Source organism: Rhinoderma darwinii, chromosome 12, assembly GCF_050947455.1.
Source record: "Rhinoderma darwinii isolate aRhiDar2 chromosome 12, aRhiDar2.hap1, whole genome shotgun sequence".
NCBI classification, from domain to species: domain Eukaryota; kingdom Metazoa; phylum Chordata; class Amphibia; order Anura; family Rhinodermatidae; genus Rhinoderma; species Rhinoderma darwinii.
In genome coordinates, this window is record NC_134698.1 from 30,918,641 (window position 1) to 31,206,998 (window position 288,358).

At 43.3% G+C, this 288,358-nt stretch overlaps 1 protein-coding gene across 1 annotated transcript; it reads left to right on the plus strand.

Moving 5' to 3' along the window:
* Window positions 1–67,746: 67,746 nt before the first annotated feature.
* BAHD1 (bromo adjacent homology domain containing 1) lies at window positions 67,747–240,429 on the plus strand. The gene is made up of 7 exons (XM_075844758.1): window positions 67,747–67,913; window positions 158,290–159,891; window positions 205,788–206,164; window positions 210,587–210,746; window positions 211,302–211,378; window positions 233,044–233,135; window positions 233,784–240,429. The coding sequence occupies exons 2-7, from the start codon at window positions 158,391–158,393 to the stop codon at window positions 233,971–233,973; spliced, it is 2,397 nt and encodes a 798-aa protein (XP_075700873.1). The 5' UTR covers window positions 67,747–67,913; window positions 158,290–158,390; the 3' UTR covers window positions 233,974–240,429.
* The last annotated feature ends 47,929 nt before the right edge of the window (window positions 240,430–288,358 follow it).

The window sequence follows — 288,358 nt, forward strand, 5'->3', positions numbered from 1 at the left end:
CTATATGAATTAGGTGAAATATTGATTCTTAGACCCCTATATACTATTTTTTGTTGTATATAGGTCTCCAAGCTGGCCACTTCCCAACAGGATCGTACGTATTTTTGATATGTTTTTTGAAGGTCCCTAAAGGCTGTTAATACGTCAAATTGGTGCAATGGGATGTTCTCAACAGAGAAGACAATAGCAGCATCGGCCGACAGTGTCTCTATGTTAGGTCTTTTAGACAAAAACCCTGCCATGTCAAAACAGATGCACAGATTAGTTGGTAGGTTGTTCCAATTAGGAACGGGGTCATATAACGGGTAATTAACCCAGCATTATAGAACACAAAAGGATGAGAGAGACCCCAGGTAGCTGGCAGGCACACTAATGGATTACAGAAAAAGAAAGTATCGCCCTCAAGCGACAAACCAAATTTCCCAGCTACCTAACAATTGATAGATTAAAAGTATTTCTTTATTAGCTACTTATAGCAAGACGAACACACACACAAATTTAAAATTCTCACTACCAAGAGACCGGGTAACAGTATCTTGCCTTTGGTACAGGCATAAGGCAGCTACCGATAGGGTACGCATTGACAATTGTAAAGTTAAATTGCTCAAAAAAGTCAACTAAATAGGTAGCAAGGTGAAACCGGTCAGTGGTAGGAATTAAAAAGATTTAGCAAGCCCCCCCGACATGTTTCGCTACGGAGTAGCGTCCTCAGGGGTACACGGGGCTAATGGCGACGCGGCGAGACGGAAGCTCTTGATATGGGCCAGTAGCTGACGTATAGTGGAGGTGTGTCAGCATAAGAGCCAGTCCTGTCAAAGGAGACATGTCCGTAGCGTGGAGAGGGAGAACCAACAAATAAGAAACTGTATAAGGTTGACCAATAGCGCGAGGGCTAGGGCGCAGGCGCAGAAACACAAAATCGGACTTAGTCTGAGTGTGTCACGCCAGGTATAGCAGCGCCAGCCAACGCATGCGCAGATGCCACTAACAAGGACTCAGAGGAGGAATACAAGTTCCCATCAGTTAACAACAGAGGTGGCACAAGCGCAGGTGACAGTATATGTTATATGAAAATAATTAGTAAGTAAATATATAAGTGAGTAGAATTAAGGCACTGGCGAAACGAATACTGTTAAATTTTATGTATATGTAATAAACCAAATGGAAGATAAGTGAGGCATGCAAGAAATTGCACGGCTCGTAGGCGCATGCGCAGAACAGCTGTTTCGTAAAACAACCAAAAAGATAACACATATAATGAATGACAGAAAAATAAAAATAAAAAATAAATTATTATCATATAGCATTAGAAAATTAAAAAATCCCCATAATCCCCACGCCACCAAAATGACAGGAATGCATCAACTTATAGAAAGTGTAATGCAAAGATCCACCTAATCCGGCATAATATGGAAGGTCCACTTCAAGAGAGATACGTCCATTCATAAATAAAGGGGCAGTAAGTACCGTCCCCTAACGGAATAATTCCCTATATGTCGCCATAGTTGTATAGTACTCGTCAAAGAGATAGATTAAGTAAACATATATGTAAGATCCCAGAATAATTTATATGGGGTCAGAAGTATAATCACAAAGATATTTCGATACCTTGAAAAGGATATGGCAGGGAAAGAAACTTCAAGGTATAAAGTAGAAAAAACCGTATCAATAAAGTATCCATTATACTTTACTGATGACAGAATAAGTACCAAGAGGCTCATAGGAAGGCACTAAAAGTAAAACCCTCGTTAAGACCCCTTGGAGACATGGTATTAAGGCGATAAATCCACCGCGCTTCCTCCTGTAGGAGTCTGCGGTCCAGGTTACCTGCTCTGGGGCCCATTTTAATCTGGGTAACCCCCCAGAATTTAAGCAGCCCTGAATTACCCCCATGGTACTCATGGGTATGTCTCGAGAGGGTGGTGTCCTCCTTGAGCCTGATGGTACTGAGATGTCTGGATATGCGTCTTCTTAATTCTTGCACTGTTTTTCCCACATACAGCTTGGGACATGGGCATCTAGCAATGTAGACAACCCCTTTGCTCTGACAGTTAAGAAATTGTTTTACAGAATAGGTTTTGCCATCGGTAGGATTAATGAACTCCTTAACGGTGGGCATATAAGAACAGAAAGAGCACCTACCGCAGGGATGAAAACCCTTTACTGACGATGTAAGCCATGTAGATGGAGTACTTGTTATAGTTGAATAATGGCTATGTACTAAAAGGTCACGTAAGTTTTTACCCCTGCGGTAGGTAATACTAGGACTCTCAGAGATAGCCCCCTCCAAATCTGGGTCAGCAATAAGTATATCCCAATGCTTCCGTAGGATTTGGGAAACTTGAGGTGAACATGCATCAAAAGTGCCAATGCAACGAATGGCACTGGATGATCCCGTCTTAGCAACTATAGTTTCCTTATTGGACAGAAGATCAGTTCGCCGAGCAGCCCTTGCCCTTGCGTAGGCCCTATGCAAACATTTCTTAGGGTATCCTCGTGCTCTAAATTTATGAAATAATTTATCACACTCCAGTTGGAATGATGCTTCACTGGAGCAGTTCCGTTTCGCTCTCAGGTATTGGCCTATAGGTATCCCTTTCTTAAGGGCTGGAGGATGGTAACTTTCCCAATGTAAATAGTTATTAGTAGCTGTGGCCTTTCGGAATATATCAGTTTGGACACCGCCACCAGGATCCAAAGAGATCTTAAGGTCAAGGAAGTTAATGGCATGGTCATGTATCTCATAAGTGAACCTCATGCCTATATGGTTCGTGTTGAGTATAGACATAAAGTCAGTGAAAGTTTTGACATCCCCATCCCAAAGGATGAGGATGTCATCTATATATCTACCCCAAAAGGAGATATGTGAAGTGAAAAAAATTAAATCATCAGAAAAAACCATGGTGTCTTCCCACCACCCCAGAAAAAGATTTGCATAAGTGGGCGCACAGGTAGTGCCCATAGCCGTGCCCTTAATTTGATGATAGTATACTTTATCAAAAGTGAAGTAGTTGTGTGTGAGTAAATAACGTAAAAGTGATAACACAAAATTATTATGTTGTAAGAATTGGGTACCTTTAGTGCTCAAATAATATTTTACGGCAGTGAGTCCCAAATCGTGCTGAATATTAGAATAGAGTGACTCTACGTCTATACTCGCTATCATTGTAGTAGAGGTGACATTGATCTCATGGATCTTGGTGACGGTGTCCTTGGTGTCCTTAAGATATGAAGAAAGGGAGGAGACGAAAGGTGACAATATTTCATTCACATAGAGACTAATACCTTGGGTCAAGTTATCATTACCCGACACAATGGGTCTCCCCGGGAGGGGAAGAACTGCTTTGTGAACTTTGGGTAATGCGTAAAAGGTTGCTAAAGTAGGAGTGGAATTATAAAGAGATTTGAATTCATCAGTAGTGATGAGGTTATCATTCTTGGCAGCATTGAGGAGATTGTACAATTCAGGTAAATAGATGGCCGTGGGGTTACTATCCAAGATTGCATAGGTGGTAGTGTCATCCAGTAGTTTATGGACCATACTTACATAGTCAGTACGGTCCATCACCACTATATTACCCCCCTTGTCAGAGGGCTTCAGGACTAAGTTATCATTTTTACACAGATCATCCAGTGCCACTTTCTCATTGTCACTAAGGTTGCCAAAGATCTTAGACCTACCACCCTTCAATTTCTTAAGGTCATTACAGACCATTCTAACAAAGGTGTCAATATGACTATATTGAGAGAAGGGGGGGGGGTAAGTTTCGACTTAGGACGTAGTGATGAGAATGGCCCTACAGCATCAGTGACACCAAATTCACTCTCATAGAGAAGGCCTTCCAAATCCCTCAGGGTATTAGACTCCAGACGGTCTTGTCGAGCAACATCTGAAACGTTGCCCTTAAAATATTTATGTAAGGCCAATTTTCTTGCGAATAAATTTATGTCCTTTACCCATATAAATTCATCGAAGCCTGGTGTAGGGGTATAGGAAAGGCCCTTCTTCAGTAAAGTTAACTAATGAGTATTCAGATGGCAAGAGGATAAATTGAATATCTGTAACTCTTCGTCCTTAGACAAATATGTGTTTGATATTAAGGTTTGGTCCCCCAGTTTAGGCTGGGTGGGCCTAAAAAAGGAAAAATAGCCCGGGGGCCAGCGACAGAATTGGCCATATTGTCCCCTGGGTTCTGATTCAGATTTATCCGTGATTGTATATGACTGATCGGAGTATTCATAGTATTTGGTATCGATGTTAAAGAGGATGCAGAAGGTATAGGCAAAAAACTGGAAGTGGTAGGTGAACATCCTGACGTACGATTAGGATAATTAGTACTTGTTTGTTTAGATGTAGTGAATGTTCGTTTAGGTAGACTAGGTTTACTATTCCTGATTTTACGTTTCGTACCCAATCTCAAATTGTCAGTATGTCTCGATTCCTCCGGACCAGAAGTGTCCGATTCTGAGAAATCTGTATACACCGTAGTGCGCTTTGAGGTGGGATATGAATTTGTTTTATATGTGTAAACCTGTCCTAAGTCGAAATCCCTACGGTCACGGATGTACTTCCGATGTTTACGCTCCTTAATTTCTCCCTGTAATTTTTCGATATTTTTTTGCAATTTAATTTCAGAGATACTAAATTCAGGGCAAGAATGAAAAACCTGTATGTCTTCAATTTCTTTCTCTAATTGAACACTAATCTTGCTGTAGTTCTGTCTCTCAAAGTCCAACAGGTACTGAAGCATACGTATGGAGCTGTCAGTAAGGAGTTCTTCCCAGCCTTTAATAAAGGCTGTATTGTTCCTATATGAATTAGGTGAAATATTGATTCTTAGACCCCTATATACTATTTTTTGTTGTATATAGGTCTCCAAGCTGGCCACTTCCCAACAGGATCGTACGTATTTTTTATATGTTTTTTGAAGGTCCCTAAAGGCTGTTAATACGTCAAATTGGTGCAATGGGATGTTCTCAACAGAGAAGACAATAGCAGCATCGGCCGACAGTGTCTCTATGTTAGGTCTTTTAGACAAAAACCCTGCCATGTCAAAACAGATGCACAGATTAGTTGGTAGGTTGTTCCAATTAGGAACGGGGTCATATAACGGGTAATTAACCCAGCATTATAGAACACAAAAGGATGAGAGAGACCCCAGGTAGCTGGCAGGCACACTAATGGATTACAGAAAAAGAAAGTATCGCCCTCAAGCGACAAACCAAATTTCCCAGCTACCTAACAATTGATAGATTAAAAGTATTTCTTTATTAGCTACTTATAGCAAGACGAACACACACACAAATTTAAAATTCTCACTACCAAGAGACCGGGTAACAGTATCTTGCCTTTGGTACAGGCATAAGGCAGCTACCGATAGGGTACGCATTGACAATTGTAAAGTTAAATTGCTCAAAAAAGTCAACTAAATAGGTAGCAAGGTGAAACCGGTCAGTGGTAGGAATTAAAAAGATTTAGCAAGCCCCCCCGACATGTTTCGCTACAGAGTAGCGTCCTCAGGGGTACACGGGGCTAATGGCGACGCGGCGAGACGGAAGCTCTTGATATGGGCCAGTAGCTGACGTATAGTGGAGGTGTGTCAGCATAAGAGCCAATCCTGTCAAAGGAGACATGTCCGTAGCGTGGAGAGGGAGAACCAACAAATAAGAAACTGTATAAGGTTGACCAATAGCGCGAGGGCTAGGGCGCAGGCGCAGAAACACAAAATCGGACTTAGTCTGAGTGTGTCACGCCAGGTATAGCAGCGCCAGCCAACGCATGCGCAGATGCCACTAACAAGGACTCAGAGGAGGAATACAAGTTCCCATCAGTTAACAACAGAGGTGGCACAAGCGCAGGTGACAGTATATGTTATATGAAAATAATTAGTAAGTAAATATATAAGTGAGTAGAATTAAGGCACTGGCGAAACGAATACTGTTAAATTTTATGTATATGTAATAAACCAAATGGAAGATAAGTGAGGCATGCAAGAAATTGCACGGCTCGTAGGCGCATGCGCAGAACAGCTGTTTCGTAAAACAACCAAAAAGATAACACATATAATGAATGACAGAAAAATAAAAATAAAAAATAAATTATTATCATATAGCATTAGAAAATTAAAAAATCCCCATAATCCCCACGCCACCAAAATGACAGGAATGCATCAACTTATAGAAAGTGTAATGCAAAGATCCACCTAATCCGGCATAATATGGAAGGTCCACTTCAAGAGAGATACGTCCATTCATAAATAAAGGGGCAGTAAGTACCGTCCCCTAACGGAATAATTCCCTATATGTCGCCATAGTTGTATAGTACTCGTCAAAGAGATAGATTAAGTAAACATATATGTAAGATCCCAGAATAATTTATATGGGGTCAGAAGTATAATCACAAAGATATTTCGATACCTTGAAAAGGATATGGCAGGGAAAGAAACTTCAAGGTATAAAGTAGAAAAAACCGTATCAATAAAGTATCCATTATACTTTACTGATGACAGAATAAGTACCAAGAGGCTCATAGGAAGGCACTAAAAGTAAAACCCTCGTTAAGACCCCTTGGAGACATGGTATTAAGGCGATAAATCCACCGCGCTTCCTCCTGTAGGAGTCTGCGGTCCAGGTTACCTGCTCTGGGGCCCATTTTAATCTGGGTAACCCCCCAGAATTTAAGCAGCCCTGAATTACCCCCATGGTACTCATGGGTATGTCTCGAGAGGGTGGTGTCCTCCTTGAGCCTGATGGTACTGAGATGTCTGGATATGCGTCTTCTTAATTCTTGCACTGTTTTTCCCACATACAGCTTGGGACATGGGCATCTAGCAATGTAGACAACCCCTTTGCTCTGACAGTTAAGAAATTGTTTTACAGAATAGGTTTTGCCATCGGTAGGATTAATGAACTCCTTAACGGTGGGCATATAAGAACAGAAAGAGCACCTACCGCAGGGATGAAAACCCTTTACTGACGATGTAAGCCATGTAGATGGAGTACTTGTTATAGTTGAATAATGGCTATGTACTAAAAGGTCACGTAAGTTTTTACCCCTGCGGTAGGTAATACTAGGACTCTCAGAGATAGCCCCCTCCAAATCTGGGTCAGCAATAAGTATATCCCAATGCTTCCGTAGGATTTGGGAAACTTGAGGTGAACATGCATCAAAAGTGCCAATGCAACGAATGGCACTGGATGATCCCGTCTTAGCAACTATAGTTTCCTTATTGGACAGAAGATCAGTTCGCCGAGCAGCCCTTGCCCTTGCGTAGGCCCTATGCAAACATTTCTTAGGGTATCCTCGTGCTCTAAATTTATGAAATAATTTATCACACTCCAGTTGGAATGATGCTTCACTGGAGCAGTTCCGTTTCGCTCTCAGGTATTGGCCTATAGGTATCCCTTTCTTAAGGGCTGGAGGATGGTAACTTTCCCAATGTAAATAGTTATTAGTAGCTGTGGCCTTTCGGAATATATCAGTTTGGACACCGCCACCAGGATCCAAAGAGATCTTAAGGTCAAGGAAGTTAATGGCATGGTCATGTATCTCATAAGTGAACCTCATGCCTATATGGTTCGTGTTGAGTATAGACATAAAGTCAGTGAAAGTTTTGACATCCCCATCCCAAAGGATGAGGATGTCATCTATATATCTACCCCAAAAGGAGATATGTGAAGTGAAAAAAATTAAATCATCAGAAAAAACCATGGTGTCTTCCCACCACCCCAGAAAAAGATTTGCATAAGTGGGCGCACAGGTAGTGCCCATAGCCGTGCCCTTAATTTGATGATAGTATACTTTATCAAAAGTGAAGTAGTTGTGTGTGAGTAAATAACGTAAAAGTGATAACACAAAATTATTATGTTGTAAGAATTGGGTACCTTTAGTGCTCAAATAATATTTTACGGCAGTGAGTCCCAAATCGTGCTGAATATTAGAATAGAGTGACTCTACGTCTATACTCGCTATCATTGTAGTAGAGGTGACATTGATCTCATGGATCTTGGTGACGGTGTCCTTGGTGTCCTTAAGATATGAAGAAAGGGAGGAGACGAAAGGTGACAATATTTCATTCACATAGAGACTAATACCTTGGGTCAAGTTATCCTCATCCTTTGGGATGGGGATGTCAAAACTTTCACTGACTTTATGTCTATACTCAACACGAACCATATAGGCATGAGGTTCACTTATGAGATACATGACCATGCCATTAACTTCCTTGACCTTAAGATCTCTTTGGATCCTGGTGGCGGTGTCCAAACTGATATATTCCGAAAGGCCACAGCTACTAATAACTATTTACATTGGGAAAGTTACCATCCTCCAGCCCTTAAGAAAGGGATACCTATAGGCCAATACCTGAGAGCGAAACGGAACTGCTCCAGTGAAGCATCATTCCAACTGGAGTGTGATAAATTATTTCATAAATTTAGAGCACGAGGATACCCTAAGAAATGTTTGCATAGGGCCTACGCAAGGGCAAGGGCTGCTCGGCGAACTGATCTTCTGTCCAATAAGGAAACTATAGTTGCTAAGACGGGATCATCCAGTGCCATTCGTTGCATTGGCACTTTTGATGCATGTTCACCTCAAGTTTCCCAAATCCTACGGAAGCATTGGGATATACTTATTGCTGACCCAGATTTGGAGGGGGCTATCTCTGAGAGTCCTAGTATTACCTACCGCAGGGGTAAAAACTTACGTGACCTTTTAGTACATAGCCATTATTCAACTATAACAAGTACTCCATCTACATGGCTTACATCGTCAGTAAAGGGTTTTCATCCCTGCGGTAGGTGCTCTTTCTGTTCTTATATGCCCACCGTTAAGGAGTTCATTAATCCTACCGATGGCAAAACCTATTCTGTAAAACAATTTCTTAACTGTCAGAGCAAAGGGGTTGTCTACATTGCTAGATGCCCATGTCCCAAGCTGTATGTGGGAAAAACAGTGCAAGAATTAAGAAGACGCATATCCAGACATCTCAGTACCATCAGGCTCAAGGAGGACACCACCCTCTCGAGACATACCCATGAGTACCATGGGGGTAATTCAGGGCTGCTTAAATTCTGGCGGGTTACCCAGATTAAAATGGGCCCCAGAGCAGGTAACCTGGACCGCAGACTCCTACAGGAGGAAGCGCGGTGGATTTATCGCCTTAATACCATGTCTCCAAGGGGTCTTAACGAGGGTTTTACTTTTAGTGCCTTCCTATGAGCCTCTTGGTACTTATTCTGTCATCAGTAAAGTATAATGGATACTTTATTGATACGGTTTTTTCTACTTTATACCTTGAAGTTTCTTTCCCTGCCATATCCTTTTCAAGGTATCGAAATATCTTTGTGATTATACTTCTGACCCCATATAAATTATTCTGGGATCTTACATATATGTTTACTTAATCTATCTCTTTGACGAGTACTATACAACTATGGCGACATATAGGGAATTATTCCGTTAGGGGACGGTACTTACTGCCCCTTTATTTATGAATGGACGTATCTCTCTTGAAGTGGACCTTCCATATTATGCCGGATTAGGTGGATCTTTGCATTACACTTTCTATAAGTTGATGCATTCCTGTCATTTTGGTGGCGTGGGGATTATGGGGATTTTTTAATTTTCTAATGCTATATGATAATAATTTATTTTTTATTTTTATTTTTCTGTCATTCATTATATGTGTTATCTTTTTGGTTGTTTTACGAAACAGCTGTTCTGCGCATGCGCCTACGAGCCGTGCAATTTCTTGCATGCCTCACTTATCTTCCATTTGGTTTATTACATATACATAAAATTTAACAGTATTCGTTTCGCCAGTGCCTTAATTCTACTCACTTATATATTTACTTACTAATTATTTTCATATAACATATACTGTCACCTGCGCTTGTGCCACCTCTGTTGTTAACTGATGGGAACTTGTATTCCTCCTCTGAGTCCTTGTTAGTGGCATCTGCGCATGCGTTGGCTGGCGCTGCTATACCTGGCGTGACACACTCAGACTAAGTCCGATTTTGTGTTTCTGCGCCTGCGCCCTAGCCCTCGCGCTATTGGTCAACCTTATACAGTTTCTTATTTGTTGGTTCTCCCTCTCCACGCTACGGACATGTCTCCTTTGACAGGACTGGCTCTTATGCTGACACACCTCCACTATACGTCAGCTACTGGCCCATATCAAGAGCTTCCGTCTCGCCGCGTCGCCATTAGCCCCGTGTACCCCTGAGGACGCTACTCCGTAGCGAAACATGTCGGGGGGGCTTGCTAAATCTTTTTAATTCCTACCACTGACCGGTTTCACCTTGCTACCTATTTAGTTGACTTTTTTGAGCAATTTAACTTTACAATTGTCAATGCGTACCCTATCGGTAGCTGCCTTATGCCTGTACCAAAGGCAAGATACTGTTACCCGGTCTCTTGGTAGTGAGAATTTTAAATTTGTGTGTGTGTTCGTCTTGCTATAAGTAGCTAATAAAGAAATACTTTTAATCTATCAATTGTTAGGTAGCTGGGAAATTTGGTTTGTCGCTTGAGGGCGATACTTTCTTTTTCTGTAATCCATTAGTGTGCCTGCCAGCTACCTGGGGTCTCTCTCATCCTTTTGTGTTCTATAATGCTGGGTTAATTACCCGTTATATGACCCCGTTCCTAATTGGAACAACCTACCAACTAATCTGTGCATCTGTTTTGACATGGCAGGGTTTTTGTCTAAAAGACCTAACATAGAGACACTGTCGGCCGATGCTGCTATTGTCTTCTCTGTTGAGAACATCCCATTGCACCAATTTGACGTATTAACAGCCTTTAGGGACCTTCAAAAAACATATCAAAAATACGTACGATCCTGTTGGGAAGTGGCCAGCTTGGAGACCTATATACAACAAAAAATAGTATATAGGGGTCTAAGAATCAATATTTCACCTAATTCATATAGGGACAATACAGCCTTTATTAAAGGCTGGGAAGAACTCCTTACTGACAGCTCCATACGTATGCTTCAGTACCTGTTGGACTTTGAGAGACAGAACTACAGCAAGATTAGTGTTCAATTAGAGAAAGAAATTGAAGACATACAGGTTTTTCATTCTTGCCCTGAATTTAGTATCTCTGAAATTAAATTGCAAAAAAATATCGAAAAATTACAGGGAGAAATTAAGGAGCGTAAACATCGGAAGTACATCCGTGACCGTAGGGATTTCGACTTAGGACAGGTTTACACATATAAAACAAATTCATATCCCACCTCAAAGCGCACTATGGTGTATACAGATTTCTCAGAATCGGACACTTCTGGTCCGGAGGAATCGAGACATACTGACAATTTGAGATTGGGTACGAAACGTAAAATCAGGAATAGTAAACCTAGTCTACCTAAACGAACATTCACTACATCTAAACAAACAAGTACTAATTATCCTAATCGTACGTCAGGATGTTCACCTACCACTTCCAGTTTTTTGCCTATACCTTCTGCATCCTCTTTAACATCGATACCAAATACTATGAATACTCCGATCAGTCATATACAATCACGGATAAATCTGAATCAGAACCCAGGGGACAATATGGCCAATTCTGTCGCTGGCCCCCGGGCTATTTTTCCTTTTTTAGGCCCACCCAGCCTAAACTGGGGGACCAAACCTTAATATCAAACACATATTTGTCTAAGGACGAAGAGTTACAGATATTCAATTTATCCTCTTGCCATCTGAATACTCATCAGTTAACTTTACTGAAGAAGGGCCTTTCCTATACCCCTACACCAGGCTTCGATGAATTTATATGGGTAAAGGACATAAATTTATTCGCAAGAAAATTGGCCTTACATAAATATTTTAAGGGCAACGGTTCAGATGTTGCTCGACAAGACCGTCTGGAGTCTAATACCCTGAGGGATTTGGAAGGCCTTCTCTATGAGAGTGAATTTGGTGTCACTAATGCTGTAGGGCCATTCTCATCACTACGTCCTAAGTCGAAACTTACCCCCCCCTTCTCTCAATATAGTCATATTGACACCTTTGTTAGAATGGTCTGTAATGACCTTAAGAAATTGAAGGGTGGTAGGTCTAAGATCTTTGGCAACCTTAGTGACAATGAGAAAGTGGCACTGGATGATCTGTGTAAAAATGATAACTTAGTCCTGAAGCCCTCTGACAAGGGGGGTAATATAGTGGTGATGGACCGTACTGACTATGTAAGTATGGTCCATAAACTACTGGATGACACTACCACCTATGCAATCTTGGATAGTAACCCCACGGCCATCTATTTACCTGAATTGTACAATCTCCTCAATGCTGCCAAGAATGATAACCTCATCACTACTGATGAATTCAAATCTCTTTATAATTCCACTCCTACTTTAGCAACCTTTTACGCATTACCCAAAGTTCACAAAGCAGTTCTTCCCCTCCCGGGGAGACCCATTGTGTCGGGTAATGATAACTTGACCCAAGGTATTAGTCTCTATGTGAATGAAATATTGTCACCTTTCGTCTCCTCCCTTTCTTCATATCTTAAGGACACCAAGGACACCGTCACCAAGATCCATGAGATCAATGTCACCTCTACTACAATGATAGCGAGTATAGACGTAGAGTCACTCTATTCTAATATTCAGCACGATTTGGGACTCACTGCCGTAAAATATTATTTGAGCACTAAAGGTACCCAATTCTTACAACATAATAATTTTGTGTTATCACTTTTACGTTATTTACTCACACACAACTACTTCACTTTTGATAAAGTATACTATCATCAAATTAAGGGCACGGCTATGGGCACTACCTGTGCGCCCACTTATGCAAATCTTTTTCTGGGGTGGTGGGAAGACACCATGGTTTTTTCTGATGATTTAATTTTTTTCACTTCACATATCTCCTTTTGGGGTAGATATATAGATGACATCCTCATCCTTTGGGATGGGGATGTCAAAACTTTCACTGACTTTATGTCTATACTCAACACGAACCATATAGGCATGAGGTTCACTTATGAGATACATGACCATGCCATTAACTTCCTTGACCTTAAGATCTCTTTGGATCCTGGTGGCGGTGTCCAAACTGATATATTCCGAAAGGCCACAGCTACTAAAAACTATTTACATTGGGAAAGTTACCATCCTCCAGCCCTTAAGAAAGGGATACCTATAGGCCAATACCTGAGAGCGAAACGGAACTGCTCCAGTGAAGCATCATTCCAACTGGAGTGTGATAAATTATTTCATAAATTTAGAGCACGAGGATACCCTAAGAAATGTTTGCATAGGGCCTACGCAAGGGCAAGGGCTGCTCGGCGAACTGATCTTCTGTCCAATAAGGAAACTATAGTTGCTAAGACGGGATCATCCAGTGCCATTCGTTGCATTGGCACTTTTGATGCATGTTCACCTCAAGTTTCCCAAATCCTACGGAAGCATTGGGATATACTTATTGCTGACCCAGATTTGGAGGGGGCTATCTCTGAGAGTCCTAGTATTACCTACCGCAGGGGTAAAAACTTACGTGACCTTTTAGTACATAGCCATTATTCAACTATAACAAGTACTCCATCTACATGGCTTACATCGTCAGTAAAGGGTTTTCATCCCTGCGGTAGGTGCTCTTTCTGTTCTTATATGCCCACCGTTAAGGAGTTCATTAATCCTACCGATGGCAAAACCTATTCTGTAAAACAATTTCTTAACTGTCAGAGCAAAGGGGTTGTCTACATTGCTAGATGCCCATGTCCCAAGCTGTATGTGGGAAAAACAGTGCAAGAATTAAGAAGACGCATATCCAGACATCTCAGTACCATCAGGCTCAAGGAGGACACCACCCTCTCGAGACATACCCATGAGTACCATGGGGGTAATTCAGGGCTGCTTAAATTCTGGCGGGTTACCCAGATTAAAATGGGCCCCAGAGCAGGTAACCTGGACCGCAGACTCCTACAGGAGGAAGCGCGGTGGATTTATCGCCTTAATACCATGTCTCCAAGGGGTCTTAACGAGGGTTTTACTTTTAGTGCCTTCCTATGAGCCTCTTGGTACTTATTCTGTCATCAGTAAAGTATAATGGATACTTTATTGATACGGTTTTTTCTACTTTATACCTTGAAGTTTCTTTCCCTGCCATATCCTTTTCAAGGTATCGAAATATCTTTGTGATTATACTTCTGACCCCATATAAATTATTCTGGGATCTTACATATATGTTTACTTAATCTATCTCTTTGACGAGTACTATACAACTATGGCGACATATAGGGAATTATTCCGTTAGGGGACGGTACTTACTGCCCCTTTATTTATGAATGGACGTATCTCTCTTGAAGTGGACCTTCCATATTATGCCGGATTAGGTGGATCTTTGCATTACACTTTCTATAAGTTGATGCATTCCTGTCATTTTGGTGGCGTGGGGATTATGGGGATTTTTTAATTTTCTAATGCTATATGATAATAATTTATTTTTTATTTTTATTTTTCTGTCATTCATTATATGTGTTATCTTTTTGGTTGTTTTACGAAACAGCTGTTCTGCGCATGCGCCTACGAGCCGTGCAATTTCTTGCATGCCTCACTTATCTTCCATTTGGTTTATTACATATACATAAAATTTAACAGTATTCGTTTCGCCAGTGCCTTAATTCTACTCACTTATATATTTACTTACTAATTATTTTCATATAACATATACTGTCACCTGCGCTTGTGCCACCTCTGTTGTTAACTGATGGGAACTTGTATTCCTCCTCTGAGTCCTTGTTAGTGGCATCTGCGCATGCGTTGGCTGGCGCTGCTATACCTGGCGTGACACACTCAGACTAAGTCCGATTTTGTGTTTCTGCGCCTGCGCCCTAGCCCTCGCGCTATTGGTCAACCTTATACAGTTTCTTATTTGTTGGTTCTCCCTCTCCACGCTACGGACATGTCTCCTTTGACAGGATTGGCTCTTATGCTGACACACCTCCACTATACGTCAGCTACTGGCCCATATCAAGAGCTTCCGTCTCGCCGCGTCGCCATTAGCCCCGTGTACCCCTGAGGACGCTACTCCGTAGCGAAACATGTCGGGGGGGCTTGCTAAATCTTTTTAATTCCTACCACTGACCGGTTTCACCTTGCTACCTATTTAGTTGACTTTTTTGAGCAATTTAACTTTACAATTGTCAATGCGTACCCTATCGGTAGCTGCCTTATGCCTGTACCAAAGGCAAGATAAATAGTAAAACAAACCCCCAAGTAGTGACCCCCATTTTGGAAACTGCACCCCTGAAGGCATTTTATTAACGGGTGTAGTGAGCATTTTGACCACACAGGTTTTTTTTTTTCTATAATAAATGAATGCTCAGTGGATGGTGCAAAGTGAAAATTGCACATTTCCACAGGTATATACCATTTTAGTGCACAATATTTTGTGCCCAGTTCATGCCACTGAAGACAAATACCTCAAACTGTTAAGCGGGTTCTCCCGAGTATGGCGATGCCATATATGTGGACATAAACTGCCCGTTGGGCACGCTGCAGGGCTCAGAAGGGAAGGAGCGCCATTTGGCTTTTGGAGCGCAGATTTTGCTTAGTGGTAGTTTTGTTTGGGGTTTTGCTGGTATTTCAGTTTATGATGTGGGGGCATATGTAAGCTGTGCGGAGAACATCAGGGGCATAATAAGAGGGTATAATAATGGGGTAAATAAATAATAATTCATAGATGTGTGGCCAGTGTCGCACTGATAAATGGTGGCAGATCTTATCCGCTTTTGGAACACTCTGCACATTTTGCATCGCCATATTCTGAGAGCCAGAACTTTTTTTTTCACCACCGGAGCTGGGTGAGGGCTTATATGTTGCGGGACAATCTGTAGTTTTCATTGGTACCATTTTGGGGTACATGCGATTTTTTTGATCACTTCGTATTTCATTTTTTTTGGCAAGCAAGGTGACCAAAAACCTGCAATTCTGATGTTTTTCATAAAAAATTTTTTACGGCGTTCGCCATGCGATATGAATGACAATTTTACTTTATTCTGCGGGTCGGTACGATTACGGCGATACCAGATGTATTTCTCTTATGCTTTGCAGCGTCTGCACAATAAAATCACTTTTGTTTCAAATAATTTATTTTTTGTGTCACCATATTCTGAGAGCCGTGACTTTTTTATTTTTCCGTCAAAAAAGCTGTGGGAGGGCTTGTTTTTTGCAGGACGGGCTGCAGTTTTTAATGGTATAATTTTGGGGTACATGCAACTTTTAGATCCCTTTTTTTATTCTGTTTTGCGAGGGGTAGTGACTAACAAACAGCGATTCTGGAATAGTTTTTTATTAATTTTTTTTACGGTGTTCACCGTACCGGTAAAATAGCATGATATTCTTATCGTTTGGGTCGTTACGGACGCGGCTATACCACATAGGTGTACTTTTTTTTATGTGTTTTTGTTTTTCCTATAATAAAAGACTTATAGGAAAAAAAGGCTGCTATAGTGTTTTTTGAAACTTATTTTTTAAATGAAACTTATTTTTTTTACTTTTTTACAACATTTTTATTAACTTGTTTTAACTTTTTTTGTGTCCCATTAGGGAACTTGAAGGCATGAAGCCCTGATCGCTATTCTAATACACTGCACTACCTACATAGTGCAGTGTATTAGAGATGTCAGCTATTCACTGACAGCAAGCCTATTAGGCTTCGCCTCCCAGCGGGGCCTAATAGGCTTCCGTACTAGGAAGCGATTGTTAGGCCACCTTGGTTGCCGACAGGCTACAAGACACTTCGATGCATCAATCGATTTGATCGATGCATCGAAGGAGTTAATCGGCTGGATTGGAGCAAAGCTCCGGTCCTGGCCGTTGCAGAGGGGTGCTGATTACCGGTGGTGATAGCGCTGGCTCAAGCTGAGTCAGCACCATCACATACACCACGTCATGGAGCTGTGATTGGTCAGTCTGCTTTGACTGAACAATCACAGTGATCGCCGGCAGGAGACCGCTGTGATTGGTCCCCTGCCGTCTTACTGTGCTGGTCAACTGTCATAAACAGTTGACGGCACAGTTCTGTCACCTTGTCCTTTGACAGGGTGACAGTTTTTAGCCAGGACGCACCGGTACGCCCTGGTGCCTTAACCCCTTCCCCCTGCTTGCATTCTGGGCCCTAATGTCCAAGCCATTTTTTAAATTTTTCCATTGTCACATTCGAAGAGCTATAACTTTTTTATTTTTGCGTCGGCATAGCTGTATAAGGTCTTGTTTTTTGCGGGACGACTTGCAGTTTTTATTGGTACCATTTGAGAGTAGATGCGACTTTTTGATCACTTTTTATCACGTTTTTTTTAAGTCAGGATTAACAGAAAACAGCAATTTTTCCATTGTTTTTTATTTTATTTTTTACGGCGTTCACAGTGCGGGTTAAATAATGTAATAACTTTATAGTCGGGGTCGTTACGGACGCGGCAATACCAAATATGTGTAACTTTTTTGCTTTATTGTAGTTTTTTTTAATAGTAAAGCATTTTGTAAGGGGAAAAGCTGGGTTTTTCATTTTTTTTGTTTCACTTTTTTTTTTTTATAAACTTTATTAAACTTTTTTACTTTTTTACTAGTCCCACTAGGGGACTTCCCTATCCTCCGATCGCTATTATAATACACTGCAATACTTTTGTATTGCAGTGTATTACTGCCTGTCCGTTTAAAACGGACAGGCATCTGCTAGGTCATGCCTGCGGCATGATCTAGCAGGCATTCGCTCCAGGCAGACCTGGGGGTCTTTATTAGACCCCCGGCTGCCATAGAAGACACAGACACTCGGCGATTTTATCGCCGGGTGTCAGTGAGATGAGAGGGAGCTCCCTCCCTCTCTCCAAAACCATTCAGATGCGGTGCTCGCTATTGTGCACCGCATCTGAAGGGTTAAACAGGTGAGATCGATACTAATATCGATCTCACCCGGCAGAGCAGGGACGCCCCCAGCCCTCAGCTGCCTCTAGCAGCTGAGAGCAGGGAGATTTGACACTCCCTGCTCTGTTTACTTTATTCTACAGCAGCGACGTAGAATAGCGGCGCTCTAGAATAAAGCCCACTAATGACCGCCGTAAAAAGACGTATCGGCGGTCATTAAGGGGTTAAAGCACTTCAATGCAGGACGTACCGGTGCGTCCTGGTGCGGTAAGGGGTTAATATATGTGGTTCTTTAGTGTTGCTTATAATAAGATTAATAAAGGTTTTGTTATTTTAATATATTTGCATAGGTAGTTGGGAAATAGGACAGTGTTGCCTTTGGGCATTTATGTGTTGGGAATAGTCTAATGTGCCCGCCGACTACCTGGGTCCCATTTGTGATTTTTTGTTAAACGGAAAACATTTGCACCGGATCCGTCACCATTGAAACCTATGGCCTCCGTTTGTTTCAGTCAGAGTTACGTTATGACGGAAAACTCTGACGGAACGCCTGAACGGAGCCCTAACGCAGATTTGAACGAAACCTAACTTTGCAAATAATAACAGTTTTTGAAAAAAAAATTACACTGTAGTTATCAGCATCATAGCGCCTATTAGATTAGTGAAGAGATAGGGAAATAATAAACTAGTCACAGGTTCTCTTTAAGAAGTGGCTAATCCCTAGAAAAATCAGGTAAGTTTATCAAATAAGCCTTTGATAAAGCGGTTCTAGTGGCCATTTAGAAACCTTGGCCAGCTAGAGTCAGTCCTTTTCCAAAGTGGGTTTTGCCTACAGGAGGCAAACTTGCTCTTCCTATTGGAGAAAGTGGCAGTCCTGGTGGCAATTACATCAGTCATGGGGATCAGTGAGCTACAGGCCTTCGCTAAAGCTTTGTCTTTCCATGAGAACAAGTGATGTTGATACTCTGGCTTCATTCAGACCCACATGTCCATCCTTCTCAAGTATAAATCAGAAGATGGTCCTGGAAGTCTTCTGCGCCAAACCTACCTTACAGACACTAGAAGTGGGGCGGTCAGGAGTGGATTAAGGGTACCATGGACCCAGGGCAGTTCACAAAGTGTGGGCCCCCACCCCAACTCTGAAGACGCTTTACCGTAAATTTGCAGATTTCAGTTTAGGCAGCTACAGATCTGTCACGGTTTTGAATTAGCTGTAAAAGCAGTATGTGCCATACAGAAGAGAAAAAGCAGAATACTTTGATACCCTAAAGAGGTCAGGAGTTTTAAATTGTTTGTGGTTTCCGGAAAAAACAAATCTGTAGTGCGTAAATATAAAGAACCAGTTTCTGTTGTTTAACCCCATGAAGTCCAAGCCATTTTCTTTTTCATTTTCACTCGCCGCCTTCCTAGAGCCACACCTTTTTTATTTTTAAGTCAATGGAGTGGTGTGTGAAAGATTATTTTTTGCGGGAGGAGTTGTAGTTTTTATTGCCACCATTTAAAGTGCCATATAATGGGTGAATTGGAAAAAACTGTGATTCCTCCATGTTTTTTGGGGTTTAGTTTTTACTGTATGTATATATTTACCTTTTTTTTTAAGGTAAAAGTAGATTTAACATCTGATTTTACCTTAAGATAAGGTAAATATATACAGCCCCAGAACCAAGCTCAGTACATAAATATATAGCCCCAGAACCAAGCTCAGTACATATATACAGTGTCAGAACCAAGCTCAGTACATATAAACACGAGTCTATGATAGTCTGAAGGGACTCCACCGTGTCTTCCGTCTCAAATGATCTGGACAGGGCATCGGCCCTCACATTCTTGTCCGTGGGACGGTAGTGGATCACAAACTGGAAACAGGTGAAGAACAGCGACCACCTGGCTTGACTGGGATTCAGTCGTTGAGCAGCCTGAAGGTAGGTAAGGTTCTTGTGGTCGGTGAAGATCAGGATGTCTCCACTCCTCCAGAGCCAATTTGATGGCCAGTAGCTCCCGATCTCCAATAGAGTAATTACGCTCAGCAGAAGAAAAAAGTCTAGAATAGTAGCCACATACTACTGGCTTTCCTTTGGAGATCCTCTGGAACAGAAGTGCGCCAGCACCAACAGAGGAAGCGTCCACTTCCAGTGAGAACTGCTGAGATACGTCAGGATGATCGAAGCTGAAGTGAAGGCTCTCTTGAGGCTAATAAATGCGGACTCTGCCTCTGGAGTCCACACCTTGGCGTTCACACCCTTCTTGGTAAGGGTAGAGATGGGAGCCGTCAGAGATGAGAAGTTAGGAATAAATGGGCGGTATAAATTGGCGAATCCCAGGAACCGCTGTATGGCCCTTAGGCCTTGAGGACGTGGCCACTCCAGGACAGCTCTCACTTTCTCAGGATCCATCTTGAGACCTTGATCCGAGATGATGTAGCCCAGGAAGGGCAGAGAATTCCTCTCAAAGACACACTTCTCCAGCTTGGCGTATAAACGTTTCTCCCTTAATCGTAGTAGAACTTGACGGACATGCCTCTGATGAGTCATCGAATCTGGGGAGAAAATCAAAATATAATCAAGATAAACAACAACACAGACATAGAGGAGATCTCGGAAGATATCATTAACAAACTCCTGAAACACTGCGGGAGCGTTACACAGTCCGAAGGACATCACTAGGTATTCATAGTGCCTGTCCCGGGTATTAAATGCCGTCTTCCACTCGTCATCCCTTCGAATCCGGACTAGGTTATACGCCCCCCGCAGGTCTAGCTTAGAAAAAATGTTAGCTTCTCGTATGCGATCAAACAGCTCGGATATAAGTGGCAACGGGTATTTGTTCTTGACCGTGATCTGATTGAAACCACGGTAGTCAATGCAGGGTCGAAGGGATCCATCCTTCTTTTTAACTAAGAAGAATCCAGCCCTGGCCGTGGAGGAAGACTTTCGTATGAAGCCCCTCTCCCAATTCTCCTTGATATAGGCTGACATGGAGGAGAGAGGCATTATGAACCAGTTCAATGGGGCAGTCATAAGTCCGATGTGGAGGCAGCGTCTCAGCCTCCCTTTTGCTGAAAACATCCACAAACTGAGCAAACTGGGGGGGGGGCAGTCCCGCCAATGACTGAGGCAGAGGAGGCTTGACAGGATGGATCTGCAACAGACAATGGCCAAGGCACTTGGAGCCCCATTGGAGAACCTCTCCAGAATTCCAGTCCAGGAACGGGGCATGTAGTCGAAGCCAAGGCAGGCCCAGCAGAACAGGATTGATGGCCTTGGGCAAAACAAGGAAAGAAATCAGTTCAGAATGAAGGACTCCAACCTGGAGCTTCAACGGCTTGGTTTTAGAAACTATAGGATCAGGCAGAGGCAGTCCATTCACCGAGGGAACGGCCAAAGACGTCTCCAGGGGAACTGTGGGCAACTGAAGATGATCCACTAGCTCCTTTTGAATGAAGTTTGCCGCAGACCCAGAGTCAAGATCTGCAGAAAGCCGATGCGTCCTCTCGCCGGATACTAGGGTCACAGGAATAGTCAACTTGGAGCAGAATGCTCTATTAGGTACCATTCCACCTAGGGTTGTCTCTCCAACCAATCCTAGGCAATGGGGTCTCTGGGGACACAGACGCACAATATGGCCTCCGAGGCCGCAATACAAACAAAGTCCAGAAGTGCGTCTGCGCTGTTTCTCCTGGATAGACAACTTGGCCTGGTTACTCTGCACAAGATCCTCTGGTTGGACGACTGAGGAGGATTGCTGGAAAGTAGAATCCAGCCTAGGAAGTTCTTTCTCCCGGAGAACCTCTTGGGAACGCTCCCGGATCCTCATGTCAACCCGGGAGGTGAGTAGGATAAGATCGTCAAGGGTAGATGGCAGATTGCGAGCAGCCAGCTCGTCCTTAATCCCTGAAGACAGTCCCTGCCGGAGTGTGGCCACCAAAGCCTCGTTGTTCCAGGTCAACTCAGCAGCCAGGATACAGAACTGAATGGCATACACGCCCACGGAGAGGTCTCCCTGGTGTAGGGTCACCAAGTATTCAGCAGCCGAAGAAAATCTCCCAGGTTCCTCAAAGATCGAGCGGAAAGTCTGTAAGAAGCACTGCAAGTCACGGGTCTCTGGTCCCTGATGTTCCCACAGAGGATTAGCCCATGCCAGGGCTTTGCCAGTAAGGAGAGAGATGATGAAGGCGATCCTGACGTCATCCGAAGAGAAGGACCTGGCATGTAGTCTGAAGTGGATCTGGCACTGATTCAAAAATCCCCTGCAGGACCTCAGATCTCCGTCATAGCGTGGAGGTAGCGGCAGGAAGCACAGGGGATTGGTACTGGTACAGACAGGAAGTGTAGCAGGAGGAACAGCAGGAATGGGTGCGGTGACGACTGTAGTTGGAGCAAGCAGCCGATGGGCTGGAGGAGTTGGTCTTGTTGTGACTGGAGATCCTCCATCTCGGTCAGCATGGCTTGTGTCATCAAGGTCTCAGGTTGACCAGCGGGGTCCATGGCCTGAGCGTACTATCATGTAGCGGGTTTGTGGACCCACTAGCCCGTACCGCTGTAGCGGGGAGGCAGCTGGCCAAACAACAACAGGGAACCCCAGCAATACAATGTCCCGCACAAGGGTACCTGGAAAGTCCAGACAGTGGCCGCAGCTCTGGTGCAGATGGAGATGGGTGCAGCACGTAACGCCAAACGTGGCGGATGACACACAGGTGCCGCAAGTTGCGCCAGACGTGGCGAATACCTCCGGACGGGGAAGATGACACAGGTCATGGCAAATAACACAGGACGTGGCGGATGGCACAGAAGCTGCAGGTTGCGCCAGACGTGGCAAATTCCTCCGGACGTGGCAGATGACACAGGACGTGACACGACTCCGACACTAATAGGCACAGGAACAAGAACAGCACGGAATACAGGAACAGGTAACAAGGCACGGGTAACAACTGGAATGGGAAACTCTAAGGGACCATTTGCAAGACAGACTTGGGATAACTAACAACGCTCAGGCAAGGATCAGAACGGCTGGGGCCTTCTTATAGACCAGGAAATCATGGGCCGTTGATGATGATGATTTCCTGATGTGCGCGCGCTGCCCCTTTAAGGCCGGTAACGAGCGTGCGCGCGCACCCTACGGTACACAGCAGAACGGAGAGGAAGTGAGCGCTGGCGTCTCATAGGAAGGAGAAGGGGACCAGCGTTCATGGATCCATGGCTGCGGGCGTCTGGAGGTGAGTAAACCCGACGGCCCATGGCCATGGACGTTATACTCAGTACATATATACCAAGCTTAGTACATAAATACATCACCAGAACAAATCTCAGTACATATATACAATTCCAGAACCAAGTTCTGACATATACGGCCCCAGAGCCAGGCTCAGTACATATATACAGCCCCAGAACCAAGCTCCGTACATAAATACAACACCGAACCAAGCTCAGTACATAAATACAACACCAGAACCAAGCTCATTACATATATACAGCACCAGAATCAAGCTCAGTACATATATACAGCCCCAGAACCAAGCTCAGTACATATATACAGCATCAGAACCAAGCTCACTACACATATACAGCACCAGCACAAATACAGCTCAGTACAGTGATCATTTGCAAATTCAGTTTAATCTCTGCCATATAAAATTGTACAACATGAAACGACAGCTCCCAGTATAGTCTGAACAATGGTTAGGATATGCTGGGGGTTGTTGTTTCCAAGAAAGACTGCTACCATCCGTCATCTCGCTGCAGATTATACAGTTACTACAGTACTGATCAGTCACAGGGAGTATAAACATTTACATTGAGTGACTCACAGGTGACACCCCAGATTCTTTTTCTCTTTTCTTCTCCCTTCACTCCAGACCTCTCTGATGACTTCTTCCGGCCTCAACCCATTTCTGCAGTTTGCCGCTCAGATGTTTCCAGCTTTTCAAACATTTCTGCACCTATAAACGAAGCTAATGGTGCCACACTTATGATGCCGCACTCTATGCTCCTGAATATATTAGTATAATACACTGCGTCCCTGAATATAATAGTGCCATACACTGCCCCATGAAGTAAATTGTGTCAAACACTGTAAAGTAAAACACCACACACACTAAAAATGCCCACTGTAGATAGCGCTAGTCACAATGACACCTGTAGATAGCGCCAGTCACCATTCCCCTCTGGAGAAAGCCAGTCACAATGCCCCCTGTAGATAAAGCCAGTCACAATGCCTCCTGTAGATCAAGCCAGTCACAATGCCCCCTGTAGATAGCACCAGTCACAATGTCACTTGTACATAGCACGTCACAATGCTCCCTGTAGATAGCGCCAGTCACAATGCCCCCATGTAGATAAAGCCAGTCAAAATGCCCCTGTAGATAGCACCAGTCACAATGCCCCCTGAAGATAGCACCAATCACAATGCCCCCTGTAGATAGCGCCAGTCACAATGCCCCATTTAGATAGCGCCAGTCACAATGCACCCTGTAGATAATGCCAGTCACAATGCCCCTTGTAGCTATTGCCCAGTGTAGATATTGCCCAGTGTAGATAACGCCTCCTGTAGATTTTGCTCCCAACGCTGCCCACAGAAAAAACAAAAAACCTTTTCACCTGTCCCCATTCCTACGCCGTCCTCCATCGACACAGTACTGGTCAGACACCGGGCAGCGTCATCCAGCGCAGTTGGTGTGTTGATGTTATCGCGTCATTGTTAAAGTGCCGAATGGTGAGGCAGGAAATAATAGTTCCTGTCTCACCAGCGCTATGCACCGCATTCCAAATTATTATGCAAATGTTATTTTTCGCTGATTTTCCTAAATAGTCGATGCAAATGACAGTCAGTATAATCTTCAAGCCATCAACCGTTGGAGTATAATGCGAATTTTATTGAACAAATCTAATGATAACAGATTTTTTTTTAGAAGTAAAAAACTCGAAATGCACTGTTTCAAATTATTATGCACAATAGAGATCAAAACATTTTAAAGGTTGTAAAGAGAACTAAAATGGTAATTTGTTGAATTTGCAGCATCAGGAGGTCATATTTACAGAAATCAAAAGCTCTTTCAATAAAAAAAAAACTTAACAGGCCAAGTTACATGTTAACATAGGACCCCTTCTTTGATATCACCGTCACAATTCTTGCATCCATTGAATTTGTGAGTATTTGGACAGTTTCTGCTTGAATATCTTTGCAGGATGTCAGAATAACCTCCCAGAGCTTCTGTTTTGATGTGAACTGCCTCCCACCCTGATAGATATTTTGCTTGAGGATGCTCCAAAGGTTCTCAATAGGGTTGAGGTCAGGGGAACATGGGGGCCACACCATGAGTTTCTCTCCTTTTATGCCCATAGCAGCCAATAACACAGAGGTATTCTTTGTCATGCATGAAGATAATTTTGCTACGGAAGGCACGGTTCTTCTTTTGTACCACGGAAGAAAGTGGTCAGTCATAAACTCTACGTACTTTGCAGAGGTCATTTTCACACAGTCAGGGACCCTAAAGGGGCCTACCCGCTCTCTCCCCATGATTACAGCCCAAAACATGACTCCGCCACCTCCTTGCTGACGTCGCAGCCTTGTTGGGACATGGTGGCCATTCACCAACCATCCACTACTCCATCCATCTGGACCATCCAGGGTTGCACGGCACTGATCAGTAAACAACACGGTTTGAAAATTAGTCTTCATGTATTTCTGAGCCCACTGCAACCGTTTCTGCTTGTGAGCATTGTTTAGGGGTGGCCGAATAATAGCTTTATGCACACTTGCAAACCTCTGGAGGATCCTACACCTTGAGGTTCGTGGGACTCCAGAGGCACCAGCGGCTTCAAATACCTGTTTGCTGCTTTGCAATGGCATTTTAGCAGCTGCTCTCCTAAACCTATTAATTTGTCTGGCAGAAACCTTCCTCATTATGCCTTTAATTGAACGAACCCGTCTGTGCTCTGAATCAGCCACAAATCTTTTCACAGTACAATGATCACGCTTACGTTTTCTTGAAACATCCAATGTTTTCATACCTTGTCCAAAGTATTGCCCTATTTCACGCTTTTCGGCAGCAGAGAGATCCTTTTTCTTTCCCATATTGCTTGAAACCTGTGGCCTGCTTAATAATGTGGAACGTCCTTCTTAAGTAGTTTTCCTTTGATTGGGCACACCTGGCAAACTAATTATCACAGGTGTCTGAGATTGATTACAATGATCCAAAGAGCCCTAAGACACAATACCATCCATGAGTTTAATTGAAAAACTAATAAATGTTTATGACACTTAAATCCAATGTGCATAATAATTTGGAACACGGTGTAGTAATTAATTGTATCCACATCCTAAGGATGCGGATACAATTGTGTGACTTGTCCCGCTTCCCTGAATATAATTTTAACACCCTGTTCGGAACTGTGCCCCCTTTCAGCCTCGGGCCCTGGGCACGTGACCAGATTGCCCTCATTATAATCTGCCCCTGGGGGCGGTGTTTGAAGATCAACCTATTTCGGACTGAGAGCTTCTGGAAGTCAAATCCTCAATTTATGCTCATACGTGGCCTATAGAAAAGGGAGAAAGCCTCAAAATTCAACATAGCTAGTTGGCTTAGAGACATTAGCTCATGTTTCAAGAGAAAACAGGTCTCCCCCAGTACGTGTCTGGGCTTACTTAATTAGAGTTAGGCTACATTCACATGAGCGTGACAAATTTCCGCGCATAAATACGCGCATAAAGTCTGTCCGTGTTATCTGCGTTTTTCATCACGCTCTCGCAAGCACTTCTTTTTTTTACAATGTAATTGTATGTGAACGGATGTGTGCTGTTCACTTCAATGGACAGCTAAGTCCGTGAAATGGCAACAATATAGGACAGGCAGTGAAAACTCACGCTTGTATGAATAGCCCCATTGATATCAATGGGGCCGTATGCTATGCATTATTTCAGCGCACAGCACACGCATGAGATTCACGCTTATGTGAATGAGCCCTTACAGCTACTTTTTTTCCTTTTGGTAATTTGTGTTGAATAAGTTAGGCCTCATGCACACGACCGTAGTGTTTTTCTGGTCCGCAAATTCCAGGACCGTGTTCCGTGAAATGTCCTCCGCAGTTCATCCGTATGTAATCCGCAGTTCATCCGTATGTAATCCACAAAATGCGGATAAAAAAAAAAAAGCCTAGGTAAAACAGGATGACGACAGAACTCATTCCCGGTCGTCGCCTAGCAACACTTCCGCAAATCCGCAAACTGCGGTTGACACACGGAGGTGTACCCGCATTTTCCACGGGCCCAGTGACTTCTATGGGCATGTCCGCATCGAATTTGCGGGCCGTAATAAGACATGTCCTGAGTTTGTGCGGCACGGATTTGTGGACATGCGGGGACCCGTGAAAACACGGTTAGTTTGTATCGGCCCATAGAAATGAATGGGTCCGCAATTCTCCTGTGGATTTTCGGGGGAATTGCGGACGCAAAAACACGTTCGGGGCCTTAATATGAGGGCAGAAAAAAATGACAACCTGATACATACAGTAGTTTTAGCTTCGATTTTGAGGTACAGTTTTAATCCAGAGTAAAAATAAATAAAACTGTAAAAAATAGTACATTCTTTTTAATCCAGTTTTTTTTCCCGTTGTAAAAAAACATAAAAAATTTGAAAAAAAACAAAAAACATTTTCCAGTTAGGTGTTATTAATTTAAATAATTCGTAGAACATAAATAATAAATTCTGATGGAATGTTTTAAAACAAATTTTTCACATTTTCCAAACCTCTTTCAAAATATTGGGATCTCTTGTCTGGTCCTTTGCTTACAGTTTGTTTGTTTTTTTGCATTTTTATGAATTTTCTTTTAACCCAAGTGTGAACTAGCTCTTAAATAAATAATACAATTTATATAAGACGACCTGAGTCACGCAACCTTGTACTATGTGGTTATCTTATACATGAATAGAAGTGTTATGCAGGTATGTGATACAAGATGCATGTTATCCCTTTACCTGCAGCAGATCCCCACAAAATGAGGCTATCATGTGGTCTGTACTTTGACCTGCCCCATTGCTGGCCGCCTGCTGTTCAATCTGAATTTGCCAGGAAGTAGGAAAGAATTGAAAGGAGATGCAGTACACAAAGCGAAGCTTCCACAGTGATGCAGGGTAAAGGTGTGGAAATAAATTCCTAGCTTGGGTTACAGATTTTAACTATCATTGCAATGTAGTTGTTAACAGAACATGTTTAAATCCCCCATATGTGTCACCTATTTCATAAACGTACACTTCTACAGCATGTGACTTCTTGCTGATGTATTTTTTTTTTGGGAGCTACTCCTTTAGGCCTCATGCACACTTCCGTCGGCCGTTCTACGGCCGTTAATGGCGGTTCCGTCCGAGACTTCTTGACATTAAAGTGAGAGATATTAATTAATTAAGTTTAAAAAATGTAAATATTCTCAAAATGAAAAAAATCCTTTATTTATTTGTAAAAGAATCTAAAGACATAAAAAAAATTGCAAAATGAATATAAATATAAAAAATATAAATGTATTGATTTTGATATTCCTAAGAAAATGCCCATGGTAAAGGTTAAGAACTCATAGCTGGCATACTCATAAATGTTAGAATGTGATGAAGCAAAAGGTATAAAACAAAATCCTATGGGTGATAAAATCTTTATAGTGTTGCTGTAAGTCCTTATTACACCGGCTGATTTTGGCAGATGCAGCGAGCACCGATCAACGAGACATCGTTGATCGGAACTCCTATGCTCCTGTCACAAGGAGCTATGGATGCGGACAAGCGGTCGTTACTCCGATCGCTCGTCCCCATACATTATTATCATGTCGACGAGCGTGATATACAGACCGCAGGTAGGCCGCATTTCTCGGACCGAACACAGTCCAGGGAGCCAGGCTCCTAGCATTATAGTTATCTATGACTCTGCGATTCACTGCCTCCCCGCGGGAATACTGTCCCGTACTGAAAACATGTCTCCGTACCGGACAGTATTCCCGAGGGGAGGCAGGGACACCTAGTGTCATACATAACTGTGATGCTAGGAGCCCGGCTCCCTGAACTGTGTCCGCTCCGGGAAATGCGGCCGACATGGGGTCCGTATATCTCGGATCGAATACGGTCGTGTGCATGAGGCCTTACAGGCACCAGAGTAACACCATGCATATGACAGTTGTACCGTAAATAAATGCAATAACCATACAAATACTAACCCATAGTGGGATAACCGGATGAGTCTCCACCAAGAGCAGAGACCACTGGACAAAAAACACCACCTCAGGACCCCGACGTGTGTTTTCGCCGTCAGCTTTCCCAAGAGATAATAATATAAGGTTGGATGTGGTGGTAACATAGAGTAGAAACACGTGGGAGGGTCAAACTTTGTGGCCAATGAACACCTCAGGGTGCGCATATAAATAAATAATACATATTGGAGCCAGATATGTAGACAATAAAGGAAAACATAGCCATGTTACTTACATGGCGCATGAGGACTTAATGGCATGGCTATGGCGTCCAGAGGACACAGAGTGCGCATGTCATGCTCCGTCCGCGTCATCACGTTAGCCATGATGCGGCACAGGGCGTCACAACGCCATTGTACGCATGCGCACCATGGGTATGGATAGAACCAGCAGCCATTTTGAAAATGGGAATAGGTAACCCCCAACCCAATAAATTTATTAATACAACCGATATGCGTATACCAATTCTAAAAGAGACAACTCCACAATACTTATGGATGATGAGAAACAGAAATGAATAGTGCACAAAATAACAATAATATATAATTCATAAAAAGTGAACAAAGATAAAAAACTGTGTATGTGAATTATACATTTCATATTTATAAAAAATATATTTATACAAATCATGATAAAAATATTGAAAAAATAAGTGACAGGTTATTATATAGGGCAAGAGCGTAGCTAGTAGTGGACTGGTGGGGAATGCGTCCTGGGTGCAAGGGGGCCGTCGACTAGCCACTCTGCCTTGGCCAGGGTATTTATATACAATCTATACAGGGCTAGGGGATCAAGCTGAATCTTTACCTGGGTAAAGGATAGTAAAGCAACATACTTATAGATATTTGTCTATTTTTTTTAATGTGCACTTGAGATTGATATAAAATGTAATATTTGGCAGGTTATACTAGTTCACACTGCGTTCGGTGTGTAGGTGCTGAGTATACGCCTGGAAAAGCTCCTGGCATACATGCCAAATGTATCCATATCCACAATGGTGTCCTTTTGGTATATGTCTGGCCGGTATGTGTAGGCAACCAGTCAATGGCAGACGTATTCAACAAGTCTAGTCCAGACATTTGCAAGTGTATGAAATGCAGTTGTTTACATCTGGGCCATTTGTCAAGAGATTTTCTTAGTATATACACCAAACGTAAATGGAAGACTTCACCAGGATATTCATGATTTTAAACTTTGTATCAAGCAAAAGGTACTTATATGGTTGAAGAGATGAAGCATCTATGTACTCCGGAATTATCATACATATGGAGTAGACATTTCAAGGACTGCGATTCGCCGTGTAGCTGTGTTTGTACATGTTTGTAATCTCTGTGTACGAAGCTCATTCATACAGCCACAAGTATGGACACACAACCATGTAAACAAGCACAAACACCTTCTCAACTACAGTCCCAGAAATCTGATCTTGAGGACCAAATTCCTATTATGTACGACTGTAAAAGTGTACTCCACTCAAAAATAAAAGCTTCAGGGTCAGTTCACACAGTTTTTTGCCGCTGATTTTGATGCGGAAACCGCATCGGAAACAGTGCCAAAAAATGGCCGAAGTCGTCCCCCATTGATTTCAATGGGAGGCAAAGCCGTTTTTTTTTCCCTTGGCGGCATTTGTCCTCTCGCGAGAAAAAAAAGCGCCATTTTCTGTCTTGCCACAATTTGCACCTCTGACCTCCTATTGAAATCAATGGGAGGCAGAAAAAAACCTATGGCGCTAGTTTCTGAGCGTTTTTTGCCCACGGTCCTTGCATTAGATACAATGGCCACGGACAAAAAATGCATAGAAAAACGTGGAAACATAAAGCATTAACACAATGCTGGCAGCTCAAAATCAGATTTTTTTCTGCCTACAAAAAACTCCATGAGAACTAGCCAAACAGTGCTCCTGAATCCTTATATAGTGTGTAAACTCAGGGTTTATACCCAGACTTCTCCTGCTTTTAGTTTTATGGACAGTAAGCAGCTGATGGCTACTTCCTGTAAGCCATATTAGCACTCATGGGACCCCTTTCTTTGTCACCCACACACTCAGAGTACTTCCTTCTTGTTTTTTTGCGGGGTGAGCTGAAGTTTTTATTGTTACCATTGTGGGGCACATGCGTCTTCTTGATCACTTTTTATTTTATTATTTGGGGTAGCTAAGGTGACAAAAAACACAGCATTTCAGTTTTTAATTTTTCTCTTTTAACAGCATTACCCGTGCGGGTTAAAAAGCATTATATTAGAATAGTTTGGACTTTTACGGATGCAGCGATACCAATTATGTGAATTTTTAATTTTTCTTTTAGATTACTTAATTTTAATTAAAATTTTTTATGTACATTAAAATAACTTTATTTGTATTTCACTTTTTTGTATTAATCCCCCCTAGGGGACTTGAGCCATTGGATCGCTTGCACAATATACTACAATACCTATGTATTGCAGTATATTGTGTTTTTTCTTTAGCAGCTTCTATTAAGCCCTGCCTTCATTAGGCCCGCAGGCTGTCCTGACAACCATCAGAACACCGTGAGGGGGGTCAATGGGCTGCCCCCTCTTTCTAATGGCTTAGATGCCGCTATTGACTGCAGCGTCTAAGTAGTTGAATGGCAGGGATCAGTGTTATCTCCGATCCAGTCCTTTTCATTGAAGTGTCGGCTGTATGTGACAGCTGACACCCCCCTGAGAATGGAGCAGGCTCAGCCTCTGAGCCAGCTTTATAATCTCCCTTGGCGGCTGTCGCGTACAGTTATTTTGGATGTTGCAAAGGGGTTAATTCTACTCACTATGTACAGATATGTTTGACTGAGTCTGTCTGTACAGTGTGAAACATGATCTTGTATCAATGACCAAATGTTTACGTGTCCATCATGGGTTAGTCAAGCTGACCAGTCTTCATTCTAATTGATGGCATACAGTATATGTGCAGTTACAGAGGGGCAATGATCGTCCTATTTGTTTGCAATGTCATTCCAGGAATGTTGTCAGGAATGCACCTTGTATCAGTCTGAATTCAGCTTTTTCTACAGGAAACACCATGTAATGAATGCCTTGTTAGACTACATGCACACGTTGCATAATTTGATGCGGAAAATCTACATTAAAACGGTAGGTAAGCACAGGTAATTCCACAAGTAAAATCCGTACTTAATAGTGAATTTTTTGTTGAATTTTTGGGTGCGGTTCTTACATTTTGATGCGGAAATAGGTGCATTTTTATGCTGCGTTTAAAACTTGTCAGATACAACGGAAATGCAAGATAAATTGACAAGCTGCGGATTTAAAGCGGTTGTCCACTTTTAATTTGCTTTATTAATTTTTTTATTTATAAGAAATCATACAGATTGCTTATATACTTATTTAAAATTCTGCTCACATACGTTACTTATATGAGAGAAGTTGGTATATGGTATATAGCACAGATTAGTCCATAGAAATGCATCCATTCGATAACTTAATGAACTAAAGATGGCTGCAGTCATGTGACCAATACTGGATCTCCATAGGTCTGTTTAGGATGCCGCCTGGGGTCACGAGGCTCCTGAAGGGCCCATGGCCGCTCAAAGAATAAAATTACATTGCAGTTTTGTCGCATTCCTTGTCGCGAATCGTGGCAAAGAACGCGACAAAACTGCTTTGTGTATGGGGCAGAAACCCCCCTGTAACAAAGGCCGGAAGGCTCTTACATAGGACGCAATTGTATTCGCGTCCTTTGGATGTGGATACAGTTGTCAGCGTGGCGAAGTAAGGGAACCATCAGTTCCCTTTCACACCATTCGGTGCTTTTTTGTGATGCAGGACGGAATGAAGATGTCAATGCACTGCCTGCGTCGCTCCACTGGATGAGGCATGGTCAGAAGTGACCAGGTCTGTATTGCTGGAAAAGAGGACGGCATGGGAACGGGGACAAATGAGTGTGGCGCTATCTAAAAAGGAATGTGTGTGGCACTATCTACAGGGGATACTGCGACTCTATCTACGGTGGGCATTGTGAGTGGCACTATCTACGGTGGGTATTGTGAGCCGCACTATTTACAGGGGAGATTGTGAGTGGCACTATCTACAGGGGGCACTGTGTGTGTGTGTGTGTTGATTTACTTTACAGTGTTTGACACAATTGTATTCAGTGGCTCAGTGTATGGTACTATTATTTTCAGGGGCACAGTGTGTGGTACTATTATTTTCAGGGGCACAGTGTATGGTGGTATTATTTTCAGGGGTGCAGTGTATGGTACTATTATATTCAAGGACGCAGTGTATTGTGCCATTACATTTAAGGGCATAGTGTGTAGCACCATGAGAATTTTATCTTTGCTTATAGGTTCAAAAATTTTGGGAAAAACTGAGGCGCCAAAGACATCTGGGTGGCAAATTCTGCAGAAACGGGTAGTGGCTGAGAGAAGTTGTCATGGGGTCTGGACCGGATGGAGAAGAATAGAGAAAAAGAACAACTAGAATCTGAGAAGACGTAACCTGAATTGTAGAGAATCTGTCACCTCTTCTGACACGTCTATTATATGAAATCCTTGTATCCCACAAAAAGTCTTTGTAGTATACATATGAGTGTTACTATTGCTCTTGCCAGGAGAATGTATCCCTACACAGTGTGATGCTGTCAGCGATGGTTGGAGACTTTCAGTATGTAAGGACATAGTCCTTTGACAAGGGGAAGCGTAATACCTATTTTTCAATGCTAGCACACGGCGCGGTGGTAAAGAAGACGGGCCCAAGTTTGGGGACACCCCAGGGCCTATGGTCTACTTAATGCGAGCAGAAATGATAAAGTATGTGTTAAATTTGCACTTAACAAATATCGTGTGCATTTGGCCTAAGAGAGGTTTTTTTTAACTCACCCTAAGACTCCTTTCACACATGTTGGATTTGAAATGGATTCCGATGACATGCCGATGATTCTGCATACCATGCATATGAGGTTTCCGCAACCCAGTTTACATGCTACGAAAAATTTTCCACGTGTATTTTTGTCAGCACCATGAAAAGAAATCCACCATAGCAATTAGTTGTATGCTACTTATTTTGCATGGAAAAGCAGAGGATAAGCAACTTTGAATGACAATAGGACTTAGGCCTTGTTCACACAGTTTCTTTCAGGCTTTCTCTGCCTCCCATTGATGTCAATGGGAGGTCAGAGAAGGAAATGCACTGAAGACAGGGCATGTAGCTTCTTTTTCCCACGAGCGGGAAACAAATGCCTTCGCCTCCCATATAAATCAATAGGCGATTTCGGCTGTTTTTTGCCGCACTTTCCAACGAGGTTTGGAAAAACCTCTGTGTGAACAGGGCCTTATTCTTGTGCGGATCTGCTACACGCTTGTGGCACATCTGCGTCAGAAATCAAAGGGAAAGCTTCAGATTTTTGCTGTTGAAAAACACATTGAACTTTAATGGCAACGTAAGAACGGAGTATTAGTGCTCCTTGCATCCTCGCAAGCGCTTTCCCCTCCCTTAAGGCCCCTTTCACATCATATTGTCGAATCATGCCCTAAGTTTATCGTGTAGGTCAGGAAATCTCCTAAAGTAAACTATAAACAACGTAGACGATAATTCACAGGGCTACATTATGTCCTTTTAGCCTCCGTATGGATAGCGGATGGAATAGCGTAGTAGACTTTGCTATTCCATTCCACAAAAAAACTTATACCGCTCCTGACATTACTATATGGACAGTGATGTCATGAGCTTCCCAATGCCGGAGTCCCCAGACAGAGCATCACAAGGGATCTACCAGTGGACTTTGTCCCTGGGAAAGCTCCTAACATCACTGTCCATATATGTAAAGTGACGTCAGGGGATTCTCCAGGGCCGGAATCCTTGGCCAGAGCATTGCCGACGCTGGCCCTGGGCAGAGCGCTAGTAGAAGGCTCCAGCCCTGGGAGAGATCCTGACAACACTGTCCATTTATGGACAGTGACTTCAGGAGTTTCCCCTGGGCCATTCCCCCGGCGACGTTTCCCACTGTATGCCATACAGTGGGATACGTTTTGGCTAAATAGATCAAAATCCGGGGCATTACCGGTCCCTGCCTGCTCCATGGTTTTGTTCACTGTAATGGACATCAGCACCAAAATCAGTTAATGCGTATAACGTTCAAACGTGAGCGCTACACTTTCCGTTGCCCACCCCCAGGGCATTTAGGGAGGTCACATAACTGACGCCATGTTTAGTCCTATTCAGTTAGCTTGTGGATACATTACACAGGACTAATATGTGGGCTGTACCATTCTACTGTGACAGGGTTGTCATGCACTATAATAAATGTATGTGAGCAGAATTTCTTATACATGTTTATTATAAAACTGTATGATTTCCTATTCTACAAACAAATGAATAAATAAAAAAACAGGACAACCCCTTTAAAATAGCATCTCTGCTTTCAACATTCACAAAATACAGGTGTAACGTCTATGGCCGCAGCCCGCCTGTCTGACTTACCCTCTGACGGCTGCTGCCATGGACATGTGAGTTACCGGCGGCATCTCCCTCATGATAGACGCCGGCACTCACTTCCTGGTCCAGAGACTGTCTCCCGCCCGCGCGTGCACGGCCTTAAAGGGCCAGTGCGCGCACAATTGAAGGAAATCTGTAATCAAGCCCAGAGTGCTGCTGGACTATAAAAAGGGCTCTGCCCTCTTGATCAGTGCCTAAGCGTTGTTGTGTACGTAAGGTTTGTCTTGCAAATGGTCTCCTAGTGTTTTCCAGTTCCCAGTGTTACCCGTTCCTGCTGCCTGTACCCTGTATCCCGTGCTATCGTCCCTCTGTGCCGTCTACAGTTGAAGTCGAGTTGTGTCTTCCGCTGCATCTACTGTGTGACACCCCGCCAGGTGCCCGTTTACTGCCGGAGCCTTATCTTCAGCCTGAATCACCGCTACTGTCTACATTGCCTTTCTGGACTATAGACTTTGTACTGTACCTGTTTGGCCAGCTGCTATCCCGCTACGCGGTACGGCCCAGTGGGTCCACACCCCGGGCCGTGACAACAGGCTACCCTGACCCTTTATTTTGCTGTGGGCACCCGGCGTGAGGCATTTGCAAATTTGAATTCCCTTACTGATTGTATAAAAATACATCATATTAGAATGTTTATATAACAATGAGGGTATGTGCACACGGTGAGAGGCTTTTAAGGCTGAAATGACAGACTGTTTTCATGAGAAAACAGCTGCCTCGTTTCAGCCATAAAAGCTCCTCCTCGTATTATGCGAGGCGTCTGTGACGCCCGTAAATCTTGAGCTGCTCTTCATTGAGTTCAATGAAGAATGGCTCAAATTACGTTGCAAAGAAGTGCCCTGCACTTCTTTGCCGAGGCAGTCAATTTACGAGTCGTCGTTTGACAGCTGTCAAACGACAACGCGTAAATTACAGGTCGTCTGCACAGTACGTCGGCAAACCCATTCAAATGAATGGGCAGATGTTTGCCGACGTATTGTAGCCCTATTTTCAGGCGTAAATCGAGGCATAATACGCCTCGTTTACGCCTGAAAATAGGTCGTGTGAACCCAGCCTAATAGAAAAAACAGTGTCACCATATAAGCTCCACTAAAATTCTAACAATAATGGGGCAGATTCACTAAAACTGTCTAAGTTTTAGACGGTGTAAACTTAAGCTGGCCATAAACATTAGATGTATGTCGGCCAAATTCATCTCAGGTGTATGGCGGGGTCCCGAACCTACTCCGATGGCAGCTGTCAGGGGAGAGAAGGATCCGGCTGTTTAATTTCAACAGATCCTTTGTTCGTTAGTAGGCGCAGAGTCTTTCTCCCGTCTCCCTTTTGAAAACACATGCACACACGGCCAAGCCGAGTGTGAATCTGTATGGGGGAGTCGGGAGGAATAGCTGGCGGGCGAACCATCGTATGGCCGACATCGATCGAAAGATAATGTCAGCTTTAGACAAGGCAGTCAGACGGTGCACCAAAATGATCACAGTGGTGCATGCTGTATGATAAATTTGATGCCTCTAGCTAGACATGTTAGACACTTTTCCTTACTACCACCTCTTGGTTGGCTTATTTTACGCCAGTTTTTGTTCCACACATTTTAAGTGATGCCACCTTTCATCGCCTCCTTTGGTCTAGTCCACACCCAGTTAACAAATGTGGCACGTGGCATGTACACCAGAATTCAGGCTGAATTTGAATAGTAAATCTTCCCCTGACCATAATATACCCTCGATCCTTCTCGGTCCCAAACTACAATGTGTCCGAGGGAAAATACATCCCCCCCCTGTTGAATGTCTGTAGTGGGAGTAAAAACAGGTGCTGGCTGGAAGTCTTTTTTTTTATACAGTATGTTTAGGAGAAAAAACTGAGGAGAACAATCATATAGAAAAATATATTAACCCCTAGACGCAGGAGTCAGTAACTGTACGTTCTGGCAAGAGGTTACTTCCCGCACCAGGACGTAGTTACTGAACCGTTCCCAGAGCTCACTGCCTAACGGGCAGTGTCCGGAAACCGGGAGATCAGCTGTCCCTGACAGCTGACACTCCCCTTTCACCAGCAAGCGGTCTAACACTGCCGATCCCTGCAATTAACCCATTAAATGCAGCGGCCAATCGCGACCACCGCATTTAAGGTGTTTGTAGCAGATCAGCACCCCCACTACGCAATCACTGGGGTTGCCAATGGTTGGCATGGCAACCAGAAGCCTGTCAATGCCTCTGGGTCTACCAAGTATGCCTATGAGGACCCGCCCCCTGCCAGTGTAGTGTAATGTAATGTATTAGTGTAGAGATCAGTGTTTGCAGCCCTTCAAGTCCCCTAGTTAGACAAACAAAAAAATATATAAAAAGTTAATAAAAATGTTGTACAAAAGTATAAAAATAAAAAAAATAAACGCCCAAAGATAGGGCATGTCCCTTCTTTTTCCCGCGAACCACTCCCGCCTACCATTGAAATAAACGGGAGGCATTTTAGGGCCGTTTTTGACGAGTTTTGCAGCGCGGTTTCCGTGTCAAAAAACTTGTGAAATAACTCCGTGTGAACATAGCCTTGTAATGACTCAAAATAAAAAATAAATAAAGAACCATGCAAGAATCGCTATTTTTTGGTCACCACTCCTCCCAAAACAGAGAATAAAAAGTAATCAAAAGTTGCATCTACCCCAAAATAGTACCAATAAAAACTACAGGCCCTTAAAAAGCTGTGGGGTCAAAATGCTCAGTAGACTCCTTAAAATGCTTTAAGGGATGTAGTTTCCAAAACAGTTTTGTTCTATTATTTGACCTCGGAGACCTGGGCCAATGTGGTGAAAATCCCCAAAATAGGCCTCAAATCAGGGTTGCCAACCTCCACTTCAGAAATTTCTGGACAACTGAGCTAAAAATCACGGACAGACCAAAATTTTTACGGACAAATTACAAAATAATTTCCTGTGCACTGTGCAGTGTGCTAGGAGTAACTCACCAATCACAGCTCTGCTTGTAACTTTCCCCACTAATCTAGATGATGTTTTCTCTGATTAGAGTCATTCACTTTCCCTATTTTCTCCATCCGGCCCAGACCACTGTGACGATTTATTCCAGCCACGACTTGTATCTGCAGAATTTGACACAGACATGTTGGTTTCTCACTTTTTCAGCACCTTCCCCACCTATACCCCATCCTCTAAACAAACTTGTAATCCACAGTGCCCCAGACAGTAATAATGATCCCTCAATGCTCGACAAAATAAGAGTGCCCCCTCAGTAACAGTGCCCTCTTGTAAATAGCACCACACAGCCACACGGCCTCCCTTGTAAATAGCACCACACAGCCCGCTTGTAAAGAGACACACAGCCTACCCTTGTAAAGAGCGCCACATAGCCCCCCTTGTAAAGAGCGCAAAACACAGCCCCCCTTGAAAATAGCGCCACACTGCCCCTCTTGAAAATAGCACTACACAGCCCCCCCTTGAAAATAGCACCACAGCCCCCCTTGAAAATAGCACCACAGTCCCCTCTTGAAAATAGCACCACACAGCCCCCTCTTGAAAATAGCACCACAGCCCCCCCTTGAAAATAGCACCACTGACCCCCCTTGAAAATAGCACCACTGCCCCCCCCCTTGAAAATAGTACCACTACCCACCCCTTTGAAAATAGAACCACACATCCCCCCACCTTGAATATAGCACCACACAGCCCCACACCTTGAAAAAAACACCACACTGAAAACAGAGCGAAGAGCGTTAGTGGTAGCCTACCTCTTTACCGCTAGAACGAGCCGAGGAGGTCAGGTCATGCAGCGGCGGCGTTCCACTTCTGACTGGGGTCTGTGACGGCGGGCCCAGGAGTGGACCAGTCCAGTCACCTGACCTGTGTCACCTGACCTCATGTCGCTGACGTGAGGTCAGGTGACAGGTCAGATGACTGGCTTGGTCGACTCCTGGCACTGACCTCACTTGCCTGTGGCCGGCCTGTATAATTTCAGATTCTGCAGAAGTCAACCGGAATCTGAAAATATGCCCAGCCGCGGCCTCTCTTCCTTTGCACTGCGCATGTATATTTTGGCGCATGCGCAGTGCAAAGTTCCGGCAAAATAAGGAAAAATCCCGGACGGTGCTTTTTTCAGCTGGACGCTACGGACGGCAGAAAAAAACACCTATTTTTGCGGACTGTCCGTAGATTTACGGACTGTTGCCAACCCTGCCTCAAATGTGCATTAACGAGGCTCTGTCACCACATTATAAGTGCCCTATCTTCTACATTATGTGATAGGCGCTATAATGTAGTTTACAGCAGTGTTTTTTATTTTGAAAAACTATCATTTTTGACGGCGTTATGACCTATTTTAGCTTTATGCTAATGAGTTTCTTAATAACCAACTGGGCGTGTTTTACTTTTTGACCAAGTGGGCGTTGTGGAGAGAAGTGTATGATGCTGACCAATCAGTGACCAATCAGAATCATACTGTCACGGTCACAGGGTATGTGGACCCACTAGGCCGCTCCGCCATAGCGGAGAGGCAGCTGACCTGGTCACAGTCTATATGAAAGTCAATAGTAGATAGTAACGATTGGGTACCTGAACTAGTCCAGACGGTGGCTGTGGCTTCAGCACGGATGGAGGCTAGCGCAGAAGGCAGCGCCAGACGTGGCGAGCAGTATCCGATGTGGCAGTAGACACTGGACGAGGCAGAAGACACTGGACGTGGCAGAAGATACTGGACATGGCAGAAGACACTGGATGTGGCAAACGACAGCAGGTGCAGTAGACACGACTCCAACACTGGTAGGCACAGACAGAACCGATAAAAACAAGGGGACATATACAAAAACACCGAAAGAGGCCATACTTACAAATGGACACAGCCAGGTCAGAAACGCTGATGAAAGGGTGAGCAGGTGCTTTAAATAATAATAGCCACTCCCACTAGTCTTGAGGGGAGTGGTGTGTGGTGCATGGGATGTGTAGTAAGAAATAATAAATGAATAGTGTGTGTGCAATTGTAATACTATAAGTGAAATATAGGGGGCAGTAATGAGTGAAGTGCCTCAATAGAAATAAATGGATAATGGGGTGCAAGTGAGTGAAACATGGAGGGATAGTGTGTACGTCATGAGGCACAACGTGTATAGCCAGGTAGAAGCCTATTTGTGACGCCTTGATAATTCATAGAGCGGGCTACCCTGCTTGCTATGCCAAACAACAACACACACCATGCTCTCCCAGCATCAAAGACCCGGCTGTGTCCAAGAGAAGCAAATATACATAATAATGAAAAATACCTGGGGTATTGGTAATCATTTTGGCCAAAAGGACGCAAGCTCGCAATCCACGACAAGGATCCCCAGACTTGCGAGTCCCTAACTCCTAAACTGGAACAGAACGTTCCTGATGCACAAACAGAACCGATAAAAACAAGGGGACATATACAAAAACACCGAAAGAGGCCATACTTACAAATGGACACAGCCAGGTCAGAAACGCTGATGAAAGGGTGAGCAGGTGCTTTAAATAATAATAGCCACTCCCACTAGTCTTGAGGGGAGTGGTGTGTGGTGCATGGGATGTGTAGTAAGAAATAATATAATTTAAATCACCTGCTCACCCTTTCATCAGTGTTTCTGACCTGGCTGTGTCCATTTGTAAGTATGGCCTCTTTCTGTGTTTTTGTATATGTCCCCTTGTTTTTATCGGTTCTGTTTGTGCATCAGGAACGTTCTGTTCCAGTTTAGGAGTTAGGGACTCGCAAGTCTGGGGATCCTTGTCGTGGATTGCGAGCTTGCGTCCTTTTGGCCAAAATGATTACCAATACCCCAGGTATTTTTCATTATTATGTATATTTGCTTCTCTTGGACACAGCCGGGTCTTTGATGCTGGGAGAGCATGGTGTGTGTTGTTGTTTGGCATAGCAAGCAGGGTAGCCCGCTCTATGAATTATCAAGGCGTCACAAATAGGCTTCTACCTGGCTATACACGTTGTGCCTCATGACGTACACACTATCCCTCCATGTTTCACTCACTTGCACCCCATTATCCATTTATTTCTATTGAGGCACTTCACTCATTACTGCCCCCTATATTTCACTTATAGTATTACACTTGCACACACACTATTCATTTATTATTTCTTACTACACATCCCATGCACCACACACCACTCCCCTCAAGACTAGTGGGAGTGGCTATTATTATTTAAAGCACCTGCTCACCCTTTCATCAGCGTTTCTGACCTGGCTGTGTCCATTTGTAAGTATGGCCTCTTTCGGTGTTTTTGTATATGTCCCCTTGTTTTTATCGGTTCTGTTTGTGCATCAGGAACGTTCTGTTCCAGTTTAGGAGTTAGGGACTCGCAAGTCTGGGGATCCTTGTCGTGGATTGCGAGCTTGCGTCCTTTTGGCCAAAATGATTACCAATACCCCAGGTATTTTTCATTATTATGTATATTTGCTTCTCTTGGACACAGCCGGGTCTTTGATGCTGGGAGAGCATGGTGTGTGTTGTTGTTTGGCATAGCAAGCAGGGTAGCCCGCTCTATGAATTATCAAGGCGTCACAAATAGGCTTCTACCTGGCTATACACGTTGTGCCTCATGACGTACACACTATCCCTCCATGTTTCACTCACTTGCACCCCATTATCCATTTATTTCTATTGAGGCACTTCACTCATTACTGCCCCCTATATTTCACTTATAGTATTACACTTGCACACACACTATTCATTTATTATTTCTTACTACACATCCCATGCACCACACACCACTCCCTTCAAGACTAGTGGGAGTGGCTATTATTATTTAAAGCACCTGCTCACCCTTTCATCAGCGTTTCTGACCTGGCTGTGTCCATTTGTAAGTATGGCCTCTTTCGGTGTACTGGTAGGCACAGGAACAAGAACAGTATGGGATACAGGAACAGATAACAGGGCACGGGTAACAACTGGAACGGGAAACACTAAGGGACCATTTGCAAGACAGACCGAGATAAACTAACAACGCTCAGGCAAGGATCAGAAATGCTGGGGCCTTCATATAGACCAGGAAATCATGGGCCGTTAATGATGATGATTTCCTGATGTGCGTGCGCCTGCCCTTAAAGGACGGGTACAAGCGTGCGCGCGTACCCTACGGTACACAGCAGAACCGAACGGAAGTGAGTGCTGGCATCTCCTAGGAAGGAGATGGGGACCAGCGCTCACGGATCCATGGCTGCGGACGTCAGGAGGTGAGTAAACCCGATGGCCCGTGGCCATGGACGCTACACATACACTTCTCTCCATTCATTTACACGGCATATAGTGATCTTATTAGATCACTATGTGCAGCCACATACACACACACTAACATTACTCAAGTGTCCTGACAGTGAATATACATCACTACCAGCCAGGACGTGATGTCTATTCAGAATCCTGACACTTCGCTAACGTTTGTGTGTCATTTACAGCACAGCAAGCGTAATCTCGCGAGATTACACTGTAAATGACAGCCCAGAGTGATCTCGATGTGCTGTGCTGTAAATGACACACAAACGTTAGCGAAGTGTCAGGATTCTGAATAGACATCACGTCCTGGCTGGTAGTGATGTATATTCACTGTTAGGACACTTGAGTAACGTTAGTGTGTGTGTATGTGGCTGAACATAGTGATCTAATAAGATCACTATATGCCGTGTAAATGAATGGAGAGAAGTGTATGACGCTGATTGGTCACTGATTGGTCAGCGTCATACACTCCTCCGTACAATGCCCACTTGGTCAAAAAGTAAAACACACCCAGTTGGTCATTAGGAAACTCATTAGCATAAAGCTAAAATAGGTCATAACTCCGATGGACAGCGCCGATGACATTATGTAGAAGATAGGGAACTTATAATGTGGTGACAGAGCCTCTTTAAGCTTTTCACTTCTGAGCCCTGTCGTATGTCCAGGCAAATGATAAATGCCTTGAAGGGTGTAGTTTCCAAAATGGGGACACTTCTTGGGGGCTTCCACTCAGGGGTCTTGAAAAAGCGACATGGCGCCCAAAAAACAAACAAGAAAATCTGCATGCCAAATAGCGCTCCTGCCTTTCTGAGCTCTGACTTGTGTTCAATCAGCATTTTATTACCACATATGGGGTATTACCATACCCTGGAGAATTTAGGGAGCTTTTTCTCCTTTATCCCTTGTGAAAATGAAAAAATTCAACATTTTAGTGGAAAAAATGTTTATATTCATTTTCACAGCCTAATTACAATGCATTCTGCAAAAGACATGTGGGGTCTAAATGCTCACTATACCCCTAGATAGATTCTTTAATAGGTGTAGTTTCCCAAATTAGTCACATTTAGGGTGTTTCCACTGTTTCCTTATTACAAATGTGACATAAAACCCAAAAACCATTCCAGCTAAATTGGGGCTCCAAAAGCCAAAGCCAAATAGCGCTCCTTCCCTTCTAAGCCCTGCCGTGTGTACAAACAGCAGTACTGCTGTGCTCAGAAGAGTTTGCTTTACAAATCTTGGGGTGCTTTGTCTTCTTTATCTATTGTGAAAATTGAAAAATCTGAAAAACTTTGATTTTCATTTTCACGGCCTAATTCCACTAAATTCAGCAAAAAAACTGTGGGATCAAATGCTCACTATACCCCTCGATAAGTTCCTTGAGGGCTGTAGTTTCCAAATGGGGTCTCTTTTCGGGGGTTTCTACTGTTTTGATCCCTCAGGGGTTTGCAAATGCGACATGGCACCCGAAAACCATTCCAGAAAAACTTGAGCTCTAAAAGCCAAAGGGTGCTCCTTCCCTGCAGAGCCCTGCGTGTGTCCAAACAGCACATTGTTACCACATGTGGGGTATTGCCGTAATCTGGAGAAATTGTTTTTAAAATGTTGGCAAACTCTTTTTGCCTTGGAAAAAATAAAAATGTCTACATTTTATTGCAAAAAAATTAGATTTTCATTTTCACAGCCTAATTCCACTAAATTAAGAAAAAAGACCAGTGAGGTCAAAATGCTCACTATACCCCTTGATAAATTCCTTCAGGAGTGTAGTTTGCCAAATGGTGTCTTTTTGGGGGTGTTTCCACTGTTTTCGCACCACAAGACCTCTTCAAACCTGACATGGCGCCTAAAATATAGTCTAATAAAAAGGAGGCTTCAAAAGCTACTAGGTGCTCCTTTGCTTCTGAGGCATGTGCTTCAATCCATTAGCACTCTAGGGCCACATGTGTGATATTTCTAAAAACTGCAAAATCAGGGCAATAAATATTGAGTTGTGTTTCTCTGTTAAAACCTTCGGTGTTACAGAAAAAAATTGATTAAAATTGACTTTTTTTTAAAAATAAATGAAATTTGTAAATTTCACCTCCACTTTGCATTAATTCCTACTAAATACCTGTAAAGTGGGGTGACTAATGGTGGGGGTTTCTAATATATAGGCCCCTCAAAGTCACTTCAGAATTTAACTGGTTCCTGAAAAAATTGGTTTTGGAAATTGCTGCTAAAGTTATAAGCCTCGTAACGTCCTAGAAAAATAAAAGAATGTTCAAATGATGCTAACATAAAGTATACATAGTAATACATATACATAGTAATTATTTAGTGTGGTATTATTATCTTTCTGACAAGCAGACATAGTCAAATTTCAAAAAATGCTAATTTTTGCAAATTTTCTCTGAATTTAGGTGTTTTTCACAAATAAATACTGAATTTATAAATCAAATTTTTCCACTAACATAATGTACAATACGTCACGAGAAAACAGTCTCAGAATCACTTGGATAAGTAAAACCATTGCAAAGTTAGTACCACATAAATTGACAGATGTCAGATTTGAAAAAAATTGTCTATGTCCACAAGGCCAAAGATGTCTGTGTCTCCAAAGGCTGGGTTCACACGACCTATTTTTAGACGTAAACGAGGCGTTTTATGCCTCGATTTACGTCTGAAAATACGGCTCCAATACGTCGGCAAACATCTGCCCATTCATTTGAATGGGTTTGCCGACGTACTGTGCCGATGACCTGTCATTTACGCGTCGCTGTCAAACGACGACGCGTAAAAAAGACGGCTCGTCAAAAGAAGTGCAGGACACTTCTTGAGACGTAATTTGAGCCGTTTTTCATTGATTCCAATGAAGGACAGCTCCAAATTCCGGCCGTAATTGACGCCTCGCAAAACGCGAGTACATGCAATTACGTCTAAAATTACAGAGCTGTTTTCTCCTGAAAACAGCTCCGTAATTTCGGACGTAATGGTCGTTATCGTGTGCACATACCCAAAGGGTTAAACTGACGTGAATGTGCTTGTGTGCTTACCAGTGCATAATAACATTCAGATTAGTTGTCAAGAAACAGGACTATTAAACTCTCTGACCATCAGGTTGAAAATCTAGCTGTCAATGTGATTATGGTTGTCAGTGCGTCTGGGCATAAGCGCGCGCAGGGGTCTGATGATGATGGTGGTGTTGGGGAGTGGTAGGGGGGCCCAAGCTGAATTCTTGCACCCGGGCCCATGAGCCTTTAGCTACGCCCCTGGTTGTCACCTAGAGAGTAAAGTGGGAGCAATAAACTTTGCTCCCTATATCAAGTTGATTTTAATCTAGAATCTTTTGGCAAAATTATTACACCAGGTTGTTTCTGCACTATTTTTGTGTTGTCCACGAACCACCTCCCTTATACTCTCTAATCAACAACCAAGATCAACATTCGAAATTGCATGTGTCCTGTTATGAAACTTGTAAAAATTGTTTTCTTTTATTTATTTCCAATTTTGTCCTTTCATGTAAGATCTATACAGGGAAGAACTATTTTGTACATTTTCGGGATGTTTTGTTCGAACATCTTCTAGTTTGGGCAAATGCTGCTTTTACAATTACTTAAGAAACTCTTTGGAATCCTTCTACTATGGCCATAGGAGCTGGAGAAATACAATAAAGCATTTAACATTGGCATGGATATGTATGATAAAGGGTTTTCCCCACAATTAACATTTGACATCTATACACAGGATAGGTAATAAATGTACCCCTGCACTCCTGTATACAAAGCAGCTGTATCCGTCAGATCAGCGACACTGACAGGTCCAGTGTCAGCGGGTCCTGCGTCACCTGTTATCGATCACATCTAAGTTATGAACCTAGACGTGATCGGTAAGGGTATGTTCACACGGCCAAATTTCAGACGTAAACGAGGCGTATTATGCCTCGTTTTACGTCTGAAAATAGGGCTACAATACGTCGGCAAACATCTGCCCATTCATTTGAATGGGTTTGCCGACGTACTGTGCAGACGACCTGTTATTTACGCATCGTCGTTTGACAGCTGTCAAACGACGACGCGTAAAAATACAGCCTCGGCAAAAGAAGTGCAGGACACTTCTTTGGACGTTTTTGGAGCTGTTTTCTCATAGACTCCAATGAAAACAGCTCCAAAAACGGACGTAAAAAATGCCGCGAAAACGGCGTGAAAACGCCGCGAAAAATGCGAGTTGGTAAAAAAACGTCTGAAAAGCAGGGTCTGTTTTCCCTTGAAAACAGCTCTGTATTTTCAGACGTTTTTTTTGACTACGTCTGAACATACCCTTACAACTCGATCCTTTGTGTCGGAGACCCGCAGGACCCGCAGACACTGAACCCGGCATTATCCTGATGCAGTAGCCTTTTTCCTCTGAATAAATAAACAAAGCGGGGAGCAGTTAAATCTCCCTGCTCTCAGCTACCAGAAGTAGCTAAGGGCTGGAAGCAGTGTATTATAAAAGCGATCAGATGATCGCATAGTGAATTCCCCTAGTGGGACTAATAAAAAAGTTAAAAAAAGTTTAATAAAAGTTTATAATAAATAAAAATCCAAAGTAAAAAAAATGAAAAACCCACTTTTTCCCCTTACAAAATTCTTTATTATGGGACAAAAAAAGTAAAAAAGTTACGCATATTTTGTATCGCCGCGTCCGTAACAACCCCTAACTATAAAGCTATTACATTATTAAAGCTATTACATTATATTATTTAACCCGCTCGGTGAACGCTGTAAAAAATAAATATGAAAAGCAATGCAAGAATTGCTGTTTTATGTGCATCCTGCCTTAAAAAAAATGTGACAAAAAGCGATCAAAAACTCGCATATAGGGGGCGTATGCACGCAGCTGAACATGGTGGACGTAACACCTCGAGATGGCGTTTTAGCCTATAGATCAGCTTACCAGACATTTTTGGGTTGTGATCATTCCTGGAAGAGCTGACTGACTACTTGGGACTCATCGTCAGTCTCAATGCTTGTATGTTCTACTCAACCCGAATGTCTTCAAATGTACTTAACAATAGGCTTTGCCTTCTCGAAGGTCCGCTGCCCCCCCCTTTTAGCAGTCCTTCTTGACTGTCTAGTCGGTAGACTATGGCTAGTACTAGATGCTCTTTGTGTCTGTCATATTTCAGTTTTTTTCACTCTCCTCCCATCCTCTTTCTTCCCATTCTTTCCCTTCTACTGTAATGATGGGGTAGGGAGACAGACAGGTGAGCCCTAATCTACCCGCCACTCAGTCCCTGCCTAATTGCAACGACCCGCCCTAGGCGACGGGGTACAACTGGGCGACGGTCCCTTCACTCAATCGGTGCACGACAGACAAACAGACAAGGGTACAAAGAAGCCGGGGAAATGAGGAAGTTGCCCACGGGAACACCGTGAGCAACAAGCGAGGTGAACGAGCCAGTCAAACCAGGAGATGAGCGAGGTACAAAACGCAGAGCAGAAGAGTGGTCAGAAAAGCCAAGGTCAAACACAAGCAGAGGATCAGTAGTTCAAGAAGCTGCAGCAGGGCCAGGAAACCAGCAGAGAAGAATCACAAGCAAAGGAGGAACAGGAAAGGCAGGTATAAATAGACAGAGGGCGGGAGCTAGCTCCGTCTGGCCAGGCTGTGATAGGCTCTCCCACTCCTAAGCCTGCCATCCTGAGTGGTGGAAGATGGAGTCAGTCTCACAGACATAGAAGCAGGTGCAGACTGATTACCTATGGGCGTTGACACAGAAGCTGTGTCTGGCAGATCCTTTACATCTACTCTATGAAAAGATAATAACAAACTCATGTTTATATTTCATGCTAGGTAATAGCAACCATGGCTTCTACTAAAGCTTATTGCTTACTTACTCATAATGTGCAGGGACTTAACTCTCCGATCAAACGCCGTAAAGCCTTTTTATATTATAAGTTTACCCATGTTGATATACTTTTTTTGCAGGAAACGCATTTCTCAACATCTTCCGTTCCATCCTACTTTCATAGACATTACTCACAACACTTCTTGGCTAGCGCCTCTGCTAAGCACAGGGGAGTTGGCATATGGATGGCTCGGTCTGTTCCCTTTAGGCCTCACAAGACGATATCCGATCCAGAAGGCAGGTATATCTTGGTCACAGCTATGCTACATGATTCCCCCATTACTTTCATCACCTACTACGCCCCGAATTCTAATCAGCCCTCTTTTTTCCATCGCATGTGGCGTCATCTTCAGCCATTGTTAGAGGGCCCGATTATTATGGGGGGGTAACTCTAATATTGCCCTGGACGCTTCTATGGTTAAATCACATGCCTCTCGGGTACGATACATTTCTCCTACCCCAACCAGTCTACAGGTAGTGTGATTCTTTCAGTCCATTGATGTTATAGATACATGGCGGGAGGTCAATCCTACCGCAAGGGATTACACTTTTTTTTCCTCAGCTCATAATATACATACTCGCATTGATCATATTGTGCTTTCCACTAGTTTGCTTCCTAAAGTTACTGATGCTAGAATTTTGGCTACCTCCTGGTCTAACCATGATCCGATTGTCGTTAGTTTATCAGATTTTTGTGGTAGACCTCCTATTCCTTCTTGGAGAATAAACAAATCCTTACTCTCAGACTCGGAGACAGTCAAAGAAATACTTCATGAATAAATCCCAGGATACATCGGCAATATCCAATTGGGCGGCTCATAAAGCTGTAATTAGGGGTAAGATCATTCAGATAGCCTCCCGTTGTAAAGGATCTGCCAGGCACAGCTTCTGTGTCTACGCCCATAGGTAATCAGTCTGCACCTGCTTCTATGTCTGTGAGACTGACTCCATCTTCCACCACTCAGGATGGCAGGCTTAGGAGTGGGAGAGCGTATCACAGCCTGGCCAGACGGAGCTAGCGCCCGCCCTCTGTCTATTTATACCTGCCTTTCCTGTTCCTCCTTGCTTGTGATTCTTCTCGTTTGTTTTCCTGGCCCTGCAACTTCTGAACTATTTGACCATGCTTCATATTGACCCTGGCTTACTGACTACTCTCCTGCTCTGCGTTTGGTACCTCGTACACTCCTGGTTTGACTCGGCTTGTTCACTACTCTCCTGCTCTGCGTTTGGTACCTCGTACACTCCTGGTTTGACTCGGCTCGTTCACCACTCTTGTTGCTCACATTTCCCTTAGCTTCTGTGTGCCCTTGTCTGTTTGCCTGTCGTGCACTTACTGAGCGTAGGGACCGTCGCCCAGTTGTAATCACAAGCCCATATACCTAGTCTACCCTGGTCCCTGACACTACTATGGACCCCCTTGAGACCCTGACTCAGCAAATGCAGGGTCTCTCCCTACAGGTCCAGGCCCTGGCTCAGAGCGCCAACCAGCCTGATGTTACCATGGTAGTGCCCCTCACCTCACCTCTCGAACCCCACCTCAAGTTGCCTGACCGGTTCTCAGGGGACCGGAAGACTTTTCTCTCCTTTCGGGAGAGTTGTAGGCTCTATTTTCACTTAAAGCCAGCGAGTGGGTATAATTATGTCCCGGCTCCAGGAAGGGCCCCAAGAATGGGCCTTCTCCTTGGCTCCTGACGCCCCTGAACTTTCCTCCGTTGATCTTTTCTTTTCTGCTCTCGGACTCATTTATGACGAGACTGACAAGGCTGCCTTTGCCAAGAGTCAGCTGGTGACCTTACGTCAGGGTAGGAGACCTGTTGAGGAGTATTGTTCTGACTTTAGGAAGTGGTGCGTAGCTTCTCGTTGGAATGACCCTGCCTTAAGGTGCCAGTTTAGGTTGGGTCTGTCGAACGCTCTGAAAGACCTGCTAGTTAGCTATCCCTCTTCTGACTCCTTAGACCAGGTTATGGCTTTAGCGGTACGACTTGACCGACGTCTCAGGGAACAACAACTTGAACGTTTTTGTGTTTTCTCCTCTGACTCCCCCATGATGCCTCCCGAGGTTCCGTTGCTTCGTTCTTCCACGGAAGATTCGGAGGTACCTATGCAACTCGGGGCCTCCGTGTCCCCCCAACAACGTAGAGAGTTCCGCAGGAAGAATGGTCTCTGCTTCTATTGTGGGGATGACAAGCATCAAGTGAACACCTGTCCTAGGCATAAGAATAAGCAGCCGGAAAATGTTCCGCGCCTAAGTGATCATCGGGGAGGTCACTTGGGCGCACAGGTATTTCCCGTAAATATAAAACGTAATAAAATCTTGCTTCCCTTTCAGGTCTCTTTTGGTGGTAGGTCTGCTACCGGCAGTGCCTTCGTGGATTCAGGGTCTTCTGCTAATATCATGTCTGTGGAATTTGCTATGTCTCTAGCTATGCCTTTGATTGATTTGCCTAAACCTGTCCCGGTAGTGGGTATCGACTCCACTCCTCTTGCTAATGGTTATTTTACACAGCATACCCCCTGTTTTTGAACTCCTTGTTGGCTCCATGCATTTGGAGCAGTGCTCTGTACTGTTGATGCAGGGATTATCGTCCGATCTGGTTTTAGGCCTTCCCTGGTTGCAGTTGCATAATCCCACGTTTGACTGGAATACTGGGGATCTTACCAAATGGGGTAATGAATGCTTGACGTCATGTTTTTCTGTTAATTCTATTTCTCCCCCTGAGGAGGTGAACACGCTACCTGAGTTTGTTCAGGACTTCGCTGATGTTTTCTCTAAGGAGGCCTCCGAAGTGTTTCCTCCTCATAGAGAATACGATTGCGCTATCGATTTGGTACCAGGAGCAAAGCTCCCTAAGGGTAGGATATTTAATCTCTCTTGTCCCGAACGTGAAGCCATGAGAGAGTATATCCTGGAATGCCTGGCCAAGGGTTACATTCACCCCTCTACTTCTCCGGTAGGTGCTGGCTTCTTCTTCGTAGGGAAGAAGGATGGTGGTCTTAGGCCATGCATTGACTACCGTAACTTGAATAAGGTCACTGTAAGGAACCAGTATCCCCTTCCTTTGATTCCTGATCTCTTTAATCCGGTTCAGGGGGCCCAATGGTTCTCTAAGTTTGATCTACGGGGGGCGTATAACCTTATCCGCAGCAAAGAGGGGGATGAGTGGAAGACTGCGTTTAACACGCCCGAAGGTCATTTCGAATACCTCGTCATGCCCTTTGGGTTGTGTAATGCTCCCGCGGTCTTCCAGAATTTCATAAATGAGATTTTAAGAGATTACCTGGGGGTATTTCTTGTAGTGTACCTTGATGACATACTTGTGTTTTCCAAGGACTGGTCCTCCCACATTGAGCATGTCAGGAAGGTGCTCCAGGTCCTTCGGGAAAACAAACTGTTTGTGAAGACCGAAAAATGTGTGTTTGGGGTGCAGGAGATAAAATTTTTGGGTCAAATCCTCACTCCTCATGAATTCCGCATGGACCCCGTCAAGGTCCAGACTGTGGCGGAATGGGTCCAACCTGCCTCCCTGAAGGCGTTACAGTGCTTCTTGGGGTTCGCTAATTATTACAGGAAATTTATTGCTAACTTCTCTGTCATCGCTAAGCCTCTTACGGATCTCACTCGCAAAGGTGCTGATCTCCTCCACTGGCCTCCTGAGGCTGTCCAGGCTTTTGAGGTCCTTAAGAAGTGCTTTATCTCGGCCCCTGTGCTGGTTCAGCCCAACCAAATGGAGCCATTTATCGTGGAGGTTGACGCATCCGAGGTGGGAGTGGGGGCTGTCTTGTCCCAGGGTACCAGGTCCCTCACCCATCTCTGTCCCTGTGCCTACTTCTCCAGGAAGTTTTCGCCCACTGAGAGTAACTATGATCTTGGCAACCGTGAACTTTTAGCCATTAAATGGGCATTTGAAGAGTGGCGCCACTTCCTGGAGGGGGCTAGGCACCAGGTAACGGTCCTTACCGACCACAAGAATCTGGTTTTCCTAGAATCTGCCCGGCGGCTAAACCCGAGACAAGCTCGATGGGCGTTATTTTTTACTAGATTCAACTTTTTGGTTACCTATAGGGCTGGGTCTAAAAATATTAAGGCTGATGCACTGTCGCGTAGCTTCATGGCCAGCCCTCCTTCGGAGGAAGATCCTGCTTGTATTTTGCCTCCAGGTATAATCTTTTCCTCTATTGATTCTGATTTAGTCTCTGAAATTGCGGCTGATCAAGGTTCAGCTCCCGGGAACCTTCCTGAGAACAAGCTGTTTGTTCACCTGCAATTCTGGCTAAGGGTACTTAGGGAAAATCATGACTCCGCACTATCTGGTCAACCAGGCATCCTGGGTACCAAGCACCTCATTGCCAGAAACTATTGGTTACCTGGGTTGCCTAAGGACGTTAAGGCCTACGTCGCCGCTTGTGAGGTTTGTGCTAGGTCCAAGACTCCCAGGTTCCGACCAGCGGGCTTACTACGTTCTTTGCCCATTCCCCAGAGACCTTGGACCCATATCTCCATGGATTTTATCACCGATTTGCCTCCATCTCAAGGCAAGTCGGTGGTGTGGATTGTAGTAGACCGCTTAAGTAAGATGTGCCACTTTGTGCCCCTCAAGAAACTACCCAATGCTAAGACGTTAGCTACCTTGTTTGTCAAACACATCCTTGGAGAGCCTTCTGTAAAAAGTTGGAGATTGATCTGTCCTTCTCCTCTGCCTTCCATCCTGAAACTAATGGCCAAACTGAGAGGACTAATCAGTCTCTAGAACAATATTTAAGGTGTTTTATCTCTGACTGTCAATATGATTGGGTCTCATTCATTCCCCTCGTCGAATTTTCCCTTAATAACCGGGTCAGTAACTCGTCAGGGGTCTCCCCCTTTTTCTATAATTTTGGGTTTAATCCACGGTTCTCTTCCATTTCATCTGGTAGTTCTAACAATCCCGAGGTAGAGGTCGTTCATCGGGAACTGTGCACAGTCTGGGGCCAGGTTCAGAAGAACCTAGAGGCGTCCCAGAGCATACAGAAAACTCAGGCTGATAGAAGACATTCTGCTAACCCTTTGTTTATGGTCGGGGATCTGGTGTGGCTATCGTCAAAGAACTTGCGCCTTAAAGTCCCGTCCAAGAAGTTTGCTCCCCGGTTTATAGGGCCGTACAAGGTCATTGAGGTCCTCAATCCTGTCTCCTTCCGACTGGAGTTGCCCCCATCTTTTCGAGTACACAACGTTTCATGCCTCCCTCCTTAAACGCTGCTCCCCGTCCTTGGCTCCCTCGAGGAAACCTCCTGTCCCCGTTCTCACCCCTGAGGGGGTAGAATTCGAGGTGGCCAAGATTGTGGACAGCAAGATGGTCCAAGGCTCCCTCCAGTACCTGGTCCATTAAGAGGATACGGGCCTGAGGAGAGGACTTGGGTACCCGCCCGGGATGTTCACGCTGGGGTATTGGTCAGGAGGTTCCATCTTCGTTTCCCCAATAAACCAGGTCCACCTAGAAAGGGTCCGGTGGCCCCTCATAAAAGGGGGGGTACTGTAAAGGATCTACCAGGCACAGCTTCTGTGTCTACGCCCATAGGTAATCAGTCTGCACCTGCTTCTATGTCTGTGAGACTGACTCCATCTTCCACCACTCAGGATGGCAGGCTTAGGAGTGGGAGAGCCTATCACAGCCTGGCCAGACGGAGCTAGCTCCCGCCCTCTGTCTATTTATACCTGCCTTTCCTGTTCCTCCTTGCTTGTGATTCTTCTCGTTTGGTTTCCTGGCCCTGCTGCAACTTCTGAACTATTTGACCGTGCTTCATATTGACCCTGGCTTACTGACTACTCTCCTGCTCTGCGTTTGGTACCTCGTACACTCCTGGTTTGACTCAGCTTGTTCACTACTCTCCTGCTCTGCGTTTGGTACCTCGTACACTCCTGGTTTGACTTGGCTCGTTCACCACTCTTGTTGCTCACGGTGTTGCCGTGGGCAACTGCCCATTTCCCTTAGCTTCTGTGTACCCTTGTCTGTTTGTCTGTCGTGCACTTACTGAGCGTAGGGACCATTGCCCAGTTGTACCCCATCGCCTAGGGCGGGTCGTTGCAAGTAGGCAGGGACTGAGTGGCGGGTAGATTAGGGCTCACTTGTCTGTTTCCCTACCCCCGTCATTACACCCGTACTAAGAGACGCTCTAAAGATCTATTAGCTTCAAAGGAAAAAAGGTTTGAGGATTTGTCCCGTCTATTCAAGAGTAACCCATCGGGGACCATAAAAGCTCAACTTCTGAAGCAAGGACTGACTTGAATTTATGCCTGACTAGCTGGGCAGAAAAAAGCCTTAGATTGTCACAGCATAAATTTTTCTCACAAGGGGATAAACCAGGAACTTTGCTTGCTAGACGTCTCACTCCTAGATTGGTTAATTCGACACCCCCGAAATTACGTTTGGCTGATGGAACTCTTTCACAGAATCCCACAAAAGTTTTGCAGACCTTTTATGATCTCTATACAACTTTGTATTCAGCGCCACCTCGGTTTGATGTCAATAAAGCTGCTGCCCTTATGAACACTGCTATCCCTACTCGACTTTCCCAATCAGATAGGGATGTGCTTGATGCTGAATTCACTCTAGACTACGTGTTAGAGGTTGTTAAAAATCTGAAGGCTCACAAAGCTCCGGGACCTGACTCTTCAGGATATTATTACAAAAATCGAGATGTTCTGGCTCCACATTTAGTCTGTTTGTTCAATGCATATAGGGAGGGTAATAGTTTGCCACCCTTTTGAAATTTAGCATACATTCACCTAATCCCTAAACCTCATAAGGATCATACGGATCACTCCAATTACAGACCGATTTCCCTTTTAGATGTAGATCTTAAAATTATGACAAAAACTTTGGCCACCAGATTGAATTCCTTCCTCCCATCCTATATTCACAAAGATCAAACAGGTTTTAATCCCTTTTGCCAGGCGGAGGATCAGACGAGACGAGCTGTGGATATTATATTGGCGGTTCGCTTGTTTTGGGATGGGACTTCTGGACACCACTGTATGCTTTTAAGCCTTGACCTCCAGAGGGCATTTGATTCTTTATCCTGGGAATATTTGTTCTTTTTCCTTAAGATGGGATTTGGTTCCAATTTTCTCTCTATTCCTACTACACTATATCGCTTACCTACGGCTAAAATTTACTGTAGAGGGTATTTGTCGAGAGCTTTTCCTATACACAGGGGAACACGTCAGGGTTGTCCTCTATCCCCGTCCTTGTTTGCGCTGGCTATTGAACCCTTAACTAACTTAATCAGGAATTCTCCCAATATCAGGGGCATGGAGGTGGGGGGAGTTGAACATAAATGTGCAATTTTTGCGGATTACATACTTTTATTTGTGTCGGCTCCCCTCACTTCTTTGCAGGAATGTCTTCTATGTTCTTGATTAGTTTGGTTCTTTCTCTGGCCTCAGAGTTAACCATACTAAATCCGTAGCCATGAACCTTACTTTGCCAGATGGTGTGGTTAAGCTTTTACAACTGAATTTGGATTTTCATTGGGATAATCGTAGACTGACATATTTATGCATCAAATTAACACCTTCCATAGACTCCCTGTATAATGAAAATTTCCCTCCACTTTTTAAAATAATAGCTGCAGATCTTCAAATGTGGTCCCACTGCCATCTCTCCTGGTTTGGTCGTATTGCCTCAATTAAAATGACGCTATTGCCCAGACTTCTCTATTTCTTTTGCACTATTCATATAGTGGTCCCAACAAAATAGCTTAAAACGATTCAAAAGCTTATTATGACTTTCATATGGGGTACTAAACGTCCGAGGATACAGAGACATACTTTGTTTATTTCTAAACTTGCGGGAGGGTTGGGAGTTCCATATATTCTGCACTATTATCATGCTGCTAGATTGGCTCAGTTTACTGATATCTTTGTACGACCTTATTGCGCACAATGGACACAATTAGAAATGGCTGCATGTTCTCGTTTTCCGATGGAAACCATATTATGGATTGACTCTTCAGACGGACCTCCAGTCCTCTCCCCTGTGTTTTCTCAGATGCTACAGTTGTGGGATTCTCTTACAAAAAGGTTTCATATTAAATCCCCTCACAATCCTTTTATGACTGTTACTTGTAATCCCGCTTTTTCTCCGGGATTACGCAGATCTGAATTCCGCTGGTGGACTAATAAAGGGTTCTACAGGATTAAGGACTTTTTTGTTGGGGGTGATATTAGAACTTTGGAGAATCACATTCGTTACCTCCATCGGAACATTTGAGATACCTTCAGATACGCCATTTCTTACTAGCTTGGAAATCTAACTGAGATGATATTAGCACTTTAACTACGTTTGAACGATTTTGTTGGCTTCCTAACTCAAGAAGTAAGATCTCTTCCATTTATTCGGATTTAGTTACCCCTATGGGCAAACTCCCCTATATGACTCGTTGGGAAGGAGATTTGGGTTCTTACATTGAGTTGGCTCAGTGGAGAGAAATGACGTACCTGACCTCGAAGTTATCGATCAATACATCCTTGGTTGAGGCTGGTTATAAGGTTTTGATGAGATGGTATATGGTCACGACTCGTATAGCTCAATTCTATCCCATTGCTTTCGGCAGTGCGGATCTGAAGGAACACTATTGCATATTTTATGGGAATGCCCAATAGTTGATCGTTTTTGGAGACAGGTATACCAGCTCATTCGAAATGTCATTCAAGTTAAACCTCCTAGTAATGTTATCACGGCCTTGCTATGTGGTCCCATTCCATAAGTTGGACCATACACACGTAAATGTATTCAATACGTATTTTTGGCAGCTAAAATCACCATTGCTAGAGCCTGGCGCTCGTCTACATTATCTATGGAGATGCTTATTTCTAAAATCTCTTGGATAATGGTCAATGATCGCCTCTCTCATATATTGTCTGACACTAAAAAAAAATTATTAAATCTGGACTCCATGGAGGAACCGTGCACTTCCGTGCCTTCCTTGACTAAATAGAGATGGATACGACCCCCTGTACCCTTCTACTTTTCCTCCCCCCCGCCTCATTGTTGTTATGTGTTTTTTCTTTTTTGAGGATACTTATTGTACCTCTTTAGAGATTGTGATGTCTATGGCAGTTACCTATACACAAAACTATTTACATGCTCTATATTTTGCATGATCTTTGACATCATAGACTTTCATGATATGTAGGTTTGAATACTAGACCATGTTGGCCTACTTCACTTTGTACTTTGTATTACTGTATTATTATATGTGCGACTCTGCGAGTCTGTGTTTTTTGTTAAATTTTCAGAACATTTTTCAATAAAAATCTATTGAAACTAAAAAGTCCCATGTACTCCAAAATGGTACCAATAAAAACTACAAGTCATCCCGCCCTCTTACAGCTGCGTTGGTGGAAAAAAAAAGTTATGGCTCTTCAAATATGGAGACACAAAAACAAATAATTTTGGTAAAAAAGTGTTTTTTCTGTTCAAAAGTCATAAAACATAAGTAAACAATATAAATTTGGTATCGTTGCAATCGTAACAACCCGCTGAATAAAGTTATTGTGTTATTTATACCACAAGATAAACGGCGTAGATTTAGGACGCAAAAAAGAGTGGCAAAATTGCTGTTTTTTTTTTGTTTTTATCCCCACCCCCACAAAAAAAGTTAATAAAAGTTAATCAATAAATTATATGTACTCCAAAGTGGTGCTATTACAAAATACAACTTGTCCCGCAAAGAACAATACCTTATACAGCTATGTCGAAGCAAAAATAAAAAAGTTATAGCTCTTTGAATGAGACGATGGAAAAATTAAAAAAATAGCTTGGTCATTAAGGCCTAAAATAGGCTGGTCATTAAGGGGTAAAGATTACTATTTATAGTACATAAGAGAAAAATATAATTCTGGACGATTTCTGCGGGATTGGCCGACAATCGTATATATGTAAGGGGGCCTTGCCGCCTCTTGACTGTCCCCAATGCCAGAATTTGACGTGTCTCTACCAATACACCCAATCGTACACTATGGAAAATCTCAGGGGACCTCTAGGCTGGAAAGCTAGTTAGCTTTACCAATTCCAGGCAGGTAGGGCTGGGGGGTGGTTGGAGGGCGAACGATAACTGTGACTCTATGGAATAGTCTACCCCAGGAGCCGTCACAGCAGGGACAGTAGATGGCTTTAAAAAAGCCTTAGATAATTTCCTAGAACAAAAAAATATTAGCTCCTATGTGTAGAAATTTTCACCTTCCCTTTTCTATTCCTTGGTTGAACTTGATGGACATGAGTACTATGTAACTATGTAAGGCCTCTTGCACACGAACGTATTTTTGTCCTCCCGTAAATACTGGCGTAAATACGGGTCCTTGGTCACACGTATTCGACCCGTATTGCACCAGTATTTACGAACCCGTGCCCGTAAATACGGGTCCGGTGTCATCAGTATTCCACCCGTATTTACAGGCACGTTTTCGCTGCAAAATTGCACTGCAGTAATCGGCAGCCCTTCTCTCTATCAGTGCAGGATAGAGAGAAGGGACAGCCCTTTCCGCAGAAAAAGTAAAAGAAATTCATACTTACCCGGCCGTTGTCTTGGTGACGCGTCTCTCTCTTGACATCCAGTCCGACCTCCCTGGATGACGCGCCAGTCCATGTGACCGCTGCAACCTGTGATTGGCCTGTGATTGGCTGCAGCGGTCACATGGGCTGAAACGTCAACCCAGGAGGCTGGACTGGTGGAAGAAGCAGGGAGTTCTGGGTAAGTATGAACGTCATTTTTTTTTTACAGGTTGATCTATATTGTGATCGGAAGTCACTGTCCAGGGTGCTGAAACAGTTACTGCCGATCGTTTAAGTCTTTCAGCACCCTGGACAGTGACTATTTACTGTCGTCGCCTAGCAACGCTCCCGTAATTACGGGTACACACACGTAGTCACCCGTAATTACGGGAGCCCCATAGACTTCTATGGGCCTGCCCGTGCCGTAATTACGGCCTGAAATAGGAAATGTTCTATATATTTCAACGGCACGGGCACCTTCCCGTAAGCATACGGGGAGGTACCCGTGGCCAATAGAAGTCCATGGGCCCGTAAAAACGTGCCGTAATTACGGGCGTTTTTACGTTCGTGTGCATGGGGCCTAACTATGTAGATATGACTGTTTCGTGTGCCACTGTGGTATTTTTAAGGCTCACCTCCTATTCTGTATCTTACCCTATATCTCTGCACGCGTAGGTTACTTTATTGTATAATGTGCAAAGACAATTTTTTTCTTGCGATCTTCTGTTTTCAAATATTTTCAATAACATGAAGAATAAAATGGAGAGGAATTTAAAGGCACATATTTTTATTACCATTATTATTATTATTATTATTATTATTATTATTATTATTATTATTAATAAAAACTGTTGTGTATCTTATTAGAACATGTGCAATAAATAGATATGCCTATTTATGAGGTGCTGTTAACTGAGGAACAAAGGTCAAGGAAGCAATATTTCAGTCCCTGGTTTTATTTTCTATGTAATAAATAATATGCATATGTAAATAGATCTTTATGACAATAAGCCTAAGGGTATATTCACACGTACACGTCCGTTACGGCTGAAATCACGGAGCTGTTTTTAGGAGAAAACAGCTCCGGCATTTCAGACGTAATGGCAAGTGCAAGTGCTTTTCGCTGCGTCCATTACGGACGTAATTGGAGCTGTTTTTCCATGGAGTCAAGGGAAAACGGCTCCAATTACGTCTCAAGAAGTGACAGGCACTTCCTTGACGCGGGCGTCTTTTTTACGTAAAAAAAATGACCGTCGGCACAGAACATCATAAAGCCCATTCAAATGAATGGGCAGATGTTTGCTGCCGCTTTGAAGCCGTAATTTCGGACGTAATTCGGGGCTAAAACGCCCGAATTACGTCCGTAAATAGGGTGTGTGAACCCAGCCTAAGAACTAAAAAAAAAATAAACTAACAAAACCTAACTATTCAATGATCTAGAAGAAATGGGGACAATGAATTAGGTCAAACTTAGTATTTTTACGGACACAAATCAGTTTACGCCAGTTTGTGTGACAAATTTGCGATAAAACTTGTGACTCATTGCCCGCCAAATTTGGAAAGTGACTAGAAAAATTAGCATAATTGTGGCAAAATTCTTTGCCTGCTTATTGAGGCATACACTTTTTAATAAATTGGCCGCAAATCACTCAAACTATCTCCTTTAATTAGACTAGCATACGATATGTAGTACGTCCAGTTATTAACGCAGCCGTTTCTCATTAGATAAACATGTCATGTGCAATCAACTGTGCCGAGTACGTATGCTGGGGCATAACAAGGTGCTAATATGTGCCTTTTTGTACAATTTGTGGGATTTTACAACAGATGACAAAGTATGGAGGTACATGGAATGCCCACGGCTCGATAATATGGAACTGTAGGGACTCCATGTGCTGTCGTACAGGGTCTGTTCACACGGCTTTGCCACATACATGGGCACTAAATGTAAAAGTAGGGGTGATAGCTGACATAAAATGATGATAATCCGGAATCTGGAATGAGAAAAATTGTAATCACTCTTCCACAAGATTTCCTATTTCCAATTGTATTAAAACCTAAATGGGAATTTATGTCATGTGTATTTAGTGGAACCCTCCTGATAAAATATATTAGGCTTCGTTCACATCTGCAATGGGACTGGTTCCGTCTGAGCTTTCCGTCAGGGGAACCCATGAACGGAATCCAAACTAAAACAAACGGAAACCATAGGTTTCCGTTTGCATCACCATTGACTTCAATAGTGACGGATCCGGTCCAAATGGTTTCCGTTTCCGATCAATAACGTAGTCGACTGCGCTAACAGAAAACATATGCACCGGATCCGTCACCATTGAAATCAATGGTGATGCAAACGGAAACCTGTGGTTTCTGCTTGTTTCAGTTTGGATTCCATAAGGGTTCCCCTGACGGAAAGCTCCATCGGTTCCCATAAACGGAGTCCTGACACAGATGTGAACGAAGCCTTAGTGATTGATATGACACAATTGAGGAGGAATGTTTTCCTCAAAAGCAATTGTGTGCAAAAAGAAATATTTTCCACGCTATTGGCTGAGAAACCGTCTTAGAAGATGTAATAGTAACATGAATCCAGGCACTATTTACAAGTTTCTACTACGTGTCACCAAGGATAAGTGTGAACGCTGATCTAATATCGTATAGAGAAGAAAACCCATTTCACAGTAGATTTTTCAATAATTGGCATAGTTAACACTACTGACATTCCGGTGTAAGTTAGAGGCTCTTGCACTTTTAAGACTCTAAGCTTCGCTCTTCTTTACAATACACTTTAGCATTATACTAATAGAATCCTGCAATTAATATAAGTTCTACGGCAATGCATAGAGGAAGCAGCCACTGCCGTTCAATTGAGATTTTTTTTTTTTAATAGTTAAATTGATAAGACAATACGAACCAACAAGCCATGAAGAACAAATTTGAAGAGTCCGATATATGTGTTTGTAACAGTGGAGGAATAATGACACTAAGAAGATACTTAGAGAGTCAATGAACTGTGCAGAGTAAATGAACTGCAGGCTTCATTAACACTCGCAATGTGCGATGTGCTTGTAGGACTATCCCTAATGTGCTCCTGTTGTAGAATGCTATTCCTATAATGCGTCCACGTGGATTGCTTACGTCTAGTTGGAGAATTTTTCCCATGTCATTGGGGCATTCTTTACAGTAAGAGCAGTTTAACTGTCAAATGTCCTTATGCCAGAGGTAGTAATAAAATATTCAATGAGAGAATTAAAACCAGCAAATTATCATAACTAATCACAGTAAACAGTAAAATTAGACAGATTTCTCCCTATTAGGCCAGATTCACATGAGCGTTTCGGTCCGTGATATACGGTCCGCATGTCAGCCGCATTTCCCGGACCGAACACAGTGTAGGGAGCCGGGCTCCTAGCATCATAATTCAGTATTATTTGGGCACTGTATGAGCGTTGTATGGTACTATTACAGGGCACTATATGGCAGTATTATTTCAGCACAGTATGAGCATTGCATGGTACTATTACAGGGCACTATATGGCAGTATGATTTGGGCACTGTATGAGCGGTGCATGGTACTATTACAGGGCACTATATGACAGTAGTATTTGGGCATTGAATGAGCGTTGAATTGTACTATTACAGGACACTATATGGCAGTATTATTTCAGCACTGTATGAGCTTTGCACAGTACTATTACAGGGCACTGTATGGCAGTATTATTTGGGCACTGTATGAGCGTTGAATGGTACTATAACAGGGCACTATATGGTATTATTATTTGAGCACTGTATGAGCGTTGAATGGTACTATTACAGGGCACTATATGGCAGTATTATTTGGTCACTGTATCGGCGTTGCATAGTACTATTACAGGGCACTATATGGCAGTATTATGTGAGTATTGCATGAACGTTGAATGGTACTATTACATGGCACTCTATGGCAGTATTATATGAGCACTGTATGAGCATTGCATGGTACTATTACAGGGCACTATATGGCAGTATTATTTGGGCACTGTATGAGCGTTGCACGGTACTATTACAGGGTACTATATGGCAGTATTATTTGGGCACTGTATGAGCGTTGCATAGTACTATTGCAGGGCACTATATGGCAGTATTATATGAGCACTGTATGAACGTTGAATGGTACTATTACAGGGCACTATATGGCAGTATTATATGAGCACTGTATGAACGTTGAATGGTACTATTACAGGGCACTATATGGCAGTATTATTTCAGCACTGTATGAGAATTACACGGTACTATGACAGGGCACTATATGGCAGAATTATTTGGGCACTGTATGAGCGTTGCGTGGTACTATTATAAGGCACTATATGGCAGTATTATTTGGGAACTGTATGATCATTGCATGGTTCTATTACAGTGCACTTAATGGCAGTATTATTTGAGCACAGCATGAACATTGAATGGTACTATTACAGGGCACTGTATGGCAGTATTATTTCAGCACTGTATGAGCATTGCGCGGTACTATTACAGGGCACTATATTGCAGTATTATTTCAGCACTTTATGAGCAATGCATGGTACTATTACAGGGCACTATATAACAGTATTATTTGGGCACTGTATGAGCATTTCATAGTACTATAACAGGGCACTATATGGCAGCATTATTTGGACACTGTATATTCGTTAAATGGTACTTGTCACGATCTGTGGGTATGTGTACCCACTGGGCCGTACCGGGATAGCAGCTGGCCAAATTGAGTACCAAGTCAATGTATATATAGTCCAAGCACAAGTAGTAGAAGCAGTTCGGACAGTACACCGGCTAGCTTGAGATGGGACCTTGGCAGCAGACACCAGGCGTGGTGTAGCGCAGCAGGCGTGACCGATGGCACAACACGACTCCAACTGTCTCAGGCACAGGAACAAAGGTAGCACTGGATACAGGATACAGAGAACAGGGTATGGGAAACACTGGGAACAGGAAAACACCAAGAGACCATTTGCAAGACTAACACAGGTAAACAAAACAACGCTCAGGCAATGAATGAAAGCGCAGAGGCCTTTTTATAGTCCAGGGTGATCATGGGCTAATTACAGATTTTCCTCATGTGTGTGCACGGGAACTAGTGCAGCGATGCGGAAGTGACTGCCAGCGTCTATCAGGAGGGAGATGCTGTCCGGCACTCACTTGTCCATGGCCGCGGCCATCGGGGGGCAGGTAAGCACGATGGTTCGCGGCTGTGGACGTTACAGTATCCCCCCTCTTACGCCTCTCTTCTCGGGACCAGAGCGATAGAGGAAACTGTTAATGAAGGTAGGAGCATTGAGGTTCTCTTCTGGCTCCCAGGACCTCTCCTCTGGACCAAACCCCTTCCAATCCAAATTTAAAAAAAAGTTCTTCCTCCTACTGTTTTTGAAGTCCAGGATCTCCTAAACCTCGAAAACGTCAGATGAACCACTGGGGGCCACGAGTCTTACTATATCGGTTCAGGACCACAGGCTTCAGGAGGGACACATGAAAGGAGTTGGGGATTCTGAGGGTAGGAGGCAGCTGAAGCTTATAGGAGACAGGGTTTATTTATTGTAGTATCTCAAAGGGTCCGAAGAACCTGGGAGCAAACATATAGGAGGGCACCTTTAGACGGATATTCCTAGAGGACAGCCAGACTTTGGTACCTGGCAGATCCAACTTTCGCATCATGCGATCTACTGCCTGTAGAATAGAGGACCGGGTTTGCTGCCAGACCTGTAGAAAGTCTCCAAATGCAGAGTCAGCTGCGGGTACCTGGGATGTAGCCGGAACAGGAAGAGGGATTCATAGATGTTGGCCGTACACAATGTAGAATGGTGTAGAAACAGTGGACTCACTCGTGTTGTTGTTGTATGAGAATAAGTTGTACCCAGTCATCATGCCACGTGGAGATGAAATGGCGAAGATAATTCTCCATGATTTGGTTAATCCTCTCGACTTGACCATTGGACTGGGGATGGTAGGCTGAAGAAAAGTCCAACTTCACATCTATGAGTTTACAGAGGGCTCTCCTGAACTTTGAGGTGAACTAAACCCCCCGATCAGACACGATATGAAGAGGCAAGTCATGCAAGCGGAAGATGTTATGGATGAAGAGGTTAGCCAGTCGAGAGGCAGAAGGTAGGCCGGTCATCGAAACAAAATGAGCCATCTTCGAGAACCTGTCCTCCACCACCCAGACCGTATTACATCCTGCAGAGGAAGGAAGGTCTGTGACAAAGTCCATTGCTATATGCTGCCAGGAAGCATTGGGCACAGGCAGAGGTTGGAGCAGACCAGCAGGCTTGGAGTGAGCAACTTTGTTGGAAGCGCACACAGTGCAGGATGAGATAAAGTCCACAATATCTTTTGGACTTTAGGGCACTATATGGCAGTATTATTTCCGCACAGTATGAGCGTTGTATGGTACTATTACAGGGAACTATATGGCAGTATTATTTAGGCACTGTATGAGCGTTGCATGGTACTCTTACAGGGAACTATATGGCAGTATTATTTGGGCACTGTATGAGCACTGCATGGTACTATTACAGGGCACTATATGGCAGTATTATTTAGGCACTGTATGAGCGTTGCATGGTACTATTACAGGGCACTATATGGCAGTATTATTTCCGCACAGTATGAGCGTTGTATGGTACTATTACAGGGAACTATATGGCAGTATTATTTAGGCACTGTATGAGCGTTGCATGGTACTCTTACAGGGAACTATATGGCAGTATTATTTGGGCACTGTATGAGCACTGCATGGTACTATTACAGGGCACTATATGGCAGTATTATTTAGGCACTGTATGAGCGTTGCATGGTACTATTACAGGGCACTATATGGCAGTATTATTTGGGCACTGTATGAGCGTTGCATGGTACTATTACAGGGCACTAACTGGCAGTATGATTTAGGCACTGTATGAGCGTTGCATGGTACAATTACAGGGCACTATATGGCAGTATAATTTGGGCACTGTATGAGCGGTGCATGGTACTATTACAGGGCACTATATGGCAGTATGATTTGGGCACTGTATGAGCGTTGCACGGTACTATTACAGGGCACTATATGGCAGTATAATTTGGGCACTGTATGAGCGTTGCATGGTACTATTACAGGGCACTATATGGCAGTATGATTTGGGCACTGTATGAGCGTTGTATGGTACTATTACAGGGCACTATATAGCAGTATTATTTGGGCACTGTATGAGCGTTGCATGGTACAATTACAGGGAACTATATGGCAGTATAATTTGGGCACTGTATGAGCGGTGCATGGTACTATTACAGGGCACTATATGGCAGTATGATTTGGGCACTGTATGAGCGTTGTATGGTACTATTACTGGGCACTATATGGCAGTATGATTTGGGCACTGTATGAGCGTTGCATGGTACAATTACAGGGCACTATATGGCAGTATGATTTAGGCACTGTATGAGCGTTGTATGGTACTATTACAGGGCACTATATGGCAGTATTATTTGGGCACTATGAGCGTTGCATGGTACAATTACAGGGAACTATATGGCAGTATAATTTGGGCACTGTATGAGCGGTGCATGGTACTATTACAGGGCACTATATGGCAGTATGATTTGGGCACTGTATGAGCGTTGTATGGTACTATTACAGGGCACTATATGGCAGTATGATTTGGGCACTGTATGAGCGTTGCATGGTACAATTACAGGGCACTATATGGCAGTATAATTTGGGCACTGTATGAGCGGTGCATGGTACTATTACAGGGCACTATATGACAGTATGATTTGGGCACTGTATGAGCGTTGCACGGTACTATTACAGGGCACTATATGGCAAAATTATTTGGGCACTGGTGGCATATTTTCAAGGCATGGTACTGATATTTTGGCATTTTACCATGGTGTAAGTTTTGCCTTGTACAGAACTATCAGTACGTGTAGTAGGTCGTACACCTGCTCTACAAGTGTGAATTTGGGCAGCGGGACTTTTGAAGAATCTATGGCAGACTTCGCTCATATCATATAAGCGCCATATCCCGCCCCTGCGACATCATTATCAGGCTATAAACAGGTCAGGCGGGCACGTCCCTGAGAGTGGGGTCGCCGCTCAGTAGGTGGTGACAGGAGGATGCTGCTACCAGTGTGGCACATGGATGTCCCGGGTGACAGATAAGCAGCGGCTGCTGTCAGTGCGGGCTGAAGCGTGGATATTATGGGACCAGTGTCCTATGTGATGACATGAAGGATGCAATGGTCAGTGGGGTATCAGTGTGAACTAGCGAACTCCCCTGTACCCATCTCCTGGGTGTGTGAGGCAGAGCCCCAGCCCCAGTTATTATTGGAGCGTTATCCCCCTGAGCTCCCTCCGCAATTGGCCCTTCACGACGGTCAATCTATCATTGGCTCCAGGCACTTTTCTTCTCTTTCATTGGTCAACTGATCTAGTCCCGTTCTTTTCTTATTGGACGACATGGTGAGACGAGTGCTCGCACTTGATTGGTCAGAGCTTCTCGGAGCTCAGCCATTGGCCGCAGGGGGCGTAGCAGGAAGACAGAGTCAGTGCGAGCTGCGGCGTAGCGGATCCCGGAGACTTGGAACCCTCCCTCCGCTGTCACCCGGAGCCCCTCCCACCATCAGCTCACCTCGTCACCGCAGACACCCGCCCCCTCCAGAGCTGCTCCGTGTGGAGTACCCCCGGGTGACAGGTAAGCGTGTGACAGTGGCGTGGGCGGGAATGCGGTGACAACACGAGGGACCCGGGGACGGGTGGAAGAGGAGGGGGGAGGGTGTTGGGGGCACGGAGCGGGCGGAGGACTCTGTGTGTGGGGATGATAGGGGCAGGTGTCACCCCTTTGGGCGATGGTTGGGATGTGCGTACGTACGTGTGTGATATGTACGGACGTGTGGATGTGCGTCATGTACCTGCACTAATGTAATAATAAGACCTGATGAAAAGTTCTGCCAACACTAATGTGTAAAGCAGCAATAATGTTACATAATGAAGGTTGTAGTCGTACAGGAGATGGTGGGAGTTGTGGACGCAGCTAAATGTATATTCTCTATAATGTGGTCATGTGTTACTTTGATCCACATGTGCCCTGTATATAATGAGTCGCCCTCCAAAACTGGCATAAGTACGTGGTGCCGCTAACTGGCGTCTTCTTGACGTATGAATTGCGCCGTGGTCCGTTTTTTCCTTCTAACGTCGCCTGTCAAGTGTCGTATACACCTGAGTCTTTCTCACACTTATTTAGCGCCATAAACTTTCGTGGGCGCTGTACATCGTGCTACAAAACTGACGTAAAAATGTGTAAAATACAGAAGTACAATCCAGGAAATAAGAGTAACAAGTTACCGTAGTCCTGTCCATAGGAGCTTGCCATCTAATGGCGGTGTCCTCGTAAAGGACGGTCTCCTAGTTTAACGTGAACAGACTGAAGATAAAAGTTCATGTAAGGAGTTTCCTACTTAAAGGAATTGTCTACTGTGACCCGCTTTTCCATATGTCTATCATTTCCTAATTTTTCAGCTAGTTTCCTATTGATATTTGGGAAAGTTCTTATGAAATTGGCGTCTAGAGAGGTCAAAGTGGCTCCTAAAGTCCATCCCTGTATTTTTGTTGTATGGGGTAATAGAGTTTGTGGGTCGGAAACCCCCTCTATTGTCCAGGCCGGGGAGCAGCTGCAGAGATCCGGAGGACAGCTGTTTTTTTGCATTGCATGGACGTCCATTGATTTCAGCGTGTGATGGTTCACCATCCATAAAGGAGTGATCTGGGCATCGGAATATAGTACCCACCATCACTGTGGCCTTGGGTCGAATGAGAAGCGCAGCGGGATCTTACTTGTAGACCCCTGTGGAGAGTGATCGTCCGTAGGTGCCTCTTGGTGAGAGGGTTTAGTGACAGGTGACACCGACTATTTGCATATGGATTGTGCTACATTTCATCCTCCAGGAAGTTCCTGCCTTGTCACTGTCCGCCTGTAAAGCTGAGACAGTCCCTTTCTTTATGGGATCTGACATGATTGATGGGGTTTACGTGTCACCCTCTGCTAGACTTTGCCGACCGGTATCCACCTCCACTCCACCAGCGACTAGACCGCCATGTTCTTCCTATGATTAGATTAGGATAAGCGGCCGCCAGGAACGCTGAGAAAGTTTATCTTGGTTGTAAACAATGGTCCCTGTTCCCTTGATGGTAGACCCTGTTCCCTTGATGGTAGACCCTGTTCCCCTGATGGTAGACCCTGTTCCCCTGATGGTAGACCCTGTTCCCCTGATGGTAGACCGGACTGCCCGTCACCAGTCTATGGCACGGTTTACACGCTATGTCCATTGATCTTGTGTATTGTGGAGACAGTAAATCCTGATCGCTCCTCTTCCCTGGATTCTTGGATACTGATAAGTTGCTGCTGCATTTGACACTTGTTTTGTATTTTTCCTATTTTATTATTGGAATTCTTGATTGTCCGCAGGAGCCGTGGACGAGTTGTGTAGATACATCGAGTCCTGCAGACATCAATATTGTTACATGGACCGATCGTGTTTAGTAAATATGTAACATACTGTCCGTGTATTGTATAATATTGTGTGTGTTCTCCACTAAACATAAGCTGCTCGTTTCCTGGGGTCTGCGCTGTGTTCGCACTATAAGCTATACGGCCATGTTTAAAAGACTGTAGGGATGTACCATTTGACAACTAGGCAGATTTGCCATTCAGGATCCTGGGAAATTTGGGTGACAGCCCTCGTAGGAGGTTTAAAGGTAGCAATACAGATTATAAACCAGCTTTACCAGAAAAGGCTGATAAATGTCTGACAGATCACCCCCCCCCCCCTTGTATAGCATTATATAGAGATGTGGATGGAGGGCCAGAGGGTTCAATTTATTTTGTTTTTCAGTTTTTTTAAAAAATTTTATGGTTAAGACAGATAAAGTTTGCGCTTGTGTTTTAAGATTTAATTTTTTTCCTTTATATAAATAACGCACAATATTCTCCATGTCAATTATTTCCTGATATAATGGTTTTAATATGAAGCTCTGTGAGCGATACTCGGAAATAGAATTCAGACTATGGCGGCCGTGCCTGTCTAGCGGTCTTTGTCAGACACTACTTAAATCTTTTAACCACGGCGCTCCAGCTGTTGCAGAACTGCAACTCCCAGCATGCCCCGGCAGCCAAAGTTTAGGAGTTGTAGTTTCGCATCGGTTTCGACAGCTTCGGGTTGGAGACCTCTTGTATAAACAAATTCTATTAAATGTGTTGTATCTTTTCTATGTAAATATTACGGTAAAGACAGGTCTAAGGCTTCATTCACATCTGCGTCAGGACTTCGCTCTGGCGTTCCGTCGTAGCTTTCCGTCAGAGCTGATGACAAACTGAAAGACGAGTCCGTTTTTTTGACGGATCTGGTAAACTGAACCATCAAAAACAAACCTATTTTACCTTCTGTTGCGTTCAGTCTGGCATCAGTCAGTATGTCCATTTTTAATTTTAACGGATCCGCTAAAACGGATGCTGCAACGCCGATGTGTACAAAGCTTAAGTCATACGACTAGGGCAGATTTTCTTCCTCTGGAAAAAAAAAAAAACTGTGAAAGTTCCCATTCAATGACTGCAAACAGAGACTGAAAAATTGATATACACAGTATATTAGAAAATTTGTCAACTTTTTATTCCAAAGAGAAAACTCATTAAAATATTAGGCTGTAAAACAATATATAATTGGCTAATACTGATCCCACGGGGTAGTCCGATTTTTATAGGACATGTCTTAATATTTGGACTGGGCATTGACTGTCCTTGAGCCGTCACATAAGTCCATGTTGAACCCAGTGGTTATGGGTCTTGTGTCCGATACAGATGGGTCAGTTGTGCAAATAGCGGTTTTGTGATCGGTGATCGGTATTGCTCGATGATCCTTACAATATTGGATTGTGTAAGTGTTACAATCAGAACTATTGCTATGTACAAAGAATGTAGAGCCGGCCATTACTACACAACGTATCCCTGCGGTCAATTTTATCTTCTAAGGAACGTCACCGGATTTATCCGTCATTAACACTTGCACGCACGTACAGATGTATACACATACTGTAGAGTCCTGTAATCCGGCATGAACGCCAGATCTTGGGATGTTCTTTATTGGACATAGAAAATTTACTTCTAAGGATAGAGAATTCACGTTAAATAGTCCGAATAAAATAGTAACTACGAGTAAATATTAAATAAGAGGCTTAGAATTGGCGCTTTGTTTTCTGTTCTGAGAAATTTCAGATGATCATGCAGTCCTGTGAATGTTGTTGAATGCCGGATTAAAGGAATCGCACTTTAATGGAAGTAAATCTTCTGTCTTGTCACTCGGTCATATAAGTTGAACTGGTTTACTGACCTGCATAGCGTTGTCTCCCTGATTCCAGCGGCATTTTTCTTTTTTTCCTGGACCCCCCCCATTCCAGAGATATGGACCACTGTTGGGTTGGCTCAATTTTCTCTAGTTAGCCAACAGGGCGTTAACTACCCTCCAGCTGCCTCACTCTGATTGGTCAGCATCAGAGGCAGGGAAGTTAGCTCCACCCCGTTGGATAGCTACAGAAAATTAGCATATAGGGAGTAAACACAACAGTGGAATAAATCTCTGGAAGGGGGGTCTAGAAAAGAAAAAAAACAAACCACCAGCACTGGAATCAGGGAGACGGCGCTATTCAGGTCAGTTAATCAGTTCAACGTCCATGACCGAGTGACGGGTCCTCTTTAACACTCCGCTCGGGTTCACGTGGGGTGTTTTTGTTGCGCTTACAGTTTTAGCACAGAAAAGTTGAGATTCTACATGTTATTAAATAGTAAAATTAAGTCTGTTTGCACAATACTTTTTTTTTTATTTAAAGGCTATGTAAACCTTTTGAAAGGCAATATTTTTAAAATAAAAAGGTCCGTCGGTGTGTCACGGTTGCTTCCAGGCAACAATAGATTGCGCCCAACGTATTTACATAAAGTTTAGTGTCCCTTTTACTTTGGGGCCAGGAAGAGCCCTGGGGCGTAGCTGCTGATCTCCTCATGAACATATCTGATTGTGCTCCGATGATTCTCACGTAAGTGGTGGTAGTGAAGCTGCCAGAATGTAAAGACTGATGAGATCCAGGGACAAGACGGAAGATTTACTGATCACTTGTCCCTGAGCTGCACTTACCAGGAGTCTAGCACTTTCCATCTCTTAGCATTGTTACTCCAGAGGTGGGACCTGCATCTATCGAATATATTCTCTGGATGTGCCATAAATGTCCCTGATGGGAATAACCTTTTCAGTGATGTGAGGAACATGGGTAGGTTTGGAGGTGCAGCCAGTTAGGAGTATTTCCGGTCCACCGTGATACCTCAATATTTATACGCTTTCATCTATTAATCTCTCCTCCTTTTTATGATAAGGACATGCAGTTGTCACAATGAAGGACCAGGCTGTAGCTGGCCATGCCTTGTACTATCCACATTAGGGGTCTCAAACTCGTCCGGGTAAATGGGTCGCACATAGAAAAAAAAAAGTTGACGGGCGGCATTACTTTCAAATTTGATACAATACTAAATTGTTAATCAATTAGTTATTTGAACTACTATGACAATACTACATTACTATAACAATACTACATTACTATAATAATACATTACTATAACAATACTACATTACTATAATACTACATTACTATAATAATACTACATTACTATATTACTACATTACTATAACAATACTACATTACTATATTACTACATTACTATAATAATACATTACTATAACAATACTACATTACTATAATACTACATTACTATAATAACACTACATTACTATAATAATACATTACTATAACAATACTACATTACTATAATACTACATTACTATAATAATACTACATTACTATAATAATACTACATTACTACATTACTACATTACTATATTACTACATTACTATAACAATACTACATTACTATATTACTACATTACTATAATAATACTACATTACTATAACAATACTACATTACTATAATAATACTACATTACTATAACAATACTACATTACTATAACAATACTACATTACTATAGTACTACATTACTATAACAATACTACATTACTATAATAATACTACATTACTATATTACTACATTACTATATTACTACATTACTATAATAATACTACATTACTATACCAATACTACATTACTATAACCATACTACATTACTATATTACTACATTACTATAACACTACTACATTACTACATTACTATAACAATACTACATTACTATAATACTACATTACTATAACAATACTACATTACTATAACAATACTACATTACTATAATCCTACATTACTATAATACTACATTACTATAACAATACTACATTACTATATTACTACATTACTATAACAATACTGCATTACTATAACACTGCTGCATTACTATAATAATACTGCATTACTATATTACTATAACTAACAGTACTACATTAATATAACAATACTATATTACTATAATAATACTACATTACTATAATAATACTACATTGCTATAACCATACTACATTACTATAACAATACTACATTACTACATTACTATAACAATATTATATTACTACATTACTATAACACTGATACATTATTATAACAATACTACATTACTATAACAATACTACATTACTATAACAATACTGCATTACTATAATAATACTGCATTACTATAACTAACAATACTACATTAATATAACAATACTACATAACTATAATAATACTACATTACTATAACAATACTACATTACTATAACAATACTACATTGCTATAACCATACTATATTGCTATAACTAACAATACTACATTACTATAACAATACGACATTACTATGATAATAATACGACATTACTATAACACTACTATATTGCTATAACCATACTGCATTATTATATTATTATAACTAACTATACTACATTACTATAACAATACTACATTACTATATTACTATAACAATACTGCATTACTATAATAATACTACATTACTATAACTAACAATACTACATTAATATAACAATACTACAGTACTATAACAATACTACATTACTATAACAATACTACATTACTATAACAATACTACATTACTATAATTATACTACATTACTATAACAATACTACATTACTATAACAATACTACATTACTATAACAATACTACATTACTATAACAATACTACATTACTATAACAATACTACATTACTATAATACTACATTGCTATAACAATACTACATTACTATAACAATACTACATTACTATAACAGTACTATGTTGCTATAACAATACTACATTGCTATAACAATACTACATTACTATAACAATACTACATTACTATAACACTACTACATTACTATAACACTACTACATTACTATAACAATACTACATTACTATAACACTACTACATTACTATAACACTACTACATTACTATAACACTACTACATTACTATAACCATACTACATTACTATATTACTACATTACTATAATACTACATTACTACATTACTATAACAATACTACATTACTATAATACTACATTGCTATAACAATACTACATTACTATAACAATACTACATTACTATAACAGTACTACGTTGCTATAACAATACTACATTACTATAACAATACTACATTACTATAACAATACTACATTACTATAACACTACTACACTACTACATTACTATAACACTACTACATTACTATAACCATACTACATTACTATATTACTACATTACTATAATACTACATTACTATAACAATACTACATTGCTATAACACTACTACATTACTATAACACTACTACATTACTATAACCATACTACATTACTATATTACTACATTACTATAATACTACATTACTACATTACTATAACAATACTACATTACTATAATACTACATTGCTATAACAATACTACATTACTATAACAATACTACATTACTATAACAGTACTACGTTGCTATAACAATACTACATTACTATAACAATACTACATTACTATAACAATACTACATTACTATAACAATACTACATTACTATAACAATACTACATTACTATAACACTACTACACTACTACATTACTATAACACTACTACATTACTATAACCATACTACATTACTATATTACTACATTACTATAATACTACATTACTACATTACTATAACAATACTACATTACTATATTACTACATTACTATAACAATATTATATTACTATAACACTACTGCATTACTATAAGGCTGGGTTCACACAACCTATTTTCAGACGTAAACGAAGCGTAATATGCCTCGTTTTACGTCTGAAAATAAGGCTACAATACGTCGGCAAACATCTGCCCATTCATTTGAATGGGTTTGCCGACGTACTGTGCAGACGACCTGTCATTTACGTGTCGTCGTTTGACAGCTGTCAAACGACGACGCGTAAAAATACAGCCTCGTCAAAAGAAGTGCAGGACACTTCTTTGGACGTTTTTGGAGCTGTTTTCTCATAGACTCCAATGAAAACAGCTCCAAAAACGGACGTGAAAAATGCAGCGAAAAACGCGAGTTGCTCAAACAACGTCTGAAAAGCAGGGGCTGTTTTCCCTTGAAAACAGCTCTGTATTTTCAGACGTTTTTGGCCACTACGTGTGCACATACCCTAATAATACTACATTACTATAACAATACTACATTAACAATTGTGTTTGAATTGCTAAATGCAGTCCGGCTGCTCAGTTGGCAGCGTTTGGCAGACACAAGAATGTAAAGATTGGCCAACCCCTTTTTAGATGGTGCCATTGTGCCCCCGGCAGATGGTGCCGCACACACCCCTTTGTAGATAGCTCCATTGGGGCTCACTCGAGTGGAATCCTCAGCCAGAGCATCGGGGATTCCTCTCCTGGAGGAGCACTTGACGTGACATATACGGACAGTGACGTCAGTGGCCACCTCTAGGAGCGGAATCGCCGACCAGAGCGTCGGCAAAACGCTCTGGCCGTGGATTCCGTTCCAGGAGGATCCCCTGATGGGACAGTGACATCAGGGGCTCCTCCAGGAGAGGAATCCCAGGCCAGAGCATTGACAACTCTCTGGCTGGAGATTCTACTCCTAGAGGGAGCCCCAATGGAGCTATCTAGATAAGAGGATAGGTGTAGAGCTGACGACAGGGTGGGTTTGTTTAGCGCTATCTACCGGGGGCTGTGTGAGGTGCAGCACTTTTATACAGGGGGGCGTGTGTGTGGCTCCTTCGGCCTGCCCTCTCCTGTCCCGAGGATGTCTCGGGGGATTTGGTGACCCGCGGGCCACAGAGGGCAGCATCAGGGGCCGCATTTTTGGGACCCCTGATCTAGGGTGTAATTCAACACTGGGCAGACCACTGGTGGCCAATTCTTCTAGAAAATTGCCTTTGGTGTCTGATTTAAAAAAAAATTGTATTGTTTTCTACTAATATCTTTGAAAGTTCTTATTTCTGGACCACTACAAGAAAATCATACCTCTGTTTATTCCTGGTGTAATATTAGGATGACGCCTCCCTAATGTTGTAGTCAATTATCAAGGTTCCTCAGAAGAGAAGATGAAAGGAGAGGGAGTAACACTTTTTACTCTTCACGACTATTATGCACTTGCCTTTTTGGAGTATGAGCATGTTACTCCAGTTACACGTTTCCCCCAGTGCTTGCTATGTTCACACGACGCAGATTTCTTGTAGAAATGTATGCGACTGACAATGAGCTCCTTACAGCCGGTTGCGTCTGCAGCATGTGTATGGATTTCGGCACGTCCTATTTAGATAAATTGTACAAATCTGCTGCATGTGAACAAATGCTAAACCGGTAGCAGCACATTGCACTGGTGAGCTTGTGGCGAGCGAATAACATTCGTCTGATATTTCTGCTTACATGGAATGAGATACATGATTGCGCGGCAACACGCTTGTACATATATTACTCTGCCTAAGGCTGGATTCACACATTCAGTTTTTGGTACAGTTTTCGATGCAGTTTTTTGAGCAAATTACAAGTGCATATAAAAAAAGAGGAGACCGATCAGTCTTTCTGCTATGCTATACCATCTTCCTTTTGGATTTTGCTCAAACAACTGCATCAAAAACTGCATGTGTGTTTCCAGCCTAAGGCCAGGATCACACACCGTTTTGATGCGGTTTTGTATCGGTTTTTGGCTCTTTTTTTTTTCAAACACTCTTTTCTTTATATCGTTTCTTCTTTTGGATCCACTTCTGACTTTGGCTCACAAAACTGCCACAGAAACGGTGTGTGATCCTGGCCTAAAACATACAAACCATGCCATTGACCAGGAGCAATGAGCCTTCTATTTTTGGTTTATATGACAGTCGGACTCTCGTTACACCTTCGCTTTGCGTGAATTTCCAAAAATGTTTTGTGTGATGAAAATCTCTTCATCCGGCATGCGACAATCTAGAAAGTCTGATAATCTGTCGCCTATTTCCAGTACAGAACTGCAATTTAACATTGAATTTCACAAGACTAATGGCAGAAAGACTCATTAGGAGATTTCTCTGATGAAAAAACCAAAAACAAATCGCCTCTGTGCAGTCGTACGGCGAGACCTCTATATCAGGAGTGCACGGTCATCATAAATGAGCGCGCTCCTCCGTCTAGGAACGACAGAGCCATTATAAGCGAGGCGCCATGGGAAGGAACGTGTCCTTGAGAGTCAGACTGTCGGATGACTAAATGTATACAGATTATAGAACCTCGTGTGTGCTGTGCTAGCCGGACAGTATGGATAGCCCGGCATAGGATGTCCTATATATAGATGCGGCCGCGGCGCCGCTCCCGCTTGTACCTCTCCTTGCATGTTTTTATTCTGCTTTCCTGATATCATCGGAGTATATTTATTAGACGAACATTAGATCGATGCCTGTTAACCCCTTAATGCTGAAGGTATTTTAAACCTGAACGGCCAAGCACATTTTTTACGTTTTTTCCAACGTCTTCTTCAAACAGCTCTAACTTTTTTAGTTTTCCGTCGACATAGCCGTATATGGACTTGTTTTTTGCGGGACAAGCTGTATTTTTTAATAGCACAATTTTTTGGGGTACTTATAAATTATTAATTATTTACTCATTTATTGACCAATTTATTGATTCACTTTTTTTTGCGGGACGACTTTTGGTTTTTGTTGGTACCATTTTGAAGCACATGTGACTTTTTTTGATCGCTTTTTATCAAATGTTTTTTGAAGGCAGGATGAACAGTAAACCGCAATTCTGACATTGGACACGGCGATACCAAATATGAGTAACTTTTAACTTTTTTTCATAGCTAAGTATTTTGTAGGGGGAAAAGCTGTTTTGAATTTTTTTTACTTGGACTTTTATGTATTTATTTCAAACTTTTTTTTAAACTTTTTTTTGGGTAGTCCCACTAGGGGACTTTACTGTGCGATCTTTTGATCGCTTTTATAATACACTGCAATACTTCTGTATTGCAGTTTATTATTATTGCCTGTCAGTGTAAAACTGACCAGCATCTGTTAGCCATGCCTCTGGTATTTAACAGGCGTTTACTAAGGGCTGCCATAGAAACCATCCGCACCCCGCCATTGCCCCCTCCCTCTAAACCACTCAGTTGCGGTGCTCACTATTGAGCACCGCATCTGAGGGGTTAAACCTGATCGGAGACCACTGCTGGTGGTCTCCGATCGATCCCCTCTGAAGGCCGAGGCTGTTGGCAACAGCCTGGGCTTCAGGAGCACCCCGCTCGATGCGGGAAAACTTCTTCTGAAGCAGCGAAGTGAAAAGTCAGCTCTTCAGAAGAACTACCCCCAATGGCCGGCATAGAAACACTATACGCCGGTCGTTACGGGGTTAACGTTGCTCTAAGTATAACAGGTCCCATGTACACAGTGACATGTCTTCATTATGATGCTGGGACAAGTTGTGGTGTCGTTTGTTTGGAGTGAAGGGAAGCCTGGATACAGGCATGTGATGTCATGTGTGTGTAATATCTTTCCGTCACTTTGTGTCAGTGGTAGTCCACGCCAAGGCCGTCTTGTTTGTGAACAACTCTTGGGTAACGGAGCTCCGATGCAATTACTGATGTCACACGAAACTGCGTTCTATAGTTGTCAGTGGACCTTAAAGGAGAACTCCAGCCACACAATAATTATTCACAACTAACCCACCCACTTGCTAATTTAATTGTCATTCTGCTGGCGGTCCGTTATTACGTCCAACTGTAGGCACTGGAAGTCATGCGGTTGGGAAAAATGCACTAATTTGTGGCGCAGCTTGGCGCAATTTTGTTGTTTGCCCCTCACTAGACACTTTTTAAAAGGGTCTGGCAAAAGGGATGTGACTTAATGAGAAAAGGGCCTGTCTTGCTGGAATGAGGCTTGTTTTAAAATGCACAAAAAATCTGGCGCCAAATAAGACACATGAAAAGGAAGAAAAAAAAAAGTGTCTAACAGGTCATTCAAGATGCGCAACTGGGATCAATTTGGTGCATTTTGTGGCTACCGGGTTTAAGTTTACACTGTGACTATTAGACCGCATTCGTAGATGTGCGCCATTGTGTTTTCATTTACATAGTTACATAGGTTGAAAAGAGACACAGGTCCATCAAGTTCAACCTTTCTCAATAAATTACCCGTCATTCTTTGCTTGATTAATTATTATCCTCAATGCCGTTTGTGAGTAATCATCTAGCCTTTTTTTTTTAAAATGCGGACATAGTTTCTGCCCTCACTACCTCTTGGGGTAGGGCATTCCATTGATTGACCACTCTAACTGTAAAGAACCCTTTCCTATATTGATGTCTTTCTTCCACACGCAATGAATGCCCCTGGTCCTTTGTAGAGTCCTTGGAAGGAACAGATCACGTGCTAGTTCTCTGTATTAACCACACATATACTTATACATATTAACAAGATCCCCTCTGGCCTCATTCACACGACAGGGTCCGAGTGTCTGCCGGGAAAATCGGACGTTTTTGGCCGATTTTCCCGGCCGGTTTGCATCCATTCCGTTCCGGGCCGTGTTGTCGTTTTTACCGGCCGATTTGCATCCGTTTTTTTTCCCTGTCCGTTTTATAATCGGATGAATTTCATTTAAATTTGTTGCCACACACAGCCCTTGGTAGGTAATGCCACAGCCCCCCTGGAAGGTAATGCCACCCAGCCCCCTGTAGGTAATGCCACCCAGCCCCCTGTAGGTAATGCCACCCAGCCCCCTGTTGGTGATGCCACCCAGCCCCCTGTTGGTGATGCCACCCAGCCCCCTGTTGGTGATGCCACCCAGCCCCCTGTTGGTGATGCCACCCAGCCCCCTGTTGGTGATGCCACCCAGCCCCCTGTTGGTGATGCCACCCAGCCCCCTGTAGGTGATGCCACCCTGCCCCCTGTAGGTGATGCCACCCTGCCGCCTGTAGGCCATGCCACGCTGCCCCCTGTAGGCCATGCCACGCTGCCCCCTGTAGGCCATGCCACGCTGCCCCCTGCAGGCCATGCCACGCTGCCCCCTGCAGGCCATGCCACGCTGCCCCCTGCAGGCCATGCCACGCTGCCCCCTGCAGGCCATGCCACGCTGCCCCCTGTAAGCTGCATCCATCCCCCCCCTTCCAGGAGAAGTCACTGACTTCAATGTCCATATATGGACAGTGTAGTCACTGACTTCTCCTGGAGAGGAATTCCCTGCCACAGGTCGGGAATCCCGCTTCAGAAGTGAGTGACGTCACTGTGTCCATATATGGACAGTGTAGTCACGCACTTCTCCTGTAGCGGAATCCCCGGCCAAAGAGTCGGGGATTCCGCTGCAGAAGTGAGTGACTTCGCTGTGTCCATATATGGACAGTGTAGTCACTCACTTCTCCTGTAGGGGATTCCGACTCCTACAGGGAGCAAAAAAAGACTCTCCTCCTCCTCACATGCACTCTGCACTGTGAGGAGGAGGAGAGAGAGTGCGCGAGCGACGGTAGACCCGGCCATCGCTCAGGACACATTCCGGTGATGGCCGTGTATTACCCGGCCCCATAGACTTCTATGGGGGCCGGGTACCCGGCCGAAAATAGGGCATGTCCCATTTTTTGACGGCCGGTTTTCCCGGCCGTCAAAAAATCGGTCTTGTGAATAGCCCCATTAGGGGTCTATTGTTCCTAATGCAGTCTGGTGCCGGCCGATTTATGAACGGCCGGCACCCGGCCGGGAAACCCTGTCGTGTGAATTCCGCCTAAGGGTATGTTCACACTTTTTGACGCGGAAACCACGCCGCAAAACTCGTCATTGATTTCAATGGGAGGCGGAGGCGTCTTTCTCCCGCAAGCGGTAAAACCGTCTCGCGGGAGAGAGAAGGAACATGCCCTATCTTCGGGCGTTTACGCCTCTGACCTCCCATTGACATCAATGGGAGGCAGAGAAAGCGTATTACGCGGTGTTTTATGCCCGCGGCGCTCAATGGCTGCAAGCGAAAAACGCAGCGAAAATCGGCATGCAGGGAGAGGAAAATCTGCCTCAAACTTCCAAACAGAATTTTGAGGCAGAATTTCCGCCTGCAAAAAAATCTCTGTGAACCCAGCCTAAGGGCTTATTCAGACGAACGTGATATACGTCCGTGCAACGTGCGTGATTTTCACGCGCATCGCACGGACCTATATTAGTCTATGGGGCCGTGCAGACGTGCGTGATTTTTACGCAGCGTTGGTCCGCTGCGTAAAAGTCACGACATGTCCGTTCTTTGAGCGTTTTTCGCGCATCACGCACCCATTGAAGTCAATGGGTGCGTGAAAACCACGCATGCCACACGGAAGCACTTCCGTGCGACCAGCGTGATTCGCGCAACAGCTGTGAAAAGGATGAATGAAAACAGAAAACGCCGCGTTTTTTGCGCGCGCAAACGCACGTGCTGGTGTAAATCCGGCCTTAGATGTCCTTTTTCCAAGCCCTATTTTTCTAGCCTTTCATTGTAAGCGACACCTCTCATCCCATTTAATAATCTAGTCGTCCGCCTTTGAACCCTCTCCAGTTCTCCTTTATGCTGTTTATAATGTGGAGCCCAAAACAGAATTCCGTATTCAAGATGTGGTCTTACAAAGGTTTTTATCTCTGTTTATACACCCTAAAATCCTATTTGCTTTTGCAGCTGCTGCTTGACACTTAGGGTATGTTCACACGCAGAGTCAAAAACGTCTCAAAATACGGAGCTGTTTTCAAGAGAAAATAGCTCCTGATTTTCAAACCTTTTTTTGTGCCACTCGCGATTTTCGCTGCGTTTTTTTTTTTACGGCCATTTTTGGAGCTTTTTCAATAGTCCATGGAAAACGGATCCAAAAACGTCCCAAGAAGTGTCCTGCACTTCTTTTTTGCGGCCGTTTTTTTTACGTGTAAAAAACGCTCCGTCGGAACAGAACGTCGTTTTCCCATTGAAATCAATGGGCAGATGTTTGGAGGCTTTCTGCTTCCGATTTTTCGGCCGTTTATCGGGCGTTTACGGCCCGAAAAGCGGCCAAAAATAGGCTGTGTGAACATAACCTTAATTTCATTGACTGAAGTTTCTCTGTAATGTAGAAGAGTGTTACGGTCTGTAGGTGTCATGCACCATAAACTGAAGTCAGTATGATCCTGATAGAGGAATGAAGGATCGTTGGAATGTGACAAGTGGCGTATATAGGAGCCATAATATAATGGCCGTATAGATGAATCCTACCGTTCTCTTATTTATTTTTTTCTATTTATAAAAAAAAATAAAAAATTTAAATGTAAAGAAAAAATTCGCATTTTTCCTAATTTTTAAAATCCTCTGCTTCCAAAATTGACAATGATACCCACACACACTTTAAATAAGCTTTTACCATATGTCTATATGTAGGCATTTAAAAAAAAAATGTTTTAGGAAATCATGAAGCTTATATGTTTAATATCAGTTTTTGAAACTTAAAACAAAATTTGCTAAACCTAATTTATTAGGCTCCACTTCAGTTTTGAAGTGGCTTTGAGGGGCCGATATATTAGAAAACCCCATAAATCACCCCGATTTAAAAACGTCACCCCTCACTGTATTCAAAGCCGCATTTAGGAAGTTTTAGAACCCTTTAGGTGTTCCACTGGAATCAGTCTATTTTAATTATGTATTTTTGTAACACAGCAAGTGTTAACAGATAAAAACTCCTCAATATTACTCTGATTCCACAGTTTTAAGAAATCTCTCATTTGTGGCCTATGTGTGCTACTTGACTCAAACACAGGTCTCAGAATCGAAGGAGCACCTTGTGGATTTTGGGGCCTCCTTTTTATTAGAATGTTTTTCAGGCCCCATTTCAAGTTTTGAAGATCCCCAGTTTGGAAACTATACCCCTCAAGGTATTTTGACCATCTAGGTGTTTTATAGAATTTATTAGAATTGGGCAGTGAAAATGAAAATATATTTTTCCAATAATATGTAGTTTTTGCTCAATATTTTGCACAAAGACTTAACAATTTTTAGGGTGCTTTATCTTTAAGCAATTTCTCCTGGGCACGACAATACCCCATATGTGGTCATAAACTGCTGTTTGGGCACACGTTGGGGCAAAGAAGGGAAGGAGCGCCATATGGCTTTTAGAGCACAGACTTCATGTCGCATTCGCAGAACTTGTGAGGTACCAGTACAGTGGAAACTCCCCCAAAAAGTGACCACATTCAGGTAAGGACACCCCTCGATGAACTCCTCTAGACGTATAGTTCGCGTTTTGATCCCACAGGTCTTTCAGGTCTTTTTTTTTCCAATAGGTATTTTTAGCTCAAGTTTTTTTTAATTTTCTCAAGAACTATGGGAGAAAAGGTACAGACATTTGTTACGCAATTTCTACGGAGTATGGCAATACCCCATATGTGGCAGTAACCTGCTGTTTGGATACATGGCAGGACTCAGAAGGGAAGGAGCGCTATTTGGTGTTTGTAGTGCAGAGTTTACTGGAATGGTTTTCGAATGCCATTTAGCATTGCCCTGAGGTACCAGTACAGTGGAAACCCCCGAGAAGTGACTCATTTTTGAAACTACACCCCTCAAGGAATAATCTAGAGGTGTAATGAGCATTTTGAACCAACAGGAGTTTTACAGAAATTAGTGCACATTGGATGTTACAGGGTAAAATAGTAATTTATCCATAGAGGTGACATTTCAATGCCCAATATGTTGTGCCAAGCACGTGCCACTCAAAAGACAAATGTATAATTATTATGTTGTGTTTCCCGGTTTTAGAAACACCCTACATGTTGCCCTAATATTTTGCCTGGACATAGGACAGGGCTCAGGATTGAAAGAGTACCATGTGCATTTGGTGATTTACACAGCATGCCCCACAAATGCAGAGTCCCTAAGGTGAAATAAAAAAAGGAAACCCTATTTTAATAATTACGCCCCTCAAGGCATTTATCTAGGGGTGCAGTGAGCAGGTGTTTGCAACATCCATTGAGCACTAATTTCTGGATAAGTAAAAATTGCCTGTGCGGTCTAGCAAATCATTATGCAGGGTTTTTAACGGAAAATTGCTAGACCTAAATTAGTCTAGTCGATCATTTTGCATCATTGTGTTCCGAAAGTCATAACTTTCCCGTTGATGGAGCTGTGTGAGGGCTTGATTTTTTTGTGGGACAAACTATAGCTTTAAGGGCAACATATTTTCTTTTTTTTTAAATCACTTTATTCCATTTTTGGTAGTTGAGGAGACTAAAACAGAAACTCAGTCTTTTCAGTTTTTATTGCGTTCACAGTGTGGTATAAATTACATGTTTACTTAATTCTGTGGGTCAATACGATTAAGGGCAATATCAAATTTAGATGGTTTTTTTTATGTTACCTTTTATACAATTAAAAAAAAAATATATTATGTTTTTGGTGTTGCCATATTCTTAGAACGATAACTTTTATTTTTCCTGTTGGCAGAGCTGTGTCAGAGCTTGTTTTTTGCGAGACAAGCTGTGGTTTTTATTGGTACCGTTTTGTGGTACACAACTTATTGATACATTTTTATTCAATTTTTTTTTTTTTTGGAGGCAAAGTGACTAAAAAATAGAATTCGTACTTACCAGTAATTCTGTTTCTATTAAACCCTCCATGACCGCACGTCGGAGGTTGAGTCTCCACCCCTAACAGGGAAAGGAACACACAAAAAGTTAAATAGCCCCTCCCCACCTCAGTGTATTTCAAATAACCGAATGGCATAGTATCCAACATATCTACTGCCCCATAAACAAATTGGTGAAGTGCATATACACATTGGGAGGGTGTTTGACAATTCTCCTTCTTCTAAGTAGCCTTCTCGTATAGGAGTCGTTGTCATCTGACTCAATTTCTACAGCCAATTTCCTCTTTTTAGGTGCTGGTGATGGTACAGAGGGCACAAAGGTTTGAGAAAAGGAAGCCAAGGAGGTCTGAACGTCCTGCTTTACAATACCTCTAATTTCATCAATTAAAGAGGGCTGTCCTTCCCTAATAATTTTCTCTGTGCAATGTTGACAGAGGTTTTTTGTTAGTAGACGACAACTTCTTGCAACATATCGCACATTTCCGATACTGACTCTCCCTTTTACATTTAGAAGATAGCTCTCTGGGAGTGTCCTAAAAAACATACAACAAGAAGGGAAAATAAGACCCATAATAGGTATAGGGAAAATAAACCCATGGCCAGATTACTTATTGGAGCTGGGAGCACGCATGGTTCAGAACCTAGGTTAGAGCCTCATCTCCTGTCATCGTGGTAATCGTAAATGTCTTACGTGATGGAGATCTTCCTGTAGTCTGGCGGTGTTTAAATTAACCGCGAAGACTGCATTCCGGTGGATCCCACCCCCGTTCCCTAGAGTTGCCTGTACGGAGGAAGGCCGTAAAACTTCTACGTTGAGTGTACGTACTTCCGGACCGGAAGTGCGTCAGACGCACGACCGGAAGTACGTACACACACTCCATCTGGAGGAGTAAGGCGTGCGTTCCAAAGGTGGAATGCATGCGAGGAACGAGGAGAGTCCGCAACGAAGCCTGGCTGGGGAGCTACAAGAGGACCGGAGCCTGGTTGTTCAGCCGCCTCATCATTACCTGTAGGCGCAGGAGAGGCGGCACAAGACCATAGGTCTTATCCTGGAGCTAGGGAACAGGTAACTGAACCAAAGACCAGGCTGTAAGGAAGAAAAATATTTTTTTAAATCTTTGCTGCTACAAAAGCAGTAATCTGGGGATGGGCTATTTAACCTTTTGTGTGTTCCTGTCCCTGTTAGGGGTGGAGATTCAACCTCCGATGTGCTGTCATGGAGGGTGTATTTGAGAAACAAGCAATTCTTCCATTTGTTTTTTATTATTTTTTTTTTACGGTTTTTAACCCCTTGCCGCTGCAGCCACTTTTGACCTTACTGACGGAGCCTCATTTTTCAAATCTGACGTGTCACTTTATGTGGTAATAACTTTGGTATGGTTTCACCTATCCAAGCGATTTTGAGATTTTCTCATGACACTTTGGACTTGGTTTAGTAATAAAATTTGGTTGATACATTCAGTATTTAATTGTGAAAAATACAAATTTAGTTTGCAAAAAACGTGTAAATTTGAATGTATCTTCTTATAAGACATATAGTAATACCACACATAATAGTCAGTAATGAACTTTTCCCACATGTCTGCCTTGTTGGTATCCGTTTTTTGAACATCCTTATATTTTTCTAGGACGTTACAAGACTTAGAACTTTAGCTGCAATTCCTCACATTTTCAAGAAATTCAAAAGCCCATTTTTTTAGGGACCAGTTCAGTTCTGAAGTGGTGTGGAGGGGTCTATATATTAGAAAACCCACCGTAAATCACCCCATTTTAATAACTGCACAGCACAAAGTATTCAAAACAGTATTTAGAACATTTCTTAACCCTTTAGGCATTTCACAGCAATTAAAGCAAAGTAGATGTAAAATGTACAAATCTCTTTTGCAGAAATTAAATTTGAATCCATTTTTTTCAGTAGCATTTCAAGAGTTAAAGGGTAACTAAACGTTTAACAAACTTCTCACATGTCATAGTGGCATGTCAGAAGGTTTGATTGGTGGAGGTACCTAGCACTGAGACACCCACCGATCGCTAAAAAAAAAAAGCAGCAGAAACGCTCGAGCCGCTTGGTTTCTGATCGGCTTTTCTCGTAAAGCCGATGTAACGGTGTATCGATTTTAATAGAAAATCTATAGTCTGATTGGTGGGGGTCTCAGTGCTCGTACCTCCACCGATCAAAGCTTATGACATGTCACTATGACCTGTCAGAAGTTTGTTAAATGTTTTTCCCGTGAGACGGTTTTTCTGCTCGCGAGAAAAAAACGCCTCCGCCTCCTATTGAAATCAATGGGAGGCGTTTTTTGGTGCGTTTTGCGACGCGGTTTCCCCGTCAAAAAAAGTGTCAAAAACCTCTGTGTGAACTGCCCCTAATAGTTCCAGCTGCACATGTTGCAAAGTGTAAATTGCAATTTTACCACAGATATGCAATTTCAGCCGCAAATATGTCGTGCCCAGCTTGTGCCACTGGAGACACACACCCCAAAAGTTGTTAAAAGGCTGTGCCATATATGTGGAAGCAAACAGCTGTTTGGGCACAGTGTAGGGCTCAGGAGGGAGGGAGCGCCGTTTGGCTTTTGGAGTACAGATTTTGCTTGGTAGCAGTTTGGTTTGGAGTATTACAGGAATTTCAGTTTATAATGTGGGGGTACATGTAAACCGGGCAGAGTACATCAGGGGCATAGTCATGTGGTATAATAATGGGGTAAAAATAAATTCTAAAATGTTTGTAAGGCCTCATGCACACGACCGTAAAAACTCCCGTTATTACGGGTCGTAATTACGACCCGTAATAACGGGCTCATAGACTTCTATTGGCGACGGTTGCCTTAACGTTTTCTCACGGGAAGGTGCCCGTGCCGTTGAAAAAGATAGAACATGTCCTATTTCAGGCCGTAATAACGGCACGGACAGTCCATAGAAGTCTATGGAGCTCTCGTAATGACGGGTGGCTACATGTGTGCACCCGTCATTACGGCAGCGTTGCTAAGCGACGTCAGTAAATAGTCACTGTCCAGGGAGCTGAAAGAGTTAACTGATCGGCAGTAACTCTTTCAGCACCCTGGACAGTGACTACCGATCAGAATAAACCTGTAAAAAATAAAAATAAAAGACGTTCATACTTACCGAGAACTTCCTGCTTCCTCCAGTCCGGTCTCCCGCCCGTTGCCTTGGTGACGCGTCCCTCTCGACATCCGGCCCGACGTCCTGGATGACGTTTCAGGCCATGTGACCGCTGCAGCCAATCACAGGTCAATCACAGGCTGCAGCGGTCACATGGACTGCCGCGTCATCCAGGGATGTCGGGCTGGATGTGAAGAGAGGGACCCGTCACCAAGACAACGGCCGGGTAAGTATGAATTTCTTTAACTTTTATTACAGAAAGGGCTGTCCCTTCTCTCTATCCTGCACTGATAGAGAGAAGGGACTGCCGATTAGTGCAGTGCTATTTTGCCGCCAAAAACGTGCCTGTAAATACGGGTGGAATACGGGTGACACCGGACCCATATTTACGGGCACGGGTTCGTAAATACTGGTGCAAAACGGGTCGAATACGTGTGACACCGGACCCGTAATTACGCCAGTATTTACGGGTGGGAAAAAATACGGTCGTGTGCATGAGGCCTTACTCTGTGAAGCAATACTTTATGCAAAGACCAGAGTCTCACTGAAAAATGTCCTTCCTTATCCCCCTTTTGGTGCACACTCGGCACCTTTGCAGTTTGGGGAATTTTGCTGGGAAAGTGTTGTCCTGGTATAATACGGGCGCCCTCGCTTCCAGCAGATATGTTTGAGTCCTCCCTTCCTGGTTCCCAAATATTAGGGCCTTGATAAATCGCCTCTTGAAACAGAAGAAATGTTCCCCTCGGGCCGGCACAACTGCATATTTTCTTTTCTGACTTATGGGAGCCATAACTTATTTTATTTTTTCAAATGTAGTGGTACGAGGGCTGTCTTTTGTGGGCTGTAGCATTTATTTATACCATTTTGGGGTACATGTGACTTTTGATCACTTTATTCCATTTTTGTAAGGCAAAGTGATTAAAAAAAAAGCAATTCCTGCATAGTTTTTAATATGGTCACAGTAGGGATGCACGATGCATGGAAACTTCGATACGGTTTCTATACTGTGCATCCCCAAACGGTTCGATACCGTTATTTCATGTATTTCGATACTTAGCTGTGCGGCCGCACAGCTAAGTATAGTAACACATGAATCTATGAGAGTGGGGCTGCGGCTGTGTTATGCAGTCATTGCCGCGCTCCTGAGTCCTGACAAGTGCGCGCTGTCAGGATGATGTGATGCGGCCAGTGCTGCGGCGGCACGGAAGATAGAACGTGGCGGGCGCACTACAAAATACCCCCATGTTCTGTCCTCCATGCCTGCGCCGCCGCTCAAGAGCAGCCCCGCTCTATAACCGCGGAGATTAGAGAAACTTCTCATCTCCGCCGCTATTCTCCTGAATGCTGCGATCAAAGCTGACTGCAGCATTCAAGAGGAAGTGAGAAGCAGGGACGCCCCTTGGATCGCATGACAGGAATCCCTGTGACGCGATTGAGGGACATACCATACAGCAGACAGCCCAGGGTCCATTGAAGGACATAAATACTATCAGTACACAGGCGAATGTACTGTAATATAGATATATACCAGTACATTAAAGTTTAAAAATAAAGTAAAACCATAAAGTAATATTAAATAATAAAAAAAATACACACACACACCTTTTTTACAATAAACATTAAAATAAGTCTCAATACATAAAATACACACATTCAGTATTGGCGCAGCCGTAATAACCTGCAAAAATTTTTTTTGCATCATTTATGATGTGTACGCTGTCAAAAAAATACAATAAAAACTGCTTTCCATCACTTATTACTGTGGGGTGCGAGGTGCGATGAATTTAACCTCCTTGTGCCTCACATTAATAGTAATTAACCCCGTCATGTACCTCACACATTAACCCATTATGACTGAGAAATATGATGGGGTTAATTATTATTAATGTGAGGCACGTGGAGGATAAATTCATCATCACACCTCGCGCCTCACAGCAGAAAATGGAAGAACTTTTTTTAATTTTTTTTTTACTGTTGGCAAAGTATCGAATTGGTATCGAAATCGCAATACTACACGAAGTATCGGTATCGAAGTCCAAATTCTGGTATCGTGACATCCCTAGGTCACAGAACTGACTAATCTGCCGTCAGCAGCTACAACATTAACCCTATTGAGGTCAGTTTAAACAAATAGTCACAGGATGACCTATTAATATAAAACGTAACCTTTAATTTAAAAAAAAATATATACACGTAAAAGGCGGCTTGTACAACCGGGTGACACAAAATAAACACTTAACCCCTTAATGACCGGGCCTGAAAAGTTCTTAACCCCTTCCCGTCGTAAACAACTTTCAGATTTTTGCTTTTTCCTCCTTGCAGCACGAGTTGTAGTTTTTCGTAGCACCATTTATTTTGCCATATAATGTACTAGGAAACGGGGAAAAAATTATTTGTGGGGTAGAAAATGAAAAAAACAGCGATTCCTCCATGTTTTTTTGCGCGCTGTTTTTACGGAATTCACTGTGCAATTAAATGTTAACTTTATTCTGCAGGTCAATACGATTACGGCGATACCAAATATATATAGTTTTTTCTATATTTTAGTACTTTTACAAGTAAAAACCTAAGTATAAAAAATAAAATTGTATTTTGTGTCTCCAAATTCTGAGAGCCATAACTTTTTTTTATTTTTCTGTCGATTAAGTGGAATGAGGGCTTATTTTTTGCGGGATAAGCTGTAGTTTTTAATAATACAATTTTGGTGTAAATGCGACTGTTTGATCACTTTTTATTTCATTTTTTGTGGGAGATGAGGTGACCAAAAAATAGACATTCTGGCGTTTATAAAATTATTTTTTTTTGCGGCGTTCACCGTGCGGGTTAAATAATGATATATTGTAATAGTTCAGACTTTTACGGACGCCGCGATACCAATTATGTTTATTTATTTTTTTACTATGCTCTAGGGGGAAAAGGATTTTTTTATTTTTTTTACACCAAAAAAAACTTTAACTAATTTTTACTTTTTTATTAGTCCTCCCAGGGGACTTCAAACAGCGAGGCAGGGCTTAATAGGTGTACAAAGATGGCGGACCTGGGGGTCTTCATTAGGCCTCCAGGCAGCCATAGCAGCCATCGCCCCCCCCCTCGATTGCGTTCAGGGGGACACGATGAGTTGTTAGAGGGGGCCGCCCCCTCTTTCTAACTATTTAAATGCTGCAGTCAGTATTGACCGCGGCATTTAACGAGTTAAAGTAGCGGGATCGCGCTTGAGCATGATGCCGCTAGTTAGGGTATGTGCACACACACTAATTACGTCCGTAATTGACGGACGTATTTCGGCCGCAAGTCCCGGACCGAACACAGTGCAGGGAGCCGGGCTCCTAGCATCATAGTTATGTACGATGCTAGGAGTCCCTGCCTCGCTGCAGGACAACTGTCCCGTACTGTAATCATGTTTTCAGTACGTGACAGTTGTCCTGCAGCGAGGCAGGGGCTCCTAGCGTCGTACATAAGTATGATGCTAGGAGCCCGGCTCCCTGCACTGTGTTCGGTCCGGGACTTGCGGCCGATTTACGTCCGTTAATTACGGACGTAAATAGTGTGTGTGCACATACCCTTACTCTGAAGTGTCGGCTGTAACATACAGTCGACACCCGCATCGTATGGAGCGAGTTCACTCTGTGAGCCTGCTCCATACTTCCCCTTCCCGGCTATGATGTAACTGTATGTTATATGTCGGGAAGGGGTTAATGACCAGCTATATTTTTTCAGTTTTTACCTCTTTTGCATTTCAGCAGCCATAACTTTTTGATTTTTTTTCATTGACGTGGCTGTATGAGGCCTTGTTTTATGCGGGAGAAATTGTATTATTTTTTTTCCATAGTTTGGAGGTAGAAAAAACTTACTTTTACGCGTGAATATAAGAAAAAGCTATTCTCGGCATCGTTTTTCTTGTTTGTTTTTTTATCCCGTTCACATTTCACGCTAAATAACCCGTTAGATTAATTCTTCAGGTTATTACGGTCGTTTAGATACCTAATATGTGTAGGGTTTTTTTGTTTTTATTTAGTGTAGGGGCAATAAAATATATTTTATGCAAAATAATACAATAATAAAAAACAGCTCCGATGTCAATGTGCAGAAATTTTTGTTTCATCCCTTCCCTTTTTCCATCCCTTGGTTGAACTTGATGGACGTGTCTTTTTTTCAACTGTACTTTGTAACTATAACCCGGCCTCCTTTGAGATCCCCTCTGACTATAGACGGAGCTGTGGGTGGACAGGATTAGTTTTTTTGCCATGCGGTTCTGCCTACGGCCACACCACCCGGAACGCGCCCCGTCTCGAAAGCTGGGCCGGGCCTGGTTAGTGCTTGGTTGAGACCACCTGTATTTTTTTTTTTTTGTGTGATTTTTATTTTTTTGGGGGGTAGGGGGGCAGCGACGTTGGTGGTATGTGATTGCGCTGCCTCTTGTATACAAGAATATAGCTGCCGTCGTGCCGCCACGATTTACAAAAATATATTCCAAGCATTTTATTACTAACCCCTTTATACGAGAATAACCACATGTTTCTTATCCGGCTGATGTTATTTAATGACTATTATATTCGGCTGGCCACACTGAGTATCTTGTTTTTTGCGGTCTGTTGTCTGTCCAATCAGGGGAGTCGGCGGGCGGCACTGCAGGGGGTTATAAGGCCAGGACTCCTTTTTGTTTGGATATGTGACCTGACCTGGTTTGGATGGAGGTAACGTTTCTAGTAACAATTTGCATGTGGTACATCATATACATATAATTTGGTTACCTCTATGCTGCTGTTGGAATTGTAGTCTTTATTTTATAGGTGAGGGTACCTGCAAGAACATTATCATGGCAGCTCTTGACTGATTTCATGTGTCCCCTGATAAACTATGGTTTATCCATAGCGAAAGACTTGGGACCGGTTATTTTGGGACAAAAAGTTAAAATCCTTTTTGGTGTTTATGACATGGATACCCCAATAATGTGACACTACAGATACTATGCTGCTGATATATCTACGTTCTAGCACTGGACTGTCTTATGGTAACTATTGTGGTGACACATGTAGGAATGTTTTTTTGTGAGATATCCGTGTGACCTGCAATATGTGTGACATGAGAAATAAGTCATTTATCATATGTGAAGTATTATACGTGCTGTTCTTTACTCTGTATTAACCTCCCTGCACCTCTTGGTAAGAGGTACCGATTAGGGTTTTCTGTTAGGAGGCCCCCAGAGTGGGATCCCCTTTGTTCAATGCCCCTTCGTTCCGCTGCAGGCACGGTCCTCTAGAAAAAGGGATATATGCACTGCGAGATTTATGATATTTCCCTGCTTGTTCATCCAAATGTTTTTGTGTGACCTGTTTTTTTTTAATTTACCCCTTAACGACTGGCGTATAGTGTTTTTACGTCAGCCGTTCAGGGTAGTTCTTCTGACGTGCCGCCTTTTCACGTCGGCACTTAAGAAGAACTTTCCCCGCATCGTGCGGGGTGCTGCTGAAGCCCGGGCTGTTAGTAATGATCGGAGACCACTAGCAATTGTCTCCGATCATATTTAACCCCTCAGATGCCGCGCTAAATAGCAAGCACCGCGTCTGAGTGATTTTAGAGGGAGGGGGCTCCCTCTATCATCCCACTGGCATCCCTGCGTGCATCGCGGGGTGCCGATGGGTTCTATGGCAGGCCCCCAGGTCTGCCTTTAGTGATTGCCTGTTTGGCAGTGCCAGAGGCATGACCTAGCAGGTGCCTGTCAGTTTTACACTGACCGGCAATAATACACTGCAATACCGAAGTGTTGCAGTATATTATAATAGCGATCAAAAGTTTGCACAATAAAGTCCCCTAGTGGGACTAAAAAAAAAGAAAAAAAAGTTAAATAAAGATTGAAATAAATAAATAAATGTCCCAAGTAGAAAAAAAATAAAACCCCCACTTTTTCCCCTTACAAAATACTTTTTATTATGAAAAAAAGTCAAAAGTTACTCATATTTGGTATCGCCGCGTCTGTAACAAACTCAACTATAAAACGATTACATTATTTAACCCGCACGGTGAACGCCGTAAAAAATATAATAAAAAACAACGCCAGAATTGCTGTTTTCTGTTCATCCTGCCTTCAAAAGTATTTGATAAAAAGTGATTAAACCGTCGCATCTACTCGAAAACGGTACCGATAAAAACTACAGGTTGTCCCGCAAAAAAAAAAGACCTCATGCAACTGCATCGGGCAAAAAATAAAAAAGTTATGGCTCTTAAAATATGGCGACACAAAAGCAAATAATTTTGAAAAAAAATTGTTTTTACAGTGTAAAAGTAGGAAAACATAAAAAAATCCCAAAAAAAGTTATTAAAAAGAAACGTACAAAATTGCTCGGTCATTAAAGAGGCTCTGTCACCAGATTTTGCAACCCCTATCTGCTATTGCAGCAGATAGGCGCTGCAATGTAGATTACAGTAACGTTTTTATTTTTAAAAAACGAGCATTTTTGGCCAAGTTATGACCATTTTTGTATTTATGCAAATGAGGCTTGCAAAAGTACAACAGGGCGTGTTTAAAAGTAAAAGTCCAACTGGACGTGTATTATGTGCGTACATCTGGGCGTGTTTACTACTTTTACTAGCTGGGCGTTCTGACGAGAAGTATCATCCACTTCTCTTCAGAACGCCCAGCTTCTGGCAGTGCAGACACAGCCGTGTTCTCGAGAGATCACGCTGTGACGTCTCTCACTTCCTGCCCCAGGTCCTGCATCGTGTCGGACACATCGGCACCAGAGGCTACAGTTGATTCTGCAGCAGCATCAGCGTTTGCAGGTAAGTAGCTACATCGACTTACCTGCAAACGCTGATGCTGCTGCAGAATCAACTGTAGCCTCTGGTGCCGATGTGTCCTCGCTCGTCTGACACGATGCAGGACCTGTGAGTGACGACACAGCGTGATCTCTCGAGAACACGGCTGTGTCTGCACTGCCAGAAGCTGGGCGTTCTGAAGAGAAGTGGATGATACTTCTCGTCAGAACGCCCAGCTAGTAAAAGTAGTAAAAACGCCCCGATGTACGCACATAATACACGCCCACTTGGACTTTTACTTTAAACACGCCCACTTGGACTTTTGCAAGCCTCATTTGCATAAATACAAAAATGGTCATAACTTGGCCAAAAATGCTCGTTTTTTAAAAATAAAAACGTTACTGTAATCTACATTGCAGCGCCGATCTGCTGCAATAGCAGATAGGGGTTGCAAAATCTGGTGACAGAGCCTCTTTAAGGTTTAAAATCCCTTCGGTATTGAGGGGTTAAAGGTTAAGATATATATATATATATATATATATATATATATATATATATATATATATATATATATATATATATATATATATATATATTTTTCAAATGCGTTCACTGTGCTTTATAAATTACATTTTAACTTTATTCTGTGAGTCAGTATGATTATGGTTTTACCAAATTTATATAGCTTTTCATATCTTTTACTACTTTTGCACAAAAAAATATTTTTTTACAAAAAAAATATTTTTTTACAAAAAAAATCATGATTCTGGGTCACCATATTCCAAGAGCCATACGTTTTTTGCTTTTCCGTCTATGGGGCTGTGAGAGGGCTTGGTTTTTGCAGGACGAGCTGTACTTGTGACTTTTTGATCACTTTTTATCCTATGGGTATGTTCACACGGCAAACGGCCGTAAAATACGGTTCTGTTTTCAGCCTCTGTTTTTCAGCCATTTTGTATGCATCAAGTGGTTTTTTTTTAATGCATTTTTTACGGCCGTTTTTCTATTGAGACTATGAAAAATGGCTCAAGAAGTGGCATGCACTGTTTTTTTACATGCCGTTTTTATAAACGGCCGTGTAAAAACCCTGTGGGAAAGAAACGCAGTATTTCCCATTGAAATCAATGGGCAGATGTTTGGAGGCGTTCAGCCTCCGTATTTTTAGATGTTTTTCGGGGCGTTTAAGGCCTGAAAATGAGCAGTGTGAACATACCCTAATTTTTTTTGGGAGGCAAGGCGGCCAAAAAACACAGCAATTCTGCCATATTTTTTATTTTTTTAATACAGCGTTGACGTTGCGCTATAAATTACATGTCAAACTTTATTCTGCGGGTCAGTACGATTCTAACGATACCAAATTTATATCATTTTTTTATGTTTTATAACTTTTTGCACAATAAAACAGTTTTGTAAAAATAATGTATTTATTGTGTTGCCATGTTCGGTTTATTTTTTCGTCGATGGAGCTTTGTGAGGGCTTGTTTTTTTGCGGGTGTAAGCTGTTTTTTTGTTTTTTTTTGGATACATATGACTTTTTGATCACTTTTTATTCCCATTTTTGGAAGGCAAGTGACCAGAACTCAGCAATTCTGGCATAGTTTTTTGTTTTTTTTACTGTGGGATTTGAAAAATGGGCTTTGAGCCTTAAGGCCCAAACTAGGCTGTGTCATTAAGGGGTTTCGCTTTTTTTTTTTTTTTTTTGGTCCCACTAGGGGACTTGTGGGTCCAACTGTCTGATCGCTTTTCTAATACACCTATGCAGTGCAATGCATTAGAATGGTCAGTCTCAGGCCTGATTAAAACGTGTCTGTTTTACGGTCCGTTTTTTTTTTGCGTACTCATTTCATGCATTTCAATTCCCTGTGGTATCTGTGTGCTTTTTGTGTGGCATCCGTGTTCCCGTTTTTTTGGGGATTGGCGGCAAGCCACTTAGATCCTGTGTTGCTTTTGACCACTGCATTTACGGGGGTTAATGGTGGGAATCAGAACAAGCTGTGGTCCCTGCCGTTACAGCAGTGTGTCAGCTGTAATATACAGCTGACAACTTCTGGTGATGGCACGGGCTCCGCTTCTGAGCCCGTGCCATTATTTTGTCATTACTACATGTGTCGGCAACTCCTCACCGTTCATGACGTACAGTTAGGACAAATGTTGGGAAGAGGTTAACATTTGGAGTAAATAATATGATATTTATGTAGTTGAGGAAATTTTAAAGGGGTTGATACCAATTATTATGATCAATAAGGCTGGGTTCACACAACCTATTTTCAGACGTAAACGAGCCGTATTATGCCTCGTTTTACGTCTGAAAATAAGGCTACAATACGTCGGCAAACATCTGCCCATTCATTTGAATGGGTTTGCCGACGTACTCTGCAGACGACCTGTCAGTTACGCATCGTCGTTTGACAGCTGTCAAACGACGACGCGTAAAAATACAGCCTCGTCAAAAGAAGTGCAGGACACTTCTTTCAGACGTAGTTTGAGCCGTTCTTCATTGAACTCATTAAAGCACAGCTCAAAATTTACGGCTGTCAGAGAAGCCTCGCAAAATACGAGGAGCTGCATTTACGTCTGAAACGAGGCAGCTGTTTTCTCCTGAAAACAGTCTGTCTTTTCAGACGTAAAAGCCTCTCATCGTGTGCACATACCCAAAAGGAATTGATCGGGTTGAAAAAAGGGCAATTATTTTTTTATTTTATTTTTTTAGTTCCACTAGGAGACTTGAAGGCTTGATCTTTTGATCGCACGTATTGCACTCCTTATTATAACTGTCAGTCTAAGGCCTTATTCACAGGAACGTGTCCGTTTTGCGCGCATAAAAAACGTGTTTTTCCTGCGTTACACTGTCACACGGAACTGCATGGTGCGGGTCTGCGTTTGTCATCAGTATGTCACGCGTTTCACGTCAGCAAAATAAACTGAAGGTGTTTGTTCTTTTTCAAAATCATTCCTTTAGCAACTGTTTCGTGAATCACGCACAGCACACGGATGTGCGTCCGTGTTCTGTCTGTGATTTTCACGCACCCATTGACTTCAATGGGTGCGTGATGCGCAAAAAACGCACAAGTATAGGACATGCAGTAAGTTTCACGCAGCGGACACATGCTGCGTGAAAAACACAATGTCTGAAAGGCCCCATTGACTTGCATAGGTCCGTGTGACGTGCGTCATTTTCACGCGCGTAACACGGACGTGAAATGCGCTCGTGTGAATTAGGCCTTACACTGAGAATCCGCCTTCAGGGCCCTGCCTGTTTGTTGGCGTGATCGCTATTGATGCAGTCTGAGCCTAGGTGTGTATTACAGTCGGCTCCCGCTGTTGATGATGCAGGCTCAAGTCCTGGGCCGGCGACGCCTGCATGCTGTAACTTTATGGCAAATCCGCTTCCCTCCCATCATGTACCTATGCATCCTGGGGTGGTTAAATGGGCAAATTAGCACAAAAAAAGCTACTCTATTTTTGCCTATATGTCACCATAGTTTTTGATATTTAAATAAAATGTAGTATTAGACAAAGAACTTAAAGGGAGTTTGTCATCAGAAATTGGCCAATCAACGCAGCAGTGGATTAAAGAGGCTCTGTCACCAGATTTTGCAATCCCTATCTGCTATTGCAGCAGATAGGCGCTGCAATGTAGATTACAGTAACGGTTTTATTTTTTAAAAACGAGCATTTTTAGCCAAGTTATGACCATTTTTGTATTTATGCAAATGAGGCTTGCAAAAGTACAACTGGGCGTGTTGAAAAGTAAAAGTACAACTGGGCGTGTATTATGTGCGCACATCGGGGCGTTTTTACTAGCTGGGCGTTCTGACGAGAAGTATCATCCACTTCTCTTCAGAACGCCCAGCTTCTGGCAGTGCAGACGCAGCCGTGTTCTCGAGAGATCACGCTGTGACGTCACTCACAGGTCCTGCATCGTGTCAGACGAGCGAGGACACATCGGCACCAGAGGCTACAGATGATTCTGCAGCAGCATCGGCGTTTGCAGGTAAGTAGCTACATCGACTTACCTGCAAATGCCGATGCTGGGCGTTCTGAAGAGAAGTGGATGATACTTCTCGTCAGAACGCCCAGCTAGTAAAAGTAGTAAAAACGCCCCGATGTACGCACATAATACACGCCCACTTGGACTTTTGCAAGCCTCATTTGCATAACTACAAAAATGGTCATAACTTGGCCAAAAATGCTCGTTTTTTAAAAATAAAAACGTTACTGTAATCTACATTGCAGAGCCTATCTGCTGCAATAGCAGATAGGGGTTGCAAAATCTGGTGACAGAGCCTCTTTAAATTGGCTCCGTAGCAGCGATAATAACTTTATTCCTTATACGCAAATTAGCTTTTTGGACCAACGAGGGCACCGCCGTTGCTCCAAACAGCCCTACCTTCTATCCCCAGTCCCTCCCTTCCTGCTTTCCTTCTACACTGCCTTGCACTGTCAATCAAAGAAGTCGTGGTCACGCCTGGCCCCTTATTCACCGGAGCACGCCCGCGCATCGGCTTTTGAATCGGTGCAGTACAGCAGTAAAGTTTCACCGGTCGAATTGGCTCTATTGCGCATGCGCCAATTATGTCACACTACGCCCAGGTGCTGTACTGCGCGTGCACCGATTCTGAGGCATGGGCGCAATCAGAGGAATGCAGGGCCTGGCGTGAAAACGTCTTCTACACTGCCTTGCCCTGTCGGTCAAAGAAGGGACGGAGAGACGGACTGGGGATAGACGGTAGAGCTGTTTGAGCAACGGTGACGCCCTCGTTGCTCCAAAAAGCTCTTTTGCATACGAAAAATAAAGTTATGGCTGCAACGGAGCCACGAATCCGAAAAAGGGGTTATATTCCGGTGAGGCCGCACTATATTACTGTGCTGCTGCTTTGATGGGCCAATCTCTGGTGACCGACTCCTTTTAAGTAATCGCACGTTGCAAGTTTTATATTATTACTGCTTTTATTTACCAGATATTCATCATCCATGTGAAAAAGTAACTGCCCCCTAAAAGTTGATATCTGGTTGCACCACCACCTTCAGGGTATGTGCCCACGGGGCGGATTGGCTGCAGGTTTTCGGCAATGGATAATATTGCGGAAAAACCAAAATGTATTACAGTAGCAGCAAAGTGGATGAAATTTCATATACACGCTGCACAAAAAATATGAAGAAATGAAGTGCGGAAATCCGGTGCGGATTCTCAATCTGCAGCATGTCGATTTCTCTTGCGAAAACTGCTGCGTGTGGACGGCCCCCTAGAAGAAATAATTGCAGCCAAGCACTGGCTATAATTTGCTCAGTCTTTCACATTTCGGTAAAGTTCTGTTGTAGTTACCATTGAAGTCAAAGAAAGAGGTCAATTTGAAACCGAAAGTGTCCAATATCTTCCATGACCTTCCATGATCTTCTGTTTTACTTTCCATTTCAATGTGTAAAAGTGGATCCCCTAAAGAGTGAAGTCAGATGTTAGTGTGAACAGCGCTTTATGTAAATAAAGAATAAAAGTAAGGGGCTCCTGTGCATAGAACTGTGTAGTTACGTGTAGCGCTGTGTACCCATTTTTTACTAGTAAGTTATCCATGTAAAGAAAAAAAAACATCTTTTGTTTGTACTAGACAAAGGAAGAGTCGAGCTGCTTAACCCTGCGTGCAGGTAGAATATTCAGGGCTTTCCATTGGACATTTTCCCATTGCTGATTTATGACATTCTGTATGGCCAAAGGTAAGATCTAGGGCTTAGCAGTGCAGACAAAAACACATCAATATCGCCCAAGGCAAAAAGATTAGCCCGGGTTTCCCGGCCACCTATGAATGCTTACTAGTAAAACGGCGTACAGCTTTATTAGAGTAATTATAAGCATACAAATGAAAATTAAAACCGCAATCTGAATGTTAATTTTAAACGAAGGGAATATCGTAAGAAATTTCACTCCTTGAATACAGACCTTATCAAGGCTCATAAATTATTGGTGAATTCCTGTACTGCTGAGGCTAAAATTGCGTATCTAGCAACTAAGTCTCTATTGGAGACCTACCTACAGGGTCAGGCTAGATGGGGTGTGGATCTGACCAGTAACAGATATTTTAGATGGGGTAACCGTATCGGCTCTCTGCTGGCAAAGGTTCACAGACCTAAGCGCTCGAACGACAACATATGATCAGGAGGAAACAAAATCATTCCTATCCAAGCTTCATCTGCCCAAACTGACTGAAGACAATAGAACAGTTTTAAATAATGATATCACGGAGGCGGAGGTTGCTTTAGCAATCTCTAATCTACCCAATAATAAAGCGCCGGGTCCTGACGGCCTATCGGCGGAATATTACAAACTTTTGCCAGATATTGTATCGACATGGACGAGGACCTTACAAGCCATATTTAGTGGGGAGATCAACATGCCTAACTTTCATGAGTCCAGGACCATGTTGCTTCCCAAACCTGATAGGGATCCAACTCTCCTTTCCTCCTATCGCTCGATTTCCCTTTTAAACCAAGACTATAAGCTCCTAACAAAGATTTTGGCTGACCGTCTCCAAACCATGCTTGGACCAATTGTTGCCCCAACCCAGTTAGGTTTCTTGAGGAATAGACATTCCACTAAAGGTATTCGCCAGGCTGTAGCAGCCACGGTCTCTGCCCTAGACCCCTCCGCCCCAGTGACCATGTTGTTGGGACTTGAAGTGGAATAAGCGTTTGATTCTGTCTCATGGCCATTTCTCACAGCGGTGTTGCAGTCCCGGGACTTCGGAGACCGCTTTCTAACATTCCTTTCACGCTCACAGGCCTGCTCTGTCACATCCCTTATCATCAATGGGCTTAACTCGCCTCCTATCTCCATTTTCAGGGGTACGCGTCAGGGGTGCCCTCTCTCACCGTTACTTTTTAACTTGTCCCTAGATCCACTTCTCCGTCATCTCCAGTCCCTAGCATGTTTTCAAGGCATACAAATTGGAGATTCTCAAATTAAACTATCGGCATTTGCAGATGATATTTTGCTGTTCATATCCAACCCTGCCTCTACGTTACAACTAATCCTCCAGGATATCTCAATTTATGGCGCCTTGTCAGGTTTTAAGATCAATCTACAAAAATCAGAAGCCCTAATTCTCAAGGGTCCCTCCAGGCCACTCTGTTCTTCGAAGCATGCATTTAAATGGAACTCTGACTACATTCCCTATTTGGGGGTACGCATCACAAGACAACCATCACGTTTATATCAACGAAACCTTAATTCCTTTGTTGCATGTTTGGAATCCCAACTCGTGGCTTGGAGGCACTTTACTCTTTAATAGATTGGCCCTACCCAAAAATGATAAATGGTTGTCTTCCCTAAATTGTTATATTTACTACAATCCTTTCCTATATACTTGAGACCAGTGGACGTTAGACGGCTGAATGCTCTCTTCCGAGGCTTCATTTGGAACCAGAGAAGACCAAGAGTGAGTCTATGCATACTGCAACAACGCCGTGAACATGGTGGGATTAATTTTCCCCAGATTCACTTATACAATATGGCAGCTCAACTGCGAGTGATTGGAGATTGGATAACCGGCAGCTCCTGCTTTACTGATTCGACATTAGATCTACAATTTTCCAAACCCATTTCCTTAACATGCCTTCTACACACTCCCTACTCGGCTCTATCGCCTGATCAACTGGATAATCCCCTAGTAATGTCCTCCTGGAAGACATGGACCAAGGTCAGACAACACTTGGGTTTAAACCCTAGATTTTCCCTACTCCTTCCTTAAATCCATAACTCTGACTTCCAAAACGCCAACCCCCATGTGGTCTTTCGTGTATGGGCTCGGAGGGGGTTGACATGTATTAGTCAGATAATTAACATGCTCACTCGTCGTCCCTACTCATTTAATGAACTACGTATTCAATTAGATTTTTTGGGCCAACAACCATTTTATTACATGCAGGCCTGTAACTATGCTCATAAGGTCATTAGACATTTACAAGATCAAGACTGGGATGACTTCTTCTGTCACTTAACTCCATCTCATCAATGCCGAAAGAGACTAATCACTACATACTATAATGTTTTAAGACAGTCACTGGACTACGCTAAATCGAGATCGGGTGTATCTTACTGGGTTGACCACTTAGATCACATCACTCATGATGATGTCCTATCATCTGTAACTATGGCTGCCAAATACCTCCCATCAGCCATGTACTGGGAGATGTCTTTTAACTCCTTAATGACCAGCCTATTTTGGACCTTAATGACCAAGCTATTTTTTAAGTTTTTCAATCGTCGCATTCCAAGAGCTATAACTCTTTCATTTTTGCATCTACATAGCTGTATAAGGTCTTGTTTTTTTGCAGGACAAGTTGTATTTTTTAATAGCACCATTTTTAGGTACATATTATTTATTGATTAACTTTTTTTGGGGGGGGAATAGAAAAAAATCTGAAATTTCGCCACTCTTTTTTGCGTCCTAAATCTACGCCGTTTACCGTGTGGCATAAATAACACAATAACTTTATTCAGCGGGTTGTTACGATTGCAACGATACCAAATTTGTATAGTTTTTGTATGTTTTACTACTTTTACACAGTAAAAACGCTTTTTTTTCTAAATTATTCGTTTTTGTGTCTCCATATTTGAAGAGCCGTAACGTTTTTATTTTTTCGCCGATGCAGTTGTATGAGGGCTTTTTTTTTGCGGCAAGACTTGTAGTTTTTATTGGTACCATTTTGGAGTAGATGCGACTTTTTGATCACTTTTTATCACATTTTTTTAAAGTCAGTATTCACAGAAAACAGCAATTTTTCCATAGTTTTTTATTCATTTACGGCGTTCACCGTGTAGGTTAAATAATGTAATAGATTTATAGTCGGGGTCGTTACGGATGCGGCGATACCAAATATGTGTAACTTTTTAACTTTATTTTGTTTTTTTTAATAGTAAAGCATTGTGTAAGGGGAAAAGCTGGGTTTTTCATTTATTTTCACTTTTTTTTTTTAATTAACTTTTTATTGAACTTTTTTTTTACTTTTTTACTAGTCCCATTAGGGGACTATAATATGCGATTCTGCGATCGCATTTATAATACACTGCAATACTTTTGTATTGCAGTATATTATGCCTGTCCGTTTAAAACGGACAGGCATCTGCTAGGTCATGCCAGAGGCATGACCTAGCAGGCATACACTACAGGCAGACCTGGGGGCCTTTATTAGGTCCCCGGCTGCCATCACAGACACAGACACTCGGCGATTGTATCGCCGGGTGTCGGTGGGGGAGAGAGGGAGCTCCCTCCCTCTCTCCAAAACCACTCAGATGCGGTGCTCGCTATTGTGCACCGCATCTGAGGGGTTAAACGTGTGAGATCGATACTAATATCGATCTCACCCGGCAGAGCAGGGACGCTCCCAGCCCTCAGCTGCCTCTAGCAGCTGAGAGCAGGGAGATTTGACAGCTCCCTGCTCTGTAAACTTATTCCGATGCCGCGACGTAAAAAGTCTATGGCATCGGAATAAGGCCCGTTAGTGACCGACGTAGAAACACGATGGGCCGGTCACTAACGGGTTAAAATAGCTCATAGGGCTTACGTGTCCCCTTATAGGTGCTTTCTCATGGGTAACTCCTCTGACCATTCGTGTTTAAAGAGGCTCTGTCACCAGATTCTCAAACCCCTATCTCCTATTGCATGTGATCGGCGCTGCAATGTAGATAACAGCAAAGTTTTTTTTTTTTTTTAAAACGCTCATTTTTGGCCAAGTTATGAGCTATTTTATGTTTATGCAAATGAGCTTTGAAATGGACAACTGGGCGTTTTTTTTTTCGTTATGTGCAACTGGGCGTGTATTGTGTTTTTAACTGGGCGTGTTTATGTGTATGACGCTGACCAATCCGTGACCAGTCAGCATCATACACTCCTCAACATCTGCACGCTCCTCTCCTGAAATATTCTGTGCTGCTGTGAACTCTGCTCTTACCATTACGTAGCTCCCAGTTTGTTACCTCTCCTCCACTCCTGTCCTCAATAACACCTTCACATGATTGGCAAGTCACCACCCCGCACAAGATCCTACTGCACGGCTGACAGCCGTCAGCTGTATAGCTAACAGCACGGTTGTGTTGGAAGCGCGCCCTGCTGTGTCTCACTTAGCAGCTGGGTGTGTTCCCCTTATCTAGCTGCTACGTTCTATCCTGACCGCCGGTGAATTCTCCGTGCGGTCTTCGCAGTGCTGCTACCCCGTTTACCTACGGGAGCAGAACGCAGCTCCTGAAATACTCTGTGCTGCCTTAAACTCTGTGGACACGTCAGGCTATTTTAGCAATTTTAGATTTATGCTAATGAGTTGCTTAATGCCCAAGTGGGCGTATTTTTACTTTAGACCAAGTGGGCGTTGTACAGGGGAGTGTATGACGCTGACCAATCAGCGTCATGCACTCCTCTCCATTCATTTACTCAGCTCATAGGGATCCTGTTAGATCCTTATGTGCTGTCATACGTACACATTAACAATACTGAAGTGTTTAGACAGTGAATAGACATTCCACGGGATGTCTATTCACAATCTCTGCACTTCGTTACTCTGTCTGTGCTAGTTACAGCAGAGGACGTGTAATCTCGCGGGATTACGCGGTAAATGACAGGTTACAACGAGATCACGCTTCCTCTGCCGTAACTACCATAGAAACAATAACGAAGTGCAGAGATTGTGAATAGACATCCCGTGGAATGTCTATTCACTGTCTAAACACTTCAGTATTGTTAATGTGTAAGTATAAGACAGCACATAAGGATCTAACAGGATCCCTATGCGCTGAGTAAATGAATGGAGAGGAGTGCATGACGCTGATTGGTCAGCGTCATACACTCCCCTGTACAACGCCCACTTGGTCTAAAGTAAAAACACGCCCACTTGGGCATTAAAGAGGCTCTGTCACCAGATTTTGCAGCCCCTATCTGCTATTGCAGCAGATAGGCGCTGCAATGTAGATTACAGTAACGTTTTTATTTTTAAAAAACGAGCATTTTTGGCCAAGTTATGACCATTTTCGTATTTATGCAAATGAGGCTTGCAAAAGTACAACTGGGCGTGTTGAAAAGTAAAAGTACAACTGGGCGTGTATTATGTGCGTACATCGGGGCGTGTTTACTACTTTTACTAGCTGGGCGCTCTGATGAGAAGTATCATCCACTTCTCTTCACAACGCCCAGCTTCTGGCAGTGCAGCACTGTGACGTCACTCACAGGTCCTGCATCGTGTCGGCACCAGAGGCTACAGATGATTCTGCAGCAGCATCAGCATTTGCAGGTAAGTAGCTACATAGACTTACCTGCAAACGCCGATGCTGCTGCAGAATCATCTGTAGCCTCTGGTGCCGACACGATGCAGGACCTGTGAGTGACGTCACAGTGCTGCACTGCCAGAAACTGGGCGTTGTGAAGAGAAGTGGATGACACTTCTATACACAACGCCCAGCTAGTAATAGTAGTAAACACGCCCCGATGTACGCACATAATACACGCCCAGTTGTACTTTTACATTTCAACACGCCCAGTTGTACTTTTGCAAGCCTCATTTGCATAAATACGAAAATGGTCATAACTTAGCCAAAAATGCTCGTTTTTTAAAAATAAAAACGTTACTGTAATCTACATTGCAGCGCCTATCTGCTGCAATAGCAGATAGGGGTTGCAAAATCTGGTGACAGAGCCTCTTTAAGCAACTCATTAGCATAAATCTAAAAATGCTAATAAAGAGGTAAAAATAGATATATTTTTTTAAAATAAAAAGCATTACTGTCACCTACATTATAGCGCTGATCTCCTTATATAGGAGATAGGGCAATTATAATGTGGTGACAGAGCCTCTTTAACCCCTTCCCGCCCAATCACGTACAGTTACGTGATTAAAACTGGTGTCTTACCGCCTTTTCACGTAACTGTACGTGATGGAGATGAAGCTGGCTCAGGAGCCGAGCCAGCGATATCACCACCGGGTGACAGCTGTATGTTACAGCTGTCACCCTGAGGTATCGGCCAGGACCAGAGCTAGCATCCGATCCGGCCGATTAACCCCTCACATGCTGCGTTCAATAGAGATCGCAGCATGTGAGGAGTTTATAGCCACCGGCACCCCAGCAACGTGATCGCTGGGTTGCCGGTGGCTGCAAAGGCGATCGGAGGGCTAATACTTATCTCCCGGCCCGCCAGTAACGGAATCCTCCTATGCCCCGTCGTCGGCGGGGCCCAGGAGGCTTGCGGTACCATCGGCAAGATGGCGCAGGCTCAGAAGCTGAGCCGGCATCATCAGCAGTGGGTGTCCGCTGTATGTTACAGCGGACACCCCAATCTATCGCCAGGAACCGGAGCTAGCTCCGATTCCTGGCATTAACCCCTTCGATGCAGCGATCCATTGTGATCGCTGCATCCTAGAGGTTTGTAGCAAATCGGCAGCCTTGCCACGCGATGGCAAGGCTGGCGACTGCTACTATGGCAACAGGAGCCCTAACAATGGAGTCCTGCCTGCCATTACGTAAGCTGATTAGGCCCCGCCCAGAGGCGGAGCCTGATCGGCTTGCTGTCAGTGAACAACCGACAGTTCCAATACATTGCACTACATAGGTAGTGCAATGTATTAGAACATCAGACAAACAGTTGGACCTTCAAATCCCCTACTGGGACTAAAAAAAAAGGGTAAAAATAAAAGTTGTAAAACATACAATAAAAGTTTATAAAGTAATCAAGTAATAAAATAAAACACAATCGCCCTTTTTCCCTTATCAAGTCATTTATTATTGAAAAAAATAATAAAGCCATACATATTTGGTATCGCTGCGACCGTAACGACCTAAACTATAAAAATATTATGTTATTTATCCAGCGCAGTGAACGCCGTAAAAAAAAACACTCAAAAACACTGCCATAATTACTGTTTTTTTGGTCAGTCTTCCAAAAATTGAAATAAAAAGTGATCAAAAAGTTGCATGTATCGAAAAATGGTACCTATAAAATCTATAACTCGTCTCGCAAAAAACAAACCCTCACACATCGACGAAAAAATTGAAAAGTTACGGTTCTCACAACATGCTGACAGAAAAAATACATTCTCTTTCCAAAAGTAATTTTATTGTGCAAAAAGTTATAAAAAAGTTCTATAAATTAGGTATCGCCAGAATCGTACTGACCCGCAGAATAAAGGTAACATGTAGTTTATAACGCATGGTGAACGCTGTATATTAAAAAAAATAACTAAAAAACTATGGCAGAATTGCTGTTTTTTTTGTCACCTTGCCTCCCAAAAAAAGGATAACAAGTGATCAAAAAGTTGCATGTACCCCAATATGGTACCAATAAAATCTACAGCTCGTCCCATAAAAAAAGACCCTCATGCAACTACGTCTATGAAAAAATAAAATAAGTTAATGCTCCAATAAGTCAGGAAAGAAAAATATCCAGTTGTGCTGGCCCGAGGGGAACATTTCTTCTGTTTCAAAAGGCGATGTATCAAGGCACTAAAATTAGGGAACCAGGAAGGGGAGGGCCCAAACATATCTGCTGGAAGCGAGGGCGCCCGTATTATACCAGGACAATGCAGTGTCCCGGCAAAATTCCCCAAACTGCAAAGGTGGAGAGTGTGGACCAAAAGGATAAGGAAGGACATTTATCAGTGCGACACCGGCCTGTGCAGAAAGGATCAATCATAGTGTAATACACATCTATGGATCATTTTTATTATTTTTTTTACCCCATTATTATACCACCTGACTATGCCCCTGATGTACTCTGCCCAGCTCACATATGCCCCACATTATAAACACCAGTAAGACTCCAAACAAAACTATTACCAAGCAAATTCCACGCTCCAAAAGCCAAATGGCGCTCCCACCCATCTGAGCCCTACAGTGTGCCCAAACAGCAGTTTACGTCCACAGATATGGCATCGCCATACCCGGGAGAACCCTTTTAACAATTTTTGAGGTGTGTGTCCCCAGTGGCATAAGCTGGGCACGACATATTTGACAATGAATTGGCATATCTAGGGAAAATTTTTAATTTGTACCTTCGGCAGCGCAATCATTTATCTAAAAGACACGTGGGGTGAAAATGCTCACTACACCCCTTAATAAATGCCTTGAGGGGTGCAGTTTCCAAAATGGGCTCACTTCTCGGGTTTCTTTTATTTCACATCAAAGCCTCTGCAATTGTGAACCAATACTTTATATGTCGCCAAATTACGCCTCAATTTCACATGGTACTCTTTCACTCCTGAGCCCTGTCGAATGTCCAGGCAAAAGATTAGGGACACACGTAGGGTGTTTCTAAAACCGGGAAACACCGCATAATAATTGAGAGCTGTCTTATTATGGTGGCACAAGCTGGGCACCACATATTGGCATATCTATGGAAAAAATCCCATTTTCACTCTGCAACATCGAGTGCACACTAATTTCTGCAAAACACTTGTGGGGTTAACATGCTCACTACACACCTAGGTGAATACCTTGAGGGTGTTGTTTCCAAAATGGGGTCACTTCTGGGGGGGATCCACTGTTTAGGTTCCACAGGGACTTTGCAAATGCAACATAGCGACCAGAAACCAAATGCAGCAAAATCTGTACACCAAAAGCAAATGGCGCGCCTTCCCTTCTGAGCCCTGCCGTGTGCCCAAACAGCATTTTATGACCACATATGTGGTATTGCCGTAATCCAGAGAAGTTGCTTTACAAATGTTGGGGTTCTTTTTTTCCTTTGTTGAGAAAATTAAAAATTTGGAGCTAAAGCTACGTCTTATTAAAGAAAAAAGATTTTTTTTATTTTCACTGCCCAATTCTAATAAAATCTATGAAACACCTGTGGGGTCAAAATGCTCACTACACCCCTAGATGGATTCCTCAAGGGGTGTAGTTTTCTCAATGGAGTCACTTTTTTGGCGTTTTCACTGTTTTGATCCCTCAGGGGCTTTGCAAATGTGACATGGCCTCAGCAAACCATTCCTGCTAAATTTGAGCTCCAAAAGCCAAATAGCGCTCTTTCCATTCTAAGCCCTGCCGTGGGTCCAAACCGCTATTTATTACCACATGTGGGGTATTGTTTTACTCGGGAGAAATTGCTTTACAAATGTTGTGGTGCTTTTTCTCCTTTAGTCCTTGTGGAAATTAGATAAAATTAGCTAAACTTACATTTTCTTTGAATGAATGTAGATTTTAATTTTCACTGCCTACTTCCAATAATTTCTGCAAAAAACCTGCGGGGTCAAAATGCTCACTATACCTCTAGATAATTTCCTCAAGGGGTGTAGTTTCCCAAATGGGGTAACTTTTGGTGGATTTCCACTGCTTTGGCACCGAAAGAGCCCTGCAAACCTGACATGGTGCCTAAAATATTTTCTAATAAAAAGGAGGCCCAAAATCCACTATGTGTTCCTTTGCTGCTGAGGCCTGTGCTTCAGTCCATTACCACACTAGGGCCACATGTGGGATATTTCTAAAAACTGCAAAATCTGGGCAATAAATATTGAGTTGCATTTCTCTGGTAAAAACTTCTGTGTTACAGAAAAAATAGATTAAAAATGAATTTCTGCAAAAACAAAATGGAATTTGAAAATTTCACCTCTACGTTGATTTAATTCCTGTGAAACGTTTAAAGGGTTAAGAAACTTTCTAAATGCTGTTTTGAATACTTTGAGGGGTGAAGATTTTAAAATGGGGTGACTTTTTGGCGGTTTCTAATATATAAGGCCCTAAAAGCTGCTTCACAACTGAACTGGCCCCTGTAAAAATAGCCTTTTGAAATTTTCTTGGAAATGTGAGAAATTGCTTCTAAAATTCTAAGCCTTGTGACGTCATAGAAAAATAAAAGGACGTTAAAAAAACTATGCCAATCTAAAGTAGACATGTGGGGGATGTTAATTAGCAACAATTTTGTGTGGTATAACTGCCTGTCTTACAAGCAGATACATTTACATTTAGAAAAATGCTAATTTTTGCAATTTTTCACAAAATTTTGGAGTTTTTCACTGATAAATATTGAATTTATCGACCAAATTTTTCCACTATCATAAAGTCCAATGTCTCACGAGAAAACAATCTCAGAATTACTTTTATAGGTAAAAGCATTCCGGAGTTATTACCACATAAAGTGAAATATGTCAGATTTGAAAAAATGGGTCTGGTCCTGAAGGCCAAAATTAGCTTGGTCCTGAAGGGGTTAAGCACCAGTGTGGCATTGTGGTACTGCGGGGGATACACGTGTCCATCCCCCCTCCCCCCTCTATCCTTCCCTTCCCCTTTCTTTATGGTTTATTTTGTGTGTTACATGTCCTATAAATATTGATCCTTTTTTTCCTTTGTCTTTGGGGTAAAATCTCTAAGGCTATGTTCACACGGGGTCTTTTGCCGAGTTTTTTGACGCGGAAACCGCGTCGCAAAACTCGGCAGAAACGGCCCGAGAACGCCTCCCATTGATTTCAATGGGAGGCGTCGGCGTCTTTTTCCCGCGAGCAGTAAAACTGCCTCGCGGGAAAAAGAAGCGACATGCCCTATCTTCGGGCGCTTCCGCCTCCGACCTCCCATTGACTTCAATGGGAGGCAGGAGAAAGCGTGTTTTATGCCCGCGGCGCTCAATGGCCGCGGGCGAAAAACGGCGCGATAATTGCTATTCACACGGAGTATTTTGGGGGAGGAATATCTGCCTCAAAATTCCGTTTGGAGCTTTGAGGCAGATATTCCTCCCCCAAAATACTCCGTGTGAACATAGCCTAATACTGTTCCTGTTCCAACGAGGATCCTTTGCAATAATTTATATGACTTGTAGGTTATATTTTCTGCAACATAATGATATTAGTGTTCAGAGATGCTATTGTCATGGGACATGTTGAATTTTTGTTCATTTGTCTGTAATGGTTGGAAAAATAAAAAATACATACTTTAAAAACAAAACAAAACGCAATGTGAACTGAAAAGTCTCCATATAGTCATACTATTGATATTCAATAGTCTGTGCCGTCTAAGTGCAGTAAAACCACCCTATTTAGATGGCCACACTGCTTATGTGAGACGCTTGAGATTTGCGGCTGCAGTTCGCTGGAGCAGGGACTTAAAGAGGCTCTGTCACCAGATTTTGCAACCCCTATCTGCTATTGCAGCAGATAGGCGCTGCAATGTAGATTACAGTAACGTTTTTATTTTTAAAAAACGAGCATTTTTGGCCAAGTTATGGCCATTTTTGTAATTATGCAAATGAGGCTTGCAAAAGTCCAAGTGGGTGTGTTTAAAAGTACAAGTCCAAGTGGGCGTGTATTAGGTGCGTACATCGGGGCGTTTGCATAACTACAAAAATGGTCATAACTTGGCCAAAAATGCTCGTTTTTTTAAAATAAAAACGTTACTGTAATCTACATTGCAGCGCCTATCTGCTGCAATAGCAGATAGGGGTTGCAAAATCTGGTGACAGAGCCTCTTTAAGTTTGTCAGAACACATTGAATTTAAAATTTAAAAAAGCCCCCCCCCCCCCCCGACATGTTTCACCACCGCAGTGGCGTCCTCAGGGGAAATATTGGGGCTAATGGTGGCGACCGCGGCTGTGTGTCCTATTTATGACCTCATTCCTGACGTCATCGGGACTAATGCTGCCAATAGTAATGATCCTCATAGAAACATCCCCCAATGGAAAATATATACTCCAATCACATACTACCATCATTCAACGAATAAGAGACTCGCTATCGGTCATGTAGTGAAGATCATGGATGGCAAAATGCTCCAATCACAGAGTGTTACCCGCCAGCCAATCGGAAACTGTCCTAGCACATGCGCACATGAAAAACACCGTCAAATGAACAAGTATGAAAAACAATTCACTGCGCATGTCCGCGAACTTAGAATCGAGAATACGATCGTCTTAGGAGTGTAACAAAGATATCCATCATGGGAGCACCAAAATTAAAATTAAATGAGCAAAGAAAAAAAATCACTAAGTATCGATGGATTTACATGACATGGGACATATCATTATCAATATCCGTCTCATGATGGAATATAAGGATGTTAGGACTCCGATAAATAGAAAGACCATCAGGAATATAGTATATAGGCAAAGATCATGTTGCCTATCAAATAAGTGAGAGAAATACTAATATCGAATATCTGCAATAGATTATATTATATAAATAGGGAAAGACTCCCCATAGAAGTATTATTAAGATATTATAGAGGATCAAAAAACTGGCGAGGCAGCCTCTGGCCACTTTATCCAGAATGAGAACAAATGAAGCGGTGGGCGGGATTATAGAAACGGCATAGCGCGCTGTCCTACCATCTTTTCAGAACTCCCATCCACTTCTGTAGGAGTTACGGAAACCGTGTAGCTTGGCGAGCTCGGCTGTGACCATTGCTGGCTTATCTTGTGGATGTCATAAATATCTAAGTCTTGATTCCCCGTAGTGTGGGCGACCTATGATAACTCCTTGTGATATGTACAACAAATGTTTACTTTTGGTTTCACTTCCTGTCATGAACCCATGTGAGTGGTGATTGTAAAGTCTTGATCGATTTGTGGAACTCTCCTCTGCCTTCAAATAGTACGAAAGCATGGAAATGTCTATGGGAGCCGTGTATACATAAAATGGGATCATGTAATATGTCGTGTATATCACATGTATGATCAAGGCTGAACCAATCTCGGGTACCAAAGCGACAAATTTGCAGCTAGTGCTGAACTTTGTAGCTTGTTTTCTACTGATATCTATGAATGTTCTTATTGTTAACCTATTATTTAGTCCAATTGGCCACTGTAGAGCTTTGTCTGGCTTAATTTACACTACGCGTTTAGGTTAGGTTTTTTTTCCCCTGCATTTGCATTGTGGCCAGATGTTTACTGGCAGTCGATTGGAGGATATGACGTTCTAGGGTAGATTTAAGTCTGTGTTCACATCACCGTCTGTGTTCCGTTGAGGGGTTCCGTCTAAGGTGTCCGTCGGGTTAACCCCTCAACGGAAAGCAAACGGAAATCTCTGCTTCCGTTTCCCTCACCATTGATATCAATAGTGACGGAAACCTAGCTAATGGTTTCCGTCTGTCACCGTTGTGACATGGTTCCGTCATTTTGATGGAATCGATAGTGCAGTTGACTGCGCTATTGGTTCCGTCAAGACCATCGGAACCATGTCACAACGTTTTTGCAGAGTTTTGCGACGCGGTTTCCGCGTCAAAAAACTCGGCAAAATACCCCGTGTGAACATAGCCTTAAAGGGTAACTAAACGTTCAACAAACTTCTGACATGTCATATTGACGTGTCAGAAGTTTTGATTGGTGGGGGTTCGAGCACTGCGACCTCCCACCAATCGCAGTAATGCTTGTGTGAGCGATGAGCCGCTTCGTTTCTGATTGGCTTTTTTACGGAAAGCCGATGTAGCGGTGTACGAGGTCGTAGACTTACTATTGAGCACGTACACAGCTACATCGATTTCCGGAAAAAGCCGAACAAAAACAAAGCAGCTCTGCGCTCACACGATCACTTCTGCCACTTCGTTTTAGCGATTGGTGCTGGTCTTGAACCTGCGATCATTAGATCGCTTATGCCATAGACTGTAACATCACAGTATTGCAGTCTATGGAAAAATCCCCAGCTGCTAGAGGAATACACAGGCTCCCGTGATGTCGCCACGCGGGAGCCGGTGACCGTCCCTGAAGTGAAAAGAGGCAGTAAAAACACCTCAGATGCCGGTGGTCACATCTGACACAGGCATCTGAGGGGTTACATGCTCGCGACCAGAGATGTCTCTGATCGCAAAAGCATTGCCGCTGGGTAACACAGCAGAGACCCGGCGGCTATGGCGCCTACTCTGATTCTGAGAGGGCGGCATTTTTAAAAACCCTTTCCTGGCGTAAATTGTCGATGGAGCGACGGGAAGGGGCTAAAGGGAATCTGTCAGCAGTTTCAACTTCTAAAAAATGCTGACCTTGCTATATACAGGACGTGAGTAGCAGCATTACTATAACTCTTGTGTCGGTCATGCAAATTGTGTTCTGTGTGGAGAGGCTGGGTCTTTGGCCTATAGACGTCAATGGGGAGCAGAAATTCCGCAACAGGTTTGTTTTGTGGCGGTTTTAACAGCGTCTACACCGCGGAAACGCAGTAGAAAACCGCTGGAAATAGGCAGGTGCACATATACTTTGCTATAACCAATGTTTAATACAAAATCCGCTGCGGCAAAAAAATGCAGCATTTCCGCAGCAATACAAGCAGGAAAACCGCACTGTTTTGTGCATATTTTTGTGACCGTTTTACCAGCGTTTTTCTTGAGCGTCTGCTGCAGATTTTTTGTTGCAGAAAATTTGCAGCGTATCGTTTGTGTGGCCAGGTTCCTAAGGGTCAGATATGCTGCGTAAGGGTAGGAACACACACAACATTTTCAGTGCGGATACACTGCGTTAAGCTGCGCAGCATATACACTGCAGGGAATGCCGCCCGGAAAATGGCAACACATTGTGATGCGTTTTTCCAGCGGAATATCTGCTGCGAAGCAGCGCTGGAAAAAGAAAACGTTCATGCTTACCCCCTCCCTCTTCTCGGCGCTTAGTCTGGCCTCCTGGGATGACGTTGCTACTGCGGTCTCATGGCCTGCAACGTCATCTAGGGAGGCCGGACTGGAGAAGAAGCAGGGACCTGCATGTGAATTTTGGGCGCGCAAAAAACGCTGCGTTTTGCGCACGTTGCTGTTCTAAGTGGCATCAGTGTTTGGTGTGTGGCTGCGTGTTTTTTGCGCGTGTGGCCTCGTTATGACGTTAGTGGTTTTAATGTTTAGAAACATAAATGAAGGAGGTGGTTTTATTATTTCCTTCATTTCGTCAACAACTGGAGTGCGAATCACGCGCGGCATACGGAAGTGCGTCCGTGTGGCGTGCGCGATTTTCACACACCCATTGACGTCAATGGGTGCGTGATGCGCGAGAAACGCTCAAGTACAGGACATGTCGTGAGTTTTACGCAGCGGACACACGCTGCGTGAAAAACATGCAATGTCTGAATGTCCCCATTGCCTTACATAGGTCCGTGCGACGCTCGTGATTTTCACGCGCGGATCACGGACGTGACCTAAACTCGTGTAAATAATGCCGAAGTATAACTTTATTATTTTTATTTTTTTTCTGACTTGCGGTTCTTATGGCGTATCGCTGTGATTCCGCCGCAAATATTGCAACACACACTGCTTTGTTTTGCGGGTTTAAGCACCCCATTGAATTTAATGGGTAATTCCGCAACAGAAGAGTTGTGTATCCGCAGAATTAATTGACATCCTGCGGTTGAAGTAACCTCACCGCAGGTTGATTTATGTGCGTCTTTTTGGATGGGTATTTACCGCAGTGTGGGGACGAGATTTGTTGAAATCTTACCCACACTGCTGCTACTGTAATACGGATTTTCCACAATTAATCAATTGCGGAAAATACGCAGTGTTTACGCTATATGTGTTCCTACCCTAAAAGGTGCGCAGCGAATCTGACCTGGAACCCGCAGCACATTCTGCCCGAAAAATGTGGTGCGGTTTTTCAGCTGGACTTTCCGGAAAACAGCATAGAAAAAAAGTTCATACTTACCGCAGCCTTTGGCCTGGTGACGCGTCCCACCTTTGCTGTCCGATCCGGCGTCCCAGAAAAACCACGAAAACGCAGCATAAATTGAAGTGCTGTGGATTTAAATTCCCGCACCGCAGGTTAATTTATAAACGTTTTTGCTGCGTTTTTTTTTCCGCAACATGGACATGAGATTTTCGAAATCCCCTCCACTTTGCAGGCTACTGAAAATGCTGCAGAATTTCTACGCAGATAATCCAAACGGAAATTCAGCAGTGTTTACGCTAGGTGTAAACTTACCGATTTCATTCAGATGAATAATTTTCATGTACGGGTGCTGTCCGAGTGTAGAACTAACAGCTCCGGGACTGAATACTGGGACTATTATAGTTAGTGGGCCAATTCAAACGTTCGGTTATTTCACGGACCATACTTCTGTGATGAGAGAATTGCAGCATGCTCCATCTTTGTCCCTTTTTCACACAGGAATGGCCCATGGAAGTCACTGGGTCTGTGGGTGCCACCCGTCCTGTGCGTCATTCATGAATCTTTGCCTGGAGACCCTTGAGAAGTGAAACCAGGAAGTAGAGGCAGAGGAGAGGGTCCTACATATAACACCTGGTCAGAAGCCCAGAAAGCTTATAAGGCTCTATATGTTATAAACAATAGAAAATGACGTTTCTGTAGTCATGTGACCATCCTGGGGGTGTTTCCATTGGGTTGAGACAATTGAGGACATTCTTCCGTTTTTTTTTTATATGGATGTGAAAAATGGATGGCGCACTGATGTCATCCGGACTGGAAAAACTGATAAACTGAAGGCAAGAATAACACCTCTTCAAAAACGGTCTGTGTGTCGGCCGCGTTTCCCAGCCCGTCCGCGGTACTGGTAAATGGGACTCCTGGCGTCATAGACATTGCAGGACTGCTGTTCTGGACTGAACAAAATGATATAGAACAACAGTTCCGCGGGGAGGCAGGGACACCTAGCATCATAAAATGTCTAAGATGCCAGGAGTCTCGTTCACCGGTACCACTGTCTTGTCGGGAAATGCGGCCAACACACCGACCGTTTTTCACGGCCCGGACTTGGTCGTGTGCAAGAGTTGTAAACTGATGCAAAATCGTCAGTTTTTTTTACTGTCTGAACTCGGACGAGTTTAACAACGCTCATCTGAATATTCCCCAAAGGGTATATAGAGGGGATCCCCCTTTCTATCAGCCAAAGATTCTCCATGTGTTTTTATCAAGGACCAATTCATTGAACGAACCCCCATAGCAATCCATGCGTAGAACTGTGGAAATTATCCTAAAATGTAGTCACATTTGCATGTTTTACATACATTTTTATAGACGTTAATGGGGAAAGGCCAATAAATCAAGTGGTGTAGTCGACCTGTCAAGTTTCGGTGGATGTATTAGATTAATATTACGATGAGACATTCTTGGTCTGCCCGTAGCAATAATTGCTATGTATATGCCTAGTCTGAGATTATTGTCCCTCATCGTCTGTAGTAATGTATTCCGCTCACTGCTCTAGACTTTCCTCCAGTTAGCCGGCTCCTTTATGTCATGTCTGTTTTGTAAATCTAGATGTCTTTTATTTTATTATTATTTTGTGTTCTCACTTTTAGGCCTCATTCACTCGGCAGGGTTTCCCGGCCGGGTGCCGGCCATTCATAAATCGGCCGGCACCCAGCTGCATTAGGAATAATAGACCCCTAATGGGGCTATTCACACGACCGATTTTTTGATGGCCGGGAAAACCGGCCGTCAAAAAATAGGACATGCTCTATCTTCGCCCGGGTATCCGGCCGCCCGGCTCCCATAGAAGTCTATGGGGCCGGGTATTACACGGCCATCACCGGGATGTGTCCCGAGTGATGGCCGGGTTTTCCGGAGCTTGCGCTCTATCTCCTCCTCCTCACAGCGCAGAGTGCATGTGAGGAGGAGGAGTTGATGCCGGGGTGTACTGCAGGTGGAAGGGAGCGCTGCGCTGGCTCCCTTCCCCTGCTTGAAAAGCACCCTGGCCCGGCAACACCTTCGATGGCGCCGCTAGCAGCTGCTACTACTGCAGCGACGCCACTTTAGCAGAGTGGGGAGGTATCTCCCCGCTCTGCTATGTGCTAGCCGCACTTTAGCTCCTTGAAGGAGCGGAATCCCCATGTTTTCGGGGATTCCGCTCCTGGACAGAGCGCTTGATGTCTCTGTCCATATCTGGGCAGTGACATCAGGGGAAACTCCTGAAGCGGAATCCCCGAACACATGGGGATTCCCCTTCAGGAGTTGCCGCTGATGTCACTGTCCGGATCTGCCCGGCCCGGATGCAAAACTTAATGCAAACCGGCCGGGCAAAATGGCCGATTTTACCGGCCGACACTCGGGCTCGGGAACGACCCGGTCGTGTGATTACTTTGTTTCTTTGAGCTGTTCTCATGTGGTGGATCAGTCGTCTATTAGTGTATTCTGTATAAGCTGTTGTGTGCTTTATTTTAAGCTGTTTGTGCTGCAAATTGTTGTTCGGGTAAGTTCACACGCAGTAGCAAAATACGTCTGAAATTACGGAGCTGTTTTCAGGCGAAAACCCCTCCTGAATTTCAGACGTTTTTGCAAGTACTCGCGTTTTTCGCGGCGCCTTTTACGGATGTTATTGGAGCTGTTTTTCAATGGAGTCAATGAAAAACGGCTCCAAAAACGTCCGAAGAAGTGACATGCACTTCTTTGACGCGGGCGTCTTTTTACGCGCCGTCTTTTGACTGCTACGTGTAAAATTACACCTCCTCTGAAAGAACGTCGTAAAACCCATTGCAAGCAATGGGCAGATGTTTGCAGGCGTAATGGAGCCATTTTTTCAGGCGTCATTCGAGGCGTAAAACGCCCGAATTCCGTCTGAAAATAGGTCGTGTGAACATACCCTTATTGTAAGACGTGGTTTTGAGTTTCTACCTTTGTTTCTCCGTCAGCCTCATCATTATGATGGCCAAGCTGACGGCTTTATATTGACCGGGTTGTCCTTTGATAGTTCTTTTTTTCGGGTATACTTTAGGGCAGTGCTTCTCAAACTGTGAGGCACCCCTTAGTTGCTGGTTAGGTACAGCTGGGGTGGCAGCTTTGAAAGAAGTGATTACAAACTGACTACAAACAGTTGACTCCTGCCTGCAACAACCGGGATTAGAGATCACTCCGATCCTGTCCATCTGGTGGTTAGATGGCGGGAGGGAGCTCCCTCTGTCCCCCGATCGGTCCAACGCGATGAGATTGCGTGGTACCGATCGGTTGCCATGGCAGCCGAAGGCCTATTGACGGCTCCAAGGTCTGCCTTCTGTGATCTATTATTATGCCTTGCAAGAGGCAAGGCTTGATAGAAGAGCACAGATAAAGGCAATGCACTGCAATACATAAGTATTGCTTGAGCGGTCCATAGATCACATGTTTAAGTCTCCTAGGACAACTAAAAAAAAATGTGTAGTAAAAATGAAAAAAAAAATATAAAAATCCTTTTTCCCTATTTTTCAGAAAAAATTTAAGCAATAAGAAACGTAATCATAATTTGTATTGCTGTAAAATGTAAGCATTGCTGTTTTGTCACCTCGCTGCCCCCAAAAATGGAAGAAAAACTGATCAAAATATCGCTTGTACCCCAAAATGGTACCAATAAGAACTACATCTCACTCCGCAAAAAACAAGACCTCACATCCCTCCATTGACAGAAAAATCAAACTTGTAGTATTGCTCTCCGAATATTGTGACACAAAAAACTTTGTTTTTAACTAAACTTTTTTCTTTGTAAAAGTAGTGAAACATAAAAAACTATATCAATTTGGTATCGTATTGACAATTTGGTATCGCATTGACCCTTCGAATAAAGTTAAAATGTTGTCTTTAGTGCACGGTGAACGCCGTAAAAACAAAACCCTAAAGACAATGAGGGAATCACAATTTTTTTTCCCAATTTTGCCCCATGGAGAATTTTTTTTCAGTTTCCCAGTACATTATATGGTGCAATTAAAAACTACAACGCGTTCCCTTGGCTGAGCTCTGCTCCTAAGCCGGAAAATAGAAGAGAAAAAAATCTAACATGCTTTAGGCTATATTCATATGCGGCACATTTTTAGCAAAGATTTCTGCGACTGTCCTATTTAATTTAAATGGGGCTTTCAGAAATCCATGTGCGTGGTGCAGAAAAAATTTAGGGAACACATTTCCAGTCACAGAAATTTCCTCAACAAATCTGGTGCAAATTTCTGGAGATGGGGCATTAATTTTAGAGATTTTTTCTGATTGCCATAATTGGGCAGTAGGATTGTAAATTGGACCTAAAGACCCTTTTTAAAACTTATCAAATATGTACCTGTGTGTGAATATACCCTATTACTTTTAGCTCGGTAACGGGTGGCCATCTTCTTTAGCTATAACCTGCAATATAAGCCTATATTCACACTAACTAAATTCACATCCGATTCGCACCCATGCGGGACCCGTTTTCACGTGTCCCTCATAGACTTGGGGGATCCGTGAAAACGGACAAATGTAGGACGTCCTATTTTTTCACGAGCCCTTCACACGGTCCGTTAAAACAACGGCCGTGTAAACCGCCCCATAGGAATACATGCAGCCCTGTGACGACTGTTAAAACCCCCCCCCCCCCAAAAAAAACGCCCGTCACACGGACTACTTATACGTTCGTCTGAATAAGCCCTAACAGTTAGCCACCTCTGCCCCTTCCTAGGAACCACCTTAGCAAACCGCTCAAATAGACAAACCATCAATTATGGAGTCTGAAGGATTTCTGCTGGGGTTTTCCTCTTAGGTTGTTTCCCCAGTTCTCCATTGCTTTCGGAATCTGCAATTTCCTTCTTGCAAAAAATATATAACTAGGGGTCAGAATTGTGGGATCCTGGGAGGTCCTCAGTCATTGCAACATGAACCAAACGTATGCCAACAAGCTACCAAATGGGCATATAAGAGGGCAGCATGGGGACACTAAAAACACACTTCAGCTGCTCACATCTTATTCTAGAGTGTAGCGATATTCCGGAGTACCCCCGGTTTAGGGCTTTACAGACCTCCATGTCTGAATTCCTGTAGTAGAGGACCGCGGTAGAAAGACTCCTGAGCCTGACAATCATTCAGAGATGAAGCTTCTCCTTTTTCTGGGAAGATAAGACAGTGCAACAAGCAATCACTTTGGTATCTGCTCCACTACATCACCGCTGACGGCATCCGTCTCCGTAAAATGTTCTCTACATAATTGTATCTTCGTGTCTGTCTGTCAATGTCTTGTTCCCCCATAAACTGTCCGATAGCAATCTCCGCTACATACGTTTTAAAGTGGAAGAACTGCTTATTGTTAATTATTCAAATGTATTGTATACATCGGTAAGCCGCTTGACGTCGTTGTTTTTTTTTCTTCAGATGCAGTTCATGCACAAACCTTTTGTTGGATGCATTTGTGTCACGGTAAAGTTCCAATAGTCTAAGTTGCAATAGTCCAACATCTGAGACAAATGGTCCTGAGTGCCGTTCTTGTCCAGCATTGCTTGATAACCTGGCTGGCATAAACAGTAGGTTTGCTGTTTTTGGTTGCCAGCAGAGTCGCCCATTGTAATTAAAGGGGTATTCTAGTTGAAGAGTTATAACCAGTTTTCACCTATAAGGTCGAGCAGTTATTACTTATCCAGTGGATTGGTGAAGAATGGTTATAACTCTTTACATCCGGCATTCCCCTTTAATCAGTGCATCGTGAAACATTCGCCATCCTAATCAACAGATAGAGCGCTGCTGACTGTCTCTCAGTAGATCCGCACCCTTTTCCAGGGTTGAGGGTTGGGGTGAAATATTGCAATATTAGAAGGCCGATCCAGTAATGAGGTGTATCGGCCAACCCTAGGAAGGAGAGCAGACCCAATGTGAAGATTCACACTCCATGCTTGCAGATATGACCGCTCTACTTAACAAATTATAAACAGTGCTGTCCTTACAGGTCACTCTGCCCTCGGCACAACGCCTGAATAGGCCCCCATTAAAGCCCTATTTACTCTCGCTAACTGTCGTCATGATTCGCTCATTTCTGAGCAATCCTACTAATAATTGGTTAGTGTTAACAAAGGAGAAGATTAACGATAAAGCTATTGTTTATCCTTGATTATCTATTGTGATGTCGTAAAAGGGATATTTATCTGTGGCCCAAATGATAAATGTATTTGCCACTCAGCTAAATTTACCTTTATGATCCTGGTGTTCAATGGTGTGGACTGTGCTCCCCAGGACTCGTTCTCTATTGGGAACAAAGCGCACATAATGCTGTACCAGATCAGCCCTACCACCAAATATTAATAAATACAGTGACTAAATAATACCACCATATCATGACTGAATAACGCAACCATATTGTGACTGAATAACACTACCATATCGTGACTGGATAATACCACAGTGCACTGACCAAATAACACCCCTATAAAGGGACTGAATATTACCTAGATACAGTTGCTAAATAAAAAAAACATTACAGGAATACCAAATTTACCGCCATACTGAGACTGATTACAGCGATCAGATACCACTCAGACTGTCTGCATAGTATCACCGCGCTGCAGACTGGCCAGATTAATAAAATACTCTACTCAAAATGCAGAATAAAAAATTAAGTCCAGTGAATCACAGGTGACATGTTTTCTGATTGGAGTTATTCGCTTTCCCTATCTTCTCCATCTGGCCCAGACCGTCATGACTACTTCTTCCAGCTCCTATTAACCTGTGCATATTTTGCAGCACAGACAATTTTTGGCTCCATTCTTTGTAAGCACAACCCCACCCTGTTCACAAATGCCTCTTTCTGCTGCCCTCTTTAACCCGTTGGCGCAGTATTGTGTACATGCATGCCAATGAATGCAGCTATTAGCGCATTCCGCCACCCATGTACGTGAAGGAGATCGCCGCGGGAGCTCCTGCTTCAACGGCTAGGATGGGAGAAACCTCCAATCCTGGCCATTTAACACCTTAAATACTGCGGTCAATAGGTACCGCTACATTTAAGTTGTTTATCAGAGGGAGGGTGCTCCCTCTGTCATCGATCGGCGGCCCTCAAATGCAATCGCTGACCGCCAACGCATTGCCATGGCACCCGGGGGCCTAATAAAGGCCCCCAAGCCTGCCTTGGATTTATGCCTATCAGGCTGTGCTAGAGGCATGGCCTAATGGATTGCCTGTCTGTTTTAGACTGACTGGCAATTATTTAAGCGATCAGACGATTGGATGGTAAAGTCCCCTAGTGGGACTAATAAAAAAAAAAAATTGACAGTAAAAAAAAAAAAAAAAAGACAGTAAAAATTTAAATAAAACTTATTTTTTTTCATAGGAGGTGGTTTTATTTACTAGAAGTACAAAAAAAGACAAAACACACACATGTATGCTATCGCCGCGATCGTAACGAGACGAGTAATAAAGTTAAGTCATTAATTAAGCTGCCGAGTGAACGCAGTACAAAAACACACACAAAAACAACGGTGAAAATAAATGTTGCTTTCCATTCCCCCCACCAAAAAATTAAATAAAAGTTAATCAATTAGTCCCATGTACCCCAAAATGATACCAATGAAAACTACATCTCGTCCCGCAAAAAACAAGTCCTCATATGGCGACCTTGACATACAAAATAAAAAGTTACGTCTCTTGAATTGCGGCGATGCAAAAACAAATAATTTTTGCTTAAAAGTGATTTTTCATTTTCCAAAAGTAGCAAAACATTAAAAAAAAGAGTTATAGAGAAATCGCACATAAAATACTTCTTAGATGGTATAGAACTCCAACAATGTTGACTAAATGTAATTCCTCTTACTCTCCCCTTTGTTGGAGAAAGTGTGGCATGCTAGGTGACTATATGCATGTGTGGTGGAACTGCCCTGTAGTTTTTAGCTTCTGGAAAGCTACTTTTGTATTTTTGTCATCCATCCTGCGGCACACAATATGCCCCTCCCCTGCATTGGCGCTGTGTTTTATCGGTCTGGTTGACATCCCTAGAGACCTAAGGTGCATAACGGGACATGTTATTCTTGCAGCTAGATTGTTCAGACACTATCACTATAACCGAGTTGACAAATCTGGTTCAATTTGATTATACCATGGAAAAAATGGTAGCGGCTCGCTCTAATTTCTATGGAAAATTCTTAAGTAACTGGACGTTATGGTCAGATTATAATATTTTAAGACCAAATCCTTCTTAAGTTATAAGTATTGGAAGCTTTTCCTAATAGATTATTGTAAGGTCATCAGGACATAGCTATAAGGTTTTAAGTAATGTAAAAATTAAAATAAAAAAAAATAAAAAAAAATATGAGATATATATATATATATATATGCATCAGACCTATAGCAGACGACAAAGACAAAGTCCCATATTATTATTATTTATGCAGTCTAAAACGTAGGCAAATTTTCGGGGAAAAAAACGTAACTGCCTTCTTGTATTTTGCATTCTTTCTCCTTTCTTTTCTCTTCTTCTTTTTCTTGCCTTTTTTCTTTTTTTTTCTTTTCTTTCTCTTTTATTGTACTGGTTGATTAGTGGATAATACACTTTTTTTTATATTAGATATGTATGTTAAAACTAATTAGTTTTTTTCCTTATGTTTGTTTTGCTGAAAAATAACATTTAAAAAATTAAATTAAAAAAAAAAAAAAAAAAACATTAAAAAAAACTATACATATTTGGTATCTCCGGAATCGTACTGACCCATAGAATAAAGTTAACAAGTTATTAACACCGCATAGTAACGGCGTAAATTTAAACCGCGAAAAACAATGCTGGAATAGCTTGTTTTTTTTTGTTTTTTTTTTTTTTTTTTACAATTCCTTCCCTGAAAAAATAAATAAAAGATAAGCAATATAATATATACATAATATATTTGGGTGTGTGTATATAATACATACACCCAAAAATTGTGCAACTCGTTCCGCAAAAAACAAGCCTTCATATGGCTATATCGACATTGAAATAAAAAAAGTTATGACTCTTGGAAGGCAGGGAGGAAAAAACGGAAAAGAATGCTTGGTCCTTAACCCCTTCCCGCTCCTTGACGTACTATTACGTCATGGCAGCTGTATCGTTCGCGCTCCATGCCGTAATAGTACGTCTCGGGAGTAACGGCCGTTTCGGCCGTCCTCCCGACACATACAGGAGCTGTGACGCTGCTGTCTTGTTCAGCAGCTGTCACAGCTCCTACAGCGGGGACCGATCGCTGTGTCCCCGCTGATTAACCCCTTAAAAGCCGCGTTCTATAGAGATCGCGGCTTTTTAGGGGTTAAGCTGCCATCGCCGGCCTGCTACGCGATAGCGGCCGGCGATGGCGACTATGGCAACCGGACACCAAACAATGGCGTCCGGCTATGCCATAGACGGAAGCCTAGTGGGTCCTGACAACGTCAGGACCCACTATGCTTGCTGTCAGTGAGTAGCTGACAGTTCTAATACACTGCACTACGCATGTAGTGCAGTGTATTAGAATAGCGATCAGGGCCTCCTGCCCTCATGTCCCCTAGTGGGACAAAGTAATAAAGTGAAAAAAAAGTTAATAAAAGATGTGTAAAAATTAGAAAATAAAAGATTTAAAAGTAATAAAAGTAAAAATCCCACCTTTTCCCTTATCAGTCCTTTATTATTAATAAAAATATATAAACAAACAAATAAACTATACATAATTGGTATCGCCGCGTCCGTAACGGCCTGAACTACAAAATTATTTCATTATTTATCCCGCACGGTGAACGCCGTAAAATAAAATAATAATAAACCGAACCACAATCACAATTCTTAGGTCACTTCACCTCCCAAAAAGTGGAATAAAAAGAGATCAAAAAGTCGCATGTACCTAAAAATGGTACTGATCAAAACTACAGTTCGTTACGCAAAAAAAAAGTCCTCGCACGGCTTTATTGATTGAAAAATAAAAACGTTATGGCTCTTAGAATAAGGTAACACAAAAAGTAAATGATTGTTTACAAAACGTATTTTATTGTGCAAACGCCATAAGACATAAAAAAAAACTATAAACATCTGGTATCGCCGTAATCGTATCGCCCCGCAGAATAAAGTGAATATGTCATTTATAGCGCACGGTGAACGCTGTAAAAAAAAACGAAAAAAAAACAATAGTAGAATTGCTGTTTTTTAGTCACCACGCCACCTAAAAATAGAATAAAAACTGATCAAAAAGCTGCATGCACCCCAAGAAAACTACAATGGATTCCTCAAGGGGTCTAGTTTCCAAATTGGGGTCACTTTTGGGGGGTTCCCAATGTTTTGGCACCACAAGACCTCTTCAAACCGGACATGGTGCCTAATAAAAAAGAGGCCTCAAAATCCACTGGGTGCTCCTTTGCTTCGGAGGCCGGCGCTTCAGTCCATTACCGCCCAAGGGCCACATGTGGGATATTTCTCTAAACTGCAGAATCTGGGCAATACGTATTAAGTTGCATTTCTCTGATAAATCCTTTTGTGTTATAAAAAAAATGGTATAAAAGAGGATTTTCTGACAAAAAAAAAATGTAAATTTCACCTCTACTTTGCTCTAAATTTTTGTGAAACACCTAAAGGGTTCATAAACTTTCTACATGCTGTTGTGAATACTTTGAGGGGTCTAGTTTCTAAAATGGGGTATTTGATAGGGGTTTCTAATATATGGGCCCCTCAAAGCAACTTCAGAACTGAACTGGAACCTAAAAAAATAAATAAATGAGGCAATACTTCGCTTCTTACATTATACTGATAATGAGCCGTGCCCACCCCGAGATTACCCCAGTTTTGACCGTTTGTCTAAACGGAGACCCCTATTCGACCGTTCCTGTGCCCGGTTTTCCCAAGCATACACCCCCGAGAAGTGTATTTCTATTGATGAGTCCCTGGTACATTTTAAAGGGAGGGTTCAATTCCGCGAGTACCTGCCGGGTAAGAGGGCAAGGTATGGCGTGAAGATGTATAAGCTGTGAGAGTGCATCAGGGTATACCTACAGGTTTAGGATATATGAAGGAAAGGCCACCCCCAAACCAGACTGCTTCCTGGACTACAATAGGTACATGGGAGTGATGGACTTGTAAGATCAAGCCCTGAAGCCCTACAGCGCCATGCGGTGTGGTATAAGAAGCTGGCCGGGCACATAATACAGATGGCATTGTACAATGCGTACATGCTACGTCGATGTGCAGGCCAGACGGGAACTTTCCTGGAATTTCAAGAGGTGATTATCAAGAACCTAATCTTTAGGGACCAAGAAGGGGGGGCACCCAGTACTTCTGGAAGCGAGCCCACACGCATCGTACCAGGGCAACACTTTCCAGGGGAAGTTCCCCAAACTGGCAAGAGGGGAAAAAGTCAAGAGGTGCAAAGTCTGCTATAAGAGGGGGATAAGGGAGGACACAATATATCAATGTGACACGTGTCCCGAATAACCAGAGCTCTGTATGAAAGTGTTTTAAAATTTATCATACATCCCTTGGTTTATAATTTACCCCAATTTTACTTACCCTGATGCACTCCACACAGCTTATCCCCCCTCGTCTTTCCCCTCTGGGCCCTGCTGTGTGTCCAGGCAGCTGATAACAGCCACATGTAGGGTATTGCCATACCCGGGAGAACCCACATTACAGTTTATGGGGTGTAGGTCTCCGGTCAAAATGGTCACTACACCTCTAGATGAATGCCTTAAGGGTGTAGTTTTTAAAACGGGGTCACTTCTTGCGGGTTTCAACTGTACTGGTACCTCAGGGGCTTCTGCATACATGACTTCGCACTAGAAAATCCAGAGTAGGCCAAATGGTGGTCCTTTCCTTCTGAGCCCTCCCATGGGCCCAAACGGCAGTTTATCACAACAAATGGGGTATTGCGGCACTCAGAACAAATTGCGCAACAGAATGGGGTATTTTGTTTCTTGTGAAAATAAGAAATTTTAAGCCAAAACTACATATTATTTGACAAAAATAATTTTGTTTTCATTCCCAGCCCAATTCAAATAAGTTCTGTGAAAAAACTATGGGGTCTAAATGGTCACATTACCCATAAATGAATTCCTTGAGGGGTGTAGTTTCCAAAATGGGGTCACTTCTGGTGGGTTTCCATTGCTTTGATACCTCTGGGGCTCTGCAAATGCGACATGGCACAAGAAAACCAAACCAGCAAAATCTGTACTCCAAAGAACACACAGCGCTCCTTCCCTTCTGAGGCCTCCCATGGGCCCAAACGGCAGTTTATTGCCACAAATGGGGTATTGATGCACTCAGGAGAAATTGGGCAACAAAATTGAGTATTTTGTTCCCTGTGAAAATAAGAAATTTTGGTAAAAAATTACATCTTATTGGAAAAAATGACATTTATTTAATGTCACAGCACAATTGAAATAGGTGCTGTGAAAAAACTGTGCGGTCAAAATGCTAACAACAACCATAAATGAATTCCTTGAGGGGTGTAGTTTCCAAAATGGGGTCACTTTTGGTGGGTTTCCATTGCTTTGATACCTCTGAGGCTCTGCAAATGCGACATGGCACCCGAAAACCAATCCAACAAAATCTGGACTCCAACAAATATATAGCGCTCCTTTCCTTCTGAGGCCTCCCATGGGCCCAAACGGCAGTTTATCACCACAAATGGGGTACTGCCACACTAAGGACAAATTGGGCAACAAAATGGGGTATTTTGTTCCCTGTGAAAATAAGAAATTTTGATCACAAATGACATTTTATTGGAAAAAATGAAATTTTTTTCATTTCAGAGCCCAATTCAAATACGTGCTGTGAAAAAAATGTGCGGTCAAAATGGTAACAACAACCCTAAATGAATTCCTTGAGGGGTGTAGTTTACAAAATGGGGTCACTATTGGGGGATTCCTACTGTTTTGACACCTCAACACCTCTTCAAACCTGGCATGCTGCCTAAAATATATTCTAATAAAAAAGAGGACTCAAAATGCACTAGGTGCTTCTTTGCTTCTAGGGCTTGTCTTTTAGTCCACGAGCGCAGTGGGGCCACATGTGGGACATTTCTAAAAACTGCAGAATCTGGAAAATACATATTTAGTAGTGTTTCTCTGGTAAAACCTTCTGTGTTACAGAAAAAAAAATGAATAAAATTGAAATTCAGCAAGAAAAATGAAATTTGCAAATTTCACCTCCACTTTGCTTTAATTCCTGTGAAATGCCTGAAGGGTTAAAAAAACTTTATAACTGCTGTTTTGAATACTTTGAGGGGTCTAGTTTTTAAAATGGGGTGTTTTATCAGGGTTTCTAATACATAGGCCCCACAAAGCCACTTCAGAACTCAAGAGGTACCTTAAAAAAAAGGCTTTTGAAATTTTCTTAAAAATATGAGAAATTGCTGTTTATGTTCTAAGCCTTGTAACGTCTAAGAAAAATAAAATAATGTTCAAAAAACGATGCCAAACTAAAGTAGACATATGGGAAATGTGAACTAGTAACTATTTTGGGTGGTATAACCGTCTGTTTTACAAGCAGATGCATTTAAATTCTGAAAAATGCAATTTTTTCAAAATTTTCTCTAAATTTTGCAATTTTTCACCAATAAACACTGAATATATCGACCAAATTTTACCACGAACATGAAGCCCAATGTGTCACGAGAAAACAATCTCAGAATCGCTTGGGTAGGTTTAAGCATTCCGACGTTATTACCACATAAAGTGAAATATGTCAGATTTGAAAAATGGGCTCTGAGCCTTAAGGCCAAAACTAGGCTGCGTCCTTAAGGGGTTAAGGCCGAAATAGACCTGGCCCTTAAGGGGTTAATAGTGCCATACACTACTACCTCTAAAATGTCTGCTCAGTGCCCCCAAATACTGTCCCGAAGTAAAATACACATGCCTCACAGTATAAAGTGCCCTCAAAGCGGCTCACAATAAATAGCACCACGCATATACACTGTGTTCCAAATTATTATGCACATTGGATTTAAGTGTCATAAACATTTAATTATTAGTTTTTCAATGAAACTCATGGATGGTATTGTGTCTTATGGCTCTTTGGATCATTGTAATCAATCTCAGTCACCTGTGATAATTAGTTTGCCAGGTGTGCCCAATCAAAGGAAAACTACTTAAGAAGGACGTTCCACATTATTAAGCAGGCCACAGGTTTCAAGCAATATGGGAAAGAAAAAGGATCTCTCTGTTGCCGAAAAGCGGGAAGTCGTGCAATACCTTGGACAAGATATGAAAACATTGGATATTTCAAGAAAACGTAAGCGTGATCATCGTACTGTGAAAAGATTTGTGGCTGATTCAGAGCACAGACGGGTTCGTTCAGATAAAGGCATAATGAGGAAGGTTTCTGCCAGACAAATTAATAGGATTAGGAGAGCAGCTGCTAAAATGCCATTGCAAAGCAGCAAGCAGGTATTTGAAGCCTCTGGTGTCCTGCGAACCTCAAGGTGTAGGATCCTCCAGAGGTTTGCAAGTGTGCATAAAGCTATTATTCGGCCACCTCTAAACAATGCTCACAAGCAGAAACGGTTGCAGTGGGCTCAGAAATACATGAAGACTAATTTTCAAACTGTGTTTACTGATGAGTGCCGTGCAACGCTGGATGGTCCAGATGGATGGAGTAGTATATGGTTGGTGAATGGCCACCATGTCCCAACAAGGCTGCGACGTCAGCAAGGAGGTGGCGGAGTCATGTTTTGGGCTGGAATCATGGGGAGAGAGCTGGTAGGCCCCTTTAGGGTCCCTGACGGTGTGAAAATGACCTCTGCAAAGTACGTAGAGTTTATGACTGACCACTTTCTTCCGTGGTACAAAAAGAAGAACCGAGCCTTCCGTAGCAAAATGATCTTCATGCATGACAATGCACCATCTCATGCTGCAAAGAATACCTCTGTGTCATTGGCTGCTATCGGCATAAAAGGAGAGAAACTCATGGTGTGGCCCCCATGTTCCCCTGACCTCAACCCTATTGAGAACCTTTGGAGCATCCTCAAGCAAAATATCTATGAGGGTGGGAGGCAGTTCACATCAAAACAGAAGCTCTGGGAGGCTATTCTGACATCCTGCAAAGATATTCAAGCAGAAACTGTCCAAATACTCACAAATTCAATGGATGCAAGAATTGTGAAGGTGATATCAAAGAAGGGGTCCTATGTTAACATGTAACTTGGCCTGTTAAGCTTTTTTTGATTGAAAGAGCTTTTGATTTCTGTAAATATGACCTCCTGATGCTGCAAATTCAACAAATTACCATTTTAGTTCTCTTTACAACCTTTAAAATGGTTTGATTTCTGTTGTGCATGATAATTTGAAACCGTGCATTTTGAGTTTTTTACTTCTAAAAAAATCTGTTATCGTTAGGAGATTTGTTTAATAAAATTCGCATTATACTCCAACGGTTGATGGCTTGAAGATTATACTGACTGTCATTTGCATCGACTATTTAGGAAAATCAGCGAAAAATAACATTTGCTTAATAATTTGGAACGCGGTGTATATCGCCTCCAAAAAGACGGATCTAAGGCCCCATGCACACGAACGTGCTTTTGCGGCCGCAATTTCCCCGAAAATCCACGGGAGAATGGGGCCATGCACACGATCGTAGTTTTTACGGTGTGTGCATGGCCCGGGAGCCTGGACTGCAGAAAGAATGGACATGTCTTATTACGGCCGTCTTCTGTGGTCCTGGCTCATTGAAAATAATGGCCGCGGCCATTTGCGGGCGGCTTGCGGCTGACAGTCCGCTTCCGACCGACCCGAAAATCACGGGCGTGTGCATGAGGCCTAATACTGCAGTCAAGTGTTTATGAAGTGGATTTGACCACAAGAGCATATCTGTAGGAACATCACTATATCCATATATACTTTTTGCTGCTGACCACACCGGAGTCGCTACTTTGTGTACAGGCAACACGTGTCTGAAGACCCCTGGAGGACTCTCCAGTACCGGCCACATATGTGATAATTTCAAGAAAGTGGTGTTCTCTATTCGGTAGGGGAGTATTGGCAACCCACATTGATATGTATCGTAGCTGACCCGCCAAGTAGTATAAGTCGGGCAAAGCGGCTCCCCTCAAGGTTTTGGGTCTCTGCAAGGTAGTCAAACTCCGTTTCGAGCGGTTATATCCCCATATAAAGGCTGGAAATAGCGCATGCAACTGTTTAAAAAAGGATTTGTACACTGGACTAGCTGCGTGTTCGAGGATATATAGAGATTTAGGCAGGATGACCATTTTAATGAGATTAATTCTACCAGCCACAGCTAGAGGAAGTGAACTCCAGACTCTAAATTTGCTTCTAATGTATGGTAATAATGGCAGAACATTAGCAGCATGATTCTCCTTATGATCTTTATTTGTGATAATACCCAAGTATTTGAATGTTGATACCATTCTCAGGCCATGCACAGTTTCCGACCACCCCACCCCCTGCAAGGGCATAAAATAAGATTTACTCCAGTTTATGTGTAAACCAGAGAAATGTCCAAGCTTATCTATGGCCAATGATAGAGAAATCTGCGGGTCAAACATATACAAAATCATGTAATCGGCATATAAACTAATCCTATCTTCCCTAGGTCCTACGATAATCCCACTATATTCTGAATGTCGTCTAATACGAATTGACAAGGGCTCAATAGCTAGGGCAAACAGGAGTGGGGAGAGAGGGCAACCCTGCCTAGTGCCCCTATGTAAAGAAAAATATGGGGACAGAATACCATTTACCAGTATTTGTGCTTTTGGTGATTTATATAGAATTGAAACCCATCTGATGAAATGCGGGCCAAAGCCAAATCTTTTCAGTGTTTCCAACAAATATGGCCATTCTATCGAATCGAAGGCCTTTGCCGCATCCAAAGATGCCAAACTCAATCAGAATTCATAGCCATCCCTATTGGAATAAGTACTTGTACTATCCTAATGTTATCGGATGTGGATTTCCCTGGCATGAAACCCGTCTGATCTGCATGAATCACCTGCAAAATGACTTTATTGAGTCTATTGGCTAGAACCTTAGTAAGCACTTTGTAATCATATCGCCCCATATCCTTGTTGAACACCGTCAAATGGGTCTTTATCTGGTTTCAACAGAACTATAATAGTGGCATCGTACATGCTATCAGGCAATTTGCCAGCTTGCATAGCATAGGAATACATTGAGCATAATGGGAGGATGAGATGATCGGAGTACCTACCATATACCTCTATAGGGATCCTGTCCGGTTTGGTGCCTTTCCCTTAGACATATCTCGTAAGGCCTGGAGAATTTCGTCCTGGGAAATGTTTTGTTCCAGGGCTTCCCTCCCTTCTGTATCCAAAGTAGGAAACGGTATACCGTCCATATATGACATAAAGTCTATTAAATCATAGGAGGACTGAGAAGAATACAGATCTCTTTGAAATTGTACAAATCTAGATGCTATTCTCGGAGTATCTGTCAAATAAGATCCAGTAACATCCCTAATTTTTAATATAGCCGTACTCTGAGAATTTCTATGTAACAAGTGGGCCAAGAGTTTACTGGATTGATTAGCCATCTCATAGTACGTTTGTTTGGCAAAAAAAAAGTTTTCCTATTAGCTTTTTCCTGAAAGAATAAGAGATACCTCCTCCCCGCCTGTAACCACAAATCCCTATTATCCTCAGTTGGGTCAGCTACATATTGCTCCTCCAGTGCACCACACTGCTGTGCGATATCTCTTTCATCCCTACATGACTCTCGCTTCAAATAAGAAATGGTAGAGCGGAGGCATCCCCTAAGATACGCCTTCATGGTATCCCAGAGAATACTCAAGTCCTCAAACGAGCTATGGTCTGTACTGAACACCTCCTAATTGATCCGGGATACGATCCTTTGTGCCTATCAGATTCAGCCAAAAGGGGTGTATCTTCCATTCCTTGGGCTTCGAGGGGCCCGGAAGGATAAATTTCAATAACACAGGATAGTGATCCGATATCCCTCTTTTTTTATATCCCACCAGCGTTACCATCGGGATCAGAGGGGAGTTACCAACTATATAGTCAATTCGGGATAAAGAATTCCTACCCAAGGAGTGACAGGAGTATGTTTTAGCTATTGGATATTTATGTCGATAAATGTCAATCTATCCTATCTCATCTAGTAGTGAACTCAACACTGAAGGCGCTGAAAGAGCATGGTCGGATAGTTGTATATCTCTAAATCTGTCCAAACGTGAATCCATGACCATGTTAAAGTCTCCCATTCCCAAAACAGTTGCAGTCAGATAGGTTGCCGCAAATGCAGCCGCCTGTTTTTTCACATGTAAGGATCCTGGCGGTGGGATGTACATTCCCAATATAACGTATTGCATATTGTTAATGTGAGCATATATGAATATGTATCTGCCATCCTTATCCACCTTGGTGGTGACCTCCTCCCATCTCAAGGTTTTATGCTCCAGAACGGACACTCCCCTTGAATAAGAGGTGTGGAAGGAGTACCTCGCCCATTGAACCCAGGGCCGTTGCAAAACCCTGACTTTGTTAGGCACTAAATGGGTTTCCTGTATACAGGGCCGCCATCAGGAATTTCAGGGCCCCCTACAGCTAAATTTTCTGGGCCCCCCTACCGTGACACCGCCTGTTAACGGTACTCCGTCCAGCACTATATCATGCTACCCAGGGCCGCCATCAGGGGGGGTATTAGGGGTACTGATGTGAGAGGCCCGGCCAAACCTAATTGAAAGGGGGGCCCGGCAAACTGCCGCGACTTGCCTTTGGTAGAAAAAAAAACAGGCCCCTGCAATGGGGCCCGTTTTTTTTCACCAAAAGAATGTCATGAGCTGCGGGCCCCCCTTTCAATTAGGTTTGGCCGGGCCTCTCACATCAGTACCCCTAATACCCCCCCCCCGATGGCGGCCCTGGGTAGCATGGGGGTTGTCATGGGGCCGTCAAACACCGCCGCCCGTGCGACCGATCGCGCGCACCCGCAAACTCCCGCGCATGCGCACCGGCGACCGCCTGGAACCGCGCACCGAATTTTGAGGCAGATTGTGACCTGCCCACACTATCTTGCTGCGTTTTTTGCCTGCGGCGATTGAGGACAGCAGACAAAAAACGCAGCGAAAAATGCATTTTCTGCCTCCCATTGATTTCGATGGGAGGTCAGAGGCGGAACCGCGGCAAGAAAGGACGTGCTGCTTTTTCTTTTTTCCGCGACTGGCTCCCATTGATTTCAGATTAAATCAATGGGAGGCAGTTTTGGAAGTTGTTTGGTGCTGATTCTGACGCAGTGTCCGAGTCAATATCAAGGCCCAAAAACTCTGTGAACTGGGCCTTATTGTTAGGGCTTATTCAGATGAACGTGTAATACATCCGTGCAACGTGCGTGATTTTCACGCGCCTCGCACGGACCTATGTTACTCTATGGGGCCGTGCAGACTGTCAGTGATTTTCACGCAGCGTATGTCCGCTGCGTAAAACTCACGACATGTCCGATATTTGTGCATTGTTCACGCATCACGCACCCATTGAAGTCAATGGGTGCGTGAAAATCCCGCCCAGCACTTCCGCAGCCATATAAACTATGAATGAAAACAGAAAAGCACCACGTGCTACAAACAGAATGTCATAATGATGGCGGCTGCGCGAAAATCACGCAGCCGCGCATCATACGCTGCTGACACACGGAGCTGTTATGGACCTTTTGCATGCGCAAAACGCCACGTTTTTGCGCGCGCAAAAAGCACACGCTTGTGTAAATACGGCCTTAGGGTAGGAACACGCTAGGCATGAACACTGTGCATTTTATGCAACACTTTATTGTGAACAAATCTCATCCACACGCTGCAAAAAAAATGGACCTGCAGTGTGGCTTTTTAAGCCGCAGCATGTCAATTTATTCTGTGGAATCGCTGCTCCTCTGTTGCGGAAATGCTGCGGTTCTGCCGCAAAAATGACAAATGAGAAAAAAAAAAGGTACTTTTTTAAATTGATAAAGTTTAGACTTACCCCGGCCGTAGTCCTGGTGACGCGATCCTCTATTCTTAGCGCAGCCCCGCCTCCTGTCATGACGTTTCATCCCATGTAACCGCTGCAGCAGTCACATGGTCTACAGCGTCATCCCAGGAGGCGGGGCTACGTCCAGAAGAGAGAGATGCGTCACCTAAACTACGGCCAGGGCAAGTCTAAACTTTTTTTTTCCCTGCAGGATTCCCGCAGCGGACATGCCTTACGAAACCTGCGCCACTATTTGGTGCGGTTTTGCTGGCATAATTCCCTGCGGCTACCGGGGCGGATAAGCTGTGTAGTTTTACTCAGCATATGTGTAGTTTTACTCAGCATATCCGCCTAGTGTGTTCCTTATGATGTCGCTCCTGGAGCTGCTGCCGGTCTCTAAATAGGCAGTTGGTCCAGTAGAATTTGTAATTATTTTTTTTTGTGAACCAGCTTAAAAAAATACAAAACTTTTGTGTTAGGGCCTGTTCACATCACCGTTCGCTTCCGTTCCGGGGTTCCGTCTGAGGTTTCCGTCGGGTGAACCCCGCAACGGAAAGTGAAAGTGACAGCACAGCTTCCGTTTCCGTCACCATTAGCGCAGTCTACTGCGCTATTGATTCCGTCCGAAAACCAGCCGGAATGGTGACGAACGGAAACTATTAGCGATGTTTCCGTCACCATTGAGATCAATGGTGACTGAAACGGAAGCTGTGCTGTCACTTTCACTTTCCGTTGCGGGGTTCACCCGACGGAAACCTCAGACGGAACCCCGGAACGGAAGCGAACGGTGATGTGAACAGGCCCTAACACAAAAGTTTTGTATTTTTTTTAAGCTGGTTCACAAAAAAAAATAATTCCAAATTCTACTGGACCAACTGCCTATTTAGAGACCGGCGTTTTTTCTCTGCTGTCCTCAATCGCCGCGGGCAAAAAACGCGGCAAGATAGTGTGGGCAGGTCAAAATCTGCCTCAAAATTCTTTAAGGAATTTCGAGGCAGATTTTTTTTCTGCCTGCAAAATACTCTGTGTGAACAGGGCCATACATAAACAGCATTTTGAGACATTTTACTCACTGTGTCTGAAGAGCTGCTGGCTCCCACTACAGTCCTCTTCAGGCGATGTCTTCGGTCCAGACGTCCAGTCCTTCACCTCCAGCCAGGCTCCAGGTAAGTTCTGTCCATGTGTGTGTGTCCGCGGCTGCGCGCCCTTCGTTCGCGGGTGCACGCGCTGGCGATCGCGGTTGCGCGCTTCCGTGCTTTGGCGGGTGCGCGCGCGGGCGGTCTAGAGTGCGGGCTTTCGTGGGTGCGTGCTCGCCGACGCTCGCGAGTGCGCACGCGCGGGAGTTTCCTTGTGCGCGCGATCGGTTGCGCGTGCGCGGGCGGTTCGACGGCCCCCATGACGAGAGGGGGGCCCGCAGCTCACGACATTCTGTGGTGAAAAAAACGGGCCCCATTGCAGGGGCCCGTTTTTTTTCTACCAATGGCAAGTCGCGGCAGTTGCCGGGCCCCCTTTTCAATTTGGTTTGGCCGGGCCCCTCACACCAGTACCCCTAATACCCCCCTGATGGCGGCCCTGCCTGTATACATAGTATATGAGGGTTGTACTTTTGAATTTGAGCAAACAAAATAGTTCGCTTCTGTGGGCTACCCAATCCGCTGACATTCCTTGACATAACAGTTATAGATGATATTGCATGTTATACAAACACAGTAGGAACCGCAGCTCCCAATTTTTAGGGAAAATACCCATCTCCATGACATCAATATTTCTCGCCCCACACAAAGATGTTACCAACTGTAACAGCATACATCTGTACTTGTAGTATTACGTATTTACACCTATTCAAGGCAGTTTCGAAAAACCGTAGAAAATAACAAACCTAAACACTATTAACTGGGCCGACAATGCACGGTGTAGTAGAAAACATTGTCCATACGTGCCTAAAACTGTGGCACTAAATAAATTACGGGGACTGCCCCATGCCATATAATGACGTATTTTTCTTCCATGAATCAAACCTTTATCAACCTATATGAACAATTGTACGCCCATGAAGGATCACAAGGCGAGGGTCACACATAGAGAATGAGTATCGTCACACTACCACAATAAGACAAGTATCGACATACAATACAGAGCACATGGCAGTGGAGGACGTCCAGCGTCCATCTTGTACTTGCCCCCATTCAGGACCTATCCGAACCAGGTCAGTCCTATCCAGGGATACAATCCACACTCCACAGCATCCCAAAATGGACCGAGTAAGTCAGTCTGAATCAGAAAGACAAAAAAAGGCATTCTGTCTTCCAAGTAGGATTAATGGCGGCGAGGTAGGCATCTGCTCCTCACCCATTCATCAGCGTCTTGCGGTGTATTAAAGAAAATGGAGCTATCTTCATCCACCACCCGCAGCCTCGCAGGATACGCCATAGAGTATTGAATGTTCAGCTCTCTGTCGTCTCTTTACAGCCATAACCGTCGCTCGTCGTTTTTGTAGATCCGCGGAGAAATCCGGAAATATAGACACTGCGGCTCCATTGTATTTAATCTCCGGGAGTCTTCGAGCCAAACGTAAGATCAAATCTCTGTCGTTACAATTTAGCATTCGGGCAAGCGGCGGTCTTGGCAGAGCTTCCGGTGGTGGTGGTCTTGCCGACACTGTGTGCTCTTTCCACCGCAAACGCTTGTGAGAAGGCTGCATCCGGAAACATGTCCCGTATCCACTTCAGGGTGAATTCACCTCGATTCTGACCCTCTGCTCTTTCAGGTAAGCCTATGATTCTGAGGTTATTCGGCGTAACCGGTTCTCAAGATCATCCGTCTTCGGTTTCCACATTTCAGCGGCTGATTCCAAGTCTGCAATGGCGTCTGGTATAGTAGCCTTCCTATCCTCCACTCCGGAGACCCTGTCTTCCACCTGGGTAATGCGCTCCCGCAAGTTTTGCATATCTTGCCTTATTAGACCGACATCAATCTTAACCTCCTCCATCTTTCCAGTCAAGTAGGTCTTACACGCTGCTATAGCCGCCAGCAATTTATTAGTCACCTCTGTCAATGTGCGATCCGAAGCTGCTTCGACATCTGTGGCTATGCAGTCAGAGGATACAGTGCTTTTAGCATGCTGTGTCACAGGAGTGCTTCCGCCATCTTGTACCTCACTCCTAGCGTACTCTTGCAGGTTTTCAGCCGCCGATTGTACTCTTGTTGGGCTCATTGCTCTCCTCCTGTGTGCCCTCAGCCTCCCAGACCTCCTGGACGTAATTTTGGAAGACCAGGATAATGTTAGGATAAGCTATGGCACGAGATCACTGCGGAGCTACAGACTCATGCAACTGTTCCCGCTACGTGCCAAGCCACACCCCCAATATATTTATCTTTAGGTAAAACTTTTAAGTTGTCTAGAACTGCACCTCCTACAATATAATATCAATGACATTTGGGGCAGGGTAGAATATGACGACCTAAATTGAGAATTGGGCGTTACCATTCCCTTTGTCAATGGGGTGTGTCTGATTGGACAGTGTCAACCATTGTAGGGACACACCCAATTGACAAGGGGAAAAGTAACCCCCAGATTTCAATTTAGTCATACATTTCCAAGAGGAATAACAGGAACGACAAAATGACAATTTTGAAAAAAATATTTTCTTAAAACTCTGAATTGTATGTAAAATACAAGTATTTACTAAAACATGTCAGAAGAGCTGCCGGGTCCTCTTTATAGTCCAGCTGTGAGTACGTGAGGTTTTATTCTCCTCATGGATGTTTGTGTATGCAGCTCAGTCATTCAGTTGCTTGTTTGCTAACAAAGGAAATGCAAAGATCAAATCATGGTCTAGTTCATTTCATTCCTGACAACTGAGTAGCCACAAAGTTATCACCATCTTGTCCCCTTTCTGACCACATTATAGAGAACAGCAGCATTAGAGCATGATGGGTAAATACGGTGAACATACAGACTTGGAACGAGAGATGCCACTGCTGCTACTACTGCTACTGCTACTTCTTCTTCTTCTTCTTCCTCTTCCTCCTCCAGAAGTAGCACCATGTGGCAGTCAGTAGGTAATGTGTTGCTAGAAATTTTTTTTTTCTAGTTAAACAGTTAGTGTATACATGATTACACATTGTTCTAATTTTTTTTAATGTTTTCACAAGTCAGGAAATATTATAAATTAGATTCTAATTTATAATATTTCCATGTGCTGGTCACTAGAGGGAGCAATTCCCAAAATTGCAGCATTGGCATGTGGTAAAGCAACCTCATGCTTCAAAATTGGAGAAGACACACTCGCTCTAGTGTGCTCAAACAATCCCCCTCCTTTATCCTGGCTAGTGCCAGGAGAAAGGAGGGGGTTGAATGTTCAAACCTCCTACACTGTGTGCCGCCATTTTTTGAGCGAATGCACAGTGTAGTAGGCTTACATACAGTGGTAATCACACAGTATAACACGAACATACACAGACCTAACTTACCTGCTCCTACCGCCGCCGCTGCCTCCGCTCCTAGTCCTTGCTTCTGAACATATGGACGGAAGCCGCGACCGGAAGTCGTCATCTTACTGTCTGGCCGCGGCTTCAGGTCCACATGAAAATGTCGCCGGATGTCGCTCTGCCGAAGACCTTCCTTTTGGACTGTGTGGGTGCGGCGCATGCGCCGTTCCCACACAGACGGCGTACGCTATAGTGAATGGAACGGCTCCCGTTCTCATTCTCTATGGGGCTGTATGTGCCTTATTCCATCTCTGTATGTCTCGTTAATCGACACATACAGAGATGAAAAAAAAAAAAAATGGCAGCCCCCATAGAGAAGTTAAAGACAGAAAAAAGAAAAAAGTAAAACACAAAAGCACAAATAAATAAAATTTATTTTAATAACATACTAAAAGCAAAAACATATAAAAAATTTAGTTTTCGTGACACCCGTCATTTAAAGGCTTCATACACCTTTGAAAACTATTAAAAAAAGACATTTATGACATTAGGACCTGTTCACATCAACGTTCGCTTTCCGTTGACTGGTTCCATCTGAGCTTTCCGTCGGAGGAACCCATCAACAAAAAGGCAAACGCAAACCACAGCTTCCGTTTGAATTACCTTTGATTTCAATGGTAATGCTTCCGTTGCTAATGGTTTCCATTTGTCTCCGTCCCATAACGATATAATTGTTTGCCTTTCCGTTGATGGGTTCCTCTGACGTAAAGCTCCGACGGAGCTGTATCTGAAAAAGTTCAAATAATTTTTAATAATAAGTCATTACAAAGTTGCCCCAGTCACACTGATACACATTTTTATTTAAAAAAAAACAAAACATCAATCATTGTTTTCAAAGCTGTACAAAGAATTTGTAGTTAGAAGCCCATATAATGATTTTGGTTACAGGAGAATAATAGGTCATGGTGCTTGTATAACTGGGTCTAGACCAGGGGTGGGCAAACTTTTTGACTCGCGGGCCACAATGGGTTCTAAAATTTGACAGAGGGGCCGGGCCAGGAGCATTTGGAGGGAGTGTTTGGGCCGGATATACTAAAGCATTAAATGTAGTGTGTGCAAACCTCATAGCACAGTAAGAACACTACAACCCAATTTATTAACTGTCTTTCAAATGTGAAAAATAGCCCTTATCAGTTAATAAATTTGTCTCAAGGAATATGCAAGATATGGCATTTACATACTATTTCGCAGATACTGGGAGGAGGAAATGTAAATAGATTAAAATAACATACGCACTGTGATTTATCAAGAAAAAAGTTCTGTTGACTCTGTAAATTAGCTGCCAACCTCTGAGCAGTAGCCGCCCGTTCTTGTGTTGACTGCTTGCTAGCATAGTTTGCATGCTTCGTGGCAAAGTGACGGCTGATATTGTACTCTTTGAAAACCGAAGGGCTTAATGGTGACGTGAAACGAAGTGAAAATTAAAGTGAAATAAAGAGAAATACGCGCCACATTAACCCCTTAATGACCGGGCCATTTTGCACGTTAATGACCAAGGATTATTTTTTGTTTTTTCATGGTCGCATTCCAAGAGTCGTAACTTTTTTTTTATTACGTCGACATAGCCGTATAAGGGCTTGTTTTTTGCGGGACGAGTTGTATTTTGTAATTGCACCATTTTTAGATGCTTACAATATATTGATTAACTTTTATTAACTTTATTTTAGGAGAGAATTGAAAATAAGCAGCTATTCCAGCATTAATTTTCACGTTATAAATTTATGCCCTTTACTATGCAGCATAAATAACATGTTACCTTTATTCTACGGGTCGGCACGATTACGAGGATACCAAATATGTAAAGGTTTTATATGTTTTCCTATGTTTGCACAATAAAAACCCTTTTAGAAAAAAATTACTTGTTTTTGCATCGCCGCGTTCCAAGAGCCGTCATTTTTTTATTTTTCCGTCGATGTGACCGTATGTGGGCTTGATTTTTGCGGGCCAATGCGTAGTTTTCATTAGTACTATTTTGGGGTACATAGGACTTATAGATTAACTTTTATTTTATTTTTTATGGGGGGAATGGGAGAAAAGAGAGAATTTTGCCGTTGTTTTTTGCGGGTTTTTTGGACGCCGTACATCCGGCGGTTTCATTAATGTGTTCATTTTATTGGTCAAGTTGTTATGATCGCGGGGATACCATATATGTGTATGTGTTATTTGTTTTGACACTTTTACTGAATAAAACCACTTTTTGGGCAAAAAAAGTAGTTTTATTTGATTTTGACTGTAATTATTTTATTTTTTTTCAACAAACTTTATTTAACTGATTGACAGGGGACTTCACTATGCGATGTGCCGATCGCATATATAATGCTTTGGTATACTTAGTATACCAAAGCATTATTGCCTGTCAGTGTAAAACTGACAGGCAACCTGTTAGGTCATGCCTCCGGCATCGCCAAACAGGCAGTTGCGGAAGACAGACCTGTGGGTCTTTGTTAGACCCCCGGCTGTCATGGAAACCCGACGGCGACCCGCGATTTGTTTGCGGGGGCGCCGATCGGGTGACAGAGGGAGCTCCCTCCCTCTGTCAAACACATTAGATGCCGCTGTCACTATTGACAGCGGCATTTAATGGGTTAAACTGCCGGAATCGGAGCGCGCTTCGATTCCGGCAGTTGCAGCAGGAGCCAGGCTGTGTATAACAGCCGTGCTCCTGCCGCTGATCGCGTGGGTACACTGGCAGTACCCGCGCGATCACAGGACGGATATATCCGTCGTCCTGCGCGAACTAGCAGCTGCTGAGGACGGATATATCCGTCCTTCGGCGTTAAGGACAACGGTCAATGTGTTTTGAGTGCGCCATCTATTGGGAAAACGTGGGCATTGCAGGGAAAGGGGAAAAAAAAGGAGGTTTTTACTATGATTTGGACAAGTTCGGCGGGCCGGATTAAAAAGCCTAACGGGCCGTATGTGGCCCGCGGGCCGTAGTTTGCCCATGTCTGGTCTAGACAGTGACTTGGTCAGGATTAGTCCTTTCAAAATCATTACTTGCTGAACCTCTAGGACAGTGGTCCCCAACCAGTGGCTCGCAACCTCCTGCAGTGCGACTCGCTATAGGAACCCTGAGTTATAACCATATAGTCTTGCTACAATATGACATCCACATTAACAATATTACACACATTGCCAGACAAGTGCTAGTTTGGATGCTGGAATATCGGTGTGTTAAATTTCAAACTGAAATATTTACCTGCAAATTGAAATTTAATGTTTTGGTCTTTTCTCCACGTTTAATATGTTAGTATTTTTTACTTAAATGTGGCTCCCGGCAAGGTTGGGGGCCGCTGCTGTAGGATGACCTGTAGACCTCGTATCTTCTGTGACAATGTTAGATGCTTACATCAAGTCCAGAATCCCTGATCTTGTTTGTACTGAAACCTGCAAAAGGCCAGGAGGTCACTGTTGCTTTTATGAGAACATTTGTAGAGCGCTCAACTTCTGTTCTGCTGAGATTTATTAACGTATCAGAAAGCGAAACATTTCATCACTTTTGCAAAGTTCTCAAAATGACAGCTGCATGCACAAATTTACATCTATATCAGTGGCAAATGCAGGATTGGGGGGTTTCCAAACGAGGGTATTTATGCTAGGAGCATTGACAGATAACTGATATAGGTCGTGTGACTGGACTGGTTCATTCCCGGGCCGGCACCAACATCACTCAGACCGCCGCCACGTGACGTGCTGCTAAATGTCAGTCACGTCAGGCAGAGTGGATAGCGGTAGTGGTAAGCTACCGCTCTCTGCTCTGGGGCCTATGTGCTACTACCTATGTGCTACTATCTACAAGGGGCGAACTGTGTGGCACTCTACCAGCGGGGGCTGTTTATCACTCTGTACAAGGCGGGCTGTGTGGCACTCTGTACATTGCGGGGATGTGTAGCACTATTTGCAAGAGGGGGTGTGTGTTTATATCTACAGGGGGCTGTTTGTTTTTGGCCATCTACAGGGGGCTGTGTGTGGCACTATCTACAGGGGGCTCAACTGGGGCATTATTGCTGAGGGGGCACTTTTATTGTGTCGAGCACTGAGGGATCCTTATTACCATCTTTGGCACTGTTTGTTTAGAGGATGGGGTATAGGTGTGGAGGGTGCTGGAAAAGCGAGAAACCAAAATGTCTGCCAAATTCTGAAGACGAGTCGTGGCTGGAATAATTCGTCGGTGGTCTGGGCCATACTTTGTATGGGAGCACGGGCCGAAAATGCAGATGGCTACCTGTGGCCGGCCGTGCCCGCTTTCGCGGACCATCATTACGGGCACTGCCGTGTGCATGGGGCCTTGGCGTGGGAATGCTACATGTGGAGCTGTGATTGGTGAGTCACTCCTAACACAGTGTACAGGCAATGATTTTGTAATGTGTCCGTAAAAATTTTGGTCTGTCCTTGATTTTTAGCTTTATGGAGGTTCGCAAACCTGCTCGCTAGTGCCGTCAATTGTATCCGCGTTCTAAGGACTCGGATACAATGGACTCCTATAGTATGTGAGGGCCTTCCGGCCCTGGTCATGGGGGATTTCTGGGCAACTGGAAAGCCCCCCCCCTTGCATGCGGCCTAATATATGTATTAGTGTGGCACTATGTTTGCACCAAATGGATTGAGCCACGTCGGGAGTTAGTTTTGGTGGGGGTGCATGAGCTGGCACAAACACTGATCGCCAGGATGAAGGGGTCAGTGGTGCTTTGCCGAGCATTATGCTCCTTTGACGGCTGAGTTATGGCTCTCAATTCACAGAAGTTAATTAAGTGAACACAGGCTCTTTTGTACTGGGCATCAGACATAGGTGCTAAGATCTTGCATATTATCGTTTACATGTCAGAAAATCTTTTTTTACACTATTCATTGGATAGCAGTTCTGAGCCTTCTTTAAAGAAGACCCCCAACAGAAACACAACTTTCCATCATGGCTCCCGCGCCTGATTGTTTATGCAACTCTAGAGTTCTTTTATGTATATTATAGTCACTTCACTGCTGTCCGACCCCATGTCTGCTTCTGATCAGACGCCATCTTGAATTTTAGATTTCACCCTTAGGCTATGTTAACACGGAGTATTTTGCAGAGTTTTTTGACGTGGAAACCGCATCGCAAAACTCTGCAAAAACGGCCCGAAAATGCCTCCCATTGATTTCAATGGGAGGCGTCGGAAAAAGAAGCGACATGCCCTATCTTCGGGCGCTTCCGCCTCTGACCTCCCATTGACTTCAATGGGAGGCAGAGAAAGCGTATTTCGCGGTGTTTTATGCCCGCGGCGCTCAATGGCTGCGGGCGAAAAACGCTGCGAAACTCTGAGTGCAGGGAGAGGAAAATCTGCCTCAAACTTCCAAACTGAATTTTGAGGCAGATATTCCTCCTGCAAAATACTCAGTGTGAACATAGCCTTACTTTTCCTCTGTGCTGTGCTACAAATCCCATGATGCCTTAGCACAGCATCACATAGGTCCCCAGGTATACCACGTTTCACCTCCTATTAATAGGAGACCGTTACAATTACCATACACTGCAAATACAGCGATCTAATGATTGCATGTTCAAGCCCCCTAGGAGGACTTAAAAAAAAAATATGTCCAGATTAATTTTAGAACGTTTTTTGAACAGCATTAAAAACTATTTTAATAGTTCGAAAAAAACCTTTCCATTTTTTAAAATAAAATCTAAAGAAATAAATTAAAATAAACGCTGGTATCGCAACGTCCGTAAAAGCTTGAACTATCAAAATATACCGTTATTTATCCCACGCAGTGAATGCCTTAACAAAATGGTACCAATAAAAAATAAGTTCTAAAAATGTTATGGATCTCCGAATAGAACACAAAAACCTGAAAAGTTTTTATTGTGGAAAAGTAGTAAAACCTAAAAAAAATAGATACATTTGGTTTCACCCTAATCATGCTGACCCACAGAATAATGTTAACATGTCATGTATGCTGCGTAGTGAATGCCTTATTAACCGCTCCATCGACAGAAAAATAAAATAGTTGTGGGACTCAGAAAATGGCAACACAGAACAAATAATTTGTTATTTTTATTTTGTAAAATTAGTATAAAAAAACGATGTAAAGTTGATCACATTGACCCGCAGAATAAAGATAAAATTTTTAGCAAATGGTGAACTTTGTAAAAAAACTGAACCAAAAAATAGAATGGAGGAATTGCTGTATTTTTTCCATTCCACTCTACAAAATAATTTTGTAAAAGTTTTTTCAATACATTATATCATAGATTAAATAGGGCCATTAGAAATTCTATCTCGTCCCGCAAAAACAAAAAAGCCTTGTACGGCTATGTCAACGGAAAAATAAAAAAGTTATGGCCCTTAGAAGGCGGGGAGGGGAAAACAAACTGGAAAATAGACTAGGTACTTAAGGGGTTAATTGTTGAATACCCTCAATGCAGGAATTTCTAGGGTGCTGCAGGGATAGGTTCCTTCGTGCCGCCTAGGATACAAGATTTTGAGGGAATACTAGGGTGAAGATGGGGTGCAATCCCCCCCCCCCCCGTCATTACCTTTCTTTCCACATGACTACTGGTGGTTGCTATTGGCACCTCCAGTATTTACTGGTTTATTTCGGTTACTTAGGGCTCCGTACACACGACCGTGTGGACGGCCGCGGACAGCTACCCGCATTTCCCATATAAAGTATGGTAGCACGGTCTGTAAAAAGCAAAATATGACCTGTCCTATCTTTTGCGGAGCCTTTCAATGGCAAATATACGAAAAGGTTTCCGTGGGCAATAGAAGGGAATGGGTCTGTAATTACTGGTGAATTCTAGGGTCGTGTGCATGAGGCCTTACTTGGTGTGGTGTTCTGACTTATTTTAGAATGCGGCCGTTATCTTGGTCTATTTTTAATAGTATTAAATAAAGGTATATTATAAAATGGAATTTTTAGGTTTGACATTTTAGACTGTGTTCACATCACCGTTCCTTTTCACTGAGGGGTTCAGTAAGAGGTTTCCGTCGGGTTTAGTAGACTACGCTATTGCTATTAACCCTTGCACAACTGTCACAAACGGAAACCATTTGCACCGGATCCGTCACCATTGAAATCAATGGTGATGGAAACTGAAACCTATGGTTTCCGTTTGCGTCTATCAGGGCTCCGTTCTGACGGAAAGCTCAGATGGAACGTCAGAACGGAGCCCTATCGCAGATGTGAACGAGGCCTTAATGTGTACTCTTCATCTGTGTTCACCAATGAGTCGTCACTGCCCGATAACGTGCTGACAAACTCCGTTCATATTACTATCGTAAGACAACTGGAGGTACAAAATAAAATAAGTGTCTTTAAACCGCTCGGCTTAGAGGCACCAATGCACGTATACTTAAAGGGGTATTCCGGCGCTATACTATAAATGTCTGATCGGCAGAATGGTGTCCTGCGTTCCGCTCTGTGCTTAGAACTTGTACACGTAGTGGAGGAGAAGTAGGGGCGACTCGACCACACCTCCAGTTGTCTCCATTAGTCTATAAGGAGTTATAGAAATAGAGGAGCTCAAATTTGGACTTGGAATTCTCACTTTTTTCTCATTCATGTCTATTGTGGGTATACCAGTTTAGGGTGTTGCGCTGTTATATTGATAGGCTGTTGTAGGTTATTGTAACTTTCAGTTCCATAGGATTGATGTACGACTCGTGGTGTTTCATTATCTATCTAAGAAGGTAAAAAAAGTAGATCCCGACAACTACGTACTGATAATCCAACTACGTACGTATCTAACAGGAGATATGTACCTGAGGAAGAGGTCAGACCGATCTTGAAACACGTTGTACGTTCATTAAATCATCCTTTCTAGTATTTACTCCAATCCTTCTAATTTTGGTGGTGCCCGTTGGATCCGTCATTTTTCTTTTTGCTTAGTGTTAGAAGATAAATCATGGCATATTCCAGTGGATGCTAAATGTACGGAGCTATTGTCCCCTAGAAGCATTGCTACTGTGTACCATACAGGCTCTGGGCATATATACAGGCACTGGGCATATAGCTGTGCCGTGTGTATGAGCCCTCCTAGTGCGTGCAATAGCGCCCAATAAATGCCACCATACCCCACTAACATGGTTTACCAGGAAGCTCGCCCTATTTGTAAAACAGCAGGCTTCTCACTAATTGGCAGAGAGGGATCACCTGACCATTTTACGAACTAATAAGGGTCCCCCGCCCCAAGGCTGCAGCGGCCGCATGCGGTTGAAACCACGCCCACATGCAGTGGCTAATGGTCACATGATTTTGCCAGCGATACAGTGTTACCGGCAAAATTGCAAGGCCATTGGCCACCGTATGTGGGCCTGGTGCCATCCGCCTGCCGCCGCTGCAGCGTGGGTGCACCTTAACTGGATGTTTCTTAGAACTGCGATTTAAAAAATATGTGAAATTCGAGATTCATCATAGTAGCCATTCTAGAAACATTAACAAAACCCACAGCCGCTCGCAGCAATACCAAGAGCTATATACTATATACAGACTGCTGCTCTGATACTGTCCTGTATGTAGTGTCAGAACTGCACACATCGGCAGAAACTCCCTGGCAGCGTTCTGGATGGTATATAGTGTGTTCAAACGCTGTCGGTTATATGTACACAAGGGTTTACATTATTTTTCATTATTCCTATATTCAAGTCCGTATTGCAATGTATATGGTTATGGCGATAAATATCTCAATATAATTATTATCTAAATATCGCTGATATCACCGTAGCCTCCTTCCAAGTGAGCAGGTTGTGGGCTTGTGGTTATATGTAGCAGTGAATGTGAATGAGCCAAGCTGCAGTGTAAAGCAGAGGGGAAGTGACAGACGCCTTAGCCTCTGGTCTCATCAGCATTGAAACACGAAGTGCATAACTAGCCATATAAATGTAAATTTCAGGCCTGGCTGGAGCTCTCCTGTTAATCTGCTGCTTTCTTTTGTCTGTCAACACTTTCTACAGTATAAACATCAGATAATCCAGATTATTATGTTGACTGTTCATTCATTGCGTTATGCGCAGATGGCACTTTCTGCGTATAAGAGAATTCCCTATTGTACTATAGATACACAGTTCACAGAATAATAACCGGACACACAATGGGGCAGGACGGCCATTTTTTCTTTCAAACTGGAGACAGATGTTGGGATATCAAAAGAAGATTGTGACCCTTAGTGGCTGGCGGGCACAATATACATATATAAGGAGAAGGCTGTCTGCAACAGCTAAGCCCAATTTCCCAGCCACCACAATATAGATAAAATAAAAAAACTTTTATTCAGCTACGTATAGCTTAAACAGACCACATGAATAATAGATTAAAATTATCAACAGCCGAGAACCGGATAGAATTAGGTGTCATCTGAATGAACAGACACACACAGTACAGGCATAGGAGTGTCAGTATTCCCTATCCAGTTAGAATTGTAATTAATGAAGTGTCCAGTGAACAACAGTAAATCAGGTCGACGGCTGTGTATTAAAATATTAGCAGCCCCCCCGACATGTTTCGCTACAACGTAGCGTCCTCAGGGGTCCACGGGGCTAATGGCGGCGCGGGATGAAAAGGATCCTGATATAGATGCGTCCGATGACACATCCGAAGGTGTGTCAGGCAAAGTAGCCAATAGTAACAGAGGAGACATAGTGGACTCTCAGCTGTGTGTAGCTGCCGTATGAACAGCAGGGTAAGAAGGTACAATCGCAGACCTGAGGCGGCGCATGCGCACTAGAGTAAAGAACGAACTTAGTGTGATAATCCTAACTTAGATCCCGACTCAACCAAAGAGTCGCTCGCGCATGCGCTGATGGACAAAATGACCACTTAGTGCCGGAGAGGTGCATTCATGTGCGGCGATGTAGATTGTCATCACTGTCAGAATGATGACATAGGATAAGTGTCCATAGATGAATTTGGCATTTCTGAAATAAAATTACAAAAAAACATAGAAAAATTACAGGGAGAAATAAAGGAACGGAAACATCGCAAATACATCCGTGATAGAAAAGACTTTGACCTTGGACAAGTTTACACCTATAAAACTGGTTCATACTCTAAACCTAAACCTAATACAGTGTTCACTGACTTCTCTGAGTCGGATACTTCAGGCACGGAGGAATCCAGAAATAGTGCCGATAGTCTTAGACTTGGCACTAAACGTAAAATTAGGAACAATAGACCAAGTTTTTCCAAGAGAACTCCGACTGTGTCTAGACAATTTGTAACTAACACTCCTTATCATACTACAAAATGTCCTCCCAGTACATCAAGTTCCTCTTCCTTTCTGTCTGGGCCTGCTCTCTCATCTATACCAAACTCTATGAACACACCGTCCACACCTCATGTCTCCCGTGCCAATTCAAGCCTACATGGAGGGGACAATATTACCAAACAATCTACTGGTCCCCTCACTACTTTTCCTTTTTTAGGCCCTCCCAGTCTGAACTGGGGGATAAAACCCTAAAATTTGATATACAGGCAGCAAGGGATGATGAGATGCAAATTATTAATTTATCCTCGTGTCAACTTAACTCTCATCAATTGACTTTGCTTAAAAAGGGTCTGTCATACACTCCAACTCCATCTTATGACGAATTTGTTTGGGTAAAGGACATTAACCTCTTCGCACGAAAATTGGCCCTACATAAGTACTTCAAAGGGAATTTTTCTGGGAGAACTCTTCAGGACCGTACGGAAACTAACACCCTGAGGGACCTTGAGAGTTTACTCCATGAGAGTGAATTTGGTGTTGCAGATGCCATTGGACCATTCTCGACATTACGTCCTAAGTCCAGGCTCACACCTCCATTTTCACAATACAGTCACATTGACACCTTTGTTAGGATGGTATGTAATGATCTCAAAAAACTTAAAATCAAGAAATCTAACATCTTTGGTAACCTTAATAATGATGAGAGAGGGGCACTGGACACTTTGTGTAAAGATGACAATTTAGTCCTCAAGCCCTCGGATAAGGGGGGCAATATCGTGATCATGAGCCATGCTGACTACGTTAGCATGGTTCATAGGTTACTTGATGACACTACCACTTATGTCATTTTGAGCACTAACCCTACGGCTAAATACCTTGCCGAACTATATACCCTTCTTGATGGTGCTAGGAATCAGAATCTTATCACTAGTGATGAATTCAAGTGCCTTTATAACTTGACTCCTACTTTGGCGACCCTTTATGCGTTGCCAAAGGTTCACAAAGCAACCTCTCCCATTCCGGGCAGACCCATTGTGTCGGGTAATGACAGCCTGACACAGGGTATTAGTCTCTATGTCAATGAGATATTAACACCATTTGTCTCTTCATTGTCTTCCTATCTTAAGGATACCAAAGACACCGTCACCAGGATCCATGAGATCAATGTAACTCCCACCACTATGATAGCGAGCATAGACGTGGAGTCCCTTTACACCAATATCCAGCATGATTTGGGACTTAATGCTGTTAAGCATTTCCTCAACACTAAAGGCATCCAATTTCAACGTCACAATGATTTTGTTTTGTCACTTTTACACTTCTTACTTACTCACAATTATTTTATCTTTAACCATAAATATTATCATCAAATTAAGGGTACGGCTATGGGCACTGTTTGTGCACCCACCTATGCGAACCTTTTTTTAGGGTGGTGGGAAGACACTATAGTTTTTTCTGATAATTTCCTCTCTTTCACCTCACATATTTCATTTTGGGGAAGATACATCGATGACATTCTCATCCTTTGGGATGGGGATGCCAGCACTTTTTGTGACTTCATGTCTATGCTCAATGCCAATTCTATTGGCATGAAATTTACGTATGAGATTCACGATCATACTATTAATTTTCTTGATCTCAAGATCTCTCTGGATCCTGGTGGCGGTGTCCAGACTGATATCTTCCGTAAGGCTACTGCTACTAATAGCCTTCTTCACTGGCAGAGCTATCACCCTCCTGCCCTTAAGAAGGGTATACCCATTGGTCAATATTTGAGAGCTAGACGTAATTGTTCTAGCGAACTATCTTTTCAAGCTGAATGTGACGGTCTTTTTAACAAGTTCTTGGCACGTGGCTACCCTAAAAAATGGTTGCATAGGGCATATGCTAGGGCAAGGGCCTCGGATAGGAGTGACCTATTGTCAAATAAGGTTAAGAAGGACACTATAGCAGGGTCATCTGATATCATCCGATGCATTGGCACGTACGATGCTTGTTCCTCTCAAGTTGTACAAATCCTTCGTAGACACTGGGCCATTCTCACTGCTGATCCCGATCTTAGGGATGCAGTGATGGCCAATCCGAGTGTCACTTATCGAAGGGGTAGGAACTTACGAGAGTTCTTGGTACATAGCCATTACTCTGGGCAATCTAACATCTCCTCTACTTGGCTCAAATCGTCACTTAAGGGCTTTCATCCTTGTGGCAGATGTTCTTTCTGCCCCCTAATGCCGACTGTGAAGAATTTTTCTAACCCTGTCGATGGGAGGTCCTATCGAATTGAGCAGTTTTTGAACTGCCAAAGCAGCGGGGTTGTCTATGTTGCCAGGTGTCCTTGCCCTAAATTATATGTGGGTAAAACCGTTCAGGAGCTTAGAAGACGTGTATCTAGACATATGAGTGCAGTAACTTGCAAGGAGGATACTACTCTTACGAGACATATTATTAATTTTCATGGAGGTAACCCTAGGTTGCTAAAATTTTGGGGCATTACCCAAATTAAAATGGGCCCCAGAGCGGGTAACTTGGATCGTAAACTTTTGCAGGAGGAAGCAAGATGGATCCATCGTCTTAATACCATGTCCCCCTCAGGTCTGAACGAGGGCTTTACTTTCAGTGCTTTTCTTTGACTCTACAGTTGGACACTGTGGGAATTTTCTCAATGTTGTCCTCGTCTATATTATTGGACCACTGTGGAACTATGTGTATATTTATATCATAAACAATTTAAAATATTAAAACTACCTGCCTGCCTTCATTGCATTCTTTGCATTATTGTGGAGAATCCTTTCCAAAAATAGCCACTTGTAAAATGAGTGGTTAGTCTTACTGATGTACTTGTTTATTTAATTACGATTTGACCATATGAGGATGGCGGTTTATTATTATTTATATTATTATTTATATATATTTATTTTTTTCTTGATCCTGTGTTGATGGCTGGATGATTGACATCATCATAAATGATGGACCTGGGGTGGTTTCACAACATTTCTTCCCGTTGGGAATCTATGTGTTATTCTACTTATTCTTACCTGAGAGGTGATTCCTCTATGTGCCCTGTTTTTGAGTGTGGTTCTGTTAATATAGCGCACGCACACAATTTTGGGCTAATAATGAATGACACTTAGTTATCATTGTCGGCCGTTCACACTGACAGACACTTGTTATAGTGTCATTATTCTTACGGTGATGACAGTCAACACCGCCGTGTATGAACGTGCCTTTCCGACACTATGTTGTCATTTTTTCCACCAGCGCTGCGCTAGCGGCTCTTTGTTTGAGTCGGGATTTAGGTCAGGTTGATTGCAATGAGTTCGTTTTTTACTCTAGTGCGCATGCGCCGCCTTGGGTCCGTGACTGTACCTTCTTCATTGTAGCGCACACGCATAATTGTGTGCTGATTGTGAATGACATATAGTCATCAGTGTTGGCTGATTACATCTATGGACACTTATCCTATGTCATCATTCTGACAGTGATGACAATCTACATCGCCGCACATGAATGCACCTCTCCGGCACTAAGTGGTCATTTTGTCCATCAGCGCATGCGCGAGCGACTCTTTGGTTGAGTCGGGATCTAAGTTAGGATTATCACACTAAGTTCGTTCTTTACTCTAGTGCGCATGCGCCGCCTCAGGTCCGCGATTGTACCTTCTTACCCTGCTGTTCATACGGCAGCTACACACAGCTGAGAGTCCACTATGTCTCCTCTGTTACTATTGGCTACTTTGCCTGACACACCTTCGGATGTGTCATCGGACGCATCTATATCAGGATCCTTTTCATCCCGCGCCGCCATTAGCCCCGTGGACCCCTGAGGACGCTACGTTGTAGCGAAACATGTCGGGGGGGCTGCTAATATTTTAATACACAGCCGTCGACCTGATTTACTGTTGTTCACTGGACACTTCATTAATTACAATTCTAACTGGATAGGGAATACTGACACTCCTATGCCTGTACTGTGTGTGTCTGTTCATTCAGATGACACCTAATTCTATCCGGTTCTCGGCTGTTGATAATTTTAATCTATTATTCATGTGGTCTGTTTAAGCTATACGTAGCTGAATAAAAGTTTTTTTATTTTATCTATATTGTGGTGGCTGGGAAATTGGGCTTAGCTGTTGCAGACAGCCTTCTCCTTATAGATGTTGGGATATCACTCCAGCAGGGTATGTATACAAAGCCTGTGGTTCTCCCATTAGTCACAGCGGATTTCCAGGGAAGTCGCAACATAGGAAGCAGAGGGGGAGAAGAATAGGATCATTGCTAGGAGCTCGGTTCAGCACCAACGCTAGCAGCTGTAAGAGCCCACATGCACTATGCCCCTGCTCCCTACCATACCCGGCAAACTTGCCATGAAGACAAAAATATGCTGATGTAGCAAGCTTCTCTAATCTAGCATATCCATTAAATATTATACTCCACAAACATTGATCCAGTTCCTTTATTGAAATCTTTTAAGCTTTTGTTTTTACAGGTGTTCTATAGTTTTAATAACTTGGTAGAACGTAAACCCACCACAATCCATCGAAAGTAATCTAGCATATCCCATTCTTATAGACCATCTGTAAAGTGGGGTTCCACAGGGGTCCGTATTGGGCCCTCTTCTTTTTAATATGCTTATAAATGACCTTGTAGAGGGTTAAGAGTATAATTTCAGTATTTTCAGATGATAGTAAGCTCTGTAAAGTAATCAACACAGAGGAGGATATTGTAATACTACAGAGAGCTTTGGGGAAGCTGGAGGCTTAGGAAATGGCAAATGAAGTTTAATGTGGATAAATGTAAGGTTATGCATTTGGGCTGAGGAAACAAATTTGACAATTACGCATTAAATAGTAAAACGCTGTTTAAAACTACCACTGAAAAAGATTTGGGATATTGGTGGACAGTACATTTACATTTAGCAACCAGTGCCAGGCAGCTGCTGCCAAGGCAAATAAAATCATAGGATTCATCAAAAGAGGCATAGGTGTTCATGACTAGAACATAGTTTTGGCTCTATACAAATCACTAGTCAGACCACATATGGAATATTGTGTACAGTTTTGGGCACCGGTGTATAACAAGGACATGGCTGAACTAGAACAGGTGTGAAGCAGGGCGACCAAGGTAACTACGGGAATGGGTGGATTGCAGTACCAAGAAAGATTATCAAATTTGGGGCTATTCAGTTTACAAAAAAGACAGATTAAGGGGGATCTAATTACAATGTACAAATACATAACTGGACAGTAAAGAGATCTTTCTAATGATCTTTTTACACCTAAGCCTGTAACAAAGACAAGTGGGCATCCTCTACGTCTGGAGGATAAAACGTTTCACCATCATTCCAAATGGGGATTCTTTACAGTAAGAGCAGTAAGACTATGGAAGTCTCTGCCACAGGATATTGTGATGGTGGATTCTTCACAGTAAGAGCAGTGAGACTATGGAACTCTCTGCCACAGGATGTTGTGATGGTTGATTCTTTACAGTAAGAGCAGTGAGACTATGGAACTCTCTGCCACAGGATGTTGTGATGGTTGATTCTTTACAGTAGGGGTCTCAAGCACGAGGCCCGCGGGCCGCATGCGGCCCCTGAGGCGGTCATCTGCGGCCCGCGGGACACAGAGCCGTTCGTATCGGCTCTGCTCCCGGACTCTGTGGAATTCCCTGACATCGCTGTCTATATATGGACAGTGTTGTCAGGGTCTTCCCCAGAGCGGAGTCCCGAGCATAGCGCTAGTATCGGCTCTGCTCCGGGACGCTGTGGAATTCCCTGACATCGCTGTCCATATAGGGACAGTGTTGTCAGGGTCTTCCCCAGAGCGGAGTCCCGGGCAGAGCGCTAGTATCGGCCCTGCTTCGGGACACTGTGGAATTCCCTGACATCGCTGTCCATATAGGGACAGTGTTGTCACGGTCTTCCCCAGGGCGCAGTCCCGAGCAGAGTGCTAGTATGCGGCCCCTGAGGCAGTCATCTGCGGCCCGCGGGACACAGAGCCGTTCGTATCGGCTCTGCTCCCGGACTCTGTGGAATTCCCTGACATCGCTGTCTATATATGGACAGTGTTGTCAGGGTCTTCCCCAGAGCGGAGTCCCGAGCATAGCGCTAGTATCGGCTCTGCTCCGGGACGCTGTGGAATTCCCTGACATCGCTGTCCATATAGGGACAGTGTTGTCAGGGTCTTCCCCAGAGCGGAGTCCCGGGCAGAGCGCTAGTATCGGCCCTGCTTCGGGACACTGTGGAATTCCCTGACATCGCTGTCCATATAGGGACAGTGTTGTCACGGTCTTCCCCAGGGCGCAGTCCCGAGCAGAGTGCTAGTATCGGCTCTGCTCTGGGACTCTGTGGAATTCCCTGACATCGCTGTCCATATATGGACAGTGTTGTCAGGGTATTCCCCAGAGCGGAGTCCCGGGAAGAGCGCTAGTATCGGCTCTGCTCTGGGAATCTGTGGAATTCCCTGACATCGCTGTCCACATATGGGCGCCCGCCATGTTCTGTCTTCAGTGCCGCCGCTCATTCGTTCAGTGCTGGCCGCATCGCATCAACCTGACAGCGCGCACTTGTCGGGACTCCGGAGCGGGGCAAAGACTGTATTACACAGCTGCAGCCCCGCTCTCATACATTCATGTATTACTATACTACCATGGGGCGGCTGAACAGCTTAGTATCGAAATACATGAAACAACGGTATCGAACCGTTTAGGGATGCACAGTATCGAAGTTTCGATGCATCGCGCATCCCTGATAGTGTGGCACTGGAGGCGCAAGGCGGTAGATTTAGTAAATTTCTGCTCTAGTTTTTAGTGTTTAGTAACTTTATATGAATATTATCTTCTAATTAAATGTTTTATTTGCTCATATTTATAAAAAAAAAAGTTAGCAAACTAGTTTTTGATCAGTTTATGATGTTGTTCCTTTTTGTTTACATTTCATTTTATATAGGCGTATACTTATCCGTTTCTTATCTCCACAGGTACTCAAAATGCTGACCAAGTTTGAAGAGGATGATTTCCTTCTCTGCTGAACCAGTAACCATAACTGTTTCTGTGACCCGAGTATCATGCAGCAGACTTTATGATGGATGCTACCCAAGCAAGCTACACAGGTCAGATGATTTTCAAGGACTTAACTTGTCATGGACGGGCTCAAAAAAGAGGGTCAGTAAACCAGGACATAAGAAAATCATACCAATTGCGTGGACACCTCTCACCAAATATGAATGAGAAGACATGTACTGTTGTTCTCACTCGGCTGGAAGATGTAACCGGCTCCCATATTATTGAAAGTCAGGGCAGGACATCATCTAATATCTCTTGCTGGGTAGATGAATTTGGAACTCTAAAAGTTCATACTGGGCTTACCTCAGAACCAAGAAGGATGGGTTCAAAAGCGCAACTTTTTCCGGGGGCTTCTACTGGTGAGGGTACAATGAAGGAGTTACCTGAACCTCGAAAGAGAAGACTAGCTTCTCTCAATGCTGAAGCAGTAAATTATTTACTCTTTGAGAGGGCTGATGGCTGTTCTTCCAGGAAAGCTAATAAAGATTTAAGCAAAGCGGGCGAAAACCGCAAATCGGTTGTGGACTGGACTTCCTTGAAAAAGCTTGATAGCAACTCGGCTAGCAAAAAGAGCAAGCAGAGATGTATAGCCCAACATAGGTCAACTTCAGATGGTGTGTTTGATGACAGTGTAAAGAGAAAAGCGAGTGAAGTGTCTTATCTTCCTGCTCCAAAGAGGTTGGCAAGTTTAAATGCTGTGGCATTTCTGAAGCTCACCAATGAAAAGGGTCAGTCTTTGAAACAAAGGAGCAAGTCAAATGGCGACAGTGGACGTTCTGTCAATGCTTGCTCAAAATCCAAACTGAAGTCAAAATCTCACAAAAAGACCTGCATAAAACCTAAAAAAGAGTTCCTTCACCAGAAAACCGAGGACTACCATCGCTGGCATGGCGGGTCTGACATTGGATTTCTACAACCAGAACGTCAAGAGTCCACAAAGCCTTTGGTTAAAGTGGAGCGTGTTCACGTGGAACAGTCTTCCAAGAAACACAATGGCTCAGAACCTTTGTACCACAGACTGCCTTTGTTAATGGGAGGGCAGGCTTCTATGAAGCCAGAGTATGGTAGACCGGGTGAAAAGTCTCCCACTCCCAAGCAAGACTTCCTGCAGCCTTCATTTCCAGTACAACAGCTTCATCATTTGCCAGTTCCAGGTGGCCACACGGATTGTATCTGTGTTTGTGACTCCTCAAACGTAGCAACTCTGGATGGAAGCTACATTTCTTATGGCCAAAGTGGATTACCATGTAATGGGTATTCAGATTACTCCTTGTATCCAAAAGATGAAGTGTTTTCTCAGCCAGTGCACTGTGAAGAACTCTTAGTGCCACCGAGCGCTTTACATCATAGTGGAATGTTTGAGCACCTTCCTTGGTGCAGTTCGCGGTATTCGTATGGAGAAGACACTGGCACAAACACAGATAGTCTTTGTGGATTAATAAGGCTGCCACGTGGCAGGCTTAGCAGCACTCACATGGGACCTAGTACCTATCCATATAAAAAGCCTTTAACGCCAGGTATGTTCCAATTCTATTATGTTGACTAAAACCTCACAAAGCTTGTTTTAGATGTTGTATGAGTAACACATTTTTACTCTTTAATTGTATGGTCAAAAATGTTTTCCCCATGAAAGTAAGGATATGCCACCACTTGTTGATTGGTGGGGTCTAACTGGCGCGACCTCCATTGATCTTCAGAATGCACCCTTTAACTATCACGGTGTCTCCTTCAGTGTTTCCCTGCATAGCAGCGCTGCTGCCCATCTGTTGTGCAGGAAACTTCAGCACAGCCCCATTCACTTGATGTCGCAGTTCGCTCTACTGTGGGTGGCTGAAAGCACTACTGTGCAAGGAAATAGTCGAAGGGACCGGTGAGAGTCCCATAGGTCGTACCCTCACCAATTATAATGTTATGGCATATGCTAGTGAAATGCCAGAACGTAAGATGGGTATGCCGGTTAGGTTTAGGTCTGCTTTATTATGCTGCGTGGCAGTTACAAATAGTGATTTATATTTCTAGAACAAAGCATGGTCTATGTTCAGAACTTTTTTTTTTTTCTTTTCAGTCCGTATGTTTTCATCATGTTCTTGTGTGTTAATAGGAATTTCTCATGTATTTCATTTTAGCTCCATTCATTCATTAGAAATGAAGCTAAAAGGAGCGCTCATCAGTCTCTTCTACAGCGACAACAAAAGACAGTGGGCAGTCAGAAACGGGTTCGATAAAGTTTTCAGTAGTGTACAAAAACTAAAAAAAAAATATTAAAAGTAAAAAAAAAAGCCTTTTCCCATTTTCCCCCTAGAGCATTATAAAAAAAATAAACAAATTTGGTATCGCTGCATCCATAAAAGTCTAAATTATTACAATATAACATTATTTAACTCACACGTGAATGGCATAAAAGCAAATTAAAACGCCATTACCGCTGTTTTTTAGGTCACCTTAGCTCCAAAAAAAATGTAACAAAAAGTGATCAAAAAGTCGTATGTACCAAAAAACGGTACCAATAAAAAAAAATACATTTCAACCCGCAAAATATAAGCCCTCACGCCACTCAAACGCCAAAGAAACAAAAGTTTTGGCGCTTAGAATATAGCGACTCAAAACTATTTTTCTTTTTTCACATAATTTTTTCTTTGTAAAAGTAGTAAAATATTTTTAAAAAAAAATTAGTAATAATTGTATCGCCATAACCGTATTGACCCTCAAAATAAAGTTTAAGTTGACGTTTTTACCGCATGGTGAAAGCCGTAAAAACAAAACCCAAAAAACAATAGTGGAATCGCAGTTTTCACCCCACATGATTTTTTTCCCCAGTACATTATATGGTGATTTAAATGTTACCAATAAAAACCACAACTCTTCCCGCAAAAAATAAGCCTTTACACCTCTCCATTGGAGTAAAAATAAAAAAATTATGACGAAAAAAATAAATAAATCGAAAATGGCTTGGACTTTAAGGGGTTAAAGAGGTTTTCCAGGATTTAAAAAAAAAGGCTGCTTTCTTCCTAAAACAGTGCCACACCTGTCCATAGGTTGTTTATGGTTCATTTCAGCTCCACATATGATTTGCACTTAAATGGAAGGGGGTCTGTTGTGCTAGAGGAGATCATTCTAGCAGGGGTAGCAGAGTATTTAAACAAGGCTGAGAAGGGAGGTCAAGGCAGGAAATAAATGAGTAGAAAGGTTATAACATGGTCAGATTATATTTGTGGGTAGAGAAGTGAAATGTGGGGGCAGAATTAGGGAATTGGATAAAGAGATTAATTTGTTACTAAACAACATTAATAATGTGCCCCCAAAAAGTGTATTGTTTTGAAAATTCTATCAAAGATCTTATCCACAGTTGTGGTCAAAGATTTCTACTCACCGGTTATAAGTGGTGTACCCCAGGGTTCAGTGCTGAGACTACTATTATTCAACTTATTAATGTTCTAGAGCAGGGGTCTCAAACACGCTGCCCCTGAGGCTGTCACCTGCGGCCCGCAGGGCACCGTAGCTCCCTCGGGAGAGGAGAGAGCAGGCCGAATTATAAATGCGCTGGCACTCCTTCATGACGTCATGAAGGAGCGCAGTCCGTTGGTAGATGGCCACACAGCCCACTGTAGATAGTGCAAACCCCCCTGTAGGTATTGCCCCACGCCTCCCATGTAGATAGCGCTACATTCCCCCCAGGGCATGCCTCCCATCCGTCCTGGATTCAGCGGGTCAGTCCCGGATTCTGGGCGCTGTCCTATGTGGCCGGGGTTATGTCCCGCTGTCAACTGTATCTGCATCCTCAGGACGGAGATACAGTTGAACCCAATGCTGAAGCTAGGGACCGTCCGCTCCCTGCTTCAGCGTTGGTTCAGAGCAGAGGGAGCTCCTCTGCTTGCCAAGGACTCCCCGGGCACAGTGGTACTTTAAACGCTGTTCCCGGGGAAGCATTTGACGTCATTGTCCATATATGGACAGTGACGTCGGTGGCCACTCCTGGAGCGGAATCCCCGTTGCCGATGCTCTGGCAGGGGATTCCGCTCCAGGAGTAGACCCTGACGTCACTGTCCATATATGTACAGTGACATCTGGGGTTCCCTCTATTCCCGGCTTACACTCTAGCTGGGGATTCCACTCCTAGAGGGAGTCCCAATGGTGCTTCCTACATGGGGGGGGGGGGGGGGTAGCGCTATGTTCAAGGGGGTATGGCAGTATCTACACTGGGCACTGTCACACTATCTAAGGAGGGAGGAGGGCCTGCCCAATCTTGACATTCTGGTGTGTGCCAAACACTGCCAACTGAGCCGCCAGACTGCATTTAGCAACACTTAAACGGGAAAACTGGATTGTTAAAATAAGCATGTGGAGAAAAACACGCAAAATTCCGGTAAGTTTAAACCTAGCGGTATTATTATAGTAATGTAGTATTGTTTTAGTAATGTAGTATTGTTGATTTCAATGGGAGGTGGAGGCGTTTTTTTCCCGCGAGCAGAAAAACCGTCTCGAGGGAAAAAGAAGGGACATGCCCTATCTTCGGGCGTTTACGCCTCTCGCCTCCCATTGACCTCAATGGGAGGCAGAGAAAGCGTATTTCGCTGCGTTTTATTCCCGCGGCGCTGAATGGCCACGGGCGAAAAACGCTGAGAAAATCGGGGTGCAGGCAGAGGAAAATCTGCCTCAAAATTCCAAACCCAGCCTTATAGTAATGTAGTATTGTTATAGTAATGTAGTAGTATTATAGTAATGTAGTTTTATAGTTAGGGGTGTCACGATACTAGAATTTGGACTTCGATACTGATACTTCGTGTAGTATTGCGATTTCGATACCAATTCGATACTTTGTCAACCGCAATTTAAAAAAAAAGTTCTTCCATTTTCTGATGTGAGGCGCGTGGTGTGAAGATGAATTTAACCTCCACGTGCCTCACATTAATAGTAATTAACCCCATCATGTGTCTCAGTCATTCGCGGTATCTTAGGTGTTTCCAGCTGACCGGCATCGCTGCGATGTAGTCGCACGGATGCCGATCGTTACTATGGGAACCGGAGGCCAACAATTGCTTCCTGGTCTCCCACGTACAGAAGCCTATTAGGACCCGCCCGGAGGCGGGGCCTAATAGGCTTGCTGTCAGTGAATAGCTGACAGCTCTAATGCATTACACTACGTGGGTAGTGCAATGTATTAGAATAAAGATGACAGGTGCAGGTCTTCAAGTCCACTAGTGGGACAAAAAAAAGTTATAAAAAAGTTCAAAGTTAAAAAATTAAAAACTGCCTTTTGAAAATGAAAGCGTTAAAAAAGTACACATATTTGGTATCAGTGCGTCCGTAACGACCCAAACTATAAAAATGTTATTTTTCCCGCACGGTGAACACCGCAAAATTTTTTGTATAAAGAATGCTATTTTTTTGGTCACGATCCCTTCTAAAGTATAGAATAAAAAATGATAAAAAAGTCGCACATACCGCAAAATAGTACCAATAAAAACTACATCCCGTCCTGCAAAAAACAAGTCCTTACACAGCCTTGTCAACGCAAAAATAAAAAATTTAAATAAAAGGATTTTTTTTGTGCAAACGCTGCAAAAGATAAAAAAACCTATATACATTTGGTATCGCTGTAATCATATCGTAAAATATAATTTATAGCGCAGGGTGAACGCCATCAAAAACCCCCAAAAAAACATCGTCAGAATTGATGGTTTTTGGTCCCCTTGCTTGCCAAAATGGAATAAAAAGTGATCCAAAAAATCGCACTTAGGTACCAATGAAAACTACAGATTGTCCCGCAACAAATAAGCCCTCGCACGGCTCCGGTGGTGAAAAAACAAAAAAGCTCTGGTTCTCAGAATATGGCGATGAAAAATGTGCAGTGTTCCAAAAGCGGATAAGATCGGGCGCCATTTATCAGTGCGACACCGGCCACACATCTATGAATTATTTACCCCATTATTATACCCTCTTATTATGCCCTGATGTTCTCCGCACAGATTACATATGCCCCCACATTATAAACTGAAACACCAGCAAAACTCCTAACAGAACAACTGCAAAGCAAAATCTGCGCTCCAAAAGCCAAATGGCGCTCCCTCCCTTCTGAGCCCTGCAGCGTGGCCAAACAGCAATTTACGTCCACAGATCTGGCCTTGCCATACCCAGGAGAACCTGCTTAACGTTTTATGAGGTATTTGTCTTCAGTGGCACAAACTGGGTACAACATATTATGCACTAAAATGGCATATCCGTGCATAATTGCAATTTTCACTTTGCATCATCCACTGGGCACTAATTTCTAATGTAAAATCACCTGTGGGGTCAAAATGCTCACTACACCCCTTAAAATGCCCTAAGGGGTGTAGTTTCGAATATGGGTGTCACTACTTGTGGTGTTTGTTTTACTATTTGACTTCCGAGCCCTTCAATTGTGGGCCGATGCTGTGAAAAACACCAAAATAGACCTCAAATGTGCATGGTGCTCTTCACTTCTGAGCCCTGTCTTGTGCAGGCAAATGATAAATGCCTTGAGGGGTGCAATTTCCAAAATGGGGTCACTTCTTGGGGCTTCCACTGTACTCTGGTACCTCAGGGGTTTTGCATATGCGACATGGTGGCTAAAAACCAATATAGCAAAATCTGCCTGCCAAATAGCGCTCCTGCCTTTCTGAGCCCTGCCGTGTGTCCAAACAGCAGTTTATGATCACATGTGGGGTATTGTCGTAATCGGGAGAAATTGCTTTTCAAATATTGGGGTTCTTTTTCTCTAGTATCCCTTGTGAAAATGAAGACATTCTACAATTTAGTGGAACAAAATATAGATTTTCATTTTCACGGCCTAATTTCAATAAATTCTGCAAAAGACCTGTGGGGTCTAAATGCTCACTATACCCCTAGATAGATTCCTTGAGGGGTGTAGTTTTCCAAATGAGGTCACTTTTGTGGGGTTTCCACTGTTTTGGCCTCTCAAGGGCTTTGCAAATGACACATGGCACCTGGAAAACAATCAAGCAAAATTTGATCTCCAAAAGCCAAATGGTGCTCCTTCCCTTCTGAGCCCTGCCGTGGGTCCAAACTGCAGTTTATTACCACATATGGGGTATTGCCGTACTCAGAAGAGTTTGCTTTACAAATGTTGAGGTTCTTTTTCTCCTTTATCTTTTATGAAAATTGAAAAATCTGAGCTAAAATGACATTTTATTAGAAAAAAACTTCGATTTTCATTTTCAGAGCCTAATTACACTAAATTCAGCAAAATACCTGTGGGGTCAAAATTCTAACTATATCCCTTAATAAATTCCTTGAGGGTGTAGTTTGCGAAATGGTGTCGTTTTTGGGTTGTTTGTTTTGGCATCAGAAGACCTCTTCAAACCTGACATGGTGCCTAAAATATATTATAATAAAAAGGAGGCCCCAAAATCCACTAGGTGCTGTGTTGCTTCGGAGGCCGGTGTTTCCATCCAGTAGCACGCTAGGGCCACATGTGGGATCTTTCTAAAAACTGCAGAATCTGGGCAATAAATATGGAGTAGCATTTCTCTGGTAAAACCTTCTGTGCTACAGAAAAAAATGGATCAAAACTGATTTTCTGCAAAAAAAAATAACATTTCTAAATTTCACCTCTACTTTACTTGAATTCCTGTGAAACGCCTAAAGGGTTAAGAAACTTTCTAAATGTTGTTTTGAATACTTTTGAGGGGTTCAGTTTTTAAAATGGGGTGATTTATAGGGGGTTTAAAGTGTATAAAGCCCTCATAACCAGTTCAGAACGGAACCGGTCCCTAAAATAAGGTTTTTGACATTTTCTTGGAAATATGAGAAATTGCTGCTAAAGTTCTAAGCCTTGTAACGTCCTAGAAAAATAAAAGGACGTTCAAAAAAACAATGCAAACATAAAGTAGACATATGGTAAATGTTATCTTGTGACTATTTTGTGTGGTATTACTATCTGTCTTACAAGCAGATCAATTTAAATGTAAAAAAATTCAAATTTTTGCATTTTTTCTCTAAATGTTGGTGTTTTTCATAAATAAACACTGAATGTGTCGACCAAATTTTACCACTAACTTGAAGTCCAATGTGTCACGAGAAAACAGTCTCAGAATCACTTGAAAAAAATGAAATAATTTCCAAGTTATTACCACTTCAAGTGATACATGTCAGATTTGAAAAAAATGGTCTGGTCCTTAGTGTCCAAGACTGTTTTGGCCTTAAAGAGGCTCTGTCACCAGATTTTGCAACCCCTATCTGCTATTGGAGCAGATAGGCGCTGCAATGTAGATTACAGTAACGTTTTTATTTTTAAAAAACGAGCATTTTTGGCCAAGTTATGACCATTTTTGTAGTTATGCAAATGAGGCTTGCAAAAGTCCAAGTGGGTGTGTTTAAAAGTAAAAGTCCAAGTGGGCGTGTATTATGTGCGTACATCGGGGCGTTTTTAATACTTTCACTAGCTGGGCACTCTGATGAGAAGTAACATCCTCTTCTCTTCAGAACGCCCAGCTTGTGACAGTGCAGATCTGTGACGTCACTCACAGGTCCTGCATCGTGACGGCCACATCGGCACCAGAGGCTACAGTTGATTCTGCAGCAGCCTCGGCGTTAGCAGGTAAGATCGACTTACCTGCAAACGCTGATGCTGCTGCAGAATCAACTGTAGCCTCTGGTGCCGATGTGGCCGTCACGATGCAGGACCTGTGAGTGACGTCACAGATCTGCACTGTCACAAGCTGGGCTTTCTGAAGAGAAGAGGATGTTACTTCTCATCAGAGCGCCCAGCTAGTGAAAGTATTAAAAACGCCCCGATGTACGCACATAATACACGCCCACTTGGACTTTTACTTTTAAACACACCCACTTGGACTTTTGCAAGCCTCATTTGCATAACTACAAAAATGGTCATAACTTGGCCAAAAATGCTCGTTTTTTAAAAATAAAAACGTTACTGTAATCTACATTGCAGCGCCTATCTGCTGCAATAGCAGATAGGGGTTGCAAAATCTGGTGACAGAGCCTCTTTAAGGGGTTAATGTTTTTTGTAAAAAAGGTGTATGTGTATTTTTTTTAAATTTAACATTACTTTGTTTTTACTTTATTTTTTAAACTTTAATGTACTGGCATATATCTATATTACAGTACATTAGCCTGTGTACTAATAGTACACAGGCAGTTGTTCGGACATACCCAAGTATGCCCTAACAACAGGAAATATGGTAGGACAGCCCTAGGGTCCTTCAATGGCTGTCTGCCCATATATGGTATGTCCCTAAATCGCGTCACAAGAATTCCCTGTGATTCGATCCAAGGGGCATCCCCCCTTCTCATTTTCCCCTGAATGCTGCAGTCCGCTATGATCGCAGCATTCAGGAGAATAGCGGTGGAGATGAGGTTTCTCTGATCTCCGCCAGCGGGGCAATGGCTGTGTAATACAGCCATTGCCCCGCTCCTAACAGGAAGTGCGCGCGCGGTCAGCATGAGGTGATGCGGCCGGCGCTGCACTAATGACCGGCGGTTCAGGCACTGAGGACAGAACATGGGGGTGTTTTGGAGTGCGCCCGCCATGCTCTGTCTTCAGTGCCGCTGCTCATTAGTGCAGCGCCGGCCGCATCGCATCATCCTGACCGCGTGAACTTGTCAGGACTCAGGAGCGCGGCAATGACTGTATTACACAGCCGCAGCCCCACTCTCATACATTGGTGTTACTATACTTAGCTGTGCGGCCGCACAGCTCAGTATCGAAATACATGAACTAACGGTATCGAACCGTTTGGGGATGCAGAGTATCAAAACAGTATCGAAGTTTCGATGCATCGTGCATCCCTAATTATAGTAGTGTAGTAGTATTATAGTAATGTAGTATTGTTATAGTACTGTAGTCCTATAGTAATGTAGTATTCTAGTAATGTAGTGGCATTATAGTAGTTTAAATAACTAATTGATTAACAATAATTTTGTATTATCTCAAATTTGAAAGCTATGTGGCCCGTCAACTTCACTTTTTTTTTCTATGTGTGGCCCATTTACCCTGCCGCGTTTGAGACCCCTGATATAGAGAATGGGATTAATAGCACTATTTCTATTTTTGCAGATGACACCAAGCTATGTAGTAATGTTCAGTCTATGGAAGATGTTCATAAATTACAAGATGATTTGGACACACTGAGTGTTTGGGCGTCCACTTGGCAAATGATGTTTAATGTAGATAAATGTAGTAAAGTTATGCACCTGGGTACCAACAACCTGCATGCATCATATGTCCTAGGGGGAGCTACACTGGGGGATTCACTTGTTGAGAAGGATCTGGGTGTACTTGTAAATCATAAACTAAATAACAGCATGCAGTGTCAATCAGCTGCTTCAAAGGCCAGCAAGATATTGTCGTGTATTAAAAGAGGCATGGACTCGCGGGACAGGGATGTAATATTGCCACTTTACAAAGCATTAGTGAGGCCTCATCTAGAATATGCAGTTCAGTTTTAGTTCATAGAAAGGATGCCCTGGAGCTGGAATAGGTTCTAAAAAGACCAACAAAACGGATAAGGAAGAATGTTATGTATAAGCAAGGAATAAAATAATTAAATGTATTTAGTCTTGAGAAGAAACATCTAAGGGGGGGACATGATAAATCTATATAAGTATATTGAAAAGCACATACAAAATAATGGTTTATAGCTGTTCAATGTCACTGTTCAGAGAAAAAAAGGTTCAGGGAGAATGTAACCACTTTTCTACGCCAGTTCGCTAGTGTAGGAAAATATCAAATGGCTCAAAAGTTGCGGAAATGTTGAATTTTGGGTCTTTTTCGCCATTTTTCTAAAAAAGTGGTCAAAACTTAGTGAAAGGGGCAGCGCCACCCACGGCCCAATGCATTTACTATAATTTGCGCCAGAAACTATCACAAATGATAGCAGAAAACTTTGGCTGGCATCATTTTTTACTCAGTGGTGCATGGAGCCGAAGATTTAACTAATTTATTAAGAGTCGTGCGTCTCTTTATAAATTAGTGGCATCTTACTCCAGCTTTCTTCCTATAAAGACTGGCGTATGAAATGTGCAAAAGTGGAAAAGTTAACTTAGCAACTGGTTTTAGCAGAAACAGTAGATGGCTTCAAGAAAGGCTTAGATAATTTCTTAGAACAAAGTAACATCAATGCTTATCCAGATTTATCGCCACTTGGGATAAGGAAGAAAATATTTCCCTTTTTAGGCTAGATTGGCTAATGTCTTATGGGTCTATTTTTGGCTTCCTCTGGTTTAACAGGGGGAAACAAAATTATAAAATGGACCTCTACCCTTTCCCTTAATGCACATCCTCTACCTTTCCCTGGCCGACTTAAATGGGCCGGTTTGTTTCAACCAGACTAACTATGTAACTAGTTACATAAGTGAATAGCGCTGAGCTGCAATACCACACTCTAAGGGCTTATTCAGACGAACGGGATATACGTCCGTGCAACGCGCGTGATTTTCACGCGTCTTGCACGGACCTATATTAGTCTATGGGGCCGTGCAGACAGTCGGTGATTTTTACGCAGCGTGAGTCCGCTGCGTAAAACTCACGACATGTCCGTTCTTTGTGCGTATTTTGCGCATCACGCACACATTGAAGTCAATGGGTGCGTGAAAATCACGCGCAGCACACAGAAGCACTTCCGTGGGACGAGGGTGATTCGCGCAACAGCTGTCAAACTATGAATGTAAACAGAAAAGCACCACATGCTTTTCTACTTACAAACATCCAAACGGAGTGTCATAATGATGGCGGCTGCGCGAAAATCACGCAGCCGCGCATCATACGGGGCTGACACACGGAGCTGTTAAGTACATATTTCGCGCGAAAAACGCACACGCTCGTGTGAATCCGGCTTAACTGTGAACAAGTTTTGTACTGTTTTTTTAAAGAAAGCAAACCTGATTTCTAATCCCGACTAACCCATTTAAATCCCTTGCCCTCTGATAATAATGAGATGACTCTGCTCATTCTGTCTCTGTCTATACATCAAAGCTGATAAGTGAGCTAAAGAGGACATGAATTGTCAGCCTATTATGTTTGCTCTAGTGGCCAGTTTAAAAACAGGAATATTTAAAAAAAAATATTTGGATAGTCACATAAAAAGACCAGTAAAAGCCTGATACTCTACTGCTATATGTGGTCTTCCTTAGGACTGAAAATGCATAAAAGATCTTGCATGTCTTTCGCTCTATTACAAAGCGTATGTAATGTATAGACAATGCTTAAGAATAGCCCTTTATTTGTTAATTCCTAAGGGCTTGCCATCTACTTTACAGTCCGCAATATATATATATATATATATATATATATATATATATATATATATATATATATATATATATATAAAGAAAAACAAATGGATCCAGCCGCACCGGTATGCTATGGGTGCAAGCGAACGGGATAAGACCACAATCCCAATGGTATATAAGACAAAAAATAGGCAGCACTCCGTTCAGATAGAGGTGAAAAAAGCGGGTACTTTTATTGTCCCATAAACAGTGGCAACGTTTCAGCTCCTTCCACTGGAGCCTTTCTCAAGCTTGAGAAAGGCTCCAGTGGAAGGAGCTGAAACGTTGCCACTGTTTATGGGACAATAAAAGTACCCTCTTTTTTCACCTCTATCTGAACGGAGTGCTGCCTATTTTTTGTCTTATATATATTGAGCTGCCGTTCTTGTAGAAAATCACGGTTAGTTAGCAATGGTGTGTTACCAATGCGGCTTCAGAGATCACATGTACCTCCCTAGGACACAATTCTCAGTATTGTAGGTTAACTGTATTTCACTCCTAAATTGTGCTGTATCTTGAACAGGCTTCTCCTACACGTTTCAGTGATCAGATGTCATCCAAGAAGAAAACCTAGTATAAGGCCATCGCAAGTTAAGGAAGCTGCCTGTGTATTTTTTGGACTATAAGATGCAGTTTTTATCTTAGAACCTGTGCTGTAATCTTCTGCTGCGTCTTCTCTCCTGAAGGCAAACAGCTGCCAGTGTATGAAGAAGCCACTGAGCTCCGAGCTTCAAAGGTATCTTGCAGTGTAGTGTGATGGAAGCTGCATGTCCTGTGCTGTGTGTAAAAGATCATTGTGTTATCGGCTCACTGAACAGTCACTTCTTACACACAGAGTTCTATCATCTCACTGTTCAGTGAGCAGATAACCCAGACATTAGTACACACAGCACAGTAAATCTCTGCAGGTCCTGATCCGCAAGGACCTTCTAGCCACGCCCCCTCCTATGTACAGAGCCTCAAGAAGACCAGATGCAACACCATTAACCCCTGCCTCTCCTCACCTCTGATGTCTGGTGAGAGCAATATAGCTGCCAATATCTTGTTTTTCTGTGTCTGATATTATTATGGGGTACTGTGGCTGGCATTGTATTGGGGGCACTGTGGCTGGCATTGTATTGTGGCACTGTGGTACCTGTAAAGCATGGGATTTTCCAGAAGGACAAACAGACCTTGGTTGAAGCATAATCCAAAGAAGTTTATTTTAAGCATTCCTTCGTTCCAACAAAATGTTATTACGTGGTGAAAAAGTCCATAGTTTGTGTAACAGAATCCTTACATCTCAGGCTGTTGCAAATACAGAGACTCTCAGGTTAGCATCACCAATCCACAATCTCCACAATCCTCTACTAACTCTGATTGCTGTTTAATGATGTCCTTTTATACACTTGAAAACTCCCACAATCCTATGCAAGTTTCCCTATAAATTACTGGAGTTGCTGCTGGCCTGTCACTCATAAGGTCGGAGCAGACCCACCCGGCTGCAGGTAAGTGAACCAAACAAACCGATATTAAACACATTTACCCATGTGGTTGTTATAGGCGTTTTCCTAGGTTTTGGTACATTGTTCCAGGTGGCAAGACCGTAACAGAAGTTACAAACCTAAAAAACATTTCATTTCTCCACATACCTCCCTCCTTAAAGAGGCTCTGTCACCAGATTTTGCAACCCCTATTTGCTATTGCAGCAGATCGGCGCTGCAATGTAGATTACAGTAACGTTTTTATTTTTAAAAAACGAGCATTTTTGGCCAAGTTATGACCATTTTCGTATTTATGCAAATGAGGCTTGCAAAAGTACAACTGGGCGTGTTGAAAAGTAAAAGTACAACTGGGCGTGTATTATGTGCGTACATCGGGGCGTGTTTACTACTTTTACTAGCTGGGCGTTGTGTATAGAAGTATCATCCACTTCTCTTCACAACGCCCAGCTTCTGGCAGTGCAGACACAGCGTGTTCTCGAGAGATCACGCTGTGACGTCACTCACAGGTCCTGCATCGTGTCAGACGAGCGAGGACACATCGGCAAAAGAGGCTACAGATGATTCTGCAGCAGCATCAGCGTTTGCAGGTAAGTCGATGTAGCTACTTACCTGCTGATGCTGCTGCAGAATCAACTGTAGCCTCTGGTGCCGACACGATGCAGGACCTGTGAGTAACGTCACAGATCTGCACTGCCAGAAGCTGGGCGTTCTGAAGAGAAGTGGATGATACTTATCATCAGAACGGCCAGCTAGTAAAAGTAGTAAACACGCCCCTATGTACACACATAATACACGCCCAGTTGTACTTTTACTTTTCAACACGCCCAGTTGTACTTTTGCAAGCCTCATTTGCATAAATACGAAAATGGTCATAACTTGGCCAAAAATGCTCGTTTTTTAAAAATAAAAACGTTACTGTAATCTACATTGCAGCGCCTATCTGCTGCAATAGCAGATAGGGGTTGCAAAATCTGGTGACAGAGCCTCTTTAAGAGGAAGCGTGTCCTTCCTCAGACATCTTTTACCTCCGCACCATATCTAGACAAATGGTCCGCATTTTGGTGATCCTTCCCGGATCGATGTTTTACCTCAAACTTAAGTGGCTGCAATTCTAAATACCACCTTGTAATTCTGGCATTTTTGTCTCATGGTATGGATCCAAGTAAGAGGATGATGATCTGTTACTAAAGTAAACTCTCTTCCTAGTAAATAGTAACAACTTCCTGGTCTGCCAAGTTCTTTAATTTTTCTGGTATTCGATAAGGTCTTTGTCTAATTGGAGCATGATTCCCAGTATTTATTTCATGACAAACCAAAGACCCACAACCAGGTTTACTTCCAAAACCATGTGAACTTGACTTCGTAAGTCTTCTCAAGTCACAATGTTGCTCCTCCGATAACTTGGTATCCAATGCTACATCTGACCTGTCTGCACAATTTTTCAGCAGATCATAAATCTCTTCAGACATATCCTGTGAATACTCTGTGGCAATGGTACAAGCCGTGTTACTCTCTACACTAACCTCTGATTCTAGCCAACGTTTCAATACATTTACATGGTAGACCTTACTTTTTGTTCTTTTATCCGGGGTTTCAATTTCAAAGTCTACAGGACCGGTATGTCTAACCACTTTATAGGGTCCTTGCCATCTTGCCAACAACTTATTCTCACCACTAGGAAGTAAGAGGAGAACCTTATCACCTACTTTAATGGATTTATATCTGGCATGCTGATCATACCATTTCTTTTGGTAGCCTTTGGCTTTGTTGACATTATCATGGGCTACCTTGATCAGTTTAGCTAGTTTCTCCCTCATTTGTAACACATGTTCCACCACATTTTTCTGATGACCGGTTTTATCTTCCCATACTTCTCTGACAACATCTAAGAGTCCTCTGGGTCGTCTCCCATACAAAAATTCAAATGGGCTAAACCCTGTAGACTCTTATGGAACCTCACGATAGGCAAATAACAGGAAAGGCAACCATTTGTCCCATTGCTTTGGATCATTGTGAACAAACTTCCTAAGCATTCTTTAAGGTTTGGTTATACCGTTCAGTCAGCCCATCTTTTTGTGGATGGTACGGGGTTGTTCGGAGGGGTTGAATACCATGAAGTTTATATACTTCTGACAGAAAAGAAGAGGTAAAGTTACTACCTTGATCAGTCAGGATATGCTTAGGTAATCTAACCCTGCTAAACACATAAAAAAATTTCCTCAGCAACCCTTTTAGCAGTAACCGTTCGCATAGGAATGGCCTCGGTACTTTGTGCATCTTTCCAATATGGTAAGAATAAAACGGTTACCTTTGGAACTTTTCTCTAGTGGACCAATAATATCCATCCCAATAGTATTAAATAGTTCATCGATTACTGGCAACGGTATAAGTTCTGCTTTAGGAGGGGCAAAAGCAGTGTACTGGCATACTGGACAACTACGACAATAAGTGGTTACCTCATCATAAACTTTAGGCCAAAAGAACCGATAAAGCACCCTGACCAAAGTTTTTTTTATAACCCAAATGGCCCGCAACAGGAACATTATGTGCCAACTTCAAAATTTCTGCTCTGAACCTTTTTGGCACAACCAACTGTTGTACTCGTTCGCCTGTCTTTGGATGACTACACACCCTATACAAAATCTTATTTTCAACTAGAAAAAATGTTGTAACAGGTTGTCTACCACTTCTCTCCACTACTTTACGGTTAGCCAAACCTTGCTCATACAATGGATACAAATCAATTTCCCGTTTCTGCGCCAATGAGATATCAATGTCCCACAGTCCACAATTCATATACTTGCCATCCTTGAAGAGTATTTTCCTGAAGTCATCCTGCTGTTCTCGAACACTCTGACTCTTTGACGATGGTGGCCCCAAGATGTCCTCATGAAACGGGAAAATTTCCTCCAGGATCTCAGTTTCATCCTGAGTCTTTGCTTGAGCTCTGGTAGTCACAGCAGACAGCTGGCCTTTCCCCATTAGCAAGTCCTTGAATCCAGGAGTGGTTCTGCCAAGGACCACTGGTACTTGTAGTTCTGGAACAACAACGGCTGGCATGGTAAAGCCTTCTTCATCCAACTGTAGTTCAATATTTGATGTAGAGTACTCTTTTGTATCTCCATGAACACAAGTAATGAGTATTTTGGGAAACTCGGTCTTCTGCACTACTAAGTCCTCCTTTACAAGGCTTAGTTTACTGCCAGAATCCAGCAAAGCATCCACAGTCTGTCCATTAATTTGAATTGGCTGGATAAAGTCACTGCAAGCAAAGAACGATGCAGATGTCGGGCCTTTAGTGCTTTTCCTTGGGCACATGTTAGCTACATGTCCATTCTCTTGACAAATATAACACATTTTGTCACTGGTGGCTGTTTTCAAAGGTGTCCTGGCTTCTTGGCTTCTCCCTCCAGAGATCATTCTGGATGGTTTGTATTGTCCCACTACAGATCTGCTTATGTCTCTTTTTGCAAGGAGAAAGTCATCTGCCAAAGACATTGCTTTGGCATAATTTTCGGGTCGATCTTTTTTTTACCCATGCATGGACCTCAGCTGGAAGAATTTGTAAAAACTGCTCAAGTATGATTACCTCACTGATTTGGTCAGTCGTTTTGGTGTCTGGTTTTATCCATTTCATATATAAATCTGCAGGTGGGTAAAAACTTCTCTTGGACTATCAGTGTAGCAGTACTTTAGATCTCTGAACCTCTGCCTGTAGGTTTCCTCACTGATGTCATACTGAGTTAAAATGGTCTCTTTAACCAAGTCAGTTATTTGTGTCCTGTATATTCATGCGACTATACGCTAGCTGGGCTTGCCCAGTAAGATTCGGTGCCAGTCTCACCACCTACTGTTCCTTAGGCCACTGACCGGTACTTGCAATCCTTTCAAATATAGTTAAATATGCCTCGATATCATCTTGGGGAGTAAGTCTGGTCATGTGAGGGTCTTTCCAAGGAGACACAGTCACAGGTGGAGGATGAGGAGGTGGAACCATTTGCTGTACAGTCTTTTTTTTTTAATTTATTTTTTATTCTTTATTTTCGTGGCCAACAGCCACATATTTACAGAATACAAGATACATCAAGTACATATAGGAAGGTATAACCACTTACAGAAATAAAGATGTATGCATTTGAACCTTATACTGTAAGCCTCCCATGAGGTAGTATTATATTACATCTCTAGATTATACTAATGAACTTCCCCAAAATGCACTAGGGAAACAGACCTAGGCAGAAAGTAAAAGAGGGGGATAGAAGAGCAAGAAGGGGAGGGAGGAATGGCCACTCCCCACGAGAAGACCCCCGCCACCCCCAACCAGGATCCCACAAGCTATCCAATAGTGTCCACACTTCCAAGAATGTCTGTGTAGGAGTCAGTGTCCTGAAACACGATCCAAGGAGCCCACGTCCGGCAGAACCTAGCGTGAGTGTCGTGAATGGAGGAAGTCAGGTCCTCCATATGCATAAGGTCATTGACCTTCGAAACCCAGAGGGACAATGTCGGAGGAGAAGATTTCTTCCAGCGTAAGGGAATACAGTGTCTTGCAGCCATCACTAGAAAGTGTAGCAGAGAACGTTTGTAGGTGTTAGCCGGAATGTCACAGTGATGGAAGAGGAAGAAGGCCGCATCCATGTTACAGGTGGTGTCAGTTACTTTGAAGATCACCCACTTAACTCCATCCCAGAATTCTGTTAGTAGTGTGCAAGACCAGAAAGTGTGGAGAATGGTACCATTATCCATACCGCATCTCCAACAAAGAGGCGAGGCGGTCGGGAAAATGCGATGGAGACGGACCGGAGTTCTATACCATCGTGAAAGCAGTTTGAAGCTAGCTTCCTGATATTGTGAGCTAATTGAGGTTTTGTGAGCTAGGGAGAGAATTCGGGCACTCTGACTTGTGGTAAATGTGATCCCCAGGTCAACCTCCCATTCAGAAATGTATCCAGGCGTCGGTAAGTCCGGCGGGTTTAGAAGGAAACGGTAAATCGTGGAGAGAGTATGACGAGCCGGCTCATCGCCGACACATATCGATTCCAGCTGGGATCTAGGGGCATGGAATAGAGCCGGGGAAGGCAATGAAGAGCAGAAGTGGCGGAGTTGAAATATACGCCAGTAACCCAAGGGGGGAGGTCAGGCATCCGTGTCAGCTCCGCGAGAGAGAGTTTTTCAGGAAGTGTTCTGCCCTAAATACCCCTGCCAACGACCAGGACTTGAACACCGGATCAGTCATCCCAGAGGGAAAGGAGGGATTTCCCAGGATTGGAGTCATGGGAGAGTAAAGAGGGAGGAGATTCGATCGGACTGTAGGGAGAGCACAACAACGGAGCGTAGGGCCGATCGTGGGGTGATGGAGAAGAGTTGTGAGAAGTCCCCGTTTCAACCACGGAATAGTCTCTAAAGGAATCTCCGAAAAGCCTTGCTCCAGACCTATCCAGGCCTTAAAGGATGCATGCCTGCACCAGTCCACCACTCGAGACAGATGGGCTGAAATGTAGTACGAACGGATGTCAGGAAGTGCCAATCCCCCCGTCTCCCGGGAACGGCACAGGAGCGCACGACTGAGACGTGGATGTTTGCCATTCCACACAAATGACTTTTGAATGGTGTTAATCACTTTGAAAAATGAAGGGGGGATTGCTATAGGAAGGGCTTGGAAGAGGTAAAGTAGACGGGGTAGAACATTCATCTTAAAAATCGTGCAACGGCCCATCCATGTAAATGTGCCCCCCGACCATCTGGCACAATCTGCTTTCACTTCAGTTTAAATTATAGAGCTCCTTCAGGTCGGCCGGGATGCGCACGCCCAGGTATTTAAGGGCCACCGGGTTCCATTTGAAACTGAAAGATTGCTCTAGTGTAGACAATAGGGCGGGGGGAAGGGAGACATTCATGGCCTCGGATTTGGAAAAATGTTATTTTAAAATTAGAAAGGCTGGAAAAGCGACTAAACGCCTGCAGCAGATTCGGGAGGGAGACAGAAGGGTTAGTAAGAAAGAATAACAGGTCGTCTGCGTATGCTGCTACTTTAGAGACACGGGATCCCTCTCCTATTCCCATAATGTCCTGATTTGCACGAACATGTCTTAGGAATGGTTCCAGAGTAAGGATAAAAGTTAAAGGGGACAAGGGGCAGCCCTGGCGGGTCCCATTATGGATTGTAAAATCGTCTGAAAAAATACCATTCACACGAACCCTAGCGGAAGGGCAGGAGTACAATGACATTATCCAACCCATCATTTGAGGACCCAGTCCGAGTCGGAGAGGTGTTTCCTCCATGTACGTCCAGTTAACTCTGTCAAATGCGTTTTCAGCATCCGTGGACAGAAGCATAAGTGGTATATGGGACATTTTGGACTTGTGTTTGAGATTGATCGCCTTTGTAGTGTTGTCCCGGGCCTCTCGTCCTAACATGAACCCCGCCTGGTCAAAATGAATTACCTCACCAAGCAAGGGGGCCAACCGCATTGCCAAAATCTTGGCGAAGAGTTTAATATCTGCGTTAAGCAGTGAGATTGGCCTGTAGCTGGAGCACTGCGAAGGGTCTTTCCCCGGTTTGGGAATCACTGCTATAGGCCCTGAGCGCGTCTGGTGGGACGCGTGCGGAGGATGATAGAGAATTCAAGGATGACAGTAGATGCGGGCCAAGGCAAGAGATACATTTTTTATAGTAGGGTAGCGTGAAACCATCAGGCCCCGGGGCCTTACCAGCGGCGGAGTTTTTAAGCGCATCAGTTAGTTCGATCATGGTAATCGGTTCTTCCAAGGCAGAGAGTACCTCCACTGCCAGGCGCGGCAATCCCGAGTCCGGAATATAGGATTGGATAAGTGCTCGGAAATCGTTTGACACCGTGGCCGGGTTGGTGGAATCGGTGTTGTAGAAAGAAGGACAGAAATCGCGGAACTGTGCAGCTATGTCCAGAGGCAGGTTGGCTCGTGTGTTGGGGGAGGATGCAATAAAGGGAACATAGGTGCGTGCTTGTTGAGTTCGCAGAGCTCTAGCAAGCGACCTGCTACATTTGTTACCATACTCGTAAAAATGGCGCTTACATTTAGAGAGAGTGGCTTTCGCTTTGGATAATAATATGGTGCGTAATTCATCCCGTTTCGACATTCTACCTCATGGGAACGTTTGTGCGTAATTTCTAGTGCCTTAATTTCCGACAGTAGCCGAACGATATTCCCGGCGCGCTCTTTTTTCAATCGGGCTCCGTGCTTGATAAGAGTGCCTTGAACGACACCCTTATGTGCCTCCCATAGCACCCTTGGGTTCGTGTCGGCGGATGTGTTTGTGATAAAGTAGTCCTCAAGCGTACGCTGTACATCCGACGAGACGAGAGCGTCATTAAGAAGCAAGGGATTACGTTTCCATTGAGATTGGAATATTAACGGAGTTTGCAATGACAGAGATACCGTGACAAGGGCATGATCTGAGAAGGCGATAGTCAATGTCGGCCGCCTGTAATGTTGGAAGAGCGCGATGTTTGATAAATATCAGATCGAGTCTAGAATAAATGTCGTGTACAGAGGAGTAAAAGGGAAAGTCCCTGTCTGCTGGATGTAAAAGACGCCACGTATCTACAAAGTTATGGTCGTGGAGGGCTCGTTTAATGCGACGTAGTTGGGAGTGGGGGATTGACGATGAACCCGATGAAACATCCAAGGTCGGTTCCAATGCCACATTGAAGTCGCCGCCTAGAACAATGGTACCCTCTCCAAACTCCTCCAGTGTATCTAAAAAACCAATCCGTGCTGAACCCTGACCCACATTAGGGAAGTAGAAGGAAGCGAAGGTATAGATCTGCGAGTCAATGCTACCCTTGACCAAAAGCATTCGTCCCGTCCCATCACGGCGAGAGTCAAGAAATTCCCATGGAATAGAGCGGGAAAGAAGAATGTCCCCCTGGATTTCGGGTCAGGAGAAAAACTATGATAAGCGTATGGAAACCATAAGTTGGATAACTTAAAGGGTTTCTGTTCACTCAAGTGTGTTTCCTGAAGGAAAGCTACGTGTAATTGTCTGCCTTTCAGCATGTTAAGCAGGATGGATCGCTTCCCGGGACTATGTAAGCCCTTGACATTCAATGAGCCTACCCGTAGGTCTGTCTGGGAGTGACGGGCCATGTTCCCGACGGGAGTAGGTATAAGATGAAAAGGGAAGGAAGTGAGAGGTAGAAGTGGGAAATCAGGTATAAGAAAAAGAAAATATACAGAAAAGGCGGCCCAGAGGCCAATTCTCACGAAGACCTGTGGAGAAAAAGTTAGCAACAAATGGAAACAAGGAAAACCAAAGAGAAGCGGGGGGGGGGGGGGGAGCAGCACTTCAAATGAAAAATACAACTTTCGTCCAGTGTCCACCAGGGGGTGAGCAAAGGAGGCCAGGACATCTTATATAACCAGGCCTAAACCATCAAGGCCCGTCAAACATTACTATCCCTTTTCCTCAGAGCTTTAAGAGCGGGACATGGAGGGACACCAGGGCAAGGTTATTGGAAGAAAACGAGCTCAGGATATCAACCAAGCTATTTTAGAAAGCCAGCAGCCCCCGAGTGGCATTACAATGACTCATCATTGCCTCCTGCCACCCTGTACAACAACCCTGCCCGGGTATTCTACAATGTGCAATTAACCGCCAAGACACCTGTAGAGAATAAAAGAGAAGTGTCCAATACCCGCCAGAAGATGAGCAGGGGATATCATGGTACATATAATTGGTCAATTGCAAGTATCATGTTACAATCCCTAAAAACCCCCCGCTTTGAAAGCCTCAAAATATGTATATGGAGTATGTAGAGGAGGCTAAGAAAAGTGATATCATCCCGTACAGGTAGACTACCCCTTGGTAGGTATGCAACACAATAGCTCATATGAAAACACTAAAATAAAAGGGAGTGGCCCAGTAGCGAATGTTACATTGCGCATATAACATATAATAAAACCCTAGACAGGAATACTGACGCATTAACATAATAATAGGCCCACGCCCCCCTGGTCTAACGCCTGTGTGGACATGGCAGGCAAAGGGCTCTAAAAGATGGGGGGGGCATACATATGTTGGGGGTAATAGGAAAGGGGGGAGGGGAAGCTGGGCACGAAAGGTGGGGGCAATATAAAAGACAGGGTATATCTACTGTTCTGTGAGTAGCGTGAGATCGGGCATATCAACCCTCTTCCAGGAAAGTCCCATCGATCAGAGGAAGAGAACAACGTGTCGGGGCTGCTCCAGAGGGTCCGCTTGTGAGAAAACTCTTCAGGCGACCGTATGAAGAACCTGTAAACAGAAACAATATGCCAAAAGGACTACTGGGCGCTACAGGAAGCCCGGGGGCCGTAGAAGCCAACGATATATATTATCAGGATAACGACTCTTGGGTCCGGAGACCGGCTCAGGCCTCGAGAGGCATACGTAGTGAGAGATCTGGCTGAGATCCTATTGATTCCTGTAGCGAGGGTCTGTTGAAAGGCTGATTCGGGCGCCGTTTGCGCCGGCGTTGAGGTGGTTCAGACCGATCCAGTGCCAGCCAGTCCGGGAACGGGTCAATTTGCAAGAAACGAAATAAGGCCTCTAAGTCCGAGGAATGGCGCAGGATGAAGGAGGTAGCATCTCTTCTGACTACCACGTGAAATGGGTGCCACCATCTATAAGTGGCTCCAGCCGCTTTGATCTTTTCTAGCAGCGGGTGTATCAGACGTCTCATATAAAGCGTCCTCGGCGAGACATCCGGATAGACCGCAACCCTGCCTTCATCAACCGAAATCGGACCATGTGACCATGCTCTTCTGACAATCAAGTCCTTGTCCGAGTAGTAGTGCAAACGACACAGGACATCCCCCGGGTTTGAAGGGTCATTCGCACCGGGCCTAGAGACTCTGTGTACACGGTCCAATAAAAATGTGGCTTCAAGGGGTCTCTTGGTGACTTTATTAAAGATGGTGGTGATTCTATTAGGGAGGTCGTCTCTGGGACCTAAATCCGGGAGGCCCTTCAGTCGAATATTATTTCTGCGACCTCTATTTTCTTGATCATCCAGTTGAAGTGCAAGGGATTGCATATGTGTTCTGCTAGTAATGGCCGCCTGCTCAAGTATAAGAACTCTGCTATCAATGGCGGAAACCGCACTGTCGGTGGAAGTAATCCTGGTGTCCACCCTGTCTACCTCCTGTCTTAGGTCCGCGATGTCTTGTTGGTGGGATTGCTCAATTCTGGTCACCAGGGAATCTAAGTCCTGTCTAGTAGGGAGTGCTTGTATTAGTTCCCTAAGTAAGTGTAAGTCTGCATGCAGGGCAGGCTGCAGGGGGATGCCATCAGAGCTTCCAGGCATGGGGACTGTGGCTGACGGCAGGGTAGACAGGGGGATGGGAGGGGATACTGTCGGTACCTCATCACTGCTGGTCCCTGTACACGAAGCAGGCATCAGTGGATCATCTAGTTGTCCCTGCATGCTGGGTGCCATAGTCGCGTTCAGGCGATCCTCCGCTCTCCACGTGGCTGCTGGCTGTGCAGCGGCCGCCATGACACTCAGAGCCCCGGGAGCGGCCTGCGGCGCTGAGAGGAAGCGGTCCATGCTGACACTCCGTGTCTGCGATCGGGGTAAGGAGCGGGAGGGTGTAGAGCTTTGACCCCTACGCTTTCCGGGTATCTCCCGGTGTTCAGGACGGGCTTAGGCTGTGATCTGCAGCTCTGCTGCACGGAGCTCCCCTGAAGCGTGTGTTCACTCCGCCATGGCTAAGCCCCGCCCCCCCTTGCCGTACAGTCTTAGCGTCTGGAACAGTTCCCTCCAGCATTCATCCTGACGTTGCAATTCTTCCCCGTTTCTCCTGGCTTCTTCCAATTGCCTTTTGTCTGCTTCCATCCGCTGCACCGCTAGCAATTTCATCAGGTCAGTAATGCTCTCCGATAAAGTCTTTCCAGAAGGTTCAGCAGCACTTACAACTTTTGGAGCACCTGCTCCCTGCACCTCTGCTTCCACCTCACTCTGTGCGCTCGGTTTGACTTTAGGCCTGGCACCTTGACTTTCCATTCGTCTGAGCTTACTTGTAGCTGTTCGCTTTTCCGGAACCGTTTCTTTCCGTTTAATACGCCAGGAACGGGTCTTGTACATCACTAATTTGTTTCTTTAAAAAGGGATTACTTGGAGAATTACTCAAAATTTATCCCACTTCTGACACCATAGGTAAAGCATGGGATTTTCCAAAAGGACAAACAGACCTTGGTTGAAGAATAATCCAAAGGAGTTTATTTTAAGCATTCCTTCGTTCCAACAAAATGTTATTACGTGGTGACAAGTCCATAGTTTGTGTAACAGAATCCTTACATCTCAGGCTGTTGCAAATACAGAGACTCTCAGGTTAGCAGCATCAATCCACAATCTCCACAATCATCTACCAACTCTGATTGCTGTTTAATGATGTCCTTTTATACACTTGAAAACTTCCACAATCCTATGCAAGTTTCCCTATAAATTACTGGAGTTGCTGCTGGCCTGTCACTCATAGGGTCGGAGCAGACACACCTGGCTGCAGGTAAGTGAACCAAACAAACCGATTTTAAACACATTTACCCATGTGGTTGTTATAGGCATTTTCCTAGGTTTTGGTACATTGTTCCAGGTGGCAAGACCGTAACAGAAGTTACAAACAAAAAACATTTCACTTCTCCACAGTACCCTATTGTCTCAATATTACACAGAAAGTGTACAGTTAAAGGCAAAACCTTTTTATTTTTTTCTCCTCTTTTATGCTGAAATTTATGGGTGCGTCTTAAGGTCCAGTGCGTCCTATAGTCCTAAAAATACAGTACATTTTGAGGTGGGAGCAGTGATGGGAGTTAGTAGGTTTAGGAGAAGTTGCTAATTCGAGAGAATAAGGTCTCCCACACACACGAGTTTGGTCCGTGTTATACGTTCCGTACGTCAGCCGCATTTCCCGGACCGAACACACTGCAGGGAGCCGGGCTCCTAGCATCGTAGTTATCTATGACGAGGTGTCACTGCCTCGTTGCGCGAAAACTGTCCCGTATTGAAAACATGATTACCAAGCTGCAACTGGAACCGATCAGCTAAGCTACTAGTGGATGGTAAATGACTGCAACACGAACAGAGAATGGATGGGATGGTCTGAGAATTTGACCTTAAAAAAGATGTGACTGTTGGAGGAAGGTCTGGAGGGCTAACTTTAAAGTGACAATATGCAAGCTAACCCTTCTGCCTGTTCCTTGACTTGGGTTTGTGACTTAAATGTAGACTGCAGTAGGAGCAACCTATAGAGATCCATATTCCAATGGGTGCCATCAAGTAAAGAGAATTTGAATAGATTAAATAAGGACTGGACAAAACCCAGTCTAAAATTGCGGACTCTGATGTTTCCGTTTACTCCCATAGAAGTGAATCGAAGTCGTGCAAATTTGTGGCCACCTCTCCATGCTCCGTCTGAATGTGGTGACCGCCTGACCAGGTGGCACTGCGGTCATGTTAACCCTTATTCTGTAGATAGGTGCGAGTCCCAGAGTTGGGACCTGCATCTATTAGACATTTATGGCATATACCATGGATAAGCCATAAATCTGAATACCCTAATTTTTCGGCCTCTCATTTTGACTTCTCTCTGCTGAGTCTCAGCACCTTGTGTATGGTAGTCAGAAACACTAGTAGTGATCCCAGGCTGCACTACTAACAATGAGCAATGCATCAATAGTATTAGTGCAAAGAAAAAAACAATAGGGGAGAAGACGGCGCTCCTCTAAGGTAATAAATTGAGAATAAGTGTGATTCAATATAGACTCACCTGTAAGAGTTGTGCTAGTTCATCTTCACAACTCAAGTTTCAGACTTATCGAGTCAATTGACCCTAGCGTACACACAATCTGCAGGTCTCTGGCTTGGACTCTGGGTGTTTTCTCCAAAAATGAACCGTTTGTGGACTTTCTTGGAAGTCTTAGGCTGGGTTCACACGAGCATGTTCGGTCCGTAAAGGATGGAACGTATTTTGGCCGCAAGTCCCGGACCGAACACCCTGCAGGCACCAGGCGATGCTGCTGCAGAATCAACTGTATCCTCTGGTGCCGATGTGTCCTCGCTCGTCCGACACGATGCAGGACCTGGGGCAGGAAGTGACGTCACAGCGTGATCTCTCGAGAACACGCTGTGTGTCTGTGCACTGCCAGAAGCTGGGTGTTAACGAAGAGAAGTGGATGATGCTGATTCGTCAGCATCATACACTTCCATTCACAACGCCCAGCTAGTAAATCAAGTAAAAACGCCCAGATGTACACACACAATACACGCCCACTTGGACTTAACTTTAAACACGCCCAGTTGTACTTAAGAAAGGCTCATTTGCATAAATATAAAAATGGTCATAACTTGGCCAAAAATGCTCGTTTTTGAAAAAAATAACTTTTACTGTAATCTACATTGCAGCGCCGATCTGCTGCAATACGAGATAGGGGTTTGAAAATCTGGTGACAGAGCCTCTTTAAGGCCTTTTCAGGTCTGGTCATTAACCACTTAAGGACGCGTCCACTTTTGGACCAAATGACACAGCCTCATTTTTTAAATCTGACGTGTCACTTTATGTGGTAATAACGCTGGAATGCTTTTACCTATCCAAGCGATTCTGAGCTTGTTTTCTTGTGACATATTATACTTTGTTAGTGAAAAAATTTGGTCGACAAATTCAATATTTTTTGTGAAAAACACCAAAATTTGGAGAAAATTTGCATTTTTGTAAATTCAAATGTATCTGCTTGTAAGACAGATCGTTATACCACAAAAAATAGTGACTAGTTAACATTTCCCATATGTCTACTTTATGTTTGCTTCATTTTTTTGAACATCCTTTTATTTTTCTAGGACGTTTACAAGGCTTATAAATTTAGCAGCAATTTCTCACATTTTCAAGAAAATTTCAAAAGCCTATTTTTTTAGGGAACAGCTCAGATCTGAAGTAGCTTTGAGAGGCTTATATATTAGGAACCCCCAGAAATCAGTCCATTTTAGAAATGGCACCCCTTAAAGTATTCAAAACAGCATTTAGAAAGTTTCTTAAACCTTTATGCGTTTCACAGGAATTAAAGCAAAGTGGAAGGAAAATTTGCAAATGTAATTTTTTTTGCAGAAATTCCATTTTAATCTCTTTTTCCTATAATACTGAAGGTTTTTACCAGAGAAACACAACTGAATATTTATTGCCCTGATTCTGCAGTTTTTAGAAATATCCCACATGTGGCCCTAGTGTGCTACGGGCCTGAAACAAAGGCCCCAGAAGCAAAGGAGCACCTCGTGGATTTTTCGGCCTTCCCTTTCTTAAATTATATTTCAGGCACCATGTCAGGTTAGAAGAGGTCTTGTGGTGCAAAAACAAAAGAAACCCCCCCCCCCCCCCCCCCCAAAAAAAAAGTGACACCATTTGGGAAACTACACCCCTAGAGGAATTCATCTAGGGGTGTAGTGAGCATTTTGACCACACAGGTATTTTATAGATTTCATTAGAATTGGGCAGTGAAAATGAAAAATTCTTTTCCAATAAGATGTAGCTTTACCTCAGAATATTTAATTTTTTCAACAAATTAATGAGGAAAAGCACCCCAACATTTGTAAAGCAACTTCTCCAGAGTACGGAAATACCCAATATGTAGTCATAAACTGCTGTTTGGGCCAGCGGCAGGACTCAGAAGGGAAGGCACACCATTTAGCTTTTGGAGTACAGATTTTGCTGGATTGATTTCTCTTCACCATGTCGAATTTGTAAAGCTCCTAAGGTACCAGTACAGTGGAAACCCCCCAAAAGTGACTCCATTTGGAAAACTACACCCCTAGAGGAATTCAACTAGGGGTGTAGTGAGCATTTTGACCCCCCCCCCCCCCAGGTGTTTCATAGATTTCATTAGAATTGGGCAGTAAAAATTAAAAGTTACATTATTTTCCAAGAAGACGTAGCTTTAGGTCAAAAATGTTTTCCTTTTCTCATCAAATAAAGGAGAAAAAGCACCGTAACATTTGTAAAGCAACTTCTCCAGAGTACGGAAATACCCCATATGTGGTAATAAACCACTGTATGAATACACATCAGGGCTCAGAAGGGAAGGAGCGCCATTTGGCTTTTGGAGAGCAGATTTTGCTGGATTGATTTTTCTGTACCATGTTGCTTTTACAAAGCTCCTTCAGTACCAGTACAGTGGAAACTCCCCAAAAGTGACTCCATTTGGCAAACTACACCCATTGAGGAATTCATCTAGGGGGGTAGTGAGCATTTTGACCCCACAGGTGTCTCATAGATTTTATTAGAAATGGGCAGTGAAAATGAAAAATTACATTATTTTCCAATAAGACGTAGCATTAGTTCAACATTTTTCATTTTCTCAACAAATAAAGGAGAAAAAGCCCCCCAACATTTGTAAAGCAACTTCTCCCAAGTAGGGAAATACCCTACACGTGGTCATAAACTGCTATTTGGACACACAGCAAGGCTCTAAAGGGAAAGAGCGCCATTTAGTATTTGGAGTGGAGATTTTACAAGATTAGTTTTTTGACACCATGTTGTACAGTGGTACACCCGAAAAATTACCCCATTTTGGAAACTAGATCCCTCAAAGATTTTATCTAGGGGTGTAGTGAGCATTTTGACCGCACAAGTGTTTTGCAAAAATGAGTAAACAATATATGTTGCAGATTGAAAATTGCTATTTTCCACAGATATGCCATTTCAGTGCCCAATGTGTTGTGCCCAGCTTGTACCACGGTAGACACACACCTCATAAATTGTTAAGCGGGTTCTCCAGAATACAGTAATTCCCCATATGTGGTCATAAATTGCTGTTTGGGCACACTGCCAGGCTCAGTTGGACCACCATTTGGCTTTTGAAGCGCAGATTTTGCTTGTTTTACTGGTATTTCAGTTTATAATGTGGGGGCATATGTAATCTGTGCGGAGTACATCAGGGTATATGTAATCTGTGCGGAGTACATCAGGGTATATGTAATCTGTGCGGAGTACATCAGGGTATATGTAATCTGTGCGGAGTACATCAGGGTATATGTAAGCTGTGCGGAGTACATCAGGGTATATGTAAGCTGTGCGGAGTACATCAGGGTATATGTAAACTGGGAGGAGTACATCAGGGTATATGTAAGCTGGGCGGAGTACATCAGGGTATATGTAAGCTGGGCGGAGTACATCAGGGTATATGTAAACTGGGCGGAGTACATCAGGGTATATAAACTGGGCGGAGTACATCAGGGTATATGTAAGCTGGGCGGAGTACATCAGGGTATATGTAAGCTGGGCGGAGTACATCATGGTATATGTAAGCTGGGCGTAGTACATCAGGGTATACGTAATCTGGGCGGAGTGCAACAGGTCATATAATAGGATGATGTAATAATGGGGTAAATGAATAATCCATGGATTGGTGTGGTACGCTTTGAACCAATCCTTTATGCACAGGCCGGGTTTATTGGTTATTATACAAAATATCTGCGCTCCAGTATTGCCTAATCTTTGACTTCTTCACTAGCCCTATAAGCCGCACAAGGCCCTAAAGTTTCCTCATCACCGCTGCATCTACAGGGTCCACCTGTGGGGTCCAGCAGATGACGATGTGGGGTATTTAGTGAAATTCTACTGGACCTAAAAAATTAGTCTGGGCCGTCATTTAGCATCATTTTGCATCATTGCGTTTTGAGAGTCATAGCGTGTTATTTTTCCGGTGACAGAGCTGTGTGAGGGTGCGTTTTTTGTGGAACGAGCTGTAATTTTTATTGGTTCCATTTTGGGGTACATGCAATTTTTTTATCACTATTTATTCCATTTTTTGGGAGATGAGGAAACCAAAAAAACAGCAATGCTAGCACAGTTTTTTTTTTGTTTTTTTTTACATTGTTCACCGTGCGATATAAACAACATCTTAACTTTATTCTGCGGTCGATACGATTACAGCGACACCAAGTTTATATAGTTTTTTTACGTTTCACTGCGTTCCCACAATAATAATACTCTTTTCTAAAAAAAAATCATGTTTTAGTGTTGCCATTTTCTGACAGCCATAACACTTTTATTTTTTAGTTAATATCGCTGCGGGACGGCTTGTTTTATGCGTGACGAACTGTAGTTTCCATTGGTACCATTTTGCGTTACTTGCAACTTTTTGATCACTTTTTATTACATTTTTTTTGCGACAAGATGACCAAAAAATAAAATGCGGTCATTGTTTTTTATTACATTTATTTACGGTGTTCACCGTGCGGTAAAAATAATGTGATATTTTTATAGATCAGGGCGTTCCGAACGCGGCAATACCTATTATGTGTATTTTTTTTTTCATGTTTTCATTTTTTTTTTAATTAGAAAGGAGTTGATCAGGGAAACAGGGCGATTTGTTGTTTTTGTTAGTTACAACTTTTATTTATTTATTTTTCTTTCACATTTTTTTTTAACTTTTTTAACTTTTTTTTATTACAAATACCTGGGGACTTGAAGATCTGGTCTTCTGATCCCCGGTACAATACTTCACTACTTATATAGTGCAGTGTATTGTAACTGTCATTCTTCATCTGACAGTTAGCGTATTAGGTCCTGCCTCGGGCAGGACCTAATAGGCTTCCGTACCTGGGCAACCAGAAAACCTAGCAACGGCTTCCTGGTTGTCATAGCAACCATCGCCACCCGCGATCCATCTTGCCTCAATCTGTCAACCGCTTCAATGCGGCGGACGCCATTGACAGCCGCATTGAAGGCGGCGATCGGCGGTAACTGCCATTGCCTCCGTTGCAGCGGAATGTCAGCTGTGTATGACAGCTGACAGCCGCTGAAGATGAAGCGCACACAGCTCCTGTGCAGGCTTTATCTGTACACCCTTGTGTGGGAACGCACTTTGAATCTGGACATACAGTCACGCCCAATAGCCGGAAGTGGTTAAGGGGTTCAATAACAGACATATTTGGTATCCCCATAACACGTGCAATAAAGTTATCGCATGATTTATGGTGATCGGTAAATGTTGTTTTTTTGTTTTTTTAATTTCTCCCTTAATAAGTTAATATAAATAAAACGCTTAGGCTTCGTTCACATCTGCGTCAGGGCTCCGTTCCGTCAGAGCTTTCCGTCGGAACGGAGCCCTGACTGACACAAACTGAAACCATAGGTTTCCGTTTCCATCACCATTAATTTTCAATGGTGTCTGATCCGGTGCCAAAGTTTTGTTTGTCTCTGTTGTGCAAGGGTTCCGTCGTTTTCATGGGATGAATACCGTAGTCGACGCCCTGACGCAGATGTGAACATAGCCTTACTTACTTGTTTGCTAAAACAAACTACAGATCGTCTCAAGACCCCATACAGCTACGTAAAATATAAAAGTTATGGTTGTTGGAAAATAAATTAGCAAAAATACAAAATCAAAGGCAGGTGGCCAAGGATAGTAAAACAAATCCCCAAAAATTCTTCAAGTATATAAATGCTAAAAAGCCAAGGTCTGAACATGTAGGACCCCTAGATAGTGGTAATGGGGAGTTGATCACAGGGGATCAAGAGAAGGCAGAGTTACTAAATGGGTTCTTTAGCTCTGTATATACAACTGAAGAAAGAGCAGCTGATGTAGCCGGTGCCAGTGCTGTTAATATATCAGTTGATATATTGAATTGGATGAATGTAGATATGGTCCAAGCTAAATAAAATAAAATAAATGTGCACAAGGCCCCGGGACCAGATGGGATACACCCTAGAGTTCTTAAAGAGCTTAGTTCAGTTATTTCTGGCCCCCTTTTCATAATATTCAGAGAATCTCTAGTGACTGGAATAGTGCCAAGGGACTGGCGCAGGGCAAATGTGGTGCCTATTTTCAAAAAGGGCTCTAGGTCTTCCCCGGGTAATTATAGACCAGTAAGCTTAACATCCATAGTGGGGAAAATGTTTGAGGGGCTATTGAGGGACTATATACAGGATTATGTGACAAAAAATAGTATTATAAGTGACAGCCAGCACGGTTTTACTAAGGACATAAGTTGTCAAACTAACCTAATCTGTTTTTATGAAGAGGTGAGCAGAAGCCTAGACAGAGGGGCCGCTGTGGATTTAGTGTGTTTGGACTTTGCAAAGGCATTTGACACTGTTCCTCATAGACGTCTAATGGGTAAATTAAGGACTATAGGTTTAGAAAGTATAGTTTGTAATTGGATTGAGAATTGGCTCAAGGACCGTATTCAGAGAGTTGTGGTCAATGATTCCTACTCTGAATGGTCCCCGGTAATAAGCGGTGTACCACAGGTTTCAGTGCTGGGACCACTATTATTCAACTTATTTATTAATGATATAGAAGATGGGATTAATAGCACTATTTCTATTTTTGCAGATGACACCAAGCTATGTAATATAGTTCAGTCTATGGAAGATGTTCATGAATTGCAAGCAGATTTAAACAAACTAAGTGTTTGGACATCCAGTTGGCAAATGAAGTTTAATGTAGATAAATGTAAAGTTATGCATCTGGGTATGAACAACCTGCATGCATCATATGTCCTAGGGGGAGCTACACTGGGGGAGTCACTTGTTGAGAAGGATCTGGGTGTACTTGTAAATCATAAACTAAATACCAGCATGCCGTGTCAATCAGCTGCTTCAAAGGCCAGCAGGATATTGTCGTGTATTAAAAGAGGCATGGACTCGCGGGACAGGGATGTAATATTACCACTTTACAAAGCATTAGTGAGGCCTCATCTAGAATATGCAGTTCAGTTCTGGGCTCCAGTTCATAGAAAGGATGCCCTGGAGTTGGAAAAAAATACAAAGAAGAGCAACAAAGCTAATAAGGGGCATGGAGAATCTAAGTTATGAGGAAAGATTAAAATAATTAAATCTGTTTAGCCTTGAAAAAGACGACTAAGGGGGGACATGATTAATTTATATAAATATATTAATGGCACATACAAAAAATATGGTGAAATCCTGTTCCATGTAAAACCCCCTCAAAAAACAAGGGGGCACTCCCTCCGTCTGGAGAAACAAAGGTTCAACCTGCAGAGGCGACAAGCCTTCTTCACTGTGAGAACTGTGAATCTATGGAATAGTCACCGCAGGAGCCGTCACAGCAGGGACAGTAGATGGCTTTAGAAAAGGCTTAGATAATTTCCTAGAACAAAAAAGTATTCGCTCCTAGGTGTAGAAATTGTTCCCTTCCCTTTTCCCGTCCCTTGGTTGAACTTGATGGACATGTGTCTTTTTTCAGCCGTACTAACAATGTAACTATGTAACTATGAATGCAGAAAGGCATATAGAAAAAATGTTGGCTGTCTCAACAAGTACAGTACACAAGTTTCAGGCAGCGAAAGGGTTAAATGCAGCTGCCTCACTCCTACTTGGGGTATGTTCAAACATGGTATTTTTGCTGTTTTTAGTCATTCTTTGACATGACAGGAAAATATATTTCTGTAATTTTATACAAAAACAAATTTAAAAAAAAAAAGCTGTTCTGGCATTTTTTGTTTTTTATATTTTTATACGGTGTTCGACCAATTCCCACAGACTTCAAACCCAAGTCCTACTTTTTCCCCCACACACCACAAAGGGAATTATACAGAAACCTCTTTTGCCTTCGTCTCTACTAAATTGCAAAAAATAAATAAGAACAAAATAAAGAATCCCATTTTCTATGAAAACAATCTAAGGGCCAGTTCACACAGTTTTTTTTTATGCGGAAACCGCGAGTGCTGAAAATGCCTCCCATTGATTTCAATGGGAGGCGGAGGCGTTTTTTCCCCGCGGGCGGAAAAACCGTCTCGCAGGAAAAAGCGACATTCCCTATCTTCGGGCGTTTACCTCTCTGACCTCTCATTGACATCAATGGGAGGCAGAAAAAGCGTATTTTGCTGCGTTTTTTGCCTGTGGTGCTCAATGAAAAACGTGGCAAACGGCGTGCAGGCAGATCAAAATCTGCCTCAAAATTCCAAACTGAATTTTGAGGCAGAATTTTCTACCTGCAAAGAACTCCGTGTGAACATAGCCTAAGGCCCAGCTCACACAGAGGTTTTTTTCAGGCAGAATCTGGAATTTTGAGGCAGATTTTGATCTACCTGCACGCCGTTTCCAGATGGAAAAAACGCTGCCTCCTCCCATTGAAATCAATGGGAGACATTTTAGTTTTTTGGCACGTTTTCTGGCGCGGTTTCCGTGTCAAACAACTTTGTGTGAACAGGGCTTTACTATAGATGAACGTAAAGCTATAAAAAAAAATCTAATAGACATCAAACATATTATCAGAAATGCAGACAGAGGAGGTGGAATTGTAATTTAAGATAGAGAATCCTATCTGAAAGAAGCATGTCGAATTTTAACAGTTGAAAATAATTACATACTTACACCGAAAGATTATAACCATCTTATTGAAGCTGTATACATTGGAAAACTAGCACCAAAAAAGAAAAGAGACTACAGGTTAATAAAACATCCAAAAATGCCTATCTCCTTCGTCAGTCGGTTTTGATCTTCCTGACAGAGCATGATTTTTCAAATCTGACATGTCTCCTTTATGTGGTTATAACTTTGTAATGCTTTTACTTATCCAAGCGATTCTAAAATATTTTTCTCGTGACACATTGTACTTCATGTTAATGGTAAAATTTGGTAGATCTATTCAGTGTTTATTTGTGAAAAACACCAAAATTTTGAGAAAATGTGGAAAAATTAGAATTTTCGAAATTCAATGTATCTTCTTGTAAGACGTATGGTAATACCACACAGGATAGTAACTAGTTAACATTTCCCTTATTTTTGAACATCCTTTTATATTTCTAGGACTTTACAAGGCATATATAGCTTTAGCAGCAAATTCTCACATATGATTTGTAAACTTGCCTGATGAAGGGGCCTGTGTGCTCTGAAAGCTTGCATTTATAATTTTTATAGTTAGCCATAAAGGTATCATACCTACTATACTTTTGTCTTTTTTGACACACAAGTATTTAACATTGCATGTTGTTTCTGGCTAACATGGTACTACACTATTTTTTACTAGAAAATGTCCAAAACCTATTTTTTTTACAGAACAGTTTGGAGGGGCATCTAGTGGATTTTGGGGCTTTCTTTTTATTAATCACCGATGTTTTATGGTCTCTCCAAAATACATAAGGGGGTAACCCCCTTAAAAGGTCACCTGATTGTATCAGGAATAGACGGTCTGTCACAAAATGCCAGTCTGTACCTTGACCAAATCCTCAGACCGTTTGTAGTCTCCCTCCCGTCGTATTTGAGGGAAACTATGGACTCTCTCAGAAAATTAGAGGATATACAGTGTGATCATGATGTCCTATTGGTTTCTCTTGATGTCGAGGCTTTGTATAGCTCTATTCCCCATGATCATGGATGTAGAGCCGTAGAATATTTCCTGAATGGGAAAGGAATACAATATCAGGCCCATAATGAGTTTGTCATCGAATTACTCCGATTCATCCTGGAGCACAACTTCTTCTTATTTGACCAGAAGATTTTCCACCAGCTCAGGGGTGTGGCGATGGGGAGTCCTTGTGCTCCTACTTATGCCAATTTGTACCTGGGCTGGTGGGGAAAAGAGGTTGTCTTCAGTGACTTAAAGAGGCTCTGTCACCAGATTATCAAATCCCGATCTCCTATTGAATGTGATCGGCACTGCAATGTAGATAACAGCAAAGTTTTTTTGTTTTTTTTTAAACGATAATTTTTGCCCAAGTTATGAGCAATTTTATATTTATGCAAATGAGCTTTTCAATGCACAACTGGGCGTGTTTTCTCGTTTTACCAACTGGGCGTGTTTTCTCGTTTTACCAACTGGGCGTGTATTGTGTTTTTACCAACTGGGCGTGCATTGTGAATAGTAGTGGGCGTTGTGAATAGTAGTGTATGACGCTGACAAATCAGCATCATACATTTCTCATCGTTCCCACCCAGCTTCTTTCACTGCAGACACACAGCGTGACGTCACCCACAGCTCCTGCCGTCCGAGAAGGTAATATGCTTGTCTCTAGGGAGTTTGATATGCTTACCTGCACACGGTGATGCTGCTGCAGATTCAACTGTACTCTCTCGGACGCCTGGAGCTGATGTGTCTTCTCTCTTCCGACGCCAAGGTTGAAGGACCTGTGGGTGACGTCACGCTGTGTGTCTGCAGTGAAAGAAGCTGGCTGGGAATGATGACGTTACCCACAGGTCCTTCAACCTTGGCGTCGGAAGAGAGAAGACACATCCGCTCCAGGCGTCAGAGGGTACAGTTGAATCTGCAGCAGCATCACCGTGTGCAGGTAAGCATAGCAAACTCCCTAGAGACGAGCATATTACCTTCTCGGACGGCTGGAGCCCATGTATCTTCTCTGTCAGACGCCAAGGTTGAAGGACCTGTGGGTGACGTCACGCTGTGTGTCTGCAGTGAAAGAAGCTGGGTGGGAACGATGAGAAGTGTATGATGCTGATTTGTCAGCGTCATACATTTCTATTCACAACGCCCAGTTGGTAAAAACACAATACACGCCCAGTTGGTAAAAACACAATACACGCCCAGTTGGTAAAACGAGAAAACACACCCAGTTGTCCATTGAAAAGCTAATTTGCATAAATATAAAATTGCTCATAACTTGGGCAAAAATTATCGTTTTTAAAAAAAAACGTTGCTGTTATCTACATTGCAGCGCCGATCACATTCAATAGGAGATAGGGATTTGATAATCTGGTGACAGAGCCTCTTTAATGGAAAAATGGACATCTTGTATCCTTTTATGGATCAGATTCATTGATGATGTTCTGATCCTATGGACAGGAACAAAGGGTGATTTTGAAGAGTTTGTTGGCATCCTTAATGCCAATGACCTAGGTTTTTTTTTCACGTCAGAAATCCATGAGAATAAGATCACATTTCTTGATGTGATGATTTCCAAGACTGGTTCAGGAGCTATTCAAACGAATATGTATCGTAAAAAGACTGCCACCAACAGTATTTTACGGTGGGAAAGCTGGCATACGATGACTCTAAGTCGGGGGTTACTCAAGGGTCAAAACCTCAGGGCGCATCGAAATTGTTTGACCATTTCTAACTTCAAAACCTCTGCAAGAGAACTGAAAGAGAAGTTCAAGCCCAAGGGAGTCTTAAAAGTGGCGTATCAAAATGCCCTTGGTTGTAACAGAAATGACCTACTTAATCCTAAACCCAAGAAATCTGAAGAGGATTGTATCCGGGTCATTGGAACTTTTGACTCGGCTAATAAAGAGATCAGGGAAATCCTACAACGATATTGGGGTAATTTTGAGAGCTGACCCAGATGTGGGTGGCCTGGTTGAGGAGTCTCCCATGATTACATACAGAAGGGGACGTAATTTGAGAGATTGGTTTATACATAGTCACCTCAATCCACAGGTCAAACCTACTACCTGGTTGAATAGCGGCCTTAAAGGAAACTTTAGATGTGGCTCGTGCAGGGCATGTGATTCCATTTTGTCTAGTAAAGCCTTCAAGAGTTCGTAGATTTGCGCGATCTTTGAGAACAGGTCCTACACTAATTGTAAAACAAAGGGCATTGTTTACCTCATCACTTGTGGATGCCTGTTACAATATGTTGGGAAAACGAGTAGGCAATTCAGGTGAAGGATTCGTGACCATGTGGGAAACATTTGGAGGAAAGATGACACCACGGTGTCACGCCATGTATGGGAATGTCATAAGGGGGATGCAATGACCCTTAAATTTCAAGGAGTTGAACAAATTAGATCGTCAGTGAAAGGTGGAAATTTGGATAAAATTATTTTGCAGAAGGAAGCACAATGTATTTTTCGGATGCAAACTATTAATCCATATGGTCTGAATGAGCAAATTTCATATTCTTGCTTCCTCTGATTTTACATAGCTAAGTAGTTTCTTTTACCTTCCACATCTTGACATAATGTACAGTGGATACATAGTTGTATCCCGGCTTTATCTCCTGTTTTTTTGGTGCCAATTTATATCCTGGATTTTTAGCGTAGACTGCTGTCCTGCTTTGCAGAAATTGACATCATCGTGTGGTAGGGGACAAACCAGGAAGAATGTTGGTCTCTAGTGATTTATGCCACCTTAACTAGGTACGTTGTATAGACCAAACTAAACCCCCATGTCTCCTATAGGTTATGCGATCATCCATTATTTTTCTGGATATAGCTGGGTCCTGGTCCTGTGCGGCCGATCCTATATATGGTTGGCTGTTATGGGACAAGGAGTATGTAGTACCATGGATTTAGATTTTTGTAGTGTTTACCTTCGGTGTTGATCAGATTGTGAATACGAAGCCGCCTGGAGTTCCCCAGGGTTACTAGGAACGCTTCGTCGTTCGGGTATTCTGATTGGCTGTCACAACGGAGGCTCGCCACAATCCGGGACTTCAGAAATGACATGCTGAACACAGATTGGTGGCCTGCCGAAATGACGTAAATAGAGAGGAGGGCTGAAGCCTTTAACCCCTTAATGACCGCCAATAAGCCTTTTCACGGCAGTCATTAGTGGGCTGTATTCTGTTTCAATAGCCGTTTCACGTCACTGCATCAGAATAAAGTAAATCGAGCAGGGAGCCATTAAATCTCCCTGCTCTCAGCTGCCAGAGGTAGCTGAGGGTTGGGGGCATCTCTGCTCGAATGCGTGAGATCGATATTAGTATCGATCTCACCGGTTAAACTCCTCAGATGTGGTGCTCAATAGCGTGCGCCGCATCTGAGTGGTTTTGGAGAGAGGGAGGGAGCTCCCTCTCATCCCACTGACACCCGGCTATAAGATCGCCAAGTGTCTGTGTCTCCGATGGCAGCCGGGGGCCTAATAAAGGCCCCCAGGTCTGCCCGTAGTAAATGCCTGCTAGGCCATGCCGGAGGTGTTTTACAGATCTTAATACGCAGCGGATGATTCAAAGTGAAAATTGCAATTTTTCCACTGATATGCCGTTTCAGTGCAAAATGTGTTGTGCCCAACTTGTGCCACTAGAGTATCTTACCCCAAAAATTGTGAAGCAAGTTCTCCTGGGTATGGCAATGCCATACATGTGGATGTAAACTGCTGTTTGGGCACACTAGGGCTCAGGTGGGAGGGAGCGCCATTTGGCTTTTGGAGTTCAGATTTAGCTTGCTAGTAGTTCTGTTTGTAGTTCTACTGGTATTTCAGTTTATAATGTGGGGGCAAATGTAATCTGTGCGGAGTACATCAGGGCATAATAAGAGGGTATATTAATGGGGTAAATAATAACATTATCCATAAATGTGTGGTGAGCTTTGAAGACCAGTGTCGCACTGATAGATGGTGTCCGCTCTCATCCCCCTTTTGGAACACACTCTGCACCTTTGCGGACTTTTCTCCTTTGTAGTTTTGGAAACCTTGCTGGATAAGTGTCCCCCTGGTATAATATGGGCACCCTCACTTCCAGCAGATGTGCTATGTCCCTCCCCTTCCTGGTTCCTAAATACTAGGGTCTTGATAACCACTTCCTGATACTGAAGGGATGTTTTCCTCTGGCCTGCACATCAGGATGTTTTTTTCACCACTGCCGTACTAGAGCCAGAACTTTTTTCTGTTTTTACATTCACGGAGCTGTATGAGGGTTTTTGTTTTTTCGCTGGACGAGCTGTAGTTTTCATTGGTACCATTTTCGGGGGCATGCGACTCTTTAATCACTTTATATTCAACTTTTTTGGGAGGTGACCAAAAAACAGCAATTCTGGCTTTTTTATTTCAAATTTTTTTTTTACAGTGTTTCCGGTGCAATATAAATGACATGTTAACTTTATTTAGTGGGTCAGTACGAATACGGCGATATAAAATTTATATGCTGTAGATTTTTTTTATGTATTTCTAGAGGAATTAATGTTTCCCTCTGTCCAGGGCCATATTTAGAGTCGATGCTGCTCTAAGCACTTTTAGTCTGACACCCCCCATAACTCCCGACGTTATGGAAACCGTGTAGCTCGCTGACATTGCTGCTCCAGCGCTAGACCCGGGAGGAGTAAGTGTAATGTCTGCCAGAACGGAGTAGCAGCAGGCCAAACAAATATAGGACAGTCACTGATCGGTGGTACCTAGATGGCAGGCTGGTGGTGGATTATCGGAAACTGCCCTGTCCCGGATTATCATAAACTGCCCTGTGCCGGATTATTGGAAGCTGCCTTGTGCCGGATTATTGGAAGCTGCCTTGTGCCGGATTATTGGAAGCTGCCTTGTGCCGGATTAACGGAAGCTGCCTTGTGCCGGATTAACGGAAGCTGCCTTGTGCCGGATTAACGGAAGCTGCCTTGTGCCGGATTAACGGAAGCTGCCTTGTGCCGGATTAACGGAAGCTTGCTTGTCTTGGACACTGATACTGAAGTCGTCACGGACATGCACACGTCAGTATTCTGGTCAGTATTTTGCTTTAGTATTTGGAAGCCAAAACCAGTAGTGGAACATAAACAGAGAGAACCTATAGTGGAAAGATTTGCACCTCTTCTGTGTTTTGGACCCACTCCTGGTTTTGGCATCCAAATACTGAAGCAGAATACTGACATGTGCATGAGGCCTTATACAGGGTTAGTAACAACATTGCTCAGGCACTAGGGATGGGGCAGGGTCACTTATAAGGGCGAAGGTGCGCAGGGATAGGCTGGTGATAACTTTACTGGTGCGTGCGCTGGCCCTTTAAGATTTTGCACGAGCGCGCGCACCCTACAGGACAGACAGCGAGAGGGGGAAGAGAGCAGAGCGTGACGGCATCCCTGGGAAGGGAGAGGCATAGTCCTGCGGTCTCGGCTGCCGGTAAGAGGGGGATGTCTGCGGCCGCGGGCATCACGGTTCCTGCTCCTCTTAGGTCCAGACTAGTCTGAGGAGTGACACATGGAAGGGATTGGGAAGTTTGAGGGCAGGAGGTAGACGTAGTTTGTAGGATACAGGATTGATTTGTCGCAAGACTTCAAAGGGACGGAGAAATCTAGGAGCAAATTTGTAGGAAGGAACCTTCAAGCGAATATTCTTAGAGGACAACCAGACCTTCGCCCTGGGGGGAAATTGAGGAGGTGGCCTTCTCTTCCATTCAGCTTATCTCTTCATCCTCACCGCCGCCTGCAAGATTGCTTACTTGGTCTGTTGCCAGATCTGGAGAAAGTTTCCATAGAAATCATTGGCTGCGGGAACTTCGGAGGTAGCAGGCACAGGGAGAGACATACGAGGGTGTTGGCTGTAAACTATGAAAAACGAAGCAGTAGTAGTGTATTCGCTTGTATGATTATTATACGAGAATTCGGCCCACGTAAGGAGATGTACACAGTTTTCATGTTAAGCTTATATAAAATGGCGCAGAGCGTTTTTGAGCACTTTGTTCGTTCGTTCGTTCGTTCGTTCGTTCGTTCGTTCGTTCGTTCGTTCGTTCGACTTGGCTATTGGATGGTACGCAGAAAAGAAGTCCAGTTTTACGTCTGGAATTTGGATGTGAACTGGATGCCATGATCAGAGACAATGTGGAGAGGCAATCCGTACAGATGAAAGACATGCTGAATGAAGAGGCTTGACAGGCGAGGAGCTGAAGGAAGACCAGACAGAGGAATGAAATGTGCAATCTTGGAAATACGATAAACAACGACCCAGGCAGTAGTGCATCCAGCGGAGGGAGGAAGATCTGTAATGAAATCCATGGCGATATGCTGCCAGGGACTATCAGGAATCGGCAGAGGTTGGAGTAGACCCGCAGGCTTGGAATGAGTAGCTTTGTTTTAGGCACACTTGGTACAGGTGGAGACAAAGTTCTGGACATCCTTGGGTAACGTGGGCCACCAATAGTGGCGGGTGATGAAACACCGTTTTTTTCGAATGCCAGAATGACCTGCCAATTTAGAATTGTGACACCAGGAGAGAATTTTCCTCCTGTCTGCAGGAGGAACATATGTTTTCCATGGAGGAATGTCTTTTATCTGCAATGGAGTAACAGCTATTATATGTGAGCGGTCAATGATGTGCTGTAAATCCTCTTCATGGTCCATTGTCTCAAACGATCGGGATAGTGTGTCTGCTTTGACCTATTTGTCCACTGGACGAAAATGAAGTTGAAAATTAAACCTGGCAAAGAAAAGCGACCACCTGGCTTGACGTGGATTTAGTCATTGAGCCGACTGTAAGTAGTTAAGGTTCTTGTGGTCTGGGTGTGCTGAACCTTCCAACAGATTCTCCTCTTCTAGGGCCAACTTGATAGCTAGAAGCTCACGATCTCCAATAGAATAGTTCCTCTCTGCTGCCGAGAAGAGTTGAGAAAAAGCCATAGGAGACCACTTTTCCCTTAGCATAGCACCAATGGAAGAGGTGTCAACCGCCAACAAAAACTGACGGGAGGCATCTGGATGGTGTAGAACGGAGGCAGAAGTGAAGGACCTTTTTTAAGCTCGAAGAATGCAGATTCTTTGCATTGACCTGACGAAGGGACCAGTCCGGTCTAGAAAGGCGTCGTCGTTCAAATAAAAGATTACCTTGATCATATACCTGTGAACTCGTTCCTTGTCCTCCTGAGCCTGGCGCCGTTACCCGATACTACACTGCTTTTTTCCTGTTGATTTATTCTCCATATGCTCTGTCCCCGGTACGATGGAATCTACCACCGAGGGACTGCAGTGGTTGGCAGCCGGCAACCAACACCACTTAACTCCACGTAGGAGCGCCGCTGATCCCACACCTTTCTCATCTTGTTGTGCAACAATCCTTTACTTTGGCTCCCTTTTTTGGTGAGAACTGAGATGGGAGCCATAATCAAAGAAAAATTCGGGATAAACTGTAGAAGTCCGCACAACCTAGAAACCTCTATATAGCACAAAGGCCTTTAAGGATGAGGCCAATCGAGAATGGCCTTTAACTTTTCTGGATTTATCTGAAGCCCGATGATCCCAAAAACCGTAAGCCTTCCCATCGTGATAATGCTTTCCTGTTGCTGCTATGTTGTATCTGGCGGGTTATGAAAAGATGGGGGCGGGGCAATGTGCGTTTTGTTTTTTTTTTGCAATTATTTACTTTAAAAAAATTTTTTTTATAAAAAACAATGTGCCCCCCCCCTATTTTTCATAACCAGTCAGATACAACGCAGCAGCAGCTGCCTAGCATTACCAGGGTGGGAAGGCCTACGTTTTTTGGGCTTTCCCAGCCTGCGGCCACCCCACTGTCAGACAATCGATTCAGATGTCTGTGGCTACCGGTGTAATAAAAGAGGGTTACTGCTAGCCTATTCACTGGCTAACACTAAGCCTTAGTAATAAAGTTTTTGAAAAAACACAGATATAAAAAAAATATTTTATTGAAATAAAACCCGCCACACAACCCTCGTTAACCATTTTACTGAAAATAAAAACTCTGTCATCAAAGTAGTCCTCTGATCCAAAGCAGTCCAACAAACGAACCTGTAAAAAAAAAAAAAAAATTGTAACGCTAAGGGTATGTTCACACGGCCTATTTTTGGCCGTTTTTCGGGCCGTAAACGCCCGAAAAACGGACGAAAACTTGGAAGCAGAACGCCTCCAAACATCTGCCCATTAATTGCAATGGTAAAACGGCGTTCTGTTCCGATGGGCCGTTTTTTTTACATGGCCATTTTGAAAAACGGCCGCGTAAAAAAAAACGTATTTTCAGACGTTTTTTAGTTTGCGTGTGAACATACCCTTATAAGTAAAAAAGGAAAACAATTATCATACTTATCTTTCTGCTATGGCAACCGGCTGCCTGGTCGAACAAGTGGGGCCGAATAAGCTTGCTGTCGGTGAATAACGTACAGCTCTAATACCTCGCACTTTGTGGGTAGTGCAATGTATTAGAGTAAAGATCAGAGGTGCAGGCCTTCAAATCCCCTAGTAAGGTTGGACAATACATCGACTTATCGATACGATTTCGATGCCGTGCACCCTCAAATGGTTTAATACCGTTAATTCGTGTATTTCGATATTAAGCTGTTTGGCTGCACAGCCTAGTATTGTAACACATGAATGTGGTTAGAGCAGGGCTGCGGCTGTGTGATACAGCGATTGCCCTGCTACCTACAAGTGTGCGCGTGAATTCAGCATGAGTTGATGCAATCAGCGCTGCACTAATGAGCTCCGGCACTGTAGAAAAAGAACATGGCAGGTGCACTGCAAAACACCCCCATGTTTTCGGTCTTCAGTGTAGGCGCCGCCGCTCATTAGTGCAGCACCGGCCACATCACCTCATGCTGACCGCACTCTCTAACGACAGAGATCAGAGAAACCTCATCTCTGCCACTATTCCCCTGAATGCTGCGATCAAAGCCGACTTCAAGGGGAATTCCTGTGACCCGATCGAGGGAAATACCATTTATGGGCAGACATCCCAGCGTCCATTGAAGGACCCCAGGGCTATCTGACCATATTTTCTGTTAGGGCATAGCTAGGTATGTCCGTACACAGACTAATGTACTGGCATATACATATATGCCAGTACATTAAAGTTTAAAAATAAAAAAGTAAAAAAAAAATGTTAAATTAAAAAAAATAAAGCAAAAAAAAACCACAATAAACATTGTTTAAATAAAAAATAAACATTAAAATAAAAGTCTCAGTACATAAGATACACATATTCGGTATCGTCGCGACCGTAATAACAAATTTATAGCGTCATTTATCATTACGCTGTTAAAAGAAAAACAAAAGCTGCTTTCTTTCACTTAATATGAGGCACGAGGTATTCTGAATTTTGAACCTCCTAGTGCCTCACTCTAATACTAATTAACCCCATCATGTACCTCACACATTAACCCATTGTTGTCCATTATGACTGTGAGGAACATGATGGGGTTAATGACTATTAATGTGAGGCACATGGGGTTCAAAATTCATCACACCACGAGCCTCACATCCGAAAATTGAAAAACTTTTCTTTAATTATTGTTGGCACAGTATGGTTTTGCTATCGAGTATCGCAATACTACACGAAGTATCGGTATCAAAGTCCAAATTCTGGTATTGGGACAAAAAAAAAAGTAAATAAAAATGTTGAATAAAAGTGTAAAAATAAAAGATTAAAGTTAAAAAAAAAAAAGCCTTTTTTCCTATGTCTTTTATTATAGGAAAAAAATGAAACCGTTAAAAAAAAAAAAAAAAAAAAAAAAAAAGTACACATATTTTGTTATCACCGCATCCGTAACTGCCCAAACTGTAATGGGTTTTTTTTCCCACATGGCGAACGCCGCAAAAAAAATAAAAATAAAAAACAATGCTATTATTTTGGTCTCCACCACTACCAAAACATAGGATAAAAAGTGATCAAAGAAGTCGCATGTACCCCAAAATAGTACCAATACTACAACCCATCCCGCAAAAAACAAGCCCTTACACAGCAGCTTTTTTGACTGAAAAATAAAAAAGGTATGGCTTTCATGTTAAAAAAATAAATAAATTGTGTCACCACATTCTGAGAGCCATAACTTTTTTTTGTCGTTCGTACGGTGTAAGGGCATATTTTTTGTGGGTCGAGCTGAAGTTTTTATTGATACAATTTTTTGGTACATTCAACTTTTTGATCACTTTTTAGTACATTTTTTTTTAGCGCGAAGGTGACCGAAAACCAGAAACTCTAGTGTTTTTTATTTAATTGTTATATTGTTCGGACAATACCAATTTTGTTAACGTTTTTCTATTTTTTACAATTCTTTAGAGGACAAATGGAAAAGGTTTTGGTTTTTTTAACATTAAAATTTTTTATTTTATTGTACACTATTGAAAACTTTATATTTAACAAAGCGCTGGTACAATACATTGCAATACTAGTGTATTGCAGTATATTGTCATTTTTCCAGGCTCTTGTTGAGCCCTACTAGAGAAAGGGTTTAACAGATGCAGGAAAAAGGCAGACCTGGGGGCATTCATTAGGTCCTGAGCTGCCACAAAAACCATAGTCACCCCGCAATCGCGGAGATGGGCTGTTGGAGAGGGAAGCCCCCTTCTTTCTAACAACTTAGATGCCCCGGTCGCTATTGACCGTGGCATCTAAGTGGTTAAAAGGCCAGGATCAGAGCAATTTCTGTTCCTGGGCGTTAGTGCGAGGTGTATGGAACTTCAACCCCCGCAATAAGACGTGCACTTATGTCCACGTATGAAGGGGTACATTTAGAAAAATGCTGTTTCCTTCATTTACAAAGGTATTGAATGGAGCAGCAGCGTGCATGCTACACCACCCCTCCATTCAATGTCTTCCTCATTGCGTGAGCAGTGAAAGGGAAGGGGGGTTTCGGGACTGCCGTTCCCCGCATCAGTAGCAGCAGTTTTTTTAGCAAGATTTTATTTTCCTGGGATACCCTACAATTACTCCATTCCTACTGTAAAAGTGATAGCTGTTGCTTTCTTACAATGTTCCACGCTACCCTGGTTGGGAAACACTGGTCTACTGTATGTATTAACCCTTAAATATTATGAAGCTTCTAGTCTGGCTCAGATTTGTGACCTCCCATTTGCCCCATTACACCTGATGCATTCAACTTTCCATGTAAACCGTACTCCAAAGAGAACTAATGTGTGTAATATGAATTAACCGTGTGATCTGCTATATGCACAGTGGCTGACAATTTGTAAAAAGTGGACAGGCCTTTTCAATCCGTTCTTTAGTACTGCCCACATTAGTATTACAAAGAGATCTAGAAATCGAGATGTCTTCTACTAAATGCTATATTTTGTTTCCTTCATCTCAGATGGATACAAGTCACTTGACCAGCTGAGTTTAACAATCCCCACAGCAGATCACCCTGTGTCTCCTGCACACCCACTCTCAGGATGCCCAGTTCCAAGTGTCCCACCTGCTGCTGAGCCTGTCCCCTACCTAATGACACCCAACTCAGAACCTCAGACAATAGCCATGCTGAAAACTGCACGTGAATGCCCGCAGAGCTCTAAACCTCCAAGTGGCTCCAAGTCAGGAGTTCGGAACACATCAGGCTGCGTCCATGAAACGGACAGCAAAACAAACAAAGGTCACAGTCACCCGAAGCAACAAAGGATCAGCAGGAGAAGAGCTACAAATGGCTGGATGCCTTTGGGAACCGCTTGTGAGAAGGCTGTTTATGTTGTGGTAAGTATCTATCGTCCACCCTTATAAACACACATATACAATATTCTGGTAAAAGACAGTCAAGTAGCATAAATGTGACATACAAACAACAAAAAATAAAAACTTGGCAATCTGTTTTTAAATAACTGAAGTATAACCCCTGTTCTGATTAATTTCAGGGACCAGATTCCATCTTACAGTGCTAGAAAGTTGCCACGCAACTCACAATGAACTTAAATGGGCAAGCCCTTTTTATTAGAAGGGATCCCTTCTGAACGGACCACCGGCTATCAGCTCCAGTCCGCAGGGGAACCAAGTGTTTCATTTCCCTGCAGCGCCCCCGCAGGGGAATTGAAACATTACATGGTTTGCAATGAAATCTATGTGATGTCTGTGTAATGCACACTCGTCCTGGGTGCTCCAGAGAAAGACCCTTTGTAGCTCCGGCTAATTGTCTACATATCGTCTATACGGAGTGCACTACAGCCAAACATAAAGGTGGTTGGATTGAGGTTTCCATACAAAAGCCACGATATGGGAGCATTACTGGGCATATACTGGTAGCTAAACGCTACTTCTTCCAATAATAGTTATCATCTGATGTCCCCACCATTTCAATTCTCAGTGAACAGCTAAAATAGTTTTTTATATTGACTGTCTACAGAGAGATCTTAGCGGAAAGGCACTAAGAAATTCTCTACTAAAAAAAATAAATGATCAGATCGCACTTTTAATGACAACAAATAGTGGACGTAGTAAAACCATTTCAATACGTGGATTGGTACAATACGGAAAATAGGCTTTTTGATTTATACCCATCCACTTGCCTATCCTGTGATGGGGGGTCCATATATGTTACGCACAACTATGACTGTCGCCTGAATTCTTTTCTGTAATGTTGTTGCTACTGTTCTATAATTCCTCGTTTTATTCTTTACTGTTGATTTGTATCATGTAATCTCATCACAACGATGTAAGCATGTGCTCACTGATGTACAGTACGGCTGCTTTTATGTTTTTGCTCTTCTCTTCTCTTTTTGGAAACTCAAATCCGATGTCTAACCCTTTAATGATGCAGCCAGTCATTTTTGGTTATTCCAAAAGCCGTAACTTTTTTATTTTACCGTCTACAGCACTAGGGCTTGTTTTTTGTGGGACGAGTTGTAGTTTTTCATGGCACCATTTAATGTACTAGGAAACTGAAAATAAATTACTTGTCGGGTGAAATTGGCAAAAAAAACAGCGATTCCACCATTGTTTTTTGGGCTTTGTTTTTACAATGTAAAAAACAGCATTTCTGGAGGTTTGTTTTTTTTGCAGCGTAAGGGTTAAATAATGTTATATTGTAAGAGTTCAGATTTTTATGGATGCTGCGATACCAGTTATGTTAATTTTTTCTTTTTTTTAACATTACTTTAGGGAAAAAATGGGAAAAGGGTTTTTTGTTTAACTTTTTTTTAATTTTTGCTTTTTTTTGTACATTTAAGAAAAACGACAACTCAGGGAGTTAGGCCTCATGCACACGACCGTAGCCGTGTGCACGGCCGTGATTTTCGGGTCGGCCGGCTGCGGACTGTCAGCCGCAGGCCGCCCGCAAATCGCGGGACATGCACATGGCCGCCACCATTGTTTTCAATGAGCCCGGACCGCAAAACAGGGCCGTAATAAGATATGCCCGTTCTTTCTGCGGTCCGGGCTCCCGGGCCGTGCAAGGACCGCAAAAACTACGGTCGTGTGCATGGCCCCATAGAAAAGAATGGGGCCGCAATTCTCCCGTAGATTTTCGGGGGAATTGCGGCCGCAAAAACACGTTCGTGTGCATGGGGCCTTAGGGAGGACTGTTTCAACTAATGAGGCAATTGGCATCAACCTCATGGGGGTTTTGCCTTTCTCTGGATCCACATTGTAGGATTATAGGTTGGACTAGATGGACCAGTGTCTTTTTTTTTTTTTTTTCAACCTTATCAACTATGTAACTATTTTTTATTTTTTTAAAGTCCCCCTAGGGACTTGAACCAGTGATCGCTGTACTATATGCTGCATTACTAAAGTATTGCGGTATGGCAGGATTTTCACAGCGCTTAATAGGAGCACAAAGATGGAAGACCTGGGGGCCTTCATTAGGCCCCCAGGCTGCCATGGCAACCATCGGCACTCCAGTAAGGATGACAACCGTATTTAAGATAGAAAAAATAAATATATTTTTCTTCAGATAAAACTTTTGATATACATAGCATACACACATATATGCATTAGTGTGTAGTAGAAAAAGTTACCCAATATGCTGGAGTCCTCGTCCGGTAGATATTTACTTACTCCGGATAGATCTGTGGAGCGGAATCCTGCAGAAATTCACGTGAGAAGACCGGTGAAGCGTCTGGTTGCGCCAAGTGCTGATGCGACGTTTCAGGGTCCACCCCCTTTTTTTTAAGCACTTGGCGCAACCAGACGCCTCACCTGTCTTCTCACGTGAATCTCTGCAGGATTCCTCTCCACAGATCTATCCGGAATAAGGAAACCTCTACCGGACGATCGTACACATGAGGGCTCCAGCATATTGGGTGACTTTTTCTACTACACACTAATGCATATATGTGTGTATGCTAGTTTTATCTGAAGAAATATATATTTTTTTCTATCTTAAATACGGTTGTCATCTTTACGTTTTTGGCCATAGAAAGACTTTGAAAGCGTCTTTCCTGCACGCTTACACCCATAATGGAAATTAGGTCTATCTATATCGTTCCTTAAATCATCGGCACTTCGCAATAGCGTCGTGGGGGACCGATGGGCTGTCGGAGCAGGCCGCGCCTCTTACTAACGGCTAAGAAGCCGCAGTCGCTATTGACCCCGGCGTCTAAGTGGTTAAACGGACGGAATCAAAGTAATATACAGTTGACATCCGCTAAGTATGGAGCGCACTCAGCCCGTGAGCCCGCTTCATACTTCCCCCTTCACGTCTGATACGTACATATACGTAGCATGTCGTTAAGGGGTTAACCCCTTGGCACATTTGAACGTACATGTACATCCATATGCAATTTAAGTTAAAGAGGCTCTGTCACCAGATTTTGCAGCACCTATCTGCTATTGCAGCAGATAGGCGCTGCAATGTAGATTACAGTAACGTTTTTATTTATAAAAAACGAGCATTTTTGGCCAAGTTATGACCATTTTCGTATTTATGCAAATGAGGCTTGCAAAAGTACAACTGGGCGTGTTGAAAAGTAAAAGTACAACTGGGCGTGTATTATGTGCGTACATCGGGGCGTGTTTACTACTTTTACTAGCTGGGCTTTCTGACGAGAAGTATCATCCACTTCTCTTCAGAACGCCCATCTTCTGGCAGTGCAGATCTGTGACGTCACTCACAGGTCCTGCATCGTGTCGGCACCAGAGGCTACAGTTGATTCTGCAGCAGCATCGGCGTTTGCAGGTAAGTCGATGTAGCTACTTACCTGCAAATGCTGATGCTGCTGCAGAATCAACTGGTGCCGATGTGGCCGACACGATGCAGGACCTGTGAGTGACGTCACAGATCTGCACTGCCAGAAGCTGGGCGTTCTGAGGAGAAGTGGATGATACTTCTCGTCAGAAAGCCCAGCTAGTAAAAGTAGTAAACACGCCCCGATGTACGCACATAATACACGCCCAGTTGTACTTTTACTTTTCAACACGCCCACTTGTACTTTTGCAAGCCTCATTTGCATAAATACGAAAATGGTCATAACTTAGCCAAAAATGCTCGTTTTTTAAAAATAAAAACGTTACTGTAATCTACATTGCAGCGCCTATCTGCTGCAATAGCAGATAGGGGTTGCAAAATCTGGTGACAGAGCCTCTTTAAGGCAGTTAGATGTACATGAAATTTCAATTGCACTCGCGGGCACCACTAAGCCACCCATGATTTTACTGTCGGGAGGGCTCCCAAGGTAATCGCTAGCATCGGAGAAAGCCCTGATGCCGCCTGTTTAACCCCTTAGATGCTGTGGTCAATAGTGACCACAGCACCTAAGGAGTTTGACAGAGGGAAGGGGCTCCTGTTCCTTGGTGCCCCTTCTTACCACACAGCTCGGGCATAAAATAAAAAAATTATTCCCATTTTCCCCCTCAAAAAAAGAATAGTAAAGTTAATCAGTAAATTATATGTATCCCAAAATGGTGCAAAAACAAACATACAACTTATCTCACTAAAAAATAAGCCTACATGCAGCTACGTTGATGAAAAAATAAAAAAGTTATGGCTCTTGGGTTGCAATGAAGAAAAAAAACAAAATTGTTCAGTCCTGGAAGCACAAAATATGCTGGTCCTGAAAGGGTTAAAACGAGCTGGGCTTATTTTAGCTACATTTTATTTTAAGTTTCTGTTGTATATCTTGTGTATGCCCAGCTACTTAGACCTATAAGAGCAAATTTTTCTAAATGCCATGTTTTTCCGTACAGAATGAACCCGAGCCTGCTCTCCGAAGAAGTTACCAAGCCGTGGAGAGAAATGGTGAAATCATCCGAGTCCGAGATACTGTCCTTCTAAAATCTGGTCCCAGGAAAAAATCCATGCCATATGTGGCCAAAATATCTGCACTTTGGGAGGATCCCACAACTGGTAACCAAAAAAAAATGTTTTCCTTTCTTCACATTTGGCCCTGTTCAAACAGAGTTTTTTTGACGCGGAAAACACCTCGGAAAACGCTCCAAAAACGTCCGAAAGCGTCTCCCATTCATTTCAATGGAAGGCGGAGGCGTTTTTTCCCGCGAGCGGTAAAACCGGCTCACGCGAAAAGGAAGCGACATGCCCCATCTTCAGGCGTTTACGTCTCTGACCTCCCATTGATATCAATGGGAAGTAGAGAAAGCATTTTTCGCTACGTTTTTGCCTGCGGCGCTCAATGGCCGTGGGCGAAAAGCACGGCAAACGACGTGCAGGCAGATCAAAATCTGCCTCAAAATTCCAGACGGAATTTTGAGGCAGAGTTTTCAGCCTGCGAAAAATCTCTGTGAGAATAAGACCTACAGTTCCAAACCGACAAAATCTATAAACACAAAGGGTATGTTCACACAAAGTGCTTGTCCTATTAGAATATATGTATGGTTCTGATGTGTAATCATTGCCCTGACTATTGGTTCAATGTGATCAATATGTCCCATTATTTTCTGCTAGGTGAGCTGATGATGAGTCTCTTCTGGTACTACCGGCCAGAGCACACTCAGGGAGGACGAAATCCCAGTATGCACCAGGTTAGTGGCAAGTCGTGTGTGTATATAAATCTATGTTAAGACTGTAGATGTAAAGTTTGTAACTTCACAGGGGTCCTGGGACCATCAGCGATAACTTGTAATCCGTCGGTTCTCGGCAGCAAGTGTTCAATTCAGGTATTACACGACTCTCTTTGAAATCAGTGGGTTGTCGGTGTAGTGGACTACACGTGCCGGGTCCTCCAGAGCAGGACAATCTCCTTGTAGCTCTTGCTAATACTTTACAGTCCTGAACTTGGAGACCCCTTCACTAACTCAGTTATTAAGCACAGCACAGTAAAATCTCTCCTAAAGGCCACCGCTTTGAGAAGACCACCCCACGCCCCTATCTAGGCCAGATTTTTCTGTGTTGTATATTGGCCTCTTTTTTTGAGAAGATCTAGATAATTTTTCACTGCAATTCGGGAGGGGGTCGTCTCAGAGGTTTTATTATTTTTTATTCATTTTTTTTAAACCAGCCGTTCCTTTACCGTCATCCGCCGTATATGTATGGGAGATGTCAGATAGAAGTATGGCCTGCTCCATATGCTGTGGGTGTCAGCTGTATATTGCCAATGGCTATCAAATTATTGCATGTTCAAGTTCCCTAGTGGGATTAAAAATGTTTTTAAAAATCAAATAAATACATTTGTTATACATATGGGATGCCTTCATTTCCACTAAGGAGTTGTCCACAAGATAGGTGATAAATGTATTATAGTTGGGGGTCCCAACGTTGAAAGACCCACCGATCACTAGAACGGGAGCCCCAACCTCCAATTCTCCTCACTGCACAATCATTGCCGCTCCATTCAAAGTCTATGGGGCCGACAGAGTAAAATGGAGGTCCCAGTGGTGAGGCCCAGCGACAATGCAATTATCGCCTATCCTGTGGATAGGTGATAAATGTTCTCAGTAGGCAAACCTTTTTAAGCGCACCACTAGAGAATCCGAGGAGTTTTTACATGAGGCGCACATGAGGGTTACTAAACTTTCAACAAACTTCTGACATGTCATATTGACGTGTCAGAAGTTTTGATCGGTGGGGGTCTAAGCACCGGAGACCCCCACCGATCGCTACAACGAAGCGACGGAAGCACTCAGGTGAGCGCTGAGCCGATTGGTTTCTGATCGTCTTTTCTCAGAAAGCCGATGTAGCGGTGTACGGACTCAAGAGAAAGTCTATGGGTCCGTAAACCACTAAATCAGCTTTACGAAAAAAGGCGATCAGAAACTAAGCGGCTCAGCGCTTCTGTCGCTTCTTTTTAGCGATCGGTGGGGGTCTCTGTGCTCGGACCCCCACCGATCAAAACTTCAGACATGTCACTATGACATGTCAGAAGTTTGGAGGTTTAGTTACCCTTTTAAGAAGGCTGAGCGACAATGTTTTCTGCTCTGACTGAATCTAATATGTCCACTTGGAGAGGCCTCCAGCATTCATGCCCACAATTGCTGGCTCTTATGACCAAATGTTAAATGGTCTTTTTAACCCCTAAATGATGCAGCCAGTTTGGGCCTTAAAGGGAACCTGTCACCAGCATTTCACCTATTGAACTTATCCCTCACTAGCCATTGCTATCAAAAGTTCATTACCGTTATCCCCTCTCCTAAACTCAATCTCCGACTGTAAATAACGGTCTGCAAACATTTTGCGCCTTTTTTTATAATAATCTGGTGTCCCATTGTGCCCACACACCAGAAGAGGACATCAATGCACAAGCACAGGATTTTGTGTGCTGGCGAGGAGCTGTCGATCAAAAGAGGTGCGGTAAACTTGGAAAGACTTGAGGAATGAAGATATGACTTATGTTGGTGGTAAAATTTGGGTGTTACGTTATGCGTTTATTAAAATATGCAAAATGTATTAAATTTTGAAAAATTTCCGATTTTCAAAGTTTAAATTATTCTGCTTGTAAGACAGATAGTCATATGACCCAACATACTTAGTATTTAACATTAACCTTATGTCTACGCTATGTTGGCATTGTTTTTTAACATCCTTTTATTTTTGTAGGCTGTTAGAAGGCTTATAAGTTTAGTAGCAAATTTGCTCATTTTCAAGAAAATTCAAAAATTCCGTTTTTTGGGGACCAATTCAGACCTGAAGTGATTTTGAGGGGCCTATATAATAGAATACCCCCATAAATGACCCCATTTTAGAAACCGCACCCCTCAAAGTATTCAAAATGAGATGTACGAACTCTGTTAACCCATTTTGTGTTTCTTAATAATTAATGAAAATGGAGAGAAATTTAAAAAACTTAATTTTCTTGGAAAATTTTCCATTAAAATACATTTTTTTCATTAATGCAGCAGGTGCTTATACAGAAACAAAGGTCAACATTTGTTAACCAGATTCTGCAGTTTGTAGAAATATCCAATATGTGGCCCTAGTGTGCTACCTGACTCAAATACAGTCCTCAGAAATGAAGGAGTGCTGTTAGGAAACGTCCGTCACTTTAAGGTTGTCATGACTAGCTTCTGTGTGGCCCTGGTTTGAGATGCAGAGACAATCTCATTATTTTGTCTGCTACCTATCAGGGCCAAGAGTGTAGTATTTGAATCTGTTCAGTCTTCTCACTGTTGATTCTCTTATTTATTCGTGTTTCTGATCAAGCTCCTGGTTACTTCCTGTATCACCTTGATTGTTTGGATTCTTTGAACTGGACTTCAGCTTGTCTTTGAATTTACCCTCTGCTCACTGATTTTGAATTTTAGTATCTCCTGGTTTTGTACTCCACTTGTTGATTACCTCTCTGGCTTGATGGTTATCCATTCTGGTATAGCCTGCATTTGCACCTCCTGCCCAACACCGTATTCTGTAAAAGCAACCTGGGTTCTATGCAGCCAAATCCAACCTGCCTTACGGTGGGCTCTGGTGAGGACCATAGAGTAGCCTTAGACTCTGCTGACCAGAGTGGTGACAGACTTGAGGTAACTGATTTACCTGCTCGCTTGATCCAGGCTGTCTCCAGCTGTCTTTGGGGAAGTGCTCGAATAGCAATTCCATAAACTTGTACTCTTGGGAATTGCTCAAGTAGTAATTCCCTGACAAGTGCCTTATGCATTTTGGTGCCGCCATTTTATTAGGATGATTTTCAGGCACCATGTCACTTTTGCAGAGCCCCTGAAGTACCAGTACAGTGGGAGAACTCCAACAAATTACCCCATTTTGGAAACTGCACCCCTCAAGAAATTTCTAAAAGTGTATAGTGAGCATTTTGACCCCACAGGTATTTCATAGAAGTGGGCTGTGAAAAATTAATTAATTTTTTCCAATAAAACTTCGCATTAGCCGCCAAACTTTCATTTTCACAAGAGGTTAACTAAGAAAATGCACCCCACAATTTGTCAAGCAATTTCTCTCGACTACGAAAATACCCCACCTGTGGATTTAAACAGCTGTTTGGACGGCAGGCCTCAGAATAGGAGCGACATTGGTCTTTCGGACGGCAGTTTTTGCTGAAATTGTTTATAGGCACCATGACGCAACAAGTGTTTCAAAGAATTTATTAACATTGGGCTGTGAAAATGAAAAATTTTATTTTTTCCAATAAAACATCGATTTAGCCCCAAATATTTTATTTTTACAAGGTGTTAAAGGAGAAAATGCACCCACCATTTGTTACAATATTTCCCCCAAGTACAGAAACACCCCAAATGTTGATGTAAAAAGCTGTTTGGGCACACCCAGGGCTCAGAAGGGAATGAGTACCAACTGACTTTTGGAGTGCAGATTTTGCTGGAATATTTTTCGGGTACCATGTTGCATTTGGTGAGCCCCAGAGGTAGCAGAACAATTGAAACCAACCAGAAGTGACCCCATTTCAGAAAGCTACACCCAATATGGTATTCATCTAGGGGGGTAGTGAGTACTTTAAAATCATATTCTGTTGGCGGCGTGGCTTGACGGCGAGCCGAACGGTCGCATGTAGTGAGGGCTCCGCACAGTGCAGTGGATCGGAGGCCATCCTTGGCATATCTCTCCTGGCACTCCGCTCTGGTGGCGATATCTGGGGTCCCTGCTGCCCCCTGAACGGTTGGACCCATAAATTGTCAGTTTTGGACGACCTACCCATTACGGCCTGAAGCCGCGGCCTAAATTTTTGGCGGCCGCCGCGTCTCGTACAGCACCTTCGGAACGCCAACGGCACCCAGCACAACCGGCCCAGGACCACAGTGTCGGTGTACTTGGTGAGCCCTGCTCGCCAGCCTAAGGGGGGCCCAGTCGGCCCAGTTCTCTCCTACGCCAAGATGCAGAGGACAACAGAGAAAGGGTGACGGAGGTTGAAAATAGAGTCAGTACTCTGGCGGACCAATCCAATCTCTAGACGTCTTGGAGAAGTTGAACAGGGCCTCACCAGACTACATCAGCACGTGGACGATCCGGAGAACAGACTGAGGTGCTCTAACCTTTGCTTTATAGGCTTGCCATAGGGTTCGGAAGGCTCCTCTCCTGAATCCTTCTTGGAAAATCAGCTCACAACCACCTTCGGCATGGAGAAATTCTTGGTCATGTTTGCAGTGGAGAGGGCGCACCATATTCTGTCTAAACCTCCACCTTTGGGAGCTCCGCCACGCACATTTTTTACTAAACTCCTAAACTACCTGGACAGGGATGCGGTCCTTAAATTCACAAGAGAATTTGCAGATCTCTGTTTACCCTGATTTCTCTATTGGGGCCCAGAAGAAGAGAGCTTTATTCCTCACTGCCAAGAAAAAGCTCAAAGAACTTGATCTCAAGTACGCAATGATGTACCCTGCGTGGCTGAAAGTTCTGGCCGGATGGCAGATCACATTTCTTCACCGCTCCCCAAGAAGTCCTCGACTGGTTGGAAAGTCGTCCTCATAGTCAAGCAGGTTCTCCTCCTCATCCAGATGCCTAATTGCTGTCATTTGTAGCTGTGTATCTCCACTGTCGCGTGGTTCCAAGCCTCTAGATCACTTCTCGTCTCTAACGTTCTATGATGGAACTGTGGATCATTTGTTCACTGCATGGACCCTTCATTCTTCAGTATCCTTTTATCTACTGTGGGGGTTGCGCCCTTGCACCCTCCTTCCACATGCTATTTCATCATTACTGTTTGTAATTTGTACTACTGTTATGGCTACTTTTAGTTTAAGGGATCCAAGACTTCATGCCTGCGCGCATGATAGTTGGGAGGGGGGTAGGGATTTGTTTACACCTGTTTTTTTTTTGTTTTGTTTTTTTTGCAGGTTTGTTTCCACAGTGCATATCACACTTCTAAATTTTTACATATCTCAGGTTTGTTATGCTTATACTGGTCGGTCCTGATCGGTTGGGCCTAGGTTTGCACTTCTACACTTTACCATGTCTTCTATCTTTTTTTAACGTGGAATGTAAGAGGTCTTAATGACCGTATTAAGAGGGCCCTTGTATTTCGGTATTTACAAAAGCATGACTGTGATATTATATGCCTTCAGGAGACCCACATGATGGACGACAAGCTCCGTCTTATAAATAGACCCTGGATTGGTTGGACATACCATTCCACATTCACTAATTTGGCCAGGGGAGTCTCATTATTTATAAAACGCTCTATCCATTTCCACCTGATAGATATGTCCTCAGACCTGAGTGGTAAATTTGTTCTCATACACTGTCTTCTTTATCATAAACCATTTCTCCTGATAGGGGTTTATGTTCCTCATCCCTCTTCCCTTGCCACAAATAATGCCATCTTTGTCGTTTGTGACCAGTCACCCGTCTGTGCCTAGTATTTGGCTGGGGGATTTTAATTCCACCTGGGATAAGCATTTGGACAAGTTCCTCCACCCTGTCCAAAATCCTGTATCTCTGGCTCCCTCCTCTCTCCATTCTCTCCTTTTAGAATTTAATATTACGGATGCCTGGACCATTACCCGACAATATTCTTGTTTCACTCCTCAATTTGAGTCTTTATCCCGTATTGACTTAATGCTGGTACACTTCCCTCCTGACGGCTGTGGACTCTGCGGAGTATCTTTCCAGGTCTGTTTCGGACCACTCTCCTGGCCGTCTACATATTAGACGCCCAAATATACCTCCAAAAAAAATCGCTGTCAATTGAACCCCTTTTGGCTGAAAAATTCTCCCCCCGTCTGATTATTTCCAGACTAAGTGACATCCGTTTTTTCTTGACAATGACGGCAGCGCTTCTCCTTTAGTTGTGTGAGACTCGTTCAAGGCATACACACATGGGGCGCACTCTGTAGCAATTAATGATTTGAAGAGGGGTTTGGCACATAACGAACTCAAACAGGCTAATGATGCTTTGGCGGCCGAACTTCAGTATATCAATAATCTGTCTGGGGATCATAAATCGGAATGGCTTTGCAAAGTTCGTTTGTACCAAACTTTCTTAAATAATAGGGCTCAGAAAAAAAGCATTATTTTCCAAACAATCATACTATAAACATGGTGAAAAACGTGGTAAACTTTTAGCCCACATAGCCAAGGGTAATGGGGAACCTCCTGTGATATCACTGCTCGAGGTCACAGAAGATGATTCACAGTCCTCTGATCCACAGGTAATTTTATCTGCCTTTCGCTCATATTATGAAACCTTATATTCCTCACACATATCCGCCTCCTCCACAGAAATTGCTAAATATCTGGAGCAGGTAACCCTCCCCTTACTATCTCCTGCCCACAGGGAGTATTTTGCTGGCCCCATTACTGTACAGGAGATTCTGGAGTCCATTGCTTCCTTCCAGACGTCTAAATCACCCGGTAGTGATGGCCTGCCTATTGAATTTTACAGGGCCCTTGCTGTTTTTTTGGCTGCACGTCTCCTGGATGTGTACCAGGCAGCATTGGACTCTGGAGAACTGTCGTGTTCAATGAGGGAAGCAACGATAGTAGTACTGCCTAAGCCGGCGAAGAAAAAACTATATTATGCGATTCCTACCGCCCCATCTCACTCCTCCAGACTGACATTAAAATTTTGGCTAGACGACTTAATACGGTTATACTGTCGCTGATACGTTCGGACCAGGCAGGCTTTATGCCTGGCAAAGCCACAGCTATTATTCTTTGCGGAATGTTCACTAATTTGCAGTCCGCTCATGAGGATGTCGGTGCTCGAGTCGTAGTTTCGATAGATGCCACTAAGGCTTTTGACTCGATAGAATGGGATCTCCTTTTTTTAACACTTGCGAAATTTGAGTTCGGACCCGAGTTTATAAAATGAGTTAAATTATTATTCTCTGCTCCATCCTCACGAGTGGCAGTAAATGGCTGGACTTCAGACCCCTTTCCCTTGTATAGAGGTACCCGACAAGGTTGCCCTCTTTCCCCTCTACTATTCGCCCTGGCAGTGGAACCTCTCACTGAAATACTCAGACAAGAACCCTGTATTATAGGTTTTAACCTTCCCTGTGCAAGAAAAGGTCTATAAGGTGTTCTATCTCGCTGACCCTGGGGTGTCCCTGCATATAGTACTTTCTATAATGACACGTTTTGGTTCAATGTCTGGCTTATCCATTAATTAGTTTAAGTCCCATATTTTACCATTAGATATATCGGCCCCTGCTGCCTCGGCGATCTCTACCCCACTGCTCTGGTCCAGCTCTATTATGTATCTTGGTATACAGATTTCCAGATCCGTTTCTGATTTCGAAGTATTAAATATCACCCCTTTGATTTCCTTTTTACATACCAAAATTGCCAGATGGAACCAATTTCTCCTATCTACAGCTGCAAAGGTGAGTTTAGTTAAAATGACCCTAATACCCAAAATCCTGCATATTGTCTAGCAATCATCCTTATACCACCCAGTCTGTTTGCTACAGCGTATTGAGAGTATACTCCCTTCCTTTGTATGGAATAATGGTAGGTCTTGGGTGGCTAGCAGGCACCTATAAGCCCCATGGGATGAGGGAGGTGTATTTTTCCCTGGTGTTAAATGGTACTATATAGCTGGTCAGTTGTCTCACCTGGCGAGATGGGGTGCGACCGAGCGTGTCAGAGCTCAGACCCTAATTATTTCCCCATTTAGTACACATTATTCTCACCCTTTGCATATTTTGTTTTGTGGCCGCCTGCATACCAATGGAAACTTACTCAACCATCCAATCCTGAACCAGGCCTTACTGGTGGGGGATGTGTACCAGCGCATGTTTTACTCCACTGGCACCAATTGTTCTCTTATTTGAAGTCAAACATGCACTTGAGACTCAGCTGGGCCCCGGAGAACTAACGTACCACAACTTCCCACTTTCTAACTTTCTGCTCTCTCCCCCAGTTAAACACCTGATTTCTCATCTTAAAGAGAACCTTTCACCTCCCCATAAATGTGCATCTGAGTGCAGCATGTAATGGAGAGGGATGAACAAACCCTGGGGCACTTTAAAAGAAAATTCTACCTCCCTCCGTTATTTAGATATTGGTGCCGTTCTATTTGGCGCCCGATATTTAAATAAACCCCCTGAACAGTCAACGGGGCGTGTACTGGCAACGGGGTGTGTTACTATGGCTGTGACACTGTCCAATCAGATCTGGACCGTGTTACAGCAAGAGCGAGGAGTGTCAAGCTTTCAAGGTTAGTCTTCTGCCGAACTGGCAAGGGGGCGTGTCACTGCTACAGACTGTGTAAGAACTGTGGAGAGGAGAGCGCGCTCTCATCTCTTCAGCTCTTGCGAGAGATCAGTCTAGTATTGTCTGCTGAACTAGCAAGGGGGCGTGTCTCTGCTACGGACAGTGTAAGCGCTCCCCAGCTCTTACACTGTCCGTAGCAGTGACACGCCCCCTTGCCAGTTCGGGTGAAAAGACTGCAATCTCTCTCCTCGCTCTTGCTGTGGCACTATCCATATCTGATTGGACAGTGTCACAGCCATAGTAACACGCCCCCTTGCCAGTATACGCCCCGTTGACTGTTTACGGGGTTATTTAAATATCGGGCGCCAAATATAACAGCACCGATATCTAAATAACGGAGGGAGGTAGAAATTTTTTTTTTAAGTGCCCCAGGGTTTGTGCAGCCCTCCCCATTACATGCTGCACTCAGCTGCACATGTATGGGGAGGTGAAAGGTTCTCTTTAATGGCCTATTGTCCGGCGAGTTTAGAGAATCTTTGCTCATCCCGCTGAAGGTAAAATGGGAGGGTGATGTGGGGCCGCCGACTGAGGATGAGTGGGACAGGGCCCTCTCCTCCCCTAAATCTGTATCATCCAATTATAATGAGCGACTCACACATGTTTACATACTGCATCGGGCGAATAATACCACCTCCTTTTTTTATGTTTTTATTTTTTTTAATTTATGTTTATTCAGTACAATAAAAAAAAATCCATACTAGTAAGGAATAAAGAAAATACAACTATACACATATTTTTAGATTTTCCTCCTACAAACAACCCCCACCCTCTCGAGACCGATCTTGTTTTTTTTGTTCTCTGGTTGGTAATATGCTACCCCACAAAAAAATGGTTATTCCAACATAAAAACTGTCCTCTCAAATTCACCAAAATTTGTGATAGATGGCTGCAGTCTCCTTCCTCTGTCTGCTCCCCCCAACACAGCATCTTAATCGGTTTGCTGCCACGGACTTGGCTCCCCTTTGGCCCATATCCAGTTGGCCCCTCTTACATTCCATGTATACATTCTAGACCTCCACTTCCAACGCGGTATAAATATAGGTCCTGACCTTCCGCTGAATGTTACCTGACATGTTTGTGTTATAATTTTATGCATCTATACCTGTGGAAACACACGCTCTACACGCTGGCTTTATAAATATTCAAGGACTGTATAATTACCAGATACCCTGCTCGCTTTATATTAATTTGTATGCAATTGTTTTGTATGACATTTCTTTACTCTATGTCCTAATTGTCTGAACTTACTTTATTGAATTACTGGTTTCTTTTGTGCTTGCAGTGGACACATTGTCTACACATCTCAATGCTCTGTATTTACCTCTGATGTTTTACAATAAACTTTATTTGTGAATTTAAAAAAATCATATTTTGTTCCATGCATTAACCATTTCCCGCTCCTGGACGTACTATTAGGTCATGATAGCTGTATCGTTCGCGCTCCATGACCTAATAGTACGTCACGGGAGTAACGGCGATTTCGGCTGTCTTCCCGACACATGCAGCAGCTATGACAGCTGCTGTCTCGTACAGCAGATGCCGCAGCGCCTACAGCGGGGACAGATCGCTGTGTCCCCGCTGATTAACCCCTTAAAAGCCTCGTTCAATAGCTATCGCGGCTTTTTAGGGGTTAAACCACCATCGACGCCCCGCTACACGATAGCAGCTGGCGATGGTAGCTATGGCAACCGGACGCCTAACAATGGCGTCCGGCTATGCCATCTATGGAAGCCTAGTGGGTCCTGACAAAGTCAGGACCCACTATGCTTGCTGTCAGTGAGTAGCTGACAGCTCTAATACACTGCACTACGCATACACTGCCCTCAAGTCCCCTAGTGGAACAAAGTAATAAAGTTAAAAAAAAGTTGTGTGAAAATAAAAGTAAAAATCCCCCTTTTTCCCTTATCAGTCCTTTTATTATTAATAAAAATAAACAAATAAACTATACATAATTGGTATCGCCACGTCCGTAACGGCCTGAACTACAAAATGATTTCGTTATTTATCCCGCGTGGTGAACGCCATAAAAGAAAATAAAAAACCATACCATAATCACAATTTTTTTGTCACTTCACCTCCCAAAAAATGGAATAAAAAGAGATCAAAAACAGTTTGCCCCCACGGCTTTCTTGATGGAAAAATAAAAAAGTTCTGGCTCTTAGAATAAAGTAACACAAAAAGAGAAAAGTAAATTATTTTTTACAAAAAGTTTTTTATTGTGCAAACGCCATAAGACATAAAAAAATAACTATGGTATCGCCGTAATCATATCGCCCCGCAGAATAAAGTGAATGTGTCATTTATAGCGCACGGTGAACGCTGTTAAAAAATATAGAATAAAAAACAATAGTAGAATTGCTGTTTTTTAGTCACCACGCCACTTAGAAATAGAATAAAAAGTCGCATGCACCCCATGAAAACGGCAATGAATTCCTCAAGGGGTCTAGTTTCCAAAATGGGGTCACTTTTGGGGGGTTTCCACTGTTTTGACACCACAAGACCTCTTCAAACCGGACATGGTGCCTAATGGGAAGGCCTCAAAATCCTCTAGGTGCTTCTTTGCTTCGGAGGCCGGTGCTTCAGTCCATTACCGGACTAGGGCCACGTGTGGGATATTTTTCAAAACTGCAGAATCTGGGCAATAAGTATTGAGTTGTGTTTCTCGTGTAAAACCTTCTGTTTTACAGAAAAAAATTGAATAAAAAGGATTTTCTGACAAAAAAATAAATAAATGTAAATTTCACCTCTACTTTGCCCTAAATTTCTGTGAAACACCTAAAGGGTCAATAAACTTTCTAAATGCTGTTGTGAATACTTTGAGGGGTCTAGTTTCTAAAATGGGGTGTTTGATAGGGGTTTCTAATATATAGGCCCCTCAAAGCAACTTCAGAACTGTACTGGAACCTAAAAAAAAAAAATTACTTCGCTTCTTACATTATACTGATAATGAGCAGTGCCCATCCCGAGATGGCCCCAGTTTTGACCGTTTGTATAAACGTAGACCCCTATTAGACCGTTTCAGTCCCCGGTTTGCCCAAGCATACACCCCCCGAGAAGTGTATTTCTATTGATGAGTCCTTGGTACATTTTAAAGGGAGGCTTCAATTCCTCCAGTACCTGCCGAGTAAGAGGGCAAGGTATGGCGTGAAGATGTAGCTGTGCGAGAGTGCATCAGGGTATACCTACAAATTTAGGATATATGAAGGGAAGGATACCAGTATTCAGCCCCCAGAATGCCCCCCCTTACTGGGAGTTAATGCAAAAATTGTGTGGGATTTGGTCTACCCACTGCTGGACCAGGGTTACCACCTCTACCTGGATAATTTTTATACCAGCGTCCCAACTGCCTCACTTCCAGAAGTCCTGCGGCATGCGGCACTACTAGAAGAAATCTGAGAGGCCTCCCTAAGACTGCTTGGGCAAACCCTCAAAAGGGGTGAGAGCAGGGCACATTCTAGCAGCAACATATTGTGTGTCACGTACAAGACAAAGGAGATGTCACACCAGTACCCATGTACCTGTACGAGGTACCAGTACAGAGACCCCCAAACCAGACTGCATCCTGGACTACAGTAGGTACATGGGAGGGGTGGACTTGTCAGATCAAGTCCTGAAACCCTACAGCGCCATGCGGTGTGGTATTAGAAGCTGGCCGTGCACATCATACAGATGGCATTGTACAATGCGTACGTGCAGGCCAGAGGGGAACTTTCCTGGAATTTCGAGAGGTGGTTATCAAGAACCTAATCTTTAGGAACCAAGAAGGGGGCACCCAGTACTTCTGGAAGCGAGGCCACACGCATCATACCAGGGCTACACTTTCCAGGAGAAGTTCCCCAAACTGGCAAGAAGGGAAAAAGTCAAGAGGTGCAAAGTCTGCTATAAGAGGGGGATAAGGAAGGACACAATATATCAATGTGACACGTGTCCCGAAAAACCAGGGCTCTGTATGAAAGTGTTTTAAAATTTATCATACATCCCTTATCCCCCTCATCTTTCCTTTCTGAGCCTTCTGTGTGCCCAGGCAGCTGATAACAGCCACATGTAGGGTATTGCCATACCCAGGAGAACCCACATTACAGTTTATGGCGTGTATATCTCCGGTGGCACATGCTGGGCACAATATATTGGACACTGAAATGGCATATATGTATAGAAAATTGCAAATCTCACTCTGCACCATCTGCTGCGCATTACCTTTTACACAATAAGTGTGGGATCAAAATGCTCACTACACCTCTAGATGAATGCCTTAGGGGTGTAGATTTTAAAATGGGGTCACTTCTTCGGGGTTTCAAATGTACTGGTACCTCAGGGGCTTCTGCATTCACGACTTAGCACCAGAAAAGCTCCAGTAAGCCAAATGGTGGTCTTTCCCTTCTAAGCCTGCCGTGTGCCCAGGCAGCAGATAACAGCCACATGTAGGGTTGTGCCGTACCCAGGAGAACCCACATTACAATTTATAGGGTGTATATCTCCGGTGGCGCATGCTGGGCACAATATATTGTTACACTGAAATGGCATAGATATATAGAAAATTGCAAATCTCACACTGCACCATCTGCTGCGCATTATCTTTTACACAGTACCTGTGGGGTCAAAATGCTCACTACACCTCTAGATGAATGCCTTAAGGGGTGTCGTTTCCAAGATGGGGTCACTTCTGGTGGGTTTCCATTGCTTTGATACCTCTGGCGCTTCAAATGCGACATGGCACCCGAAAACCAATCCAGCAAAGTCTGGACTCCAAAGAACACATAGCGCTCCTTTCCTTCTGAGCCCTCCCATGTGCCCAAACGGCAGTTTATCACCACAAATCGGGTATTGCCGCACTCAGGACAAATTGGGCAACAAAATAGGGTGTTTTATTTCTTGTGAAAATAAGAAATTTTGATCAAAAATTACATCTTATTGGAAAAAATGTCATTTTTTAAATTTCACAGCCCAATTCAAATACGTGCTGTGAAACTGTGTGGTAAAAATGGTAACAACAACCATAAATTAATTCCTTGAGGGGTGTAGTTTCCAAAATGGGGTCACTTTTGGGGTATTCCTATTGTTTTGGCACCTCAACACCTCTTCAAACCTGGCATGCTGCCTAAAATATGTTCTAATAAAAAAGAGGCCCCAAAAGGCACTAGGTGTTTCTTTGCTTCTGGGGCTTGTGTTTTAGTCCACGAGCGCACTAGAGACACATGTGGGACATTTCTAAAAACTGCAGAATCTGGACAATACATATTTAGTAGTGCTTCTCTGGTAAAACCTTCTGTGTTACAGAAAAAAAATGGAATAAAATTTAAATTCAGCAAGAAAAATGAAATTTATAAATTTCAGCTCGACTTTGCTTTAATTCCTGTAAAATGCCTGAAGGGTTAAAAAAAACTTTCTAAATGCTGTTTTGAATACTTTGAGGGGGGTCTAGTTTTTAAAATGGTTTTTTTTATGGGGGTTTCTAATACATAGGCCCCTCAAAGCCACTTCAGAACTGAACAGGTACCTTAAAAAAAAGGCTTTTAAAATTGTCTTAAAAATAGGAGAAACTGCTGTTTTATGTTCTAAGCCTTGTAACGTCCAAGAAAAATAAAAGAATGTTCAAAAAAACGATGCCATTCCAAAGTAGACATATGGGAAATGTGAACTAGTAACTATTTTGGGTGGTATAACCATCTGTTTTACAAGTAGATGCATTTAAATTCAGAAAACTATTTTTTCAAAATTTTCTCAATTTTGCCTTTTTCCACAAATAAACACTGAATATATCGAACAAATTTTACCACTGACATAAAGCCCAATGTGTCACAAGAAAACATTCTCAGAATCGCTTGGATAAGTTTAAGCATTCCAAAGTTATTACCACATAAATATGTCAGATTTCAAAAATGGGCTCTGAGCCTTAAGGCCAAAACAAGGCTTCATCCTTAAGGGGTTAGTGATAAGCTGATATGAAAAATTAAAATGAAAACTGTTTTCATAAATGTGCCATTTATAGGGAAAAAAATTTGCCCATAGCGCATGAAATTACTGAAGACCATCCCAATATTTATTACCCTGTTTCTCCTGTGTTCAGAAATAACTATGCTTTGGCTGTAATCTGGTTCCTGGCCACAAAATGAGGTCCAAAAGATAAAAAGTATTTTGTGGCTTTCAGGGCACAATTCTTGCTTGAGTGATTTTCAGACATTCTTTCATGTTTCCCGAGGTTCTGAGGTGTCCGTACAGTTAAAAAATGGTCAAAAAGAATCCACTTTTTAAAGCTATTCATCTAGGGGTATAATGGGGATTTTAGTTGTATGTTAAATTGATAATGTGGGCAAATGTAGTTTTAGTTGGTATGATCTGGACAAGATGGGCTAAATTTTCAAGAAAATATAAATTCTTATGGGTCAACATGAAAAGTATAAAGAGGAGGTTCATGAAAATAAAGTATAAATTTAGGAATTCAAATTAGTATGGTATGTCTTAAAGAGGCTCTGTCACCAGATTTTGCAACCCCTATCTGCTATTGCAGCAGATAGGCGCTGCAATGTAGATTACAGTAACGTTTTTATTTTTAAAAAATGAGCATTTTTGGCCAAGTTATGACCATTTTCGTATTTATGCAAATGAGGCTTGCAAAAGTACAACTGGGCGTGTTGAAAAGTAAAAGTACAACTGGGCGTGTATTATGTGTGTACATCGGGGCGTGTTTACTACTTTTACTAGCTGGGCGCTCTGATGAGAAGTATCATCCACTTCTCTTCAGAACGCCCAGCTTCTGGCAGTGCAGATCTGTGACGTCACTCACAGGTCCTGCATCGTGTCGGCACCAGAGGCTACAGTTGATTCTACAGCAGCATCAGCATTTGCAGGTAAGTAGCTACATCGACTTACCTGCAAACGTCGATGCTGCTGCAGAATCATCTGTAGCCTCTGGTGCCGACACGATGCAGGACCTGTGAGTGACGACAGCGTGATCTCTAGAGAACACGCTGTGTCTGCACTGCCAGAAGCTGGGCGTTGTGAAGAGAAGTGGATGACACTTCTATACACAACGCCCAGCTAGTAAAAGTAGTAAACACGCCCCGATGTACGCACATAATACACGCCCAGTTGTACTTTTACTTTTCAACACACCCAGTTGTACTTTTGCAAGCCTCATTTGCATAAATACGAAAATGGTCATAACTTGGCCAAAAATGCTCGTTTTTTAAAAATAAAAACGTTACTGTAATCTACATTGCAGCGCCGATCTGCTGCAATAGCAGATAGGGGTTGCAAAATCTGGTGACAGAGCCTCTTTAAAGCACCTTTTTATACAGAGGCCAGGTTGTGTAGGGCACATTTCACAATGGTAGCGGGTTTCCTTTCTGATGCCTTTTTTGTAACACACACGGCATCCTTTTGTTGACGTACGGTGGGGGTAATTTCATTAGGAAAGTGCTGTCCGCGCACTATCCTTGAGATTTTCCACCACTTTTTAGCACAAATGCATTATATGCTGATGGACCACCAGCTTTTTGTACCATATGCGAGATTTTCGCATGGCACTGTAGGGTTTGAGTAACTGATCCGATAAATCAACCCCCACCATAAATTTGGTGCATTCTTGAATACAGACTGGTTTAGGGGTTTCAGTGCCAGTACCTCTAACATGGACAGGGGTGCTTCTGTCACAATGTATTGTGGTCAGGATTAGCACATTTCGTTTGTCTTTTTATATTTAACGCACAATACATTGTTGCTACAAAGGGCTCTGCTCTCTCCCACTCTAAGCATTTGCCCCAGTAGTGTTTTCGAGAGTCCTCTTTGGTTCTTTCGTATTGTACGTCTGCCCGCAGTGCATTTAAAAAGCGGCATACTGGAATAAAAATTATCAAGATAAAGTTGGTAGGCTTTATCCAACAGTGGGTATATCCTATCCCGTACAATTTTTCCACTAATTCTAAGGGTTGGGGGACATTCTGGGTGCTCGGTTTGTGCGATCCATCTCCTCATATTTTGAAGCGATGTATATATCCAGATTCACTTTCACACAATTTATAGATTTTGATTCCGTACCTTGCCCTCTTGTTAGACAGATACTGTCGAAAGTGAAGCCCCCCTTGGAAGTTAACTAGCGATTCGTCTACTACAATCTGTTTTTCAGGGGTGTACACTTCCGCAAACTTACTGTTAAGATGGGTGATCATGAGCCTTAATTTATATAATCTATCAAAATTGGATCATTTTGGGGTGGGCATCTTGTATTTATTGTAATGAATGAATTTCTTGATGGCTTCAAATCGCATCCTAGCCGTGGCTGTACGATACATTGGGGTGTAGTAAAGTACGTCTGTACTCCAGTATGCCCTAATAGATGTTTTTTTCACAAGTCCCATGCTAAGTACTATGCCCCAGAATTTACGGATGTCCTATGCATCAGTAGGGGTCCACTTCTGGATATAAAATGAAGTAGTGTTCTGTGCAATGAACTGGTTAGCATACAAGTTGGCTTGCTCAACCATCAATGAAATTTAAAAAAGGAAAAAAAAATCTACTTCCCTAAACCCTGTAGTATCAATATGTAACCCTGAGTCAGCTATAAACTCGGGGGCCTGGGGCACATAGTTATTTGGGGGAACCCAAATGAGTTCACTTGATTGGGTCAATGATTCATTAACCCTGCAGCACTTTCTGGGGGATTTGTCTGATTTCACTTGAGGAAGATGACCAGATAAAATTCATTTCATCATCACTAGCAGACTCCGTGTCTGAACACATAATGGCGTATGCCTCCTCTGCAGTAAACTGTCTGGCAGTGCATATTTTTGTTTAATTATATACAGTATATCAAAGTAAATTGTTGCTAACCGAACAGTACTAATGTGTGTATATATATATATATATATATATATATATATATATAATATAGGGGGGAAAAATCTTCACTCCAAAAGAACACAGGAGCAAGAAGGGTCAGTGATTGGCGGTTTCTAGCCAGTTGATAGGGGAAGGACCACCAGGGAGTAAGTGGTACTTGGTGAGACTCTGACAGAAGCTCTGGGTATACCAACTAAAATAATGGTACAATGGTACCAACTAAATTATTGTGATTTATTTATTTTTTATTTTATATTTACCTATATGTAAAATAAAATAGAAAATAGAAGCGGGATGGGGTTCACTGGATCAGTGATTGAAAGTCATTGGCCACTGACTGGTTGATGCTGGGGGGAAGAGGCTATATACTATCAAATGTGTAGAGCTTGGTGCAACTGTGACAGAATCTGGCAGGAGCTCTGAGCGACAATGACTCTGGAGTCTGGACACTTCCCTGACAGAAATGAAGCGATCAGAGAAAGTGGTACCAGCATCCCAAACTCCTGCCCCTCCCTGTACTCTGATTGGTTTGTGAATTCTCACATACTAATCAGAGCAATTGCCAACTGAATACTGTTCTGATTTAGTCTTGGGCTGGCAAGCTGTGATTGGCATCTGTCTGTGACAGCTGCCAATGACAGCTGTCATCTACATTAGTGCATAATTCTCTGATTGGTCCGTAAATTCTCGCGGACGATCGTCGATTCGGGACTCCTATAGTTGTTTTCGGGCCGGCTAGCTGTACTCCTCTACTGTCTCTGACAGCTGGGTTTACAGCCCCCGTTCTCTCACCAGCTCGTTTGAATAGTACAATGCTCTCATTGGTCCATCACAGCTCTGTCACTGTGCACTAATACACGGTGACGGTTTGATGCCATAAATAATATATCCATCATGGAGCACTAAGTAACACTTCTCCATCACAAATATATTCTTCATAAAGCTTTAAGGAGTTAATAAACAAAAACACTTTGAATTGGGTAATCAAATTCACTAAAGACAGCTCAGGTCCCCCAGCCATTCTCTACATTTCAAATGATCAGGGTCAGTTGTGTAGATCTGTTGCCTCTGTTCCTTAGACCTTCCACTCCTTTTACACGTCCTTACATACCTCCCAATTAACTAAAATTGATGTAGAAATTGCCTCCCACCTCTAAGAAATGTCATTCCCTGAGCTCCTCTCTGTACAGATAGACCTTTTGGAGGCTTTCATTACTTTAACTGAAGCCTACTCTGCAATAGTTACCCTCCCAGCTAGGAAATCCCCCAATCCGGATAGGCTCCGCATGGATATATACAAAAGGTACTGTGATGAACCCAGTCCCCAATTATTGACCATGTATAATGTCCGTTTCATTGTAGACTTTTTTGCCCCTTCCCTGTATAAAGCCTCTAAGAGTGTCTCAACCTCAATCTCCTGAGAGGGTGCCAACCAGGGTCAGAGAATTGTAATCTGGGCAGCCAGATAATCTAGAAAGAAATGAGAAAGTGGCAATACACCCACCTCCTTACTACTCTATAAGGTAATAAGCTTAATTTTGAGTTATGCCAGATAAAGGTTAATGGCATGCTATCTAGGGATCTAAATTTATTTGCCTGGCATGAAACTGGCACAGTGCCCTCCGCAGATGCTGCCACGGTGCCCTCCGCAGATGCTGCCACGGTGCCCTCCGCAGATGCTGCCATGGTGCCCTCCGCAGATGCTGCCACGGTGCCCTCCCCAGATGCACACACCCCAAGTAGATAGCTCCATTGGGGCTCCCTCTAGGAGTGGAATCCCTAGCCAGAGCGTTGCCGACGCTTTGGTTGGGGATTCCTTTACTGTTGGAGCCCCTGACGTCACTGTCCATACACAGTCGGGATCCTCCTGGACCGGAATGCGATATCAGGGGCATCCCCATCGCCGGAGTCCCAGAGCAAAGCACTAGTATAGGCTCTGCGCCGGAACTCTGGGGAAGCCATTAACATCAGTGTCCATATATGGACCGTAATGTCAGGGGCTTGCCCAGAGCTGGAGTCCCAGAGCAGAGCCACTTCTAGCACTCTGCCTGGGATTCCAGCTCTGCTCCGGACATCACTGTCCATATATGGACATGGATGTCAGGGGCAACCCCAGAGCTGGAGTCCCCGGCAGAGTGCTAGTAGGCTCTTCCTGGGACTCCAGCTGTGCTCCTGACATCACTGGGACTCCTGCTCTGGGGAAGCCCCTGACATCACTGTCGATGTATGGACAGCGATGTCAGGGAATTCCACAGAGTCCCGGAGCAGAGCCTATACTAGCGCTCCGCCCGGGACTCCGCACTGGGGAAGACCCTGACACACTGTCCATACATGGACAGCGATGTCAGAGGCTTCCACAAAGTCCCAGAGCAGAGCCTATACTAGCCCTATGCATGGGACTCCGGCTCTTTGTAAGCCCCAGACATCGCTGTTCATATGTGGACAGCGATGTCAGGGAATTCCAGAGTCCCGGAGCAGAGTCTGTACTAGCGGCTCTGTGTCCTACGGGCCGCAGATGACAGCCCCAGCGTGCTTGAGACCCCTGGTTTAGGCTGAGTGCCGGAATTCAGCCCAATATCTTACAGTCAGGGATAAGCAGCAAAATTGGACTGTAAGAGCCACACATGTTCTGGTCCTACCCAGGCTTTTCGAGAACAACTACAGAGGATTCACCTTGACGCCCAGGTCTCCAGGCACATTTGGAGGGAGGTGCTACGCTATTTCGAGATCCCTTCACCCCTTTGCTCTCACTTGCTCTGCAGATTTGGGGATGCGTTAAACACTATATGCTTCCTTTAGGCCCCTGCCTAACTGGCTTTTGAGGGGAAATTCTCTACTGTCAGAACTTAAGTCTTGAGGGCTGGGAGTTTTGGAACAAGAAAGGACTTTAATGTATAGCATATTTGATTGATGGTGACCCATGGCGGTCTTTTTTTTTTTAATCTGGTCTCGTCACCAGAAAATCTTTATTAGGGAATCTCTCTTTATAGTCCGTAAGGCTATTGCCATATGCTGGATAGCTCTCTCCTCCCCCACTAGGTCTATCTGGGTGAAACTTATTCAGGACATGCTTCCATCTGAGAAGGTTATCTGTCATAATCGTAAATGGCCCTCAAAATTTGATAAAATACGGTCCTTTGGTGTTCCTTCATTGACACCCTTCCTCAGGGTGAGACGATGTGTGCCACATCGTATTCCGTATGATTCATGTCCTTAGTGTTTGGCACCTTTTTTTCTCTATTTGTATTAATCACAATTTATACTGTAATCTTGTAATGCTTCTCCGTTATCTTTTTATATGCAATAAAAATGTTTAAATAAACCAAATAATAAAAATAAAAAAAACTACAGCTCGCCCCACAAAAATCAATCCTGCACCTGCAATCCTCCATCAACGGAAAAAGAAAGTTATGGGTCTTAGAATATGGTGACACAGAACAAATTTTCTTAACAAATTGGTTTTATTTTGTAAAAATGGTAAAACATTAAAAAAAACTATATAAATTCCATATCACCGTAATCGTATTGACCAGCACAATAAAGTTAATGTCATTTTTACTGCACTATGAACACTGTCAAAATTAAACTTTAAAAAACTGTAGGAATTGCTGTTTTTTTTCAATTCCATCCGACAAAATAAGTTTTTAAAAGTTTCCCAGAATATTACGGGCACGGCCGACCGCGGACAGTCGTCTGCATTTGCGGTCCGTGCTCCCATTCTAAAGTCTGGGAGCGCAGTCCATAAAATTTAAAAATAGGACATGTTCTATTTTTACAGAAGGTTTCTACGGCCTGGATACTAGAAGGTGTCCATCGGCCATAGAAATAAATGGGTCCGTAATTACGGATGAAATCTACGGTCGTGTGCATGGGGTCTAGATGTCTTTTCTGCGTGCTTTTCAGTGTATTTTACGATGTCTCAGCCACATTCTCCCCTTCATCATCCTGGGGCTTCATGATCATGTAAAATACTTTGCTTTTATGCCCCTCCCCCTTCCGATACATGTGACGTGATCAATAAATAGTTGATGCATACTCTGTATCCTGTATATAACTAGAAGTGATGATTCTGGTCGTGTAGAGGCTTGAGATAACATTAGACCACTAATACTGTTGGAGATAACTCTCGCCGTTTAGGATGTCCCCTATATTCTCTTCACATATTAGTTACTATAGAGTTGTTGTGTTTTTTTGCATGCCACTATGTAAGTATCTTTGTGACCCTTTGCAGAACGAGATATTTGCATCCCGTCATCAAGATGAGAACAGTATTGCGTGCATTGAAGAAAAGTGCTATGTCCTGACATTTGCAGAGTACTGCAGGTAGGTGGCAGTATTGTATTACACATTTCTACAGGTGTCACTACTGGGCTCTATGATGAGTCAAATAATAGTAAAACTGACTCACCCAGAGGATCACATCTTATTACATAAAAAATCTTGATATATATAAAAATGATAGTATATTTGTGTGTCTGTGTAGCATAAATATTTTGTTTGTTTTTAATGTTTCACATATTAATAAGTCTCAGACAATATAAGGCTCTGTTCACATCTGCGTTGGGGTCCCGTTCTGACGTTCCGTCTGAGGTTTCCGTCAGAACGGGACCCCGAGCAGACACTGACGGAAACCAGAGGGTTTCGTCTCCATCACCATTGATTACAATGGTGACGGAGCCGGTGCCTCTGGTATCCGTTTGCCTCTTTTGTGCACCAGATCAGTCGTTTTGCCGGAGGCAGTAGTGTAGTCGACTACCATTTAGAGCCTGCTGGACCTCCCATTGGCCAACCAGCAAGTTGTATTACCAAGCTACTGTAAGATACGGAAGTCTTTTAAAATGTGAAAAATGATATTTATGGAGAATGGTGTGTGACAAATGACCTTGGTAGTGCAGACGATTCGTGATGTTACATGTATCCTGCTGCTTTATTTGATTGTTGTTAATTCTCTCCTTTTTTTTTTTTTTGTAGATTTTGTGCCTTGGTAAAGCGTCAGAAGGAGGGCTGTCCAAATAGGAAAGCCTTGATCATCCCTCCCTCAGAAGAGTACAGCACCCCCATACATCGCAGGGTTGCAGACAGCACCGACCCAGAACTAGTATTTTTGTGCCGGCACGTGTATGATTTCAGACATGGCCGAATCCTGAAGAACCCCCAGTAGTAGAAGCTTCTGAAGGAGACATCTACATGAAAAGTCGGTGTCGGAATTCAAGGCCTTTGGAGCCTAAGACTGCTTCAGACATCTTCCCAGCTGCATCCGCAAGAAGAGAGGAGAGTCGGGAACTTCTTGTAGTAGCTACTTGGCTCTGGATTCAGGAACAGACACTGGTTACAGTACTCCGCAGTTGAAAGCACAGCACTTCGTTAGAGATGAGCAGTAATTAAACAGAAAAGAAGAGAAAAAAATATAACGTATAAATATATATATATAAATATAATAAAGTATATATATATTATATATATATTGGGGAAGAATAAGCCAGTACATCAGGTCTGGAACCATGGTTGTAAGGTTGTGTAGGGATGTGTTAGTGCATGATTTGACCACGTTTGGTTCGAATGCCTTAATATGTCACACAGGTCCCTTTCATACCCACACAGTAGTACTTCTGGAAGTTCAGGCAGGTTTGGTTTTCCCTTTTTTTTTTTTTATTGAAGAATGACTTGTTCCACATTGAGAGTACCTCGTTCTTTTTCATTAACTTATTGTGTTAGCCCAGCAATGAAATGAAAAGATTTCCCACAGTTTCAGCTTTTCAGTAGATATTACACATAGCTGCTCTTCTAATCCATTGGATCAAGTTTAGTTTCTAATTTAATTCTTTTTTGACCATTGGCTATGAGAAAGAGATAAAGTGGAAAGAAAAGTTGGTCCAGGTGTAGTTGTTTCTTCCAGCCTAACTCCTCACTATATGGAAGTGGTAAGTAGCTGAAACGCGTGCCCAAGGTAACTGAGCATCTGTTAGTGGTTAATGAATAGTTAAGTAAATCAGTGTTGGCCTACATTATATTCTCTAGTGTCCATTCACCTGCAGACACTTGACCTCTGGGACCCCCAGCGAATGTGTTTTCCTGCATAACAGGACCTCCAGATACCCATTCTGCAGGAAATTGCAACACCGCTCCATTCAAGTGAATCTCCCTGCGGAGCCGGTGGCCGGGAGTATCGCTGTGCAGGGAAAATCAGTGGAGGACCTGGCAGTCCAACATCTGCCGATCAGGAAGTCGTGGCTGCCATCACTTACTATAGTGGAATAATCGCTCTAAGGGCAAGTATATTATAATGACAGGTCCGCTGCCCAAACGGAACAAAAAATTTATGTTAATAGCTGCTAAGACAGTGGAGCTTTCGTCTGATGAATACAGCTGACCCATAATTATGAATTTGCTATATTCTGTCTTAGCAGATTAGAAAAACATAGCTGTTACCTTTCAAAAACAGTGGCACACCTGTCAAGGGGTTGCTTTTGGTATTGCAGGTCAGCTCCATAGAAGTGAATCGAGCTGAGCTGCAATACCAGATACGACTTCTGGACAGGTGTGGTGCAGTTTTTGGAAGAAAGCAGTCATGTTTTTCTAATCCTATACAACATCTAACCAAATGGCACATCATTTATTTTGGTATAATAGCCCAGCAGACCTGCTATTATAATATGCTGTTCTTAAATAAGGCAGCATATTGTGATGACCGATCCCTCTTTATAGGGTTTTTCAGCTTAAAAACACCTTTTTTTCATATGCATGTAATTGAGGGGGTATATGGATATAATAGAGGGGTCCTCCGTTTGAGACCCTCTTCTCTTAGGCAGAGCAGATTTCACTGGGTACCATGCAATTCTTCTGCTCGCCTGCAGGGGAAATGAAGATTAGCCGGCCACATCCCCTGGTGATAACAGCTGACCGCAAGAATTCTGGCAGCAGGACCTCCACAATCAGCTCATCATCAGAGGCCTGTTAGAAGCCAGACAACCCTTTCAAAGAAACCATTCCTTACATGCAAAATATTTGCATTGTATCAAAACTTATCAGCATTTGGATGACCAATGCTCTTTAGTATGTTTTGCTTTTTTCTTTTAACGATTCAATGCTACAATTTCAAGGTAGCATTTGGTTTACTAATTTGTCCCTAAAAAAATAATGAAATGATATTCTATGAAACAGCTACCCGATTGCTCAATATATTTGCCATTTGCCTTATGTGTATACAATCTAGATACACTTTTGTCTATCAGTAGTCCAGCTGTTGAATTTTGCTAGTGAGAAAATAACTCTATAAAACATTAAAAAAGACAAAATAAAAAAATTACAAAAAAACCAAAGGACATTTGTACCAGAAAATTAAATGGCATCTGAATAACTGGTAGATCTCTGTAGCTTGCACTAATCCATTAACTAAATTATCACCAAGTTAAATTACAATTCTACATTTTCAGTTTTATTGCCCAAATTAGGGACATGAAAGCCCAGGCACTAAAAAAACAAAACAAAATAACAAATGGAAATAATACCGTAAGAGTTATGATTGGGGGTGGGGTCGGAGATTTTGTTAATGATACCAAAGAGGTGTTCTTCAGTTAGAGCATTACAAGTGACCTGCTAACTGGGGATACATGTATAGGATTTAGAGGCTTTTAGTTTACTTTTTGTTGTTTTATCAGTTCAATGTCAGTACCAATTGATCATCTACAATACTGTTAGTTAATTGTAATCGAAAGCAAGTTGAGTATTCCAACACATGGAATTGGCTTTTTGCAGATAAATTATTTCAACCCTGATCTTGAAACAGGTCACTTGTCTGGGCACACACTGGCAACTAATTATTTGCCAATTATACCATAGGTGGCCATCGACATGAGAGAGCAGCTTGGATTTACCCAATAACATGCATATTAATTTAATGGGGCAAGCAGAAGGAGAGATGAGAAGCGGCCAAGAAATAGGATTATATAGGTAAAATCCAACCTGTTTATCCGTTTTCCTTTACCGTAGACCTAGAGTGATGGTGTATCCGGCTGCATTGACATTAGTAATAGATAAATAGAGTAACCCACACTGGAAGTGTTTGTTTTTAATTGTAGTAATACAATTCCTGGGTTAGCAGCAGGTCTTGACAATCCAGTCTGGTCGTAACTTGTCTTGGTATATAGAGGAATACAAAAAAAATAAAAGGGGAAAGACCCGCGAGTCTTTCCCCCTTTTTTTGTATATCTCAATTGACATTAAATTGTTGGAGTATCTCATCTAAATCCGGGTCAAGCTAAATATATTTATGCTGAACATTGAGGAGTGGGTTGGACAACCCATCCGTGTTGAAAGATATTGATGGTTATCTTGGGGTTCTCTTAGCAGTATAAATACCTTGGCTTCTAGGGGTTGGCATACATTGAGATTTACACGGAAATTTCACTTGCATCAGATAGCGTTTTCTATACCTATTTTAATTGTGCCTACTTGTAGTCATTGAAGCCCGTAGTGATCTAAAATAAAACGATCACCAAACTCAGAAGTTTCTTGGACACTAGGTCTTTGGTCAAGTAGGTGGAACAGTGGGAGGGAACATGAGAATCGGTAAGCTCAAGGTTATGGTGGGTCATAAAGAAGGAGGTCCTCCCTCCTAGTTCTCCACCTACTTGTTCAGGAACTTATTAAGTAGAAATGATCCAGTCTGTGACAGATTCACTCAATTATAAGGTACAATCCTATAAGCAGAATGATATGGCAAAGTGACCTCAATTTGTGAACTGCAATGGTAAAACATAATTTTGCCCTATGGTATTAGATTATACTAAATACTAATTTTATTTATGATTGTGGTGATTTCAAAAGGTGTAAATTATCTAAGCAGCTGTACTGGTCTGAGCAGAAGATGCCCCTGTCTGCATTGATGAAATATGATCGGTCTTTTGATAGCTACTTTCCCATAGACATGAATGAAATGTACACATGGGTTGCACAAGCAGTATAGAAGATATTTTGCTTTTACTTATCCAATTATAGTCATCTGTGGATCCACGGAATCCATCAGGTGGCAGTAAGAACATGTCAGGAATTATCATTTTAAGGTAGATATACATTGAATATTTGAGTTGTACATGTTCATGCAATGATGAGACTAGATTGTAGTCTTTGTTTCTTGGGTCCAAAACTGTTTTAGATCTTCTTTGTACCAAAATCTTCCCTTATTGGGATGGAATAAGTACAGTGACAAACTGCTAAACAGAAAATGCAAAGTGTAGTACAAATAAGCCAATGGCATCATAGAGTTTGTTATGGGGTCCTCCTCACTTGTAGCCGGCCTTAGCAGTGAACATATTGGTTGCTTCTGGAACCACAGGTTTTGGTACCAATTCCTTCTAGCCGACCGTACACAGAGCAAGGCTTCCTTAATGCTTCCTTCTATACAGGCCGCACATCCACCTCCTGGGCTGCTTACTGATGGTTGTGCCACTGAAATTCAGCTTGAAGAGGTTGTCTCAGGATAGAAGCTAGGATATGCCACCAATATTGGTGGGGATTTCACTGATGTAACCCCATGATCTCTAGAACAAAGTGGTGCTAAGAAAGTGCTTCACCACTACAACCCCTATCCGCTCCACTCAACGATTTCTGGGTGGCCACATGGTCAGCCATTAAGTACTATTGGCTGTCCATTCGGCCTCTGATGGAAGCCAAGCAGAGCTATCAGGAGAGTTAAAGGGGTTTTCCGGGCATGGGGCAGTTTTTCATACTGATGACCTATCCACAGAATAGGTCATCCGTTTATGATCGGTGGGGGTCCGACACCCGGACCCTGCACCGATTAGCTATTCTGGCTTCCTCAGTGCACCGGATGTTATGCAGGGGTCGGTGACGGAAGCAGAAAGCTCCGATCACAATATTTCGGCTGTTCTGCCGCTCCTACTATTCAAGTGAAAAGGAGCAGAGCTGCAGTTACCGAGTGGCACGTTGATTTTCTAACTACTCTGCCACTTTGTTGTAGCAATCGTGGGAATCGCATCGGTCAGGCCCCCACCAATCAGACATCATTGACATATTCTAGCCACAAACTTCTCTCTTAGGACAACCCCTGTAACAAACCCTAGCAAAAAAAATACCTACATCTCTATAGCCGTTTGAAAGACTAGTACTTCTACCATCTCGTGTAACTTTATCCTGATTTCTTCCAAAAATGAAATTGCATATGTATTTCTGTTGTATGTATGTTACCAAGAGAATTTCACATCCCCTTGTGAATCACTGGAGAGGGAAGTCATATGTAAACCTGACTTACCACATTGATATAGTATTTTTAAGAAATAACCTGATGAACTATTATAAACTGAAATGTACCAGAGTTTGATGCTAAGCTTTAAGTGATGTAATATGTTACCTGTTTATATTCTGTTACGATGACTAGTTTGGAAAACTTAGCAACTACAAGATTTGTCAATTGAATATTTAATTTTTATTTCTTCTCTGGATAGTCTCAATGTATAGCACATAGTTTGATTTCTTAATTATAAAAGATTATTGACCCACTCCATTAAAAAGATTTGGAATAGTTTATTTTTGCAAGCCATGCATGTTGTACACCTGTCATTATTTGAAAGTCATTCGACCCAAAAAATATTTACTGAAGAAATTAAAATGACCTGTGTGTTTAGTTCTGCAAACACTTGAAGGAGTATATCAGTCTGTAGTAAATCATTCTACAAAGAGTTGATGCTTCTCATTTTAGTTCCTACATATGATAAACTAACCTCTAAATGCTAACTTTTTCATGGAGAGTAACTCAATAAAGTGGTATTACCGTCTCAGACATTTATGACATATCCACAGCTCTGGGACCCACACCTATATATCGAGAACGGGGGTCAACCGACACCAGTCCCGCCTAGCGAGCGACTATGTGAAGTGGTTGCTACGCATGCACGCAACTCTCTCCGTTATGTTCTATTGGAATTCACGGAAATAGCCAAGCAGTGCCCCCGTTCTCGAGATAGATAGATAGATATATATATATATATCTATCTATCTCTATATGTGTGTGTGTGTGTGTGTGTGTTTCCATGGTTACAAACAAACCCTGTGTGTAGAATGATTCTGCAGTCATGAGTTACTCTAGTAATACATGACCACACCGGGTTTGTTTGTAGCCTATAAACCATGGAGACACATAGGTCTGTATACATAAAGATTTATCATTATTTTAATCAATAGTATTTGCAAAGTTGCTTCATTTTTTTATTTGTCACCAGACTAAGCATTTCCTTTTTCCTGTTCAAGTATTGGGAATGAGCGCCATTCCTCTATGTGAAGCAGCTTGAGCTCATTGATGGCTGCTCTTTCTCACTGCTCCAACTATTTGATCAAAAGTGCAGAGACTGGTGAAAGATTTACGGTAGGATATATTCACATGTACCGAGAGCAATGCCACAGGAAGCTGCACCACTATGGTAGAAAACACTAGAGCCACACGATTTTGTCATGATTTTTTTTTTTCCCCTTAATGAAGCTGTACTAGGAAATTCTGAATTCCAAGAATTGCTTCTAGGGAAAACCGTGTTGCGGTCCTGCTCATTCAAATGTGTTTATTTGCCTCGTTGAAGTCAATGGAGAAAAAACTTAAAGGGGTTGTCCCTTAAACTATGATGGATTCCAGTGCATCAAGAGTTAATGAATAAAAATTTTTCAGTATACATGTATTTTCCATTTTCTCCTCTTTTTGCATATATTCACTTACTATTTTTCCTGTGGCTCCATTATTTATATGGCCTGTTGCCAATAGTTCTGTCCGGCTTACCGCTGCACTAAGCCGGTCACGCTAGCTCAGTTGAATCGCAGTTCACTGCTTTGAGCACCAGAGCTAAGATGTCCGTGCCAGAACTATGTACTCACTCCATCTGCCGGTTAGCAAGGCCAAACAGGTACCCATACATGGAGCGTGCATAAGTGACACACATTGGCTGGTTTTATACTTTCCTTTTTGGCTAAATTTATCACCGCGCTCGTCGGTATCGGGTACGCATACCAATAGGAAGTATTCGTTTTTTCTTTTTTTTTATTCAATTAGGTAGTTTTTATTGAAACATTTTCCAACTGTACATTAACAAAACAAAAAAAAGGGATCATCCCTCCTCTCCCGTTTTAGTCCGACCTAGAGATGGGGAAAAAAAAAAAAGGGAAAAGCAACAAAAAACAATAATATGCATATGTTTCGCCATGCAGGGCATATAGCGAGATGTATCCACTTAAAATGCAATAGTATAATTTACATATACAGCAAAATGTACATTATCATATATAGTCATAGAGGTTTATGTAAGTCGCATAGGAAATCAGATAACATATATGGACATAAACTCACATGAACTGTGGGGAGTAACTAAGAAGAAGATGTAAGTAGTGACATTCCTATTATCCTATCTCGTACTAGTGTGTCCGTAGCCAGGCCATTAATATCTAACCATGGAGCCCACAGTTTTTCGAAACGGCATAGGCCTCCCTTTTAAAGAAGATAACCTTCTCATTAATTAGCATCATATTCACCTTCGCTATAAATTCCTGTTCTGTTGGAGGAGAAGAACTGTATCCAGAGTTGCGCAATAAGTTTCCGGGCTACGTATAGAAGCCGGTGAGCCGCTATCTTATCGTGCGCATCTAAAGGCAAATTGTCAACAAAGCCCAATAAACAGACTTTAGGATCTCTGGCCAGTGATATTGAAAATACCTTTTCCAAAACTTCTTATACATTAGACCAAAACATATTTAGTTGCGGACAGACACACGTCATATGTATGAGAGCAGTAGGCTCCAAACAGCACCTCGGAAATCTAGCATCAGTCCGCACACCAATACGGTGTAAAACTACTGGTGTCTTGTACACGGTACAAATATAGAGCTGCGAGAGCCTGACACTCAATCAACGCTAAGGTCTGAACAGCCTCCAAGTTACTGGACCGTTGGTCCTCCGCAATATCTGGCACATCGCTATCCCATTTATGCATTTCTATGAGTGCCTGTTTATCCAGCTATTTAGTCCATAAAAGCTGATATACCAATGATATAATCCCCTTAGTTCGCCCAAAACGGGGAAGAGTTTGGACAATGGTGTCTTGTTGTATGTCTATGTCTACAATGGAAACAGCGCTTGGTAAGCGTGTCTCAACTGTACAGTACAGTCGAACCCACTATGTGGAATACTCTGAGCCATCTAATGCAGCACACTCAGAGAGGATTTGATTCCCCCAAAGCGGTGTATACTCTGTATATCCAGCTATCCCCCTCAGTTGTTTAAGTTTCCCCCAGGTTTTATAAATAAGATCTAGCGTTGGCAGCATAGAGTGATTAACAGAGAATTCTCCACCTTCAACAGAAACTAACAAAGTATCACTCTTTAGATGCTGTAACAACATCACTGAGGCCCCCCTCACTTTAGTTTGTCCCCCATCCCTTAAAGTGTTGGCTTTGCACTGCTAAAAAGTATAGCCAGGGATTTGGAAGAGCAAAGCCCCCCCGAATACTTCAGCCACTGCAAAATCTCTAACCTCAATCTAGGATGTTTTCTTCGACCATGTGAGGTCCCTAAAGTGAGCATTACATAGTTACGTAGTTTGGTTGAAAAAGAACTACACAAAGCTAAGTATAAGCGACAGTGAGGCATAGGTCGAGGAGCAGCATGAAAAGAAGGCTATCTAACCAAGTGTACTAAAGCAACTTCATTAAGAAGAATACCAAATGTCGGTTTCGAACCTGTAGGCTGAGAGGCCATACGACATGTATCCCAATTGGAGTCGGGTACATTATTAAAGTCCCCAACAAGGAGACAAGGGACCCCTGGATGTAAAGCCACAAATTCCAGCACCTCCCTCAGCAGTGCGATAGAAAAGGGAGAAGGGATATACAAGGATGATAACCTGCTGATCTATTTTGCAGAGAAGACATACAAATCCCCCCCCCCCCCTCATCCACTTGCTTTGCAAGGCATTGAAAAGGTTTATTATGCACCATGATGCAAATTCCTCGAGAATTATTAGAGTAAACAGCATGGTATGAAAAGTTTATCCATGTTCTACGAAGTTGATCCACCCTATCTTCACTGAGCGTTTCCTGTAAGCAATAGATAGCAGATTGGCATCTTAATAGGTATCTAAACACCACATGTCGTCTGGTAGCATCGTATAGACCTCTAACATTCCAACTAATTATCGGAATGGATAAAGCCATATTGTAAAATGATAGCTATAAGTCGTAAGCATATACATCTCTACATCCCAACAAATCTCATACATATCAGAATAGTAAGGTTGAACCCCTTAACTCCAAAACATAAATGCAATAGGTTTAGCAATGGTATTTTTCTGATCCACACAGTAGGAGTCCGTCTAGATCAATACCTGATTTTAACAATTACAACAATCGTCTTCCTGTAAGTAGAATGGAGTGTAAAGAGTGGATGGAGCAGAAGCAAACACTCCCCCACCCCACCCACATCCCACCTGGGCAAACTTCCCTGAAGGGACAAGGGTGCAAAACAACATTAGTGTGTTACGCTGCAAGCACAAGTCCCATGTTAAACAAGCCACATAACTGAAGGCATTATGCAAGAAAGTCACACTAGATACATCTCAAGCGTCAGGAGGATCAGTATCCGCTTTGAGCTGCCGCTCATGTTGATCCAGCCACTGTAAAGCTTATTAGGATCCTAAAAAAATGGGTAATGCCCAAGGCCACCACTTGCAGCTTGGTAGGAAACCGCATCGGTTATACTACTTTCAAACCCGGCAATCTTCTTTTAATATCTAGGAAACGGGCCCTTCTTTTTTTTACCTCAGCCGAGTAGTACAGAAAAAGGGAGATTTTAGATCCATTGATACTATGCTCTGGCAACTCACGAGCTCTACGTAGGAGGGTGTCTCGATCTTTACAGTGGAGCACTTTAGCCAGAATCGGTCATGGCAGGCGCACAGGTGGTAATGGCCTAGTGGTAATGGCCTAGTGGGGACAGGATGAGCCCTCTAAATGGCAAACAATGGTGAAAGTTCATCTTTCCCATACTATTGCACAAACCACTCCTTAATGAATTCCATGGGGTTAGACCCCTCAGCTTTTTCAGGGACCCCAATGATACGGACATTGTTATGCCTGGACCTGTTTTCCAGGTCGTCCACAGGGCCACCGAATCTTGCACAGCTCTCCTAGAGAACTTTAGTCATATCATCTTCTAGGGTCGAGGTTCTATCTTCCGTGGTCCTCTCAGGCATTTTGTGAACATCTTGTCGCAGGACAGACCGTTCTTGTCCCATCCCCCCCACTTGAAACGTAAGCAAGCTGATTAGTAAAGGCCCTCAATACATCTTTCGAGGTAGGTTCACCACCAGTAGCAGAAGGGCTTTCACGTGTGGCATGTATACTCCCCTGTGGAAGCGATGGTGCTATATTAGTGTCACTGGTCTGCTCCTCATCGGAGGATATTCCTGCAGAGTCTGAGCCATAAGCACCATTGTTCTGGGGCCAGGCACATGGTCTGCCATCAGCCATAGCATCAGAGTCATCCCTGGCAAACTGTTTCAGCCGCACTGCAACTTCCTCCCTTTTCTGTGCAGGTGCCACTGACCTCCGCTTGCGGTCGGCGCGATCTTGAAAATCGTCAGCCCCTCCGGTCTTCATCTGGGTTTTCCCTCCTTTCCGTAGCATATCAACATGCAAAAGGTAGATCTGAGATCTTTATATATAGGGAAATTCAGCAATATGCGGAAATCTGCCAGCATTGTACACCGGATAAAAGTTCGGAGTGGAGGCAGGAGATCTAAAGCGTGTGCCCTACTCCATGCACAGTCAGGCCATGACCCCAACTCTTTTTTTTTATTACCTGATTTTTTTTTTCATATTCAAAGTTTTTTTATTGGTTTTAATACAAACACAGTTAGGGAAAATGTGTCCCCACAATAGAGAGAGCATGACAAATGAGGGCACAGCCCAAACATGAGGGTGAACATCACATCCTATAGAAAGCGCAAAATACTACAGCAGTCTAAGGAAGCATATGAGAAAGGAGCATTGCTTAATAAAGAAAATAAAAATACAACAGTTCAGCTTCTCATATGTCCTAAAATGCAATGGCAACAGTGAGTGAGCACAATCACAGGAAGCCGATGACACAAGAAGGGAGGGAGAAGATAGAATGGGAAACAAACTAGGGCAAAGAAGAGAAAAGGTGCAGCTATGCACCTTGCAGAGACACGATTGGAGCAAGCAAACCCCCCACACATCTGTGTGTAGTTCCCGCCCTGAGGTCCCATGGGAGAGGATATGCAGTGTTTCTCAAGTCACCACATTCCAGTAGGCAGAGGAAGAAAGCAACATTATCCATGGAGACCAAGTGTCCTTGTATCTGGTAGAAGCAGCCGCAGAATGAGCCAGAAGGTGCTCCATTCGCTGCAGAAAGGCAACCTACTGGAACCACTCATCCAGCAGTGGAGGGACCGCCGTTCGCCACCTACGGGATATAACTGATTTGGCAGCTTGGAGGAGGTGTATAAGTAGAGAGCGTTTGTAAATGGGTGATGGCATAGGGAACTTGAATAGAAGGGCTGCCTCGGGTGAGCTAGGGACCGAGACCCCTGTGACATATAATATAATTTGGAGAACCGCTTCCCAGAAACTCTGTGAGGGACAACTCGACCAAATATAAGACATGTTTCCCCCTGTCGCCCCACAGTGCCAGCAAGCGTCGGGTACAGATGGGTACCATTTATGCAGAGCAGTTGGCACCCGATACCACCTAGAAATAATTTTATAGATAGTTTCCTGAGCTCGTATGGCTATCGAAGCTTTCTGGGAAAGGTAAAAACATTGTCTCCATTGTGCGTCGGAGAATGTTGCATTCAATTATGTCTCCCAAGCCCTGCAGAAGGATGGGAGATGAGGGGATCGCTGGGAGAGGAGTATTTTATAGAGGATGGAAATGGTTGTGCGCAGGGCACAGGGTGGTGACACATAAGCGCTTAAAGTCAGTAAGCGGCCGGTGAAGGTGAGCCTGTCGCTTAACAACACTATAGAAATGTTTTAACTGGGGGTATTCGAATATGTGAAGTGGTGAAGGCGTATCAGCTGGGCAGATAGTGGCTAAGGGGAGTAGAGAGGAATCGGAGAGAACCTGAGTGAAGTATATGGGATTGGTGGGAGACCTACCCAGGAAGGAAAGACGCGCCTCCCCAGCAGGAAAGACAGGGTTGTCAGTAATAGAGGTCAGTGAGCCCCCCACCTCAGAGGACCGCAGTGCCAAGAGGGTATGGAAAACAACAAAGGAGGCGGGAGTCTGTCTATTCCCATGCAGGGTCCATGGCAGAGTAGATAGGGTACGAGTGCAGAGTTGTTGGGCTAGATGAACCCAAGGTTTAGAGTCATGATTATGAAAGAAGTCAAGTGCACGAGAATGAGTCGACGCCAGACAATAAAGCCGACAATCCGGCAGACCAACCCCACCCGCGTCCCTGGAGCGAGTAAGAATTGTCCTACTCAGACGTGGACGACCCATTGGCCATATGAAGAATCCAAAACATTGTTGGATACGTAGCCAATAAGAGGATGGGATGGAGATAGGGATCGTCTGCAAGAGGTACAGCAACCTGGGGAGGAGTGACATTTTAATAATGTTAATATGGCCAAACCAGGAGAATTATAGATATATGCGGGTTCGTGAGATAAACCAATAGGTCATCAGCAAATGCAGAGCACTTCTATTCTGTTCCGCCTATGAGAATACCTTTAATATCTGTGCTGTTCCGAATGGAGGCCACAAGATACTCCCTAATGAGGATATACAACAAAGGGGATAAAGGGCAGCTCTGCCTGGTGCCATTATGAATAGCAAATGGCGCAGAGAGGGAGCCGTTTATTTTTAATTGGACAAATGGGGAATGATAAAGGGCCATGACTTTACTCGCAAAGGAAGGTCCGAGTCCTATATGTTGAAGAGTTTGGTGAAGGGCGGGCCAGGATATCCTGTCAAACGCTTTTTCGGCATCTAGAGACAGAATCATGAGGGGGATGTGGTGAGTCTGGGCATGATGGATAATATCAAAGGTTTTAAGAGTATTATCGCGCACCTCCCGGCCAGGCACGAGTCCCACCTGATCTGGATGTACTAAGTTAGGAAGATGTTTATTCAATCTGTTCGCTAACAATTTGGCATACATTTTTAGGTCACCGTTGAGCAAGGAGATGGGCCGATAACTGGAGCAAAGCTGGGGATCTTTGCCCGCCTTAGGGGTGACCGTGACATGAGCCAAAGTGGAGCCAGTGGGGAACAAGACTTCAGAGGAGACAGAATTAAATGCTTGGAGCAGAAGTGGCGCCAAACAGTCAAGCAATGTTTTATAAAACTTGGCAGTGTACCCATCTGGTCCGGGACATTTTCCCCCGGGAGGTCCTTGACAACTGCAAGGCTCTCCGGCGAGGTAAAATAAGCTTCCATCTCCACAGCCATCTCACTAGACAAAAGCGTGAAAGGTGAGGGGAGAGAGGCCTGGTCCGGGGAGGGAGAGGCAGTAGAGGGCCTAAGGTTATAAAGGTCAGAATAAAATTGGTGAAAGCAGTCCGCAATCTCGGGTCGTATGGACCACGTGGCCAGAGGAAGATTTAATATTTGGTATATGGGATTGGGCCAACTGAGCCTTTAACGCTTTAGCTAACATGCGTCCGCTTTTATTACCAAATTCATAAAACTTGCTCCGACAAACTTGGAGGGCATGCTGTTGAGCCAAGTCTAACACACGTCGGGCCTCTTGTCGGGCACTCTGTAACTCCCCTAAGAGTGGAAGAGAAAGCACACGCTTATGAGCCAGCTGCAGGAAGCTAATTTTTTGGAGTGCAAGTTTCAGGGAATGGGCCCTTTCTCTTTTAAGGCACGCTCCATGTTTTATGAGGACACCTCGGAGCACACGTTTAAGGGCCTCCCACGGCATCATCGGAGAAGTGGTATCATGTGCGTGATCGGATGTGATGTGTTCAACGGTTTGCAACATGTCAGCACTGCAGACCGCATCAAGGAGTAGGGACTCGTTAAGTTTCCAGGACCAGGGACCCTTGGTGAGCAAAGGAAGGTGTAAGGTACGATACACTGGGGCATGATCAGACCATAATATGTTGCCAATGGACGTGGAAGCCGCCCAGGGAAGGGCATGGTGTTGAAGGAGGATGTAGTCCAAGCGACTGTAGGTGCCATGCGGATGAGGGTAAAAGCTATAATCTTTGTCAGAAGGGTGTTGAAGGCGCCAAGCGTCACATAGTTGAAGCTGTGAAAGAGCGAGTTTCACCCGTTTGATAGCATTATATGCAATACTAAAGCGATCAGTAGAATTATCCAGTGTCGGATCTAAAGTAAGATTGAAGTCTCCGCATAACACTACAGTCCCCCGTACAACCGGAAGGGCAGTATCTGTGACGTGCAGAAGGAAAGAGCCCTGACCAGTATTAGGGGCGTATGCATTGATGACAGTGAACTCACGCCCACCAATGTTTAGAACTAGGATGATATATCTTGCCTCAGAGTCGGTGACTATATTGATAACCTGATGAGTGAGGGATTTATGGAGAGCTATGGCAACGCAACATAATCTGGAAAGTGAATTGTTACTAAAATGCCAGTGTGTGTAAAATTTATGTCTAATAGTGGGGGAGTGACCCTCCTTAAAGTGTGTCTCCTGAAAACATGCAATATGTACCTTACGTTTATGAAGATGGTGCAGGATTTGCGCTCTCTTTTCGGGCGTATTCAACCCCTTCACATTGAAGGAGTCTATAGTGAGGTCAGCCATGAGCGTAGGCAGAACCGTAGTTTGAAACATGGAGTCCAGGATCACCACAAGGAAGAGAAGTGGGGGGACAGTCTAGGGATAGAAATCACAGCATTAACCCCTTCCCGACATTTGTCGTAAGTATACGACATGGAAAGCCAGTGCCATCCGCAAAATGTCGTATACTTACGCCAAATGTTTGAGAGTGTATCCTACAGCTGACAATGGCGGGGACCGAAATTAGCTTCGATCCCCGCCATTAACCCCTTCAATGCAACATTCAAACGTGATCGCTACATTTAAGCTGTTTGCAGCTCATCGGAACCCCAGAAATGAAATTTCCGGGGTTCCGGTGGCTGCAATTGCAACCGGAAGCCTAATACTGGCCTCCTGGTCTGCCTAGCACGGAAGCCGGTCAAGACCCGCCCGGTGGAGGAGCCTGATCGGCTTCCGTAGCCGCCGGCAAGATGGCGCAGGCTCAGGAGCTGATCCGGCGTCATCAGCGGTGGAAGTCAGCTGTATGTTACAGCTGACATCCACCTGTAACGGCAGGAAACGGAGCTAGCTCCGATCCCTGCCATTAACCCCTTCGATGCAGAAATCGAAAGCGATTGCTGCATCGTAGCAGTTACTAGCGACTGCTGCTATGGCAACAGGAGACACAATGGTCTCCTGCTCTGCCATTACGGAAGCCGATTAGGCCCCGCCGGGAGACTAAGCCTAATCGGCTTGCTGTCAGTGAATAACTGACAGATCTAATACATTGCACTACGTAGGTAGTGCAATGTATTAGAAAAAAAACATCAGACAGTTGGAACTTCAAGTCCCCTAGTGGGACTTGAAAAAAAGTGTAAAAAAAAAGTGAAAAAAATAAAAGTTTGAAACCAATAAAAGTTTCAAGTAATAAAATAAAACACAATCGCCCTTTTTCACTTATCAAGTCCTTTATTATTGAAAAAAATATATAAACCATACGTATTTGGTATCGCCGCGACCGTAACGACCTGAGGTTTTAAAATATTATATTATTTATTGCACGCGGTGAACAGCGTAAAAAAAAACATAAAAAACTATACCAGAGTTTCTGTTTTTTGGTCACTTTGCCCTACAAATATTGGAATAAAAAGTGATCGAAAAGTCACACGTATCCAAAAATGGTACCTAATAAAAACTAGAGCTTGTCTCGCAAAAAACAAGCCCTCATACAGCTCCGTTGACAAAAAAAATGAAAAGTTATGGTTTTCACAACTTGGCGACAGAAAAAATACATTCTTTTTACAAAAGTAATTTTATTGTGCAAAAAGTTGTAAAACATAAAAAAGTGCTATAAATTGGGTATCGCCGGAATCGTACTGACCCTCAAAATAAAGTGAACATGTAGTTTATAACGTATGGTGAACGTTGTATAAAAAAAACGATGGCAGAATTTGCGATTTTTTGTTTACCTGACCTCCCAAAAAATGGGATAAAAGGTGATCAAAAAGTCGCATGTACCCCAAAATGGTACCAATAATAACTACAGTTTGTCCCGCAAAAAAACAGCCCTCATACCACTACGTCTATGAAAAAATAAAATTCGTTAAGGCTCCAATAAGTCAGGAAATAAAAAATATGCAGTTGTGCAGCCCGAGGGGAACATTTCTTCTGTTTCAAGAGGCGATTTATCAAGGACCTAAAATTAGGGAACCAGGAAGGGGAGGGCCCAAACATATCTGCTGGAAGCGAGGGTGCCCGTATTATACCAGGACAACACTTCCCAGCAAAATTACCCAAACAGCAAAGGTGCGGAGTGTGGACCAAAAGGTGGATAAGAAAGGACGCAATATATCAGTGCGACACCAGACTGTAAAGAAAGGATTGCTTCACAGCGTAACACACATCTATGGATCATTTTATTGTTTTTTTTACCCCATTATTATACCACCTAACTATGCCCCTTATATACTCCGCCCGGCTTACATGTACCCCCACATTATAAATGGAAACACCAGCAATAATAAAAAAATCTACTACCAAGCAAAATCCGCTCTCCAAAAGGCAAATGGCGCTCCCTCCGCTCTGAACCCTACAATGTGCCCAACCAGCAGTTTCCTTCCACATATATGGCATCGTCATACCCGGGAGAACCCTTTTAACAATTTTTGGAGTGTGTGTCTCCAGTGGCATAAGCTGGGCATGACATATTTGTCACTGAAATGGCATATTTAGGGAAATATATAAATTTTTAATTTGCACCATCCGCAGTGCAATCATTTATGGAAAAGACCTGTGGGGTGAAAATGCTCACTACACCCCTTAATAAATGCCTTGAGGGGTGTAGTTTCCAAATGGGGTCACTTCTCAGGGGTTTCTTTTTATTATTTCACATCTGAGCCTCTGCAGTTGTGAACCAATACTTTGTAAATCGCCAAGTTAGGCCTCAATTTCGCATGGTACGCTTTATTTCCTGAGCCTGGTCGAATGTCCAGGCAAAAGATTAGGGCCACATGTAGGGTGTTTCTAAAACCGGGAAACACCGCATAATAATTAAAGAGCTGTCTTGTTATGGTGGCACAAGCTGGGCGCAACATATTGGCATATCTATGGAAAAAATCCCATTTTCACTCTGCAACATCGAGTGCACACTAATTTCTACAAAACATCTGCAGGGTTAAAATGCTTACTACACCCCTAGGTAAAAGCATTGAGGGGTGTAGTTTCCAAAATTGGGTCACTTCTGGGGGGTTTCCACTGTTTTGGGCCCACAGGCGCCCAAAAACCAATCCAGCAACATCTGCACTCCAAATGGCGCTCCTTCCCTTCTGAGCCCTGTCGTGTGCCCAAACAGCAGTTTATGACCACATATGGGGTATTGCCGTACTCGGGAGAAATTGGTTTACTAATGTTGGGTTCTTTTTTTCCTTTATTTGTTGAGAAAATGAAAAATTTTGCGCTAAACCTACGTCTCATTGAAGAAAAAGGATTGTTTTTATTTTCACTGCCCAATTCTAATAAATTCTATGAAACATCTGTGGGGTAAAAATGCTTACTACACCCCTAGATGAATTCCTCAAGAGGTGTAGTTTCCTAAATGGAGTCACTTTTTGGGCGTTTTCATTGTTCTGTCCCCTCAGGGGCTCTGCAAATGCGACCTGGCCTCCGCAAACCATTCCTGCTAAATGTGATCTCCAAAAGCCAAATAGCGCTCTTACCCTTCTAAGCCCTGCCGTGTGTCCAAACAGCCGGTTATTACCACATGTGGGGTATTGTTTTACTCGGGAGAAATTTCTTTACAGATTTTGCGGTGCTTTTTCTCTTTTAGTCCTTGTGGAAATGAGAAAAAAAATCGCTAAACCTACATTTTCTTTGAAAAAATGTAGATTTTCATTTTCACGGCCTACTTCCAATAATTTCTCTAAAAAACCTGTGCGGTCAAAATGCTCACTATACCCCTAGATAATTTCCTTGAGGTGTGTAGTTTCCCAAATGGGGTCACTTTTTCACTGTTTTGGCACCGCAAGAGCCCTTCAAACCTGACATGGTGCCTAAAATATATTCTAATAAAAATAAGGCCCCAAAATCCACTAGGTGCTCCTTTGCTTCTGAGGCAGGTGCTTCATGCCAGTAGCACGCTACGGCCACAGGTGGGATATTTCCAAAAACTGCTGAACCTGGGCAATAAATATTGAGTTGCATTTCTCTGGTAAAACCTTCTGTGTTATAAAAAAAATTGTATTAAAAATCTCAGAATCGCTTGGATAGGTGAAAGCATTCCGGAGTTATTACCACATAAAGTGAAACATGTCAGATTTGAAAAATGAGGCTCTGTCAGGAAGGTCAAAAGTGGCCAAAGAGGGAAGGGGTTAAAGGAAAACAAAAACATCAACAAAAAAGGCAGCAAAATAGAGACTGCCGCATAAGCTAAGCATAAAAATGCGAAGGACCAAGAAGCACCCGCTGCGCCCCGTAGTGGTCCGATACCTACAGGGGTAAGGTGGCAGCTATGCATGAGAGCAGTCCGCGCTCCCCAGCGTATAACAGAAATAAAAGTATTAAACACTTAATTTTAAGAAGGCCAATTCCCCAGGATGAGGGCTGCAATTCAGGATATAGACTGGGAAGAACTAATGTCAAATAATGGTACAAATGATAAATGGGAGATTTTCAAATCTACTTTGGGTAATTATAGTGCAAAATTTATTCCTACAGGTAACAAGTATAAACGACTAAAATTAAACCCCACATGGCTTACACCTTCTGTAAAAAGGGCAATACATGACAAAAAAAGGGCATTTGAAGAATACAAATCTGAGGGTACAGCCGTAGCCTTTGTTAATTATAAAGAGCTTAATAAAATCTGTAAAAAGGTAATAAAATCAGCAAAAATACAAAATGAAAGGCAGGTGGCCAAGGATAGTAGAACAAATCCGAAAAAATTCTTCAAGTATATAAATGCAAAAAAGCCAAGGTCTGAACATGTAGGACCCCTAGATAGTGGTAATGGGGAGTTGGTCACAGGGGCTCAAGAGAAGGCAGAGTTACTATATGGGTTCTTAAGCTCTGTATATACAACAGAAGAAAGAGCAGCTGATGTAGCTGGTGCCAGTGCTGTTAATATATCAGTTGATATACTTAATTGGATGAATGTAGATATGGTGCATGCTAAATTAAATAAAATAAATGTACACAAGGCCCCGGGACCAGATGGGTTACACCCTAGAGTTCTTAAGGAGCTTAGTTCACTCATTTCTGTCCCCCTCTTCATTATATTCAGAGATTCTCTAGTGACTGGTATAGTACCAAGGGACTGGCACAGGGCAAATGTGGTGTCTATTTTCAAAAGGGCTCTAGGTCTTCCCCGGGTAATTATAGACCAGTTAGCTTAACATCCATTGTGGGGAAAATGTTTGAGTGGCTATTGAGGGACTATATACAGAATTATGTGACAAGAAATAGTATTATAAGCGGCAGCCAGCACGGTTTTACTAAGGACAAAAGCTGTCAAATCAACCTGATCTGTTTTTATGAAGAGGTGAGCAGAAGCATAGACAGAGGGGCCGCTGTGGATATAGTGTTTTTGGACTTTGCAAAGGCATTTGACACTGTCCCTCATAGACGTCTAATGGGTAAATTATGGACTATAGGTTTTCAAATCTACTTTGGGTAATTATAGTTTCAAATTTATTTCTATAGGTAACAAGTATAAACGACTAAAATTAAACCCCACATGGCTTACACCTTCTGTAAAAAGGGCAATACATGACAAAAAAAGGGCATTTGAAAAATACAAATCTGAGGGTAAAGCTGTAGCCTTTTTAAATTATAAAGAGCTTAATAAAATCTGTAAAAAGGTAATAAAATCAGCAAAAATACAAAATGAAAGGCAGGTGGCCAAGGATAGTAAAACAAATCCCCAAAAATTCTTCAAGTATATAAATGCAAAAAAGCCAAGGTCTGAACATGTAGGACCCCTAGATAGTGGTAATGGGGAGTTGGTCACAGAGGATCAAGAGAAGGCACAGTTACTAAATGGGTTCTTCAGCTCTGTATATACAACAGGAGAAAGAGCAGCTGATGTAGCTGGTGTCAGTGCTGTTAATATATCAGTTGATATACTCAATTGGATGAATATAGATATGGTACAATCTAAATTAAAAAAAATAAACATACACAAGGCCCCGGGACCAGCTGGGTTACACCCTAGAGTTCTTTAGGAGCTTAGTTCAGTTATTTCTGTCCCCCTCCTCATAATATTTAGAGGTTCTCTAGTGATTGGTATAGTGCCAAGGGACTGGCGCAGGGCAAATGTGGTGCCTATTTTCAAAAAGGGCTCTAGGTCTTCCCCGGGTAATTATAGACCAGTAAGCTTAACATCCATTGTGGGGAAAATGTTTGAGGGGCTATTGAGGGACTATATACAGAATTATGTGACAATAAATAGTATTACAAGTGACAGCCAGCACGGTTTTACTAAGGACAGAAGCTGTCAAACCAACCTGATCTGTTTTTATGAAGAGATGAGCAGAAGCCTAGACGGAGGGGCCGCTGTGGATATAGTGTTTTTGGACTTTGCAAAGGCATTTGACACTGTCCCTCATAGACGTCTAATGGGTAAATTAAGGACTATAGGTTTAGAAAGTATAGTTTGTAATTGGATTGAGAATTGGCTCAAGGACCGTATCCAGAGAGTTGTGGTCAATGATTTCTACTATGAATGGTCCCCGGTGATAAGTGGTGTACCACAGGGTTCAGTGCTGGGACCACTATTATTCAACTTATTTATTAATGATATAGAGGATGGGATTAATAGCACTATTTCTATTTTTGCAGATGACACCAAGCTATGTAATATAGTTCAGACTATGGAAGATGTTCGTGAATTGCAAGCGTATTTAAACAAACTGAGTGTTTGGGCAAATGAAGTTTAATGTAGATAAATATAAAGTTATGCATCTGGGTACCAACAACCTGCATGCATCATATGTCCTAGGGGGAGCTACACTGGGGGAGTCACTTGTTCAGAAGGATCTGGGTGTACTTGTAAATCATAAATGAAATAACAGCATGCAATGTCAATCAGCTGCTTCAAGAGCCAGCAAGATATTGTTGTGTATTAAAAGAGACATGGACTCGCGGGACAGGGATGTAATATTACCACTTTACAAAGCATTAGTGAGGTCTCATCTAGAATATGCAGTTCAGTTCTGGGCTCCAGTTCAAAGAAAGGATGCCCTGGAGTTAGAAAAAATACAAAGAAGAGCAACGAAGCTAATACGGGGCATGGAGAATCTAAGTTATGAGGAAAGATTAAAAGAACTAAACCTATTTAGCCTTGAATAAAGATGACTAAGGGGGGACATGATTAACTTATATAAATATATGAATGGCACATACAAAAAATATGGTGAAATCCTGTTCCATGTAAAACCGCCTCAAAAAACAAGGGGGCACTCCCTCCGTCTGGAGAAAAAAAGGTTCAACCTGCAGAGGCGACAAGCCTTCTTTACTGTGAGAACTGTGAATCTAGTGAATAGCCTACCGCAGGAGCTGGTCACAGCAGGGACAGTAGATGGCTTTAAAAAAGGCTTAGATCATTTCCTAGAACAAAAAAATATTAGCTCCTATGTATAGAAATTGTTTACTTCCCCTTTCCCATCCCTTGGTTGAACTTGATGGACATGTGTCTTTTTTCAACCGTACAGACGATGTAACCGCTATTATGACAGACAAATTAAGAAATAGAGGGGAAGGCATGGTAAAACAGGAGAAAAAACAATATCTAAGGCAGAAAGCAAATTAGACATCCCACATTTAAGCAAGAGCAAAAGAGGACTTCCAGGAACTAAGGAAAATCAATGGCAGGTAACAAAATAAGTCGTGGAACATACAAGCAGGGCATCAAACACCATAGACCCTCCGGCTGAACGAGCAGGATTGCTAGGTGGCGTAGGCTACCTGTCCAGTCCGCGTCCAGACCGCCGCCTGGGACCTTGTGGGGGGCGACCCCCAGCAGGCGGCGGGTGCGAATAAAAAGGGGCGACACACATGAGCACCTCTGCCAGCAGAAGACAACAGTGAGGGCCATTCTTGTATAGCAATAGGAGGAAGGCATAGATCCCGAAGGAAGTCAGGCAAATCACTGGGAGCTCTCAGAGTCTAAGTCTGACCATCTTGTCTGACGTTGAGGGCAAAGGGAAAGCCCCATCTATAGAGGATGCCGCAATTCCGGAGGACCTCCAGAAGTGGTTTGAGGGCTGACCGTTGCGCCAAGGTGTGTCTAGAGAGGTCCAGTAAAATGCGTATCTGTGTACCTTGATGAAAAATGGTAGGGTGTTGTCTGTTTTTTTGCAGAATAGAGTCCTTTATGGCATAAAACTGAATACGACAGATGACATCTCTGGGACGCTGATTATCGAAGATTCAGCGGGCGCAGGGCTCTATGAGCACGATCAAGTTCAATATGGGTATTTCGTGGACGACCCAGTAGATTGTTGAAGATGGTAGATAGTGTAGAGAAAAGATCTGATGCAGAAATAGATTCAGGTAGGCCACGAATACGTAGATTGTTTCTCCGATTACGATTCTCAACATCGTCAAGGTGCTGTTGCAGGGTAAACAGTTGAGCAGAATGTTGTCGCAAAGTAGATTGCATAGCTGCAAGCATTGCAGTGTCCATGGCACGGTCATGGGCGAGAGTGTCCACCCTTGTAGAAAGTGAGGAAAGTTCAGCACGAAACTGGGTAAACTCCGTTTTACATTCGTCCACAATTTGCTTGGCAAAGGAAGACATATCAGCCCTAGTGGGTAATGTTTGAACCATCTGACAGATATCTGAGAGAGTGGCCGGTCTATTTTCACAGAAAGGTACGGAAGAGGAGTCCTGATGACTTAATCTGAAAACAGACGGAATATCGTGAGCAGAGCCAGGACATGGATACTGGGAGAAAGAGTATGGGTTCCCTGGCTGGGGATAGGTGATGACAGAGGCCAGTGGTTGCGGGGGAGACCGGTGAAGCAGCACAGGTGGAGGAGTCGACTGGACAGGTGGAGGCTACCCCAGGAAGAGCCTGAGGACCACGGGGGGGGGCACCCCTCAGAGGCACAGAGCCTAGGTGAGATGGCAGGAGCACGGGGGCCCTGGTCCCCGAGGGCATAACGTTGGGCACGAGAACAGGAGGTCCAGGACCCCAGTACTCACAGTTCTCTGAGACTCGTCGGTCGAGGAGTGGAGGTGATGCCTCCTGACATGGGGCAGCAGGAGGGGCAAGGCAGGAAAGACCAGCTGGGACACCGCAGCAGGCCCAGGATGCGCATGGAGGGATCTGAGCAGCCATCTTGGCTGGCGGCGCACGGGGCCTATCCTCCACGCCCCTGGAACGGAGCGAACAGCCAGGCATCCTCTGTGAAGACACCTGAGGAGGGAGGTAGGTAGGCCTCAGTAGGTTGCTGTTCGGTGCACCCGGAGCCCTGTGGCAGCTCAAGCGGCGATTCCGGGCGGCCATCTCGATCTTGGGCCTCCAACCGGAGCGGGGCCCACAGATGCATTGGGGTGTCACCCAAAATACGTCCCGATGTCACCCTGTGGGGATGAGGGACGGGTATAGCAGGGTGCCTTTGCTCTCTTGGAGTCCTTCCCCATTAAAAGAGCTGAATGGCAGCGGATTACAGGGAAGCTGTTGGAGGAGCTCAGAGAGACACGTCCTCACTCTCCCATAGCTGGCCACGCCCCCTCTATTTACCTGATTTTTTTATTCAAAACCCTTATTTTGTTATAGTTAGGGTTCTTATTACACGGATCAACATGGGCCATGTAAACCAGCGCCGATCAACAAGACAGATCGTTGATTGGTGCTCTTTTCACACAGAACAATGATTGCTTATGTATAGGAACGAGTGATCGTTACTCCGATCGCTCGTCTGCATACATTTTTATCATGTCAGCATGTGATTACACAAGGAGATGTGCTGCCGACAACGATGATTTTTAATTCTGCATAAATTAGCAGATCAGCCGATGAATGAGCATTTCCCTATCATTGGCCCGTGTGATAGGGCGTTAATTGTTCTGGTGATCATCTTATAATTTTCTAAATATTTATTTTGTTAGTCAATTAGCGGTCATTGATTGAGTGTAGACTTACATACAGAATATGTAATTAGGTCCTGTAGGTATAAAATGTCAGTATTTTATACAATTTTGGCATAAATTAACATTAAATATTTCTTTAGCGAGTGACATTCCAGGTATATAATATTTCCCACTTTTTTCTCCTGCACATTGGGAAAGATTGACAAAGCTGCCCAATTAAAAAACTGTTGTTGCCCCTAGAAACTAAGAACATCATTGCTTTCCTTTTTTATAGTACTCTGTCAAAAAAGTGCTGTGATTGGTTGCTATGGGCAACACACACTGATCGGTTGCAGTCATGGGTTGCTATGTGATTGTTAGCTCTGGTTGCAGATTGATGAAATAGTCTGAAATTCTAAGGGTATGTGCACACAAGGTATTTTCAGATGTAATTCAGGCGTTTTACGGCTCCATTACGCCTGCAAACATCTGCCCATTGCTTGCAATGGGTTTTACGATGTTTTGTTCAACGAGGTGTAATTTTACGCGTCGCTGTCAAAAGACGGCTCGTAAAAAAAAAATACGCACGCGTCAAAGAAGTGCAGGACACTTCTTGGGACGTTTTTGGAGACGTTTTTCATTGACTCCATTGAAAAACAGCTCCAATTACATCCGTAATGGACGCCGCAAAAAATGCGAGTACTTGCAAAAACGTCTGAAATTCAGGAGCTGTTTTCGCCTGAAAACAGTTCCGGAATTTCAGACGTATTTTGCGTTTGCGTGTGAACATACCCTAACTTGTTGTTGTTGCCCTTTAGCAACCACGGACTGCACTGCTTTCCCTTTTCATAGTACTCTGTCAAATGGAAATCTGCGCTTCCGACTTACCGCAGCTGCAGTTTATAGTATTCACAGCATCATGTAAGTGCAGCCGTCGTAATTCTAAAGCCACCAGCATCCAAACACTGTATGAGGCTGGTAGTCCTAATCATACGAGGCGCAGTGGTGCCGAAAAATGTGTCCGATACAAAGACCATTGCAATTTTGACTATACTAATTCAAACTTATTTTATTTCACACAATCTAATAGAATAACATTTTTATTTCTTTACAGTATTTCCAATCAAACATACATCATGTCGTCATGTATTATAAAGGGCTGCTTCCACACACGGGACGCCAAATAAATCTATGTGACATTACATTGTTTTCATAAAAACAAAAAGGGAATACGCTCTTGGCTGCAACAATCACCTGAGCGTTTTCAAAATATAGAAGAACAAATTTATCTAGTTTTCCCAGGCAACCAGAATAGCATGTATCGACTTTGCTTGAAATACTTTGGTTTTGATGAGTACCATTATGCTGTCTGCAAAAGAAGAGTGAAGGCCAATACGGTTCCTACAATTTTTCCGCCTGTACCATCCATATCTGTGGCTACTTCTGGCAAACCTCCGAAAAAAAGATGTGTAGAGCTTCCCCCATTTCTGGTACCTGCTGAACTTCAGTTGGAGGGTGACAACAAATCACTGAAAAAGGCCATAGTTATTGATACAAGGCAGGTTCAAACACCAGTTCCTAGCAGGATGCAGACAAGCTACAATACTACATCGAGAGAGATTGCACAGGTGCAAAATACGGATGAACATTGTTTGGAGCAGCTTATATCCAGAATACCTTGTAATTACTGTAAAAGTTGTTCTGCTGTCATTACACATTCCAGATTCAGACGCAGAGGCTCAATGCTAATTATTAACGCACGTTGCACCGGAGGACTTGGTACTATATTATTATACAGTCAGCCAACAATAAAGCGTATCCCAGCTGGTAACACCATATGCACTGGTGTTTGGTTAAGTGGATCAAGTTTCCTCAAAGTCAAACAATTTTTACAAATAATGAACATTTGGAGTATCTCCAAATCAACCCACTACTGCTACCAAATAATAATTCCTGTTTCCCACTGTACAGCATTGGTTGAAGACAAAAATACAGTAATACAAACCTTGAGAAACACAGCAAGCTGCTTGGCCAGAGACAGCCAAGAAGATAGTCCTGGCTGCTGCATAGAATATTGTGTGTCTACCATGTTTGAGGCAACCAGTTCAAAGATTATTGGTTTCAGCGTGTAACAGGTGATCCCCATTATCTTCTATAGCACTGGAGAATATAGCTTGCAAGACGGCCTTAGATGAACTATTGGCAGCAATCTAAACATAAGGATTATTGCCACAGACCGCCATGTTGGTATACGAAAAAATACTACGTGAGGAATACCCACGGATAATACACCAGTATGACGTTTGGCACTTTACCAAGTCTGTGGGACAAAATCTACTTCCTGTTTCCCCAAGCTAACCCGCTGTAAGAAACCGGCCTCATAGATCGCTCCCATAAAAAAAACACTTATGGTAGTCAGCCAGAAACTGCAACAACCACGAGAGGACCTTGTAAACAACTGGTGTTCAGCCACACACCATGTAACTGACCAGCATCAGTGGGAGTGTGAAGGAGTACGGTATATTAAAATGTTTTCACCCAACCCTTCCTCCAACCACCAAATGGCTGAATAGGGTTCTAAGTCGTATCAGCAGCTGAAATGTATTATTGATAATCCCAACCTAGTACGTGATCTCTGGCAGTTACCGTACTTTTGGCACACAGGAGCTTGAGGTGTTCCACAACACCATTTTCAAGAACAGGCCAAAACATCTGCATTTCTTTTTTGATGCTATGATTGCAAGAACAGAACTCGCAATATTGGACCACAATAAGAACCTGGGTCGGGTGCCATCTGTATTGTAAATTGGGGAAAACCTTCATCCGGATCTTGAGAACATACAATTCAGAATGAAATATGCTAAGGTAAGAAAGGGTGTGGGTTATTAAGACCCTCTATGAACCAAAAGGCCAGGAATTTCTGGTTCACATTCTCGAAGATGTGTTCATCATGATTGCAGAAGAAAAAACATTTCAATGGGAATCTGCACGACCCAAACGCCCTGTTAATATTGCGCTAGTACCCAAACCTTCATCTACTGAACTAATTGATAAATTCAAAAGCCGTTTTTTATAACCTGTAGGACAAAGTCAGGGGAGTGTTGTATTTTTTTATGTTCATTTCTAGAATGTGTTTACAGATTGTGACCAGTAATTACCATCTAGGTCCCACATAGATTCCTCTGTTAATTGCGTCTTACTTTTATAGTAGAAGGTATTTGTAAGTAACGTTTTCCCATGAAACCTGATTTACTGTACTAAAATTGAAAAGTACTTGTGTCACTGTTTAATAATAATATGCAAGTAAATCATATTTTTTTTTTACCAGATTAATTTTCGTATTGATCTATTATTATTTTGTCATTGGTAACCCAGTAAATACTATCCAACAAATATATTTCATTATTTACAACCAATCCAGCATAAAGTTAATACGTGTTGGAATGAAGGTTTTTGGGGCACCAATTAATTTTCAGATATATGGTGGGTAGGTTGTAAGCGTTATTAGCAGTATGTAAGAATTTGTATGCTCCCTGTCACTTTTATTAAATTATAACATCAGAGTATTGGGAACAAAGAATAATAAGAAGGACTACTATTTGATTGCTATAAAAAAAATTTTTTAAAACATAGCTATATAAGCCACAACATAGCCTTTTCCCTTGTCACAATGGAGGATACATGTTGGAGGCACCCAATAAACATATAAGGTTTATTTAAATAATTTTTCATCAAATGGGCGTTAGCAGTGGCGGATCATCATTAGGACGGTAACGCACATGACCGCACAGGCCCCCTCATGCCCGGATGGGGCCCCGGTGCTAGCAACACCCACATCAGGGGCGTAGCTAGGTGGGGCATGTGCCCCGGGCGCAACTAGGTTGTATGGAAGGGGGCGCCGCAGAGCAGCTGATCGCTGCTGATAGGCTCCCTGTATGTCGGACACCTGCAGCAGTGATCAGCGTTAGGAAGAGCCAGGAGTTCACACGGCAGCATTCTGACTGGGGTCTGTGACGGCCCGGGAGTGTACCAGTCCAGTCACCGGACCTGTCACCTGATGACTCAGGTCAGGTGACTGGACTGGTCCACTCCCGGGCTGTCACCGACCCTAGTCAGAAGGAACTCCGTCACTGCCTGCGCCACATGACCCTCTCAGCTCCTCCGGTGAGTCACGTCAGGCAGAGTGGGAGTGGTAACGGTAGGCTACCGCTCTCCGCGCTGTTTACAGTGTGGCGCTAAGTACAAGGGGGCAGCGGGCTGTGTGTGGCACGATCTACAAGGGGGGCTATGTGTGGCACTATTTACAAGGGGGGGCAGTGGGGCACTATTTACAAGGGGGGCAGTGTGGCGCTATTTACAAGGGGGCAGTGTGGCGCTATTTACAAGGGGGCAGTGTAATGCTATTTACAAGGGGGGAGCACTGTGTGGCACTATATGCAAGGACGGGAGGTGCTGTGCGGCACAATATACAAGGGGGGAAGCGCTGTGCGGCACAATATACAAGGGGGAGGCACTGTGTGGCACTATATACAAAGGGGAGGCACTGCGTGGCGCTATCTACAGGGGGTCTGTGTGGCGCTTTCTATGGGGGGCTGTGTGTGGCGCTGTCTACAGGGGGGTGTGTGTGATGCTATTTACAGGGGGTATAGCGCTATATACAGGGGAGTGTCTGGCGCTATCTACAGGGGACTTTGTGGTGCTATCTACAAGGTGCACTGTGTATGTGGTGCTTTACTTTACAGTGTTTGACACAATTTTCTCAGGGGAACAGTGTTTGCTACTATTTTTTTCAGGGGCACAGTGTATGGTGCTATTATATTTAGGGGCACAGTGTGTGGCACCATGATAATTTTATCTCCGTTTATAGGTGTGGAAAAGTGAGAAGCCGAAGACATCAGAAGAGTGTCAAATTCTGCAGAAATGGGTCATGGCCGGGAGAAGTCGTCATGAAGTCTGGACCCGATGGAGAAGAAAAGAGGAAAAAAACTACTAGAATCTTCTAGAAAACGTCATTTGTGAGTCACTGGATTTATAGAGAATCTGTCACCTTTCCTGTTTATTATAGGAAATCCTTGTATTTCACAAAGTCTTTGTGCAGTCCAGGACTGATAGACAAATGTGTGTTACCTTTTCCCTTGTCAGGAGGATGTATCCCTACACATTGTGATACTGACAGCGATAGTTGGAGACTGTTAGTATGTAGGGACACAACCCTGTGACAATGGGAATCGTAACACCCAATTGTTATGCTTGTACAAAAAAGGTAGTGTTAACAATAGTTACAGCGCGGAGGTGGAGAAGGGGGGCCTAAGTTTGGGTAACAGCCCAGGGCCTATGGTCCACTTAATCCGCCACTGGACATTAGTGTAAATGCTAGAGCAATATAACCTTTGTTTTGACTGCAAAAAAAACATGTGGACAAAGATTCCCTACATGTGCAATAGTTAATGTAGTTTACAAATCGAATGTATTACCACACTCCCCACATGTTCCACTGTTAGGGCTTATTGAGACGAACAGGATATACGTCCGTGCAACGCGCGTGATTTTCACGCGCGTTGCACAGACCTATATTAGTCTATGGGGCTGTGCAGACATGCCCGTGATTTTTACGCAGCGTTGGTCCGCTGCGTAAAAGTCACATGTCCGTTCTTTGAGCGTTTTTCGCGCATCACGCACCCATTGAAGTCAATGGGTGCGTGAAAACCATGCATGTCACACGGAAGCATTTATGTGCGAACAGCGTGATTCGCACAATAGCTGTCAAAAGGATGAATGAAAACAGAAAAGCACCACGTGCTTTTCTGTTTACAAACATCCAAATGGAGTGTCAATGATGGCGGCTGCGCGAAAACCACGCAGTCGCGCATCATACGGGGCTGACACACAGAGCTGTCAAGTGCCTTTTGCGCAGGCAAAACGCCACGTTTTTTGCGTGCGCAAAAGGCACACGCTCGTGTGAATCCAGCCTTACGTTGTAGCCTGTCTAAATTAGTTTAGTGCACAGAAACTGATGACTTTTGGCAGTATTAAGGCCGGATTCACACGAGCGTGTGCCTTTTGCGCATGCAAAAAACGCGGCATTTTGCCTGCGCAAAAGGCACTTGACAGCTCCGTGGCAGCATCATATGATGCGCGGCTGCGTGGTTTTCGCGTAGCCGCCATCATTATGACACTCCATTTGGATGTTTGCAAACAGAAAAGCACGTGGTGCTTTTCTGTTTTCATTCATCCTTTTGACAGCTGTTGCGCGAATCACGCTGTTCGCACGGAAGTGCTTCCGTGTGACATGCGTGGTTTTCACGCACTCATTGACTTTAATGGGTGCGCGATGCGCGAAAAACGCTCAAAGAACGGACCAACGCTGCGTAAAAATCACGGGCATGTCTGCACGGCCCCATAGACTAATATAGGTCCGTGCAACGCGCGTGAAAATCACGCGTGTTGCACGGACGTATATTCCGTTTGTCTGAATAAGCCCTTAATCCAATTTATTCGAAAGGGATCAAGCACTTGACTTTCAAAAATAGATTCTCTATTGAAAATTCATTTAAAACGTAATGGATACGTCACAAGCGTGGGTTTTCTGGTCTGGCCATTGCCAGTACATGCGTTATATTGATCAAGAACCCATGTGTTTGAAATGCGTACACATGAAGAGTAACACGTTTAATCGATTTCCAATTACAAAGTTATTTTAAAATGTGAAGTGCAAAATCCTGTTTGAAAAATTGGGGTTACCACATACAAGTCACTCTGTGATCAAAATAATACTCAAATTGTATTAGTATGCCATCTATATGATATTTGGACAAAGAGTATTCTACAAAAGGTATAGCCTTTCAGGTACTAAACAAATATTTTTTTGAAAGGGTCATTTGTAAATACTATCTTTATGTTCAGGAACGCTACGTATTCCAAAGCAACCTGGACTGTCTGAAACGATTGACCATCCATCACATGAATCCGACTGTTAAATGTTTTTTGAAATGTGCACAACTGCAAAGAACATGTTTGAAAAGAACGGAGTAAGCAAAAATAAAGCCTGCACTATGTAACTGCTTTGTAAAGTTTTAACATTTTCTCTGTTTTAGTCGAAAGATTGAGATCAAAATTTAAACCCTGGCCTTGGATATCATTATAATATTTGAAACCAGTATAATCTCCAGTGGATTCATGGTAGGTCTGTCAGATAAATTTGACAACACAAGATGGAGCCAGACAATATTTTCTACCAAGTACATAGTTGCCAACATTTTAAACTTTTTTCCAGGGACACTTAGGGTGTGGCGTCTTTGGTGGGTGTGTATTATGGGGGAATGGTTTATCTGATGGGGCGTGGCTTTCCAGAATTTCTGTATACGAATAAACTAACAAAAATTTCTGCAGTTTGGCTGACAACTATTTTGTAGCCAGGATCTCTCTCTGGTTTTCAGGTTGTATACAGGAAGGTGATGTCTCACTTTATCACTAGGGCTGGGCAATATGTGCTGATCACTACTGGTAGCGTAAAAAAAACAGCGTAGATAGTGCCACACTCAACGCCCCTTGTAGATGGTACTCCACACTGCCCCCAGTAGATAGTGATAATGGTAGGGAGAAAAGAAGAGTCTTCAGGAGGCGCTGCTACACACGAGATATAATGCAAAACCGTGGAAAAAGGTAAATCACGTATTCAAAAGGAAGGTTCAAAGGTTTATTGTAGGAGTAAAGTGGCAACGCGTTTCAATGCTGGATCAGCATCTTCATCAGGCCATAAGACCTTCGATTTGTATGTTCTTATATACTAAGATGTTAACAGAAAAAAACCGCCAAAGAAACGGAGGTCAGAGGGCAATGATGATGTCATTACTGGGATCAAAGGAAGCATCATTTACAACAAAGATACATATCAGCTTGTTAGGTAAGACTAAACGTGGACACCACAACACTACTCAGTTCTTTTCAAATAAACGGTTTACTGAAAATCACAATTTCAAACAGGCCAAATAACGACAATACCGTATTCAAATCAAGTCTCTCAGTAGCTGAGGCACTCGCCCTCGTGGGAGTCCTACCAGCTCATGGGTGGCTGCGCCTGGCGCTCACTGACCCGGCCCGGCGGGTCTCAAGAAGGAAATGGGCCGTCTCCGCGGATCACTGTGGTGCTACCACTCACACTGCGGAATCCCCAAAGGTGGAAGCTATGCCCCTCGCCCTTTGGCTACGGCGTGAGTCCGGCGGATATATTACCGCGTGCGCCTCCGCGGGTCAGAGTGAGAGCTACTCACTACCACGCGGCATACCACCCTTACCTCTGCTTTCTGCTCCTCTGTTGAAGAAGACGACATCTTTTCCCTTGTGTCTCCTGACACTGCTGAGCTGTAGTGAATGTCCAGCTAGTCCTCCTCCAGGAACATTGAGCCAAGGATCCTTCTCCTACAAATGGCGGCAGCCTGGTCACTGTGCCCCCTCTCTGTCACACAAGTCCTCTTTCTTTCCTCCCCCTCAGTCACCTCCCTCTCCCTCCCTTCCACTTCCTGTCACCCAGCTCTGTCTCCTCAGTCACTCGTCCTGCAGTGACACCTTGTGGCTGCTAATAATATGACAGGCATACACAGGATAATACAGAAGAAAAATACCACTAAACATGGAAGATGCACAGGGAAGACAGTTCACTTTAGAAGGGCCGTATCACCCCCTTACACTTCCCCCGGCTTTTACGAGTGCAGTCCCTTGCACTCACAGAGGCTAGCCAGGCATTCATTTCTGTAGCGGTTACAGTTCCCCATCCTTGTAGAGCTGTGTTCTCCTTTTTGTCGACCTCTTGGAATCCCACTGCATCCGGTTGTCTTACGGTCGACAGGTCCCGCTGATCTTTAGGCTGGTCAGTTGAACAGACGAAAGGCTGTTGAAACGGTGGTTCTTTAGTAATCAATGCTGGTCCTGGCTTGTTGGCTGCTACCAACATCGGACGTTGCAAGACTGCTGGTGTGAATTCCGCAGCTGCAGGGGAAAGGAGGGATGGCTGGTCACGAGACGTTTGACTAGACACTTGACCTATGGCCGGGTCTCTCGATTCCTCTAAACTCTCTGACCTGAGCTGGTGAAAGGGCCGACGGGGTCGCCGCCGGTCAGGGGCAAATCTGCTTCCCTTAACTGGAACACCACCGGGGCCTGTGACATTGGCAGCTTCAGTGCCCTTTCTTCCTCCCACTACATCAAATTCTACCATCTCTCCTTCTCCAACGCTGCGCAGAGACTTCTGGGGGTTGCTCCTCTTTATAGCAGACCAGTGGACAAACACATCGCCTTTATGGTCACTTCGGCGAATAAAACCGTAGCCCTTTCGGACATGAAACCACTTCACCGTCCCTTTTACTTGACTAGAAATAAACTTTCCTTCCACTTGGCTAAGATTCCACACCTTGTGCTGTACTGCTGGTATTCCTGTGCAGCACCCAATAGCTCTCTGTGTGGATGATAGAGGGCCTCTACAAGGAACTTCCGCCACCCGGCCCTCAGCAGCGGGTCCTTCTAGTTTAAAGGTGGCCGTTTCATCCTAGGGGCATGACAGTCTCTTGCCAGGTGTCCTGGTCGGCCACATTCCCAACACCGGCGAATTTCGGCCGGATCAAATCTTCTCTGCCGAGGACGGTCCTCCCGGGTAGAACTTGCCGCCTTCAGCTGGTTGATCTCTTCTCTCATCTCCCTCATGAGCTCCCTCACATCCCTGGCAAAGTCTCGGAGGAAAGCACTCTCTGGTGTGGGGTCCATTTTCGGAGGCGGTCCCCTTTCGGTCGAGTTGTGTACACTAACGTGAGCACCATCCTCTCCCTCGTGCTGCCACTCTATGGCCTCTCGAACTAGGTCCACTAAGGCGGTATGCGGCTCCGTCCGTATATAGTCTCTGAGGCTCCTTCTTAGCGCTCTATTCTTCAACCCAGACAAGTATTGGTCCCGCAGCACCCTGTCCGGGTCAGGGACAGCCGCGCACCCCTCTTGATCTTTCTTGCTAAGTCGGTTCCACAATCGTTGGAGTGCAACCGAGTACTGTTGGACGGATTCATCTTCCCGTTGACTACGGGTATAGAATTTTTTCCGTAAATCGGTAACTGAGGTAGTGTCTCCGTATAGGGTTTCGAGCCTGGTGATGATGTCTTCCAGGGTCGCTCTTTGACTGACTGGGAGGACTACTACTGCTGCACGAGCATCTCCTTCTAGCAGGCTCAACGCGAGATCCGCTTGGTGTGGGGGAGGTACTTGGTAGAGTCGGGCCGCTGCTCGTAGCCTCTCGGCCCAATCCATCAGCGTCACACTCTTTCCGTCATATTTGGGCACATTTAACATGGCTGCCCCCATAGGGAACAGAATTGGGGGTGGCCCTGGGGCACTGATGGCAGACTCCGCTGAAGTTCCTGGTTGGCTCATCCTGTTCGTGACGCCACGTGTTAGGTAAGACTAAACGTGGACACCACAACACTACTCAGTTCTTTTCAAATAAACGGTTTACTGAAAATCACAATTTCAAACAGGCCAAATAACGACAATACCGTATTCAAATCAAGTCTCTCAGTAGCTGAGGCACTCGCCCTCGTGGGAGTCCTACCAGCTCATGGGTGGCTGCGCCTGGCGCTCACTGACCCGGCCCGGCGGGTCTCAAGAAGGAAATGGGCCGTCTCCGCGGATCACTGTGGTGCTACCACTCACACTGCGGAATCCCCAAAGGTGGAAGCTATGCCCCTCGCCCTTTGGCTACGGCGTGAGTCCGGCGGATATATTACCGCGTGCGCCTCCGCGGGTCAGAGTGAGAGCTACTCACTACCACGCGGCATACCACCCTTACCTCTGCTTTCTGCTCCTCTGTTGAAGAAGACGACATCTTTTCCCTTGTGTCTCCTGACACTGCTGAGCTGTAGTGAATGTCCAGCTAGTCCTCCTCCAGGAACATTGAGCCAAGGATCCTTCTCCTACAAATGGCGGCAGCCTGGTCACTGTGCCCCCTCTCTGTCACACAAGTCCTCTTTCTTTCCTCCCCCTCAGTCACCTCCCTCTCCCTCCCTTCCACTTCCTGTCACCCAGCTCTGTCTCCTCAGTCACTCGTCCTGCAGTGACACCTTGTGGCTGCTAATAATATGACAGGCATACACAGGATAATACAGAAGAAAAATACCACTAAACATGGAAGATGCACAGGGAAGACAGTTCACTTTAGAAGGGCCGTATCACCCCCTTACAAGCTAAAACAACAGAAACAATGTAATGTATCCACAAACATTAATATTAAAATACAGCACAAATGTTAATCAAAAAAATGACTAAAAATTTGACTAAAATATATATAAGAACATACAAATCGAAGGTCTTATGGCCTGATGAAGATGCTGATCCAGCATTGAAACGCGTTGCCACTTTACTCCTACAATAAACCTTTGAACCTTCCTTTTGCATACGTGATTTACCTTTTTCCACGGTTTTGCATTATATCTCATGTGTAGCAGCGCCTCCTGAAGACTCTTCTTTTCTCCCTACCATTATGACTATTCACTGTGGTTTCTTGAAGGATTACCGACATTGAGTCTTGGCAGCAGCACACATCGCATTCAGAGCCCATATACATCTTAAACCAGGTTAGTAGTATATTGTATATGTTCTACTGCAATCTACCTGGATAATCTGCACTATGTGGCGCCGTGTTTTTTGCTTTTATTTTTCTCCCCAGTAGATAGTGTCATGCACTGCTCCCTGTAGGTAATGCCACATGACCCCCCTGTAGATATTGCCACACACTTCTCCCTGTATATATTGCCACACACTGCTTCCAGTAGATAATTCTACAGTGCCCCCTGTAGATAGTGCCACATGGACCTCCTGTAGATGGTGCCACATTGCACTCTGCTTGGGATTCCAGCTCTGAACCTGACATCACTGTCCATATATGGACACTGATGTCAGGGGAAACCCTAGAGCTGGAGTCCCATAGCAGAGCGCTACTAGCACTCTGCCTGGGACTCCTGCTCTGCTCTTGACATCACTACCCATATATGGACAGTGATGTCAGGGGCTTCCCCAGCCGGAGTCTCGGTGCAGAGTGTTAGTATAGTCTTTGCTCTGTGACTACTTCTCTGGGGAAGCCCCTAACATCACTGTCCATATATGGACAGTGATGTCAGGGGCTCCGTCTATGAGCGGAATCCGAGGCAGAGCATCGGCAATGCTCTGGCCGGGGATTCCGCTGTTGGAGGTGCCCTGCCCTGACGTCACTGCCCTTATATGGACAGTGAAGTCAGGGGCTCCGTCTATGAGCGGAATCCGAGGGCAGAGCATCGGCAATGCTTTGGCTGGGGATTCTGCTGCAGGAGGTGCCCTGCCCTGATGTCACTACCCTTATATGGACAGTGAAGTCAGGGGCTAGAGCATCGGCAATGCTTTGGCCGAGGATTCCCCTGCAGGAGGTGCCCTGCCCTGACGTCACTGCCCTTATATGGAAAGTGAAGTCAGGGGATCCGTCTATGAGCGGAATCCCCGGCCAGGGTATCGGCAACGCTTTGGCCAAAGATTCCAGCGCACCAGCAGCAGTGAATGGCAGAGCAGGAAACGGATAGTTTCCTGCTCTTCTATAGTATTCAATTGTATCTGTGTCCTGAGGACGCAGATACAATTGAATGTAGTAGTTGCCGGGACAAGTCCCGGGACAGTAATTTGCCGGGACTGTCTCTGTAAATTCAGGACAGTCCCAGCAAATTCTGGACTGTTGGCAAGTATACAAGTAAACCATGTATCCTCGCAGTAAATGCTTTATAAGCAACCCATCGTAGGGCCCTAGACAAAAAAAGGGGAAACAAAAATGACCTTGGAAATATGAGTAACTAGAAATCGTTCCGATGACCAGGGTGTTTATAAACAATGAGAATAAAGAAGGGACTACATTTTAACCCCTTCCCGCTAAATCACGTACAGTTACTTTGTGGGCGCTAGTGCATTAGCACTTTCCCACGTAACTATACGTGATGGTAATGGAGTGGGCTCAGAAGCTGAGCAGACGCCATCACCAGCGGATTTCAGCTGTACATTAGCTAGCTTCGATCCCCGCGATTAACCCCGTAAATGCCGTGGTTAAAAGCGACCGTGGCATTTAGTTGGTTTGTAGCCGATCAGTAACCCCACGACGCGTTCACAATAGGGCCGACAGCTGCTTTGGCAAACGGAGGCCCAACAATGGCCCCCTGGTCTTTTGACTACGGATGCCAAATAGGCCCCGCCTAAAAGGCTTCAAGAAGATGGCGCTAGATCAGAAGCTGAGCCTGCACCATTAGCCGCAGGTGTCAGCTGGATGTTACAGCTGACACCCTACTGTAACGGCAGGGAATGGAGCTAGCGATCATGGTATCTTAGTGGTTTGTAGCCGATTGGCATCCTCGCGTGGCGATCATGGGTGTGCCGATGGTTGCTATGGCAACCGGAGGCCGAACAATGGCCTCCTGGTCTGCCACGTATGGAAGCCCATTAGGACCTGCCCGGAGGCGAAGGCTAATAGTCTTGCTGTCAGTGTATGACTGACAGCTCTAATGCAATGCACTCTGTGGGTAATGCAGTGTATTAGAATAAAGAGCAGTGGTGCAGGCTTTCAAGTCCCCTAATGGGGCAAAAAAAAGTTTATCAAAATTTTGTACAAAAGTATAAAAATAAAGAAAAGTTCTAAGTTAAAAAAACAAAAACTTCCTCTTTTCCTATAATAAGTCCTTTATTATAGGAAAAAAATGAAAATGTTAAAAAAAAGTACACATATTTGGTATAACCGCGTTCGTTTTTTAACGCGGATACCGCGCCACAAAACTCGCCAAAAATTGGCCGAAAATGTGTCCCATTGATTTCAATAGGAGGCGGAGCTGGTTTTCTCCCGCGAGCGGTAAAACCAGCTCGCGGGAGAAAGAAGGGACATGCCCTATCTTCGCGCGGTTACGCTCTGACCTCTCATTGTCATCAATGGGAGGCAGAGAAAGCGTATTTCACGGCGTTTTATGTCCACGGTGCTCAATGGCCGCGGCTGAAAAACGCAGCGAAAATCGGCGTGCAGGCAGCGGAAAATCCGCCTCAAACTTCCAAATAGAATTTTGAGGCAGATTTTCCGCCTGCAAAAAACTCAGTGTGAACCCAGCCTAAAGTTATTTTTCCCACACAGTAAACACTGCAAAAACATAAATAAAAAACAATGCCAGAATCGTTATTTTTTTGCTCACTACCCCTCCCAAAATAAAGAATAAAAGATGATCACAAAGTCGCCTGTACCCCAAAATAGTACCAATAAAATGTACAACCCGTCCCGCAAAAAACAATCCCTAAGGCCTCATGCACACGAACGTAGTGGTATGTATGGTTGTGATTTCCGTCTCGGACGGCCAAGGGTGACAAATCACAGGCCATGCACATGGCCGCATGCCTTCATTTCTATGAGCCTGGACCACAAAACATGGCTGTAATAAGACATGATCTATCTTTTGCTGTCCTGGCTCCTGGGCAATGCACGGACCGTGGAAACCACAGATTGCGGGTGAATTGCGGCCGCAAAAACACGTTCATGTACTTGGGGCCTTAGGCCTCATGCCCACTTCAGTTATTTTCTTCAGGGTGCTTTCAGTCTTTTTAACTGATAGTACCGTGACACATTCATTTCTATGGGGTCACGCACACTTCCATTGTTTTGACGGTTCCGTTCATCCGTTCCGTTAAAGTAGTGCATGTCCTACTTTTGTCCGTCGTTCAGTGACTGTGGGGCCCATTAAAGTCTATGGGTCCGTCAAAAAAACCGACGGTGCACAGAACGCATCCGTGTGCCGTCCGTTTTTCACTGATCCGTTGCTAAGCAACGGCACAGCGTGCCAAAGTTCCCTGCATTCAACACACAAGATTGATTTTAACTGACTATTTAAAACGGAAGACAAACGGAAGAACAACATCCGTTTAAAACGGAACGCAACGGACGCGGAGTGACAACGGAAACCGCACGGATGTCACAACGGACACACGGATCCATTTTAAACGGACGTGAAAACGGTGAAGGATGTGTGCATGAGGCCTTAGGTTGGGTTCCCACAGTGGAGATTTGCTGCAGATTTTGCAATAAAAAAAATAAAAATATATATATATAATGTCATTTATAGCCCATGGTGAACACTTAAAAAAAAAAAACATTGTCAGAATTGCTTGTTTTTGGCCACATTGCTTGTCAAAAAATGGAATAAAAAGTAATCAAAAAATCGCATATACCCCAAAATGGTACCAATAAAAACTTCAGATTGTCCCGCACCAAATAAGGCCTCACACAGCCCCAATGGCGAAGAAATAAAAAGTTCTGGCTCTCCGAATATGGTGACGCAAAATGTGTAGAGTGTTCAACAAGCGGATAAGATTGGGCACCATTTATCAGTGCGACACCGGCCACATATCTATGAATTATTATTTATTTACCGCATTATTACACCCTCTTATTATGCCCTGATGTACTCCGAAAAGATTACATATATCCTGATGTACTCCGCACAGCTTACATATATCCTGATGTACTCCGCACAGCTTACAGATACCCTGATGTACTCCGCACAGTTTACATATACCCTTATGTACTCTGCACAGCTTACATATACCCTGATGTACTCTGCACAGCTTACATATACCCTGATGTACTCCGCACAGCTTACATATACCCTGATGTACTCCGCGCAGCTTACATATACCCTGATGTACTCCGCGCAGCTTACATATACCCTGATGTACTCCGCACAGCTTACATATACCCTGATGTACTCCGCACAGCTTGCATATACCCTGATGTACTCTGCCCAGTTTACATATACCCTGATGTACTCCGCCCAGCTTACATATACCCTGATATACTCCGCACAGCTTACATATACCCTGATGTACTCCGCACAGCTTACACATGCCCAAACATTATAAACTGAAATACCAGCAATACCCCAAACAGAACAACTATCAAGCAAACTCTGCGCTCCAAAATGGCGCTCCCTCCTTGTTAAACCCTACAGTGTGCCCAAACAGCAGTGTAAGTCCACATATATGGCATTGCCATACCCGGGAGAACTTGCTTAACAGCTTGAGATATTTGTCATCAGTGGTACAAACTGGGCACTACATATTGTGCACTAAAATGGCATATCAGTGGAAAATTGCAATTTTCACTTCGCACCATTGGCTGCGCATTAATTTCTAATGAAAAAACACCTGTGGAGTCAAAATGCTCAATACACCCCTTAAAATGCCTTAAGGGGCGTAGTTTTCATAATAGGGCTCACTACTTGGGGGTTTGTTTTACTATTTGAACTCGGAGCCCTGCAATTGTGGATCAATGCTGTGAAAGTCACCAAAATTGGCCTAAAATGCACAAGTTGCTCTTCACTTTTGAGCCCCTATGCAAATCATAAATGCCTTGAGGGGTGTAGTTTCCAAAATGGGGTCACTTCTTGGGATCTAACACTGTTCTCTGGTACCCCAGTTGTTTTGCAAATGCGACATGGTGCCCAAAAACCAATCCGGCAAAATCTGCATGCCAAATAGTGCTATTGCCTTTCTGAGCCCTGTCGTGTGTCCAAACAGCAGTTTGTGACCACATGTGGGGTATAGCTGTAATCAGGAGAAATTGCTTTACAAATGTTGGGGTGCTTTTTCTCCTTTTTTCCTTGTGAAAATTAAAAAAATCAACATTTCAATTCCACTAAATTCAGCAAAAAATGTGTGGGGTCAAAATGCTCACTTTATCCCTCAATAAATTACTTCAGGGGCGTTTCCAAAATGAGGTCACTTTTGGTGGGTTTCCACTGATTTGGTTCTGCAGGGGCTTTGCAAATGTGACACAGCGCCGCAAACCATTCCAGCAAAAGTTAAGCTCCAAAAGTCAAATGTTGCTCCTTCCCTCCTGAGCTCTGCCGTGTGTCCAAACACCATGTTTTTTTTGTTTTTTATTACCACATATTAGGTATTGCCGTATTCTGGAGAAATTGCTTTTCAAATGTTGGGCTGTTTTTTCTCCTTTATGCCTTGTAAAAATTTTAAATTTCTACTTTTCATTGGAAAAAAAATTCGATTTTCATTCTCACAGCCTAATTCCACTAAATTCAACAACAAAACTGTGGTGTCAAAATGCTCACTATACTCCTTGATAAATTCCTTGAGGGGTGTAGTTTCCCAAAAGAAGGTCCCAAAATCCACTCGGTACTCCTTTGCATCTGAGGCATGTGTTTCAGTCCATTAGCATACTAAGGCCATATGTGGGATATTTCTAAAAACTGCAGAATCTGGGTAATGAATATTGAGTTGCGTTTTTCTGGTAAAACCTTCGGTGTTACAGAAAAAAATTGATTAAAACAGATTTTCTGCAAAAAAAATACAATTTGTATATTTTACCTCCACATTCCTTTAATTCCTGTGAAACACCTAAAGGGTTAAGAAACTTTCTAAATGCAGTTTTGAATACTTTGAGGGGTGCAGTTTTTAAAATGGGGTGAGTTATAGGGGGATTCTAATATATAAGACCCTCAAAGCCACTTCAGACCTGAACTGTCCCTATCAAAAATTGCTTTTGACATTTTCTTGAAAATGTGAGAAATTGCTGTTAAAGATCTAAGCTTTGTAACGTCCTAGAAAAAAAAGATGCCAATCTAAAGTAGACATATGGGAATAGCAACTATTTTGTGTAGTATTACTGTCTGTCTTACAAGCAGATACATTTAAATTTCTAAAAACGTTAATTTTTGCAAATTTTATCCAAATTTGGATGTTTTTCACAAATGAACACTGAATGTATTGACCAAATTTTACCACTAACTTAAAGTACAATGTGTCACGAGAAAACTCTCAGAATCGCTTGAAAAAATTAAAGCATTCTAAAGTTATTACCACTTAAAGTGACACGTCAGATTTGAAAAAATTGGCCTCGTCCATAAAGCCAAAACAGACTGTGTCCTTAAGGGGTTAACCGGGAGAACACGACACTGGAATGGATACCATATTTAGTTTTACTATACAGGGGCCTGATAGTGGAGTAAGTGTTGCTTGGATACGGAAAGTTGTTGATACATGGTCCAATCCATCCAAATCCACCCCTACTGTAGTTCAGAATCTTGTTTGCAAACAATAGCCTCTATTTCTGAAAACATACACAACTACAAGTAAGATACTATTACACAATTTTGTATATATTCACATAGTTTCGAATCACTGTTATACTGCTATTTTTTTTCCTATTGCTATTTAAAGAGGCTCTGTCACCAGATTTTGCAACCCCTATCTGCTATTGCAGCAGATAGGCGCTGCAATGTAGATTACAGTAACGTTTTTATTTTTAAAAAACGAGCATTTTTGGCCAAGTTATGACCATTTTCGTATTTATGCAAATGAGGCTTGCAAAAGTACAACTGGGCGTGTTGAAAAGTAAAAGTACAACTGGGCGTGTATTATGTGCGTACATCGGGGCGTGTTTACTACTTTTACTAGCTGGGCGTTGTGTATAGAAGTGTCATCCACTTCTCTTCACAACGCCCAGCTTCTGGCAGTGCAGATCTGTGACGTCACTCACAGGTCCTGCATCGTGTCGGCACCAGAGGCTACAGATGATTCTGCAGCAGCATCGGCGTTTGCAGGTAAGTCGATGTAGCTACTTACCTGCAAATGCGGATGCTGCTGCAGAATCAACTGTAGCCTCTGGTGCCGACACGATGCAGGACCTGTGAGTGACGTCACAGATCTGCACTGCCAGAAGCTGGGCGTTGTGAAGAGAAGTGGATGACACTTCTATACACAACGCCCAGCTAGTAAAAGTAATAAACACGCCCCGATGTACGCACATAATACACGCCCAGTTGTACTTTTACTTTTCAACACGCCCAGTTGTACTTTTGCAAGCCTCATTTGCATAAATACGAAAATGGTCATAACTTGGCCAAAAATGCTCGTTTTTTAAAAATAAAAACGTTACTGTAATCTACATTGCAGCGCCTATCTGCTGCAATAGCAGATAGAGGCTGCAAAATCTGGTGACAGAGCCTCTTTAAGTCAATTTCACACCTGGAGTGCGGATTAGGTCATCACGATTGATGCAGTTTTCATATAACAGACTGTGGACAATGATGCACTGCTGATCAGCTTGCAAATAAACTGACGATTGGCTTCAATTCTTTGTAGCACACTTAGGCTGGGTTCACACGACCTATTTTCGGGCGCCTCGAATTACGCTTGAAAACACGGCTCAAATACGTCGGCAAACATCTGCCCATTCATTTCAATGGGTTTGCCGACGTACTGTGCCGACGACCTGTAATTTTACGCGTCGCTGTCAAAAGACGGCGCGTAAAATAACAGCATCGTCAAAGAAGTGCAGGACACTTCTAGGGACGTAATTTGAGCCGTTTTTCATTGACTTCAATGAAGAACAGCTCCAAATTACGGCCGTAATTGACTCCTCGCAAAACGCGAGTACGAGCAATTACGTCTGAAATGCAGGAGCTGTTTTCTCCTGAAAACTGCTCCGTAATTTCAGCCGTAATTGTCGATATCGTGTGCACATACCCTTATTCTATCAAAGAAGGCATCAAATGGCATCTGGTAGAATTACACCAATGAAGATTTATAAGTCCACCCTCTGGGTCGTCTTCAGGTTGTTGGTTCTGCAGGATTTATTTGGGGATCATATGTGAAACAACAGTCGGGTGTATTTATTCCTCTTTTGGCCTGTGCTGCTAAACGGTCTAGTAACTCTTGTGGCTCCTAAAGAGAGGATATGTAATATTATCAGGGGCGTAACTAGGAAAGACTGGACCCGATAGCAAACTTTTGACTGGGCCCCCCTAGGTGCCACACGCAGCCCCCCTCGTAGATAGTGCCCCCTGTAGATTGTCCCATACAGCCTCACTGTAGACAGTGCTATACAGCCCCCCCTGTAGACCGTGTCACACCCCACTTGTAGATAGGGCCCCCCACCTCCCCCTTGTAGATAGTGCGATACAGCCCCCCTGTAGAAAGTGCCATACAGCTCGCCCTGTATACAGTGCCACACAGCCCCTCCCTTCTATAGTGCCACACAGCCCCCCTTAGTAGATAGTGCCACACAGCCCCTTGTAGATAGTGCCACACAGACCCCTGTAGAATGCGCCACACACACCCCTGTACATAGCGCCACAGCCCTCCACCTTGTAAATAGTGCCACACAGCACCCCTTAGTAGTGCCAAACAGCCCCATAGTAGTGCCACACAGCTCCCCCTTATATATAGTGCCGCACAGCCCCCCTGTATAGTGCCACACAGACCCCCCTTGTATTTAGTGACAAAGCCCCCCTAGTATATAGTGCCACACAGCCCTCCCCTTGTATATAGTGCCACACAGCCCCCTGTACATAGTGCCACACACAGACCCCCTGTAGATTGTGCCACACAGCCCCGTTAGTAGTGCCACAGCCCCCCTTAGTATTGCCACACAGCCCCCCGTAATAGTGCCACACAGCTCCCCCTTATGTATAGTGCCACACAGCCCCCCTAGTATATAGTGCCACACAGCCCTCCCCTTATAAATAGTGCCATACAGTCCCCCTAGTAGATAGTGCCACACAGCCCCCTAAGTAGTGCCCCACAGCTCCCCCTTGTGTATAGTGCCACACAGCCCCCTTGTATATAGTGCCACAGCCCACTTGTATATAGTGCCACAGCCCCCTTGTATATAGAGCCACCCAGCTCCCCCTTGTATATAGTGCGACCCTGCTCCCCCTTGTAAATAGTGCCACCCTGCTCCCTCTTGTATATAGTGCCATCACTTGTACCATTATTTGACATTGGTTCTTCCCAGTCTATGTCCTGAATTGCAGCCCTCATCCTGGGGAAATTGCCTTTTATGTGCTTCTTCCCTAAGCACATAGCGGCAGAGATTACACACGCTGCCTATGAAAGACTCGAGAGGTGGACACGGCCGGCCGCCCCCTACTACACAAGTGCTTGGTGGATGTGCGGCATTCCCAATAGATGTTACACATGGTGATTTATTAAATAAAATGATTCATTACCAGTGTAGATAGCCTGAGATCAAGCATTGCTTTGAATCACATGCTGCTGAGTATTAGTAAATGCTGGTTTATGCACAAGCACCATGTGACATCCCACATACGCGAGCAGTTTACTTATTTTGGAGACTGTTTTGGGGCTGAATTAATAAATCTCAAAAAAATTTGAGAAACAGAATGAAGGATTCAATAAATACTGGAGAATAGGAGTGCTTGTTTATATGTAAGAGGGCCATATACCAAGGGTGTGTCAAAACTGATCCGCACTCCGGTTCAATTAAAACTTCACTTGGCCGCATTGCTTTATCAGCGCTTTCCGTACGAGGTCGCGGTCTACCCAGTCAAGGCTGTGCAGATTTGAACGTGTTACTTCTGTTTATTTGTGACTGCGGTGCGAGAAACAATGGCTGCCCCACTTGTGATTTGCATGAAATGCAAGAAGTTTTTTGTGGTCTGAGGGTGTGTCTGGTGCAGATGTTTATCGAAGACTTTGTGCAACGTATGGAGAAAGAGTTTTGTCACGAAGAAGTGTATGAATGGATAGAGAAGTCCAAGGAAGGTCATACAAGTGTCAGCCATGATGAGGGTGCCGGACGCCCGGCCACGACTGTTGACAATATTGAGGGTTCACGTGAACTGATTCTATTGGATAGACTATCACGTGTTTGGTCCCCTGAAAGAAGCCCTACGAGGATGAAGATTCACGTCTAATGAAGAGGTGACGACAGCGGTGTATTCATGGCTCGCAGCTCAGCCTAAAACATTTTTTAATGTGGGAATACGAAAGCTTATTGACAGGTAGACAATGTGTATTGAAAAGCAGCGAGATAAATGTCGAAAAATTATGTATTTGTGATTTCTGAAAGTTGATCATTTTGACTCACCCTCGTATATAATAAAACTGACCCTATAATTGCGGTGAGGCCGGTGAAAATAATTTAAGTATAGAGCAAGGACTTCCAGGCTTTGTCCTGCAGGATAACCAATAACCTACGTAACCTTATAGTTCCCTAGTTGTTATTAACACAATTACAAAAATCTCATTCTTTTGTACTTCCCTTTAGTTGAGAATAAGTGTAATAAATATAAATTAAGATACGTTAGATCTGGACTTATCTGTAAAATGAGTTGTCCCATTATGCCTCGGTGACGGGTCCATTTTATGTCATTCCCAAAACATTCATTATTGTATAGAATACAGGCTAAGGCCTGATTTACACGAGCGTGTGCGTTTTGCGCACGCAAAAAAACGCAGCGTTTTGCGTGTGCAAAAGGCACTTGACAGCTCCGTGTGTCATCAGTGTATGATGCGCGGCTGCGTGATTTTCGCGCAGCCGCCATCATAGAGATGAGGCTAGTCGACATCAGTCACTGTCCATGGTGCTGAAAGAGTTAACTTATCGGCAGTAACTCTTTCAGCACCCTCGACAGTGAATTCCGATCACCATATCGAGTAACCTGTTTAAAAAAAAAAGAGGTTCGTACTTACCGAGAACTTCCCGGCCGTTGCCTTGGTGACGCGTCCTTGGTGACGCGCCTCTCTTGACATCTGGCCCCACCTCCCTGGATGACGCGGCAGACCATGTGACCGCTGCAGCCTGTGCTTGGCTTGTGATTGGCTGCAGCTGTCACTTGGACTGAATTGTCATCCCGGGAGGTCAGACTGGAGGAAGAAGCCGGGAGTTTTCTCGTTAAGTCAGAACTTTTTTTTTTTTTACACGTTCACGTATATTGGGATCGGAAGTCACTGTGCAGGGTGCTGAACCAGTTTAACTATTTCAGCACCCTGGACAGTGACTGTCTCCAAACGTCACGTACCGCAACATTTTTTGCCGGGTTTGGTCAAAACGAGTTCGGCCGGACCCGGTGAAGTTCGGTTCGCTCATCTCTAAGACACTCCTATTGGATGTTTGTAAACAGAAAAGCACGTGGTGCTTTTCTGTTTACATTCAGAGTTTGACAGCTCTTGCGCGAATCACGCAGTTCGCACGGAAGTGCTTCCATGCGACCTTCGTGGTTTTCACGCACCCATTGACTTCAATGGGTGCGTGATGCGCGAAAAACGCACGATTATAGAACATGTTGTGAGTTTTACGCAACGCACTCTCGCTGCGCAAAATTCACGCATCGTCTGCACTGCCCCATAGAGTAATATAGGTGCGTACGACACGCGTGAAAAGCACGCGCGTTGCACGTGCGTATATTACGCTCGTGTAAATGAGGCCTAAACCTGTACAATCTAGAAATGCAATCCAGCCTGAATTGTGGGTTTGTACACATTTATACAGTAAAGAATAATAATTATGTATTATTATTTCACAAGCCTGGAAAACCAATAAAGATTTACAAACCTTGAGCATGGAAGAACTCAAAAAAATATTCTTAATATTGATCGTGGTATGTCCTATATTGTTCTGGTCATTTCCAGCTTAAAAGGATGTTCAGGTTTACAAATCTACTTTTTTCCAGAAAAAGCGCCACTCTTGTCTGTGGCTTTGTCTGGTATTGCAGCTCATCAGCCCCTTAAGTGAAAGGGGTTGAACTTAAATTCTAGACACAACCCATGGACAAGAGTGGTGTTGTTTATTAGAGAAGGCAAAACGCCTTACAACCCTTTTAAGTTAAGTTTTAACCAAAATTTAGTAGTCCTTCGAGAGTAAAGTTTTCACATTCCCATCTTTAATGCTTAAGGATTGGGAACAGGAGGTCACCAAACAATCGTTCTACCCATAGGTGAGGGTCCCAGAGGTGGGACATGCACCTATAAGGCATTTATGATATATACCATAAATGTGTAACCCCTTCACGCCGCATCCATTTTTCAGATTTTAATTTTTTCCTTGCCACCTTCTAAAAGGCATAACCTTTATTGTTATCCGTAGATATAGCCCTATTTTATGGCACTATTAATTGTACCATATAATGTACTAGGAAACGGGAAAAAGATTCTTTGTGGGGTGGAAAATGAAAAAAACTGATTCCTCCATTGTTTTTTGCGCTTCCTTTTTAAGACGTTCACCATGCAATTAAAACGAATTAACCATGCAATTAACTTTATTCTTCGGGTCAATACGATTACGGCGATACCAAATATATATAGTTTTTTTGTAGATTTTATTACTTTTACAAGAAAAAAAACTGACTGTAAAAAAAAAACTTTATTTTGTGTCACCAAATTCTGAGAGCCATAACTTTTTTATTTTTCCATCGATTGAGCGGTATGAGGGCTTATTTTCTGCGGGACGAGCTGCAGTTTTTATTGGTACCATTTTAGGGTACATGCAAGTTTCTGATCACTTTTGAATCAATTTTTTGTGAGAAATAAGCCTGACCAAAAAAAATTAATTCCAGCATTTTACTTTTTTACGGCTTTCACCGTGCATGTTAAATATATTATATTGTAATAGTTCAGACTTTTACAGACGCGGCGATACCAAATATGTTTATTTATCTATTTATTTTTTTTACAATGTTTTAGGGGGAAAATGGTAATATATATTTTTTGTACATAAAAAAAAATAATTTAACTGATTTCCCCTAGGGGACTTGAACTAGCGATCGTTGGATCGCTTGCACTATATAATACAATACTAATGTACTGCAGTATGGAGTGGGCTCAGCCCTTGAGTCTGCGGAATGCTTCCCTTACCCGGCTATGACGTAAGTATATGTCATACGTCGGAACGGGTTAAAAGATCGGAATATCACTATCCCAGTGGGAGCGCAGGGGTCAGAGGCTAAGCTCCTACAATTTACAAGGAATTCTGGATGACATTTAAGAAAATAATTTGTGTCCCTTCCTATTTTCCGTGTAAAATCCATCTATGAGCCCTTGTGATCTAGTTCACCTGAGAGTTCAGTATACACATTAAACCATATAATTTTCTTTATTGGACATATCAACTAAATAATGGGTGTAATTAATATGCCAGTTTGCTAATCCCCTGCTGGTAATTTAGAATTTGGGGGTTCAACATCATACCGGTCAATTATTCTAGGCATAGTCTTTATTCTGTGACTGGTGAAATAAATGTCTTAGTTTCAGTAACACTGATCTTAGTTTGTTGAAGGGGTTGTCTACTGGACAATCCCTTTTTATTACAAGGGTCTCAAATCATAAGCTGATTACAGATGTTCCGCTGCCGGGATCCCAAGCCATTAGTTGTTATCTGTGCAGGAACATTATTGATGCGTGTTGGACACCCGGACCCCGCACCGATCCGGCACTCCGGCTGCCTCCGGACGACGATGCCGCAAGCAGAGAATAGCGGCCGTTCGGCGGTATTGCAGCTCTGCTCCTATTCAAGCGAATAAGAGCAGAGCTGCAGTTATGCCGAACGGCCGCTTTGCAGTGGTCGGAGTCATCTGCTTCCGGCTCCAACTACTGCATCCCGTTCCAAACATCCGGTGCATGAAGGCAGCCGGAGTTGCGGATCGGTGCAGGGTCCGGATGTCGGACACGCATCGATCATATACTGATGACCTAGCCGGTGGATAGGTCATCAGTTTTCAGAAACTGGACAACCCCTTTAAGTCAATGAGCTAGATTGTGCTGGGTCCTCCAGAAGTCGATACGCTCTTTGTTACCTCTCCCCACTCTGGCTCATTAGAGTCATAAGGGTCCAGAATGGGGGACTCCACTCTATTAATGCAGAAAACTGGCCATTGAGCGCCGTGGGCATAAAACGACGCAAAATATGTTTTCTCTGCCGCCCATTGATGTCAATGGGAGGTCAGAGGGTAACCGCGCGAAGACAGGGCATGTCTCTTCTTTCTCCCGCGAGCCGGTTTTACCACTTGCGGGAGAAAACCGCCTCCGCCTCCCATTGAAATCAATGGGAGGCATTTTCGGACAGTTTTTGGCAAGTTTTGCAGCGCAGTTTACGCGTCAAAAAACTCTGTGTGAACCCAGCCTAAAATGGGTTTTCTAAACCATACAACTTATTTAGGGACTGGATCTGTTTTATTGTTAACTGTGGCATATTTTACATTTGTCCTAATGCACAGGGTGTTTACTGCAGAATCTACACATTACTGTTACGCGCCAGCAATCCTGCTACATGTAGATTCTTCTAGCAACATGTAGTGGGTCTTCGTTCTAGATTTATGAGAGTCTTATTTATTTTTATTACTCTCACCTTGGTTTTTTTCCTTCGGAAATTATTAGACATATTTTATGAAACTGAAAATGCAGTTGGTAGACAAAGTGGTGAGTAAAAAATCCATACATGTCAAATCTATTTTAGTTGATGATTTTGTAAAATGCACTTTTGTTTTTTTTCTCTGTCTCCCAGAACTATATTTTAATGTTTAGAGATGGAATGGAAAACATTCCCTAAATTTCTGTGAAAATATATATTAGATTTTTTTTAAATAATTTACAACAAATTTCAGCAATTCTATTGATTTAAAAATTGCTTGTGTTCACTTACTATATAATGGCCATTTATATATTCCAAGTCTAGATCCAGTGGATACAGAAAAATGACTCCTTCTGGTCGCTCCTGTGTTCACAATGATCCAGTGCGTTTCTTTGGGTAGGTGGAAAAAGGTTCATAATTCACAGGAAAGGAACTTTGTTTAAAACGGTTCTTTATTTTCTATTCAGGAATGCAACGCGTTTCGACCTTGTACTCTTCATCAGGCAAAACTGATGAAGACCTTGGTGCAAGATCAAAACGCGTTGCGTTCCTGAATAGAAAATGAAGAACCTTTTTAAACAACGTTTCTTTCCCGTGAATTGTGAACCTTTTTATATTATATTGTGTTCTTTCTGGGTATCGCTTGGGACCCAATATAAATATTTTTCATATAAGGACCAAGAAAGGATGAAGTTTTCCCTATCAGTTTAACCCTGTCACTGCTGGAAATGTGGTTTTGCTACTTGCTAAGGTGACTGAACATTTTTTGCTATTTTGCTATGCATCAGTTCTGGACAAAAAATAAAGCCAAAACAAACATTTTTCACAAACTTCTGGCAAAAACAGCAAAACCTGAATCAATGTTGTCCAAATGGCTATAAATTTTTTTAATACTGAATAGTTTTCTCAGTGGAAGTCGGTTGCCCACATAAAGGGGTTGTCCCACTAAAGTAATTTATTACCTATCCATAGGATAGGTAATAAATGCATGATCGCCAATGGCGGATCATCATAGGGCGTTTTGGGGGCTGCCTGCGGCCCGAGGCTCCCGGGGGCCCATGGCCGCCCAAAGTACAATGTAGTTTTGTCACATTTTTGCCTCGATTTTGCAGCAAATCGTGGCAAAAACCGAGACGAAACGGCATTGTATATGTCCTACAAAAGGACCTTTAGACATACGGTCACATGACTTCATCTCTGAAGTTCTTACTAGTTTAGAGACCTGCTGGTCACATGACCGCAGGTCCATGAGCAGCAGCAAGACTCCACAGAGTAGACTGAGGTGAGCTGCTATGTAAGTATAAGGGGATGGATTTGTTTAAGCGGTCTGTATTTAGGGGGTCTGGTGTGGGGACTGTATTTAGGGGAACTGGTTTGGGTACTGTATTTAAATGGTCTGGTTTGGGGACTGAATTTAGGTTGTCTGGTCTGTATTTAGGAAGTTTGGTGTCTGTATTAGATTAAGGGGTCTGGGGTCTGTATTTAGGGGGTCTGAGGTCTGTATCAGTTTAAGGGGTTTAGGGTCTGTGTTAGTTTAAGGGGTCTGGGGTCTGTATTAGTTTGACGTCTGGGGTGTGTATTAGTTTATGGGGTCTGTATTTAGGGGGCCTGTTCTAGGGTCTGTATTAGTTTAAGGTTCTTTATTTAGGGGTCTGAATTATATTAGGGGGTCTGTATTACTTAAGGGAGTCAGGTCTGGGGTCATTATTAGTGTAGGGGGTCAGGTCTGGCGTCTGTATTTAGGGGGTCTGTATTAGTTTATGGGGTCTGTATTTGGGGGCATGGTCTAGGGTCTGTATTAGTTTAGGGGTCTTTATTTAGGGGTCTGATCTGGGGTCTGTATTAAGGGACTCAGGTTTGGGGTCATTATTAGTGTAGAGGGTCGGGTCTGGAATATATTAGGGGGTCTGTATTACTTAAGGGAGTCAGGTCTGGGGTCATTATTAGTGTAGGGGGTCAGGTCTGGGGTCTGTATTAGATTATGGGGTCTGTATTTAGGGGGCCTGGTCTAGGGTCTGTATTAGTTTAGGAGTCTTTATTTAGGGGTCTGGTCTGGGGTCTGTATTAAGGGACTCGGGTTTGGGGTCATTATTAGTGTAGAGGGTCGGATCTGTATTTAGGGGTCCTGTCTGAGGTCTGTATTTATTTAGGGTGCTTGTTCTGGGGGTCTGTATTCGTTTAGGGGGGTCTGGTCTGGGAACTGCAGTAGTTTAGAAGGTCTGGGTCTGTATGTATTCTATGATCTAGTCAGGGGTCCAAATTTATTAGTCTGAGTAAAAGGGGTTGTCCGGGCACATCGATAGGTCATTAGTATAAAAAACGGTCTGTGCCCGGACAACCCCTTTAATGTATGGTCCTGGGCCTTGGTGTCTGAGATTGTGTGTTTCTATAGAGGCTGGAAATGGCTGCAGAAGTGATGGGCAAAGTTGTTTCATCAGGAGAAGTCGCCATAACGGTCTGCGTCAGATGGAGAAGAAAAGAAAACGACTCCCATCAGAGAAGACATCACCTGTGAGTCACTGGATCTATAGGGGATCTGTCCCATCTCCTGACACATCTGTTGTGGGAAATCCTTGTATTCTACATATCTTTGTGTACCCAGGACTAATAGACAAATGCGTGTTACCATTCCCATTGTCAAGAGAAAGTGTGATACTGTCAGCGATGGTTGGAGACTGTCAGTATGTAGGGAAACAGTCCTGAGACAAAGGGAATCATAACACCTATTTGTCAATGCTCGCACAAAAAGGTGGTGTTCACTATAGACACGGCAGAGCAGCGGTGCGGAAGTGGGGCCCAAGTTTGGGGAACAGCCCAGGGCCTATGGTCTACTTAATCCGCCACTGATGATCGCTGCAGGTCCAACCGCTCTACCCCCCGGTGATCATGTGTGCTGTACTTAACTATTACCGTGAGTCCCATTGAGAATGGAGCATTAGTGCGCACACGTGTCCACCGCTCCATTCAAACCATACAAGAAACCCTCCTTCTCGTGATTGCTGGTGGTCACAGCGGTCAGAACCCCAGCAATCATTCATTTATCACCTATCACCTGATAAAATATTTTTGTGGGACAACCCCTTTACATTTAAAGCACTAAGAGGGCTCACATGCTGGCTCTATGGAATTTTGATTAAAAGCCCTTTTGATCGGCAATACGGCTTGAGCTCCTTCATCGGCATAATGTGTGCAAACTTGGCCCTTATACTGTGGTTGACCCTGCTAGTGTTTACTGGATCTCTGTGTCTGGCACTTATGGAGACACTGCTGTTGGAATCTGCAGGCGCTCTGTGAGGGTAATATGACTGGCACTTATTGGGACAGTGGCTGAAAATTGTGGAAGCTTAGAGGGCTGGTACTAATGGGAACTCTTCATGTAGCGCTTATGGGACACCATGGCTGATATAATAGGTGCTCTATCCTCTTATGAGGGCACTGTACACCAGCTCTCCCTGCATTATGGGCACTGTGCTTGTACTCTTATGGGAACTGTGACAGTACTCAAAATTGGCAGTGGCCACAGCATACATGTCTATATGTATGTCTACAGTGGGGTACTGTACCTATCATAGAGGCAGATAACTCCTCAGATATAGGGCCCATGGTGAGCACCAGCTTGGCACTGAACTGCTCCTGCTGCTTCCCTTTACACTAGAAAAAGAAATGGCGACAGCACACTGCGAACAATAATGCCACCTAAGCCACTAAATATAAATAAATTAAATTCAGTGGCTTAGGTGGCATTAGTGTTCGCAGTGTGTTGTCGCTATTTCTTTTTCTGCTGTATATTTGCAGTCACAGGTGTTCTTGCACCTGCATACACGTTTTGTGTCATTTAGGGCTTATTCAGACGAACGTGATATACGTCCGTGCAACGCGCGTGATTTTCACGCGCACCTATATTAGTCTATGGGGCCATGCAGACAGTCCGTGATTTTTACGCAGCGGGTGTCTGCTGCGTAAAACTCACGACATGTCCTATATTTGTGCGTTTTTCGCACATCACGCACCCATTGAAGTCACGCGCACCACACAGAAG

Excerpts from the sequence above, each read along its gene's own strand:
- BAHD1 (XM_075844758.1), top strand. The coding sequence starts at position 158,391 with ATGATGGATGCTACCCAAGCAAGCTACACAGGTCAGATGATTTTCAAG. Across the intron at positions 206,165-210,586 it reads AGAAGGCTGTTTATGTTGTG|AATGAACCCGAGCCTGCTCT; the intron begins GTAAGTATCTAT and ends TTTTCCGTACAG. Across the intron at positions 210,747-211,301 it reads TTGGGAGGATCCCACAACTG|GTGAGCTGATGATGAGTCTC; the intron begins GTAACCAAAAAA and ends ATTTTCTGCTAG.